The sequence below is a fragment of the Homo sapiens genome, chromosome 15 (assembly GCF_000001405.40).
Source record: "Homo sapiens chromosome 15, GRCh38.p14 Primary Assembly".
NCBI classification, from domain to species: Eukaryota; Metazoa; Chordata; class Mammalia; order Primates; family Hominidae; genus Homo; species Homo sapiens.
In genome coordinates this window covers 34,474,991-34,746,630 of record NC_000015.10, presented here as the reverse complement: position 1 = coordinate 34,746,630, position 271,640 = coordinate 34,474,991, and the positions used below count along the sequence as shown (strand labels likewise).

At 41.4% G+C, this 271,640-nt stretch overlaps 1 protein-coding gene, 3 long non-coding RNA genes, 1 other non-coding gene and 4 pseudogenes across 7 annotated transcripts, besides 16 other annotated features; 4 read left to right on the top strand and 5 right to left on the bottom strand.

Annotated features, from left to right (window-relative positions):
- Nucleotides 1-21,767: 21,767 nt before the first annotated feature.
- Nucleotides 21,768-24,568, bottom strand: LOC124903463 (uncharacterized). The gene is made up of 2 exons (XR_007064579.1): nucleotides 24,394-24,568; nucleotides 21,768-23,097 (listed from the first exon to the last, which is right to left on the bottom strand). It is a non-coding gene; the product is annotated as an uncharacterized LOC124903463 (long non-coding RNA).
- Nucleotides 24,462-24,963: an enhancer, noted in NCBI's record as "H3K4me1 hESC enhancer chr15:35013869-35014370 (GRCh37/hg19 assembly coordinates)". NCBI's record gives its function as "activates a minimal SCP1, AML or CMV promoter by ChIP-STARR-seq in naive H9 embryonic stem cells {active_cell/tissue: H9 hESC(naive)}" and the evidence as "EXISTENCE:reporter gene assay evidence [ECO:0000049][PMID:30033119]".
- Nucleotides 63,421-64,620: an enhancer, noted in NCBI's record as "MED14-independent group 3 enhancer chr15:34974212-34975411 (GRCh37/hg19 assembly coordinates)". NCBI's record gives its function as "activates an origin of replication core promoter dependent on BRD2, BRD4, P300/CBP and CDK7 cofactors, and independent of MED14, by STARR-seq in HCT116 cells {active_cell/tissue: HCT116}" and the evidence as "EXISTENCE:reporter gene assay evidence [ECO:0000049][PMID:35650434]".
- LINC02252 (long intergenic non-protein coding RNA 2252) lies at nucleotides 90,867-95,496 on the top strand. Its single transcript, NR_146869.1, has 4 exons — nucleotides 90,867-91,012; nucleotides 92,214-92,333; nucleotides 94,855-94,947; nucleotides 95,369-95,496. It is a non-coding gene; the product is annotated as a long intergenic non-protein coding RNA 2252 (long non-coding RNA).
- Nucleotides 98,009-98,303: a silencer, noted in NCBI's record as "tiled region #12620; HepG2 Repressive non-DNase unmatched - State 24:Quies". NCBI's record gives its function as "represses a minimal TATA promoter and a strong SV40 promoter by Sharpr-MPRA in HepG2 cells {active_cell/tissue: HepG2}" and the evidence as "EXISTENCE:reporter gene assay evidence [ECO:0000049][PMID:27701403]".
- LOC124903462 (uncharacterized) lies at nucleotides 101,296-120,406 on the bottom strand. 2 transcript variants are annotated; one of them, XR_007064577.1, is made up of 2 exons: nucleotides 120,265-120,406; nucleotides 101,296-101,468 (listed from the first exon to the last, which is right to left on the bottom strand). It is a non-coding gene; the product is annotated as an uncharacterized LOC124903462 (long non-coding RNA). The 2 variants fall into 2 exon arrangements; XR_007064578.1 differs by lacking the exon at nucleotides 120,265-120,406 and adding an exon at nucleotides 105,673-105,793.
- Nucleotides 158,009-158,303: an enhancer, noted in NCBI's record as "tiled region #9988; HepG2 Activating DNase matched - State 4:PromP, and K562 Activating DNase unmatched - State 1:Tss". NCBI's record gives its function as "activates a minimal TATA promoter and a strong SV40 promoter by Sharpr-MPRA in HepG2 and K562 cells {active_cell/tissue: HepG2 | K562}" and the evidence as "EXISTENCE:reporter gene assay evidence [ECO:0000049][PMID:27701403]".
- Nucleotides 159,477-159,677: a silencer, noted in NCBI's record as "peak2294 fragment used in MPRA reporter construct". NCBI's record gives its function as "represses an SCP1 promoter by STARR-seq MPRAs in K562 erythroleukemia cells {active_cell/tissue: K562}" and the evidence as "EXISTENCE:reporter gene assay evidence [ECO:0000049][PMID:32103011]".
- Nucleotides 161,705-162,205: an enhancer, noted in NCBI's record as "H3K4me1 hESC enhancer chr15:34876627-34877127 (GRCh37/hg19 assembly coordinates)". NCBI's record gives its function as "activates a minimal SCP1, AML or CMV promoter by ChIP-STARR-seq in naive and primed H9 embryonic stem cells {active_cell/tissue: H9 hESC(naive and primed)}" and the evidence as "EXISTENCE:reporter gene assay evidence [ECO:0000049][PMID:30033119]".
- Nucleotides 162,190-162,259: an enhancer, noted in NCBI's record as "active region_9182". NCBI's record gives its function as "activates an Ori minimal core promoter by ATAC-STARR-seq in GM12878 lymphoblastoid cells {active_cell/tissue: GM12878}" and the evidence as "EXISTENCE:reporter gene assay evidence [ECO:0000049][PMID:35858748]".
- Nucleotides 162,190-162,707: a biological region, named in NCBI's record as "H3K4me1 hESC enhancer GRCh37_chr15:34876125-34876626".
- Nucleotides 162,206-162,707: an enhancer, noted in NCBI's record as "H3K4me1 hESC enhancer chr15:34876125-34876626 (GRCh37/hg19 assembly coordinates)". NCBI's record gives its function as "activates a minimal SCP1, AML or CMV promoter by ChIP-STARR-seq in naive and primed H9 embryonic stem cells {active_cell/tissue: H9 hESC(naive and primed)}" and the evidence as "EXISTENCE:reporter gene assay evidence [ECO:0000049][PMID:30033119]".
- Nucleotides 162,830-163,159: a silencer, noted in NCBI's record as "silent region_6291". NCBI's record gives its function as "represses an Ori minimal core promoter by ATAC-STARR-seq in GM12878 lymphoblastoid cells {active_cell/tissue: GM12878}" and the evidence as "EXISTENCE:reporter gene assay evidence [ECO:0000049][PMID:35858748]".
- Nucleotides 162,980-221,536, top strand: GOLGA8B (golgin A8 family member B). Of its 2 annotated transcripts, none has more exons than NR_027410.2 (24): nucleotides 162,980-163,115; nucleotides 165,077-165,165; nucleotides 192,675-192,886; nucleotides 193,540-193,736; nucleotides 195,355-195,493; nucleotides 199,649-199,696; nucleotides 201,205-201,253; nucleotides 201,678-201,773; nucleotides 208,984-209,287; nucleotides 210,642-210,766; nucleotides 212,458-213,785; nucleotides 214,632-214,670; nucleotides 214,936-214,983; nucleotides 215,072-215,156; nucleotides 215,253-215,362; nucleotides 216,363-216,449; nucleotides 216,557-216,664; nucleotides 216,882-216,969; nucleotides 217,357-217,613; nucleotides 217,881-218,024; nucleotides 218,159-218,259; nucleotides 218,342-218,442; nucleotides 218,554-218,709; nucleotides 218,797-221,536. NR_027410.2 is itself a non-coding variant. In NM_001023567.5 (24 exons), the coding sequence occupies exons 9-24, from the start codon at nucleotides 210,719-210,721 to the stop codon at nucleotides 218,997-218,999; spliced, it is 1,812 nt and encodes a 603-aa protein (NP_001018861.3). In that variant the 5' UTR covers nucleotides 162,980-163,115; nucleotides 192,675-192,886; nucleotides 193,540-193,736; nucleotides 195,355-195,493; nucleotides 199,649-199,696; nucleotides 201,205-201,253; nucleotides 201,678-201,773; nucleotides 208,984-209,287; nucleotides 210,642-210,718; the 3' UTR covers nucleotides 219,000-221,536. The 2 variants fall into 2 exon arrangements, 1 of the variants encoding a protein (NP_001018861.3); NM_001023567.5 differs by lacking the exon at nucleotides 165,077-165,165 and having other exon boundaries at nucleotides 212,458-212,577; nucleotides 213,669-213,785.
- Nucleotides 163,240-163,469: a silencer, noted in NCBI's record as "silent region_6290". NCBI's record gives its function as "represses an Ori minimal core promoter by ATAC-STARR-seq in GM12878 lymphoblastoid cells {active_cell/tissue: GM12878}" and the evidence as "EXISTENCE:reporter gene assay evidence [ECO:0000049][PMID:35858748]".
- Nucleotides 163,500-163,679: a silencer, noted in NCBI's record as "silent region_6289". NCBI's record gives its function as "represses an Ori minimal core promoter by ATAC-STARR-seq in GM12878 lymphoblastoid cells {active_cell/tissue: GM12878}" and the evidence as "EXISTENCE:reporter gene assay evidence [ECO:0000049][PMID:35858748]".
- Nucleotides 175,974-176,923: an enhancer, noted in NCBI's record as "H3K4me1 hESC enhancer chr15:34861909-34862858 (GRCh37/hg19 assembly coordinates)". NCBI's record gives its function as "activates a minimal SCP1, AML or CMV promoter by ChIP-STARR-seq in naive H9 embryonic stem cells {active_cell/tissue: H9 hESC(naive)}" and the evidence as "EXISTENCE:reporter gene assay evidence [ECO:0000049][PMID:30033119]".
- On the bottom strand, nucleotides 189,759-190,855 carry LOC100422492 (amyloid beta precursor protein binding family A member 2 pseudogene; annotated as a pseudogene).
- Nucleotides 218,260-218,341, top strand: MIR1233-2 (microRNA 1233-2). Its single transcript, NR_036261.1, has one exon. It is a non-coding gene; the product is annotated as a microRNA 1233-2 (primary transcript).
- A 1,472-nt stretch (nucleotides 221,537-223,008) lies between the features above and the next one.
- Nucleotides 223,009-226,024, bottom strand: DNM1P5 (dynamin 1 pseudogene 5; annotated as a pseudogene).
- Nucleotides 231,380-231,609: a silencer, noted in NCBI's record as "silent region_6288". NCBI's record gives its function as "represses an Ori minimal core promoter by ATAC-STARR-seq in GM12878 lymphoblastoid cells {active_cell/tissue: GM12878}" and the evidence as "EXISTENCE:reporter gene assay evidence [ECO:0000049][PMID:35858748]".
- Nucleotides 232,040-232,279: a silencer, noted in NCBI's record as "silent region_6287". NCBI's record gives its function as "represses an Ori minimal core promoter by ATAC-STARR-seq in GM12878 lymphoblastoid cells {active_cell/tissue: GM12878}" and the evidence as "EXISTENCE:reporter gene assay evidence [ECO:0000049][PMID:35858748]".
- On the bottom strand, nucleotides 249,553-252,332 carry FSCN1P1 (fascin actin-bundling protein 1 pseudogene 1; annotated as a pseudogene).
- Nucleotides 255,644-256,145: an enhancer, noted in NCBI's record as "OCT4-NANOG hESC enhancer chr15:34782687-34783188 (GRCh37/hg19 assembly coordinates)". NCBI's record gives its function as "activates a minimal SCP1, AML or CMV promoter by ChIP-STARR-seq in naive H9 embryonic stem cells {active_cell/tissue: H9 hESC(naive)}" and the evidence as "EXISTENCE:reporter gene assay evidence [ECO:0000049][PMID:30033119]".
- Nucleotides 256,130-257,972, top strand: HNRNPLP2 (heterogeneous nuclear ribonucleoprotein L pseudogene 2; annotated as a pseudogene).

Here is a 271,640-nt window from a genome sequence, read left to right as displayed (position 1 = left end):
AGGAATAGAAAGTTCTTCAATCCAGTGGTTTCCTGAACACCGATGGTGTGCAAGGCTGTGTATGAGGTATTACAGGAAATATACAGACAGGTATGATGCCCTCCCTACTCTCACCAGGCCTGCAGCCAACCTGAGAAAAATAAGACAACCCTAGAAGGCAGAATGGGATCTATGCCTTAGTCAGTGCTCAAAGTATTCTGAGCTCCAAGGAAGGAAACAACACATCTGCTGTGTGTACATGTGAGTTGGGGAGGTGGAAGGATAGAAAAGCTTTTTATCAATAAAGCATGGAAAGACTTTACCACCAACAAAGTTTTCCTTTACTCTCTCTCTCTCTCTCTCTCTCTCTCTCTATATATATATATATATATATATATATATATATATATATTTTTTTTTTTTTTTTTTTTTTTTTTTTTTTTGCCAAGGGGGTGAAATAATTCTGAGACTCATCACTCAGCCCAGGCGCCTCTCCATGGATGGCCAGTGCTATCTATCTGCCATTTGTGTGGCCAGTACCTGTGTCATCCCATCACATTGTGGTGGACAGCGGCTGGGTATCCTGGACCTTGCCTTGTGGACACCCTGGTCTGACCTGGGAGCAGATGTTGTGGGCCAGTCAGTCCTCTGAGCAGATCAGCAGAAGCTGGATAGACTCCTGGAAGCTGTGACCTGGTTTTGATTTTCTGAATATGAAAAGTCTGGGTGTTGATCAGGGTCTGCAGCAGGAGCCACTTCATCTTGAACCTGACTGAGACATGGAGTCCTAGGTTAGATTCAGAGCAGATAGATGTGGGTGGAGTAGGTTGGAGAAGCTGTCCAAAAAATGTGAGCTGTTCTAGAAGGAGCCGAGCCAATACTCCTGGGCCCATGAGGGAGGCTGGAGAGATGTGAGCTTATCTCATGGAGCTCAGAATCTGCAGTGTTTGGAAACAATGATGATCCCAGGTTGGTATCAAAAAACTTCACCAACAAGGTAGTATTGAGGTGGGTTCCCCCAAAGAAGAGAGAAGTGGGTAGGAAAAAACATAAACATTCGCCTCTGGCTGAGAACTGGGGAATCTTGTTTTGTCTGGAGCTCACAGGGAGAAGTCATGGGAGGTGAGTTTGGGGAATGGACTGTGTTGCACATCAGGCAAAGGAAGCTGAGCTGAATTGGGTAGACAATGTGAAGACATGTCTTTCAACAAAGACTTTTTTTTTTTTCGACAGTATCTTGCTGTGTTGTCCAGGCTGGAGTGCAGTAGCATGACTGTGGCTCACTGCAACCTCAAAACCTCAAGATCGCTCAAGCGATCTCCCACTTCAGCTTCTAAGGTAGCTGGGACTACCGGCATGCACCACCATGCCTGGCTCCAACAAACCCTCTTAATACCATTTCTTTGAGCACTGCCATGTCCCCAGGCTTCAGCCACACTGTCCCTGTCTAACCATACAGAGGCTCATTGGGCCTGTTTCAGGATCAGCTTTGATTTGGAAAAGACATTTCAATCTCAAAAGTTAGGGATTGGAGCAAATATGCAGGGTGATGGTTGGGGATTTGGCAGCATGGCCCCATGAACATTAGTGGGAGTTAGTCTGCTAAATCCCAGACACTGAACAGAATCCTCATGTTTATTCACAGTGACCTTTCTGCTGTAAATTGATACAATATTTGAGAATCACTTAGAACCGATTAAGCTTTGTAGCGTCTCCCTCTCCTAAAAGGGAAATCTTTCTGAAAACTGCTGCTGTGTGCCCTGAAATGTTTGTATCTATGGGCAACTCTGGCAGCAGGAACATAAGGATGCCTAAATATAGAATTGGTGAGTTTTGATACCTCTGAGACAGTTGATCTGGGGAGCTTTATCTGTTGTACCTGTCTCCAGGTGGGGGCCAAGCTTTTTGCAAATGATTGTTTTCTTCAATGAACTCCTTCCTTTTTGTACAATTTTATGTTATCTTTCCTCCATATGTTTATTTTCTGAAACATAATTTTAAAAAGAAATATCTGAAGTCTTTTTATATGAAATCTAGTCTAAAGATTCTATTCATAATCTCAAAAACGCCGAGTATGTGCTAAATATTTACCATGTTCCAGATCTCATGCTTTACATGAATTACCTCACTCAACCCCCACACATAGCCCTGGAAAGAGAGTGCTAATTGCTATTATATGAATTTTTTTTTCAGAAGAGGAGAACAAAATATCTAGATGTGATATCAACTTGACAGGTATGTGCTGTGAACTGGTCCATTTCTCACAACCTCATTGGCCACAGCCACCAGACACTTGACAGATTCCAGCCCATGCAGTGTGATGTTGAAGCCAAGTTTAACACTTCATGATATTGCCTTCAGGAAGCTGCTAGATGAGGTCTCAGAAGACCTGGAATACTGATCTTCTACCTCTCTCTCAGGACAGCCTTCATAGGAGGTTTCCCCCACCCCCTTTGCCCCGCCAAAGGTTCTCTTCTTGTGTGTCTTTGCAGGGCATGAGACAGTGAGGTTTTCTGTGGCAGTGCCACATAATTGTCATCTTTGTACCTAGAGTTGCTGGCATATAGCACAGCTTCACACAAGTTTATTGACTGAATAAGTAACTAAAAATATACACTCATGGAATCTTGACGTGGATAGGAAAGGTCATCCCATTTACACCTTCAATTTGTAGCTAGAACTTAGATCTGGAAAGTAAGCTGGAATAAGGAATTCCAGGTTAGATGGAAGTTGAGGTAGGGTAGGATTAAGATAAAGAGCTTCTCAAATTGTCAGGAAGGTTGACCTGGGGTGGAGAGAGGTTATTAGCAGTGGCTGGCAGAATCAGAGGCCCCCTGGCTCCTAGTCCGGATCTCTCCAACCAGGGGTCATGAGAATCATGAGTTACACATTGCGAGAGAAGGAGCTTTCACCTTGGGTAGGTATGTGGCTCATTAGCTCTGAGGTCTTATGTTCCTGGGCTTAGTCTAGGTCAGAGGATTACCTCTGGGTGTGTGTTTATCTCTAGAAGCACCTTGGGTGGCTCTCCCTTTGTCACCACCCCGAGAAACCAAATTCTTTGCTGCTTCTTCCAGAACCCTGGCCAGCATGGTGGTCCTAGATAGAGCTCAAGATCCCCAAGACCTTGAAGAGGACCCGCGAATCCCACCCATCCTGACTGCAGCTTCTCTGTGGGGTCTTCTCTCTCTTCCAGGAGCCTGCGGGTGTCTTGTGCTGCATGCTCATTGGTCAATGTTTCCCAGTGCTGTTTAGAAATTTCTCTCTTCCCCTGCTTTTTTTCCATCACTATGCTTTGCCTAAAAGGTGTTCAGCGAATGTATTTATTCTTTTAGCACATATCTACTGAATATAGTACTTTTACATGTTTAGCTCTGAGCTAGCACTAACGACACAGACGATATGTAAGAGAAAACCAAAGGAAATAGCTTGAGCATGGCCCTTCTTTACAAGGAAAAGAGGCAGAGGTGAGGGGCAGCTAAGAGTAGATGAAAAAGAGCATGAGCAATAGAGTTCAAGGGTCTTCTTCCTAAGAAGCAAGCAGACTATATGCATCTGACATCATAAAGGCAAGTCTTGTCTTTTATAACAATGTATAAAAATATGATCTCAGGCCAGGTGTGGTGGCTCACGCCTGTAATCCCAGCACTTTGTGGGGCTGAGGTGGGCGGATCACGAGGTCAGGAGATCGAGACCATCCTGCCTAAGATGGTGAAACCCCGTCTCTACTACAAATACAAAAAATTAGCGGGCGTGGTGGTGGGCGCCTGTAGTCCCAGCTACTCGGGAGGCTGAGGCAGGAGAATGGCATGAACCCAGGAGGTGGAGCTTGCAGTGAGCCAAGATCACGCCACTGCACTCTCCAGCCTGGGCATCAGAGCGATACTCCATCTCAAAAAAAAAAAAAAAAAGGATCTCGATTGATGCCATAGGCCAAGGATAACTTGGTGGCCAGGACTTCCAGAATATTCTTTCTCCTTTTCCAGAAAGTAAAGTCAAATTGCAATATCATCTGTTTGTTTCTTTAGTTGAGAGAGCAGTAATAGTAACAAGAATGACAATAATAGCAATCATGATAGTGATAGCAGATATTTGAATAGATCTAGTACCTCCTCCTCATGTATCAGCTTATTTGGTTTTTGCAACCTCTGTCTATAGAGTAGGCAGAGTAGACAGAATGAGTGGTACTCATTTTTCTTTAGAGGGGCAAAAACTCTGGGTCTCAGTTTGGGCAACATGTCCAAAACCACAATTAGTTTTAACACAGATAAGACAGAGTTATAGTATGGTATACTTTGACTCTGACTTATGGTATTTATTCTCTGACTTATAGTATGGTATACTTTCCATTCTACATGGTTTCTTGACTCATCAAATGCTAAACTTTAGATTGTCAAGAGAGAAATCTAGAAATGTTAGGAAGGAAATGCATATATTCTCAAATAGTGGTTTTCTATACTTCTAAAGAGATTGCAAGGAGACAAAATTCTAAAAAGAGACTGCAGGCCAATCTTTAGAGAAGGGGTTTGGTCTTAGTCTCCTGAGAACTGTGATTTGCTCAGTGCAGTTAGAACAGAGTGAAAACCATGTGGAAGCTGAAGTGAATATCTTGGAGCAGCAGCCGGGTCTGACCTGTGATCCTCTTCTTAGCTAATTTCCAGGATTTCAGAGACAAGAGAGGAAATAAAAAGCAGCACTTTTTCTTTTAAAAAGATCATTTGTTTCCCACTAATTAAAAAATAATGAATATTCAGAGCAGAGAAAAATTACAATGAACAAAATTCTATCACCCAAAGAGAACTATTGTTAATTTGTGTCTGTCCTTTGGTGTATACTCATGTAAGAATTTCTACTAGATAGATAGATACACTTACGACCATAGAGGTTGCTTTTCCAGAGGTTGCCTCTCTGTACATACTGTTTTGTACCTTTTTTCCGCTTAGTAATAGATGGTTAAGGCTGGGTGTGGTGGCTCACGCCTGTAATCCAAGCACTTTGGGAGGCCGAAGTGGGCAGATCACTTGAGGCCAGGAGCCCAAGACCAGTCGGGCTAACATGGTGAAACCCTGTCTCTACTAAAAATATAAAAATTAGTGGAGTGTGATGGCACACATCTGTAATCCCAGTCTCTTGGGAGGCTGAGGCACTAGAATCACTTGAGCGTGGGAGGTGGAGGTTGCAGTGAGCCGAGATCGCGCCAGTCCCCCCATCCTGGGCGAGTGAAACCCTGTCTCAAAAAAAAAAAAAAAGAGAGATGGTTAATATTTTCTACACCAACAAATACCTTAACAACATGGTTTTAACTAGTAGACAAAAGTCCTATGATATGGTGGTACCACAACTTACTAGAGCAGATCCCTAATTTTGGATACTTTGGTTGTTATCAATTGTTGCTATGATACCAATAGAGGAGTGAAAATCTTTGCGGACTTACCAGATTGTGTCTTTAGAATAGCTGGATTACAGAGTAGGCATGTCTTAAAATTTGTTGATATATTTTGCCAAATCTTCAAAAAGTCAATATGAGAATGTTAGTAATTAATGAGAATATTCAAGAAGCAACTAATTTTGGAGATTCTGGAAAAAACTAGCTTATGAGACAGAAAGTCACAGAACATCTCCTGAAATTTGCTTTTGGGAGGAAGAGTGGAGGGAAAAGTATTTTTAGGTTTTGTTTTGTTTTGTTTTACAAATAGAGGCAGAGTCTCCCTGTGCTGCCCAGGGAGAACATAGAACTCCTGGGCTCAAGTGATCCTCTCACCTCTGCTTTGCACATTGCTGGGATTATAGGCATGAGCCATCATGTCTGGCCTAGGCTCATTTTTGTCTTTTATTGAAAACAATCAGTAAGTATCACACACACATGCGTGTGTGTGTGTGTGTGTTTAAGTAATGGGAGCTAATTCTGCAAGTGTAAGCTGTCAGCACAGAGGTTCCAGGTGGCTATGACTCCTGAGCTTAAGACAAATATTTTGGCCCAAGGGTTGAGGATAGGCATGGTGCACAACCAGGCTAGGAAATAATCCTGGAGCATCCCTAAAACGCTGGCAAAGTTGTGCATGAGAAAGCAAGTGGGTATAATTAAATTCTCATCTAAAAAAATTGAATTCAGCTCATGCGTTGGGTCATGAACTAGTCTTGGCTAAAGGAATCATATCATTGGAACTACACTGAGTGATCAAAACTCTGCTGGTGAATCACAGGAAAGAGGCAAAGCCCTAATTCCCGGTCATAGAGGTGGCACTCCACCTGAGCTACAAAGCTTTTATATGTTTCCCGTCAGGTTTGTGCCTGGGCTAGAACCGAAAAGCAAGCGGCTGAGATAGAGATTTCATGAGGGAGCAAATGTAAAAATGTACACAGGTGGCTTTCCAACCCCACATGTTACAGGTCTGAGGATAGCTACCAGGCTAGAAAGGGCATACAAGATAGTCTGTCTTTATTAGAAGGAACAAAAATTTCCAAAGGAACCCTTTTTCTGTCAAGTTTCTCTGCAATTTATTTAAGCGAAGGTACATTTGATAAAAATAGCAGGCTCCTTCTCTGTGCCTGGGTGCTAATGAGCTCGGCAGGCATTTATTCCTCACTCTGATATATTTGCTCTCCTTACCACACCTCTCTCTGGCGGTCCTGGGGTCCCAGGGTGTTGAAATGAGGGTGGCTGCTACTTACGGAGACTTTCCTAGGTGAGAAAATACAATGATGTAACAATTTCTTTTTAAGGAATGAGGAAAAGGGAGGTCAATAGTGGGTAGAAAAAGTAATGTCTTAAGAAAAGTGGAAGGGAAACTCTAATTTCATTTGTTCGCATACTTTTTTCAGGGTAGATTTCACAGGTAGCATGTGTTTGTGTTTGGGGGATCTCTAAGGTTGAAGTCATTAAATGAGAAAAATAGGAGGATGACAGGCAGCTGGAGAGTGGTCATAAGCCCAGGTTTTAGAGTCAAACTGCCCTATAAAAATGGTAGTGATTTATGATACAGGAGTGTCCCATGATCATCTCTCTCTGATTAAAATTTGATGTATTCATTCTGTAAGTATTTACTGAATCCCAACTGTGGATCAGACACTGAATTAGCTTCTTGACTCTTCCATTTTCTAGCTATGTGATCTAGGTAGGTACCTAACCTTGCTAAACCTTAGTTTACAGATCTGTAAAATGGGAATAATAAAACCTCATTGGGTTCTTGGAAGTTTTGTTCGATTCTGTTTGTTAAGAGCTCTTCGCAGTGCCTGATACCTACTAAATGCTCAAACCATTATTTATTTTAATAATGATTATCAGTACCAATAATAACCTAGGTGATCAGATGTGGTCATTGGCACACTGAGTTTATCAAAGTTCTTTCTGCAAGAGGATACTCGCTCCCTCCCTCCCTTCCTTTTCCTTTTCCTTTTCCTCTTTCTTCTTTTGCTTCCCACTCAGTGATTTTTATGGGTTTCCATCTTTTTTTCTCTCAGAAGAGGGGGAAAAAGATCTTTGTAAGTTCTTTTCTTCCAAGGATGAAGTTGTAAAATTGTTACACCTTCCCAAAGAAAGGAAAAGACCTCAGGAAAAGAGAAATGCTTGACTCAAAGGAAGAAATTACTGATGACAGAATTTCAGGTGTCAATGAAGAAGATATTTTTAAGCAGGATCTTTCCATTTCATTCAAACAATATCACAGAGGAGACCTCCTGTGTTTTGTTATGAAACTGTTCAGCTCTCTTGTAGACCCATAGGCTCCTAGGGTTGGCAGGGCCATTTTGTGCAACTAGTCCAGCATCTTGTACTTTGAAACTCCCTGTACAGAATCAATTCCAAGTGGCTGCCCACACTTGCTGGTGAGGAGCTGATTCTCTTTGAGAGAGTCCACTCTATCTTCTGGCCACCCTGATTGCTTGAAAGTTCTTCCTTATGTAGAGCTGGAATCTGCCTCCTCAGAGCAGAGGCACCTTTCAGACAACAGCCCAACAGAAAAGATGTTTTTTGTTCTGGCTTCTTTCTATTCGCACCCTCCCACAGGGTTCACTGCCTGAAGTGGAGTTAAGGGCCATATGCTTTCCTCTGGAGAAAATTGTGACTGCTGTGATGCCTGATACAATGGCTTAGTAGGGAGGAAAGAATCTTGAAGTTCAAATGTTTTGACTTGGAAAAAGCAGGGAATAGGGAAGTGCTCTGGAGTGTCCAAAGACACATGTATTAGATCCAGTGGTTCTTTCTCTTTCCCAAGAATAAATATTGCATTTTGAAAGAATAGAAATAGCTAATAAAATACAAGTAGCAAGAGCGTATTTATCTCCACTCACAGGCAATACTAGTGGTACCAGGTTCATATTTGGAAAAATGGGCTAATTTGTTTGTTCATTCAGATCAAATTGGTATCAAACAACCACAGATTCCATATGTTCCTTTTTCTGTTTTGGTTGCTAGGCACAAGAAATTCATGGGGCGCTTGCTAAATATGTATGACACATTTTTGCATGTGAATGATAAATATTGGTAGATTCTTTGCAGGAGTGGCTGTCATTCAGAAATAGATCCTGAATGAAGCTTTCCTCTTCAGTAAAAAGACTTGAACTTCAGGCTGAAAGGAGGTACAACTTGGTATGGGAGGCAGGTGTCCAGGTATAAGGAGAAGAGTAGTGGAAATGACAGTCCTTTAAAATTGCATGGCGTTTTGCAGTTAACAAAATGCCTCCTCATTCACAATCTCATTTGATACTCACAACTCCCCTGTGAGCTAGGTATTAGGGCTGGCAGCTGCCTCCATCCCAGGAATAAAGTTGTGGGCACTGAAGAGCATGACAGGAGAAGAAACCCCCAGGACGGGAATCTCCTGAGAGTGACTCAAGCTCATCTTGGCAGTTCTGGGCTGTGCTTCCTCAGTACGGGAGAATGCACGCCACCATCCTGCTGAGTCTAGCCTTGTCATTTCTTAACTTGTTCTACTCAGTCCTGAGCCAGTGGTGCTTACATAAATGTCCTTCTGGCATGAGGGAGAGAGAGAAAGGAAACAGCAGCTGTCAGCAGAGTGTCAGGCTGGGGACCTGCCATCTCATTGAACAAAGCTCTGGTCAGCTCCAACAGTGTCCTGGGTGCAGCTCTAATAAGGGGTGATGGGATAGTCCCCAGGCACAGGATTACTTCCTGCCCTTAAAAAGGACAGGGAGAGAGGACCCCTTAGCTGTTTCCAAGGTGTCACTTGTAAATCATTAACTAGGAGCAGAGAGGACCAGAGCGAGGTCAAAACAAATGAATCCTGATTCAAGACTGTTTCTCAGATGGTGACATCTGAGCATTAATCTTACTTGGCTATCACAAACATGCAATTTGTTTTGGTGGGAGAAGTGGGCTGTGCTAATTTGCATTTCTTTTAACTCTAAAGAGTCTTCCAACATTTTGTACTTTCCACTGGGGTTGGAAACCCGCTTCCCCCTTCCACCAGCATCCAATCCACCTTCCTGCCTTTGATAGAACTGTAGACAGCACAGCTCTCCATGGCTGGGCCTGTTGAACACAGTGCTTCTTTTTTTTTCCCCTCATTCTCCATGGACTGAACAAGAGAACCCTTGCACAACCATACTATAGACCCCACTCCAATGCCTGAAATCCTACAAAGTTCATTTTTTATTTCTGAGGGTCCACTTAAAAGGCCTTCAAGAACAAGACTGCTGAATGTGGATAATGATTGAAGCTGATTGATAAGCACATGGGGAATTATTGTACAATTCTATTTTGTATGTGTAAAAACTCCATAATAAATCTTTTTTTTTTTTTTGAGACGGAGTCTCACTCTGTCACCCAGGCTGGAGTGCAGTGGTGTGATCTCAGCTCACTGCAACCTCCGCCTCCCAGGTTCACGCCATTCTCCTGCCTCAGCCTCTCCAAGTAGCTGGGACTACAGGCGCCCACCACCACACTCTGCTAATTTTTTTGTATTTTTAGTAGAGACGGGGTTTCACTGTGGTCTTGATCTCCTGACCTCGTGATCCGCCCACCTCAGCCTCCCAAAGTGCTGGGATTACAAGCGTGAGCCACCGCACCCGGCCAATAAATCATTTTTAACAGACAAACCATCAGGATGGTTGGACTTGACTGAATGACAGGATGGAAGTCTTAATACATGCTCTGGAATCAGGCTGGCCTGAGATCAAATCCCAGCTCTGCCACTTTCCTCCAGCAACTGGAGGAAAACATAACCTTCCCAAGTCTTCCTCATTTCTGAAGTCAGAGAGAGATGAGCTGCCTCATCAGGCTTCTGTCAGCATTAAATGAATTAGTAAAGTTTTCTTAACAAGTGATAGAAAATTAGCTTTAATTTGTTTAAGAAAAAAGGGAGAATGCAGTATAAGGATTGCACAGGTATTTAATAATTCAAGGAGAGAAGTACAGCTGACTCTCCCAAGGACTGAAATCAGGGACTCCCAGGGCCTCAGGACTACACTTGGTATCACATCTCTGTGCCTCTCTGCAGGCTTGTTCCTCTCTCTGCCACAGACCAGCTTTCCTTGTTTGCCAGTCTCCATGAAGGAAAACGTGGCTTGCCAACAGCAGCTCCCAGACTTATATTTTCTCAAATCAGTAGAACAACCAGGCTGAGTTTGGATCTCCTGGTAGGGATTCCAAGTTTTCTGAGCCAGGTCTTTGGTTTCGCTTGAGTGAGAGGTCTATTCCTGTACCCAACAATGCGGCCCAAGAGCTGGAGCCACTCTGTGTTAACACAGAGCTCTTATGGTGGCTGTGTGGATGGAGTTGGCAAGGAGAAGTTCTCAGAAGAAGGGATGGAAGTCTCCAAGAAATGGTTGGGATGGAATGGTGATGGTACTGGATAGACAAAATGATAAGAGTCAAAATACAAAATGCTTAGAACAGACTAGCAGTTGATAGATAAGTATTGGCTCCTGACCCATCTGCATGTCTTAATGCCATGAAGTATTGGTGCTGACCCATCTTTGGGTCTTGAGGGCATTGTATCAGGTTAGCCCATTCATCAAAAAGGGGAGGAGAACTGGAATTACAACAATTAAGTTGTTCCTTCCTTCCAGTGTACCTACTGTGTGCCAGGCAAACGGGATATAGCAGTGAACAAAGGAGACAAAAATCCCTGCCCTCTTGGAACTTGGAGTGACACAATAACAAAAATTAAAACATACAAAGTGAGGGACCTTGGAGGAAAAAAAAAAGCATTACATGGGATAGGAAGTGCAGGGGGTCATATTAAACAGGGCGACCAATAGGAAAGTGATTTGAACAACAGCCTGAAGAAAGTGAAGGAGTGAGTCACGTGGCTCTTTTGGGGAGGAGCATTCCAGGCAGAGGGAATAGTTGGTGCCAAGGCCCTGAGTTAGAAGGAGAGCCAGAAACCTAGTGCAGCTGGAATAGGCTGAGAAAAAGAATTCATAATAACAGACGTGTAAAACCAGTGACATTCACCCTAGTCTCCAAAAGCTTTCTGAGGAAGAAGAGAGGTGTGGTAAAATACTAATGCTGGTGGTCAGAGCATCAGTCTCATCTATTTTTTAATGATCTCTAAATAAGCCATCCCTAATGGAGACAGCTGTAGTAAGTCAGCTTCTCACACTGCGAATAATCAGAAACTATAGATTGGATTGAGAATCAAAGATGCAGCTGCATGGATATGCCGATACAATCCTCACCTCCAAGTTGCTATTCTTCATCAAGCAACTGAGAGGGTCGTGCAGTGCTAGTGGAAGAGCCACGAATGGGATTCATGAAGAGTGGGTGTCCTTTTGCATACAGACAGGCCATGGCAAGAAACAAAGGAAAGGCCAGAATTTCTTGTAAGAAAGAAATCTAATAACTATTTTTTAAAATGCCAATCTAACAATTTTTCAGTGCCTTTAATTCTGCATATTAATCAAGAGATGGTTGATGTAGTACCAAAGGAGAAAGCCCTTGTTCCCTGATTATGTGCCAAACCCCTTTTTGTAATGACCACTGCCAAATATATTGAACATGGATATTAGCTAATAAAGGGCCAGAAGGAAATAGAAAGGGAGAGACAGAGCCTATGTAAGAGAGAAGCTCTTCTCAGTTCCCAGGAAATCAGTACTAACCTAAAGCCCATACTGACCCGCTCCTCTCTTAAAGCTCTGATTTATATCGCACAAGAGTAGGATCTCGTGCAAAATACAGTTGGCTTCTAACCTTGGACAGCTACATTCAAGGAAGAACGTGTGGCTATTGGACAAGGGAGTTCCGAAGTTGATCACCTGTAATACATCTGGGTGGAATGAAACAGGGAAATGTAATTTAGACAGAGGAAATGAATTACAAAGGAGAAACAGCAAATCCAATCCTCCTGTAGCAGGTGGTCCAGGAAAAGTAGAGGGGGCAGAATAAGCCTCTTAACGGACCTAGATTAGTACAATATTCTCCCCCCATAATAACTGGTTCTGGTGATGAGAGCAAGGAAGTTTTTTCCGTAGTTCAGAATAGGTGGTGTCTCAAAGAAGAATCACTTATAACAGGTAATTTGCATCATCTCTAAATTCATGTGACAAAATGTACAAACATATACAAAAATATTGGTTATATTGAGGAATGAAATGAAGCAGAACAGAGGAAGTAATACATTTTTTCCATGTCTTTCTATATGTGCACTTTGGTACATTGACCCAATATGTAAATTTGGTTTTCTAATTATGATACAGATTATGATAACATTTTTTTTTCTCCTGGGCATTCTTGATGCCGAAAGCAGAGGATTTAAAGGTAAAATAAGCCAGGTCATACTATATCAGAGAGTAGACCATTGTTAATATGTGGGTCTATCTATCTATCTATCTATCATCTATCTATCTATCTATCTATCTATCTATCTATCTATCTATCCAACTATCAATTATCTATCGTCTATCTATCATCTATCTATCTATCTATCATCTATCTATCTATCTATCCACCCACTTATCTAGTAAGCAACACAAACATATGGCACAAAATTCAAAGATTATACATTCTTTCTCCCCCTCCATTCCCACTCACTTTCCCTGGAGGGAATACACACAATATGTGCATATATGCATCTATGTATTTTACGCGCCCCTTTGTTTAATGGTACCACATACACTGTTTTCACATTGCCTTTTTCGCTTAACAAAAAACACTGTGAAGTTTCCGTAATCAGGGTTGTGCCTTATTTTTTCCCAAAGGCTGTATAGTACTCCACTGCATGTTTGTTCCATAATTTATTTAACCACTCTCCTAATGATGGATATTTTGGTTGTTTCCAAGCTTTTATCACTGCAAACAATACTTCTGGATGTTAGGCATTATGTAAAGACAGCCAATTTAGAAACTGCTCAATTTGTTGATAGATAATGCTTTACAATTGAACTGAAAATGTGGAATGACAGTCTTGTAACTCAGCCTGATGTGATGGGGAGTAACAAAGTGCTATCTTTTTCTACCATCAATTGCCATGAAGTAAATGAACAGTGTCAGCAGGGAAAAAGTGAAATACCCATGATTTTTAAGAGTCAGTTTTCAATATTTTATTCACCCAAATAGGGTAAGAATAGGATGAATAAGAACTATTTTCATTTAGATTTAAGGAACATTTTCAATGCCTTTAAGCTTAAATCTAGACATTAATTGAAAGACATAGAAAGGTGATACACTGTGCTATGTTATGCCATTTCAACTTGGTTACGCTGGTACCAACATGGTTCAGAGTTAGATTCGGTCAAAGGAGAAATTGGTGTGAGATTTGGAAGACAGAAGGAAAGCAGCAGCTCTTACTCATAGAAGGCTGTGCGGTCATTATGGTAATGGGTAGAATCAGAGATGTCTGGCAGGTTCCAGCTGGTCTTTGCATTCTTCTGCTCTGCTTCTGGGTCATTTTCTCTGCCTGTGGCCTTGCTGACCAACAATGGCGCCAGGCCCTCCACAGCTTTTGGCCGTGGCCCACATAGTGGCAGGGAGGCAGCACGGCCTCCCTTAGACCTCTCCATCAGCTCCTCCTTTATGGCCTTACTCTGCCAGCTAGACGTGCCTGGCTTCTCAGATTTCCCTACAAGTCCTGACATGTCCATCCATGCACGGTTGGTGACACTTGCTCTGCTCCTCTGACTCTTGCTTCCAGACTTTACTCAGGTCCTCCCAAATTTGTGTATCATCTCATTCCTATATTCAATTCGTTACTCCTGTAATAATCATTTTGGCTCTGCTTTCCTGCCTGAACCCTGGTTGCTACTTACAGGAAATGCAATGCACTATGGGTTACCCTCGTCCTGAAGCACCTTAGCCATTTCCAGGATCTGGGTTGTGAAAGACAGATGGGAAACTTAAGAGGTTAGCAACAAATTGATTGTGGCTTCCTGTCTACTTCTAATTAGTCAGAACAAAAGGAGGAGAGTAAATTCCCATCTAGGAGATGTGGATTAGACATCCATGGGGCCGGGAGCAGTGCTCACGCCTGGATTCCCAGGACTTTGGGAGGTCGAGGTGGGCAGATTGCTTGAACCCAGGAGTTCAAGACCAGCCTGGGCAACATGGTGAAACCCCATCTCTACAAAAAATACAAAAATTAGCTAAGGGTGGTGACGCATGCTGGTAATTCTAGCTTCTCAGGAGGCTGAGGTGGGAGGATCAATTGAACCCAAGAGGCTGAGGCTGCAGTGAGCCATGATCACACCACAGCACTCGAGCCCGGACAACATAGCAAGAACCCTGTCTCAAAATAAAAAATAGATACCCCCGGGATCACTTTGGAAGTCTTCGGAAAAAGTGTAAGTTCTCAGCTTGAGATGGCTTGATTGTGGTCCTGCTTCAAGTTAAAGAGATGAAAAAATGGCGCTGAGAGTCCTTTCTAGTACTAATATCATAGTACAGCCACACACCACTCAAGAAATGCCACATTAAGTCAGTTCACTGACTCCAGCCCATCATTCTTTTTCTGCCGGTGGCCCCATGAGATGTTCGTGGGAGGATATAGTTGTACTCCAGTGTATCACCCAAAGGTGAAGTGTGCCCTCCAGTAGCCTTCCTCAAACCCTATTACCATCCCTTCCTCTGCCTCCAGTTTATGCCGTTGGTTATTATTTCATTGCAGTTGTTTGGAGGACAGACTTATTTCCTTACAGGACATTAGTTGTCAAAATCAAAGTCCTGATGTTAGAGGTTTTTATCATTACTTTGCTGGGCTAAATACTTGGGGTTAAACTTGGCTGTTGGCCTCTCCAAGTGTTATTTTTCTTTCATGTGAGATCTACTGAACTACCAATTCTGTGTTTGAAAATTACCATAAATATATATAACACAAAATTTGCCATCTAAGCCATTTTTAAGTGTACAATTCAGTGGCATTAACTACATTCACAATACTGTGCAGCCATCACCATTATCTATTTGCAAAACTTTGTAATCACTCTAAACAGAAACTCTACTCATGGAGTAGTAACTCCTCATTTGCCATTTACTCTAGGTCCCTGGTAACCTCCAATCTGCTTTCTGCCTATGAATTTGCCCATTCTAGATATTTCATTTAAGTGAAATCACATAATATGTGTCCATTTCACTTAGTAAAATGTTGTGGGGTTACACTGTGTTTAAGATCCCAAACTCCTCTATTCAGGTTGAAGATCACGTTCCTCCTCTCTCCCTGTCCTTCATCATCTCTTTATGACTTCCTCTATCTTGTTTTTTTAACTGTCACTCTAGGAAGAAGACATGGATCTAAAACAATAAGGCCTTGTTCAAATGTGACGTTTTAAAAACACTAAATGATGAAGAAGCAAATTCAACAATACAAAGATTTTTTTTAAAGGGTCAGCATTCTTAAAAACAACTACCAGTCAGTTGTGGCAGCTCACACTTGCAATCCCAGCACTTTAGGAAGCTGAGGGGAGAGGATCGCTTGAGCCCAGGAGTTCAAGACCAGCCTGGGCAACAGAGTGAGACCACATCTCTATAAAAAAAAACACACACACAAAAACCCCACAAAAATTAGCCAGGCATGGTAATGTGCACCTGTAGTCCCAGCAACTCTAGAGACTGACGTGGGAGGATCTCTTGAGCCCCAGTAGGTTGAGAGGTTGAGGCTGCAGTGAGCCATGATTGTGTCACTGCACTCCAGCCTGTGTGACAGAGTGAGACCCTGTGTCAAAAACAAGATGAAAACAAAACAAAAACACACAAAATAAAAAACTCCCAAAGAACCAAACTACCATTCAGATGAATTATCAATGAAATATTTCCGTCTTTGTTTTAAGATGGGTGAGATCATAGAGCTACTACTATAAACGTTATTTAGAGGCTGCCAAGCTCTTATTATCTAATAATGGTCTACAAATGTTTAAATATGTCACAGTCCTTCAATATATGAGAGATATAACATGTCCATGCGTCTTTAATGCATGATTAATCTTTTTTGACATTTCTCTTCAGTGTTGAGGAAGATGGCTGAATTTGCTTGTGGCTGCATTGACAATAACTGATCTCTTCCTCTTTCATTCCTGAAGGGAAATGTCATAACGAGAACTCACCATTAAACACAACATGTACATTACATTTTTTTTTATTTTTGAAAAACAAAAGGGGCTGACCTCAGAGTCAGAATGAATTTATACTGAGCAAAGAAAAAATGAGACCTAAAAATAGAATGTTGCTTATGTGTTTCAGCATTTGCTAGTCTTTCCTGTGGCAAGAAAACTACTCCAGAGTGTATAGCAACAGAGAAGTAGCTTGCAAAATTATCTACTTGTAAAAATATCAGCACTGTATTATTTATAATTTGGTTCATTTAATCACTAATTCATCCATCCAGTCAATAAATGTTACTGAGCATCTACTTTGTGCAAGGTACCTTTGTCTGCTGTGTCCAATATGGTAGTCACTGGCCACATGGAACTTGTCATGTAAATTAAATACATTATATAAAATAGAAAAATCAGTTTCTGACTTGCACTAGCTATGTTTCAACTACTCAATAGTCACATGTAGCTGGTGGCTACCATATTGGACAGCAAAGATGGTAGACCATTTCCATCATTGCAGTAAGTTATATTGGGCAGCACTGGTAGAGAGTTGTATAAAAGTATAAGAAAAAGTTCTAAAGTTCTTTCCTTAAAAAAGCTTGCAGTGAGAGCAAAACTGCATTTTATCTGCGATTCACATGGTCCTATTTCAGAGTTGTATGATGAACAATCGGCACAGTCCAGTAAGTCTGTGAGCAGACTACATATTTGTAAAGAAAAGAAATGTAATTCTGATTTCATTCTGTAATACGATATAGTAATAAAATAGTAGTAGCTGCCCTTTGAGGGGCTTGTACTATGTGCCAGGTGCCTCTAAATTCTTTACACATATGGCAGAACAAAAATAACACATGTGTGGTCTTTTTCCTCTGTTTGTTGGTCTTTCCCTCTTTCTCAACCTCTGAGTGTGTGTGGGAGAGTATTAGCCTTTGCCAGATCTGACTGTATTGTTCTGCAAATTTGCAGGAATGGCCAGACATAGAGACCTTGAGAGGGGAAAAGAAAGGGGTAGGGATAAGAACGCAAGATTCTTGCCTTCTGGGGCTGGGAGAGAAGTTACTTGGAAGGCAAGAAAAGAAAGTTCTGAGCAGTTGTGGGGCATAAGGGAAGTGTATGGAAAAAGAAAGAGGATTATAAAAGGTTTGTTGTGAACTATATATTCCTTCCAGGTATAAAGAAAGGTAAGTTAAAAACTTGAGTTATTTTGAAGTTAATATTTTCTTACTGGACTGTGTTCATTGTTCATCACACAACTCTGAAATAGGACCATGTGAGTCACAGATGAAATACAGTTATTCTCTCATTATTCTCATTCATTTAACCTTTACTATTTCTCTGCAAGCCAGGCATTCTTTCTTTTTCTTTTTTTTTTTTTGAGACAGTGTCTCTCTCTGTTCCCCAGGCTGGAGTGCAGTGGCACGATCTTGGCTCACTGCAACCTGCGCCTCCTAGGTTCAAGTGATTCTCCTGCCTCAGCCTCCTGTGTAGCTGGGACTAGAGGTGTGCACCACCATACCCGGCTAATTTTTGTATTTTTAGTAGAGAGGGTTTCACTATGTTGGCCAGGCTGGTCTCCAACTCCTGACCTCATGATCTGCCTACCTTGGCCTCCCAAAGTGCTGGGATTACAGGTGTGAGCCACCACACCCAGACGCATTCTTTTTTTTTTTTTAACCCTTGGGCCAACATCTCCCCATTTTCCCCACTCATTGGCCCTTGGCAACCACCATTCTACGCTCTGCTTCTATGAGTTTGACTTGTGCATTGTCATTCTTATTCTACTAATGCACTTGAAAGTCAGAGAAGGTAAATACCCTCCCAGGGCTATATAACTAATAAATAGCAAAGTCAGATTTGAACCTAGGTATATATGACACCAATGTTCCAGTTTTTAATTGTTCTGACTTCCAGCCTCAATACAAGAAATATCAGATAGTATGTAATAAAGTGGCAAGAAAGCCTTATAACAGTAGTAAGAGCCATGAAGCCCAAAGAAACAGAGATTATCATGAGCTGGAGTGACTAGTAGCACATGTGTTACGAAGAAGGTGAAATATAAGCTGGCCTTAGAGGACTGGTAGGATTTAGATGGAGAATGGGGAGGGGAATATGAAAGAATAAACAGGGCAGGAACAACATCCAGGGATTCTCACTACAGCAGAGGGCTCATGGTTTTATAATGATATTCTAGAAGCTGGACCAAATTAAGGGGCTGGTGGAATATATACATACACACGTTATTTGATAACATTGCTGTTGGAAGATATTTAAAGATAGTGTTTAAGGTAATAATAATAATTATTATTATGTTGAGATGGAGTCTCGCTCTGTCCTCAGGCTGGAGTGCAATGGCTTGATCTCGGCTCACTGCACTCTCCACCTCCCAGGTTCCAGTGATTCTTCTGCCTCAGCCTCCCAAGTAGCTGGGATTACAGGCGTCTGCCACCACACCTGGCTAATTTTTGTATTTTTAGTAGAGACAGGGTTTCACCATGTTAGCCAGGCTGGTCTTGAACTCCTGACCTCAGATGATCTACCTGCCTCACCCTCCCAAAGTGCTAGGATTACAGGCGTGAGCCACCATGCCCAGCCCGAGATAATGCTTAAATTTCAGTCTAGTTGCAAATTGCTCTGTCTTCCCTGACAGCCTCTCTTAATGAATAGTAAGTAGTAGAGCTGGCTCTAAATCATCTTTCCATGAGATCCTATGATGTGATAGTTAATTTGATGTGTCATCTTCACTGGGTCACAAGGTGTCCAGGTATTTGGTCAAACGTTATTCTGGGTGTGTCTGCGAGGGTGTTTTTGGATGAGATTAACATTTGAATCAGTGGATTGAGTAAAGCAGATTGCCCTCCCCAATATGAGCGGACCTTATCCAATCCATTGGAGGCCTGAATGGAACAAAAAGATGAGAAAGGGAGATTCAAGCTCTCTCTGCCTTTCTTTGCACTGAGACATTGGTTTTCTCCTGCCTTTAGACTCAGATTCGGACTGGAACTTACACCATTGGCTCTCCTGGTTCTCAGGCCTTCAGGCTGGGACTGGAAAAACCAATATTTGTCCTGGGTCACCAGCTTGCCCTCTGCAGATCTTGGGACTTCTCAGCCTCTGTAATGGGATAAGCCAATTCCTTATAATAAATCATGTAACATCTATATCTGGTTTGTGACCAGACTTGGGCTGAGAATGTTCTATTCATGAGTCCACCTGGTATCACTCTGAAAACCATCTGCAAGTAGAATACAGCAATCCCCAAATTGAAAAATATCCAAGCTTCAGTTTTTCACCTAAGTAGGGCAATTTGTTCCACTGAATCAAACTTCTGGATTAGCCCTGTCCCAGCCAGAGAATGATTCAGCTATGAACTTCTTTAATTCAGGCTTTTAAAATGCAGAATACCCTTTGCCACATGGAACAGTTAGACGAGGGGTTCTCCACCTGGAGAGATCCAAACAAACAAACAAACTTGAAGCCAGGACTCCACTTCCAGATATTTTCTTTTGATAGAAACATAGCATGAATATGGTTTTAACACTCTAGTGATTCTAAAACACAGCCAGGATTGAGAAACATTCCTCTGGCCATTCCATGACAATGACCCACATAGGATCAAGACATTCCTGAATTAGCCTACAAATTCTGAGGCTTAGATTCCTGCAATTCTCTTAGACATAGTTTTGTCAAAATAAGGCAGAGCCCCCATTCTCCCATCTCTTAATCTCTCTTTTTTTGTAGCGAGTCAGGAGTGTTTTTTAAGGAACTTTCTTTCCTCCTTTTCGTCCATGTTCCTCTGGTCACTGTCATCTTCTTTTTCTTATGTTCGTCCTTTTCTATTCAAAGTATGATCCTCAGACAACCCCAGTGGCATTACCTGGATGCCTGATTGAAATGCAGAATCCCAGGCCCCACCAAATAAGACTCTGCATTGCAATAAAATCCCAAGGGGACTTTTTTTGTACTTTAAAATTTGTGATTCACTGATCTATACCACATCTAAATGGACCCCACTAGGATAATGCCCTGACCCCGGGACAGTTAGTGTGCAGAGGGGTAGGTGTATCTGTTCCTTCTTTCATCTCCTAAGAAATGAGGTCATTAGTTACCTACCATAAAGGCTACTCTTCCATGTTAGTTAAGTAAAAATTACATATAGTGTGTATTCAGAGTCAAATATATACATATATAAAAATGGGGAGAGAGCGAGAGAGAAGGAGAGACCAGCCAGTTGTCTCTGCAGTTGGTCAGACAACTGGTTGATGGGGACAGATGGGTGTGGGGAGGGGAAGGAGGTGCATCAGAATGCCAAAGCTCAGCACTAAATTATGTACTCAATGCACAACAGCTGAATATATGAGCTATTCACATGCCATCCACATTTCTTGAGTCTCTTGTTTCTGCTTGATTTGGCTTGGGTGTCTCCTAGCACGTGTTGGTTGGGATCTTTTTCTTTTATGGCTTAGTGGCTCAAAGGCAGGTTACTGGCAGCTGGGTCTGAGCAATGCCTTAGATATTTGACTGTTTCAGTAGGACATGTCAGGGGACTCATTGATCCAAAATAAATCTCTTGAGCTCATGCTGCACTTCATCGCATCATTATTAGTTGAGAAAGGAATCTCTTGGCATTGAGAGTAGAAGCCTAGGGAAGCTTAACTCAAGATAAGGTTATTGTCTGTCCTCTCATATTCTCTCACCTTGGTCACCACCATTTAGTGAGGTCTGTGTCCCATGTTCCAATAGGAGCAGCATAACAGTACTTAGCATTGCAATTGAGAATATTCATTTTGGAGTCAGATGAATTTTGCTTGACTCCTACTCCTGCCACATTGAAGCTTTAACTTTAGATATGCTTATTCTTGAATATTAGCATCAGTGTTCTTTTCTGCAGAATAAGAACAGAGAACCTGTCCCATGTAAATATTGTGAAGATTACATATACAGTACATAGCATTGCATCTGGTACATAGAAGTGCTCCATAAATAGTATTAATATGATCATTGTTATTCTCGTAGTCTGCATTAAACACATTAGCAACTACTGTTGATCCAGAGTGAGTCTGGGATTCCCTTAGGGATTGCAATTTAATCTCATGCATAGTGTTCTCTGTAAGTTTCTTGGGGGTATTATAAGCATGAAGAACATAGGCACCCTCCTCTTAAAAATAGTAATTATGTTCACTTATATACAGACATCTAGACATCTGAGGAAACACTCTTTCTGAAAAAAAAAGTTACAAGCTAGAGCAGTATTGGGAGATTCTTAGGTATCCAAGAATGTACAATCAAATTCAAGTCCTAATGCAAAAGGATTTAGCATTGTGTGTATATTTATTTACAGAAAGCTGATAGCAAAGTTTATTCATTGTGATCATTTTTGAGCCATGCTCTAGTTCCAAACAAGTGCTAGACTGCATTTACTGTCCCCCAGTTTCTCTGTGACAGTTCCAAGTCAGCCCTTACTGGAATGCCAGAGCTTGAAGGCAAAGAGTTTGAATCCCCTGATGCCAGGTTATTCTTGGCAATAACCCACTTTGGCCCAGATAGACTCATGAGGCTCTGTCCTCTTTATTTGGGACTGGAACCAGGAGAGAGTTATTCTGTGTAGAGTAATGTAGGCATGGAGATCTCACCTGGGGACACTCAGGGGCGCCCCTGCAGATAATGAAGGGGCAGGATGGGATCACTGTGATATTTAAACTATTTTCTTTAAATAACAGAATCTTTTTTTAAAAAAAATCAAGCAATGAATTACCCCCAATATATAAAACAAATACCAGTCCTTTGTTCTGATTGATAAGTATGCATGTGTGCATAAGGGACTTTTGGAGGCTCTGCTTTCCAAATATTCACTGCTATGAGTACTCATCACACATACATACACATATTCGGTGGCCTCTGTTGCTTGCCACCAAGGAATCTCAAGGCTCCTTTAAACATTGTTTAAAAATCACTGCAATAAATGATTTTTAAGGCATAGTCAGCTCCTGTTTTCCATGATACCAATGACCAACTATAGCTTCAGGTAGATAAGAAGGGGTTCTGTGTCTTGGAATGAGAATGGGATAGAGTCTATAAGAGAAGCCGAGGCTCAGAGAGAGAGAGAGAGAGAAAGCCTGTGGTTGAAGCAGAGAAAAAGCCAAGGGCCAAGGGAAGGGCTGAGTGTTAGTGGAGGTGGAGGCCAATCGCTAGGAGCAGACAAGGCGGCGGGGGACTGTTAATGAGTTCTCAGTCCTGAAACACAAGCCATTAGCCCACCCAAGGCAGTGTTTGACTGTCATCCATTTGTGGTCTGGATTGATCATTAACCTTCAAAGGACCAAATATACTTCCACATCCAGCTTGGCAAGACATTCATCTTGTATGGTTGGTATCCAGCATAGGCCCAGTCAGGAGTCCTGGGAGGTTAGCAGAGGGCAGAGGCCAGCAGGATGAGCCCAAGTCTCCTTTCAAAAGAAGTCCAAGTAGAATCCAAAAGCTCTTGGTCTTTCGAACTGTCATTTGCATTGATGAAGCATGTGAGTGAGAGCATTTTAGAAGCTGTAGTACTTACTCCCTACTCTGGGATCTGTAAGATATAAGTCTGACATTTGGCCAAAGATCTTCTAGGACATATCATTGAGTCTTAGAGAAATGGATGGTCTACATAGAAGCAGAGAAAAACAATAAGTAGAAATTGGGGCTGGGTACGGTGGCTCACGTCTGTAATCCCAGCACTTTGGGAGACTGAGGTGGGAGATCACCTGAGGTCAGGTGTTCGAGACCAGCCTGGGCAACTTGGCAAAACACTGTCTCTACTAAAAATACAAAAATTAGCCGGGCATGGTGGCAGGTGACTGTAATCCCAGCTTCTCGGGTAGCTGAGGCTGGAGAATTGCTTGAACCCAGGAGGTGGAGGTTGCAGTGAGCCGAGATTGCACCACTGCACCCCAGCCTGGGAGACAAGAGAAAAACTCTGTCTCAAAAAAAAAAGAAAAGAAAAGAAAAAAAAAGAAATTGGGTTAGGCAGACATGTTAGAAGGATTACAAAATTAAAAAATTTGGGGGAAATAATCCCAACCACTTTTAAAACGAAGCCAAGAATACCCACAAAAATAGAGACAATCGTTTACCCTTCTAAATGTCATCCTAACATCCCTCTCAGATATTTAAAGCTTTGGTATAAACATATCAAAACACTGTATACTGCAAATAGATACAATTTGTATTTGTTAATTGTACCCTAATAAAGCTAGGGGGAAAACATACCCTAAAAATTAATCAAGCAAGCAGACTTTAGATTTGTTAAATTTTCTGGCAGAATCTCTAATATAACCTGCAAAATGCTCTTCTCCGTGACCCAAAATATGCTTCTGTCCCTGGAAGGGACTGATACCTCCAAAGGAGTGTTGTAATGTCACTGAGTCTGATTTTTAAAGAGCAATTGCAAAATTGGGCTTTCTAACCCACAGTATCTAACTACTGTTTTTCCTTCTTTTTCCTCTCCTCCCTGGCACAGCTAGAGGGTGCAATCTGGGAATGAATCACTGGGCTGCTCTGTCCCAGTCCAGTGTAAGCAGGAGATCAAACGGTCAAAAGATTATGGGAGTGGGGCTGGCCGGCCAGGCCATAATCTCCATAAGGTCACAGAAGTGCTGCTTTCACATCAAAAAATTAGACTTCCGGCCCCTAAAATTCCCTGAGACTGAGTGGATTTCCTTTTCCTAATTGAGAGGCCGGGGTGGTAATTTATTCCAGCCCCCAGTTCCACCGTGGAGTGGACTGGGGAGTGGATTTAGCAGAAAGATTCTGGGGCAAGTGGAGTGGCGGGGAGGCTGGAGGGTGGAGTGAGAGGTAAGAAGCGGATTGGATTTGTAAGGAAAGTGGGGTAATTGAAGTGACTTTCTGGATTCTAAACATAGCCTAAGCAAGAAAATTGGGTTTCTCAGAATGGCCCACCCAAGACATTCCATCGGCTCCGGCCAGTCTAGTTTTGAAACGCCTAAGGCGTCAACAGGGAGCGGCTGTCTGGGTTCAGCTCCTCTCTTCTCATTAGGGAGCAGGGTGGGGTGGAGCGCAGGGTGCTGGCGGCCTGCGTGAGCGCCAGCCCTGCACGCTGCCTCCGCCGGCGCCCAGCATCTGCTCGCGCCGCCTGCCCAGAATAGAACGTCTCATTGTGATGGATTAATCCTTTGGCTCCGGTCCTGCCCGGGTCACCAGCTCAGCCTGCGCCCGCCGAGTGCTGGGGCGGGGGGGGGGGGTGGACAAAGGGCACTTTAACTCATTCAGCACATTCCCTCTTCTCTCCTGCAGAAGGGCCCTCTCCAGTTGCGCGGCCCTTGTATAGAAGCAGAGATGGTCTTGCAAGGTGGCGGCGCCTCCAACAAGGGGACTGTTTGCTTCCTTTTAATTGGTTCATGGACTCCTGGGGGCGGAGAACCAAATTAAGGGAGATCTTTTCCTTTTTCTGATCCCTCTGAATATTTAATTTCTACTTCTTGTTTAACCTCTCTGTATTTATTTTAATTTCCTCATCTGTAAAAGGGGGGTAATGATTTTACTTACCTCATAGGACCATTACTATGATTAAATGAGTTAATACATACAAAGTGCTTTCGACTTCACAAAAGGACAAATATTGTACCAGTCCACTTATATAAGTTTCTGGTGTCGTCAAATTCATAGAGAAATAGAAAGGTGTTTGCAAGGGACCCGGGGGAAGAAGGAAATAGGGATTACTGTTAAATGGGCGCAGTTTCAGTTTGGGAAGATAAAAAGTTGTGGAAATGGATAATGGTGATGGTTGCACCACAAGGTGAATGTACTTAATGTCACTGAACTGCACACTTAAAAATGGTTAAGGTGCTAAAAGGTTATGTGTATTTTTTCACAATAAAACAAATACACACACATACACACACAATGTGCCAGGTATATAATAGGCGCTATATAAAGGTTGGCTATTGTTTATTATTATTATTCACTTTAGATACTTATTATTTCCCACTTCATTTGATAAGTTTTTACGTCTATATCTTTTCTCCCAAAAAAGCCTCTTGTTCATGCATTAGAGTTTCTGTACCTCACTTAACATAGCAATCTTGATCTTGGGCAGCTCCAATCCATCCACAAGAAATGAATAAATGAATGAATGAATGAGTGAGTGAATGTGTTGGACCAGGAAATAGAATATCCCAAAGTAACTTATGTAGCCCTTAACCTTCTGACTGATCGAGGAGACAGTGCCCTCCATCAGTGGATAGTCCTGAAAATAGCCCAGACAAGACACTTGGAAAAGCTCCCACAGAGTGATGCTGATTGCTGGCTCTATGATTTTCTTCTTGGTGGGTTGGCTCTGAAGCTTAGGAACGATCAAGGTCAACCTAGGAGAGCTGCTCAGGGACCCACCTTTGGGTCATTTTGTGTTTGGAGGACTGTTTGGAGACTGAGTCCAAACAGCAGGTACCCCCAAGAGTTTGAGCTCACCTCAGAGTAGCCTTGAGGTTCCATTCAATATTCACTGATACGAGGCTCCTAAGGCTGGCCCTTAAGTGACAGAGCTTTGGAGGAAGAAGCAGGGAGTTGTGCATCCTACCACTCATGACAACATACATCCTTTCAGCAGGGAGCCCTTTCTCCTTTCCTCACTCTCCTGTCTCACCCCATCTGGTGTGAGCAAGCAGGAGAGAGCCAGTCTGTAGCCTTCAGTAAATGTTACAAACCTAACTGTGCTAAGTTAAGAGACATTATCAAAATGACCCAGGAATCACCTGAAAGGACTGGACAGCTCTGGAAATGAGTGAATGCATCTTGTAAGCAAGGAGAAAACTAGAGGGATCCGTCTGGGACTGAGTGCACCAAAACTCTTGTGTCTCTCACGGTAAGCATTGGGCTATTTTTGTGTGGAATATTTTCACAGGCTCATTGGTGCTGTGAGGCTTCACCAGAAAGCAACAGTTCACCTTGTAGGAGACTGAAGTTAATTTTCGGGGACCTTAAACAACCTTTGGCCCTGGCTCAGGAGGCTGGGGAAAGAGAAGGAATTGAGTGTCACTGGGCAGCAGGAATGAAAAGCCACAAGGCAGATGATTAAAATGGTGGCTGAAAAGGGCAATGAGAAAAGATGAGCCAAAGGCTTGAAGATTATGAGAGAGCACCTAGTGCTGCTGGAGAAGGGCAGGGGGACAGAATGTGTGTTTAGGCTCCGGTCCCAGTGCCGCCATTGACCTGAATAGTCTGTGCCCCAGACTGACCTCCCACTATACACACTTTGGTCTTATAAAGTGGGTTTGGTTTAAATGCCCAGCCAGCTAGAGATTACAGATGAGTCACTGTGTCCAAAGGGTTATACCTTCTGTGCCACCTTGGGAAGGCACTTTCTGCTGAGTAGGCCCAAATGCAGCAGGTGACAAGTCACCTTGTCAGCCAAAGGCTCCCCTTTGAAGACACCCCATGGGGCCTCTGCAGGGACAAGGGCAGAGCAGTATGTAAGAGCTTGGAACGTGACCCTTATCTGAGCTGCTGTGACTTTAGCTCCTGTGGATAGGATTAGATGCAAAGATGCTGCCCTCACAGGGGTCCTGAAGCCATTTGGGCTCTGAAGATTATCTTTATATGCACAAATAACACACACACACACACACACACTCACATATCCCCCAAACAGCACCTGGGACCAGCTGACAAAGCCAGGTCTGGGATCTGATGGGGCTTTGTTCCAGAGGAGGATGGAATTGCCTGCCAGAAATAGCAAGCTGCTGCTTTCAGCAATGGGGCTGAGGTACAAAATCCATGTGCACTTTGTGTGCAGACAGAAACCTGAAAGAAAAACTAATTCAAATAAAGGTATTTGACAATTAAGCTAAAGCAAGGAGAGGCAGACAGGCTCAGTGCCCAGATAATCAAGAAGCAGTCATTTCTAAATCCAGCTCTGCTGTTGGTGACCTTGAACAAATCATCTCACCTCTCTGTTTCTCCATTTCTCTAAGGTTAAATCAAGAACTATAATTCTGACCAGCTAACCAGCCACACAGAGTTTAATTGGGGGAAAAGAGAGAGAGAGAGAGAAAGAGAAAGTTAATAAAACTGTTTGCCTATATACAAAGTACAAAATGTTAAGTAAGGAATGCAATAAAGCCTCCTCAGTGACATTTGGATATGTACATTGTAACTTCCTGTCTCCAACCCATACCTTCAGGCTAAGAGCTCTCACTAATTCAAGCTGAGATACACCCACCCTCAACACTGAACACCCCACAATGCTGCTTGTCACAGTGAAAATGGTGTAATGAAATAGAGCACACAACCTCACATACCCCAGCTCCAGCTAATCAGGCAAGCCTTTAGGATGGACACCCTGTGGGGTAAGAGTCCAGGATTATCATTCATAAACATCTGTGATTCAGGCTTCTTATTTTGCTCAGATTTCTTAGAGATTTTTCTCTCCTCATAGTCCCGCAACTACAGTATCTGCATAAAAATAAAAATTTCACCATTTTATTAATTGACACTTAATTTACCTAAGGACTAACCATTTTGGAATTTGGATCTGAAAATATTCAATTATTCTGCGCTTGACAGAGGCAGAAATAATGGTTTCTCCTGAGCCCCATATTCTACTCAAGGGGATTGTACATTACAAACCAGCTTTAATTCATTCCAAAACATATCTATGAATATCTTCCTAATGGCTTACGTATTTGGATCTTTGTGGGGATGGGGTGTGAGAGAGAGGATGAAAGATTTGCATAAGATCTATAAATTCTATCAAGGAGTTGGGTCAGGGTTGTCACTTATATAAAATTTTCATCTATGTCTGCTAGCCAATTTGTTTATAGAATGAAACCTAGCCTTTTTGTTCAGTGCTCTACAGAGAGATTAATCTAGTATGTTTTTGGTTTACTTTGGGTCCATGCTCTAAAACATCACAGCCAGATGCTTTGTAAAGAAATGGGTTGATTTCTCTGTAGCCATTGTAGTTATTCCCATTGTTGTAAATATTCTGCACGTATGTGTTTTTTCTTCAGGATTTTAATATAAATGTCTAACAAGGTGGCCACCAGAAATAATAAGCTCTTGACATTTAGCTCCCCGTCTTGATTCCCTGACACCAACTTTCCTTGTCAGGAGAGCCCACAGAGCCTAAAAGCAAGGACATTTGAGCCTTTACAGATTAGCAGAGCTGAGGGATTTGTATGTGTATCTTTAAAATAGCTGAGGTGTCAAACAGGGCTCAATTTTCATGCAGGACATTTATGGTGAAGAGTCTGGTAAGTTACTCACATTGCTTAGAGTATTTATTTATAGTAAATTAACTATTGCAAAACTTGGACTCAATTTATTTCAGAGGCTATAGGGAAGTCAACCTCACCTCAGAGGGAGCAGTTGCACAAGCATGCAAGTGTTTATGCATGTGTGTGCACACACGGGACATAGACATCATCCAAACACCTTCTTCAAGTTTATGCTGCCTTATAATAATAACTTAGAGAAATTCAGAAGGGTTGTCAGAATCAAACATCCAAAGACTTCATGTAGAAATAAGGCTGTGTGCCTTATTCTAAAAAAAGGGATTTTTTTAAGCCACTTTTGCCCATTCGTGCCTAGCTTAGGATGGGGCTTCCCTAGATGGAGCCAGGAAGGGTGTTTCAGCCTTCCTCATCTCCTTTCTGGGCCTCCTTGTCTCTCATTACTCACTTTTCCTCCCAGGTCATGCTATCCACGGCCCCATTTCAAATACCCAGAGCTCTCTTATGGAACTGGGGCTGAAAGCAAGCTGGAGAAGTCATGACCAGTAAGATCTTAGGGGTCAGTTGTAGAGGGGAGGTGCCCTTTGAAAGGTTATATATGTTAAAAGAGAAGCCTAAAAAGGTGGAACTTAGAGGAACTATATTTTTAAGGCTGGAATTGCAGGTGTCTTGGCAGGATGGGGATGGAGGAAGAGGGATATGATTGTTTTGGAAGGAGAGGTATCTTCTTTCCAGCGCCCTCAAAAACACACTCTGTGTGTCATCTTCTATTCTTCTCCTTAGAAAGCCACTGCTTGGGCCGGGCGCGGTGGCTCACGCCTGTAATCCCAGCACTTTGGGAGGCCGAGGCGGGCGGATCACGAGGTCAGGAGATCGAGACCATCCCGGCTAAAACGGTGAAACCCCGCCTCTACTAAAAATACAAAAAATTAGCCGGGCGTAGTGGCGGGCGCCTGTAGTCCCAGCTACTCGGGAGGCTGAGGCAGGAGAATGGCGTGAACCCGGGAGGCGGAGCTTGCAGTGAGCCGAGATCCCGCCACTGCACTCCAGCCTGGGCGACAGAGCGAGACTCCGTCTCAAAAAAAAAAAAAAAAAAAAAAAAAAAAAAAAAAAAAAAGAAAGCCACTGCTTGGTCATTCAAATGAAAGGCACTTTGAGTGTTTTAAAAAACTAGGTTTCATTTTATATTGCTTGATTCTTTCTCAGAACTTGTGCCTAGGCTTGAAAACATGTTTATCGGTAAACATTAGACATACTTTTAGCAACAAGCAGTCTGGTAAACCTTTCCAGGGTTTCTGGCAGATCTGCTCAGGGCAGCCCATTTCTGCTCTTTTTTTTTTTTTTTTCTTTTTTTAACTCTTTCTTAAAACAATTGTCCTCCAGGAAACCTACCTGGTCCTGCCAATCACATTACTGCATCTCCTGGGCAATCTGGATCAAATAGTTAAACACTCCACGTTAAAGGGAAAATGCACGCAAGTACACTCAGCACAATGACCTGCACATGAGAACTTCTAACATGCTGGGGACCGTGAGGTTTCTGCCTGAGGAACAGCACGGTCCTGTTTTGAAAGATGAGGGACAGCATGGTCATCAGGGAGGGCTGAAGGGCAGAAAACACCATGTACTTTCCACTGTCTGTCCAAGCAGTCCTGGCAGCTGGACAGGGCAGAGATGGCTGGAGGCAGTGAGGGCACGTCCGTGCACCAGCTCTGAACCTCTTGAGCCATAGAAACAGTTCAGTTGCGAGGAAACGTGTCAGTTTGTACACACGTGACTTCCATCACCCATTTACAAAAAGCAGTTCTCAGAAATGATTATTATGCACATTTAACTTTTCAAGCTAGAGCTGGTTTTCATACTCAGTCAATCCAGGGAGAGAGTAGCAAGGTGCTGAACAACAGGTTTTAAGGTATAAATTAATTCATGTTGCTGATCATGTTTTGATCTGGAAAACATTGACCAGCACTATTGGTCTGAAAAAATGATGAACAGGTCTCAGGCTCTCACTGGAGGTATTTCATTGGATGCAGGCTTTGCCACCTTCCCTGTAGTTTAACTCAAACTCTTTTTACCCCTGGGTTCTTTGAATGAACTCAAGCCATTTCTATGAAGTATTCTGTATGGATTAATCTATCAAGTTAACTCTGTCTGGTTAACCTGTTTGTCCTTCACTTTCCTTCCCACGTAATTGTTATTTATCTAACATCACTTAGATGGCAGAACTTGGAGAGCATTGTTTGCTATTACTGTGTTTTGGTTGAAAACCATTTTTCAAGAGGTCCCATATAATGCAGCTCATGGAACCTAAATTCTGGTTTGGCCTCTGTCCTTCTGTGTGATTTGAGCAAATCTCTTTCACATTTTTCTGTCCCAGTTCCTCTGTGTCTGAGATGAGAGTGTAATTTATCTTCCTCTCTCAGGGATGCTATAAGGTAAGGAGAGAAGGAAGAGAAGTGCTGAGGCTATGACAATAAGGTCCTCCAAGAAGGTGACATTGGTTGCCAGAGAAAGTCACTTTGATTAGGAGACATGGGTCCTGGATTTAATTCCATCTATATAGACTTTCCTAAAGCTAGAGGGATCAAGCAGCCTGGACATGGATGTGACATATAAGTATTCTTGTATTGCACAAGCTATACTGCCAGTAGATTCCTGATTTTTTTTTTTTCATCACAAGATCCCTAATGCCTGGCAGAGAGGAGGTGTTCAATAAACACTTGTGGAATAATTGGCCAACTGACAGATTGACAATACCCTTTTCTGGACTTCAAATGCAGCACCCTATATGCAGTAGACACTTAATAAATGTTTGCTTGATGATGTGCTATTGTATTTAACCATCATTGCACAGTATTTGGAGCCTGCTGTCAACTGATTTAGCATTGCACTGTCCTTAAGATAAATAAGAGATGGTGCTCAAGGCTACCCACAACAGCACCTTATTAGCAAAGAGGGTGTAGATATCTACAAAGTGCAGTGATAGGGAGTGGCATTCTGTGGCTTTACTTGGGGAGCCCAAGAGATTCCGGAAGTTGCTAGACAGTCCTTGTTGACTCTAAAGAATGGATGGATCTATTCTTTCAGTGCATCACTGGGCAAATAAGCCTAACACAGCCATATCTAGTTATACCAAGTCAAGACTCTCACTGAGGTCCTAATCGTCAGTGTTTATTCAGGAAACTCAGAACCATGTTTACACTTGCTTCTAAGTTTTTCTCCAGGTTGCACAGTGAGGGAGCATACCGTATTTACTGTATAGCTCCAGGATTCCACAGCAACTGCAGGGGGCAGAGGCTGCAGGTCCACATACTACGCATGTGCTTTATCTGAGATGTCCCGTGCCTTTGGTCATCTCTCATCTGCAAGTTTTTATGTATATTTGACCAACACTTATCAAGAAAGTCCTTATACATAAACTGCCTTATGTCTGCATCTGGTTGCAAGTATGGCCATGCTGTCTCCTCTTTTCATTTGACAAAAATGCATTGTATGGAAATTCGTATTAAAGGAGTAATTATTCTGGTTGCTACCAAATTCACCAGCCTCTTGAAGGTAAATGATAACTGATCATAGAAGTAGAGATTGGGGTAAACAGAAAAGACTCCAAGTTTAAGGACATTATCAGAAAATGAAAGGGGGAAAGTAACATGAAAATCGTGACAAAAGGCAAGGAGAAATTCAGACTAGATTCACCTAAAGTGATGTGCATCTGAATGTGATGATTTCTGAAAAGCTTAAGAATTTTAGTTTTAACCACCAGCTTATTGGAATAAATATTTTATAAGCCTCTTAAGGAGGCTGCAGAAAGTCTGTGCCTCTTTCCAGCAAGGTGAGCACTGGTTGCCTGCATCTGTGTTGGGATGGGTGAAAAGTCTAGCTTGTAAATGCTTCAAAGGAACAATTATTATCAAGCTACTGAAATAAAAGTGGATTTTCCAAAAGCCCCTCTTGCCCCCTCTGCTCCATCTGCTACATGTGCTCAGGGCATTGCATGGTTCAGCATTTAGAACACTTCAATCATTTGAGGGGAAAGTGACCTTCCCCCAGCTTGGAAAACCTTGTGCTGTGACCTAATGAGGACATTCCATTGAGACCTGAGAGTTAGGAACACTTTCTCCTCTGGGCTCTGATGTGCTCATGACATTTGTGAACCAGTTTGGCTCTTCCACTCCTGTGCGTGCCTTCACAGATAATGGCCCATCAACAATGGAATTATAGCCTTTTTTTATATGTGCCTGTATAATGAAGAGGGTAATTCTAAAAACTACATCTGAAAATTAGTCTCATGACTGTTATGAAACATTGTATATTGAAATTACATTTGTCTTTTCTCTCCTTTGGGCTCATAAGTAAGTGCCTTGGATTGAAGCCCTTTTCCTGGTGTATAATAGCCTCCCTTCCTTTTTCCATTCCTTCAAGCATCACTGAGCTCTAGCTTCTGTCAACTTAGTCCTAGATGTTAAGAGGAGCTTCCACATCTGCCTCCCTGCCTCTAGTCTCTGTCTTCTCAAAAGGCAGCCTGGCCACCTCCTGTGTTAACCTCCCCAGTGCACTGTTTTGATCACATTCTCCCCTATTAGAGAACCTTCAGTGATCCCATTGACTACTAACTCACATCCAGTTTCCAGAGCCTGGCACTTAAGAGTCTTTCCAATAAATTTCCAACTTCCTTTTCTAGGCTTATGTCAGCTTACACCCATTTTACTCCACACTGTCATCAGAGGTATTCACAATTTTCAAATAAAAAGTATACTGTCCCTGCCACACACCTAATTCCCCATCTCCTTTTCCACCTTCTAACGTCCTCTGAAGTCACAGTTGAGTTCATGTGCCCCTTCTCCACAAAACCTTCCTGGTTGTCCCAGCAATAAGAAAGTGCTCCATCAACCAAAATCTTTATCTTTTATTTGAGATTTGTTTGTTTGTTTGTTTGTTTGTTTCACTCTGTCACCCAGCCTGGAGTACAGTGCTGTGCTCACGGCTCACTGCAGCCTCAATCTCTTGGGCTCAAGCAATTCTCCTGCCTCAGCATCCCATGTAGCTAGGACTCCAGGCGCTCACCACCATGACCAGCTAATTTTTGTATTTTTGTAGAGATGGGGTTTTGCCATGTTGCCCAGGCTGGTCTCAGACTCCTGGGCTCAAGTGATCCCACCCACTTTGGCTTCTCAAAGTGTTGGAATTACAGTTGTGAGTTGCTATGCCTAGCTAATATTTGAGCTTTAAAACATAACTTTCAAAATATTATATATTTATTCTGAAAAATAAAAATTATTCATACTCCCATTTCCGAAAGATAACCTCATCTCAGTAGAACATCTTGTTATGCCTACTTCCAGACTTTTTTTACGTACATCTACAGAAACATTTCACACATTCCATGTCACCTAATTGTCCGTGGTTGGTATCATTTTGAATAGCGGATATTATATAAGTGAATGCAGCCTGTACTGGACTGTAGTCTCCCCACGGGCCACAATTCTTTTTATCTCCCATAGCACTGAGTACAGAGTGATACTGAGTATAGTTTGTTGCAAAACAGAATGAGTGAATACACTTCTCTGAACACCAGGGAACAAACTCTCAATAAACTAATCCAATGACAATTAAGTGTCTGTCACAAAAAAAGAAATTGTATTTGGTGAACTACTTTTATTAGTTAATTGTGATGAGCTGTTGAGGTTTTGGCCCTATAAGGTCAGGAGGAGCCAATAAGCTAAGCCAAACAATAATCTGAGTCTATTTCTACGTACTTATTAGATACACAGATTTCCACTTAGTTTCCTAACAGAAGTGGGGATGGTGTAGGTGATGTAGAGTCCTGGGTAGGAGTATATTTTAGAAACCCCTATTGCTAGTTTAGCTTAGTGTCCCAAATAAGAATGCAAGCTCCCATCTCCAAACCCTCCACAGCTCCCAGGGCAAAATATGGTTTTAGTTGAGAAATTAAGAGTTTGGATATCTCAATGCCCACATGTTTAAACTATCTGCCTGGCTGCAGGTGCTCTCTTCTTGTACCCTCAGAAGCTGGTCTCTACCTCCAAATATAATGCAAATATCTTGTTTTTAAACTGAAGCTAATGTGATTTCTGGGTAGTTATTCAGAAAACATCTTCACAGGAGTGGAATGGCTACTCAAGAGCTGAGCTGCCCAGTTCAGTTTTTCAGGTGACTCAGGTGATGAGAGCTGGACTGACCGGAGGGAGCCAGCAGCCTGGGTGCAAGGCTGTTAGGTGAGGTGCTGCCCTGGCATTGGGTTGGATAAGTGAGTTATTGCTGTCATTTCCCGTGTTAGGAGTCACACAAAAAGAAAAATAATGTGGCTCCCAGAGCCACTCTAAGCATTTCTTAGGAAGAGGAAGAAGACTCTAGAGTGGAGCTGGGTGAAGTCTGGCAGTGCACATTGAAAAGGAAGGCCTGAGACTCATGAACTAGAAAGATGCTGATAGTTGGTGTTTTTGTTCTTGTTGTTGTTATTATGCTCGCTTGTTTGTTTTGGAAATAGAACTTTTTTCGCTAACTGCTTCAAAGTAAAGTGTAGAAAAAAGAGCAATTCTGATTTATAGTGTGTGCTTACAGAGAGGAAAAGGGAGAATGCATTTATCACAAATGAAAGGTTATTGTTGCCTGTTGGCCTGAGATGTCTTATGTTTCTTTTAATAAATTTTTACTTTACTGCCTTTTTTGTTTCAGTGCCAAGGTCTCTTGTGTTGCACAGGCTGGAGTGCAGTGGCTATGTCCAGCTGCTATCATCACACACTACACTACCACCTGAACTTACTCAGAAGTGAACTTACGACAAAAATCAGAAAAAGAGACTGCTTATGTTTGATAAGCATATCAGACATAGTGGAGAAATTATGCAGAGGTCTAGACATGTAGCAAGAAATGCTTAAAGTTTAAGGTCTAGTTCGTTGTAGCTCTTCTTTATTGTAGATCACAGCTTCATATCATTATTGTAGGTGTCACTGGTTCTCATAGTTACCATGGAATAGCTCTTCATTTAGGTAAATTTGTAACATCTAAAGCTACTGAGAAGATTAATTGAATAGGGAATTAGGATATTTTCTTTCTCTTCTTGGCTTAATCTTTCTCCTTCTCCATTGGATTCCCAAAGGCAGAGATGCCAAAATAACCCAGATTATCATTATCTGGGTTATTTGGGTATTATCCAGGTACAAGAGGCTCCTTCAAGATGCTATATAAGCTGATGTCAAGGTGGACGCACTCCATGTCAAGTCGTGAGCATCCTCCTTCTTTTGAGGAAGGACTGAAGAGACAAATATTTTGTGACTATGTGAATAAATAAAGAAATCCAATTCTGATTCTACTGAATTCATTTACAATTTGGACTACCTCTATGTACAGATAGGACCTTTGTTACTATCTAGTGGGGACCATATTGTGTTATACATCTTCATCTGTAAAATGGGAATATAAAGATTGATTTATCTAAGATAAATGAATTTTTTGTGGGTCTTGGGAAATTTGTCTCATTGTTTTAGCCATGTCTTGTAGAGACATTATTATTTAACAACAACAAAAAATCCCTGGAAGTGTTAAGAAAATTTCCAAATAACCAAATAGAAAAACATCTTTTTTTTCTTTAGGGAGACACACTCTGGTAATGGTGATTTTTTGGACAAATTAAAGTAGATCTAAATGAATTTCAGGTACAGGGACTAGGCTGTTGTTCTGGTTGAAGCGATTCTACAAGGGCTTGACATATGCTGTGGGAAATCACAACTGATGCATTTGCCCCGGTGAGTCAGTGCCTGTCAAGAAATGTTATGTCTTTCTTTAGGAAAGGAAGGTGAGAAGATGTCTCCAGGATGAGAGATTTTCTTCTCAGAGCCATTATAGGCAGGATACTATGTTTCACGGAAACTAGTTCACAAAATGAAGCATTCCATTCTCATTCATCAGTCTCCTAATATTTGCTAAGTGGCTGTTTTTGGTAAGAAACTCTGTTTAGGGCCAGGCACAGTGGCTTCTGCTTGTAATCCTAACAGTTCGAGAGGCCGAGGCAGGAAGATTGTTTTAGCTCAGGAGCGACACAGTGAGATCTCGTCTCTACTAAAAGCAAAAAACTAAACATTTAAAAATTAAAAAAAAATTAACTGGGCGTGGTGGCACATGCCTGTAGTCCCAGCTATTTGGGAGGCTGAGGTGGGACAATCGCTTGAGCCCAGGAGATCATGGCTGCAATGAATCATGATCCTGCTACTGCAGCCTGGGTAACAGGGCGAGACCCTGTCAAAAAAAAAAAAAAGGAAGAGAGAGAGAGAAAGGAAGGAAGGAAGGGAGGGAGGGAGGAACGAAGGAAGGGAGGGAGGAAGGGAGGGAGGGAAAAGAAACTCTACCTGGTGTTATTATCTGTGTATCTGTGTCTTGGTTGAAAACCATGTCCATGGGTTCCAAATAAAGTAGCTCATGGAGTCCGGAATTCTAGTTTGGCCTCTGTTCTTCTATGTGACTTGAAAAAAACCTCTTCTACTTTCTCTGTCTCTCAGTTCTCCCCTATCTGAGATGAGTTGCTGTTTGTCTCATTCTCTCAAGGATGTTGTCAGGTAGGGAGAGAAGGAAGTGGGGAAATGATGAGTCTATAACATTCAGTTCCTCCAAGAAGATGACATAGCTTGCAGGCAAAAAGTCAGTTTGAGTCGGAGACATGGGCCATGGCTTTAATCCCATCTATACAGCCTCTTCTAAGGCAGGAGGGGCCAAGCAGCCTGGACTTGGATGTGGTGTGAAAGTGGTCTTGCATTACTCAAGCTGTGCTGCTGGTGTATTTGCCACATGTCATTTTCTTCATCACAGGATCCCTAGCGCCTGGCAGATGTTTAAAAAATACTTTTTGAATAGTTGACTGACCAAATGAATGAAAATATCCCTTTTTGGATTTCAGGTGTAGTGCCCTGTATGTGACAGACACTGAATACATGGTCGATGACATGCTGTTCTATTTCAACCTACCTGACATACAGAATTCAGAGCCTGTTGTTAACTGCATTGGCATTGCATTATCCTTAAGATGAATGAGGGAGAGTGCTCAGAGCTGCGCACGCCAGCACCCCATTAGCAATGGGGGTACTTATATCTGTGCAGTGCAGTGACAGGAAGTAGCATTCTGTGGCTTCGCTTGGGAATGGTGAAAGGCATTGGTTATTGGTCGTTCTTCTACTTTCCCCTTGGTTTAAGGCTCGGTATTTGCAATGAAGAGCCCTGTTGAAAAGCCGTAACTAGGAGACAGGCAAACTTAATCAGTCCTGTTGAAATCTGCTAGGATTCTGCATCATAATGACCATGTTCACATGATGACAAAGAAGTCCCCTTAGATAAGAGCTAATGACTCCAAGCAAATGAGTTAATTACTGAGTAAGCAGCACAGTTGGAGGAGAGATGGGAAAGTCTGACGCCTAGTGGTCATTAGGAAGGGCCAGCTACTAAGCACATAGGATTCTAAGGAAACTACCTAAAGAGCATTCCTGAATCTTACATCTAGAAGGGGCTTGAAGAGAAACATTTCCAGGTTTAAAAAAAATTGTTTTAAGGCACCGGATCTGAGATTCTGTCTACACCCTGTCTGTGGTCTACAGGGTGGGGTTGGTTGAATTTGTGGTGCCAGAAAAATATAAACCCATTGAAGAAAAATCTAGAGCTTATAGCATTATATTGGTAGGATGACCTCATTTCAAGTTGCAGACACCATCCTCCAACTCAAAGGATGACTGGAGAGAGATAGCCCTGGGTTCAAGAATTACACACCTTCCTTCCATGGCCGGGTGCAGCGGCTCATGCCTGTAATCCCAGCACTTTGGGAGGCCGAGGTGGGAGGATCACCTGAGGTCAGGAGTTATAGACCAGCCTGGCTAACATGGTGAAACCGCATGTCTACTAAAAATACAAAAATTAGCAAGGCCTGGTGGCACACGCCTATAATCCCAGCTATTGAGGAGGCTGAGGCAGGAGAATCGCTTGAACCCACAGGGCGGAGGTTGCAGTGAGCCGAGATCATGCCACTGCACCCCAGCCTGGGTGACAGAGTGAGACTCCATCTAAAAAAAATTTAAAAAAAGAATTATACACCTTCCTTCCTCAATTGTCTACACAAATGGTAGGTTTGGATTAAGTGATTTCAGTGGGTCTCTCTAGTTCCAAAATATTAAGATTTTTAACAGATGGATCTGTAAGCACCTTGGTGAGTAACTGAACTACCTTCAGCAAGATATTGAATCTCTCCATGCCTTGGTCCATGCAAAAGTGAAAACTAATTTGATTCTCTTAAAACCTTTCTGAGGCTGGGTGCGGTGCCTCACATCTGTAATCCCAACACTTTGGGAGGCTGAGGCAGGGGGATTGCCTGAAGCCCAGAGTTCAAGACCAGCCTGTACAACCTGTCTCTACAAAAAATTCGCTGAGCATTGTGGGGCACACCTGTAGTCCTAGCTACTCAGGAGGCTGAGGCAGGAGGATTGCTTGAACCCAGGAGGTTGAGGCCGCAGTGAGCCATGACTGCACCACTGCACTCCAGCCTGGGTGACAGAGTGAGATTCTAACTCAAAAAGAAAAAAAAGTTTCTGGAAGTTAATTTAGTTATAGTTAACAAAGCAGTTTGCAAGTGGAAAAACTCTTTGATCCAGAGTCTAGGAATACCTCCTAAGACAGTAATTAAACATCAGGTCCAAGATTTATAGATAAATTGTTCATTTTAAAAACATTTGAAGACAATCTAAATGTCCATCAATAGGGAATTGGTTAAATAAAGTACCTCTATACAATGGAATACTATGGAAGACAGTTTTTTAAAAATGTTAAAGTATGCCTATATGTTCTAACATATTTTAACATGTTGAGAATATTTTGAATAAAAAGTAGGATAAAGATAAAATTTTGGGGGCAATATGCATTTATATGTATATTGATATGTTTGAAAATCTCAACACTGAATGGTGGGATTGTTTGTGTGATCTCTTACTCTTTATGCCTTTATATATTGTCTGACTTATTTTTGACAATAAGCACATATAACTTTACAATAAAAAGGATCACCAGTAAAGCTTCTTAAAATTTTCATTCCTATTCTTATATCACTAAGAAGATGAAAAGACAACAGATGAAAACTGTTAAGTTTTATTCTAAGGCACATGACCCCCAGTAAGGGACTTTTATTTATGTTGTTTATTCTTACTAATAAAGTACTTGTAAGTTTTGAAAGTATGTCACCAAGGCAAGCAGGACAGACCACAAGATTTGTCTTCCTGTGATAGACGAACAAGAGAAGCAGGCACAACACCAATTTCAAGACTGTCCACCCCCTGTTCTTGGTGTTATCTTCAAGGGGAGTTATAAACCTGTCCCAGGTGGAGCAGATGACCAGAAATAAACTGTGAATCTCTGGAGAAAGAAAGAAGGAATAGAAAAAAGTCATCTGAAAACAACTAGAATCAATTCCCCCTTTTCTCTCAATCTCCCAGTTAGATGCTGCACACTACACGTAAAGGGGTTCCTATAGTCCTCCTTTCTGCTCCACCCAACAAGACCAAGGGTGCTCATCTTCACACTTTTCCTGGCAGGCAGAGCTTTGGTCCCTGAGTAGCACTCACCAGGAGATGTTCACCTATCACAAGCAGGGTGCCAAGGTACTGTCCCTTACTGTTCTGCTGTTGAGTGGAGGTGGTAAGGAAAAGAGGGGAAAAGGACAGCAATTCCTCTGGGAGGAGGAGTCTGTTTGTGAACATGCCACCTGGAAGAGGACGGATGAGCAAAATGGGGAGATGGAGCTGTATTTGGCCCCCAGTATAGACCATTTCACTGAAATATAAGCAAGAGCCTAAAAATGACCATTTAGGCACATTTGGGGAGGGTCAAGGCCCAGTGAGCTCTTTGTCTAGAAAGAACTGTATGAGGGACACAGTTGGTCTTTAGTTACTGAGCAGCTTTCTTGTGCTGACATTTTGCTCTCTTCCCCATGTGATTTCTCAGGGCTCTATGTGATGTGTCCACCGCAGAGATGTAGAGCAGTGCATAGGGAAAGACACTTAGGCAGAACCCGCCTCGGTCTTTTTTTTTTCAGAAGCTCTTCCTGGGCTATTTTGCTTGCTGTTAGGAGGCAGCTAATAAACAGAATCTCTTAGGTTGCAGGTTTTTCATTTCTGTTTTTGTTTTTGTTTTGCTTTGCTTTTCATTTAAACTGTGAAGACAAGATCTGTTCACCAAGAAAGATCACTAAGGAAAACCAAATTCAGTGAGTATATGTAAACTTCAGACCAAGATCTGCCCGTTTGTATAGGCATTGTTGGTGATGATGATGATGATGATGGTAATGATGATCCCCAGGCAACCTGCTAAGTGCTTTTCATAATGATCTCTTTTAACCCTTACAAAAACCTGGGGCATAGGTAAAGCCATTTTATAGATGAGGAGGCCAAGACTCAGAGAGGTTACCATAACTTTCCCAAAATAACTCTTGTTTCTTCTCACTCAACTCCACTCCCGACTTTCTGAACTCCTCTAAAGAAGACCCTATGGCCACACTATTCATCCTTGAGCCTTTCAGCTTAATTGCTTCAAAATCATTACTTCACCAAGCTACTCATGAGGCCAAGGCAGGAGGATCACTTGAGCCCAGGATTTTAAGGCTGTGGTGCGCTATGATTGGACCTGTGAATAACCACTGCACTCCAGACTGGGCAACATAGCAAGACTCTGTCTCTTAAAAAAATCACTACTTCAGAATCAAAGTCAGCTTTTGAACTTTTGTCAGGAGTCAGTCATCAGTAGCAACAACCTAAACATCTAATTGTTATTGGATAAGATGAGATGCAATTTCACAATGTAGTCATGAGCTTGGCTTCTGAAATAAGAGTTGTGGCACCATCACTCACTAGCTGTCTAGATTTGTGCAAAATGCTTAACCTCTCTGTCTCTCAGTTTTCTCAACGGCAAAATGAGGAATGGCACTCTTACCACACAAGGTCATTATGAGTAGTAAATGAGGTACTCATTTAAAGTGCTCAGCAGAGTCTAGCACTCAGTTAACATCAATAAATGTTAGTCATTTTAGCATTATCATTACTGTCTTCTTAATGTTAGTATTTTGCATACATTATCTTATTGAGCCCTTGCAATAAGTCTATTCAGACAACGTAACTAAGGCTTACAGAGATTACAGCCAAGGAGAAGGGAGCTGACTAGGAGAAGGTCTGGGATTCCAGCTCAGATCTGAGTCCAGGCCCACCCTATACTTCTTCCCAATATTGCTCACCTAACCAAGACAATATCAAAATATCATGAAGTAAGGAGGACTGCCAAAATTACTCTCATGTTGTAACAGGAAGATTTGGGTTTCAGAGTATTTTCATACAAGGAAATACTCAAGCTGGTTCCTGAAGTGAGAACTATGTGGCATATTTTTTAAACGCCTGTGTAAGTCAGTATTTTTCAATGTAAGTGACAGCAGCCACTTTATTGGCTGAACTAACTGACAAGTCCAAAGATAGATCTCCCCTTCCTGCAGGTATGGCTCAATCCAAGCACACCAGAGATGCCATCAGGAATATTTCTCTCTCCAATTATGAGCTATCTTTCCCTCTCTGTTGGCTTCTTTTTTACCTAGGCTTTCCCTTCTTAGCAGCAAGATGGCTAGCAGAGTCTCTGAACTTACATCTTAATAGTCACATGCCCAAAGGAAAAAGGTTATCTTTCCCCAATTGTTCCAGGAGACAGTCTGGATGGCATCTCACTGATCTGAAGTTATATTCCCCTCCTGAACCAAACTTTATGGCCAGGGTGATGGAATCCTCTGACTGGCCAGGCTTGGGTTGAGTGACACCCTTGCACTCCTCCCACATTAAGTTGATGTACATACACTAAAAATTGGGGTCAGGTGGCTCTCCCAAGTAAGTGCTAGGTTGCTATTACCAGAAGAAGGAGGAATGGATGCTGTTTAGGCAGAAAGGATCTATGTCCACTCCCATACTGTTCACTTGTAGAATATGGAGTCTCGGATGGGAATAAGAAGACTTGGACTCCACTGCTGACTAGCTGAGGAACCTACACAAATTCCTTAACTGCTCACAACCTCAGCTCTCCCATCTGTAATAACACATCTAATACTTATGTACAGCCTTGTTTATTTATCATAATAACTCAATTCTGTAAATACTTTCAAGAGCACGTAACATGGATTTTACAGCTCAAATAAATAAAGTACAGACAAGTAAATCACCTGTCCAAAGGTTGCACAGGTGGAAAGCAGTTGAGCCAGGATTTGAACTCAGGCAGACTAAGACTGACCCCTGAGCCTTCACTCATAACCAATAGGCTTTACTACCATCTATCTGTAAAATTATGACTGGACAAGATGATTGCTAACATACATTGTAAATTTTTTGGTCTTAGTGTTCAGTACAAAAAAGAAAGAGAAGAAGAAGAAGAGAAGGAGGAGGGGAAGGAGGAGGAAGAAGAATAATTAATAACAGAGTGGAAATCCTTGAAACCCATTTTATAAGTGCTAATTTGGAGGGATAACACAGATCTGGTCTCTTGGTTTTATGCATTCGTACCTTGAGTGGATGTTCTCTGAGTTTGTAACAGGAAAACTGTTGCTATGTGATTTCTAAACAAATTTTGGATCTGCCTTCTGTAATAGCCAGCACACCAAAGTCTTCATCATTGTCAGCTAAGTTGCAGAAATTATACTTCTTAATGAAAGCTTAATCATTGAATAGAACTGTAAAGAAGATATTTTTCTACATAACAGTAACTTCCTTTTTGTTGTTTCCTTTTACTGAATTATTGAGTAAACATTAAAGCTGACAAATATTCTCCTGCTGTAAGCTGCTTATTTTCAAAATCTACTTCTGGAACTGTGCTTTGTCATCAGTTGACTTAAGCTAAAGGCAGTCTATAAATTAATAACCTACATCAAAGTGAGAAGTGGCTACTTAATGTTGAATAATGAATAAGGCAAAGCCTTTTGAGGTTGCTAATTCATGGTTAGAGAAATAAAAATAGTCATGCCATGTGAAAAGTTAACGTATTTTAGGTGGTTCAATAATATAAAAGGTTAAGCTATAGCCTTTGGTATAAAAATGTCAACATTACATATATATTATATTCAGTTTTTAAAAACTTTTCCATCAGAAGAATACTTAACTTAAACTTCTTGGTGTCTTGAGGAAATGTTTGAGTCTATAGGTTTCTGTGGTGGAGGGCTGTGTGTTCTGAATTGTCCTCTTCTTGCTTGGGATTTCTTGTTCAATCTTCTCACCAACATGACATAGTAAGATTTTTGAAGAGGTTACAACTGCTCTCATAATTCTAGTTATCTGTATGATAATCATGAGATTGGTCAGTCCTAAAAAGAATTTAGCAAGCATGTGTAAAAATTTTTTTATAGAGTTCCCTTCCTAAAAACACGAGTGGTATATACAACAATAACTATAAATATAACAATGACAACAACTTCTGCTGGTTTTTGTGTCATTTACCTTGGGACAGACTTTGTGCTAAGTATTTTACTTATGGTTGTTTAGTTATGTAATTCTAGCAAGTCTTGAAGTGAGTATGGTACTTTTTTTTTTTAATACCAAGGGTCAGAGAAGTTCATTGAAATTCCCAAAGTCACACAGCTACTAAGTGGTAAACTTAGGATTTGAACTTCCTTAAAGTTCTGTTCTGAGGATAACACTTTCCTCTCAAGTTCAGATAAATTTAAATTCTGGACTCTGACACAGGCAGAGTCTTATAAAGCATCCCTCTGTTAAGAAGAGTTCCTGAACAGAGAGGAATGTTCTCTATTTATGGCTTCCCGAGGACTGGGTCAATGGTCTATTTTGTAGGAATAATCTTGAGGGTGAAGAGAAATGACCATAAGTCGCGGCCCACACAGATACTATGTCATGTTGAAGCTGTGCTCACATCTCTGGAGAGATTTGCTCTTTCAGCCACTGGTATTGACTTTTTTAGCACAAAACACCACATGTATTATGCTGTCGTCAGAGCCATCCTTGGTGATAATTGCAATATGCCAGCCACGAAACACCCAGCCCTGGCTCCCATGGCCTACTTCTGAAAGGAACTGCATGGCTTTACAATTATCACTCAGACTGGCAGGGAGAAGGGAGGGTGGGAGCAGCAGGGGAAGAGATCATTTCAATCTGGATGAACAGATCAGCTGCCTTGGACACCATGCTGTGCTGGCCAAGCCAGGTTCCTGTGACATCATGCCCCATTCTCATACTGTCAGCAAAATTCCCTGAAGACAACAGCTGGCACTTCTGCTCACTCCACGTGGGAATGTATGCCAGCTCCTCCTTTCTGTGAGGCTGCTCATCTTCTCTCTGCTCCTGGAGTCCCTCCCTCACCCAAGGGGCAGGGTTCTGTGAGTGCAAGGACACCAGAAGAACTAATTTTCATGATAGTTAAAGGACCACGAATGAGGTGGTCCCAAACTGACATTTCCAGACATTTTTTACCAAGGTACTCCGATGGGTTCTAGGTGAGCTGAGATATAGACAGGTCTCTTTCACCTCTGAGACAGCAAGAAGGGGAACTGGGAGGCCAGAGCCCTAGCGACCTCCTCTATTTTTCTAGGGTGCTATTTACATGTTACCGCTTTCCATGTGTGCTGGGATGTGAAAGAATTTGGGAAGTACTGATAAAGTAGTTTGGAAAGACTCAAATATTATTACCATTATCATTACATAACAACATATCATTACACAATATACATAACAACATGCATAGCAACACATCATTACAAAACAACAACGTAAATACATAAAGACCCTCAAGGAAGCTAAATCCTTGTTTCCTGGAAAATAGGAAAAGCATATCAGATATCTAAATTCTACTTCTTTTAATCATCCATTTTGTGATCTATGATAAGACTGTAATTATGTCCAAATAACCAGAAAGTTCAAATGTCCAGGTTTTATCACTAGTCATCAGAGAAATGCAACTCAAAACCACAATGAGAGATCATCTTGCCCCCAGCTAAAATGGCTTGTATCAAAAAGACAGGCAATAACAGATACCGGTGAGGATGTGGAGAAAGGGGAACCCTCATTCAATGTTATTGGAAATGTAAATTAATATAGCCACTATGGAGAGCAGTATGGAAGTTCCTCAGAAAACTAAAAACAGAAATTTATGTGATCCAGCAATTTCACTGTGTATATATCCAAAATAAAGGAAATAGATATATCAAAGAGATACCTGCACTCTCATAATTATTGCAGCACTATTCACTGTTCACTATTCACTATTCACAATAGCTAAAATAAAATCAACCTAAGTGCTCATCAATGGATGAATGGATAAAGAAAACAGGGTATATATATACAATGGAGTACCATGCAACCATCAAAAAAGAACGAGATTCTATCATTTACAGCAGCATAGATGGAACTGGAAGCCATTATGTTAAGTGAAATAAGCCAAGCACAGAATGACAAATATTGCATTGTTCTCACTCAAATGCGGGAACTAAAAACGTGGATCTCAAGAAGACAGAGAGTACACTGGTGGTTACCAGAGGCCAGGAAGGGGAGAAGGGAGAGGAGGAGGGAGGAATGGATGAAGAGGGGAGATAAAAGAATGTAAATGTGTTTATTACCACTGAAATGTACAGTTAAAATGGTAAAGATGGTAAATTATATATGTATATTTTACCTCAATGAAAAAAAATGTTTTAAATGTCCAGGTTTTCAAGATTCAAACAGAAGTAGCGTAACTCTAGAGTACTGTGAAATTCTTAAAGGCCTCTGAATCATTGATGATGAAAGTGTTTCCTGTCATTGTTGGATATTTGTAGTTTAATTCATCATGTAATTGTAATCCATTTATAATGTGACACTAGAATATTCTACAGTTTTTTCACAGTAAGCTTAGCCCTTCTGAGGCAATTTGACTGCAATTAAGGTAAGCTACAAAATCCTTACTAATAAAACAATGATTATGCCTTGGTTATGAAGTCTTAACCTTATCATCCCAGTCTCCTCCTAACTTTGCTTCTTCATAACACGGTTAATGGAGAGACTGCCATGCTCTTCTCAATAGTCATTATTTTTTTTCTTTAAATAAGCATGGCAAATTTTATGGCATATTTCCAAAGAATGACACCTAAGGATACAGATTTTTAAAAATCAAGACCACAATCAAATGTTTTTATTCTTCGTTCTAAAAACAAGACAGCTTCTGAGAATTTACTTGTAGGTTCCTAGTTCTGCATAACAATTTGGCACCAAAAGTCTTAGACAACAAGGCAAACTATCACTGTATCCTTTTTTTATTTTGAGATAGGGTCTTACTCTGTCACACAGGCTGGAGGGCAGTGGTGTGACCACAGCTCACTGCAGCCTTGACTTTCTGGGTTCAAGTGATTCTCACACCTGAGCCTCCCAAGTAGCTGAGACTACAGGTGTGCGCCACCATGCCTGGCTAATTTTTTAAAATTTTTTGTAGAGACAGGGTCTCTGTATGTTGCCCAGGCTGGTCTTGAACTCCTGGGCTCAAGCGATCCTTCTGCTTTGGCCTCCCAAAGTGCTGGGATTACAGGAATGAGACACTGCTCCCAGCCTCTGTGCTCATTTGACTGTTGATCCTAAACCAACAACACTGTCATTCTCTTGGGTTCACCAGTTTTTCTTTATTTACATAATGCAAGTGTCAGGACAGATATGTCATTTATGCACTGCATCCACAATACTCTTTGGTGTTATCTTTTAAAATCAAGGTTTCTTCTGCTCAATTTTCAAATAAAATTTCTCCTACAACTCAGTCTTTCAATATTCAGGAGTCTATTTTCTTTTCTTTTCTTTTCTTTTTTTTTGAGATGGAGTCTCGCTCTGTTGCCCAGGCTGGAGTGCAGTGGCACTATCTCGGCTCACTGCAAGCTCCGCCACCCGGGTTCACACCATTCTCCTGCCTCAGCCTCCCGAGTAGCTGGGATGACAGGCGCCCGCCACCACGCCCAGCTAATTTTTTGTATTTTTAGTAGAGACGGGGTATCACTGTGTTAGCCAGGAGGGTCTCGATCTCCTGACCTCATGATCCACCCACCTCGGCCTCCCAAAGTGCTAGAGCCACCACGCCTGGAGTTCAGGCGTGAGCCACCGCGCCTGGCCCGAGTCTATTTTCTAAATTGTGTTTACCAGTTACTTGTATGTGATCATGCTCCAAAAATCAACTTGCCTGTGACAAAACACTTGGTTGACAAAATCCTGATTTACACTATAAACTGTTTTCTAAAAGTGCTAGTGTTCAAGAGCATTGCTAAACGAAGACTTTAAAGTACTTCACACATGGTAGATGCTCAATACATATTAAATTACATATATACAATGTATTTGATATTTCTTTTGCTGTCAACCAGTAAAAATTTACTAGAATGCAGCAGCATCATGCATAGAACCCTAGGGGAAAATGACAAAGTAGAAAATATTGCCTCTGTTTTACTGAATTGGCCACAAATTGGGATTAAAAACCCATACTTGGCCAACAATTAAAAAAAAAACAGTTTCTATTTAATTGCATGAATGTATAGCAAAGACTGTGTGCAGAATACGAAAGAAAGGCAGATTTCTTGAGACCTGGAGTGGTCAAATGTGGGTTGGAGGCAGACATGTGGGCAACTGGGGAAATCTCAAGCATAAGGAGTAAGAAAGTGGAGGTACAAGGACAAGAGCTCACACAAAAACCATCCCACACCTTAACCATTCTCAATAAATTTAGGCTAAATGAATTCAATTCAAATAAGAAAAAGACATAATTACTTGTGTTAAATTAAGTTTAGCCTAAAGCTGCCTCCTTACATATTTTAGGTTTGGCTTAAAGGTTTCTCTGTATATTGTGAACTATAAGAAGTGAAGGTGTAAACAGACTGTAGCCTACACTTATGTCAGTTACCAAGTTTTGGCCAATCAAATGTAGCCAACTGTTTGAACCATGTTCAGACAAGGCAAACGTCAACCTGTAACCAATCCAGCTGTTTCTGTACCTCACTTCTGTTTCTGTACGTCACTTTCCTTTTTCTGTCCATAAATCTTTTCCACCATGTGGCTGCGCTGGAATCTCTCAGCTTACTCTGGCTCAGGAGCCTGCCCAGTTCACGAATTGTTCATTGCTCAATTAAACTCCTTTACATTTAATTCAGCTGAAGGTTGTTTGTTTGTTTGTTTTTTTAACACTTTATTAGGAAAGACCTGGAAAGGCTGACTAGTGTACCCTGTTGCCTTCCAATAAGTCATTTCTTAGTCCACTTCTAGGCAAATATAAATTGGAGCTACTGTTAATGACCTGAAGAGGTTGATTTCACACTCACAGCCTCTTTAGATCACCTACCTGTTAACAGGCCTTGCTAATAGAAGAGAGGAAGTATAATATTCTCTCTACTTTTCACAGTTCTTCATGGACTCACAGTAACAAAACAGATGATCAGAAGTTCAATGACATGTATACCTCCTGAATCATAGGAGATAGGGAAATCTCCAAGAATAAATCTCAAAGAAGCGGCTTTGACTTCAGACTATTTAATAAAGAAGTACTATCCTTTGCTGAAATAAAGAAAGAAGGATGTGAGGCAAGGCAGGTTATAGGGAGAAGGCCAGGAAAAGGACAGTAAATGGGTAGGGTTTGTCATGCAGATGTAAGTGGTACCTTCTCCACTGATAAGAGTCTAGTGATTTAGTTGTCCCTGTCTTCCTGGTGAGAGAAGACATTCTGAGAAGTGGAGATTTCCTTTATAGATGTAAATTTATCATACAAAAGGGTAACTTCTACTCTGTTTTCAGAGCTTCCCCTGTGTCTGCAGTTTCTCAGAATAATCCTTAGGCCAAAGAGGAATGTTTTGGGGTGGCATATTCTTGTCTGCTACAGTTATATTTTGGGCTGACAGATCCTAAACTCCATCACTAAGAAGCAAGCTCACCTGTGAAGATAATAGTCTGGTCCTGCTCTCCTCTAAGTCTGCTTAGTTCTTGTTATGTCCTTTGTTGATGTTGAACAGAAATGCTTGGTTATGCTTTTGGTCAGGTGCTCTTTATGTAATTAAATCTCTCCTTGGTTTTCTCTTCTTTGTTTTCAAACCAGTTCTGTCTTCAGGCATTCTTGTCTCCTTTTCTGCTTGGCTTTTTCTTGCTTATTCTGACTATGTGTCAGTGAGAGGCCTAGGTCCTCTCCATTCCCTGAAGGCCTAATGGGGAGTGATGACTTGACTGGGTGGGGACTGCCCTGTCCCTGTGGCACTCTCAGACCACACTGCACAACCCCCGTGGTCACCCAGGAAATGCAGGGGTTTAGGAGAGAAGTCTGGTTTCCAGTGAAGGCTGTCAAGTGAATAGATTATAGCCACATCTTATTAGCAGCTCTGGGAACATCTAGCAAACCACATCATCACAGATCTGAGACAGGAGGGTAACACAGAAAATAAGAACTGTGAAAGGGGAGAAAAATGCCTTCTGTTTCTGTTTCTGTGCCGTGCATCTAGGCCACCGGGAGGTTACTTTTCTTCTCTAATTGGGAATGTTCATTTTCATTCAATTGGCTGTGTAAGGAGAAGAAAGATTCGCTTTCACCACAAGTGGCCACTGATTTCTCACCCTAAGAACTATGTTCTTCACAGCATTCCCCAGCTCAGGATTATGACAATGACTTTCTCTTGTCTCTAGCACCAAGGTGTGGTTCCTGCCTGATTTTCAAGGGCATCCAATAACCCGGCCCAGACTACCCATCCAACCACATTTCCCCAGAATTTTCTGGAGAGTTTCTTTTGTTGTACTAGAGAGATATACTCACCCCCACCAGGATAGGCCAGTGCTGTCCTACTGTTATCCTTCACTAACATGATATAGAAAGGTATCCCTTCTTGTCTCCACTCTACAAAATCCAGTGAATTCTTCTAGGCTCACTTCACCTTTCTCCTGGAATTATAGATTCTCAAGATCAGAAGGGATTGTTAAGGTTATTCAATCCAGCACCTAGCTTATAGCAGGCACTTTATAAATATTTGTGAATGAATTAATGAACCACACTTCTCTGAGAAACTCAAGCTGGTATTCTCTTTTTGATCATATCTACTGAAAATATATCCATGTGTCAAAAGTAGAGGCTACATAGACTCTCCTGAACTACTCACTGTGGAAAAACTTCCGTTCCACTTTTCAAAGAAATAAGATAAGCAATTTGAAGGGTGGTGTTGATTATTATAATTCACCAAGTATGAACACATATAACAATTGTTTCAAATGGTTAGGATTGGCAATGGAGGGGGGCATGGTAGCTCACGCCTGTAATCCCAGCACTTTGGGAGGCCGAGGCCGGTGGATCACGAAGTCAGGAGATCAAGACCATCCTGGCTAACACGGTGAAACCCCATCTCTACTAAAAATACAAAAAATTAGCCGGGTGTGGTGGCGGGTGCCTGTAGTCCCAGCTACTCTACTCGGGAGGCTGAGGCAGGAGAATGGCATGAACCCAGGAGGCAGAGCTTGCAGTGAGCAGAGATCGCACAACTGCACTCCAGCCTCGGCGACACAGCAAGACTCCGTCTCAAAAAAAAAGAAAAAAAAAAAAAAAGAATTGGCAATGGAAAGTACCCTGGCTCAGTGAGGCCCACAGCAATTAATTAAGAATTTTAGACCAGGGAGCTCTCAGTTAAGAGCATTCACTCCTGCTAATTCTTTTTTTTTTTTCTTGTGCTTTTTTTTCTATTTTAACTTTGATTTTAGGTTTAGGGGTACATGTGAAGATTTGTTACATAGGTTAACGTGTTATAGGGGTTTGTTGTACCTATTATTTCACCACCCAGTATTAAGTCCAGTACCCAATAGTTTTTTCTGCTCCTCTCCCTCCTCCTATGGGTAGATAACTACTGGGCCTGATACCTTGGTGATGTTGTTTCCTTCTTCGTATCCATAAGTTATCATTTAGCTCCCACTTATAAGTGAGAACATGTGGTATTTGGTTTCCTCTTCTTGCATTAGTTTGCTAAGCATAACAGCCTCCAGCTCCATCTATGTTCCCACAAAAGACATGCTCTTGTTCTTTTTTTACAGCTGCAAAGTATTCCATGGTGTATATGTACCACATTTTCTTTATCCAATCCGTCATTGATGGGCGTTTAGGTTGATTCCACAACTTTATTATTGTGAATAGTGCTGCAATGAACATTCGCGTGCATGAGTATTTATGGTAGAATGATTTACATTCGTCTGGGTATATACCCAGTAATGCGGTTGCTGGGTCTAATGGTATTTCTGTTTTTAGCTCTTTGAGGAATCGCCACACTGCTTTCCACAATGGTTGAACTAATTACACTCCCACCAACAGTGTGTAAGTGCTCCCTTTTCTCCACAACCTTGCCAGCATCTGCTATTTTTTGACTTTTTATGTAATAGCCATTCTGACTGGTGTGAGATGGTATCTCATTGTGGTTTTGATTTGCATTTCTCTAACGATCAATGATATTTGGCTTTTTTATATGCTTATTGGCCACAGGTATGTCTTCTTTTGAAAAGTGTCTTTTTGTGTCCTTTGCCCACATCTTAATGGGGTTGTTTGTTTTTCTCTTGTAAATTTGTTTAAGTTCCTTACAGATGCTGGATATTAGACCTTTGTCAAATGCATAGTTTGCAAATCTTTTCTCCCATTTTGTAGGTTGTCTGTTTACTCTGTTGATAGTTTCTTTTGCTGTGCAGAAGCTCTTTAGTTTAATTAGATCCCACATATCAATTTTTGCTTTTGTTGCAATTGCTTTTGGTGTCTTTGTCATGAAATCTTTGCCCGTTTCTATGTCCATGATGGTATTGCCTAAACTGGCAGAAAGAGAGCACAGATAGGAAGTAAGGAATGCCCACCAAAGATGTGACTAAATGGAAGTCATTGTGTCTTCTCAAAGGAAAAAGTGGGAACTTACTTACAGAGTTCTTTGTGGACTAAAGGCAACAAGAGGGTACGGTCTTATGTCCTGTAGAGCTTAGTGATCAGTAGTTTCTGGAAAAAGACTTCCTAGGTTCAAATCCTGCCTCTGCCCCTGTGAACAAGCTGCTGTGCCCCAGTTTTCTCCAGTATAGAATGAGGGAAATAACATCACCTTAGAGGATTTTTAGAGAAAAATAAGTGAGATGCTTCAATAAAGCATTAAGCACTGTACTTGCCTCATGGTAACTTTTCAGGAAATGTGAGACAAAAAATTATTTATTTTATAAAGGAAAACAATAGGCTGTAAAAGAAGCAGTTTCTCATTTTCTGAAATACATATATCTTCCTTTTGGCAGGGGCAGGGAGTAAGGTTTAGGAAGAGTATTTTTCCAGAGGGAGATAGTGAGAATGAATTAATGATTTTGTGACTCATGGGGCATGAGGTCATATGACACGGTTTCATGTAGCTTCCCACTGACATAGTTCAGGGCTGCACAAACAGCGTGGAAGGCTTTGGGCATGGGGCCAATGAAAAGTGAGAATGGATCCCTTGGAGGCTGAGGCTAGAGATGCCGGCAGAACACTTGGGCTGGGAATCCTATGGATAGTTGAGAAAAGCGGAACTAGGACAGCCCCTAGGTATGGAAATATGGAGGGAAGAAAGTCAAACTTATTTTTGTTGACTAGTGGCCCAAATACCTGAGGTGGAGTGTTTCTCAGTGACCACAGGATTGGCTCAGAGTAAATAGTTGATGGGGCAAGGGAATGTAAGTTGAAGAGAGGTGTTGTTGGAATGCAGGAGCAATCACATGGGCTTAAGGGCCTGAGCAGCTTTCATATTGCTCTTCTATTGAGGTTCAAAGATGGAGGGCTGGAGAGGAGGGCCAGTATAGGCAGAAATTGCCTCCCCCATTTTATAGAATGTGTTCCTCTTGGAGTATGCTCTGGGCAGTTCCAGGAGTTCTGAGCAAGGCATACATGGCTAAGTTCATGTTTAGTTACTCACATTCTGAAGTCACTGACACCTATCAGACCATCTTGTCCTTGAGGAAAGACTACTTTGCAAGCTCTGCCTGTGCCTTTCTGTGGGAAGCCAGAAGAGCAACGGGTGTCATTGTTGGCTCCATGAGAGAGGTCATTTTGCTTGGTGAGAGATTATAGGCAAAAATAGAAGCCCCAATGTAGTCTCCTGGGCAAATGACTTATTCATGGGTTCTAAATTATTGAGGTCATTGAAGAGAGTGCTATTTTTAACCTTTGAGAAAGGAAAGAACGGGGTGAACTGGGCTTTAGGGAGGACTGTGTCTTCATAGGGCAAAAGGCAATGGTGTAAACAGGCGCTGAAAAGAAAGGTAGGGGTCGGTGCATGCACCCTGAGAGGGGCATGTGCTCAGTGCATGACCCTCAGAAGTCTTCTGTGTATAGATGGGTATGCCTCATTTGCAACCAGCCAGCCACAAGGAAGGAGACTTAGAGAGCTGAATTGGCAATATAGGCAGATGTCTTAGCTAGAGCCATTTTTCAGAGAGCCAGGGAGAACTCTGTGCCACAAAATGCTATTCCTACATTTTGTATTCCTTCAGAGCTTAAAGGCTTTGTTTTTCTCCTGAAATGTAAATGTTCCCTAGGAGATTCCACACATTGATGGTTTATCAGTGGCCACCTCAATTATTGGTGAACACCTTTGCAGGAAAATGAATCAATAGTTGATTGAGAGCAAAAATGGGGTGTAGAATAATGCTTAGGGTGGGAGTAATGGAGGAGAGTTCCAGTGGATGAAGCGCCTGGGCTGTAAGAATGTAGGAATGAAGACCCTGAGAAAGTAGAGAAAAATTAACAATGGAAAACTTATGTTTGTGTTGGGCTCAGAATATGATACTCCAAAGCATGGCGCTTTGGTGTGCTGAGTACTTTGAACTGAAGAAAATTGGAAAGGCCTCAGAACCAAGGTCTTTCCCATCTTCTCCCATCCTCCTGTCTCCTGCTTCTCTTTCTTCCCCAAAGTGAGTCATAGAAGCCACACTTCCCCTTCCCCAAGGTGGGTCATAGAAACTAGAACTCCTCTTTCTCAAAGCCACCCGTAAAACCTAGAAAGGTCATTCTCTCCCTTCTCCCTTGAAGACCCTCATTCCAGAGGGACCCCTTCCTAGGAGGAAGAAACGCTACACAGAGAGGTCAAGAAGAAGCTGAACAGACAGGTCTTGCTTGCTTTCCCCCTCAGTCTGTTGCTCTCGGATTATACCCTTTCTGTCCAATCACATTTTTATACAGCTGTCCATTCTTCATCAAACCCAAGCATAAAAAAGAAAGTTCTTCCTGGCTTTTGGGTCTTCATTTCTCAAGGCTCCTATGTCGTGTAAAACTTTGGTTAAATAAATGTATTATGATTTTCTCTAGTTAACCTGTATTTTTTTATAAGAATATTGGCCATGACCCTTATGATGGGTTAGGAATAGTATCATAATTTCCTGTTCCTACATTTGAAAACACAATATTTCTACTGCACTATTTCTGACCTCCTTAAAGGAATTCTAGATTATTTCCTTTTCAATCCATTTTGTAATCCCTTATAACAACTTCTCACCCAGATCTGATCCATAAGTATTTATAAATAGCCTATACTTTGTATATGGGTTTGCTGGTTCTTTCATTTAATATTCTTTAATTCTTCTTCCTTGGTGGCTTCTGCCCATTTAGCATTCTTTTAAACTTCCCAGTGTTTAAGTCTCATTGCTCAAAGTGGGAAATCCCTAAACTTGTGAGGCGGAGCTTACTTCCCACTATAGAAGCTCCCTTGTAGCTATGAGTAAGCCCTAACCTACTCCACCCCAGACATAAGCCTCCACCTCAGATGAGTCTCCACCCAACCCAGCCACGAAATTAGAGGCTGGTGACCCAAGAAAGCAGGGAGGCTGCTGGATCCTTGCTGGGGAGAATGGAGGCAGCTACCTCCAGTTTCTATTGGCAACATTCTGAGTCCCACATCATGGCATCAGCAAAATGCAGCATCTATGGTATCTGTGCCATTTGTGCCTGTGGTGTCTTCATGGCACCAGCTCTGTGGTCTGCCCATCTCTTCCTCCTAGACATTTTATGAGCTAGCCAATATCCTCTTAACAAAATCCAATTCTGCTTAAATTGAAAAGGGTTTGTATCTATTATGAGTCACTTAGTGTTCTAATGGTTTACTTAATTTTACACATACCTTTTTCTATGTCACAGCACTTTACAAATATTAATCATTTCATTCAGCTCAGATGCCAAGTCTCTGGAGTAGAAAATATTATCCCCATTTTATACAAACGGAAACCAAGGTCCAGAGAGGATACTTAGTTTGCCTTAGATAACTCAGTTGGTAAGTGCAGAACTGGTATTCAAATCCAGGCTGTCCATGCTCTTAACCATTCTTTTCCCCTGATCCCCAGAGAGATCTTTCCCCATTATCTTCTCTTGCAAATCCCCTCTCCCCACCACTTCTCTCTGCCTTCATGCTTGGGCATTCCCTATCCTGTAATGAAAGAAAGAAAGAGAGACAGAGAGAGAAAGAAAAGAAAGAAAGAGAAAGAAAGAAAGAAAGAAAGAAAGAAAGAAAGAAAGAAAGAAAGGCAAATTTCATGCAGAGTAACAAAGGTAGGAATGACAATTGATTTCTTTTCAATAACAACACAAGTGAGAAAACAGTGGAGCAACATCATTTAAGAAATGAAAGTAGAAAGCTCTCAACCTAGACTTCTACACCCAGTGAAAATATTCTTTGAAAATGAAAGTAAAATAAAGGTCTTTTAAGACACATAAAAGCTGAAGATAATTATTACCAGCAGACCTGTCTATAAGAAATGTAATGAAAGTCCACTGTATTAGTCTGTTCTCACGCTGCTAATAAAGACATACCCGAGACTGGGTAATTCATAAAGGAAAGAAGTTTAATAGACTCACAGTTCCACATGGCTGGGGAGGCCTCACAATCATGGCAGAAGGCAAGGGAGGGGCAGAGGCGTGTCTTACATGGCAGCAGGCAAGAGAGCCTGTGCAGGGGAACTGACCTTTATAAAACCATCAGACCTTGTGAGACTTATTCACTATCATGAGACCAACACAGGTAAAACCCATTCCCATGATTCAATTACCTCCTACCAGGTCCCTCCCATGACATGTGGGGTTTATGGGAGCTACAATCCAAGATGAGATTTGGGTGGAGACACAGCCAAACCATATCATCCATCGAGTAGAAGAAAAATGCTACCTAATGGAAATATGAAAATACACAAAGAAATGAATAGCACTGGAAAAGATAACTAACTACATATGTAAATACGTAAGATTTGTTTCTTATCATTTAAATCTTTAAAAAGATAATCATACTGGTTTGCTAGGGCTGCCAACAAAATACCACAGTCTGGGTGGCTTAAACAACAGCAATTTATTTTCTCACAATTCTAGAGGATAGAAGTCCAAGATGAAGGTGTCAGCAGGTTTAGTTTCTTTGGAGGCCTCTCTGCTTACAGACAGCCACCTTCTTGCTGTTTCCTGTGTATGTACGCATCCCTAGTGTCTCTGTATCCAAATTTTTTCTTCATATAAGGACATCAGTCCAACTGGATTAGGACCCACTTTAATGGTCTTGTTTTATTTTAATCACTTCTTTAAAGACTCTTTCTCTAGATACATTCTGAGGTACTCGGGATTAGGGCTTCAGCAAATACATTTTTTATGGGGAAGGAGGTACACAATTCAGTTTATAACAATAATTAAATGTTTAAACACAATAATAACTATGTAGTATGGAGTTTAAAAAATATAAAGAAGAAAAATCTATGATAAAATTGCACCAGGGCCTGGAAGAAAAAAAGTATATACTTGAAAGGGTCTTATACTTCATATAATACCACATGAAGGTAGGCTATGATAAGATGCATACTATAAAATCTAAAGCAACCTCTAAAACAAACAAAACATTGTAGCTATTAAGTCAACCAAAGATATAAATGGTGCCATAAAACTACTCAACTACTCCAAACTAAAGCAAATAAAAAGGAAAACAGGAAATAAATTACAGACAGGACAAATAAAAAATAGCAAGGTAGGAGATTTAAATCTAATCATATGAATAATCACATTAAATATAAATGATCTAAGCACCCGAATTAAGAGGCAGAGACTGTCAAATTGAATAAAAGAAGCAAGATCTAACTTGCTCCCTATAAGAAACTTAGATTAAATAAAAACACACAAATAAGCTAAAAGTAAAAGACGGGAAAAATATACTATGCTTCTCTCTATTAAAAAAAATCTGGAAGGGTCATATTAATATCAAACAGAGTAGATTTCAGATTCAGATTTCAGAGACAAGATTATTTTATAATTTTAAAAGAATCACTTAATCAAGAGGACATCACAGTCCTAAATGTTTATGTACGTTAATAATAATGCTTCAAAAGACAGGAAACAAAAAATTTGATAAAATTTCAAGGAGGAATAGATAAATTCACAATTATGTTTGTGGATGCTAAAGAAACTCCGTCTTGAAGAGTAAACCACTATGTTGGGTTCTGATTAACCCGTTCCAGGAAGGGCTCTAAGACTTCCGGTTAATCTATTGTTCCTGTGTAACAGCAGGTACTTACCATAAATCCTGCCTTTATGTCAAGTAACCTTGATGCTATCATACTTCAATTGTCCTACACATCCCTTCTGAACCACTCCTGGTATATAAGTCCTGGGTCTGGGAGGTCTTGGTTCAGGGATCCACCATCTTGTTTTGTTGCCACCCTAGACACAGACATGGCTTCTGTTCTTAATTCCTTATTAAATATGACTTTCTTTTCTTTTTTTCTTTTCTTTTTTTTTTCTCAGACAGAGTCTCACTCTGTCTCCCAGGCTGGAGTGCAATGGCGCGATCTCGGCTCACTACAAGCTCTGCCTTCTGGGTTCACGCCATTCTCCTGCCTCAGCCTCCCAAGTAGCTGGGACTACAGGCACTCACCACCACGCCCGGCTAATTTTTTTTGTATTTTTTTTTTTTTAGTAGAGACGGGGTTTCACCGTGTTAGCCAGGATGGTCTCTATCTCCTGACCTCGTGATCCGCCTGCCTCGGCCTCCCAAAGTGCTGGGATTAAAGGCGCGAGCCACCGCGCCCGGCCTTAAATATGTGTTTCTAAGAAACTGCGTTCCTTAGCCTCTTTCTTCAGCCTTTTTGCTTCCTAGATCTGTGCAAACCTGCCTTCTGTGAAAGTATAGCCCTCTCTCAATTACTGATAGAATAAGTAGACAGAAAATCAGTAAAGATATAGAAATTTTAAACAACACTATTAACATCTTTACCTAATTGATATTAATAGAATATGCCAACCACCTAATAATAGTGCATATTCTGAGATATAAAGCAAGTCTTAATAAATTTAAAATGGCTCAAACCATACGAAGTATGTTGTGAACACAAAGAAATTAGTATCAGAAAGATCTCTGGAAAATCCCCAAATATTCGAGAAATAAATATGTAGTTCTGAGTAACTCACAGGTTAAAGAAGACATCAAAAGGGAAATTCAAAAGTATTTTTAATTGGGTGAAAATGAAAACACAGCATATAAAAATTTGTAGGATGTCCCTAAAAATAAAACTCAGGGGAAAACACAACTCTGAAAAGAAGAAATGTGTTAAATCAATGCCCCCAGTTTCCACCTTAAGAAAATAGAAAATAGAGGGCAAATTACACCCGAAGTAGATTGAAGTACAGATATAATAAAAAATTAAAGTAGAAATTAATGGAATATAAAATAACCAAAAAATTAATAGCAAAATTTAATAAAACCAAAAGTGATTCTTTGAGATATCAGAATAGATAAACCTCTACTCAGACTTATTAGGGAAATAAAGGAGACAGGAAGGAAGAAAGAGGGTGGTGGCAGGGAGGGAGAATTGTGTGTGTGTGTGTGTGTGTGTGTGTGTGTACGAGTGTGTGTATGTATGTGTGTGAGAATCCTTGGAAGACAAGTTGTATCTACCTGGACTGAACCATTTATCCATCCACTCGTTCATCCAATTGATCAACAATTTTATTCTAAGAATATATCATGTACCAATCTCTGTTCCAGATGCAGAGACAGTCACGGAACAAGATATATGAGATCATTTCTCTCACAGAGCTTATGTTTTAATAGAGGGTAGGGATAGTGGTTGGAAAAATTAGAGAAAAATATAATCAAATAAAACAGACAACATTTAAGTGGGGACTTGAACAACAAAGAGTCAATCATGTAAAGATTTGGGGAAAAGCATGTCAGGCAAGGGAATAATCAGTACAAAGGCCCTAAGGTGAAAATAAGCTTGACAAGAAAAATGGCCAGCATCACTGAAGTATAGTAAATAAAGTGACTGGAAGTATGACTGCAACTATGTTGTAATCATTCCCAAAATTGGATGGAAAGAAAGGCAAGGGCAAGAGCAGGAAGGGTTTTATAAGCCAGGGTAAGAAGTTTGAGTTTCATTTCAAGCATGATAAGAAGTCATTAGAAAGTTTTAGATGAGGGGAAAAGCGTGACCTTGTTAAAATTCTGAAAATACACTGGAAAATGGAAAATGAGTTTTAGTGGGGGAAGAATAGAAGCTGGAAAACCAGTCCAGGTGAGAGATGATGTGGCTTGGAGTAAGGTGGTAGCACCAGATGGAGAGGAGAGAAGTAGACATATTCACGATGTGTACTGGAAGTACTTACATATCTCTATGATGTATTCTTGTTAATCAGAAACATTTCATTGCTCTGCTCTATATGTCTTATATTCATCTGACCACAGAGGCTGGGACACAGACTTAGAATAACATATGTGAAATCTCAGCTCTCAATGTCAAGGTTCTACCTATAGAATTGATCTGTATATACAAAAAGAAAATTTCAATAAGTTTCCTTGGCAGCATTCTTTTAAAAATCCATTATACAACCTCCAAAAGGGCATCTGCAGGCAGTTCCATATGGACAGTCATGGCAGTGCAATAGAATCCTTTTAGCACTGCTGTTGGGCAGGGTGATCGTGTCATATTTCACTTTCACTAACTGGCTTTTCACTTAGGGACCCAAATCTTGGAAAACAACAACAACAACAACAACAACAACAACAACAACAACAACAACAACACTAGAGATGCTAAAGCTAGCTATAATCTGGCCCCATCCTACTTCTCCATATTATTTCCTACTATTCCACAGCATACTTCTCCCCATCTAATTCAGTTGTCCTCTTTACTGTCCCATCAATACATTGAACTCCTAGTAATAGCTTATGAGGAGTAAAACTTATAATAACATGAGTTTCAAAACAAATGATAAAGATTATCACTTAATGAATATTTATTGTATGCCAGCCACTGTTCTTAGCACTTTACCTGCATTACCTTGTTCATTCTTTAAAACGATGCTATGGTGTAAGTACTAATATTATTTCTCATTTCCAGGTGAGGAAACTGAGCTTTGCTAAGTTGAATAAACTGCTCTGGGTAACAAAATTGGTGGTAGTCCAGGAATTCTAACTCAGATCTGTCTCCAAAGACCAAGCTTTTCACCATATTGTAGTGATTCTTACCACGCCTTTCCCCATTTTTTTTTTTTTTTTTTTTTTTTTGAGACAGAGTCTCTGTTGCCCAGGCTGGAGTGCAGTGGCACGATCTTGGCTCACTGCAATCTCGACCTCCAGGGTTCAAGTGATTCTCCTGCCTCAGCCTCCTGAGTAGCTGGGATTACAGGTGCACACCACCACATCCAGCCAATTTTTGTACTTTTAGTACAGACTGGGTTTCGCCATGATGGCCAGGCTGGTCTCGAACTCCTGACCTCAGGTGATCCACCCACCTTGGCCTCCCAAAGTGCTGGGATTATAAATGTTAGCCACTTGGACTGGCCCCCATATTTTTTCTGCATATGAATTGTTATTCCCTTTTTTCTCAAACCTCACTCATTCTTTATGACCTGAACCAAATCACACTCCTTCCATGAGCCTTCTCTGGTGACTCTGGCCTTGCTGATCAAACTTTCATCTGAAATCCTGTTAAATTCAGAGACTACGTTACTACTCAGTAGAAAAACAGACATGTATAACCTATATTGTATTTGTCTTCGTTTCCTGTGAGTTAGCCTCATCTCCCAAACAGGACTTGAGCTACCCGCAAACTGGTAGGCTATAGCCATTCCTTGATCCCACCAAGTCATGACAATATCTGGAGAAAGGAAAGGGGCCACCTCTTTCTGTGCCTCTTTTCTAGAAATGAGGAAACTTCTTTTGTAACTCCTCCAATGGACTTTACCTCACACCTTATTAGCCAGAATTGAGTTAAATGGCCTTTCTCAAATCATACAAGGGAACTGGAATTACCATGGTGGGCTGCAGAACTGGGGGTTAGGTCATCTTCCAAGTCATCAATGGTGATGATGAAGCAGGTGAGATCTTCAAGCATTAAAAAAAAAAAAAAGGAAGAAGGGGGAACAAAGGTTGTGTAAACAGCCAGTGTTCTGGAAGTTCTTGTGCAGGCTTGTAAGTGCCTGTTGTTAAATTCAGAAATTTTTAATGCTGGTAGATAAACATAGTCATCATCAAAACTTAAATTAGGCTAGGCGCAGTGGCCCACACCTGTAATCCCAGCACTTTGGAAGGCCGAGGTGGACAGATTGCTTGAGCCTAAGGAGTTTGAAACCAGCCTGGGCAATATAGTGAGACTTCATCTCCATGAAAATTTGCAAATTGGCCAAGTATGCGCCACTGCACTCCAGCCAGGGTGACAGAGCTGAGACCCTGTCTCAAAAATACAAAAAAAAAAGAAAATTTAAATTGTATTAAATACTTACAATAAAGTATGCTAAAGATAACACTCAAAAGTCATCACTTTCTAATGATTTTTACACATACTATTATCTATGCTCTTGATGCTATTTATGGTTGTGTATATGTGTTGGAAAATACTATAGAATAGTCAGCTATTGCACATCTCTTCCAACTCTGTGTTCAGTGACATCACATTGGCCTTTTTTTTTTTTTTTTTTTTTTTTGAGATGGAGTCTCGCTCTATTGGAAGGCTGAAGTGCAGTGGTGCGATCTCAGCTCACCGCAACCTTCGCCTCCCAGATTCAAGCAATTCTCCTGTCTACATTGGCCTTTTGAAAAAGTTATAGTGCAAATATTTACACCATGGAAATGGTCAGATAATACAAATCATGGCCTGCTTTATTGTTTTGCTGATTGTCTAGATTTAAGGTATTGATAGAGAAAATGTTACTAATGCAGATTAAAATATGTAAGTATATTGTGCCTGTAGCCATTAAATTGTGAATGGCACAAAAATTATTCTTCCAGTTTTCAAAAGTCATTATCTGAACCAGCAATGGCTCACATTATTGACAAATGAGTGAAGGTTTGACATAAGTCTTCCTTATTTAACTTTCATAGTATTTAATAACATAAATAAAAATATTGACCAACATTCAGATCAGAACCACACTCATTTGTTTACTGCCACAGAATGGTTATGGATACAAGCGTTCAGAAAAAAATCAACAAAAGCATTCTGTAGAGTCAATTGGCTTTATGGAATTTATAATAAAAAGTATTGTACACTTTATTATTCATAAATTATATGTTGCATGTCCTTTGTATCAGTTAAATTCATATCTTATATATAAATGCTAATATATATTAGTATATATACCATATATGGCATATAAAATTATATATACATATATATGTATATATGTGTAATATATACTTTTTTCCCCAGTGAGCCAGGTATTAAACATTTACCAGCACCACACTGAGACTACCAATATATTTACTACATCTTTGTAGTAATTTAAGTTAATTTTGTTTGGATGTCCTTTAGAAAATATAGTGATCTGATTTTAGATTTCCTTAATAAGTTAAAAGGTAGATTCAAAATGGTGTACCAAGTTTATTTATGTGGGGGCAGGGATCTGAATGGACAACTTTGCTTTGGTTTAATTCACTGGAGACTTCGGAAAATCAGTGAGGTTTATTTTACTAAATCATGAGGTTTATTCAAGTCTGTAGCTTGAATCAATTCAAGTTCTTGGTAGTAATAATAAGCTACACTGATAAAGGGATTTACCACAATCACATTGTTTTCTTTGATCACGATGAATCATCCTGGGTATGGCACATCTGAACATGTTGATCCCCGATGAGAGGTGAGTGTTCAATGAGGAATGTGCCCAGTTCTGAGCTCACCCTAAGGGAAATGAGAAATTTCATTCGTAGACTGTTTCTGCTTCCTTTTTGACTCGCTTTCCCCTGGAGAACAAATACACATTCACCTGCTGTTCCATACCTTTATCATCTTACCCAGTGGTAGGAGGAGAGATCAGCTTTTGGCCCCTGGGAATGCATGTTAAAATTTTATTCTCTTCCCCGGCCAGACATGATTTGGGCATGAGCTCTCCTTGGGTAATTGGCCCTCTGGGCTTTATTTTTGAATGATGGTTTCTTTTCTCAGTAAATGTGATACGTGTTGAAATGGGGAATAAAAAGAATAAAATGGGGAATGAAAATCAGTCAGTATGACTTTCTCCATAATCTTATTTCTCTTTATTGCTTATCACAATAATGCTTCTCTTCTAGTTCTCAACATGGTTAAACAAATCTTGACATTTCATCTATGGTTATTTTTATGATAGTTATTGTTATATTGATGATAATTATTAATACAAGGGTAGTAACAGTTATTTATTGATCCTCTGCTATGCATCAAGCACTAGACCAAATACTTATAACTTCTCTAACCCCCAGAACAACTATGCTGATAATCATTTTCTCTTTAAAAAGAAGAAAATTAAAATCCAAAGATATTTAATAACCAAGGTTTTAACCAAAGCCTGTCTGACTCCAAAACTCCCATTTTTTCCACTGTAGTAGGATTTTTCTCTTCCATCAATAACTCATTAGGACTGAATCCTGTTGGAGGAACATGTTGAATGATGAGAAATTGCAAAAGTTGCGTTTGAGTCATATTAGCCAAGAATCCATATTGGGACCTTCTTACTTTAAGCTTGACCCTTTGCTAATGAATTCCTTAATGGCATTGATAATCAATGTGCTTTTGGTGTCCTCACCAAGATCAGGCAGAGCCAGGGCAATAAGTGTTCAGAGAAACTTCATGAAAACCCAGTGACTATCTGAGCACACAAGGACACAGAACCTTCTGTTTCATTGACTGCTGGTATTTGAGGTTCAGAAAGTATGCTGGCTTCAAACTTATAAAATATCCCATAGGTTTTCGTGTGTAGGTGGCATCCTGTAGATATCCAGCAGTACTAGAAATGAAATGTGCCCTATGTGATGTGGATATATGTTGTTTTCCTGGTGGAATCCCAGCCTTAGGGCCAGAAAAGGGGTGCATTCGGTGTAAGACCAACCAGGTAAGGAGCAAGTAGCCCTTCAACAAAACAATCCTTTACTGTTACATAACATCTTTGTTCTAAATCTCTTCATCATGCAGTCAGAAGAAATGAAAAGGACTAACACCTGGGCACAGGACTACTGCAACTCCTGACATACACAACTAAGTGGCATTACCCCTAGAGAGAGGGAAGCTATTGCTGGCATCCTTTTACTTCCATAACTTGCTTCTAAATATCAAAATCAAACACTTATGAAGAAATGCTTTTTGTCACAATTGAGATGCTCCTCAGAGATGTCTCATCCAAGAGGCATCTCTCCAGTCCCTTTATCAGGCTATTGAAATGATCAATAAGGGTAGCCTTAAAATAACAGAAATATCCTAACAGGCAACAAAGCCTAAGGCAGGGTGTCAAGATGTTTTCCTCATGTACCTACCAAAAGAATGATGAAAAACTGTATGCCCCTGATCCCTGTAACTTATTTTTCTTTTCTTTTCTTTTTTTTTCAGCAGTCCTCCTACCTCAGCCTCCTGAGCAGCTAGGTCTACAGGCATGCACCACCATGCCTGGCTAATTTTTTTTTTTTTTTTTTTTTGAGATTGAGGATCTTCCTATGCTGCCCAGGCTAGTGTCAACTCCTGGGCTCAAGCGATCCGCCTGCCTGGCCTCCCAAAATGCTGGGATTACAGTCCTGAGCCACCAAGCCTGGCCTCCTATAACTTTTAAATTTACAAGTTTGAACGCACCTTTCCAGTTGCAAAGCATGTGGTTTCCGTCATACCGCATATGGTGCATGTGCTTTCAAGATCTTTTCATCAAAACCTAGAAGCTAAAGATTAAGTACATTCAATGTACTGAAAATATCCACCATATAATCTAATTGACAAACCAAATCTTCACTGTCAAACTAATATGGAAATCAGGACTATTTTATGTCAGAGTAAAAGTAGTTTAAAAAATTCAAATAAATTATTGAATATACATTTCTTCTTGACAATCTTCTCCGTCTGTTTCCCAATTGTGAGAAAGAGAAAGAATTCGAGAGAAAACGGTGTGCCACCAGGATGGCGTGAAGCTGCCACCTTCTTCAATATTCCTCAGCCAGCCTTTCTTGGCTTTCTTTCAGGCTCTATCTCAGGAATGATGTGTTTCTTGTTTGAATCTGTTTTTGCTCCCTAGAGCAATGGGCCTTGCTAGGGTTGACAATGGTTAGCTGTGTGCCTTTCTTTTTACAGTGGGAGAAGGTCTGTGGTGGAAGTGGAGATGCAAAAGGAGATCCTGCAACAGCAGAGGGGTTCTTGGGCAGAGCACTTTTCCTCAGTTCTTCTTCCCTTCTTTCCTTTTTCCTTCTTCCCTTCCTCAGCTGATAGGAGAAAGAGGATTACCTCTTCCTCTCCTTCACTACTTGATGCTCCTACAGGCATTAAAAACCCTCCCCCAACAAAAAGGGAAGAAGTCGTTCCCTATCTGCCATACTTAGGCTGACATACAGATTTCCTCCTTGCATTGAGGCATGATGCAGGTGAATTTACCGTCAAGCTCATGAAGCAGAAGTGTCAGAGCCCCTCACTTTCATAGCCTCTTCCAAGGTCTAAACACTTCTTCCAGAAGATGTGTTTACAATGCTATATATTTTTGAAAATTTTTCAATGAAAGGTATTTTGGTATTCTCTTACTTAAAGAGGACTCCTCTCCCAAATTGTGTAAGCTTCCCATCCCTTTAGGGTTTCCAGATTTAGCAAATAAATATTCAAGATGCCTTGTTAAATTTAAATTTCAGATAAATAATAATTTTTTATTATTCCAAATATTACTTGGGACATACTTTACTTTTAAAAAATATTAATTAGACAACAAAGAATTCTTCATTACTGCAAATATTGCATGGGACATACTTACACACAAAAATTTATTTGCTGTTAATCTGAAATTTAAATGTAACTGAGAATCCTGGAGTTTGTCTATCAGCAGCCCTCTACCCATCCAAACCAGGATTCTCCCTGTTTAGACACTGAATAGCAAGGTAAGCCTTGCTGATCCTGAGCCAGATAAAGATGTCTTTGAATTTCATATTACAAACTCTTCTAAGACTGTAATTTGAGACTTGGAAACATCCCTGCTGACTGATCTTATGCAACCTTATTTTTGGCATATTTTTGCTGCAGAAACACAGATCAAAATAATTTCCCAGCTTTGTAGGAAAATGAGAAACTCTGCTTGTTCTCTAGTGAGAGATAAGTGAACTGTGAAATGTCACTGTTGTGCTTCGTGTTGGGGTCTGGCATGGGACATGTGTTTTTGGAAAGGAGGCACAGTAAATGGCTTCAGACAAGTAACATCTAGTGAGGAAGGAGAGCATGGTGGCCCAAGGGGATATTGGTTGAGATAGGAGATACTACATACTTAGTGTTTCTCAAATGTTTTGGGCCCCAACCTACAGCAAGAAATAATTTTCCACAGTGACCCAATACACACATCTGTATACATGTGATTGAAAGAAAAGTTTCATTAAACGTTTACCATTACTTCACATACAATTACTATATGTAATGCCCACTGCTTTTTCTATTCTCTTTCATTAAAAACAAAAGAATTGATTGCACTCAATTGATTTCACATCCAAGTAGCACATGATTATTGGTTTAAAAAACACTGCACTAGAGGAGCACTACTTGAAGTAACTTGTCAGGGAACTGGCTAAGGTGGTCTCCAATAGAAAAGGAGCTTGCATCATGATGAAAATTCATGAGCTGCTTCCTTCATCGAGGAAAATCTTGCTCTGAAAACAATCTCAGCTAAACAGCATGCTTAGTGACATAGCTGATTTATGTTCTGGTGTCAGTTCTTTATCCTGTCAGGATGGGTAACAAACAGTTTGCAGGTGGGCACCAGTCCTCAGATGACCCTTTGAGAAGCAGTGTGCACTGCAGCACGTCACAGAAGAGATGAGACAAACCCGTAGAGTGAGGGTCCGAGCAGTACAAAAGAGCAAATGATGAGTGACGCTTGTAATGCCCAAGAAGACTCATTGCTGAGACCCAGGGGCCTGCTTTGGAGAAGCTATAGACACATTTCCAGGGGTCCTACATTACTTGAGAAGGAAGTTCCTCTCAGACAACCTGCACAACAACAGAAATTTAATTCCTGCACACAGAGGAAAGGATCAGTGAAAATATGAAGATTTGATGGCGAAGAATTAAATTGATTACTCTTACCCCGAAAAAAGTAAACTCTGTCTCTCACTCTCTGTAATGTCTATGTCAAACCCTCTCCTTTCTCCTCAAATCGTCAGTTCCTTCATCTGGTCTTCTCACTCCAACTTAATGACCTCGACTTGCACTTCACAGAGAGAACAGAAGCCATCAGAAGGGAGTTCCTTCATCTTTTCTTTACCAAACCTACCAGTCTATCAGCGCTACTCTCAACCTCCCTTCCCAACGTATATACTGTGTGTTGACAAGGGGAATGATGAAAACCTCCATTACCCCAACAATGGGGGCATACACTCCCTTATATTTTGTATGCAAACTCTGGATTATATTGCTATGTTCAATGGCAAGGGAAAAGACAAGCAAGCAACACTTAAAAAATAGGTCCATTTTGGCTGCTAAACAGCCTTATTCTGATTGCACTCTAAATCTCTGCATGTGAGAAGAAATTCAGAACACGAAATCGCAAGGCCCTATCTCTCTTTAAGTACATAAATATTTTAGCCACTCCTCAAAAGTTGTCTCTATATCATATTGGTTGGTAGAAAACTATCAAATGCTAATCCTCTCATTTGTGATCAGATCCTATTCCGCCTGATGTTTCAGGCACTTAACCCTTCAGGTCTTTCTCTCCCACATCATCAATCATTCCCTCTCTACCAGAGCCTTTCCCAAGCATTCTAATATGCTGAGGTATGTCCATCTTTTTAAAAAATGCCTTTGTTTATTCCACATCCCCTCCTGTTACTGCACCCTCTATTCTTCACAGATTAGTTTCTCTAAAGAGTTGCCATCTTCATTGTATTAGCCTGCCTTCAGCACCCACCACTGTGCCCAAAACACACTTGTTACAAAAGTCACCAATGACTTCCACACTGCCAGCTCCAATGGAGGTTTTTTTCGATTCTCATGTTCCTCAATTTTTAGCTGCTTTAGACACAGTTGCTCACCCCCTTATCCTTGAGACACTCTTTGATCTTGGCTTCCCTGGATAATACACCTACACTTTGACTGTTCCTCCAATCTTTCCACCATTGCTCCTTTAGCTTCTTGACTGGCTTACCATCCTCTAACTGATCTTTACCTGTTTGGAGATCATCTCCCTCCCATCAAGAAAAAGATACCCCCTTAGTATTCCCCACCCAAGTAAATGGCAACTCTATCCACATGGTAGCTCCCTAAGCAAGTTCACTTTACTCTGTCTGCATTGCTATCACTTAAGGCCAAGCCACTATCATCGTTCTCCTCTACTCTGAAAGTTTTCTTGTAGCTCTCCCTGTTTCCACTTTTGCCGCCTACTTCCACCCCACCCATTAATTCATATAGCAACCATAGTCATATTTCTAAAACATTATTCACATTTTATCACTTCCTTCTTCAAAAATAACAAATCATTTCCCATAGAACTTATAACAGAATGCAAGCTCATGAACATGGTCTCCTAGGCCCTGTGTGATCAGCCCCTGCCCACCTCTCCAGCCTTCTCTCCTTCCATTCTGTCTTTCACCCACTGCTCTCCCACCACACTGCCCTGCTTTTAATTTGTTTTAGGTTAAGATCCTTCCTGCCTCAGATTCTTTGTACACCCTGTCCACACTTCTGGGATTGCCTCCCTTCCACTTCACCTGCATAACTCCTGCTCATCTGTCCTTCCAGTGGCAGTTGAAATGTTAATTCTTTAGGGAAGGCTACACCAAATATTCCACTCCCACTTCATCAATCTAACTCAATCACCTTTGATGGATGGAGAAGAACTCTGTTAGCATGCTGAAATTTCTTCATAATGAATACTACAATTTATAATTACATAATTTCCTCTGTGGTTTTTGTTTGTTTGCTTGCTTGCTTAATATCTGTTTTTCCCATTTAACTTCAAATCCCATAAGGCTAGTGCCTGGACCAGAATTGGCAGCATTAGTAAATGCTCCGCAACTTTTAAATGAGTGAATGAGAAATATGTTCACTAATTGTTTAAATTATATGCTAAATATTGAAAAACGGTCTCTTTTTCAACATGAAGCTTGCTGACAAATACACTTCACACAATTATGTGTGCACAATGGGCTAAACACCTGTTTATTAATGTCTACCAGTTGTGTGCCAGAGTGGGCTTGTATAAGCTTGATAGAGTCAATTCTGGGCATCTCTTACAATTTAATGTTCAAAGATATCATGTTGGTAGCAAATATTACAAATCAGGGCTTTTCTTTTCCTTTGGAGAGTTTGTTTACCGGCACACTATTTGTGTCTACTATATACCAATGCCATGTTAAGTATAATGGAGCCACTGTAAAAAATAAGTCATATTCCCCGTCCAGGGGAAGTTTCCAGTCTAGTTTAGGAAACATGATATACATCAGGAATCAGGGAGCATTAGGGTATAGCTGTGCAGTGTGAATACATCCATGATCAGAAAAGGACAAGATCGTTATAGGCTGGATTAGGTACCAGTGGACATTCAGAGAGTGAAACCAACTCTGAGACTGGTGTATGGAGAAGATCTATTCTGCAGCTAGAAAGGACCACAGAGGGCAATCTTGATGGAGGAGCAGCAAGGACCTGGGGCCACTCATGAGTTAGAGTAACTGTAGTTACAATGGAAGTGGGAAGAAGGAGGGGAAAGTGTCTTAGTTGTAAAGAGTTGCTCTTGACTTGCTCTTCTTCAATGTAATTTTGGTAAATTGAATCATATTTTTTAAATGAAGAAACTGGAAATCAGAATTCTTAAGGTGAATCCTATTTGAAAAAGATGGTGTTTAAAGGGTAATCTTCCTCTGTTTTTCAGATTTAAGTTTTCTTGAATAACTTCATGGAAGCCATGTACATCTCTACTACATCCTCTCAGGCACATCGCTACCTGTTGGATGCCCTGGCAAGTTAAAGACTTCCCTTATCTCTGACCCTCTGTCTCTATATTTGTGAAATAAAGTGGTCCAACTTGATCATCTCTAAGGTGCTTTAGAGCTCAGAAAAATCGCATGGTTCTTAATGGTTAGACATGTGAACAATATTTCTAAGTGTGTCTAAGAAGAAGGCCAGGACACATCATTCTGAAATGTCTCTTCCTTTGATCAAAAGACTCTCAGGGACTCTCTGTGGGGATAAAAGAAAGAAGTAAAATGATCCTCTTGCTACAGAGTCAAGTAAGTTTTCTTTTAGCTGAAGAAGACATTCAGCATCTGAGGATGGCAGATACAAGGGGTTTTCCTCATGAACACCACTAGGTAAATTCTGTGACCACTTGACAGGGAAATAATGTCACCATTTTAAAATCAACAGAAAAAGAGCAGAGCAGAAAGTTGGAAAGATGATATATCCTGTGGCCAGACTGCATAAAATTGACTGGAGAAACTAATCAAATCAGACTTGATAAAGCTGATGCTGCCGTATATCCCCCGTGCCTAGAAGCCTTGTCAGAGCTGGTCTACCATCCATCCTGACTTAGGATACAGGCTGACTCCTTTGCCTAATCTGAATAGCAGTCCAGCTGCATGCACTTCAATTACCTTGATTTTTTTCACATTACAGTTAAATAGAACACAATGCTTCTGATGATGCTGTTTGGCAAAACGCCGATGTCTGCTGAAGGGACCTGCTCCAAGTTGCCTATAGAATCCCTCAGTAGGGCTGGTTCTGGGCTCTCAAGGCCACCTCTTCCCTCTCCCTCCATGCTTCCCCCACATCCCTCAAGGCAGAAAGAGCTGATGCTAGGTTGGCTCCTTAAGTCCACTCATCCCAAGCCAGCCTGAAGCTGCAGTGTAGCAGGGAGTTAGCCTGACATCTTTTCTCCAGTCAGCACAGCCCAGCTGTCGCTCTGCACTGCTGCAGGAAGCCATGTTGACATGTGGTTCAGACAGAGGCAAGGCTCAAGTCTTTGAGTCTGTAGTTCCCCAGCCCAGTTGACTGCAGCCATGGCAGAAAATGGGGGTCAGGGCTACCCCAGAGGACAACTAGACATTTGTTTCGGCCTGAATCTTTTAATTTTTTTTGGTTGAAGGATGAAGACAGTAAAAATCTGGTGCTCAGGATGGCTCAGTTCACTGTATATTTAATGAGTTTCTGCACTAAGGGTGTAAAGGCAGGTGAGGTGGGCTAAGGGGAATAAAGACACAGTTTCTGCATTTGAAGAGTTCACAGTCAAATGTGTGAGATTTTACCTGCAAAATACTTTCAGTGAAACAGGACAAGTAACAATATAAAAATATGCACAGGTGGCTGTGGGAGTCTAGAGGTGTGATCTTATACCACAAGGAGCTGTTACTCGAGCTGTTGTGAAGGATAAGGAAGAGCCAGATGAAGCAAGTTAGAAAGAGAGTTCTGTGACAAAAGAACTTCACAAACCATAAACAGCAGGGCATAATGGGATTGGTGTAGAAAGAGTATAAAGCAGAAGACAGGGCTTGGGAGATACAGAGCTGGAGAGGGAGGCAGCAGTCAGGTCAGAAAAGGACCCCAGTGCCTTGGGACAAAACTGGGCTTTACTCTGTAGGGATTTGGGAGCTGTTGAAGGATTTTGAGTAAGGAAGTGAATGACCTATTTGCACAGATAGATCCCTCTGGTGCAGGAAGCGGTGGGGTTTAAGGAGAGCAAGACTAAAGGCAGGCAGATCCATTAGGTTTGTGCAAAGATACGGGAGTTCCAGAGCAGTGATAGTAGGGGTAGAAAGGAGTGGGTGAATCTTAGAGGTATTTAAGAAGTAAGATCAGAAGAACTAGAAGAACTTGATTATGGACTGGATATGGCAGGTGAGATGGTGAAGCAGAGGTATTTGTATAAAAAGACTGCCAGGCTTATTGCCTGGGTGATGTGGACAAGGCTACATTTCTCAAATTATGTATCTTATAAAATGCTCCTGCTGAATGTGAGGAGGTATTGTGTGAAAAGTGGCTGTATCCTCAGATAATTTTGAGAAGTTCCAGCTTAAACAGAACTAAAGTAGTAATAGGTCTCTCTTCCGCAGGACTTCTCAGAGCCTTTAATATGCAAATAGTAGTATCAAAATCATAATAACTGATATTATTAAGCACTTATATGAGCCTCACTTACTATGCATTCAGAGCTCTTAGCAAATTGGAAGGAAGCAAAGTCCTTGAGAAAACTTCTGGAACTGAAAGTGATATGTGAGCAAGTATATAGACACAAATTAATAATGTAGTAATATGGGTTAATGAAGCAAGAAGCTTCAAGTACACATGGTTCAAGCCAAAGGCATTCTGGGAAATGGCCAAGTAGAGGGCTAAATATTTTATATTCATTATTTCAGGTTCCCATAGCAATGCTGTGTGGTACATATTTTGTACCTGTTTTACAAGTAGGGAAACTGGGTCTCATAAGCTAACTCACTAAACAACTAACCAAAGCTCACCCCACATCTAACGAGGGGTAGAATATCATCCTTAACAATTTCCATGTGCCAAGATATATTGTGAATCTGCTCGGGAAGGATACAGCACTCAGTGTCTCCCAAACTTAAGTGACCACAGCACCTTGTGTTTATGGAGTATCTCATGGGATAAGTGGTACTTGGAGCACATTTTATAGAGACTAGTACTATTCACTAAGATCTGAAGTACAAATTTATAAAGGGAAAATTGTATTTATGCAAATCATGGTAGCATAAGGTTAAAACTTTCCATAATAGAAATATAGCTAACATGTTACAGAAATTCAAAGTAGGCAGAGATTATTTCCAGTATTGATGTTCATTCAGGGAAGATGATCAGTTAAGAAGTTGTCAGCTGCAAGTAACAGAAGACCCAACTAAAAGTAGCAAAACAAAGAAGTGTATTAAAACACATAACAAAAGTCCAGAGGTAGAACAATTCCATTGTTGGTTAATTCAGTGACTCAACACCATTAAGGATGCAAGGTTTTTTTCCTGCTTTGCCATCCTCAATGTGCTAAATTACCCTCCTGTACCCCAAGATGGCCAGCACAGTTCCAGGATGGAGACTGCAGCACAGGAGGTGAGGTCTGATATGAGAGTGCTGAGACTGAACACTGGGTTCTCATCAGGGCTCTCAGCAATGAGTGGTTGAAGAAGCCAATCATGTTACTAGGAAGACATCTCCTTAGACTCCAAGAAGAAACTGAAGCTCCCTGCTAGAAAACATTTGAAACATTTCTTGAGTCCACCGCCATCTAAGGAGTGAACTAGGCAAAGCCAACACAGACACAAGGCACTTAGGTTGAGGAAGACAAAGCTGCCATGAGCAAGTACACAGCTGGTGTTAAACTGAGGATGCCGGAGGGAAGCCACACCTCTGGGAGGACTGCTCTTCAAGCTAATCCCATTGCAAGAAGTGTCCTGATACACATGGCTGGGGCCGAGAGCACTGTGGACCCAGAGAAGACACAGAGATGGTAAAAGTTTATCATCAGTTCCCTAGTGGATTATGTGATTGACTGTCACATGGGGCCTTAGAAAAGAGGTATGTTGAGTGTATGGTCAACCAATTCTCAAAAATCCTATTGTTATCCTCATATCTGAGTAATAAAAACACTTCAGGGTTTTGTATTTAGAAGTATCTAGACTAGGTGAGACCTGTTTCTAGCTCAGATTGATTCTAAGAATCAAAGTGAGCAGAATTTAAGAACTCTGTCTTATAGAGGTTCATTTCTGAATTGCAAAAGCATTTGGTAAATGGTAAGCCCCCATGCCAATAGTGTTCCCGAGTATCAGGAAATATATTTCATGAGTTCTTGGCATGCATTTTGGAGGAAAATAAATCTAAAAGAATAGGCTGGGCGCAATGGCTGACGCCTGTAATCCCAGCACTTTGGGAAGCCGAGGCTGGCAGATCACCTGAGCTCAGGAGTTCAAGAGCAGCCTGGGCAACATGGCAAAACCCTGTCTCTATAAAAAATACAAGAATTAGTCGGGCATGGTGGTGTGCGCATGCAGTCCCAGCTACTCAGGAGGCTGAGGTGGGAGGATTGCTTGAGCCCCGGAGGCAGAGGTTGCAGTGAGCCAACATCATGCCACTGCACTCCAGCCCTGGTGACAGAGTGAGACCCCCATCTCAAAACATATATATACACATACATATATATATGTATGTATGTGTATGTATACACACACATACACACACACACACACACACACACACACACACATATATATATAAAGTTAGGGATTGAAAATAAGGGAAAGGTAAAATAAAGTAAATGTGAGATAATTTATACAATAGAAAACAAGGAAATCTGACCAAGAGAACACCTCCAATGTCAACTTTCTCATAGATAATTTCTGTTTTTCAAAAGCATAAGAGGTGTGGCAAAGCCGATAGATCCTCCTCTTATGATGCGATGATGACAATGTAATGGAGTAACAGGGTAAAAACAGTCAGAAGGCATCTCACCAGCAGCCTCTGGAAGAGCTCTATAGTCAAATAGTTTGGAGTTTCAACTTTTAAGGCAGAAGATGACAGTGAAGTGTACTCAGTTCAGATTTCATCTGCCAATGTTGAAAGGTTGATGAGAAAGGACTGCTATGCTGAAGAGCAAGGTTTCCAAAAACAGAATAGCTCAACCTACAAAATGATGTTGGAAAGAAGTTGCAGAGGAGCAGGCGAAGGCCAAGGACCTAAAAAGGAAAAGCAGGCATGGGGAAATGGGGCTGGAGAGCTCACAAATATTTATGGGGCATGCAGCTCCTCTGCTAAGTGCTTTCACAGCTCAAATCATTTAATTGGGAAGGTATAATCCCAAAGCTATATCAAATAGCATTTAGAGTTACAAAACAGAATTTATATTTCAGGCTAAAAGCAATATCAGGGTTAGAAGGAAGCGACACTGCCTGAGAAATAGATGTGGGAAGAAGGGCCATAGCAACAATGTGTCTTGGAATGGGCCATAAGAACCAATTATTGGCCGAGGTTATCGGGAAAATACTAGGGCATATGTTGTGATCATAAGCAAAGAGTTTATTGCATCTTATTTAAAAGCATGTGTGGCATCAGGGGGATTTCTTTTCTCTACTTTGATGTTACAAGTGGAAGGGTCTACAGCTTCCGGCTCCACCAGGAAACTCTCCTCTTCCAGGAAAGAGGAGTAGCTTATAGGATGGTAAGCTTGGAAGAAGCTGAAGGTGCTTGTCCCAGTCCTTTCTTCCTTCCTCTTTGGGGATTTGCCACCTACAAAAAGCACATCTCACTCTGCTCTTCCGCAGCACCCAGAGGAGACACCTGCATACCTGATGCTGCCCTGACTGATTGGGGAGCTAAGTCTCTTGCAGCGGGCATATTTGGGAATCCATTGTTGCTGCACATGTAAATCATGGCCTTCAAATCCAGCTGACCCTGTAGCAGAAACACAGGTAATATTTTTATGTCCATCTATCTGACTCCCACATCTACATTTCAATTGTTTCTAAACTTAAAAAGGGTGTGATGGATACTATTCCTGACTCACTGAAATATTTTAACTGGGGAGTGAGGAAGAACAAACAGAATCAAAACTTTTAAAAACATAATCACGTGTAGTTAGTCCACATTTACTTAACCAAATTAAGTTAGATTCTATTTTCTGGCATTCAACCCCATTTATGATCTGAAACCAATATATCCTTGCATGTCATCCAACTCCACCTCCCTGGGTACTCGATACCCTCCAGTAGCATCAAACAGAAATGCGCTCAGCACTTCTTTCCTGTCCCTGTGCCTTTACTCAGGGTATTCCCTCCCAATGGAAAGCGCCTTTTCACATTTTTTCATGTCTGTATCTAACTTAAGGACTAGCTCATATTTCACCAAATCCATAGCTGCTTTTGTGGCAGATTCTATTGGTTCTCTATCCAACAATCACCTAACTTTCTTCTTTTTTTCCATAGAACCCCACTACTACTTCCTCTTCCTCTCCTTCTCCTTCTTCAGACAGGGCCCCGCTTTGTCACCCAGGCTGGAGTGCAGTGGTGTAAACACTGCTCACTGCAGCCTCGCTCTCCTGGGTTCAAATGATCCTCCAGCCTCAGCCCTCACTCTCCCCCACCACCTCTCATAGCTGGGACTGCAGGCAAGACCCACCACGTCCAGCTAATTTTTTTTTTGGTAGAGATGGGGTTTCACCATGTTGCCCAGGCTGGTCTCCAATCCTGGGCTCAAGTGATTCTCCTGCTTCGGCTTCCCAAAGTGCCAGGATTACAGGTTTGAGCCACTGCACATGGCTCCTTCTATTTTTTAGCTCTTAAATGGCCATATTCTTTGGATGAGGCAGCCCTTATAAACCCTGATCATCTTAGACGAACATGGTAGTGCCATTCCCTTTGCTGATGATTGCTTTAAGAGTGAACATGTGACTCACTTTTGGCCATAAAGACATCTAGAAAGAAATTCAAGGCTGGGGAAAGATTTTATCCTGATGCCTGATACGCCAAAAACACTACAAAAACCCCTTCAACACCAGAAGTTTATCTTTTAGCAGCATTTGGCCTTCCTCCTTTTTCTCTCTGTAAGCCTGCTACCTTTCTTCTGTCCATCTCTTATATTTTTACAGACGTTTCATTTCATTCTTTCTTGCCTTTCTCATAATCTTGACTCATAACTTTGCTCCTGTTTTCTTTTTGTTTTGCTTTTTTTTTTCCCCCATTAGTATACTCCAGTAAATTCTCTCACAGCCAGGAATGTCTATTTTGGTTTGTAAATCCTTCGGCCCTACCTAATTTCTTGAGAGATTTCTGTATATCATTGCATGTTCATGTGTCTCACCTGTTAGATACCTTCGGTTTTTCTTCCTGTCCTAGAAGAAATGTGCTTATCCTCTGCTGCCTTCTGACAGGATTAACTTCAGCAATTCTTGGGCTATATCTTTTACTTTACATTTGACCATCTGTAATTTTTCTTGCATACAAATCAGATCTTGCACATCAATTCCCCTAGCTCACTCCCTTTTTAAAGTACAAATGACCAAGGTACAATAAGTAAGCAACGTTTTATTCTGTTATGTTGCATTCTGATTCTATATGTTTGGTTTCATGGATCACTTTATTACTTCAAGCCCATTCTTTCACTTTTCTCCAAGGTTGTGATTAAAATTCTGTTCTAAAGTCAACTTCTTAATCTAAGTAGAAACGGCTTGCAAACCTTAAGTACTTGAAATCCCTTTCTCTTTCTTTGTTGGTTGTTGGTTGTTTGTAGAGATGTTTCTTGATAATTTACACTGCAATCCAGTATTCATAGATATAGGGAAATGGATAGATTTATGAATAGATATATGCTCCCAATTTTCCCCTTTTCCTCTCCCTCTCCTATTAGGACTAGGTAAATAAGAATGCACAAGCTTTCTCTTTCTAAAATGGAGAATATTTAGAGATGGGAGCCTCTGATAAAGGCTGGTGAAAAAGAGCTGGACTTAGCAGAGAGGTTAAGGTGATCGACAGAGTAAAGAGCTGGGTGAAGAGGAGAAAACACCTAAAGAAAAAGCCAAAAGAGAGAGAAAAAAATAGGTTGATGTGCAAGAGGCTCCAGAACATCCTTCTGCATGTGAGAAATACAGAGGGAAAGAATGACTTTTGAGAAGTTCCTGTGAAGAAATTGCCAGTAGTGGAAGCACAAATGAACAATGAGAAATCAATAGGTCTACTCCTAGTAGAATATTTTCATTGGCATCACTTAAAAGTAAAATACAATGGAGACCTACTCAGAGAAGAAAGCAGTTAGCCCCAAAATCCTAAATTTTTATGAATTTGTGATACTTACATTCATTATTTTTAACAATGAACCTCATCTTAAGTTCATAATGTGCCTTTAATTATATGCTAGTGATAATATGAAGTCATCATGCTAACTAGGTATAAAATATATTTCTTTCACCCTTAAATCATCCTGTTTTGTGTTTGATTAAAACTGAGTGGAATATAGTAATACAGGAAAATATGTATATGATTTATGAAGAAAACATAAGAATACTCTGAGAGCAGGCACTCACAATTTTTATTGACAGGGTTCATGATCAAAATTGTTTAAAGAGTACTCATTTGTGTCATACTACTTTTTATAGCTCCAGTCTCAAACATGTGTCCAGGACTTCCTAGGTCCTTTGCACTCTGAAAAAGAAATGGAATGAGGAGATAAGACAATTAAGAGGCAAACAAACCCTAAGCAAAGCTTCCCTGATTCTCCTGTTTAAAATAGTAGCCCTTTGGTGGCTCATGCCCATAATCCCAGCACTTTGGGACGCCGAGGTGGGTGGATCGCTCGAGCCCAGGAGTTAGAGAGCAGCCTGGGCAACATAGCGAAACCTCATCTCACAAAAAATACAAAAATTTAGCCAGGTGTGGTGGCATGCTCCTGCAGTCTCAGCTGAGATGGAGGATTGCTTGAGCCCAGGAGGTTGAGGCTGCAGTGAGCCATGATCACACCACTGCAATCTAGCCTGGGCATGGGACTGAGACCCTGTCTCAAAAAAAAAAGTAGCCCATGACTTTCTCTATGCCGGTCCTAACTTAATTTATCTCCCCAGCACTTATTACGTTTTCATATCCTGTTACATTTCTTTATTCATTCCGCTTATTATCTGTCTCTCTCCCACTAGTCTGTATGCTCCACAAAGATGAATAAATCTTGGTTAAATGAATGAATAAAATATCCATTCCTCTCTGAGAAGCAATTCCAAGAACACCTATGCTTGTAGATTTGGTAGCAATTCTAAGTCCCTGAGTCTTCAGCAAGGTTGGCCTTAGGTAAAGTGGTGAAGGTGGGAATTCTTCAGCATCTTTCCAGCTCTGTTGCTCATGTTCTCATACTGCTTTGTGGCTGCTCAGAGGAGATATAACTCTTCCCTCCCCTGTCAGTTGAGTGCTCAGTATACTATACTTCTCCTTCTCTTTGTCCCCTGATTCATGCTCTAGGGTTTTGTTTTGGATATCGTTTCCCAATGCATTGATGTGCTGCACTGGGCCATAGACTGCTGTGACCAGGTACACACTTGCTTTATAACTGATGGAGCAACTCCTCAGCAGGAGAGTTGCCAGTCTTGTGCAGGAACATATCCAGCTCCATGGCAGGTGGGTATGGAATCCAGAGCAGAGAGATCTTTGGGTGGGAGAGTTTGGGGCATCCTCAAACCACCCTATTGCAGGGCAGCTGCCTTGGCACCAGCCTTGATCATCAGATCTATGAAAACCACACCCTTCTGACTGCTCCTGAGTTTCTAGAAATTGCTAAGTTGAGAAATGGGCTGATGTTAATAATCAATAGGCATTGGATGGGCGTTGCTTCCCGTCCGTAAGTCTTTGGATAAAGGGCCTGAATCTGAGATGCAGACTTTTCAGGCTCTGGGTAGTTGTCAACAGAGGCAAAGGAAGCTCTTCTGTGTTTCTTTCTGCTCTAGTTGGTACTGAGTGTTGCAGCCACTAACCAGGACTGAACATGGTATTCCCTAACTCGAATCTTACAGGAAAAGGCGTTTGAAATCTCTGTGTGCCTGAAAACCGGTGACTTGTTTTTCTGTCATGAGCTTGGTTTCTAAATAAAGCAACAGATGTTTTGCTTTTGCCTCTTTCCTTTCTGTCCATGGCTCCTAACGTGGGTGATATTAACCAAGTGTGACAGGTTTCAGGTTTTTATTTATAGCAGTGGAGAACTGTTTTCATCTATCTGCAGAGTTCTGGGCTTCTGAAGCTGAGTCTTTCTTCAGCTTCAACTTAAAATCCTGAAGGGTAGAAGTTAAGAAGCTTGAAGGTTCTGAAGATAGGAGCCGTGTTCAGAGGGGAAAAGAGAACATGAGGAATCTGATGAAACTTCCTCATCTCTTTCACTGAGGCAAGATATCTAATGGCTTAGCTGGAAATGTGAGGCTTGTATCTATAAAAATCTTTACACCCTTATAGTAGAAGGCCTCCTATTTGAAACCATCAAAATTCCTAATAAGATTGAAAAACTTTATTAAATTGAGGAATCAAAACAATGCCTACCTTAAGCATTTATTTTAGCATATATATATGTATATATATATATTCATTTGCCAATCATTTGATAGAGAGCCACAGCCTTTTACTTTGAGATGAGTCTTCCGCTTATAGTTCTATATTACCTTTTTAAAATAAACTACATCCATAATGCATTTTCTTTAATTTGTAGTCATCATTTCTCAAGTGGAAAAATAACACTTGCAAGCCAGGTGCGGTGGCTCATGCCTGTAATTCCAGCACTTTGGAAGGCTGAGGATCGCTTGAGCTGAGGAGTTCAAGACCAGCCTGGGCAATATAGGGAGACCCCATCTCTACAAAAACTAAAAAAAATTAGGCAGGTGGCATACATCTGTGTTCCCAGCTACGCAGGAGGCTGAGGTGGGAGGATCACTTGAGCCCAGGAGGTCGAGGCTGCAGTGATCCATAGTCATGCCACTGCACTCCAGCCTGAGTGACAGAGTGAGACTCTTGTCTCAAAAATTCCAAACCAAACCAAACAAAAAACACTTGCAAAGCACTTTAAGTACATCTTCCTTCTGGATTTTTGCAAATTCCACCCACCTCCCACCATTACCACATACATACTGCCCAGTCTTTGATGTTGGTTTCTCCTACATCTAAATTGATAACAATTTTAAAAATTCAGATATATTTTTGTTGGGTTATTCCAAAGCATTTCAACTATATTTTTATAGAACAATCCCCTTTCTGTTAAAATTCCTTTTTAAAACATTGAAACATAACTTAAACTGCATGTATTTAACTTGTACAATTTATTAATTTTGATATATGTATATATCTGTGAAACCATCACCATAATCAGGATAATGAACCTATGCATCATCCTAGAAGTTTCCTCGTGTCTCTTTGTAATTTGTCTGTCCTGTTTCTCCCAGACCATGACTCCCTTCCCTTCCCAGGAAACCACTAATATGTTTTCTGTCACTATAGATTAGTTTGCATTTCCTAGAGTTTTATATAAATCAAATCATACAGTATGTACTTTTTTTGGACTGGCTTCTTCTACTTGGCATAATTATTTTGAGATTTACAATATGTCAATATTCCTTCTCTTTTTATTACTAAGTAGCCTCCCATTGTGTTTGTATAGAGCAAGTTGTTTATTTATTCTGATGAACATTTGAGCTGTTTCTCCTTTTTTGGCTATCACAAATAAAGCTGCCATGAACATTCATGTTCAAGTATTTGTAAAAGGTCTGCTTTCATTTCTCTTGGGTGTAAATACCTAGAATGAAATGGCTGGATCCTATGGTAAAAGTATACTTAACTTTCAAAAAATTTGCCAAACTATTTTCCAAAGCGCATTACCATTTTGTACTTCCAACAACAGTGAATGAGAGTTCTAGTTCATCCACTTCCTTGTTAACCACTGGTACAGTTAGTCTTTTTTAATTTGGGTCATTCTAATATGTGTGTAGTATCTCACTGGGTTTTAATTTGCATTTCCCTAATGACTAACGACATTGAGCTGGTATTTCATGCTGGTATTTGCCATCTGTATATGTTTTTGGAAAAGTGTCTGTTAAAAATCTTTTGCCCGTTTTGGTCGGGTTGTTTATATTCTTAATATTGAGGGTTTTCTTGGGTTTGTTTTTGGTTTGGTTTTGTTTTAGAGATGGAGGTCTTGCTATGTTGCCCAGACTGGAGTGCAGTGGCTATTCACAGGCACCATTATAGCTCACTGTGATCTTAACTCCTGGCCTCAAGCCATTCTCCCACCTCAGCCTCCTGAATAGCTGGGACTACAGGTGTGTGCCCCTGCACCAGCAGTATTGAGCTTTGAGAGCTCTTGGTATATTTTGGATACAAGTCCTTCTTCAGATATATGATTTGCAGATATTTTCTCTCAGTCTATAGCTTGTTCTTTTTATTGTAGTTGAAATTTTTGTGAGGATAACTGTAGACGCTCATGCAGTTGTAAGAAATAATGCAGAAATATCCCTTGTGTACCTTACCCACTTATCCCAATGATAACATTTTACAAAACTGTGATATAATATCACATTCAGGATAGAAACCTTGGTGCAATCCAGTCATTTTATTCAGATTTCCCCAGTTTTACTTGTCCTCATTGGCATGTGTATATGTGTATTAAATTCTACTCAATTTTATCATCTGTGTAGATTCATGCATCCACCACCAGTCAAGACACTGAGCAGTTTAAATCCAGCTGTGATTCTTCTGTTGCTTTTTATAACCCCACCCACTTCCCTCTTAAAGCCATACCCCATCCCTAATCCCTGGCAATCATTAATCTGTTCATTTCTCAAATTATTTTATTTCAAAAATGTTCTGCAAATGGAATCATACAGTATTTAACCTTTTAGGATTTGATTTTTTTTTCTACTCAGTATAATTCCCTGGAGATTCATCCAGTTGCTGTGTGTATCAATAGTTTGCTCCTTTTTATTGTTTTGTAATATTCCATGGTATGTGCGTATCACAATTTGCTTAAGCATTCACTGGTTGAAAGACTTCAGGGCTGATTCTACTTTTTAGCTATTACAAATCAAACTGCTTGGGGGGAGGGGGGAGGGAAAGCATTAGGAGATATACCCAATGTAAATGATGAGTTGATGGGTGCAGCACACCAACATGGCACATGTATCCTACGTAACAAACCTGCATGTTGTGCATATATACCCTAGAACTTAAAGTATAATAAAAAAATGAAATAAAATAAAACTGCTGTGAACATTATGTACGGGTTTTGGTGCAGACATAAATTTGTATTTCTTTGCACTAAATGCTCAAGAGTGTAACTGTTAGGTCATATGGCAATCATATGTTCAGTCTTTTTGAGAAAATTTCAAATTGCTTTTCAGAATGGTTGTACAATTTTACATTCTCACCAGCAATGTATGAGTAATGCAGTTATTCTGCATCCTCGCCAGTATTTGGAGTTATCGCTTTTTAAAAAAAATTTTAGCCATTCTAATAGACATGTAGTTATATATTATTGTGGTTTAATTTGCATTTCCATAGTAGCTAATAATGTTGAACATTTTTTCATGTGTTTATTTTCCATCTGTATATCAATTTTAATGCATTGATATCTATTCATTAGATTTATGTCTTTTGCCCATTTTGTAATATGATTATTTGTATTTCCCCCCTTGAGTTTTAAGAGTTCTCAGTATATTTCAGATACTAGCCCTTTGTTGGACATATTGGCTACAAACATTTTCTCCTAATCTGTAGCTTGTCATTTCATCCTCTTCATATGAGCTTTTGGAGAGCAAACGTTTTTAAATGTGATGAGGTTCAATTTTTCAATTTTTCCCTTTACAGATTGTGCTTTTGGTGCCTAGCCCTAGACGCTGAAGATTTTCTCCTGTTTTATTCTAAAAATTTATATTTTTACATGTTACATTTAATTCTGTGATTCATTTGGAGTTAATTTTCTGTGTAAGTGTGAGATTTAGGTAGAGGTTTTTTTTTTACATATAGATATTCAATTACTTCAGCACTATTTATTGAAAAGGCCACCCTTTCTCCATTGGATTACTTTAGCACCTTTGTCAAAAATCAATTGAGCATATTTGTGTGGGCCTATGTAAGGGTTTTCTATTCCTTACCATTGACCTAGATGTCTATCCCATCACCAGTACCACACTTTCTTGATTACTACAGCTGTAAGTAAGTCCTAATATTGTTAAAATGACTCCTCCCAAGTGATTCTTTTTATCAAGACTGTTTTAACTGTTCTTAGGCCTGTGCCTTTCCATATAAATTTTAAAATAAGCTTGTCTATATCTATGTAAAATCTTGCTGAGATTTAGACAGGAACTGCATTACACTTATAGATCAATTTGGGGAGAATTGACATCTTTGCTATACTGAGTCTTCCAAACCATGAACATGGTATGTATTTCTACTTATTTTAGTCTTCTCTGATTTCTTTGATCAGCATTTTGTAATTTCCAAATCCTGCATTTGTTTTAAGTATATATCTAAATATTTAATTTTGTTTACAGAGACTGGAATTGGTATTGTGTTTTAAATTTTGGTTCCATTATGTCCATTGTTAAAATATAAAAATGCAATTGATTTTTTATCCTGACCCTGAGAACTTGATGAGCTCACTTATTATAGTTTTCTTATAGATTCTTTGTGATTTTGTATTTAGACAATTAAATCATCTTTTTTATATTGTAATAAAATATGCACAAAATAAAATTTATCATTTTAGTCATTTTTAAGTGTACAATTCACATTGATTTTGGATATTGAACCAGCCTTGCACACCTAAAATAAATCCCGCTTAGTCATAGTGTATAATTCTTTTTATACACTGCTTGATTTGGTTTACAATTATTTTGTTGAAGATTTTGTGTCTAAGTTTATGAAAGACATTGGTCTGTAATTTTTTTTTACTGTCTTTTTCTGGTTTTGATATAAGGGTAATGCTGGCCTTATTATAAATGAATTGGGAATTTTCCCTCTTATTCTATTTCCTGGGAGAAATTGTGTAAAATTGATGTTAGTTAGTGGAGTCTCATGTTGAGCAGAAATGACTAGGTCCTAATAACCCCCTCTGTGCTCAGTCTTTGATCAGGGGCTGCTCAGGAAAAGTAAGACTTCAGCTTAAAAGCTAATGTAGATTCTAGGGACACAATTAGGAGGCTGTCACCTAAGTGAACTTGATGCAGTTCCATAGTAAGTACTTTCTTGAGAAAAGATCAGAATGGCAACTCTTCCTTTGTTGCCACATCAACATCCACTGTTCCTAGATTCTCTGCAGGTTTTTTCTTTGTCTGTTTACTCTTCCTATCCTCTCTGTTTTGTCTGTATTCCTTGAAAACAGCCTAATGGCTATCTCCTTCACATGTGGAGAACTAACTAAATGTTTCTGAGTTATTCTTTGATGCGACTATCTAGTGTTAGGCAGACAATTCTAATCCAAAAAAGCGATTTACCTAACCCATAGTTACTGATTTTTGCCTCTTGAGTTGGAAGACAACTACACTGCCATGCTTTTGTTAGCAGGTACTATAGATTGAATGTTTGCTACTATATAGGCACTGTACTACAAACTTAACATGCTTTATCTCATATAATCCTCACAATGAAGGGCGTATCATTATTCCTGTTTTATAGCTAAAAATGCTGAGACTGGCAAAGCTGGAATCTGAACCCGGATCTCTCTGGCTGCAAAACCTGACACTTAATCAGTCGTGATACAGGAGAGGTGAAGTTGGTTTTGCTACTGTGCTCAGCCTGCCAGCTTTCCTAAAGCCAACCTGCAGGTGCTGCATCTTAGGAGTGAGCAAGAATTCATTCAGTCCCATTTCAATGACCTCTTATCTCCTTGCTGCCAGTCCATGGCCCTCTTCAGGGGATTCCTGGGTCCCAGGCTCATGTCTACCAGGTCTATATTTCACTGGAAATGCTCACATTACCAACCCTCTCCAGAGTCACCAAAGTGGAGGAGGCCCACTGGAGGGAGGCTCCCAATGCCTCTTCAGTCCTTCATGTTTGTGCCTCACCTTCTCTATGTTCCATGCTCTTTATTTATACATCTCAAGTTTTCTGCTCTATTACTTTCTCTCTCTCTCTCTCTCTCTCTCTCTCTCTCTCTGAGTCATTTAGCTTCTGAATGTCTTTGTTCTCCATCACCATTGGTTCTCCAGTGGCCTCTCTGCTCAGCTGTTTCTCCAACCCACTCATATTAATGTCTCTCAAAAACATCACTCCAAATCTTTTTTTTTTAATTCTTCATCTTAGCCATCATACTTTTGTGCATTTTTGGAGGTGATATTTCTCAAATGGATTATTGTAACAATATCTTAAATGATTCTGTTGTTTGCATGATCATACTTCTTTCCCTAGTGCATCCTCCGTTCTTTGAATAAAATGCACATCTCAGAATGAAATGCAAATCTGATCCTAAAGTCCATGTGATAACTCTTCAACCGCTCCCCAGTACCTTTGGGGAAAAAGCCTAGCTCCTGGTATGGCTCACGGGGCCTTCTATGATTTGGCCTCTGTCTTCTCCACTTTCTTCTCACTCCAGTCCTCCAAATGGTTTCTATGCTTTTACCATGCAGAACACTTGCAGTTCACTGGCAGGCAATTTCTCCTATACCTCTTCCTTTGGACCTGTGCACAATGCTTCCTCCTCCTTCCTTCCCAGCAAGCTGGTTCCTTGTCTGTTGGGACTCTACCTGTACTCAGGATCCTGCTCTTCTTGCCCCCTCAAGAACTTTCTTTTTTAGTGTTCCCATCTCTCTCACATTGTTAACCTCTCTTTATCTTCCCTCCACCACTCCCACTACTGTACAAATATACTTTTCAAATAGCAACAACAACAACAGTAATAATCCTTCCTTGACTTAATACTTCCCTCAAGCTACTCCTCTATTTCACTATGCCTTTCATTCAAATTTACTGAAAAGAGTCATCTGTATCCTCACTACTCAAAGTGCAGCCTATGGATCAGCAGCACTGGCATTAGTGGGAGCTCTAGTTAGAAATGCAGGATCTCAGGCCCCACTTCAGACCTACTAGAAAATGTATATGCGCTTTAAAGTTTGAGAAGCCCTGATTTATATTAGTGCTTCTCAGGTTTGGCACACTGATGCCTGAGACCCATCTATGGAGATTCCTATGTAATTGATATGGGGTGATGCCTGGTTATTGAGATTCTTACAGACTTCCCAGGTATTCTTAAATTCAGCCAAGTTTGAGAATGATGAGTCCACAATACTTCCTTACTTCCCCTTAGCACTTCAATCCATTACAATCTGGTTCTTGCCTCCACCATCAACAGAAAGGCCTCTTGATGAGTTTACCAACTGTGATGGTTAATTTTATGTGTCAATTTGGCAAGGCCATAGTACCCTGATTTTGGTCAAATGTCATTTTAAATGCTTCTGTGAAGGTATTTATTTATTTATTTTTGTTGTTTTACCTTTTTTTTTTTTAAGTCCCAGCTCTTGCAGAATGTGAAGGTATTTTTTAGATAAAATTAACATTTGAATCAGTAAGTAAACTTCGAGTTAAGCAGACTGCTCTCTATAGTGTGGGTGGCCTCATCCAGTCAGTTGAAGGCCTTAATAGAAAGAGACTCACCTCCCTGTAAGAAGAAGAAATTCTGCCAGCAGACTGCCTTTAGACTCAAACTGCAACTCTTCCCTGGGTCTCCAGCCTGCTGGCCTGCCCTGCAGATTTTGAGCTTGCCAGCCTCCACAATTGCATGAGTCAACTTCTTAAAATTAATCTCTCTATGGAGATTCTTATGTATATTTATTTTATTTAGGCAATTTCTCCTACACCTTTGGATTCTCTGTATATATTTATACATACTGTTGGTTCCATTTTCCTGGAGACCCCTGGTTAATATACCAGTAAACTTAATGTTGCCAAAGCCAATGATTAATTCTCTACCTCCCATCTTACCTAAACTCTTAGCATCTTCCTTCTTGAAAATGTCTTTGTCTTAGGTTTCATGACAGTATACTTTCCCGGATTTCCACTTACCTCACTGGCCACTCCTTCTTGGCTTACACTGTAGACTCAACATATCATCCCAAAGTTCCTTATGATATGATCAGTCCTAGGTGCTTTGCTCTTCTCTCCGTTTAATCTTTCCCTAGGTGATTTCATCCAATCACTCTGAGGCTGATGACACCCAATTCTTCATTGCAACCTAAGCCCTCTACTTTAAATTAATATGTGCATATTCAAACAGGCTACTCACCTCCTCCACCTGTCTGTCTCATTAGCACCTCAGACTCAGCACATTCGAACTAAACTGATTTCCACCCTGCACCCTGTACAAACTCATCCTCCCTCGGCTTTCTTTATCTTGGTAACTGACAATCTGGATATGCAGCTGCACCAGGCAGATTTCCAACAGTCATCCTGGACACCATCCTCTTCCTCAACCACACATCCAGTGTGAGGATGCTTCTGATCCAGTCTACCTCTGTAGTATATCTTAAATCTGTCCACTTTTTAATAAAATCTCCACAAGTCTCTTAGTTTAAGCCCCCCATTTGGGTATCCAGCACCACCCAGTGTTTTTCAGTGTGTGGACATCATACATCACCTGCTCTGGGAAGCATTCCCTGACTTCTTTGTCTTTGTTCTGCATACTTTCATAGCACTTTGTTTTTGAAGTAGCATAGCACATATTTTACCATATTATAATTTGTGTTTACTAGTTTGTCCATCCTGATAGACCGTGTTCCTTGAGAGCAGAAAAAGTGATTTTTATATCTTTATTCCTAGTGTCAAGCATAGTAGCTGGTACAGAATAGGCATTTTGTAAAGGTTTGTTAAAAGTTGAGTAAACAAGTGAATGACAATGTAAAGACAGCAGAAGTGGAAAAACCATATTTGAAACCAGTTGCTAGTTTATGATAGTAGTAAAAAAACAGCATCTGCTCTAAAGACTTCTATTTCTGTATCTTAGGGAAGATTGACAAAAAGGAAATTCTTTTAAAACTCTTTACCCAAGGCATAGTAACAAAAACTATGATCAAGTCCATGCGCAAAACACTTTATTTTTCGAGACTTAACTTTTGCATTTTACTCTTATTTAAAGTTCAACCGTGGGGATGTCCTGTCTGCTGTTTCTATGCAGTCACTTCTGGATCCCTTCTCTCTTCACAAAACAGGCACAATACTATTTTTACCAGAAAGGGATCCCAATCCAGATCCCGAGAGAGGGTTCTTGGACCTCGCGCATTAAAGAATTCGGGGCAAGTTCACAGAGTAAAGTGAAAGCAAGTAAGGAAGAAAGTAAAGTGAAAGCGAGAAAGTAAAGGAATAAAAGAATGGCTACTCCTTAGGCAGGGCACTGGTATGCTCAACTGAGCTACTCAACTGAGTATACTTACAGTTATTTCTTGATTATATGCTAAACAAGGGGTGGATTATTCATGAATTTTCAGGGAAAGGGCAGGGGATTTCCCAGACCTGAGGGTTCCTTCCCTTTTTAGACTATATGGAGTAACTTTTGGACATTGCCATGGCATTTGTAAACTGCCATGGAGCTGGTAGGAGTGTATTTTAACACGCTAATGTATTATAATTAGTGTATAATGAACAGTGAGGATGACCAGAGGTCTCTTTCATTGCCATCTTGGTTTTGGTGGGTTTTGGCCAGCTTCTTTACCACATCCAGTTTTATCAGCAAGGTCTTTGTGACCTGTACCTGTGCCGACCTCCTATCTCATCCTCTGACTAAGAATATCTAACCTCCTGGGAATGCAGCTCAGTACGTCTCAGCCTTATTTTACCCGGCCCCTGTTCAAGATGGAGTTGCTCTGGTTCAAATGCCTCTGACACTGACACTATGACTTAGAACACAAGGAGAAAAAAAGTTTGAATACATTTTTTTTTTCTGTTTCACAGACTATCCATACCCATGAGATTTTCTGGCTTAGAATCATTCCATTGGTCTATTAAATCTGTTTTCTTGCTTGAGGCAGTATCTTTGAGAAGGGAGAAAGGAGTCTAAAATCTACTTAGGCAGCTATACTGTAGAACGCGGAGTAGTGAGTACCTCTTTCTGCCAGGCCCTCAGAATCTGTATGCATACTCCCTGTAGGTACAGGTCTTCACATATTCCGTTTCAAGTGTCAAGGCAAGTGTCTGACACAAGCGCTAAGACTTACTTCCTCAAGCATCAGAACAATTAAGCTCTTCAAATATTCAAACAAGTCCATTTGATTTTCAAATTTTAGTCCCCATTCTGTTTCAGAACTTGGTTACCAGTGATTTTTATCTGCATTGGATCTACTTTAATAAACCCCACAGCCTGAATAGCAGCTACTAGGGTAGTGCCAGTGGATGTATATGGAGACTGGGCTGGAATGGCTGAGTGTGTGGGTGCGCAGCTGGGAGCAGCCATGGCAGTAAGGTAAGCAGAAGATAGGCACTGGGAACTGAGGTAAGTAGAAGATAAGCACTGTACAAAGTAAGTAAAGGAAGTAGGGTAAGTAGAAGATAGGCACTGGGAAGCATTAAAGGATAATTTTTAAAAGAGGATGTAACCATGACTCACACAGTTACAGAATGAACATGTGTCAAAGATTTTATTTAACTCGCTAGTTAATGAGGTAACTAGTAAGATGTTACAACTTGCTCAAATGAAGATAGAGATTTATATTTTCTACCAGACAAAATCCATTTGCATTGCCATATACAGGAATCATATAGACGAGAAACATTTACATTACCACTGGTTTTCTACAACTTAACTTCTATCTCTATAGAGTGGAAAATAAGCTTTGACAAAGACAACCAAAAGCTAGCGTAATCCAGATAGTTGAGCTAGACAGGACACCCACTAATCTCTGTTGTTGCCCAATTCAAAGTCTCCTAAGTTTTCTTAGTACAAGAATGTAAGCTTGTGGAAAGATGTGCTCCAAAAGAAAGACTAGAGACTGCTGGAATAATATTAATCCTAATGAGCACTTACTGAGCATTTAGTATATGCCAGAAAATATACTAGGCCCTTTACATACACTATTTCATTTTCCTTAGCTAGTAAGGAAGGTATTACAGACACAACAATGGAGGCTCATTGATACTAAGTACCATGAACAAGGGCACAGTGCTGAGTTAGGACTGAAAATCAAATTATCTCACCGGACTGTAGTAACGCAGCATCCCTACCTCCAACTGTAGTTTTTATATTTGGAACAACAGTAAAGTTGTGGTTTTCAAGGTCACAAATCTCCAACCCCAGAACTCTTCGCACTTGCCACTTTGCCTTATAGATACGGTGGTAAAAAGAACTGAATCAGCCAACAGGAGAGATAGTTCTACTCTGTCATTATCTAGCTATGTGAACTTGGGCAAGTCAGTTAACTACTGAGATGTTACTTCGCTTTCGAAATAGAGAGAACATATCCGATCTACCTAAGTCAAAAATTCTTTGAAAATCAATAGGTAAAATAGATGTGAAACACTTTGAAAATATAAAGTCCAGCGTGGCTGTTAGTGTTCTCTGTTGTTGGGTTTTGAAAGTGAAAAGTGAAGGCAAGCACTGGAAGTGGGATATCTAATTGCCATAGAAAGCACTAAAAAAAGTTTATTTATTTATTTATTTATCACAGTAGACAGCCAGTAACTTCTGATAAAAGGGAGTATCTGAAAACTGAAAGGCCCCATAGGAATGCCAACAACATTTCAGAAGTTTTCAACCCAAATTAAAGACGAAAAAAGTGAAGTAGATGGTAAGTGGAAGTAGCTTCTGTGTTTAGGGTCTCTAGTGTTTAATTCATGGTGCTCTCTGGGGCAGCTTATGATTCTTATCTAATTGCCTCTCCATGGATCTTACTGGCTCAGCAACAAGCTGAGCCAGCACCTGTAGTGTAGCACTCGGCCCTCAGATCACATGGTGGGGATGTACCTGTGGTTCACAAAAGTATTCTACAAGGTGTCTCTCCTGCTAAAGTAGAGAGAACTTTAGTAAGCATCTTATCAAACTAAGCATGGAAGGGACTGGCTTAACCCTCCCTAAACGTTCAGTACTTTCATTCCCTCTAAGTGGGAAAATGCCAATAGTTTGCAGTTCTTGGTCTTGTGGGATTACCGATTCTATTTTAGTCCTCATACATTATACATGATAAGTATAAAAGGAATTCATTTTTTTCTGATAGAAAAGAGACTTTTACCTTTAGAAACGAGAATCATAACTTAAGTTGTGGTAAAAAACAAAAACTCAACTTGTCTTATTTAAATGCTTTTGGGTTTAATTGTGGAAGACAGTGTGGCGATTCCCCAAGGATCTAGAACTAGAAATACCATTTGACCCAGTCATCCCATTACTGGGTATATACCCAAAGGAATATAAATCATGCTGCTATAAAGACACATGCACACGTATGTTTATTGCGGCACTATTCACAATAGCAAAGACTTGGAACCAACCCAAATGTCCAACAATGATAGACTGGATTAAGAAAATGTGGCACATATACACCATGGAATACTATGCAGCCATAAAAATGATGAGTTCATGTCCTTTGTAGGGACATGAATGAAGCTGGAAACCATCATTCTCAGCAAACTATTGCAAGGACAGAAAACGAAACACTGCATGTTCTCACTCATAGGTGGGAATTGAACAATGAGAACACTTGGACACAGGAAGGGGAACATCACACACCAGGGCCTGTTGTGGGGTGGGGGGAGGGGGGAGGGATAGCATTAGGAGATAGACCTAATATAAATGACAAGTTAAGGGGTGCAGCACACCAACATGACACATGTATACATATGTAACAAACCTGTACGTTGTGCACATGTACCCTAGAACTTAAAGTATAAATAATAAAAATAAAATAAAATAAATGCTTTTGGGTTTAAGTGAATGAAGTCATGAAGAAAGTGAGTAAAAATCTACTGCTAGCACCTAGCAGTAATTCAACTTTGTGAATTTAAGAAAAGCACCCTCTTCGGGCAAATTGACAAAAGGTGACCCTACTGGACATGACAATGGACATAGGCAACTCTCAGATGAATTAGAAAAGAGTGCCCCTTCCTATGAGCTGCCAGAGCTAGAGACCTGGCCCCAGGAGTGGAGGCAGAATTCAGCCCCACCCCTTCCTTCCTCCTCAAACTCATTATCTCATGGCAGGGGCCCAAATAACACATTTTATCCCCCTGTGCAAAACAAAGTCTATTTCTTAGAATTCAGCCTTCTTAGAAGGTCAATAATGGGAAATGCAGGGCTGTGTAAATAATTACATCTTCTTCCTACCATAACATCATAACTAGCACAATTATAAAAGACAGATAGGAAAATAATAATAGTCATGAAAATGATAATAATGTACTTTGAAGAGGAGGAACAGGTAAGGAATGGCATCAAAGGCTGGAGGCTGAGTAAACTTCATAAGGAAAAGTTCTTGGCTGATGGCCACCCAGCTTCAATATTCTGCCAGGGTGCCACTTGCATAATTTAAGAGAACTGATCCTTTTCCCTCACCTCTATTGCCACTTGTCCACACATTTATAATAATAGATTACACCTGGGCAGAGCTTGTATTGTACAGTGCCAAGTACTGTATATATATACTCACATCAACTGTGAAGCTGCTCTCTCCACTTTACAGACAAGGAAAGTGAGACAGAGAGAGGTTAAATAAACAGCCCAAGATTGTAGCTGATGTATTAATCCACAGCTAAATGGGTCTCCTTAAAGATCTGGAAAGCTGCTGACAAGAAGCACCGTCAAAGATGAGGTCAAAAAGGAAACTCCTTTTCAGTGATCCAGTACAGGACATTCTTTTTAGGCATGGAACCCTGGGATCTGTCATAAGTTATGAAACTTTGAACAAACCATTCCACTTCCACTTCCTCATCTTTGAAAGGAAGGCATTGGATGGCATGTTCACTTCCAGCTCTAAAATGCTGTTCCTCTAATTTACATGCAAAATAGCATGTAGACAGCCTTTAGGGCCATCTGAATGTAAATACCACATCTACCTTTTTGAAGCCATGGGGCCTAGCTAAAACTCAATTTACTCATCTATAAAATGAGAATAATAATAATATCTACCCCTTAGGGTTATTGAGAATATTAAATAAGAGAATAAATGTTAAAGCCTTTAGCATATCATTTAGCTTTGGCTATGTGACTAGTACATAGTAAGTGTTCAAGAAATTTTCCTTTATCACTATCATCATCATCATCATCACCCTGTGTGTAGGTGCTACTTGCGAAGGTGCTCCAATTTTAATTCCCTGCAGATGCAATAAAGAGTTGGCAAATTCCCAGCTGGGCGCGGTGGCTCACGCCTGTAATCCCAGCACTTTGGAAGGCCAAGGCGGGCGGATCACGAGGTCAGGAGATCGAGACCATCCAGGCTAACACGGTGAAACCCTGTCTCTACTAAAAATACAAAAAAAAAAAAATTAGCCAGGCCTGTTGGCGGGGGCCTGTAGTCCCAGCTACTCGGGAGGTTGAGGCAGAAGAATGGCGTGAACCCGGGAGGCGGAGCTTGCAGTGAGCGGAGATTGCGCCACTGCACTCCAGCCTGGGTGACAGAGCAAGACTCTGTCTCAAAAAAAAAAAAAAAAAAAAAAAAAGAGTCGGCAAATTCTCAGAGTTGGCCAATTTGGAACCAAGTATACTATGACTACCTTCTTTTAATGTTAAAAAATGTTATTTAGCTTGCTCTTGTAAAACTGACATTTCAGAGACTTTGGGTAAAGTGATCATTCAAAATCAATTCCCTTGAATTACCCCTACATGTTTCTGCAGCATGGTCTATAGAAGAAGAAAGAATTCATCATCATTTCTAGGAATATCCCCAATCATAATCCTAAGACTCCAGCTCAAAACAATAACTGGCAACTCTTCAATAATTAATTAAAGGAAGGCACACCCTCTTTTCAGCTTTTTGGGAAATTATACTATGCTATCCCACTATCCAATTTCATGTTATCTATCATTTAGAGGTAGCACAGTATTGTAAAAAAAAGGCATTGAACTGGAAATTGAGTATGGAAACTCAGATTCTAATTCCAGATTTGCTACTAAGTAGCTCTATGACTTTGGGCAACTCATTTGCCCTTTCTGTGTCCATTTTCCACCAGCAAAATGTGGGGCCTGTACTAGACAGGATTTATGGGCCCTTCTAAATCCAAGCTTTTGTGGTTGACTCCTAATAAATTATTTCATTGTTCTTATGACAGAGTGTAATCTCTTTACCTCTTTCCTCCCGCTCAGGGTGTACCCAAATGCCTGAATTCATACCCAGAATTAAGGGCTTCAGTTCAGCTCCCAGAACCTTGCTTATATAGAAACTATAGGTCATTAACAAAAGAGGTCTCCTGCTACTGTTGGGAGGACAATGTCAGGGCCATTGGAGATTGAAACCTCCATCCTGAAGAGTCTGTAAGGATGGATAGAATTTCAACACCTAATGTCTCCAGACATAAAACTGCTGAAGACATAAAAAAATTATTTAAACAAAAGAATGTGGCTCTAATATGTTGAAATTGCCATGGCAACTCACACCAGGGTCATAATATCAGTGGAAAGCAAACATCTGAGAATTGCATTATTATGTCTTCTGGTTCTCCAGCAGCTGACTAGCTGACTGCTTCAGAAGAATGAGGAGGCAGAAGTCAATACAGTCATAGCAAATGTCTCCTTCTTGTCACTGTCCACCCACACCACCTCCCCATGTGTTGAAAATACCTTGTGGCTGAGCCATCTGACTGGACATAACCCTTCTTTGAGGGAGGAGGGAGGGTTTTTCTATTCTTGCCCTGACTCATCTAGTGGGTAGGTGTCCAGAAAGCTGGTAGCCCCTGGGTTTGCAGACACATCACTTGTGGTTCTAGGGACCACTTGACCTTATAGAAGAGGGAGGCTGGGAAATGTCTTTATGTGAACCCGGGAAGAGGCAGCGTGGGTGAACATACAGCAGTGACTGTCCTTTAATTTAGGCAAAGATTCAACATGTAAAGAGCACCTACCATGGGCCAAGTATTTTGATGTATGGCTTCCTTTTGTCCTTGAAGTTTGTTTTAATTTGATTCTGCTTATACAAAAGTAACTGAGTTTCCTTGGGTGGGTGTAAAGGAAGGGTTCCCTCCTACCAATACTACTATAAATTAACTTTTATTGTATAGTTTTTATGACATAAATATATAAAGAGGTCTACTTTGTGCAAAACACTGGCAGGAAGAAGGAAAGACTGTGGGTATAAAGACAGTCCTTCAAAACAGTTTGCAGTTCTCATGGGGAATCAAAATGTGCGTCAATAATAAGGAGAAATCAGACAGAGGAGTGCTGGATATACAAATGGTCAGCCTCGATATTACAAAATAGGATTCTGATGATGCAAACCCACTCTTTTAAAGTTTGCTTTTTAAAAAATAAGTATTGCATCCACATGATACAAATTCCAGTAGGAACAAAATGCTATTCAATGAAAAGCCTCTCTATCTCCCTTTTCCCTTGGCCTTCCACTTCACATCTCCAGATGTAACCACATTGATAGTTTCTTGTGTAGTCTTACAATGTTTTCTATACATCTACATACATGCTTGTATTTTCTTCCTCCTTGGTTTGCTTAACTTAAAAATATATCTTCGAAATATTTCCATAGCTGTATATATAGACTTGCCTTATTCTTTTAAATCAGGTAGGTAAACTATAGCCCACAGGTCAAATTCAGTCTCTACCTGTTTTAGTAAATAAAAGTCTTATTATAACACAGCCACATCTGTTCTTTTATGCATTGTCTGTGGCTGTTTTGTGCTACAAGGGCAGAGTTGAGTAACCGTGGCAAAGATTGCAGGGTCTGCAATGACTAAAATATTTATTATCTTGCCCTTTACAGAAAAATTCTGCTGACCCTTCCTTTAAATGACTGCCTAGCTGGGCATGGTGGTGCACAAGTATAGTCCCAGCTATTAAGGAGTCTGAGGTGGTAGGATCTCCTGAGGCCAGGAGTTCAAGGCCAGCCTGTACAACATAGAGAGACTATCTCTCTCCAAAAAACAAAAAAGACTGCCTAAATTCTACATATGAATATGTCATAGTTTATTTTAATAGTTCCTTAATAAAGGATATGTAGGTTATTTCTAATCTTATGTTATTACAAATACTGCTGTAATTGATGTAATAATATATGTGTCATTCTCAAACATGTGCTTATATCTGTATAAGTCCCTGGGAATGGAATTGCTGAGCAAAAATATCATGGGTTTTTTTTCATGGATATATTTGTTAATTTGGTCTTCCTGATATCAGTGATGTTAAGGAAGCCAGAAGACAAACCAGCTGTAAGAAGCAATGAAGGGCTGTGCTGTTAGGAGAGGAAATGAAGAACACTATTTTAAACACGAATGAATGGTAGTTCCTTTCAGCCATGCCCCCAGAATTGGAAGCAGATAGATGGAAAATGCATAGGGTAACTCCGTTCAAATGAATCTACGGATGTATCAGGGTTGGGAAACCAATGCAAGAGCATTCACTCCTGTTAAGGTCATTCTTTGTCCTAATTGCAAACTCCTCCTCACCTCCCTCTCTGTTTGCATTTCCTAAAAAGAGCTGTGTCAGAGCCTTGGAAGTAAACATGTGTTGCTATTGGAGCTGCTGCTTTGAGAGGCAACTGTGTAGTAGACCACCGAGGGCACGGAGTTTGACTTTGTGTGGACAGGTTTGCTCAACTCTGACATTAGCCTGAACAGGTCCTAGTGATGGGGCTTTTGGTTCTCTAGCTATTGCAAGCCAGTTTGAGCTCATCCTTAGGAGGGGGAAATTCTGGAATGAACAAACATCAGTGATGCTACAGACAGTCACCTGTAGGAGACTCAGAAGAGTTCACATCTTCCTGGAGCTGGAATCAGGAACAATTCAGACCTCTACTTTCACCTATTGACTCCCTGCGATGTGCCAGGCACTGTGTTAGGGTGAGTACATATGGATGAATGAGAGAACTTGGCTGCCTGCCAGAGGAACTGCAGGTCTATCTGTTTCCCTTTGCAAGACTGCCTGCCTCACAGCCTTGTAAAGGGAAACAGACCTGCAGTTCCCAAACTGTATCTTTTAATTTTTGGAGAAAAACACAGGAATACTTGACATCTGTCAGACAAAGTGTGAACAACTAACTCAAAGCAGTTCACAGCTTCAACATTAGATCACACTACATCCCTTTTGATAATGCCATATGTTTGCAAAGCTAAGTTTTCAGCAGTTGCTTTGCTAAAAAGCAGGTACTGTGCAAAACTTAACATGGAACAGGAAATGAAGGTGGTGCTGTCCAATTTCATTCCAAGTTCAAGAAGCCCTTGCATGCCCAATGGGTGCACCCATCCCATTAGTCGGTAATTGTGGTTATTTAAGAATGAAATAAAACATATTATTTTTCCTTTAATGTGTGCATATTATTCTTTTCAAACAACTACTAACTTATTAGGACAGAGATAGTTATGAAATTGTTTGGACCTAAGTAACTAAGAAATGGAAGTGGTAAGTATTTCTTTTTGCCTGTGTGTACTGTGAAAAAATGACTAAAACACGAAGGACACTGTGAACTGAAAACGCTTGGGCACTTCTGCGATGAACACTTAACACTACTTACCAACTTTGTGACCTTGGAAAAGTTAACTCTTCAAGCTCAACCTCTGGTTCCACAACTGTTAAACAGGGACAGCAAGACTTAGGAATTATTGTGAAGGTTAAATGAGATAGTGCAAGTGAAGAATTAGCACAGAGCTTGGCACATGGTAAGAAATCATTAAACACTGGCTAGTACAAATCCACAGAACCCTGGCTATCATAAGAGAATTAGTATTTAACCCTAATTACCCTAACAATCTCAGCTTCACATTCATTTTTAAGCCTACAGCTTGTCATATCAAATGCTGTTGCCATGGTGCCTGCTGTAATATTTGGGACCAACCAAATTATTCTGAAATCAGGAAATTAACAATCCCCCTGAAGCTTGTCGAGGTACTATTTGAATGACTTCACTGTCAGTCTTTTGTTAGGGTTTTCCACCTTATATTAGTTCAGAGATTGCTTATTCTGTTTGGTTAAAAAAAAGTCAGGGGGAAGGCGGTGGTAAATTTAGTGACACTTTAGGAGGAAGTAAATTTAGGACAAATTGCATCAAAATTATTTTCTGGAGTCTGAGAATATTTCTATGTTTAATATTTATAGAAACATATTTCTATGTTTCCAAAAGCTCTCGTGACTTGACTATAGTATGATTTTATTGTGACTTGAGTTTTTTTAAAGCTAATTTTGGATCGAAGATCATCTTCCCTCTGAAAGATCAGTTTATAGTAGGATTCATGACTCCTCACTTAAAAAACAAAAAACTTTTATTTTGGCTACTACTCTAATTCCAAACCATTCATGAAGATGGTTGTTTTTGTTTTCGTCATGAGACAGAGCCTTCCTGGCCTTTCAGCAAAGCTGGTAACTCTTCTGCCATTTCCAGATGAGTACTAAGAAGTTACTAGGCTTGTTAATTTTAGGAAAGACAGAACAGAGTTAAATAAAGGAGGAGAGAAAGCCAACACTCCCTTTGTCTAGATTAGTTGCTCTCACATGGGAAGGGAAAAGGATTCTGCACAGCAGGGGACATTTGGTAATCCTGAGAGATATTTTTGGTCTTTGCAACATGGGGACACAACATAAGGGTGGGGAGCTGCTACTGGCATCTGGGGAGTAGAAGCCATGGTAAGCCATCTTACCATGCACAGGGAACTCCTTACCCTCCTTACCCTCCTTACCCTCATGCACAACAAAGAATTATCTGGCCCAAAATGTCAAGGATAATGAGGTTGAGAAAACCAGACTAGTCTAGATGTTATTTCTTTTCTTCATTAAGTCACACTTAAAAAAATTCTTTCTTGTATCTCCTCTTCTTACCTAAGGGGTTCTTTTGAATGTTAGCTTCTGAGATTAGAAGTAATCAGTAGCTGCAGAAAAATATCAGGTTTTCTCCAAATCAGTGGTTCTCAACATTTCCGCACATTAGAATCATATGGGAGAACATTCAAACTATGTCCATGTCCAGACTGTACCCTGAGACCAATTAAATTCAAATCTCAAGGACTGAGACTTGATGACAGTATGTTTCAAAGTTTCCCAAATGGTTCTACTGTGCAGCCAGGGTTGAGGACCATGAATCCAAATACTAGAAAGGTTATTTTCTATACCTTCCATGCACCCACAAAGAGAGAAGTCAGTGGAGGGGACTATAGCAATGTCTCTCTCAATGTAGAAATGCTTTTTTTTTTCCTCCAGGAGTTATGTTGACTATTTGAATCAAGAGTTATTTGAGAGTTTTCTTTCTTTTTTTTTTTTTTTTTTTTTTTGAGATGGAGTCTCGCTCTGTTGCCCAGGCTAGAGTGCAGTGGTGCGATCTCGGCTCACTGCAAGCTTCGCCTCCCGGGTTCACGCCATTCTTCTGCCTCAGTCTTCCCAGTAGCTGGGACTACAGGTGCCCACCACCATGCCCAGCTAATTTTTTGTATTTTTAGTAGAGACGGGGTTTCACCCTGTTAGCCAGGATGGTGTCGATCTCCTGACCTTATGATCGGCCCGCCTCGGCCTCCCAAAGTGTATTTGAGATTTTTCACACATGTGGCTTGATCACTTGTGATCTTTCACTTTTTGTGGATGATCAATGCACGGCCAAAATTTTAGGTATCTACAACTTTTCAAGGGTTTCCTTAATCTTTTTTAATGAAATTACAAGGGAAAGAGAATTATATAGCCCTGCTCCAGTATCCCAGAGCTTGACTTTCACCCGTACTTGAATCTGAAGAGGACAGCAATGTTTCTGCTATGGATCTCACGCATCTGTTGAACCTGGAAGCTCCTGAGCATCCTGAAAGGCAAAGGAAGGTTTTTCAATTTACTCTCTCTTTGTCCCTTCCACCCCCACTCCCTGTGCCCGTAGCAAATACTAGTCAAGCAGATGGTTTTGGTGTGATGCCCTGGAGGTTAACAGATGTGAATTCTAATGGCATAAGAGGACAAACATTTTCCATTGCTGCATTCAAACCAAGCACATGGTCTGTCCCCCACAAAAACAAATGGTGCTTTAATACGGGTGACTTTTAAAAACTCCACACCAGGGTTAAAAGACTTCTCAGAGTAAGGGGAGAAAAAGTTAATAAGAAATACCTGGACATCACAGGAAATGAACTATTTTTAGTAAACCATCTACTTCTTATATCCAAAGAGTTGGGTATTAACATGATAAAACTGGGGATCCAAGAAAATGAAAAGCTCAGCACTCAACCCCAAAGAGTAGGAATAATTTATTGTCACTTGATGTCCAATGCCCTTCTTGAAGTCAAAGTGTCCCTATAAACCTCATAAAATTAATCAGAAAAAAGTAAGGAAGAGAAACAAAAATAAGCCAAACTTGCAGCACATTCAGCATTCATCACTAGGTCAGCTTGCTCTCTGACTGCTTCCTCATAGTTGTTTGGTGCCTACTGTTCTAGAGTCAGGTAGACCCTTGATTATAATTCCCCTTAACTGCTCTATAAATAACTAAAACATTATAAAATGTTGTTTCCTACTTAAAATATTCTTTTAGGTCCTGCATACCAGTGAAACTACTAACATCAGCTGGTCTAAAGAACCCCACTGATGTCAGCTGATCTGGAGGACCTCACAAGGAGCTGACTCACCCAACAATGAGGTTTCCACATCCTGATGTTTTCATCCTTCTGACCCTGACCAATCAACAACCTCAATTTTCCAGTCCCTTGCCTTCGATGATCCCTTTAAAAACTCTAGCCCAGAACTCCTCAGGGAAATAGATTTGAGGTCTCCTCCCATCTCCTCATTCAACTGCCCTGCAATCATTAAACTCTTTCTCTGCTACAAACCCTGCTGTCTCAGTATATTAGTCTGTTATTGCACAGCAGGCTAATATAAATAGGAACCTCTTGGTCCTGTAACAGAGCCATAAATGTTTAGGAAAATAGGTCTCAAGAATCCAGGAATTTTATTTTAATAAATGTCTTCAATAATATGCAATCTTTTCATTCTAAGCAGTAGATCTAACACTATTCTGATCATCTGAGTAACTACCTTATAATTAAGTTGCCACTTATTATCAGTACATGAGGTTGTCTGTGTGTCTATATGCAAAACCTGCAAAAGACAAGTGATGTTGCAGACTGTTGCCCTAAGGCTTTGGAAAAAGATGGGAGAATGGAGTCATCACATGGCACAAAGCACAGCAATCCTACAACATTCACTTTATAAATGGGTACACCGCACAGATACCAGTTGTGTACACTCCACCTTGAGACAACAGGTTATTAACAGTGACCTGAGCCACAAATAGACAGTAAAGCATTCTTTTATTCCAAATTTAATTAAAATATTTCATTATTAGGTTATTATCATTTGGTAATTTCTACTTATGAAAACATACATTCTCTGCTTTAGCATTTTTATTTTAAAATATAAAAATAAACTAAATTTAGTATTATACCAGAGGCTGGCCAGGCGTGATGGCTCACGCCTGTAATCCCAACATTTTGGGAGGCTGAGGCAGGCAGATCACTTGAGGTCAGGAGTTCAAGACCAGCCTGGCCAACATGGTGAAACTCCGTCTCTACTAAAAATACAAAAATTAGCCGGCCATGGTGGTGGGTGTCTGTAATCCTAGCTATTTGGGAGGCTGAGGCAGGAGAATCACTTCAACTCAGGAGGTAGAGGTTGCAGTGAGCCGAGATTGTGCCACTGTGCTCCAGCATGGACAACAGAGTGAGACTCTGTCTCCAAAAAAGAAAAGAATTATACCAGAGCCTACATCTTTCTAGCATTAAACCCCAAATCAGCTGTTTTGCCGAGGCAAATAATAATTTATCATATTTAATAGGTATTTATAAATTTAATTTTAATTAGTTTTATGTTTTGCTTGTACTTATTGTTCAAATTTCTTTTGGTTTTACATAAGAGCCATAAGCGTATTCATTTTCATACTTAGATACTATTACAAAATGTTAGTAATTGCTGCAATTCTGTGAGCATTCTTATTTCCTTTATAAAAGATTTACACATTGGTTGATTTTGAGAAACACAGGACTAGAAGATTTTCTTTGAAACCAAGCAGGTTGAATTCACATATTTAGACTCCATCTGTGCTGGGAGTCTGGGTAAGTCAACTTAGACTTACAATTTCCACTCTGCTGAGAGAATCCGAAGACAAATTTTACCCAACTTTCCCTGCCTTGACCAGAAAGCTGTATTTCCTTCCCATTAAGCCCTAAATGGGCCTGCTGAATACTTGCTCAGGAATAAAGAGAAGAAAGAAAGTAGTTAAATATTTAAAATCTGAAAATAACATTGCAAACAGAAAGAATATAGATTTTAATCTTTATTTTAAACTAATGCCCATAATTATTTTATCTAAAATCTCCTGTAACCTGTTTCAGAAGATTTTCAAATCTAATTTCAAAACTAATGCCCATAATTCTTTTATCTAAAAATCTCCTGTAACCTGTTTGACTTCATGATCTCAGCTCCCTGCAAAGTCCTCCTAACCAAATACTGTGGGGCATTCTCAGTCTCACAGATGCTCGCAAAGATGCCTGCTCTGGTATCACATGTTGTTCGTGCCCCCACTCCCCTCCCTGCAGTAGCTCTGTAGTAACCAGTCCTCCTGTCATGGCTGCCACCGTGCAAGACACTGCTCCCAGCGCTCTGGGCTGTTGAGTTCAGAGCAGTGAAGTAGAAGAGAATGCCCTCCCCCTGTTTTTATGTAACATTCTGTTAGCAGGATACCAAAATACAGTGGCCTTGTGCTTTAGTGTCTTACAGAATTTATTTATAAAGGAAAAGAAAAAATAAACTTAGTTTTTAACCTATAATTCTCTATCCCTAGGATTAAGAAGTAAAATTACTAGGTCAAAGGTAGAAAAATCTCTATAGTTTCAAGGCTATATGAGAATTTCACTTCCAAAAGATGGAAACAACTTATATCTTTTAACACTGTATGAAAACTTGAGTGAAGCAGTTTCTTATAGACTTGCTGATACTTAACTTTTAAAAAATGATTTTACTGGCTGGGCACGGTGACTCATGCCTGTAATCCCAGAACTTTGGGAGGCTGATTTAGGAGGACTGCTTGAGACCAAGAGTTCAAGACCAGCCTGAGCAACAATAGCGAGACATTGTCTCTACAAAAAATAAAAAAATTAGCCAGGTGTGGTAGTGTGTGTGTGTGTGTGTGTGTGTGTGTAGTCCCAGCTGCTCAGGAGGCTGAAGCAGGAGGAATGCTTGAGCCCAGGAATTCCAGGTTGCAGTGAGCTGTGATCACACCATTGCACTCCAGCCTGGGCGACAGAGAAAAACTCTGTCTCAAAAAAAAAAAAAAAAAAAAAAAAAGAATCAAAGAATCATTACCACTTTATTCTATTTTCATTACCATAATGTATATTTTTATCTATTCACATTTACTAGAAAGTTACTAGTAAGGTCAAAGTCATAGAAAACTAATAGTAATGTAAATGATTCCTGTCATGAAAAGGTAATTTGGGCTAGGCATGGTGGCTCAGGCCTATAATGCCAGCACTTCAGGAAGTCAAGGTGGGTGAATCTCTTGAACCCAGGAGTTCAAGACCAGCCCGGGAAACATGGTGAAATCCCATGTCTACAAAAAAATGCAAAAATTAGCCGGGTGTGGTGGTGTGTGCCTGTAGTTCCAGCTACTTGGGAGGCTGAGGAAGGAGAATCGCTTGAGCCCAGAAGGTTAAGGCCACAATGAGCTGTGATCATGCCACTGCACTCCAGCCTGAGCGACTGGAGTAAGACCCTGCCTCAAAAAAACAAAAGCAAACCACAAAGGTAGTTTGCATCTGGCAAAATGCAAGGGACTATTGCCTTGTAGATAATAACCTGTTTTGTACCTGCTAAGCAAATTCACTTCAGCATTTCTGATGGACTTACATATTTGACTGCTCTTTGGATTCTCCTTTGAGCCAGCTGTAAAATCTTCATTTCCTCATGAATTAATAAGTAAAATCTTTGACATGTGATCTTTTTATAGGACAACCATGATTTACCTTTTAAGAAAGATCCTTTGACCAATGTATGTAATCTCAGCACTTTGGGAGGCCAAGGCAGGAGGACTGCTTGAGGCCAGGAGTTCAAGACCAGACTGGGCAATGTAGTAAGACCCCATCTCTACAAAAAAATAAAAAATTAGTAGGGCATGTTTGCACATGCTTGTAGTCCTAGTTACTCAGGAGGCTGAGGTAGGAGGATCACTTGAGTCCAGCAGGTTGAGGCTACAGTGAGCTATGTGCTACAATAAGGCCATGTCTATGCAGACATGGTGAAAAGGTAGAAATGAAATTCAAAGTTACTTCAAAATAGTTTATCTTCCCTGGCACAAACTGAAACTTTTATGATGCTGTGGAGAGTATGAATTACTACTAAGTCCAGTTGACTAAAATATCTCGAAAACACAGTACATCTTGACACATTAAATAGAACCTCAAACTGCCTGTATGTTCCAAGACTCACTGAAAGTTTGTCAGTTGTTCTCGTGTTTGTTCTACTTGAGGCAGCCCACTCGCTTTCTTTCCTTTCTTCCTCCCATCCTTTCTTCTGTTCTTATTTCCTTCATTTTTCCTCCCTTCCTTTTTTTCAGTTGGCTTTCTAAGCTACTCTAAATTACCAATATAAATCCAGTGCCTTCTTATTTATTTGCAAAGAGCAAATACCATTCGTGTTATTCAGTGGCCACCTTGTGAAAGCTGACTACTTCTACAATGATTGAATTTCTATCTATAATCATTAAGTGGGGCAACAGAAGTAAAAAGACATAAACGGCATTTAGCATAGTATATTACTTTGAAAAACAGATGAATTTTTTATGTAAAATGCTACTGAAGCACTCACTTAAACACAACCATTCAATTTCCTACCTCGAGCCCAGAAGCTCTCTTTGCTGGCCTAAGATATTTTTCTTTATCTAGCATGCCTGATGTTGCAGGTCTCTTTCTCACTCTTTATTCTGCAAGACATGCTCAGATTCTCTTTCCATTCAATTTATGACATAATTCATTGAATGCTACAGCCTACTTGAGGATTTTTAAAAAATATTTTCTAGCCCTGCAATAGAAATTCATTTTTCCAATAAGAAATGTGGTGATGACCCTGTCAGCTAAGTCTCCTAATTCATCTGTCTGTGTGAAAAAGCTCTTCCCTCCAGGCCCCTTCAGAATTCATATATAAATTGCTCTCTATGTATTAGCATCTGCAGTGAAACTAGCTTTCACACTTTTTAAAAAATAAAAAATATGTATATTTTACAATTCCAGAAGTAGAAGATAATAATCAATTCAAAGTATTATTATCCAATTTTTTTCTGGTTCTCAGGGATCTATCCACAGTTATGAGAGGAAAGAATTTCTAAATGACAGTGTACTAACAAAGCATTAAAAATGAGACACATTATTCTAGACTCGCATTGTACTGTTACCAGTAGCATTTTTCTAATCAATATAATAGTTAATCTTAATTCAGGAATATGTCCCAAGTGTTTAAAATGGAAACTTGAATGTTAGTAAATATTTAAAGGATCTAAACATGTTTTTTTTAAAAAACACAAAAATAGGAACTTATAAGTCATTGTGTGCTAGCATTAGAAATTTTAAAAATTAAGTAAAGTGCCTCCAGTAGCATCTCTGGTGTGGCATAAATAGAAAATGCATTGTAAATATGAAATTATGTGGTCAAATGTGATTAACTTGCAGGGGAGAGGAACAAACAGGGCCAGTTTCCCTTGTAGTCTCATACTTTGTTTGTGTAATCAATTGGCCTGTTTTATCCTGGGAAGGTTTTAAGAAAGGATGTTCTGACTGACTACAAGCTTCATTATATCCTCAAACCCTTAATACAGTTTTCCCAGGATTTATAACCAGAGATGGACATTGACAGCTGCACCTCCCCTAACCTGATTTAGCTAGCCTACTCCATCATCTACATATACTTTCATTAATTCAACTGTTATTGAGTATCTCCTATGTACCAGGCATTGAGCTAGGTGTCAGGTAATACAGATGGTTGCTAAAGGGAAAGATGAATAAATCAAAGTCCCGCATCTCAAAACTTCTAAAATCTAGTAGGAGAGACAAAAATGGGCCGGGCGCGGTGGCTCACGCCTGTAATCCCAGCACTTTGGGAGGCCGAGGCGGGCGGATCACGAGGTCAGGAGATCGAGACCATCCCGGCTAAAACGGTGAAACCCCGTCTCTACTAAAAATACAAAAAAAAAAAAAAAATTAGCCGGGCGTAGTGGCGGGCGCCTGTAGTCCCAGCTACTTGGGAGGCTGAGGCAGGAGAATGGCGTGAACCCGGGAGGCGGAGCATGCAGTGAGCCGAGATTGCGCCACTGCACTCCAGCCTGGGCGACAGAGCGAGACTCCGTCTCAAAAAAAAAAAAAAAAAAAAAAAAAAAAAAAAAAAAATGTGTAAGTATGGTAATAATAAAAAATATAATATCTCATTGAAACAAGTAGAATTTTTTTTTTTAATGTTGAAGCACTTCAGTAAAGAGTAGCCATTAAGCTGGACCCTGTCAGTTAAATACAACTTTCACAGGCAGGGATGGGGGAAAGGAAATCTAATTCAATCAAATAGTTTGAATTATTACAAAAAGGAATGTACATGTAAATCTTAGGAATCGTGACTAATTCATCATTGCTAGTGCATAAGGAAAAAAGAATCTAGAAGAGTAATTATAAAAAGCAAGTTCCAGACCATGATAGAGGCGTTCATTGCCATGATGTCTTAACAGCATTGTCATGGAATTGTGTATGAGCTTTGTATTAGTAAATTCTGAGACTTTCCTGATGATACTGAATGATACAATTTGGAAAAAAAAATTATTATCACCCTTCTTCTGATGACTTATAATTCATATTAATTGAAATAATTATGTCTTCACACATTTCTGAAACTCTTATTTCAGCCCCAGGCCAACACAGTAGGATAATGGGTATGCAAGGGTTAAAAAACAGAAAAACTGGGTTGTCCTCCCAAAGCATTGCAGGATGAAGGATTATTTGAACCGGCTTATTTTCTCTATAGTCAGGAAACTCTAAACAATTTGCTTGATAATACATTTTTTAATATTACATGTAAAATATTACATTTTAAAAAAATACAACATTAATCATCTGTTAATTACATGTGATTTTCGATGTTATGTACATAAAAAGAAAGTACTAGCCCTATGCTTCTACCCCCTACTCCAAAGCAGCTGGAAAGTAATATTGTTCAGTGCTGATATGGATGCAGAGAAATGGGTTTTCGTGGATTGCCAGTGAGGGTGTAAATTACTAGAGCCCTTTGGAAAAATGTCTATTATCATATTGAAATGCCAAGAAATATGAATATAAACTTAAAAATTTGAGCAATCCTTATATGAAATCCCAATATGTTTACAAAGGTAGATGCTGCTAGTTATTACTCATTGTAATGTGGGACTAAATAAATAAATGTTCCTTAAGATGGAAAGGACAATCAATTTGGCAAAAGCATATTATTGAATATTATGAAATTCCCAAAAAATATGAGTTAGATATTTACACACTAGCTCACTGGAATGACTACTACATGTTGATGAGGAAGAAAATAGAGTTTAATGTGTGTAGTATACAGATTAATCATATTTTTATAAATACTATCTTTAACTAAATCTTTACTATGAGTATATATGTATATGGGAGCATGGGAAACATGGTTCAGGGCTCTATTTCACGATGTTATTATGAGTGCCCTTGAGATACATTTTTAAAAACCAGGAAAATGAAACATACACTAGTATTTTATTCCTAGCTTAAACTCTCCTCTGTAATAGAAATAGAAAGAACAATTGTCTCACATTCCTTACGGAAGATGTTTACCATTCTCCCTGAGCTTCTGATCCACTCCTGTCTCTTGCATAGCAATGATAGTGCCTCCTAATTCAGAGAAAATATAAAAGCCCCAGCTTAGGGAATTCATCACCTTTCTACCCACCAATGTACAAAGTTGTCCATATTCATTTCCAATCTTTTCATCTATTCCAGGCTGTCTTCTCCCCACTCAAAGCTATTGTCTACTTCTGCGCACCCTGGGTTCTTCTCCCATCCCCTTTCTCCTTGATTTTAACATTTACATCTCTACCCAACTCTTCCCTTCACACTGTAAACATGCATAATCCTTCTCCTCTTAAAAACAAGACCAAGAAACAAAACAAAACAAAACAAAACACATTACTTCCTTTAATCTTGTGTTCCCCTGTTGGGGTGTTATGAAAATTATTGAATAATCAGTATGGCACCATGTGTACAAGAGCCTGAGTAAGGGCCTGAAGCACCTATAGAGCTATGAGTGTCCTTTTAGTTACTGGATCCTGGGGATGTCACTGAGTTCTGTGGAGCATCCAGGGCAGCTGGGATGGCAGGGGGCATTGGGAAAACTTGGGACAGTGGCTGTCTACCATGTTTTCTATTGTCATTAATATCCAAACTTTCAGTTTCATCCACAGTTTATCACTGAAATGTTTTTCCTTTGAAGTATCAACTGATCCTCTAATTGCAGAAATGACAGTCAACTCTTAAATATGCCTGATGATTGGGCTCTCTGCTCCATTTGTCACTTTACCGTCGAATGCATTCTATCCCTTTGGAACGTTGTTCTCTCCATTTTCATCTACGACATCTGCTGCTCTGCTTCAGTGATTCGAAGGTCTCATCTTCAGTTTTCTGGACTTCTGATTCTGAAAACACCCCCTGGATGACCCCCACCCAGGTCATTTTTTACCAATCACCATGACATCCAAATTCATGGCTTTCTCTCTCATTTCTCTCTTGAGATTCAGACTTTCAATCCTGGCATTCCTCCTCAGCCATATTAGAGCCAGCTTCCACTTTGCAGTGAAGGCAACTGGAGCTCAGAATATGAGTATGACATAATAATTTTCTAACTTCAAAAAAGTTATTACCATGAAATACTATGTAACAGAGTTAGACATGTTGAAAGTTAAATGACAGCAGAAGTTACACAAAATTTACCAAAACACAACTCCGTGTGGTATTTCATAGCTAAGGTACTAGAAATGCAACAGACTAGGGCCTCTTTGTGGTTATTGACATGATATTTTTGTTTTTTCCTTCCTTTTTTGTTAATTTAATGTTTCCCCTGTGGCCTAAAAGACTAATGAAGCTTCTTAAGTTCCTGCAGCAGTCCCAGACTGTAACTTAGGCACAAGAAGCTGGGTCATTAAGCTAAAGGTCTCTGGATGAGCATCATCTCTAACAAGCATAAAGGTGATTTTGACCCATATTGTCATTCAGGGAGTAACTTTCCTCATTCCCAATAATAAAACCATAATTGAGTTTCACAGATGAAAGGCAATCAGATCAAAAAGTTTTTGGTTAATTTTGATTTCCTGTACAATGAGATCTTGACAAGGTCCTTTGAAAACAGAGATCTCTAAAATTTTTTAATAAAAGAAAATTAAAAATAGGTGTTTCTAATAGTAATTTAGATATTCATTTGATTTATCAGAAAGTTACTGGTGAACACAATTTAGAAAATTTTAATTTGTCTTGGGAGTAAAAGATATATGTATATTTCTCTTATATATTTAAATATAAATTTGACTCAATATATAAATATAAATATATATATTGAAATGTTAAATTATCATATATCTTACTTTTAATTTCTGATATAAGTACTTTCAAAAACCCCTGATTATTCAAAACCTCCAAATTATTCAATTTGGCAAAAACAATTTAGCAAATAATTTGGCCAAATTATTATAAGAAACCAAAAATTTAACTGCTATATAGAATGGGAACAGATTTCTTATTTGAGCATAATAATGCTTTTAAAGTTTTAAAAAATATATTTTAAAAAACATTTAAATATATTTAAAGTAGTAAATAAAATATTTTGAGTCTGAATAATTTGTCCCAGTCAGGGACTGGGATTAATTAAAACTAAGAATTCTGAAGGAAGTGAGTGTAAATATGATGGTAAATGTGAACAGAAAAGGTATTTTCTTAAACATAAAGTGAACTTCAAAATATATGTCATATGATATTTAAAAGTGCATTAAAATTTGCCTAAAGATTGAATTCACATTTATATTATGAAATAAATTTATGATTAATGAGCACCCATGATTTTATGAATATACTTATATCAAAAAGAGCTAATCTATAGATCACTCAGTATATATTCATAATTGAAATATTAATAGTAATATGAAGTGCTATATTTTAAGCAGAACAGATATTTTTTACATATATGGCCAGAGGTAAACCAACATTGCCACCAAATCTAAATGTATGCTCCTGTCTCTGAAATACAGCAAGAAAATTTGCTGTACTGCAGATGAAGAAAGGGTTCATAAATTTAATATAAAACATCAGCAAATGAAAACTGAAAAGTTTAAATGAAAAGGAATGGAGGTCAAAACTATTAAAAAGTAATGACTTTCTGAAAAATAATTATTTTAATGTCGATATTTATGATATCAACCTCCTATATAATATCACTATTCAATAGTTTCTAATTACAACATTTAGAGTATTTATTGTCAAAATTTTTCTGAGTACATAGTGACATACAATATTTAAATTTATTCTTAGTGCTCAGTGTTTTCTTCTGTGATCATTCCCCCACACTATCACTTTAAATGCATTTATTTTTATCTTTAAATAAACTACAAAGCAGAGTAACCATGGCAGGTCAAGACATTAGTAAATGGTGTGGTTAAAGAACTGTAAAGTTCTAGTTCTAAAAGATTTATAATGACTCAGTTTTCCTCCTCCTAATGGATTTAGCTAATTTTCTTTTTTTTTATTATTATACTTTAACTTCTAGGGTACACGTGCAGAATGTGCAGTTTTGTTACATAGGTATACACGTACCATGGTGGTTCGCTGTACCCATCAACCTGTCATCTACATTAGGTATTTCTCCTAATGCTGTCCCTCCCCCACCCCCATCCCCCACCCACCAACAGGCCCCGGTGTGTGATGTTCCCCTCCCTGTGTCCATGTGTTCTCATTGTTCAACTCCCACTTATGTGTGAGAACATGTGGTGTTTGGTTTTCTGTTCTTGTGTTAGTTTGCTGAGAATGATGGTTTCCCACTTCATCCATGTCCCTGCAAAGGACATGAACTCATCCTCTTTATGGCTGCATAGTATTCCATGGCATATATGTGCCACATTGTCTTTATCCAGTCTATCATTGAAGGGCATTTGGATTGGTTCCAGTTTTTGCTATTGTGAATAGTGCTGCAATAAACATACGTATGCATGTATCTTTAGAGTAGCATGATTTATAACCCTTTAGGTGTATACCCAGTAATGAGATCGCTGGGTCAAATGGTATTTCCGGTACTAGATCCTTGAGGAATTGCCACACTGTCTTCCACAATGGTTGAACTAATTAACACTCCCACCAACAGTGTAAAAGCATTCCTATTTCTCCACATCCTCTCCAGCATCTGTTGTTTCCTGACTTTTTAATGATTGCCATTCTAACTGGCATAAGATGGTATCTCATTGTGGTTTTGGTTTGCATTTCTCTAATGACCAGTGATGATGAGCTTTTTTTCATATGTTCATTGGCCGCATAAAGGTCTTCTTTTGAGAAATGCCTGTTCATATCCTTCGCCCACTTTTTGGTGGGGTTGTTTTCTTGTAAATTTGTTTAAGTTCTTTGTAGGTTCTGGATATCAGCCGTTTGTCAGATGAGTAGATTGCAAAAATTTTCTCCCATTCTGTAGGTTGCCTGTTCACTCTGATGATAGTTTCCTTTGCTGTGCAGAAGCTCTTTAGTTTAGTTAGATCCCATTTGTCAATTTTGGCTTTTGTTGCCATTACTTTTGGTGGTTTAGTCATGAAGTCTTTGCCCATGCCTATGTCCTCAATGGTATTGCCTAGGTTTTCTTCTAAGATTTTTATGGTTTTAGGTCTTAGGTTTAAGTCTTTAATTCATCTTGAGTTTATTTTTGTATAAGGTGTAAGGAAGGGGTCCAGTTTCAGTTTTTTGCATATGGCTAGCCAGTTTTCCTAACACCATTTATTAAATAGAGAATCCTTTCCCCATTTCTTGTTTTTGTCAGTTTTGTCAAAGATCAGATGGTTGTAGATGTGTGGTGTTATGTCTGAGGCCTCTGTTCTGTTCCGTTGGTCTATATGTCTGTTTTGGTACCAGCACCATGCTGTTTTGGTTACTGTAGCCTTGTAGTATAGTTTGAAGTCAGGTAGTGTGATGCCTCCAGCTTTGTTCTTTTTGATTAGGATTGTCTTGGCTATGCAGGCTTTTTTGGTTCCATAATAAATTTAAAGTAGTTTTTTCCAATTCTGCGAAGAAAGTCAATGGTAGCTCGATGGGGATAGCATTGAATCTATAAATTACTTTGGGCAATATGGCCATTTTCACAATATTGATTCTTCCTATCCATGAGCATGGAATGTATTTCCTTATGTATGTCTTCTCTTATTTCCTTGAGCAGTGGTTTGTAGTTCTCCTTGAAGAGGCCCTTCACATCCCTTATAAGTTGTGTTCCTAGGTATTTTATTCTCTTTTTAGCAATTGTGAATGGGAGTTCACTCATGATTTGGCTCTCTGTTTGTTTGTTATTGGTGTATAGGAATGCTTGTGAATTTTGCACATTGATTTTGAATCCTGAGACTTTGCTGAAGTTGCTTATCAGCTTAAGGAGATTTTGGGCTGAGATGATGGGATTTTCTAAATATATACTCATGTCATCTGCAAACAGGGACAATTTGACTTCCTCTTTTCCTAATTGAGTACCCTTTATTTCTTTCTCTTGCCTGATTGGCCTGGCCAGAACTTCCAACACTATGTTGAATAGGAGTGGTGAGAAGGGCTTGTGCCAGTTTTCAAAGGGAATGCTTCCAGTTTTTGCCCATTCAGTGTGATATTGGCTGTGGGTTTGTCATAAATAGCTCTTATTTTGAGATACATTCCATCGATACCTAGTTTATTAAGAGTTTTTAGCATCAAGGGGTGTTGAATTTTGTTGAAGGCCTTTTCTGCATCTATTGAGATAATCATGTGGTTTTTGTCATTGGTTCTGTTTATGTGATGGATTCCATATATTGATTTGCGTGTGTTGAACCAGCCTTGCATCCCAGGGATGAAGCCGACTTGATCGTGGTAGATAAGCTTTTTGATATGCTGCTGGATTCGGTTTGCCAGTATTTTATTGAAGATTTTTGCACTGATGTTCATCAGGGATATTGGACCAAGCAGACCTAATAGACATCTACAGAACTCTCCACTCCAAATCAACAGAATATACATTCTTCTCAGCACCTCATCATACTTATTATAAAATTGGCCACATCATTGGAAGTAAAACACTCCTCAGCAAATGCAAAAGAACAGAAATCATAACAACAGTCTCTCAGACCACAGTGCAATCAAATTAGAATTCAGGATTAAGAAACTCACTCAAAACTGCACAACTACATGGAAGCTGAACAACCTGCTAATTTTCTTTACTTAATATATTTTTAGTTTTCTAAGAAGGCAAGCTGGATTTTTTTTCAAACTTTTAGGATTAGTAATATATTAGTCATCATTCTCCAGAACCAACACTATATAATTAGCAATGGAAAAAGTTAGGTGTGCATTTTTACCTATGTATTTCAATATAATTTCAAATTTATAGAAAATTTTCAAAAATTGTACAGACTCTAGACACAAATATAACTTTTGCCAAGTGTGATGGTTAATACTGAGTGTCAACTTGATTGGATTGAGGGATACAAAATATTAATTCTGGGTGTGTCTGTGTGGGTGTTGCCAAAAGAGATTAACATTTGAGTCAGTGGGCTGGGGAAGGCAGATCCACCCTTAATCTAGTGGGCACAATCTAATCAGCTTCCAGGGAATATAAAGCAGACAGAAAAACGTGAAAATGAGAGATGGTCCTAGCCTCCCAGCCTGCATCTTTCTCCCATTCTGGATGCTTCCTGCCCTGGAACAGCAGACTCCAAGTTTTGGGATTCACTCAGACTGGCTCTCCTTGCTCCTCAGCTTGCAGACAGCCTATTATGGGGCCTTGTGATTGTGTAAATTATATATATATATATATATATGGGAGTTTATTTTTTATATATATATTTATATCTCCTGTTACTTATGCCCCTCTAAGAGAACCCTAATACACCAAGATAAACTAATTATTTACATTTTGCTCTATTTACTTTGCTCTATTTACTCATTCTTTCTCACTCTCCCACGTACACTCCAGTGTATATATTGTTTCCTAAGAACAAGGAAATTTTCATATTCAATCACACAATAATTATCAAAATCAATAAATTTAATATTAACATAAATCATTCTCATTATGTCCTCAATAGTTTTTCCCAGTATAGGATCCAATCTTGGATCCGGTCCATGATCCTGCATTTTGTTGCCTTACTATCATATTGCTTTAGTCTCTAATATGAAGTAAGTCTTTTTTCTGCTCTTATTTGTCATTCTTCCCCTTAAAATTTTCAAAGAGAAAAGCCTACTTCTTTTTGGAATCTCCTTCATATTTAGTTTCCCATTGGAAACGATGATGATAATGATGCCTGCCCCTTATCAAAATATTACCCATTAGTGGTAGCACATATTGATCATTCTTGGCTGAGGCAATTATTATTATTATACCTACAATTTAGTGACTTTCTAACCTCTTCTTTTTTTCTACATATTTTGTTGATATTCTATTGCAAGAAGAACTTCCTTTCTCTCTCATTTATTCATTTCCTTATATCAGTTTGGGTTCATAGATTCCTACTTTATTAAACACATTATGATCTTTTACTGTAGTTACTCATTTCTGATACTCAAATTGTGCCGGGTGTGTACATTTGGAGCCTCTTCAGTTTGGCCCTTAGGTGCTTTCCACCTGTATCTGACATTCTTTGAGAAACCATTTACTTTCTGGAAAAAAATATTCTAGGTAGATGTTGTAGTTTACCTACCTAGGCCCTGGAACCATCCATTTATCCAAGGAGTCCTCATTATTTTTATTGGAGAATGATATTTGAAAACCAGGATCTGTGAGATAGTTATGATCATTGCAATCAATATGACATTGCTGCTAGGTACTGTTAAAAAGTAGAACACGGAAGTATTTGTGTGTGTGTATCTGTGTGTCTCTATCTATCTTCCCACCTACCTACCTACCTATCTATATTGGAAGAACATTAATATTATAGTTCCAATTCCAGTCCAATAAAACAAAGTTAAAATTTGTCTTTCCCTTTTCCATATTAGTACACATTCTCTAACAGTTAGGAATAGCTCCTCCTATCATCCTCAATATATTCATTCATTTGATTGCAACTAAAGTGCCAGAAAATAGTTTCAGGATTGCTATCCCACACCACTACAAAATAAAAAAAATCTATTAACTGTTCATTACTTGTTAATATGTCATTATTTGTATATTATATGTCACTAACAGTCACCCCTCATACACAGTTATTGTGTATGTATGAGGGGTGAGTGTGAGTAGTGATATACAGTGAAATGCACAAACCTTAAATGCACCATTCAATGAGTTTTTGAAAATGCACACTCCAATAATCTATAAAGATAAGAAACATTAAGGTAATCTGAGAAAGTTATCTTTCCACTCTACACAAAGCACCAATGTTCTGATTTGTGCACCACTAGATTTCAATATTAAGTACTTCATGTAAATGGAATCGTATGTTGGCTTATTTCACTCAGCATAATGCTTTTGCTATTCAGCCATGTTGTTGCATGTATCACTAGTTTGTTTCTTTCTATTATATTCAGAACTCATTGTGTAAATACACCAGTTAGGTTACCTTTTCTGCTGTTGATGGATATTTCCATTTTACCATGTTGGGCTATTTTGAATAATGATGCTGTGAGTACGTATAAACAAGTCTTTATATGGATATATTTTAATTTATCTCGGGTAAATATCTAGTGATATATTGCCAAGTTAATGAGTAAGGGTTGTGTATAACTATAATAAAGTGTCAAAAACACATTCCAAAGTGATTATATCATTCTAAACTTCAATCAATATAGGAGTTATTCTATATGCTCAGTAAGAATCAGTTTAAGTCTTTAATTTCAGCTGATTTAATTTATGTGGCATGATATCTCATTGCAGTCTTGATTTACATTTCCATGATAACTAATAACTGAGCTATGGTCTTGATTTACATTTCCATGATGACTAACAACTGAGCAATCTGTATATGCTAACTGCCATTTCATATTTCATATATCTTCCTTTATGATCTAAGTGTCTATTCATGTCCTTTGTTCTTCTATTTGTTTGTCTTTTAATAATTAAACTGTAGGAGTTCTTTATATATTCTAGACCAGCCTTTGCCCAATATAGATTTTATGCATATTTGTTCTAATTTGTGCCTGTGTGCATATTATAAGTGTCTTTTCATGAGAATACTTTTCATTTGGATGCAGTTTACATAGCATTTTTAATGTTTTGGTTATTCTTTACTGTGCTGTAAGTCGAGAAGATATATTTTTGTATTCTTTTAAAAGCTTTACAGGTTTTATACTTTTTAAAATAATTTCTATCAATACATAATAGTTGTATATATTTATGGGATACACCTGATATGTTGATATAAACACACAATGTGTAATGATCACATCAGGGTAATTGGGATATCTACCACCACAAGCATTTATCATTTATTTGGTTAGAAACATTCCAATTCCACTATTTTAGTTATTTTGAAATATAGATTTATTGTTACTTATAGTCACCCTATTATGCCACCAAACACTAGATCTTACTTTGTCTATCTAACTACATGTTTCTACCCATTCAACAACTGCTCTTTATTTCCCCCTCCCCACTCCCCTTTCTTGCCTCTGGTAACCATCTTTCCACTCTTAGATTTTGTATTTATGTTTAAGTCTATGATTCATCATGAATTGATTTGTATGTATGGTGTGACATGCACACACATACACACACAAAGACACATTCAATTGAACAGTGTTTTTAAATCATTTATTAACAGTGCTTTCCTTTACCAACTGAATTGCTTTGGCAACTTTGCTAAAAGTTCATTGAACTTACTTTTTTGCTTTAGTGATCTATCTGTCTATTCTCGTGTCAGTTCCATACACTACTGAATACTCTGGCTTTAATTTAAACTTTGATGTCAAATAGTGTAAATGCTCCAATTATAGGCATCATTTTCAAGATTGTTTTGCTTATTCTGTCTTCTATATGTCCATATAGATTTTTAAATACTTTGTCATTTAATATAAAACAGCCTCTTGAGATTTTGGTATTTCACTGAAAACATACATTAATTTAGGGGAGAATTCACCTCTTAACAATACATAATGTTCCCCAACTTATGATATCTCAACTTATGATTTTATGATGGTATAAAAGCAATATGCATTCAATAGAAACTGTATTTCAAATTTCCACTTTGCACTCTTGATAGATGATAGATAGATATTTAGAGAGATAGAGACAGATACTGATATTCCACCTCTGTTCTTCCAATGTAAACATATTTACGTTTAAGTGCTTGAACATATTTAATATGACTGCTTGAAAGTCTTTATCTGCTAAATGCAACATGTAGACATCTCAAGTTTATGATTTATTTAATATTAACTGCCTTTTAATTTTACTTTTGGTCCTGTTTCTCATATTTCCTTGCATGTATATTTTTTATTATTTTCAACTGAAGTTTGTGGACATGTATTAAACTCTGGATTCTGTTATCTTCCTCTGAAGAATGTTATTTTTAGTTAACTCATCTGGACTAACTTCACAATCTGTCTCACTTGTGGTAGCCAGCATCTAGACTTACTACTTGGTTCTTTTAGCCTGCCAGTTATGTTGCTTCGGAATGTTTGGAGCCTCCCTCATGTAAGTACTGTTGAGGAGTGAACCAAAGATTTGAGAACAGTTTATACATGCAGAGTTTTAGGGGGACACAAACATTCACAGCATCACTGCTACAAAGTGTATTCCTCCCTTGAAGATCCAACACAATTACAATGATAAGAAAAAAGGGAATATTGTTTATACTATATCCCCCATCTTTACTCTCCTCCTGTATGTATCTTTTCATGAAGATCCAATAAGCCCTAGTTCAAGTTCTATCAATTAAAACAAATATTTCACTTTTCTAAACTTTTAACATATTTGTTTGCCATGTTATCCATTTTGGAAGAAGATTGCATACTATTTTTTACTTTGTTAAAAATGTTTTATATAGGTATCATTTATTTATCCAGTATATTTTTCATATCCTTAAAGGAAAGCCTTTATCTTATACTGCTTTTGTGCTTTTGGATTATTTGAAAAAAATTAATTCATTGTCAGAGCTATGACTACATTGTAAAGTCCAAGTGTAACTGAATTGGGAGAACACAGAGTGGGATTTCCCGCATGTCCTTCTCAAACTACAAGTGAAGAGCAAGCATAAAATATATAGACACCTATAAATTAGAAGTTATTCATGTTACAGTCAACTATAAGCCATCAATCATCAACTTGAGCTGCTTTAGAGCACTTGAGTCCCTGATTCATTTGTCAAAAAAAGACAGACAGACAGACAATGAAACCTGGATGTTGATGAATTTCCATGGACTTTCTTTGCTCTTTGGAAGGATGGCGGGATGGACTTTAATTTGCTTCACTTTTGTCTGAAGCTATACATATAGAAAAGAGACAAAATCAGGATGAGATAAGAAATAAAGCATAAATTTCACACCTGAACATACTTTGTGAATATCCTCAGTAAGCAAGTTAAATCAACATTTAGAATTCCAAGATAATATTAACATTCTTTGTGAAAGCTTTTTATTTTACTAGGAAAAATAGACAATTTTACAATTAAAAATATGTTCTATTTTGCATGTGTATGACACATTATACCTTGATTCTTACTTTAGTTCAAATTTTTTGCACATTTAAAAACCTCAAGCCAGATTCTACTCATAGTTACAGATACAGAAATCCTATAAAAAAACAATAAATTGATTCTATCAATATATAAAAAGGATCATATGTAATGTCTAAGTTGGATTTGGAGTTTTGATGATTAGTTAGCATCATCAGTTTAATAATCATATGAATAGATTAGAAGAAATCACATTATGTCTTCTAATAGTTTGAGAAAATCCATATGATAAAATTCAATATCCATTCATTAAAAAATTCTTAGCAAACTAAAAATAGAGGGAAACTCCCTTTATCTGACATAATATATACCAAACCTACAGAAAACCTCACACTTATTGATGAATAACTAAACTATCACTTTAATTTAGAATCATCATCAGAAGAAATATCTCCACTTTTATTCAACATTGTAGAAGTTTTAATCAAAGCAACAGAACAAGAAAATAAATCAATGTATAAGGATTGAAAAAAATGGGGAAAAGTCTTTTTCCCAGACAATAGAATAATATACAAAGGAATGTAAAATAAACATCTAGGACTAATTAAGTTATTTAACAAGGTTGCTGGATATAAATTTGACATACGTTATTAAATTGCTTTCCTATTTATAAACAACATTATGAAAACAAAGTTTCAATAAATTGCGATAGCATCAGTGAATATCAATTTAGATATTCTGGGAATAACTAAATAGATGTGTGAGATATCGCCAAGAAAATTACAAAATATTACTGAGAAGCGTTAAAGGCAGTTAACTAACAAGGCTACATACTATGTTCATTGTTTAAAAGTTGAAACATTACAAAAATATGAATGGAATGTTATCCCACCCAAAACCATAACAAATTTCATATAATTTGACAACATAATTTAAAAATTTATCTGAAAGTACATTCTTGAAGAATAAAGCTCAGCTAGACTTGCAGACTTATAATAAACCTCTAGTAATAACAAACTATGGTAGTAGCACAATGACGACGACAGGCCCATACACAAAAGGAAAAGAATAATATGCTCAAAGATAGACCAATTTATTTATGGACATTTGACAAATGAGATATTAGCACTGCAGAGTAGTGGGGGGAGAAAAGCTTTGCAGAAAATGATGTGGGGCCAAGTGGAAATCAATTTAAATAGAAAATAAACTAAATGGGACTTGCATGGCCCTGTGTTTAAAATTCAATTCTAGGTCTCTTTGTGAAAAGCATGCCCATAAGGCTATGCGAAAATAATTAACAGCATATTTTTATTTCCTGGGGCAAAGACTAAATTTTAAAGCCCCCCCAAAGCACAAATAATAAAGTAAATGATTGATAAATTCCACTATATAAATACTGACAACATTAGTGCATCACAGACACCATGAAAATGGTGCAAATGCAAACCATAATGTAAGAGAATATATTTTTAAAAAATATAACTAAATAGGGACTCTAAAAACAAAAATACCACCACCACCACCAACAACGACAATGACAAACTCTTACCAATAATAAGATAAAGACAGGACTACCTAAATGAAAAATGGGCAAAATATTCAAGCAAATGCTTTATAAAGAGGGAAGGCAAATATCAATAAATTTTAGTAATAAGGGAAATATAAATTAAAATAAGTAAAATATAACGACAAACTCACTGCAAGGTTAAAAAATTTACAGTCTGACAATACTATGTGTTGCTGAGGATGTGGAGATGTCATCTCATATCATGAGCATATAAATTGATACAACCATATCAAATGGCAGTGTGACATTATCTAGTAAATCTGAGAGTATGCAAAACTTATAATCCAGCAGTTTCTCTCCTCAGTGTGCACTGTAGGAAAACATAAGCACGTGCAACAATTATATACAGGCAGCTCTCCATAATATTATTCTGAATAGCCCCAATGTGAAAACACTCAAATATCCATCAGCAATAGAATAGCTCAATAAATTGTTATATTCATAAAATATTCAGCAATTAAAATGAATAAATCACAGCTGTATACAATAATATAGATGGATTTTACAAACAAAATAGATGCCAGACACAAAATAATCCATATAGTATGGTAGCTGTTCAAAACTAGGCAAAACTCTGCTATTTAAGAAAGCATACGGCCGGGCATGGTGGCTCACACCTGTAATCCCAGCACTTTGGGAGGCTGAGGCAGGCGAGTCACAAGGTCAGGAGTTCAAGACCAGCCTGGCCAACATGGTGAAACCTCGTCTCTACTAAAAATACAAAAAATTAGCTGGGTGTGGTGGTGGGTGCCTGTAATCCCAGCTACTCGGAAGGCTGAGGCAGGAGAATCACTTGAACCTGGGAGGCGGAGGTTGCAGTGAGCCAAGATTGTTCCACTGCACTCCAGCCCAGCCTAGCCTACAGTGCGAGACCCCGTCAAAAAAAAAAAAAAGCATATTACTTTTTTTTAATGAAAAGAAATGATTCTCAGTTAAGTCAGGATATTGGTTACATCTGGGAGGAAACAAGAGTTTGCAATCTGGTAATACGCCCATGTTTCTAGATGGCGATGTTTCATTGCACTGTCTTCTAACTTGATGATGTTTACATAATGTTCACTTTATATGCATCCATTAAATGGCGCATATATATTTTACACTATGTGTCATATTTAACCATTGGAAAAAAATGTAAATTGAAAAAATCTTCCGATGACTATCTTCAAGACTTAGTTCCAACACATGAAGATTGACTCAACTCATTCAAGTAAAATTAGTTGTGTCCTCTTTGACTCTAAAACATCCTGTATTTATATATCTTATAATGCTGGCTTTGTCTTATTACGGTTTTACATGTTACTGCCCCCTGCACTGAGTTATTGACCCTCAAGGGCTGGGACTACATCTTTCCCAGTTTTGTTTCTGCAGGGCCTAACACAGAACTTAGTACTTGGTGGTGCTAAAATATCTTTTAATCAATGCTCGATCTCACCATGGCTATCTCCACCAGTCCAATGAGACCCAGCGTTTCATTTTTTGTATATATCATATTTTTCTCCGTTGAACACCAAAAGAAAACTATGCAGCATGGCTTCTCTACACAAAGCTAAATTTAAATAATCTTAGAACTAGAACATTTACATAATTGTAGCTATGATCACGTTTATGTAATATTGGGTCTTTTTAATAATGTCAGCTATGTATAACAATTATTATCATTGTTCATAATAAATAGAGATAAAAACTTGGGTGTTATTTGCTAACAGTGAAGGCTGATGAAATATTTGTCCCAGTCTGATTTGGTGGAAGTGGATATAGCCCAGCAGTTGTGATATACAGGCCCCTGGACATTCTGGTAAACAAAAATAAACAAAGGAATTACAGTTCTTAGGAGGAAAAAATATGGTGCTTGTTTTCAAATCTCTTTGTACCAACGGCAACTTAGAATAAACAACATATACATGTCTTAGATCATATGTGGTAGGTAATGCTGTTCCCCAGATGCCAGTTTCCAGGACAAGAGTGCACTTTTATCCCAATAATTTATTCCAATAATCAGACTATTAAAACACCCTTTTAGGTGAAATTTTTCTTAATGTTTCATAAACTACAAAAATATATACGACAACAAAATATTAGTACCCTGGCCAGGATTAGAAACACAAAAATCCAATTACAGTTGTTGTTTTTTTTTTCAAGAAAAAAAAGGAAAGAAAAAATATGTGAACAGTTTACATAAACCAGGAAAAAGCTAATCATAAAGAAATAAAAAAAATGTATAAAAAGTTCTTTATCACACAAGGTATGTTAAAGGAATGGGGGATATTGCAGAATTTTATTTTGGGGTGGCTTAGGGCTGACATTGACCAGTCCACAGTCCTATTAGTTGTGGTCCTCTATGGTTTAATTAAACGCTTCCAGAAAATAAAAGTGAAGCCTTTCATCTTGACCCTTTTTCAACTTTTCTCCTCTAAGACACTTTAAAAAAAAAAAACCACAATTATTATAGAACCCATCAGTTTGTATTTGATCTCTATTTTTTTCCCAAAAATACATCTCGACTTCCCACGCATTATTTCCTAATTCCAAAAATGGGTATCATGGATTGTTAAGCATGCACTTAACACTAAACAGGTTGACTGTTCTGGGAAAGATCTCGCATACTTAATTACCATTTTATTTCATCCGGTACAAGAATGCCATCTACAGACATGACTGCGCATTTCCATGAGCTTCTCTGAAAGAACTGAAAATAAATGCTATAAGGAAGGATTCCAAAAAATGTAGCTATTATCCTGATTCTTTTGTAACATTTGTTCTTTTTTGGACTAAAATAAGTTTGAAGAACAATTCATTCCCATTATGTACCATGAAAATGTTCTGTGCAATCCATGCATTTATAATCCAAGAGAGTTCTAATCCCTGTCGAAAGACAGAACAATATGTTGAGAGCTGGCATTGCATTTTGGTGTTTTGGAGAAATCACAAAATAAAATGGACTAGGTATATGATATGGGCATTCCTACAAAGTGTTTAAAATGAAGCTAAAATTCAGAATTAACACCGATGAAATAATTTAAATTACTTCCTAAGTTGCAATAATAGACTTCCAGAACAAAAATTGTTTATACTGGAGAGATGGAAAAAGAAAAATACATGTTCTTAGTACAGACACTTGACATCTTTTTTCCTTTAACTCTCACGCCTTCTCACTTGTGAGGCAAGTTTTAACTGAGCCATACGCAGGTTAATTAATTTACCAAGTCCACACTGCTAAGAAGTGATAGGGTGAAGATTCAGACATGTGATCACTAACCTCAAGTCTAATCCACTTTCCATTGTACTAAAGCCATAAATCTCAAGGGAAATCCTTCACAGCTTTAAAAATGGGGAAGGGGATTTGATACTCTCACTGTTCTAGGGAAACTTGCAAAAAGTGTCTTCTATGTAGCTTTAAAATACACATTATTACACACCAACTGCTAAGCCCTGCTGCACCGGATGTTTTTCTTGCAAAGACATACTATAAATAAAAACTGTAATAAAATATGATCCAGGAAACAGCTGGATGCTGGGATAAAAACACATAAATGACTAAGTAGTAAATTACCTTTCACTTGATTTCAATGCTGGGTGAATTCATCCTTTCTTAAACTAGACAAAATAGGAAACAGCAATGAGTGACCCCAACTGAGTGCATCCTTTCCCTCCCTGAAAGCAAATCCATCACATTCTTCCTGTGATGCTTCCCTACGGAAGTACCATCTCCTTGAAAGAAAGAAGCAAAACCTAGAATTCTCCAATTGCCATTCTTTTATGCATTCACTCAACAATACTTTCCAGTGCCCACCTTGAGTATCACAGGTAGACAGTATACAATTTTGGAAAAAACAAACACAATACTTGCACATGAAGAGCTTACAGTAGCAGAACGGTGAGGGGTTGGGAGGCAGGGCAGTCAACATGCAAATAAATTACACACAGTAAATCATCATTAAATATTTATTAAATGAAGCCTGTCCTTGCTAACCTAGGCCTTACTGATCTCTCCCTCTCATCTTTCTGAGGATCAGAACACTTAAAATTTTGTAATATTATCTAGCTAGGTAAGCTTCCCAGGGAATGGAACAATATGTTATACTCCTTTGCTCTCCTAACATAACCAAATACAATATATCAGCAAGCACAGTGTTTCATGATGTTCCAGGGGAAGTAGAGGAAGTGGGAGGGAGGAGTGGCATGAGGGAAGGAAGAAGAAGTAGACAAACAAAGAAGGAAGTGGAGAAAGAGGTGGTTTCATTTGAATTACTTGCTTTTAGGAAAAATAAAATATGTCTAACTCATGAAAAAATGAATTTTATGTACGTGGAAACTAAACTGAAATGGTAGAAAAACACAGATCTAGACAGAAGCACTGTTTTAGTCTTAAGTGAGAAACTGAGTCTCATTTATGGTGTGGAGGCACCGGAGGAGCCGGAGCTGAGCCTGGTGGTGTCATTGACAGCAGCTGGAGGGAGGATACATCACATCATGCTCACTAAGGAATCATAATGTCCAGATTTTCATTTCTTTGAGTCAGATGATTTATGTGCCTGTGGAGCAGCACACTACCACACCATCGATATCATTATTTTGTGGATACAATGCTATAAAAATACAAATGTTAGAAGAATTCAAGGAAAGAGAGGAAAATAGAGGAGTAAACAGTATAAATTGCTTTGCCTCACTTATCCACCAAGAGCAATGCGTGCTCTGGTTGGCTGTGGTCTCTGACTTTACTTTGTCTTCCAGGCTGGAGTGCAGTGGTGCAATCATGGCTCACTACAGTCTCGACCTCCTGGGTTCAGGACTCCTGAGTAGCTGGGACTACAGGTGTGCACCACCAGGACTGGCTAATTTTTCATATTTTTGTTGTAGAGATGGAGTTTCACTGCATTGCCCAGGCTAGTTTCAAATTCCTGGCTTCAAGTGATCCTCCCGCTTTGGCCTCCCAAAATGCTGGGATTAGAGGTGTGAGCCACCACATTCAGCTTCTTTCTTTAATGAAGGTAGTAGCCTTCCTAGTCATTCTATTGCAGGCTTATTGGTCTTGTAAAATTAGCATTGAAAACAATGGTTAATTTCCACATTCAGACTCATACAGTTCTTTAAACAATTGGAATGCAAGTTATGTCTATAATGTTCTTGAAATATTCCAAATGGCCCAGAGAAACTTGACCGCAGGTGTTTGCTACCCTCATATATAACAGCATTCAGTTAAAAAATTAAGTTGTGGCTGGGTGCGGTGGCTCATGCTGGTAATCCCAGCACTTCGGGAGGCTGAGGTGGGCGGATCACCTGAGGTCAGGAGTTCAAGACCAGCCTGGCTAACATGGTGAAACCCCATCTCTATAAAAAATATGAAAATTAGCCGGGCGTGGTGGCGGGTGCCTGTAATCCCAGCTACTCAGGAGGCTGAAACAGGAGAATCACTTGAACCCGGGAGGCGGAGGTATCAGTGAGCTGAGATTGCGCCATTGCACTCCAGCCTGGGTGACAAGAGTGAAACTCCATTTCAAAAAAAAAAAAAAAAGTTGCAGTAGAATACATATAATCAAAAGCTACTGAATTCCACTAAGAACTTGCAAATGAATTTTAATATCCTGCTTGTAAAACTACTGAATATTATGGTCTTAGGTTCCTTTTCCCCTTCTATGCTGTTGGAACTAAATATACAAAACCTGCAAATGGGAGCTAGCTAGCTAGATATGGATATGTATCTACGTATACAGAGAGAAACATCAACAGACATACATATAAATACAAATATATGTGATATAGTTTCAAGAGTACATGAAGTATCCCTGAAAGCTATATTAAAACTTTCAGTTAAGATAATCCAACATCAGTCTAAATATTATCTTATCAAAACCAGTGTACACATGAACAGGGTTTAACTTTTGTGAGAGAAAGTATTTTAAATGCTTAAATAGCTAAGCCTTTAAAAATGCTATGCTTATTTTCTTATTTATTTGGTTTTCTAAACTAATTAGGTTATTTCCAATGCAAAATTTCTTGCTTTTACAAAAACAGTAGATACTGGGAGAAATTTGAATCAGTTCAATGCCTGGCACCTTTTCTAAATATCCCCCATTATATCCAATACTTGGCAAAATTCATCCCTAACCCCAGCTTCTGACCTGAAAACCATGTGTGAGGATGCTTCTGATATTGATCATCCTGGCTTCTGCTCTGTCAAAGACCAACCCGGCCTTGGCACCAACCACCTTGTGAAAGAATACAGTTCTGTTCTGCAGATCCTCTTTAGTGAGGTCTGGAGGTTCTCAAACAAGAGTTTGAGACTTGGCAGCCCAATACATGGCTGCCTCTGTACTGCACCACAGCAGCCGAAATCTTAGCAGCTAGTCAAAAGCTAGTGAAAATGTCAAAGTTACAAAGCTCCTCTCAGGGCTCCAAAGAAGCAAGAGAGCTTTCAGCAGGATCATAACAGGTGCATCAAAGTAATGCCAAGGGGAGAAAAAGACTTCTTGGACCTAGCAACAAATAAAAATTATAAAAGTAAACATGCACACATAAACCCTGTTTTATATTTGTCAAAAAGGCCCCTTTCAATATTCAGCAAGTAACTGCAAGAGGATCAAAAGAGACCTGTATAAACTACAAGAGGTGACAAGTATAAGAATTGTTTCCAGCTTAAAGAAGATTGAAATGTCTCACTTTGGAATTTCAAGTCACAGAAATGTAGTACTTCTGTGACACTTTGGGTTTAAACTGCACAAAATGTATTTTTAACAGGCAAAATGTATGTGAGAGACAATGAATATAGACTTCATTTGGGCTCTGTGTTTCTTGACAGCATTCCAAAGATGTCAAGATATTTTTACCAATATACTCTTGCAAACTGGGTCAGAAGGTAGAAAAAGCGAGAGCTTTCTGAGTTTTCAAATGTTGTCTTCATTTCTGCTATTGAGGTTTATGTTACTACTACAGTCAAGTGATTGGTGATAAAGATTAACAGAAATCGAGAAAGCTACCCTCTTTCTCTGCTGGTGAATAGGATGAAAATGCTGAGAGAGGGAAGTAACTACAGAATAAAAACTCAATGCAGGAAACTGTGGAATACTGAAGAATATACCAAACAAAAATGAATATGTACTAGAAAAATGCTGGACTGGAATTAGAAGAGGACAAATTGGACATTATTGTAGATTCCACTACAAGATTTACATTTGGGAAGTTATTTAAGCTTTCTGAGTCCTTGTTTCCCCATTTGGAAACCATGAGCAATCATCTATCTTCTAACCACTTTACTAAAGCAGTTAGTATGCTAAACTGCTTCATAAATATTTTTCTAAAAAACCATATTTTAAGTTTTCCTGCTTTTTCATTTTCCTAGCAGTGTTCCTTTATTCCACACTTTCAAAGCAAAAAAAAAAAAAAAAGTATGTGTTTTAAAAAACAGGCAGGTAAATATAGAGAGGCACAACTTAATAGTTCTAAGGAATAGAACAAGAAGATTTAATCAACTTAAAAACAGAGACATTTTTATATTTACAATCTGGGCTTCTGCAAGTGTTAGTCTGAATCTGTGCTAGTTAATTTCATCTTAGGTAACGCATTCATAAATATTTTCTTCAATGAAAGTTTAGATCTTTCCAATTCAGCCTAAGGCAAAGCTTTCAGGTACTACCCACCACTTTATTCACAGTCCGTCTGGTATATTTTGTTTCACTAGACTCAGCAACTTGTTTCAGCGCATGGGTCTGACTCATTTACACTGCAGCTCCACGTTGTGGGCATGCTGAGAAAATGTTCTGAGTGTTGAAGTGTCGCTATGTGTATTTAGACCTTTGCTGTGATGTAGTAACATAATTCAGGAAAGAAGATGTTACCAATGTGTGACTGCTTTTAAGTTACAGATTCATACCAGAGACCAACATTTTGGAGCTTCTTCTTTGGATTATGATTATTTAACACAGTCCACAGTGTAGTGGATAGTTATAATGACTTTGTTTTGCCCATGGCAGCATTTTGTTCAAGGTCATTTGTACCAGAGAAATCAATGACCTATTGATGTAATTTCCACAAGAAGTGATCTCTCAAAAATACTCTAAAGTTGCTTTATGTTCATGCTATTAGGATAGTAGTGGTTATAAAATTAAATAAAGTGGATAGCAACTGAATGTTGTAATAACACACTTTACACCTGTTAAAAAACTACACCACCAATAGAGCTTCTAGCTTCTTCCATTGTCTCTAAAGAATTATTTCTGTTAAGGTGCTGTTAATAGATTGTTTATCATTACATAACATAATTGAGAAAAAATTCAAATGAATACAAACCTAAAACATCCGTTTAAGAATATATGATATGAAATTATCAAAATTAGAGAAACACCTCACAGATAAGCAACACTTAATCTGTCTTCTCTGTTAGAAAACTAGAATTAGTGTGCTTACTATTACTTTCATGGAAATTATAAAAATTAAAAAGCCTTCATATATCAGATGTCTTTAGGTCAAATTCTAATTGGTATTCAGAAACAAAATTATTTTAAGGGCCAAGACACTCAAAGATTCAAGTTTTAATTCTAGATTCAATTAGTACCCAGACTATTTTTTAATTGTAAAATAGGTCATTTTACCTTTAAGGAAGTTGTGATAGTTTTAAAGATTTTGAAATTTAATAAGGCAGACACAAGTTAGTGTTATGTCAATGTTTTCCATTCATTTTCTAAATAATGTTGAGAATGTGAGAACTTTTAGAACATGTAAAATATTTACTGGGTTCATTTTTTTTTCAGTTATACAAAATCTCTGGGATTCTAAATTAAAAGGAACAAAGAAATAAGAAAGGTGTTCCTCAAAACCCTATTAAGTGATAAAGTATTAGATATTAGGTTAAGATTTCCCTTCATTGGTATTATTTTCCCTTAATGTTTTACTGTAACATCTGGTGACATATGGAAAAGTTTATGTTGTACAACTAAAGTAATGATTTAAAATATGTATAACCTGTTATATGGACATAGCATAATTTGTTTAATCATCCAACTACTATTGGACCTTGAAGTCATCCTCCTTTTTTTATTATCCTGAGAGACACATCATAGTTATTTCAAGAGATTTTTACTCTATTTTAATTTATTATGTTCCTGTATTAAGCCAAGGTCTTTGAGAAATTAAATTATACCAGCTTTACTCTAGTAACTAAATTGATTAATTCAGCAAAAAGAGTTCTCTTATACAGACTATATAATTGAAGAGTTTGTAGAAAGAACACTGTCTTTGCATTCAGATTGGACTTTAAGTTTAACCATTCCCTGACACTATAACATTAGGTATCATGACTTAATATTCAAATATTGTGCCCTAATCTGCAAAATAAGAGATATAATAATATATCTTTGACTTGTAAGAAGCATTAAATAATATAACTTACATAATTATCTAATAAGAATTCTAGAACGTAATAAACAAGCCATCATAGTCATTTTCTATCCTACCAAAGGTAAGAAAAATGACATCGTAAGGCCTGGTCATCATATACAACACACTTGAAACTCCAGGTTTAGTGTTCTGGTATTACAGCAATTAATTCTCTGAAACCAAATTGTTTTCCTGTTTTCTGAATTCTCTCCAAATTTCTCTTAGTTTCAATGTTAGAAAAATATGATTTCCTCCCCTTGGAATAGAATCACTTAAGACAATTTTATACCACACCTATTAAATCTTGTTTTTTAATTGCACATAATTCCCTGAGAAAAATCTGAATCCCTGAATCTTAGATTTCACACCATAACCTTCCCTAAAGGCTCATTACCATATGTATCAAAAAAAGAATGAACTATTTCCTAATGTCCACTTCTTAACAGTATATTACAAAACGTCAATTTTCATTTTACCTTTTATGTCACATATTCATGAGAATTTTTCACATGTATATTTAAAATTTTGTAGAGTATATTCAGTATATGTTTCAACATGTCTTTGGGCCATATGCATTCTGTGCTAAAGTTTCTCTTTATAAAAAAAAAAACAAAGCAGGATGTGGGAGTTTTATGGGTTGGAAATGAAAATTCAATTAGTATATTCTACGAGAGATTAGAGAGGAAAATAAATTTTCCAGTTAATTCTGTAACACACAAAAGTAAGCCATATAGCTGAGAAATTCATCTGAGCTGACAGTTGATTATATATATAATTTTTCTCTAACAGAGCCACAACTAACGAGACAATTATAGTTTCACCAAGTCAAATGTCAGCCAGAGGACTTACAGTTTTGACACTTGGCAAGGCAAAGCAAAGAAAATGTGAAGGATCCTCACTTACTTGTTAGCCAAACTTAGTGTCAGAAAAAAACTATTCATCATTGGTTGTCAGTCACAGAGTAGTTCTCTGTCACTGGAAACTTCCGCAGACAGGATAATTACTATGATTAAATGGCAGTGAATTTAAAATATTTCAGTAGTGGTTAAAATAACTGTTGAATACTGATGGTATAATATCAAATCAAAGGTGCAAAACTGTCCACTAATTATCCGGAGTATAAAATATCTGATGCTGTGTAAGTATAATGCCAAAGCACATTCACAGGTGCAGAAATTGATGAGGGCTTAATCATGCTCTTTGGAAATATAGTAAAGAAGACAATCCTTTTTCTACCTTAAAAAAATAGATTTTAGACCATGTCCTTCAAGGTATACAGTTTGTATTGTTGACAATTAGCTCTAGCCGTCGCTTTCAATTTATTTATCTATATTTTCTGATTATTCCTCTAACACAAAGATACTGAGGGCTTTCTCTGTGTTAGGCAAGAGCTGCAAAGCTAAGTCCTGAAATACAGAGATGTGAAACAATGCTAGCACTGGCTCAGAAACAGTTTATTGCTTCATGAAATTTTTAGCTTAGCCCTATTCCCATAAACGTTTCTATGTGAGTGGTAGGGATTGGGGAGTACCTCACTCTCCTCCAGGGACAGACCATGTTCTAAGCAGTAGTTTGAAGATATCACTTTGGAGAATTTAGGTCTGGAGACTGTAGAAATCAGCAAGGTTTCAAAGAATCATTATTACATTGCAAATTCTCACGGGCAGGAGTAGATAAGAAGTAATATGTTGTATTTCCTCTTTTGTAGTATGAGTTAGTTGATCTAAATGTTCACTGTGTTTTCTGTATCTTTGAATTATGTGTAACAACCTAGATAGTAAAGAGCCATCAAGAGGCCATGAGATTTCAAATAAACAAGTAAGAACATACTCCAGGAAATTGTAAAAGAACTAATTAGAGTCCACGTGTTCAGTGTCAGTTTAAAGATGCAGAGAAATAGGTGCTCAGCAGATGGAATATGTTAGAACCCATAAAAATGACCAAGATGGGATGGTACAAAATCAGCAGAGCTATAATCAATAACCAATGAATTAGTACTCTCTTCTGTCTTTCCCATTGTATTTGGGTCTTTGTAGGTTATTCAATCATGTTTGAAGTGAGGAAAAACCATTATTCATTCTCAAGGCAAAAGAGTTACATATGCTTTTGGGAAGAAGGGGGATAAGGGAAGGTTTTTAAACTTTTACGATGGGCCATACTGCCTGTAGTATACAAATCATCTAAAATTCATTTTTTTTCCTAGAAAGACAGATCTTAAACAGGCTAGAAGTAATAGATAATGTGGTTCATCAGCGCTGTATACTCTTAAATTCAGATTTTCTGAATCCATCCGACATTAACCTAGTCCCACAAGATAACTGCAAAAATGTCTTGTTGCCAAATACATTCAACAGTGAACTATACAGTTGCCTCCAAGAAATTCACTGCACATTGGTCTGTTCATTGCTTTAAGAAATCTTGCAGTTAAAAACAAACAAAAAAATGTTCTTAGTATGTTTTAAAATATAGCATCTCCAAGATTATTTAAAACTTATTTTCCTTGTTGTTTCTCCGAATAGCTCTCAAAAGAACTGTTGGAAAATATTGCTTAACATGATTGATCTTCCATTTGACTGACCTGCATTTACACCCATGCCTATTTTGTGTAGGTGATCAATTCATTTGTCAAGAGTGCTTTTATAATTATGCATGAAAATGCACAACAGATTGTCATTCCTCAAAAATGCTACTATTATCACCTGTAATTAAGTCTACCAAATTTACACTAGAAAAAAAAAACACAGAGAGAACAATGGGTAGTTGTTAGATCATTTAGCAACCAGAGGTAAAAATTAGTAGCAGAAACAAAATTGTTGTTATTTCTCAAATTATTTTTCAAAGGACGTTGTTGCCTTATTAACTAATATTTGATTGGGGTCATTTACAACCATTAATCTAGAAAAGAAATTCTTTTACTGCAATGTGCCTCCTCTATGTACGTGTGTGAATGAGTGTCTGTCCATTTTCTTTATTTAAAGTTCCAAGTTACTTATTCATTCATTAGGTAATCTTTTCACATGGAACAAAATTTTTGTGGTAATTTATGATAATTGAAAAAAAAAGATTTGGCGTGATTATAAACCTATTTAGATATTTCTGCCTGCATCTATATCATATCAAAAAAAGTAAAATCTGTTGATTCTCACAACTTACTAGCCAAGTCTTAGATGCTGGTTGAAAATGAAGATACCTGGGTTAGTTCCCAAAAACTGTGATTAATTTGGTTGGGAGTAGGAGCTAGAAGTCTATTCTTAAGAAACTGTAGTGAATCTGATATTAGTTGGTGTGGGAAACAGGCTTAGAGAAATATCGATCTATTGCAAAAGGCGCACTTCTCTTTGGACACCTGAAAAAAACAGCATGCATTAAATGCATTAAAACTCTATTAAGGATACTTCCATAAAATGGTTCCAAAAATATATTGATATAGCATATAAGATTTTGATAATTTTCAGGGTAATGCTGATAATGTTTTTAAATAAATCAGTTCATTTGTTTTGGCTTTTCCTTCTCCCTGTTTCTTGCTAAATATTGTAGATCTGCCACCTTTTAAAAAATAGATGACACTTCCACTTCCCACTCCCACTAATATACTTACAGCTCGTCTTCAGTGAAAATTCTATTGAATGTTCTTGTGCTCCAACAGAAAGGAAAAACACAGTAGCACTTTATTACTTAATGTTGGAGAAGTTACTCACCTTGTCTGAAATTTATTTCCTGTCCTGTAAAATTGTGCTAATACAGTACAGTGTTATTTTAAGGATCAAATTTAAAAATGCATGTGAAAGGTCTTTCGAAAATAAAGAGGTGTTGTAAGAATGTGAGGCATCACCCCCCCGCCATGCATTCATTTGAATCATGCCATTTAAGAATTTTTTTATTGTGTTAAAGTAAAAAAGCTTTTAAAAATGAATTAAACCAAAGTAAAGTTGAATTAAATTAAAAATTAACACTATCAAAACCCTATTCTGCTATTCTATGAAAAAATAAATTCACTAAACAAAAAATATACTGCATTTGGCCAGGTGTGGTGGCTCATGACTGTAATCCTACCACTTTGGGAGGCCGAAGCGGGTGGATTGTCTGAGCTCAGGAGTTCGAGACCAGCCTGGGCAACATGGTGAAACCCAGTCTCTACTAAAACACAAAAAATTAGCCGGGCGTGGTGGCGGGCGCCTGTAGTCCCAGCCACTCGGGAAGCTGAGGCACAAGAATTGCTTGAATCCAGGAGGTGGAGGTTGCAGTGAGCTGAGATCACACCACTGCACTCCAGTCTGGGTGACAGAGACAAGACTTGGTCTCCAAAAAATTTAAAAAAAAAAAGTATTGCATTGTTGAAGGTTCACACAGAACAAAACATGCTGTTTAAATTTTTCCACTTATTTGTAAAAAGGAGAATCTTAGTCCACTGCTGAAGAAGAACATTTTCATGAATGTTTTGCTTGAGCTTGCAAAGCTAAACAAACCTCTGGTACTTTATATAAGAGAGATATTCTTAGAAGCCTCTGCCACCTAGTGTACAAAGGCCATCCTAGAAATCTGAATGACTTGGTTTAATTGCCTTATCTGCTACATCTTGTCTTCAGAGAATTATCTTTAAGTATATCTAGGTCAGATTTGAAGTTATAATTTGAGGTGGGAATAACACACACTGCATTTTCTAAAGAGCATCTGGCATGAGAATCAATACATTTCATTTTCATTTTAGCAGCACTTTAAAGTCCCATTTATAAATGTTTTAATAAGGCAGTAAGAGACTCCTGGGTGTGTTTTAGTCTTTCATTAATATATACCTCTTGTGTGTTGCAAGATACATGCTTACTGAATAAGCCTTTGACCATTCAAAGTCAAATTAATGATCCAATAAAGCAAAGCCCATGGTATCTTAATGGCAGCAAAATACACTCTTTAATTTAGAAGATAAAATATTATATTATATTTTCCTCTCCAACAACTCGTAAGTATATGCATAAAAGAAGTATCAAGGGATTCAAAGAAATAGCGAAGCTTCTTTAGCCATATTTTTACACACAACATGTCTCCCCACCTCTCATTTTTAGCTTTAGATTTAATTATTTCCAGCTCAGTTTTACAGAGGAGTGGAAGGTGGAACTTGAGGGTTGGCAGTGGAGGGGTTTGTAAAGCTATACTCTTTAAAAATGTGTTTAAAAGTAAAACGTCAACCACACCGCTTCCTCTTTCCGTCCTGTCATTGTTTTCAAGGCACCCACTCCCCTGCCCAGTTTGCTAAAGGCAGAGGGAGATGTGTGAAGGTTATGTTCTGCCGTGTGGTTCAGAGAAGCAAAATTTTCCCGCAGCTCTAAATCAGTTCACAATGAACTAGATCTCAGCAATGAGCTTTCGCTGTCTGCTCATTCTGCTACCTGACATTCGTGAGAGGAACCAGATGGCCCTCATGTCAATCTGGCCTGCCAGGTTTGGTACTGAGATTTCATCTCCTTCCCTTCAGCTGCCTGAGCCTGAGTGAAGTTCACATGCACACATCTCCAGTAAAATCTCACTGTAATGTGCAGGTCTTTCTTGCACTTTTGCCCTGCCAAACCTGCCTCTCTTAGGGACTCAAGACGGCATAATGCCTTGTTATTTTAATGTGCTCTGCAATGATTGAACTGTTCTCAGGAGATCATTTTTGCACATCAAAACCCATTAAAATTAGCAAGAATTGTCGGGAAATGAGCAAATAAAAAAGAATAATTCATCTCTCTCTCTCTCTGTTTTAAATTCGCCAAGCCTCCTTTTGATGGCTAAAAGCAACTGGTAGCAGAAAGCATGCATCAGTTTAAAAAAAAATTAGCTTTAAGCAAAAGATGTCAAGAAATTCTTCCAAATTATGTGTTATGATAGCAAGCTGGTGAGCACTGGGATAAAAACCCATGTCATAATTGTAGAGGATGTGCTAAGACGTCGGGGGAGCAAAATCCATGAGTGAGTACAGATGATACCTATAGCAGTACTACTGCATCTTTCTGGGGAAAACATGCAGCAAACATCCTGATCAGAGACTAACAGGCCCTCACAAGAGTGACCTTTTTTTAAAATTGAGAATAATTTTTATTGTTAAGAAAGCATAACCAGCAATAAAAGTACTATTTTTGGTTCTAAATGATAGAAAACCAAATATATTTTGTTCATGGTACAAGGAAGCCTAAGGTCAAGTTGATTACAGAAGCAACTAGTTCCAGATATTCAATAAGATCTTCATCTCTCTTCTGTTTCTGTTGTATTTCTATCTGGGCATCTGTCTCCTTTTCTCCGTGTATCTTTGCCCCTGTATAGTTCTTTCTGCATATCTCTCTGCATTTTCTGTCTCTGTCCCCCTGTTGTGTCTCTTTCACTGCAGTGCCTTTCTATTTTTCTAATTTATTGTCACTATTTATCTGCATTTTTCTATCTCTGTGTTTCTTTATGCATATCTCTATTTTTCTGCATTTCTCTTCCTTATCACCTCATATCTTTTCTCATCTCTCTCCCTCTGTGTGTGTGTGTGTATGTGTTTGTGTGTGTGTGTCTGTCTCTGTTACATATGTTTCTAGAATGTCTACCAGAGACAATTTAACAATTTTAGGAAATTTAATTTAACAATTAATTTAAAACTTAATTTAACAATCTAACAATTATTAAACTTAATTTAACAATCTTAGGAAAGATTCTGATTGGCCAAGCCTGGGTAACATGCACACCTTTTAAACACACCATCCTGTGTATGGAACACTGACAGCCAGCATTGTGGAGAGTAACTTTTTCTAAATAGTGAAATTTATGGTAAGAAATAACATTTATATCACAAACCAATACATACACACATACATACATATGACCAGGTACAGACATGTGTATGTCTGTATGTGTATAAAATCAAATGGAAAATTTCACAAAAATAATACTTAACTATGAGTGATATATTCCTCTTTTTGTATTAAAATATAAACATTCTCTCTAAAATGAGATGTAAATTGATTTCATCACCCTCTAATGGGCTACAACTTCACAGTCTGAAAATCACTTTTTAAACTATCTTCATTTTAGAAATTTTATGAACAGTGTGAATCATTTAATTAACATCTCAATGCTTATAGTACTAAAATGATTTCTCACCAATAATATAAAATGATGTAATCATTTAGTTAATGACAAGTTTTGGTTTCCATCATAATTACTAAAAGTTAAGCAACCCATCATCAAATAGTTTGAGTTCTGGGTACTTGCAAGATATTATTTTGACTATTTTTAAAACATCTGCTTGGTAAGAAGGAAGCAAAAGCACCATCATCTATTGCTTTTCTACTATATTCTTTACTCTTACTTTTGTGTTAATTAGTCCCTTTAATCTTTGTAAAAATCCAGTCAGAGAAAAGTATTAGTATAAATATTATTATCTTCTTTTTATGAATGAGGATTCTGAGAACCAATGACGCTCAGGTAACTTATTTAAAACATTCATTTCTCAAGTAGAAGAGACAGAATGAGTCCATGCCTTTTGATTGCAACTCCAAGGTTCTTTCTTTAATATTATGCTAATACTCAGTACTACATGCTATGTCTTTTGATAACTTAAATATTGCTCTATAAGATCTGACATGTAAATACACGAATAAATATTTCCATGATTGAATGCTTACATGTTTAGTACATAGGGACATCTGCTTTAACCATGCCTATGTAAAATGCAACAAAGAAGATAATCTTGTTTAGAAATGTGGTATGATGAGGGGCCCAGCCACAGAGAGCTGTCACCTCCCTGTGGCACTGTGGTATGCTGGGACTTGGAATGTGGACATTGGGGTGAAACTACTTGAATTCAAATCCTGGTGCAACTAACTATTTGGTATGTGACTTTGCCCACATCCACTTAGCGATAGCGAACAGTGATAACAATAATAGTCCCTGCCACAAAATGTTACCACAATGCCGACTATATAGGAAGCATTCAATAAATGTTGGTTACTAGAAATATTTCCACCATCAAGATGTAGCTATGTAGCTTTTAAAAATTGTGACATGAAGATATATAGCAATTAACCACTTATGTTTCTATTGTTGGTGAACCATCAATTTGATTTTGTCATCAGCTACATGGTCTAATCCATAATTTCAAAGATATATTTCTTTGACACAGCCAGAAAATTTTTTCAGAAGGGAACAACATGTATAAGAAACACAAGGAAGAATTGTGCCAAGAAAAATTATGAATGCTGTAGAAAATTTGATCTTATTCAGGCCAAAAAACAATTGTAAATTCTGAAATATGTTCACCACATCAGATGGCTGAGGTTTCAAAAAACAAAATTAAACAGACCAAACATTCTAATTTCTGAAGGAAATAGACACACACACACAAAGTATGGATGTCACAGGGAGCTACTCCTGCTCAACATCTGGTTTGGATTTAGATAAAACAAACCATAAAGACAGTGGTGATGAGATTAAACAAATGCTTTCTTACTGTTAATGGCCTTGATATTTGATATGTGATGACTAGACTATGAAAATCTTCCCACATTATCTCTATTTAAGAGAATTTCAAAGCTAATAGAAAAGGGCAGAAAAATTGACATCTAGACTGAAACTTAACAAGTATGTAGATTGTCTAAGCCTTGAAAAATAAATATATAAAAATATAAAAAGTTAATGTGATTTTAAAATATTAAAAGAAACAAAATTTAGCATTATAGTTAGGAGCTCAAGACACACCAGCCATTTATCTTATAAAGACACTGGAGACAGATGAGAGAACAACTTTGAAATGTGTAAAGTATATTTACTACATATAAAGTTGAAAAAGTTGGCTCTAGACTTACATGTCTAAATATTTGCCAACTGTATCCAAACCTTTAGAAATAAACATTATTAAAACCTTTTTAAATACATGAAGGAGAAAAATTGCACAATCTGCTTTTAAAATGAATCCCACATCTAAAAGTTCTTTTAAAAAATCTCTATTAACAAAAGAGATTAAGCATATTATGTACTCTGCACAAAAATAGCCACTCTAATGATTAAAGGATCGAAAACATAAACAGTGAAGATATTATAAGAGGAAATTGGATTGCTGTGTGTTAATAAAGAAGGGTAATAGGAGATGATTTATAGGATTCCTACAGATTCCTTTCTCTGGGTCTTAGTAGAGTGTATCATGAATTTGAGTGGCATGTGTTTACTATTTTAGACTTCTGACCTTTCAGAAGTTGTCAACCTTTATGGTAGCAATAGTGGTGCATGTTTCTTTATGTGGAAATACACAATAGGAAAACTAGATGAGAGAGACATTTAAACAGCTATTTAAATGAACTAATCTCATATCTCATTAATCCAAAGCAAATATGTTTCACTTTCTGGTACATAAATTTACAAATATTGTATCTTTATTTTTCTACATATAATGTCAAGGTACAAGTGTCTGAGTAAATTTCTCATTGAACTATTTTTCATCAGTGTAAAAATAATCAGATTACTAATGCTGTCTGCAAGAAAATCATAAATCAGAGCTTAAAATGTCAATTTCCTTGAATTTCAAAGCTATGACTTTGTTATTTAATAAATTATGTTTAGAAAATTGTGAAAGGTTCTTAATTATTTAGATGTAAAAGAAATAAAAAACTAGGGTTGATGCTTTCATTTTAATACTAATGAAAAACATGAGTGAGGAAGTTGTGTTTTCAATATTAACATTCCCATCGTTCCTTGAACCATTAAAAACAAATTATTAAATATTAATAAAAGTTGTCAACCTTTATGGTAGCAATAGTGTTCATTTTTGTGTTTGGTATTCAGTAGAACACTGTCTGAAATAGAAAAGAATTGAGTTTGTTCTCAAACTGCAATCATGTTATCTAGAACCTACTGCAAACAACCTATTATCTTTAATAAATGTATTCAACAAATACTGTTGGAGGAGCTATAATGTTCAAAACACTTAACTACATCTTATGCTGTACATAGGTTGAATATAGAAGGTATCACAATTAGTATAGATTCTATGAAATGTCCAGGTCTTAATTATTACAGATCCTGCTATAAAACATTTTATAGTCTAGGGGTAAAGAGACATGAACAAAAAAATCACATGCATTGAGAGGTAAATAAATTTTGAAATTTTCTATTTAAAAAAGAACTCAAATTGTATTTTAGAATCAGGGAATACGTGTACAAGTTTGTTACATGGGTATATTGTGTAATGCTGAGGTTTGAGGTATGATTGGATCCCATTGCCCAAGTAGTGAGCATAGTACCCAACAGTTAGTTTTCAACCCTTGCCCCCCTTCCTCCCTTCTCCTTCTAGTAATCCCTAGTATCTATTGTTTCCATCTTTACGTCCATGTGTATCCAATGTTTAGCTCCCACTTATAAGTGAGAATATGCAATATTTGGTTTTCTGTTCTTGCCTTAATTTGTTTAGGATAATGTCTTCCAGCTGCAACCATGTTGCTGCAAAGGACATGATGTCATTCTTCCTTATGGCTGTATAGTATTCCATGGTGCATATATGCCATATTTTCTTTATCCAGTCCACTGTTGATGAACACCCAGGTTGTTTCCATGTCTTTGCTATTGTGAATAGTATGGTGATGAACATATGAGTGTATGTGACACTGCTTAGAAGACATTCGTTTGGCCAATAAACATATGAAAAAAAGTTCATCACTGATAGTTAGAGAAATGCAAAACAAAACCACAATGAGATACCATCTAATGCCAGTCAGAATGGCGATTACTAAAAAATCCAGAAACAACAGATGCTGGAGAGGTTGCAGAGAAAAAGGAACATTTTCACACTGTTGGTGGGAGTGTAAATTAGTTCAACCATTATGGAAGACAGTGTGGCAATTTCTAAAAGATCTAGAGGCAGAAATACCATTTGACCCAGCAATTTGGGTCAAATGGTACCTCTTTGGGTATATAATCATTGCTGGGTATATACCTAAAGGAATATAAATCATTCTATTATAAAAATACATGCACATGTATGTTCACTGTAGCACTATTCATAATTGCAAAGACATGGAATCAACATAAATGGCCATCAATGATAGACTAGATAAAGACAATGTGGTACATATACACCATGGAATACTATGCAGCCATAAAAAGAAACTAGATCATGTCCTTTGCAGGGACATGGATGGAGCCAGAAGCTGTTATCCTCAGCAAACTAAATGGGGAACACAAAACCAAGCACCAAATGTTCTCACTTACAAGAAGGAGCTGAATGATGAGAACACATAGACACATGGTGGGGAACAACATACATTGGGGCCTGTTGGAGAGAGGCAGCGGAAGGGAGAGCATCAAGAAGAAGAGCTAATGGATGTTGGGCTTAATACCTAGATGATGGGTTGGTCTGTGCTGCAAACCACCACGGCACACCTATGTAACAAACCTGCACTTCCTGCACGTGTACCCCAGAACTTAAATTAAAAGTTGAAGAAAAATAATGTGGAAATTTTTAAATGAAATGCATGTGTAAAGTAAAATGTTAAGATGCTAAAACAACATCTTCTTTCCTGTCCTGAGCAAATTTGTTCATCATACTCTTCAGATTATCCTACACTTTTGGAACCACTCCTTCCACACAAATCCTACATCGGTTACTTAGAAAAGCAAGATAATCTCCCTAAACTGCACCTTCCTATTTACTCGGCACCCAACAATGTGCACTTATTTATCCTTTTCCTTGAGCCCTAATATAAATATTTATAAAAGCTGTAGCTGTGTGTCAACCACGCTGTCAATCTGATGAATCTCACGGGTGCTCTTTTGATGTCAACATAACCAAATAACAAGACCACAGGGCCAGCGAACGTATCACAAGCATCTCAGCTGTCAGCATGACGCCTGCTCTGCCTCACCATCACAGTTTTCCTTGTGTTTCGGGATGCTCACCTAGCAGAAAAAGCACTCCGTCTACGTCAACTGTGGCTGAAACTCATTCAAACTGCTGACTCTGATCATAGAGGCAGATGTAGAGCTCTTAATTTCATCTTTCAAGAATCTGCTTGCTAATATCTAAATTAGATGTTAAATATGTTAAGTATCTTTTTACTAAATATCCTGGCCAAATCAATGTTATCTGCCTTAGTTAAGAAATTCCTAAAGATCAGGAATTTGTCAAAATAACCTTAGATGATTCATTTGGAAAATAAAAATTTAGAATTTTAATTTCATTTGTTTATTAATATAGACTATGAGGGAGGGAGGTATGTTCTCTATATTAATTTTTTTATTTTTTTCTTTGAACTGCTAAAAATAAGTTTTTCAACATCAACAAAAATGCCAATACTTTTTGTAACAACAATGTCTGTAAACTTTAACACAGCATTTGCCACAACACTATAATTAAACTAGTACTCTCTAAATGATATAATATTAAAATGGAAGTACACAGGAAGGGGAGGTAATCTAAAAATGAGGATTCTGGAGGTCAGTAATATTTCTATACCTAAGCTGACTTTGGGGAGGGAAAGATTAGTATGAAGTTTTTCTTTAGGCAAATATCAAAATGACTTTTTTAAAAGTGAGATAATTTATGTGACTCTGTGGCATAAAATATTTTATAAAGGTAAGAAATTATGGTTATTGTTAAATAGTACAGCTCAACATATTAGATAAAGTTGAGTAATACTATAATATATGAGATGAAATTGAAACTTTCCAAGCGCAGGTAACAAATACAAAGGAAAAATACTAATTTTAAAACTAGATACACCCTTGCCAAAGAAATTAAGCCTTCTTATCCTTGGAAGAAGACAAAATATCAAGTCAAACTCTACCATTCAAATAAAGCAGAAAAAAGGATAAAACTTAAAGCAAACCAATAAATATTGAATAAAAGCCAAAAGAAACAAAAGAAGCTCTGGTTTAATTTAGTCAAAGGAAGACATTTACTTCCTCTTCCTCTCATACTTTATTATTATGGAAGTAAAGAAATAATTATGTTTTAAACTCACAAACACAGAAATAAGGAATGCACTAACAGCAAAGAGAAAATTGTAACAGGTTTCATAAAGACAGCATGCGGAACAGTGGTGCCCAGTCAAGCAGGTAGAGAAAGCCCAGAATGCTCATGGAATGGGTTGCAGCCAAGGAGGGGTGAGTGTTCAACACGCAGGATGCAGGGGCAGGGGAGGGAAGGGCAGGGTTAGCACCTCATTCACCAAGTATACTTGCAAGCTATGACCCATAGTAGGCAAGCCAGAAAATAAAGGTGTAAGTAAGCATTTTATTGAAAGCAACTGAAACAAATCAGATACCCTAGAAGAAGTCAACATATTATAATCAAACATGCAAAGGTAAGAAGGGGATCTAAGAAGGCAAGTGTTTTTCTTTGCATCCATCCAAAAGCAATCAACAAATCATGGCTAAAATAGATATACCAAGAAATAGCAATAAAAACATCTATTTAATAATATGAAGATTTAACAAAATGATCCCGAAACAGAAAGCTACAGTTTGTTGCCTATTGGGTTAGGATAAGGTAAGTCAAGGGAATTGTTGCTTTCCATGACAAGCCCTTTCATGCTATTTCATTTTTTGAAGTGCATGGCTTATATGAAATTAATAAAAATACAAAATAAAAATTATGGACCCATATACACTTTTTTAAAGAAATAAAATTTGTTCCCTAAATTTCAAGATGTATCAACAGTTAATGCCTGAGCCAAACTTCCATTCAATAAGTATTCATTGTTTTGTGATAATAAAAACACTATATATAGAATAAGCATCCATACAGTGGCAGAACTATTATAAATTTATTCTTATTTTAATTTAATCTTAGCAGACATCTGTGGTTCATCCATAAAGACAGTGACTTTTGATCTTGTCAAGTTTCTTCAGTAAATAAAATTAACTCTCCTTCTTTCCTTCCCTGCTAGGCTGAGATGTGATCATAGAGAAGAGAAATATACTTTGAATAAGCCATCAATAAATGATACTATTTCACTCATAGCCAAAATACATGGGTCTAGGAATAAAAGGGTGAGAGTCAGAGTGGTCACTCTATTATAATTAATGCCCCATCAGCAGAATTGTGCATTGTAATCCCATAATCAGGGGCTCTGCTGGTTTAGTTGTTAATCCCTATGGGAGAAATGCTACCACCAGAAGACACAGAGCTTTTAATTAATTGCAAGTTGAGACTATCATTTTGCTATTTTGTCTTCCTCCTATGTTACTAAACCAATAGTCATAGTTAACATGTGTTACTATACTAGATGGGTTGGTTGATCCTGTTTATCAAGAAATAACTGAGTTGCTGCTACACAGTGAAGTCAGGAAAGACTATTTCTGTAACCAGGAGTTTCACAGGAATACCTCTGATTACATCCATGTTCAAAAGTAAAAGGTAACGAAAGACTAAAACAATTCAATAAAGCCAGGAACCCTGAAAAATCTTCAAGAATAAAAGTTGAGTTATCCAACCAAGCAAAAATTCTTACTCTCTGAGACACTGAAAGCGTGAAATTGGTTATGAAAGAAGAAAGTGATAGTTATCAACATGACCTTTAACCAATTATAAAAACCAAGGCACTATTAAAAACAAGCCTCGTATTAGAGTTATGAATATACATACATATTTTAACCAATTATTTGTTTTTCCCTTTGACATTCTTCTATTTTATATCACTCTATTTTAAGATTTAGTTTATAAGTCACTAGTCCTGAGTAACCACATTCAGATCTGCTAAACCATCTAGAGAGAGAGACGCTGAACTTTGAGATGCATGTGGTGACTGATAGGGTGCTGGACCTCTCCTGTTTTGTAGTGGAAGAAAGAGAGTATTTTCAATTGTACAATTGACAGTTGCCTCATACAATTGTTGATGTAATCAAACATCAACATGCAATTGTTGATGTAATCAAACATCAACATGCAATTGTTGATGTAATCAAACATCAACATGCAATTGTTGATGTAATCAAACATCAACATGCAATTGTTGATGTAATCAAACATCAACATGCAATTGTTGATGTAATCAAACATCAACATGCAATTATTGATGTAAAGCAATTAAATATGAACAGAAATATGAGAATGGAAGCTTAGTTACAATATGGTTGGGTCACACTAGTCCTTTACTGCCCTGATCTCAGATCTAATACTTGCATTTCCACTCTGCAAGTAACATTTCCTAGGCTTCCTTACAAGCTGGCTTCTAGGTAGGTGTAGCCAGTGAGAGACTCTGAGAGGATTTTGGAGTGCTACAGCATGTGAGAAGCTATCATGTATATAAAGGTATATAGTTCTATTTTTCTCATTTTCTAGGGGGCATCTAGGTAGTGGCTGCTTTCTCCATGGTTCCAGTTCCTATAGCATTGGCTCTATCTTGGCATTCCTTCCTGATTTCCACCTGGCAGCACACAATATGAGCCCAGGTTCCTCAGAAGGGCCCTTGGCTCTGCTATTGCTATCTCTTCTCTTTGTTCTGCCAGTTCTAGTGTTAGAGAGAAATGAAAGTATTAGGAATATAGAGATCCTCGTCTCTGCGAACCACTTTTGTTCTGGGTCTCACGGCTTTTAATTTTAAAATCAGCCAACAAGTGAGTACCTTGTGTTTGACACTGTGAGGATAGAAAACAATAATCCAGTCTCTGTAAAGTCTGGCTAAAAGAATGTCACTTCTTTCTAAAATTTATCAAAGACACTTTCATTTACATAAAGTTTTCTGAGGTCATGTAAGCACCAAAAAATGAGGAGAAACACGGGTATGGAGGATATCAGCATTTCAGACAAAGTTAGCTCAGATTATGTTGTTAGCACAGCCATTCATCACAGGAAATGTGTAAAAAAGAAATGAATAGCTACTTAGAATACATTAACATATATTTGTATTTCAAGAATCCAAAAACTAGCTTGCTACCACAAAGAGGCTATTCTACTACATTTACAATATACATTAAATATTTAGGTTGAGGAGAAGTAATTACAAGTTCTCAGTTTATCAGACTGTATTAGATGCTTTTCATTTGATTATGAAAGAAATAATAAATGTTCTGAACATATCTTAGAAAATTTAAAGTCCTGATTTACACCATAGAAATCATTACTAACATTATACCACTAACATAAGCTAGAATATAGCTCATGAGGGTAGGAGCATTGTTTGTTTTGTTCAAAGCCGTATCTTCAGCAACTAGAAGAAGGTGTAGCATGTAGTAGAAACATAAACATGCCTGCATGAATAAATGTCTGAATGCAAGAGCTAATGATAAGTAAATGAATGAAAAATGTGAATATGCAAGAAAAGCATCACTAACTTATATCTAAAACACTATTCTGAGACAAAGTTTTAAGAGTTTATGCTTTGGGCAAATGACCTGAATAGCCATTTCTCAAGAGAAGACATTCAAATAGCCAACAGGCATATAAAGAAATCTTCAACATAACTAATAATCTGAGAAATCAAAGTTAAACCACAATGAAATATCACCCCACACCTGTTAAAATGGCTGCTATAAAAAAATATAAAAGATGAATGTTGGCTGTCATAAAGGATGTGGAGAAAGGAAAGCATTGTGGATTGCTAGTGGGAATGTAAATTAGTATGGTCATTATGTAAAACTGTATGGAAGTTCCTCAAAAAATCAAATATAGAACTACCATATGACCCAGCAATCTCACTCCCGGTATATATCCCAAAAATATGAAATTGGTATGTCAAGGAGATATCTACACTCTTATGTTCTTTGCAGCACTGTTTATAATAGCCAAGATATGGAATCAACACAAATATCCAGTAATGGATACATGAATAAAGGCAAATGTTATATATATACACAATGGAATACTACTTAGCCTTTAAAAAGAAGGAAATCCTGTCATTTGCAACAACATGAATGAACCCAGAGGACATTATGTTAAGTGAAATAAGCCAGGCACAATAACACAAACACTGCATAATCCATGTGGAGTGTGAAAAAGACAGCCTCATAGAAACAAGGAGTAAATTGGTAGTTACCAGAAGCTAGAGGTTGAGGATTGAAGAAATATTTGGTCAGAGGACACAAAATTTCAGTTAGATAAGAAGAATAAGTTCAAGATATCTATTGTAATCATGATGACTATAGTTAATAACAATATCTGGCCAGGCGCAGAGGTGGCTCATGGCTGTAATCCCAGCACTTTGGGAGGCCAAGACGGATGGATTACTTGATGTCAGGAGTTCAAGACCAGCCTGGCCAACATGGTGAAACCCCGTCTCTACTAAAAATACAAAAATTAGCCAGGTGTGGTGGCATGCACCTGTAGTACCAGCTACTCGGGAAGCTGAGGCAGGAGAATCGCTTAACCTGGAAAGTGGAGGTTGCAATGAGCCCAGATCGCACCACCACACTCCATCATTGGGGACTGAGTGAAACTCCGTCATAAAAAATAAAATAAAATAAAATCACAATATCTTGTATGCTTGACAATTGCTAACAGAGTAAACTTTAAGTGTTCTTACTATGAAAAAAATAAGTATTTTAGGTAATGTATATTTTAAATATCTTTAAATATCAAAACATCATGATGTGCATCATAAATTTATACAATATTTACTTCTCAGTTAAAAAAGATGAGTAAATAAATCATTTTAAATGTCCATCACAGGAAACACCTTTAGAGTAACTCTGTGGTTTTGCTTTATTCACAGAGCTTTTTGTTAGAACTGTGGAAAGGAATTACAACATAGAGTGCTAGAAGCACAAGTGGCCTAATAATAATTTTTATTTTTACTGTAAGTACTGGCATATCTGACACATCTGTCCTATTGTTGAGTATGACACCTTAGGAATAAATGTGACTGGAAGTCATTCATTTTGAGGTGACTCTTAAGAGTCTTAGGGTCCTGAAATCAAGAACCAGGCAGATCTATCTACTCTGACACTAAAAAACAGATCCTAAAATAAATTTCAAGAAAAAAAATTAGATACCAAAGATTTCTAGTTGGGGAACTTTTGAGGTTGTCATCAATATGTCCATATTCAAATGGAGATCAATGAAGACCAAATAAAAGAATTGTGGGCTACCTTGAAGATAAATCATGACTCAAGCTTTTGAGGAACTAAGGTGACCTTCACAGTCAGTGGAAAGAATCACAATATGTAAAGTTCTTTCGATAAAAGTATACTGACTTTGGGCTGGGCACAGTGGCTGACGCCTGTAATCCCAACACTTTGGGAGGCTGAGGTGGGCGGATCACCTGAGTTCGAGACCAGCCTGGCCAACATGGCGAAACCCCATCTCTGCTAAAAAAAATAAAAATAAAAATTAGCCGGGCGTGGTGGTGCCTGGCTGAGGCACGAGAATCGCTTGAACCTGGGAGGTGGGGATTGCAGTGACCCGAGATTGCGCCACTGTATTCCAGCCTGGGCAACAAGGTAAGACTCTGTCTCAAAACAAACAAACAAACAAACAACAACAACAACAATATATACATATATATGTGTATACATATACGTATATATATGTGTGTATATATATACGTATATATGTGTGTATATATATACGTATATATGTGTGTATATATGTGTATATGTGTATATGTGTATATATATGTGTTTGTGTATACACACATGTATACACATATACACATATATACATATACATATATGTATATGTGTGTGTGTGTATGTATGTGTGTGTGTATATATATATATATATATATATGCTGATTGAATAACCTTGTCTAATATTACTGCTATGGTTTGAATATGGTTTGTCCTCACCACAACTCACATTGAGGCTTGGCCCCCAATGTGGCAAATGTTGGGAGGTGGTGCCTTTAAGAAGTGATTAAGTCTTTAAGAGGAATTAATACCTTTTTCTGGAGACTGGTTTAATTTAGCAGGAATAGATTAGTTCCCCAAAAATAGGTTGTTATAAAGTGAGTTTGCGTCTTGTGTGTTTTGCCCTTTTGTGAAAGCGCCTAGCTCCCCTTCTATTACTCCGCTGTGTTTCCTTTGACTCAGCATGAGGCCCTTACTAGAAGCTACCAGATGCAGCTGCCCAAGCTTAAACTTCCCAGCCTATGGTAGGAACTCACTATCCTATCTCACTATAGGATAGTGAGCCAAATACACCTCTTTTGTTTATAAATTACCCAGTCTCAAGTATTCTGTTATAGCAACACAAATGAACTAAAACAGGTACACATAATTTTTATTAAAAATTGAAAGCCCTTTACATTGTTTGTATAGTGGAAAGTCAGCATGTATTTTTACCTCAATGTTTTGCTAGTGTTTTCTGTATTTCTTAGGGAATAAAGCTAAGTTTAGCAGGGGGGAAAAAAAGATTTTATTCCTTTCCAAAATTCTCACAATAGAAAAAATTAATGCTAAATAACTGTGTGTTTTTAGTTCCAATTATCTGGAAAAATTGTTTTCATTTTCTGCCTCACCTTGATACATTATAAATACTATTTAAGATCAGACCTATTGAGCAGCCAGACCAATATTATTTTTTATGATGTTATCAAAGGGCTTTTTGAGTAAATGTACAGTTCTAATTTGATAAATTGGAAAGCATTAAATTGCTCTTAAACATATTAACTTTTCTTATTAACCTTTATAAATTAATTATCCATAAATTTCCTTAAAAGTAAGATTTCTCTTTTTTTTTAATTTCTTTTTTCTTTTTGAGACAGACTCTAGCTCTGTCACCCAGGTTGGAGTGCAGTGGCGCGATCTCGGCTCACTGCAACCTCCACCTCCCAGGTTTAAGCAATTCTCCTGCCTCAGCCTCTGGAGTAGCTGGGACTACAGGCCCTACCACCATGCCCGGCTAATTTTTGTACTTTTAGTAGATACAGGGTTTTGCCATGTTGGCCGGGCTGGTCACCAACTCCTGACCTCAGGTGAGCCAGCTGCCTCGGCCTCCCAAAGTGCTGGAATTACAGACCTGAGCCACCATGCCTGGCCTAAAAGTAAGATTTCAATATGTGCTGTATCATAGAATAAAAGCTATTAATATTTAAAAGTTAACAACACACTGTGTAACACAAAGTTTCCTTTTATTGCCCCCAAATGCATTGTTTTGAATATTTAAGTGTTACCACTGGTGCAATATTCTGAAACCTAATAAACAAGGCCCAGCCACTTCTACCTACACACTTCACAATTTCTTGATCTTCAATAACATTTTCTCAGAAATTTTCCTCTCTTAGTTATGACAAATTTTAAAAATCCAGAAAGACCTCAAAAATGATATCTTTTGAATAATAGTGTATGTATATCACTGTTTTTAGCAAGTAGCAAAATAATGTAAAGTAAAGTTATAGGATAATTCTGGATTCCCCATCAAGGATTATGCAGCAAAACAGTTACCAAAATGGGAGATGAATTGATCCAAATTAGCTACATTGAAAAACTATTTTTTTCTGTTTATTTTTTTCCCAATGCAAAAAAAAATGCATTGCTACAGTTTGAATGTTTATGTCTCCCCAATATTCATTTGTTGAAGCCCTAATCCCCAAACTGATGGACTTAAAGGAGGACTTAGGGAAGTAATTAGGGTTAGATTAGGTCATGAGAGTGTGTCCCTCGTGATGGGATTAATGTCCTTATAAAAAGAGGAAGAAATTAGACATCAATCTGTCGTGCCCATGTTAGGATACGGCAAGAAGGCAGCCTTCTGCAAACCAGGAAGAAGGCCCTCACTACAGACTAAACATGTCAGCACCCTGTTCTTGGACTGCCCTGCTTCCAAAACTGTGAGAAATAAACATTTGTTGTTTTAAGTCACCCAGTCAATGATACTTTGTTATAGCAGGCCAAGTAGTCTAAGGCATGCATTTTTATTGGAAAGAATTGAAACGTACAAATACAGATTAGAAATTATAGCTTTAAAAAAAAGCTCTCACCCTCAGGAGATAAAAATGGTTAAAATTAGCTGGTAAATTCTTCAGTGTTCCTTTTATGCATAAATATATGCATGCTTATTATATAAAGAGGATCATATTATACATGTGATTTTAAATGTAAGTACTGTCATTTAATTTACATTTAATTTATCATTACAAAATGATAGAATGTTAATAACATTTCTCTGTCACTTATTTAAGCCCTCTTCTGTTATTGAAAAATTACATCTCTGTTTTCCAAAATTCTACATAAATATACATGTTTATAAATATTTATTCACAGTTGATTTTTCCCCTTACAATTTCTTGAAACAGAATTGCTGGATGAGATGATGCCAATATGTGTAAGCCATTTGATACATAGGCAAAACTGTCTTACAAAAATGTCTTGCCTCTTTACATCCCAATCAGCAGTGTTGGAGAACTTATTTCTCCCCCTACTTTCTTTAGCGCTGAGTATATTATTTAAATGTTGACATCAAAATCAAGTGGCATTTATCCTAGGAATGCAAAGTTGGTTCATTCATAAACCAATCAATGTAATTCATCATATTAACAAATTTTAAAAACATATGATCACCTCAGATACAGAGAAAGCATTTGAAAAAATCCCAAATCTATTCATAATAAAAACTCTAAGCAGACTAAGAATCTCATAAAAGGCTCATATGAGACCACATATATGACATTGCAGCTAGAGATTAAAAACTAAATGATTTCCCCTTAAAATCAAAAGTCAGACAAAAATGTCAACTCTAAACACTTCTATTCAACATTTAGTTGATGTTCTAAATAGTTCAAAATAACAAGAAAAATTAATAAATGCTATTCAGAGTAGACAGCAAATGCAAAACTGTATTTACAGACAATATGATTGTCTACATAGAAAATCCTATAGAATCTAAAAAGGAGACATTAAAACTAATTAGAAACTTTAGCAATTTTGTAGGATCAACATAAACACATTAGTCATATTTCTATACACTACTAATGAACATTGGAAATTGAAATAAAAGTAATTGTACCATTTGCAATAGCCTCAAAAAAAAAAAAAGAGAAACACTTATGGATAAATGTAACAAAAGATGTGCCAGACCTGAGGACTGAAAACTTCAAAACATTGCTAAGAAAGAATGATGAAAACCCTAGTAAATGGAGAAGCATTTATAGATTGAAAGACCCAATATTGGCCGGGCACGGTGGCTCACGCCTGTAATCCCAGCACTTTGGGAGGCCGAGGTGGGCAGATCGCGAGGTCAGGAGATCGAGACCATCCTGCCTAACACGGCAAAACCCTGTCTCTACTAAAAATACGAAAAATTAGCCGGGCGTGGCGGCGGGTGCCTGTAGTCCCAGCTACTCGGGAGGCTGAGGCAGGAGAATGGCGCGAACCCGGGAGGCAGAGTTTGCAGTGAGCCGAGATCGCGCCACTGCACTCCAGCCTGGGTGACAGAGCGAGACTCCGTCTCAAAAAAAAGAAAAAATAAAACAAAAGACCCAACATTATTAAGAGATCAATTCTCCCCCAAGCAATGAAATAATCAAATGTAAAAGCAAATGAACTTCAATCCTTAATTCGCATTGTATATAACACATAATTTGAAAGGGATTTTTGACATAAATATTATAGTTTAAAGAAGAAAAATTTCCAGAATAAGATATAGGAGAAATAACCAACATGGAGAAACTCTGTCTCTACTAAAAATATAAAATTAGCTGGGCGTGGTGGCACATGCCTGTAATCCCAGCTACTCAGGAAGGCTGAGGCAGAAGAATCGCTTGAACCCGGGAGGCAGAGATTGCGGTGAGCCGAGATCGCGCCACTGCACTTCAGCCTGGGCAACAAGAGCGAAACTCGGTCTCAAAAAAAAGATTTAAAAAAAAAAAGGTATAGGAGAAATATTTATGATCATTGGTATGGTAAAAATTCTTAATCACGATATGAAAAACACAACACATACACAAAGTGAAAAGACAAGCCACAAACCTAGAGAAATGGTTTTTTAAACACATATTTAATGTATATAAAAACCTTTCAATAATCAATAAAAACCTCATTAAAAAATCAAATAGGCACTCTCAAAAAGATGTACAGGTAGCAAAAAAGCAAAGCGAGTAAGGAAGGGAGAGCAGGAGGGAAGCTCAGAGAGGTCACTGGGAACTAAGTACTGCAGGACTTATTAGGCCATCCTAAGGCTTTCAAGTTCATTCTGAGAAATACAAAAACTTTGGGGCCAGGATTGGGGTGGTTCATGCCTGTAATCCCAGCACTCTGGGAGGCCAAGGCAGGTGCATCACAAGGTCAGGAGTTCGAGACCAGCCTGACCAACATGGTGAAACCCTGTCTCTACTAAAAATACAAAAACTAGCCAGGCATGGTGGCGGGCGCCTGTAATCCCAGCTACTCAGGAGGCTGAGGCAGAAGAATCGCTTGAACCCAGGAGGCAGAGGTTGTGGTGGGCCGAGATCATACCACTGCACTCCAGCCTGGATGACAAAGCGAGACTCTGTCAAGAAAAAAGAAAGAAAAGAAAGAAAAGAAGGAAGGAAGGAAGGAACTGACTTTGAATTATTGTAGTAGAGGGTGATGGACCTGACACAGATTTCCGGTCAGGAAAGGAAGAAAGGAAGGCAGGCAGGCAGGCAGGCAGGCAGGCAGGAAGAAAATGACTTTGAATCATTGTAGCAGAGGGTGATGGACCTGAAACAGATTTCCGCTTTGTTAGGAACAGATTATGCAGGGCAGGGGGAGGAGCAGAGAAGCAAGGGTGGAAGTAGGGAGAGCGGTTGGAATTAACGATGGAATCTCAGCAAAAGATTCAGAAATCCCAGAGGGAGATGATAGTGTACCACACCCGGGTGAAAGATGGCTGCATTTTGAATGTATTTAGAAGATCTGTGCAGATGGGCTGAATGCAGATTAATGTGGAATGTGGATAAGGTGAAAAGTCAAGATTGAAGACAAGATTTTGAGTCTGGGGAACAGAAAGCTGGAATTAGCATAAAAATGTGTTAATGACTGAGATCAAGGGTTTAGGAGAGAAGATCAGTTTTGTTTTGAACATCTGAAGTTTCAGATATTTATAGACATTGAGCTGAATATGCCAAGTAAGCAGTTGGATATACAAGCCTGAAATTTGTGAAAGACTGGGTTCATAAAATAAATATGTTAATCAATATCATATTGATGTATTTAAAGGCATAAGTCTGAATGATATCCTCAAGATTGCAAAGAGTACGTCAGTGGTTTTCAGCTGAAGGCAATTATTTCTCCCCAGGGTACAGCTGGCAATGTCTGAAGACATTTTTGGTTGTCACAGTTGGGGAATGAATTACTAGTGGCATCTAATAGGTAGAGGCTATTAGAGACCAGGGATGCTGCTGAACATCCTACAATGCACAGGATAGCCCCACATATAAAGAATTGTCTGACCCAAAATGTCAGCAGAGCCATGGTTTAGAAAGCCTGCTTCAAAGGGTTTCTAAGAGAAGAGAACGGAACCAGAGCCTGGGCTCTCAGGTGTACCAATATTAAAGATGGCGGAGAGAAGGGGAGAAATTAACAATGGAGGTTAGGAAAGATGACCAGTGAGAAAGAATCACAACCAAGAGAATGTGGAATCCGTGCAGCCACGAGAAGAAATGTACCAAACAACAGGGAGAAATAAAAAGTGTCAAATGCTGCTGCTAGGCCAAATAAAAAGATACTCAAGTAACCACCACTGGGCTTAGCAATGCAGAGGTCACTGGTGACATTAAACAAAGAAGTTTCGGTAGAGCAGTGTGAGGTGAAAGCAACTTCCGAATGTTCGGCAACATACGATACATTTTCTGATCTGGTTATTGCCAACCTTTGAATTCAAAAATTAAACTAAAAATCATATATGGCTATAACCATAGCATAGTGAATCAGCTACTCTCTGACATCCTAATCAAATAGGTAATTTTAAGTGGGATGACTTTTTCCTGCTTTATTCCTCCCACTCCCCAGTTTACAACTTGTTAAATCGACTGGAATAAAATTAATATCTACCCAGAGACACAGGACTTTTTACTCAGATGAAGAATATTTTTCAAATAATTCTTTTGATACCAATTTTTTTAATCTTCAAACTTAAAAAAGACAATCTCAAATAAAATTATACTATATTTTGAATAGATGAACACTAAACTATTTTTTATATATACTTTAAGTTCTAGGGTACATGTGCACAACGTGCAGATTTGTTACATATGTATACATGTGCCATGTTGGTTAGCTGCACCTATTAACTCGTCATTTACATTAGGTATTTCTCCTAATGCTATCCCTCCCCCATCCCCTCACCCCACGACAGGCCCCGGTGGATGAACACTAAACTTTTTAACTATCAGGATTGTCCATTTTATATCCTTACTTTTAGTGGCTTAAATAAACCTCATTTTCTTTTATGGCAGTACATGTTTCTCACCTCTGTTCACAGAGTTTCTAATCTGTCTCTGATTTAATATGTCTCATAGTTTCTAATATGCCTCTGCTTTAAAGTACTTCCTAAAAATTTTATCCACACTACAGACTACAACTTGTCCATCTGGGAAGACATTATCTAAATACATTTATGATTGTAAATTCTCTTTTAGGACCTTTATATTAACCCCACACCCCGCCATTGGTAAGAAATCATATTTGAGAAAAATGTGGGAAAGCTAGCATTTGATTTGATGGCATTAATCACTGATATACAGATGTGCTAATTATTGACTTCAGCAGAACTTTTAACACAACTACTTTAATGAGTTTTTGAAGGGGAAAATGTTGGTTATATACTTTCTGACAAAAAATAGTCAAGCACGGTAGCTCACACCTATAATCCCAGCACTTTGTGAGGCCGTGGCAGGTGGATCACTTGAGGTCAGGAGTTCGAGACCAATCTCACCAATATGGTGAAACCCCATCTCTACTAAAGGAAAAAAAATACAAAAATTAGCCGGGTGTGGTGGCATGTGCCTATGACTCAGGAGGCTGAGGCATGAGAATCACTTGAACCCAGGAGAAGGAAGGTGCAGTGAGCCAAGATCGCACCACTGCACTTCGGCCTGAGCCACAGAGTGAGACTCCATCTCAAAATGAATAAATAAAGAAATAAAATAAAAATAAAAACTGTTTTTTTAAATGTAGGCAGAACTGTCTTTTGTCAGTATATAGATACGTGTGTATCTTCATTGGACTCAGTGGGGACAAAAGTTTTACTTCAAGTGCATATAATTTCATATTATCTTTAAATTTTGTCTTCAAATTGTATTATGTTTATAATTCAAGTTTTTTTTTCAAAATCAATGTCACAAACAATAAATGTTAGAAAAAAACTTTCATTTTTCTTGAAAGAAACATAAGACATATTACCTTTTATTTATTTTATCTGTGTGATGCTTTCCTTAAGAAAGGCATCTGTTTTGGAAATAAACAGAATTAATTTTAACCCATAACCCTGAAACTTAATAATTATAGAAACTAGAGTAGATTCTTTTACTTATCTGTGCTGCAGTTTTCTCACATAAAATGAGGAAAACACACTTACTTCATAGGGTTGGCAAAAGGGAAAATACTGAACTAATTTTGGGCTAAAAGTTTCATAAATTAGGTACACAAAATTAATACCTACTGATTTGGTTTGGCTCTGTGTCCCTGTCCAAATCTCATCTCCAATTGTAATCCCCACGTGTCAGAGGAGGGACCTGATGGGAGGTGATTGGATCATGGGGGTTCTCCTGATAGTGTTCCCTCAGGCTGTTCTCGCGATAGTGGGTGAGTTCTCATGGGATCTGATGGTTTTATAAGTAGCGGTCTCCCCCGCTCTTCCCTCTCATTCCTGACGCCATGCGAAGAAGGTCCTTGCTTCCCTTTTGCCTTCTGCCATGATTGTAAGTTTCTTAAAGCCTCCCCAGACATGCAGAACTGTGAGTCAATTAAACCTCTTTCCTTTATAAATGGCCCAGTCTCGGGTATTTCTTTATAGCAGTGTGAAAATGGACTAATACACGTATTGTTCACTTTTGAATGAAAAAACACAGTCATCTTGGAAAGTAGAGGGTTTCTCTTTTCTGTTACTCAACTGCAGTATATGGCTGCTGCCACTGGATGGCAACCAAAGACACAGAAAGACCAGGAATGCCTGAGCAACAGCCTACAGAGCTTCAGCATTTCAAAAGAAATTCTAACACATCAGACGAAAAACAAAATGCATTCAGTAGGTAAAAAAAATATGTAGTCTGTGAATTAAGTGGCAATTGTTTAACTAAAATATATTATCCTTCAACAAGTCATATTTTAATATGTTTTGAGAAAAAATATCTAAAGTAGTGATGGTCTCGTTCTTTTTCATCAGGACTAGCTCAGAGTATAATAAAGTTTTAAATGTTCAGCTTCCAAGGTATTTCTTTGATGGAACCTTCACTTAAAGAAGAGGTGAAGAACAGTGGAAGCTTATTCTTTATAGTAGATTATTGAGGTGAGGTTGCCGAGATTAAAAGTCACAAGTTTTGGAAATAGGTAGAATTAATTTTAACCTACAGATTTTAAACTTAAGAATGCACTCACGCCGGATGCGGTGGCTCATGCCTGTAATCCCAGCACTTTGGGAGGCCGAGGCAGGTGGATCACGCGGTCAGGAGATGGAGACCATCCTGGCTAACACAGTGAAACCCTGTCTCTATTAAAAATACAAAAAATTAGCCAGGCGTGGTGGCGGACGCCTGTAGTCCCAGCTACTCAAGAGGCAGGAGAATGGCGTGAACCCAGGAGGCGGAGCTTGCAGTGAGCCGAGATCACACCACTGCACTCCAGCCTGGGTGACAGAGCGAGACTCCATCTCAAAAAAAAAAATTAAAATTAAAAAAAAAAAGAATGCACTCAGGTAGATTCTTCTACTTGTCAGTGCTGCAGTTTTCTCATACGTAAAATGATGAAGATATGTCTATTTCACGCGGTTGGTAAAAGGGAGAAAATAAACTAATTTAGGCAAAGGTGCCCATTGTTAGGCTTGGCATATAGAAGACACAAAGCAAATGGTAGCTATTACTGATTCTGTGATAAAAATGGTTAAGTTTTGTTTATATTTGACTGGATCAAAAGTGAAATGATCCATATATGATCTTTTACTTATTACATGTGTTGATGCTGTCCTGAAGAATATCTTATAAATAAAAGGTTAGATTTGTTAGTCAGTATTGAACTAAATCAGTACATCTTTTCTGTAAAATGCGACAGCACCTAACCATTCTCAGTACAGCATAGGCACTGTCATAAGTATAGCATTTGTTTTGTTAACTTTTTAGGTACACTTCTTTTAAACTGAAAGCCAGTGTTGGACAAGCAAATGCAGCTTCAAAATGGCAACAGGATAAGGATACATTTTTTTTTTTATGCTTTAAGTTCTAGGGTACATGTGCACAACATGCAGGTTTGTTACATATGTACACATGTGCCATGTTGGTATGCTGTACCCATTACCTTGCAGGGTTGTTACATATGTATACATGTGCCACGTTGGTGTGCTGCACCTATTAACTCGTCATTTACATTAGGTATATCTCCTAATGTTATCCCTCCCCCTCCCCCCACCCCATGACAGGCCCCGGTGTGTGATGTTCCCCACCCTGTGTCCAAGTGTTCTCATTGTTCAATTCCCATCTATGAGTGAGAACATGTGGTGTTTGGTTTTCTGTCCTTGAGATAGTTTGCTCAGAATGATGGTTTCCAGCTTCATCCATGTCCCTACAAAGGACATGAACTTATCCTTTTTTATTGCTGCCTTTTTTATAGTATTCCATGGTATATATGTGCCACATTTTCTTAATCCAGTCTATCATTGTTGGACATTTGGGTTGGTTCCAAGTCTTTGCTATTGTGAATAGTGTCGCAATAAACATATGTGTGCATGTGTCTTTATAGCAGCATGATTTATAATGCTTTGGGTATATACTCAGTAATGAGATCGCTGGGTCAAATGGTATTTCTAGTTCTAGATCCTTGAGGAATCACCACACTGTCTTCCACAATGGTTGAACTAGTTTACAGTCCCACCAACAGTGTACAAGCGTTCCTATTTCTCCACATCCTCTCCAGCACCTGTTGTTTCCTGACTTTTTAATGATGGCCATTCTAACTGGTGTGAGATGGTGTGTCATTGTGGTTTTGATTTGCATTTCTCTGATGGCCAGTGATGATGAGCATTTTTTCATGTGTCTGTTGGCTGCATAAATGTCTTCTTTTGAGAAGTGTCTGTTCATATCCTTCGCCCGCTTTTTGATGGGGTTGTTTGATTTTTTTTCTTGTAAATTTATTTATTTGTAGATTCTGGAATATTAGCCCTTTGTCAGATGGGTAGATTGCAAAAATTTTCTCCCATTCTGTAGGTTACCTGTTCACTCTGACGGTAGTTTCTTTTGCTGTGCAGAAGCTCTTTAGTTTAATTAGATCCCATTTGCCTATTTTGGCTTTTGTTGCCATTGCTTTTGGTGTTTTAGTCATGAAGTCCTTGCCCATGCCTATGTCCTGAATGGTATTGCCTAGGTTTTCTTCTAGGCTTTTTATGGTTTTAGGTCTAACATTTAAGTCTTTAATCCATCTTGAATTAATTTTTGTACAAGGTATAAGGAAGGGATCCAGTTTCAGCTTTGTACATATGGCTAGCCAGTTTTCCCAGAACCGTTTATTAAATAGGCGTTCTCTCCTTTCGTATCTAAAGGAGTTTTATGGACAGGCTGATGGTGGTTATGTGCATGTGGGGAGAGCTTAGAGTGGGAGCTAGTCATTACACTGGTGGACCTTTAAATGCCACGGTAGGGAGGCTTCCTCCAGAGGACCGACAACTACACTAGCAGCACCCACTCTCACCAGGCAGTGTACACAACTCTCTTTGGAGAGAATCTCTGATTTTTTTCTTTGGGGTAAGTGACTGGCTGCATCCATGATTTGGGGGGAGGGGCATTAATTGTCCATGCTGGATCTTCATTTATTCTACCTGTTCCAGTCCCATTTCCACTCTGCCCTCTGTGATACCTGCACTGCACTGGAGCCTGGAGGCTCCCTGAGGTTCTCACAGACGGACGGGTCAGCCACCCCCGCCCCCGGGCTCCAGACCCTCTTCGTATGTTCTGGCCTTGTGCCCTCGAATCTATCCCATAGATCTCTAAATCCTCTTCATCTTCCAGATGAAATCATTCATCTGCTAACGACTTCCTTCTGCCCTCTTTGTTATGTGGCTTAGACTTTTAAAAACACTGATCCATTAGTTGAATGGAAGAAGAGGATATAAATGTGATTTATCAGACCCCATCTTGAATCCCATTCATTTCACAGCTGCTGTCCTAACTCAGGCTCAGGGTGTGCAGAGGCCAAGTCCACACTGTATCTAACCCTAGTGCAGCTCAGGATTTGGTTTTCCCCAGCCCGTTCTCCTCAGGGTCTCAGGTCAGGCCCTCAGGGCAGCAGGAAGATGGGCTCTCCTCAACCCCCAGGCCCCCTGTCCTTCTGTGCTCCCCCTCCCCCCCGCCCCCCCCCCCGTCTTCAGAACTTCCCATGCCACAGCTTCGCCTAGTCCAGCCACAAGGAGAAAAGAAAACGAGGGCAAATCACCAGGATTTGGGGGAGCGAGGCAGCTGAGGTCCCACTCTGCACAGACTAGGCACCTTGTGCCTCTCCCACGGCTTACCACATCTGCCTGGGACTCAATGAAAGGGCCAGAGGGCCGAAGGTGACACCGGAGTCTCCAGCACGACCTTCGCCCAGGGCCTCCAGGGGATTTCGATTTCTCGCGCTGTGGGGGCGGAAGACCGGCTCTCCTGGGGATGTGTGTGAGTGTCTGGGAGTGTGTGCTCCCCAGGGCCCCGCGGAGGTCAGGGTCCTCTCCATTCAGGACAGCAAGGAGAGAAAGGCCTGGAGTGAGGCCCTGGGGCTGGGGGCTAAAGCAGCAGAGTATCAGAAATGGGGTGCTAGGGTGGTTACTGGGGACCAGCAGGGAAGACTTGGAGTCCAGCATGCGCCTAGGGGTGCTGCGGTGGGGAGGCAGCAGGGGGCCTCCCCTGCCCGATGGGGCTTTCGGAGGCCGCGATCCCCGAGGGTTCCTAGCTCTAAGGTCCCCGCTTACAGCTGCACCGGGCAGAGCGAGCAGGGCGCAGCGCCGCGGCCGGGGCAGGATGCGGAGCCTCGCGTTCACCGGCTTTACCCGCGAGACCAGACCCCTGCAACTCCCCAGCCAGCAAGGCCGGGACGTGCTTCGGGCATCTGTGTGCTCCCCAGGGCCCGGGACGTTCGGGGCGCTGAGCCGTCCAACGTCTGGGTTCCAGCCCCGGTCCCGTAGATCCTCCCGGCTGGACCCGGGTCCTGGGTGCACCCGCCCGCCCTGCCGATGTCCCAGTGCCGGGGCCAGGGGCCGCAGGGCCTCGTGAACGCCCGGCACGGACGCATCTTTTTCTTCCCTCTCTTCCCCGCGCGCGGTGTCGCCGGGAAGCGTTTCCCGGCCCCAGTGATCCAAGAGCGGGTGAGGTAAAGCGGCAGGGACCGGGGCGCGGGCTCGGCAGCCGCAGCTCAGTGCGCGTGCGCCAGGTAGCGGCAGCCCTGCGTGCTTTCCGTACTCCGCTTGCGGTATGTACCCGCCGCTATTCAGCTTCCGGGCTAATTAGCAGTCGCGGTGTGCCGCTACGTGCGGGCTCTCAAGGAGCTCAGCCTCCCGGACGGAGCCGGCGGCTGCGGGGCGAGGACGGCGGCGGACCGGGGCAGCCCCGCGCCCTGGCCAGGTAAGCTGGGGAACCTTGGCTGCCTGACTCCCTGGCGGCGGCAACCTGGGGCCGCCCGCGGCGCCGCGGGGACCCCGACGCGTGGGGGGCGGCGCGGAAGCTGCAGGCCAAGAGCTCCCGAGCGCTGCCCCCCGGACTCGGCGGGGCTGCGGGGAGGCCGCCGCTGGGATCTAGGGGTGCAGCCCGGCTGGCCTACGCCTCTCGGACCGGCCCATCCTCCTCCCACGACAGGCGGGCGGGTGCGGCGGGGACCAGGCAATACTCTCGCATCCCGGGAGGGGCTCACCGCGGTGAGGGGCCACTCTCGGCGCGGGCAAGTGGCGCTGTCTGGCGGGGCCGCCCGCTCGGATCTCGCTGGGCTGGCCGGGCCGCTGGTGCGTTCCGCTGCCCCGCTTGACGCCGGCATCAAGTCCCCGAGCTGGGCGGCAACTACTGAGTTTGGGGTCGCCTCTGGGTTCGCTTCCCCGGGAGAACCCGAGCCCGGATCTTCGCCCCTTCCCTTTTCCTGTATAATAAGGCCCAGAGAGAAAAACTTCTCAATTAAAAACCCCACACCTTGTTGCCCCGGGGCTGCAGGCGCCGGGTTGGAGGCACGCCGCGGACCTGCCCCTCCCGGAGACCTGCCCCGGAAGGGGCAGGGCCCCTTCTCCAGGCCAGGCACTGCCTGGCAAGGCTGCTGGAGGGAGATCTGGCCGCAGATGGTGAAGGAGAACATCGAGGCCCCCAGTCCCCAAGCAGGGCTCCATGGGTCGGGCGGCGGGCATTGGTAAGCCCAGGCGAGGGGTGAACTTCCTTTCCCCGGGGCCGACGCGGAGGGAGGGTGCGGGGAACGCCCGCCGAGGGGCCTGTCCTGCGGTACCCCAGTGGAGAGCAGAGCCTTAGAGGGGCCTGCTAGTCTTAGTATTTATTGGCAGAAGAAAGGCTTATTTTTTCAGATCTCTTGAGATACGACCTGGCAGGCACCAGACGTAAATCTGTGGTTGAGTGCAGTCAGCTCTTAAACGGGCATGCGGTGGATGAAGCGCCCCAAACTTCGCATCTTGCGTCTGGCACTTTGTTTTTGGGCTAAACTGCCTCTGGCCTCTTCAACCTCCTGTGCCTCTTTCTGCTTTTGTTTGTTTGTTTCTATTTTCTTCCTCGTTGAGAAAGGACAGTGGTTTTAGAAATAATGATCTGAGAGCTTTGCAGGTTGAAGTGGGACAAGTTTTCCTAAGGTTCAGGTTGGCAGTTGCCAGGAGCCTGCAGGTGGCTTTTTCTCAGGCCTCTGGGTCAGGGTCCCTCCAGTGAGGTGAGGCAGGGGTTTCTCCCCTCCCAGAGGTGTGGCCACTACGCAGGGGGACAGGAACTGGGTTTCCCAGTCCGGGGAGTCCAGGATGCCCTGCACTCTGCGCTGATTCCTGGGTGACCGTGGGGGCTGCCTCCCCCTTCAGCCTGGGCTGGAGAGGGTCTCCTGAGCTTAGGAACTGCGGGGCAGGAGGGCTGGGGTGTTAAGGACACGTGGAACTTGCTGGGGCTCCGGGCAGTGTCCAGGGCGTGAGCAGATAAAGCTGGACCTTGCAGCTGTGTGCCGGCAGCCCTCGGTGGGCTCTAGCAGTACTGTTGGGGGGCCCTTGGAGTGGGCTCCCTGGCTGGGCTGGGACTGGGTGATGGCAGTAGCAATGGGGCACCAAGTCTTCCCTCTCATTTGTTAGGAAGTGCGGTCTGTGCCCGTCCCCACTGTCTGGCTCTTGGGCTGGGAGAAGCTGCAGGCTGAGTCCCACGGAGTGTGAGTGTGTGTGAGCAGGAGTGGGTGCTGGAAGGAGGTAAAGCTGGTGACCGTCAGCTCCTCATTCTCTTCCACCTTGCATGTTTTCTCTGACACCCCAGACCCAAGTTGTGGCCTGCTGGTTAACTTGTTTACATAACCTTCTTAAGTAGCTCTAACCTTTAAAAAAAAAAAAATCAAAATGTTAGTTTCACAGGAATAATTGGTGGGGATGGATTGTGAAATGGAGCTGCATAAATATCCAGTTTGCCAACTGAGCTAAGAAATGCTGGATAAAAGTAAAAGGTAATTGTAAAAGACACTGATCACACCCCTGGAAGCTTAGAGATGGGATAAGACACCTTGATTTTTCCCAGACAAAACTGAGGAAGTCAGAGGAAAAACAGTTGATAGTGAGGTTGGCATAAGGCTGGGCTTTGTTTGGATTGGGCCGCGGTGGCTGCAGTGAGGGCTGTTGGAGTGGGGAGAGTGGGGGTTGAACCTGGCTGAAGAGGCCCCCTCCAGGCCTCAGCTCCTCTCCGGCACTCCTCGCTGTCCTCTGCCACGCATACCTGCCCCAGTGACTTAACAGGTGTGGGCCTCAGGTGACACCATGGTCTGAAGTCTTGGAGAAACCTTTACTGTCCAGGGGAGGACAGGACTGGCGGTCGGTGGGGATCGAGGCCCTGCACACATCACTGGGTGGCTTCAATGTCTTCGGCAGAGATCACATGCCCTGCGTTTCAGCCTGGTCCTTAGAGAAACGGAGAGAGCTCTGGGCCTGGGTGGCGGCCCTGGCTGTACCACTCACAGGCTGTGTGTCCTCAACCCAGTCTCAGTTCCTCACCCTTGCCAGGTGGCCGTGAGGACTAGGAACATGGAGACACAGGTAGGGTGTAAGGTAGCCACTGATGACCAGGCAGGCCTCTGCAGTGTAGGTCAAGTTTGAGATGGTTGCTCACCAGGAGGCAGCCTGTGTGCCTGGCAGGGGCTGGGGGTGCTCAATGTTCCCTTGGATGGTGGTTGGCCTGAGCGCCCACAGAGAGGCTTCTCCGGCTCTTTCCTTTCCCAGAGTTCCTCCCCACCCCTCTGCTGCCCACCGCCTGGGTTGGGTCCAGCTCATGTCTCAGAGCAGCCTGCTGGCACAGGCTGAGTCAGCTGTCATGGGCACTGTCGCTTCTCGCCTCTCCTGAAGCCAATCCTCCCCTCTCTCCCTGTCCAGACACACAAGGGAGGCCCGGGAGTTAGGTGACCTCAAGGTCGTGCAGCCAGGCTCTCTCTGGAACCCTGCGTACTGGTGGGGTGCCATTGCTGTGTGCTTTATGATTTCTGTGCCGGCTGTGAGGTTTCCCAGGTTGGGCTGTGCAAGTTGGCCCAGGCCCAATGGTGACACACCATTGCCCAGGCCTTCAGTGGCTTTCCAGTGCTCCCTCCACATCCATGTGTCTCGGCCTGATTTTTCTCAAATTCTCCCACTCGCTCCCAAGAATGGTCCCTCCAGGCTCTCCTGGCTCCAGGCAGACAGGCTCATTGCCCAGATCTGCCCTGGGTTGTCCCCACCCCATCCCCACCTGTCATCTTGGCCCATGTCCATCCCGGAGATCCTAACTGAATGTAGGCTCTTTCGTCTTATCCCTTGGTCCTCGGATTTGCCAGGCCACTCTTGCCTCCAGGCCTTTGCACCTGCTGTTCCCACCCCCTTGGCATCAGCCACCCCCAGATGCCCACCTGGCCAGCCCCTCACCTATTGCCGGCTCCCTGATGGCCCTGCATAAATTAGCGTTACTTCCCCTTCTCTTGTTAACCTTGCTTTGTGTTTCTCCTTAGTACTCAACATTCAGTGTGTTATTTATGTACTTGTTTGTTTATTGTCAGTCTCTTATCACTCAAATGTAAAAGACTTTGTTCACCTCTGGATCCCCAGTAGCTAGAAAAGTGCCTGGCACACAGCAGAGCCTTAGTGCTGTTGTTGGATGAGTGAGTGAATGAAACACGGGAGCAGTAGTCTCCTTGCAGCACATGTCCTGCTCCCTGTGCCTCCTTTTCCCGAGTCCCAGAGCTGGAACCCAGCTGTGTTCACCTTTGGATCCTCCTAGAATGTAGCACAGACCCTTACTCAGTGGGCAGTCAGGAAAGAGCTGCAGAGTTGTACTGTGCAACGTCAGTTTCACATAGGCCAGAGGAGAACGTGTTTGGGAAGGTAACCAGCCCAAAGAATGAGCTTTCTTATTGTGCACTGAGATTCCTTTTTGGATTTTCAGTTGTTTGGGTTCTCTGCACCCAGGTGGTCCCTGCTGCCAAAGTCAGCGCTGCGTCTCCCTGCAGTCACCTCGGATGTGGATGCACTTTGGAAGGAGGCACCCCCACGCCCAGATTCCCTTCCCACTCCATCTGGATCTTTCCAAACTTGTCTTGTACCTAATGTCAGACTCTGTTCCAGGGCTCTCAGCCACTCTGCTTTCCCTTCCAGAAGCCTCCTCCTGCTTGACTCTCTCCTGCGTGTGTCCTGGCCTGGTTGGAGAAGATGCTTTGGTTTTATGAGAAAGGGACTGGGAGGTCAGAAAAGAGGATGGGATTTGGAGTAACAGGAGCTCAGTTCCAGCCTGGCCCTGCCACTAAACCCTGGGGTCCAGGGCCAGTCTTCTGGCTTGAGAGTCTTTCTCAGCATCTGCAATGTGCGCATGAGGCCTCTTGCCTGTGGTTGTTTTGAGGCACAGACGAGATGCGATATTGAACTGATGCGAGATATTTTATGATAGCAAGGACTCCATGGTGTGGCTTCTCTTATTGTCCTGGGAGTTTTAAGGGTCAGGTTTGTGAGTTACAGCTACGGCCTAGTGAGAGAATGCAGAGGAGGCCTGTCATAAACTCTAAAGGGCTGTTTTAATGTAAGGTGGTGCATCTGTTGTTTTGTGTTTCAAGGATCAAAATTAAGAGAAAAAAATATGTGGTTGAGATACCTGCGTTGAGTGACTGTGGAAATATTTTCATCTCTAGTTGTCTGGAAACGGAAACACTCCAACATTTAAAGATGGTTTTCATGGCGAAACCACTGGAATGAAACACGCATCATCGGGCAATTCTGTGTGTTGAGTTCCATCCCTCTTTGTTTGTCATTTTAAATAATTTCCCTACAAATCCAGAAGGCAGGTCTTGTCTTAACTTCGCGACGAGGAGGCTGGGGACAGGTAGCTGAGCTATGGGTTGCCTAAGAGCACTCTGCTGTGACGGGGCAGTGCTGGCCTTTGAGCCTGAGCTGGAGAGAGTGTGAGGCCCATGTTTTCTCTCTGTCTCCTGCTGGGGCCCATTTTGTATCAGATTTGTTTTTAACGGGGTGGGCATGACTAGGACTTATGACCATTGGTGGGCAAGTACAGGGGCTAATTTTCAACACGTGCTGAGAGACTGATGGCTGGCATCGGAGAGTTATGGAAATGCCACAGATGACGTGAGCTCTTCACAGCGATGGGGAAAGGGCGTGGGAGCTTGCCCTCCAGGAAGGTGGCTAACATGGTTGGTGGGACACTAAGGTGTTTTCCATTTTGCACTTGAAGCCAACATGGATTCTTAGCACTTCTTGTCCCTAGAATCAACTGTGCAGAGAGACGCTTGGTTGTGAAACTCTCAGGCAAAGACAGTTCTGAGGAAACTTACTAGTAAATAGTGAGTCAGAGAACACTACTGACATTTAGGATTTTCAGTTGAGATACATATGTACTGTCATGCATCACATGACATTGTTTTTGTGAGTGATAGCGTATATGACAGAGGTCCCATAAGAATATCATGGGGCTCAAAAATTCCTATTGCCTAGTGACATTGTCGTAAAGTTGTAGTGCAGTTACTTTATTTTTTAAAAAAATGTAGCCTAACTGTACAATGTTTATAAAGTCTGCACTAGTGTACAGACTGACTCACCGGAGCAACTTCCATTCATGGAAGGTCCATTCATAGAAAGTGCCCTAGACAGGGGCACCATGTTTTATCTTTTATAGCATATTTTAACTTTGTGCCTTTTCTATGTTTAGATACACACCTTCAGCACAGTAACATGCTGCCTAGGTTTGCAGCCTAGGAGCAGTAGGCTGTACCCTATAACCTAGTGTGTTGTAGTAGGTTTGTATAATGTATGCTCTATGATGTTCTCATAATGATGAAATTGCCTAATGATAAATTTCTCAGAATACATCCCTGTCATTAAGTGACGCATCTGTGTGTGTGTGTGTGTGTGTGTGTGTGTGTGTGTGTGTGTGTGTGTGTGTGTATGATATATAATTTTTTTCATTTGGTTGGTTTGGCATTCCTGGAATTGATTCTCCAGCAAGGCAGCTCTAAATATGGATTCCTCTGAACTGTTGTATGTGTTCTTAATTTAATAAACAAGTATCGTTTATGGTTTCCCGCAGTTGGTTTGATTATCAGCTGTCTTGGAAAAATCTATTGTTTCAAAAATAGTAAAGCCACTAGTTGAGTAACCGCATGCATTTAGGGATGATGGATTTCTCAGGTCTCTCTGGAAGCAAGTGTGTGCATTGTGCAATTAAAACACAGTTTCTGTTTCTCAGTCTTTTGGTGTAATAAGTGAGCCATGTGCTCTAGCATCTGTCTGAATTATCCGGAGCTGGTGGCAGCTGTCACGGGTGTGGTGCAGTGGGGCCAGGCATGTGTTAGGAACTGGAAGCTCTGGGAAGCCAGGCTCTGCCTGCACGTGTGAGCCAGCTGTAGAGCGTCACTGCTCAGAGTTTGTCTTGACTCATCCCAAGAAGGGCACGTGGAGGTCTGTGTCCCATTCCTCACCAGCCACTGAGTTATTATGGATGGAGGAGATGAGATGTGTGCAACTGTTCTGCTACAGGAAAGCAGTCAGTCAGTGCAGTCACCAGGGTTAGGATGTGTGAGTGTTTTACCAACCTGCCTGCTGGGTTTCAGACACTTGGCACTACCTCCAGCCTCTAACTGATTCTGGCTGGTACGCGTGAAAGCTGTCAGCTGAGTGATGAATGGACCGATTTTGGCCACAGGTCCCTGCACTTCCCACCTGGCCTGACTGCTAGATTCTGAGCCCCTGAGGCAGGACTGAATGGGTCACATTGATGGTTGATTCTCTCGGGAATGGCATTGGGTGAAATCGAGGTTTTCCTGACCCACAGCTCCTACTAGAAGTGCCTTTCTTTTGTGCATGTATTGTGAAGATTCTGCCTGTGAACTTTCTCTACCCTTTGAGTCCTAAGGTTCAGGTACCTGGAGAGGAGCATGTCATCGTTTTGCAGGTGGGATGTGTGGTTGTTGGGGAAGACGTCTTTGTGCTGTGTTGGGTTGGAAGCTTTGAGAGCAGAAGCCCCTCCAGACCAAGAACTCCTGATTGTGTCTTTCCCTTGGGCTTTCGCAGTTTTCAGCTTCTAAATTAATTGCATTTTATTAAGTAATGGTTTTCTTCTTGATCACAGGCGTGCCTGTGCTTAATCAGCACTGAGGACTGGTGCTACTTCAGTTGATTTGATACACCTAGAGGCAGCCTCATCTCCAACTTGTCTTGACTTCATTTGGGGAGCTGCCGTGGGGGACCCCTGGACTGGCAGCATTCCCACCCCTCACTTTGGCAACCCTGGCCTAACTCCTTGTATGTGTTGCTCCTTTTATCCATCACATAGGGTGGCTTAATCTAATAGTGGAAACAAAGGGGTGCGGGACGCTAACCTGGTAGGTCTCACCTTGCCCGTCCCGTCATTCACCTCTCAGTCCTTTGACACTCAGGGACTCTGCAGTGGTACAACCGGGAGCAGGTACCCTTCACTTTTCTTACCCCCGAGTCCCTTTGCCTGGAGCACTGTCCATCTATCCACCCATGCACTCAGTAGGTATTTTCCAAGCAGCTACTATATTCCAGCTTTCTTGTTCCCAGTTTAGAGCTGGGTGGGATCAGGAGGGAGGGCATGGAAGGGGTTGCTGGAGAATGTGCAATGGCATCAGAGCCCCATTCTGGCTCTGGGTCCAAGGCCCTCCTAGAGAGGCACAATCTGGAAGATGTGAGAGCCCCACGGTAGGTTGGGGTGGATCATGGACCCCATCCTAGAAGAGTGGGTGGGTTTGCCCCTTCAGAGCCCAGGCCAGAAGAGCCCTCTCGGCAGAAGGGCCAGCCTGGAGTGTGGCACCCTGGGCATAGGGAGGGCCAAGTTTTTGGCAGCAGGATTATGTAGTTTGTGTAGGTCAGAGCTGGAGATGGGGGTTGGGGGGCAGTTCCTGACCATTAGGGGCTTGGTAGCCCTGGAGAGCCCTTGCTGTGGGTTGGGAGCAAAGTAGGTGGGCCAATAACAACACATATTTTACCAAGTGAATTCTAGGAGAGTGATTTCTGCAGCTGGCTTCCCTAGTGGACAGTTCAGAGCATGGGAGGAAGACGCGGTCAGGGGTGTGTTGAGGGGTGCATCCAGAGGCGAGAGGAGGGTGTGGGGAGGTATGAGCAGAAGATGTGACATGGGGTGGGGAGGGGTGCAGTGAGGACGCAGGAGGGTGGCGGGGGCAGGTGTCTGGCCGAGGCACCGCCAGCGTCATGTGGAGGCTCTGGAGCCCACTCCCCACTGGGTTCTATAGGAGGTGGCAGCTGATGCCAAGTCCCAGCCTTGCTAGTGCGGACGTTTTATTTTACCCTTCTTTTTTTTTTTTTTACAAGGATTTATAGGATTTCTAGATTAAATTGCCCCTGTTCTCCAAGAAGGAGCGGGAACAGCAGCGCTGCAGGGTGATGGGCTGCAGATGCCTCTGCAGCAGGGTGGGGTCTGGGGAGACATTCAGGTGCCTCCTGTCCACGGCCTCGATAGGCCAGGGCGCCTGCAGCTTGGGCCCTCTTCCCCTTTCAGGTGGAGGGAGCTGTTCATCCTCTGGGGGCTGCTGGGCAAGAAACATTTCTTACCTGATAATGTGAAGCGTCAGAGGTCCCTGTTTTATGGGTAAGTTGCTGTATGTTTTGGAGCTGCAGGCAGTCTGTTTTTCTCACTAGCATGGTGTGGAGGTGGGGGACAGTATTCCCTCCCGTGAGGCCCATGCCCGCTTCATTATCCCTGTCTGCTGGGGCTGCGCTGGTTGCTGGCTGAGGCTACCTTTGTTACTTCCATGTGCTGTAGCTGGAAAGGCCTGCTACTTGTTAGGCTCCTTAGAAATCTGATTTGAAGGCTGGGCACGGTGGTTCATGCTGTAATCCCAGCACTTTGTGAGGCTGAGGAGGGAGGATCGCTTAAGCCCAGGAGTTTGAGATCAGCCTGGGCAACACAGGGAGACCTCACCTCTACAAAAAAATAGAAAAATTAGCCAGATGTGGTGGCTCATGGGTGTGGTCCTAGCTACTTGGGAGGCTGAGGTGGGAGGATCGCTTAAGCCCAGGAGGTTGAGGCTGCAGTGAGTTGTGAGGGTGCCACTGCCCTCCCCTGGGTGACAGAGCGAGAACTTCTCTCTCTCAAAAAAAAAAAAAAAAGTCTGATTTGAAGGAGAGAAAGCTCTACTTGATGTGGGGGTTGGGAGTGGAGAGCACCTCTGCGATTAGACCTTTGTATCATCTTGATGATTTTAATCAGACATCTAATATTATGTTGTGGTTCATGTCAACTGATTTCCCAAACCTGAATTTCAGAGACTTCCCATGACACACCGGGCAGTGGGAGTGGGGATGGTGAGAGACTGTTAGTTATTCCAGGAAGAGAGGCCTTTTCTGATTGTCCTGCTCACCAGCACACTGAGGGGCTGGGCCGGTGACCTGATGGGCTGGGGAGTAGAGCCCTGGCTTATTTATGTGCACTTGTTTCTTTTGAACATGTCTTGTTTTGCTGGTGATTTGGCAAATAGGTTGAAACCAAGCCCTCCCCCAGTTCCTCAACCACCTAGGACTCCACAGGTACCTGGGAGTCCGATGGCTGGCAGGCTGCCTTTTGAAGCTTGGCCTAGTGTCCCACAGCTGTTGGTTGTCCTAGGAATCCAAGGAAAAGCTGCTGAATTCTGTGGCCCCAGGAGGATCTTTGTCCTCCTTTTGCAGAGCAGTAGGTGGATTTGCTCTGTTGAGCTGGAAGGAAGAATTTTTAGATTTCCTCTGGCTGAAGAAGTTAAAATGGAACCATCTACATCAATTCCCCACAATTGGACTTTAAAGCATGTTTTCAGAAAAACGGACTCGATTATTTTCTATGTGTGGAAGCAAATTCCTTGGGAACTTCTGGTGAATTTTTTTTTTTTTTTTTTTTTTTTTTTGAGACGGAGTCTCACTCTATCACCCAGGCTGGAGTGCAGTGGCACAATCTCGGCTTACTGTAAGCTCCACCTCCTGGGTTCACGCCATTCTCCTTCCTCAGCCTCCCGAGTAGCTGGGACTACAGGCGCCCGCCACCCCTCCCGGCTAACTTTTGTATTTTTAGTACAGACGAGATTTCACCGTGTTAGCCAGGATGGTCTTGATCTCCTGATCTCATGATCTGCCTGCTTCAGCCTCCCAAAGTGCTGCGATTACAGGCGTGAGCCACCATGCCCGGCCTAACTTCTGGTGAATTTTAAAGTGCTTGTCTATTTTGTTTTATTCTCCAATACTGAGAAGTCTTTAACAACTAGAGGCTGCTTGGGTAGGTCAAGGTCTGAGGGGCAGCGCTCCCCACCAGAGCTAATCATTAAATAGATCTGCCATCTGTAGTTTTTGTTTTGCATTTTGAGATGGAGGTGTTGCTATGTTGTCTCTAGGCTGGACTTGAACTCCTGGGCTCAGGCAATCCTCCTGCCTCGGTCTCCTGAGTAGCTGGGACTACAGGTACATGCCACTGTACCTGGCTTGATGTCTCTGTTTTAAAAAATTTTGCCTTCTCGCAATTATCTTGTATCTCTGGAGAAGAAAGCTGCCATTTTTCTGGCAGTGGAATTTGGAGTTGAGAAGGACCCTGGCTCCATCAACGGGGGTGGCGCCTAACATATGATAGATCTATATAACACAGATCTTGAGATCCTTTAAATATCTGTTTCTGATTATGAAATTCAGATGTACTAATTATAAAGATTAGAACTTTACAGAAATGCATCATGTAGAATAGAAAATGAAAGCTTCCCCCTAACTTCACCACTGCCCCATTCAGTGCCCACAAAGATAATCATTGTTCACAGTTTGGTGGCGATTCCTCCCATTTTCTTTTCTGTCTGTGAACATATTTTACTTGTCTTTTAAATACATACATATTTTAAAAGTATTTTTCAACAAAGTGGGATCCTACTGTAAATAAGATTTGCACTTCGATCCGCTCACCAGCTGTGTGTCTTAGAGATGCTCCCTTGTCCTTTGCGCAAGCAGCATTATTCTGACGCTTGCATAATATGTGACTGTTTACTTATTGAACTTTTGGGTTCCGTTTTTCACACTCACGGAGAATGCTGACAGGTGGAGTCTCGTACATTAAACCCTTGCATCTGCGTGGGGTTGTTTTCGTAGCATAGATTCCTAGAAGTGGACTTGCGGGGCTGAATGGTTTGGGCATTCAGAGTGTCAACAGATATTGCCAAATTGCTCTCTTGACAGGTGGTGACCATTCTAAATGATGCTAGTGTGTGGGGCAGCGGTGTCCCCACTGACACTCTCTGGACATCGACACTCTCTGGACATGATCAGTCTTTGTGTTTCATTCAGTCATGTGGGTGTGAAGTGATAGCTTATTTCATTTTGTGTTTGTAAAAATTGTGAATGATAACAAGCTGTTTCTTCTGTGCTTAATACTAATTTGAATTTCTCTTTCTAATTCTCTTTTTCATCCTTGCCTGTTTTTCTCTTGATTTGTGTAGCTTTTCCTTGTTGATTTCTAGGTGTTCTTGGTACACAGGGTTATTCCTCATTTTCTATATATATTGCGGATATTTTCTCTCAGATGCCACTTGTCCTTTGAATTTGTTTAAAGACATCTCTGGCAATGTAAAAATTTGGAAATTTTACATTGTTAAAACTATCAAGCTTGCTTTAATTACTCCTGAATTTTGTATCTTACTTAGAGAATGGGTTTCTGTACCCTAATGTGTATAACCACCCTCCTGCATATTCTGCTAATACTTGATAGTCTCGATTTTTTTACATTTACATCTCTTCTTTGATCTAAAATGTATTTTAGATACGGTGTGATTTGTGGATGTAGTTTTTTTTTTTTTTATACGATTCCAACCTAATTTCCTAGTCAGCCACTTTGACCTCTCTGTTTTGGCAGGTTTGTCATGGGTTAAGTAGCTGCTGTGTTCTGAGTGTTTCTTCTGTGTTTCTGGGTTCTCCATTCTAATTTACTGCTTTATTGTTGTGCCACTATCTACCGTGTAAGTTACGGTGGCTTTTGGTAAGACTTAGTTATCTTAAAGGGCCATTACCTCTTCATTCCTCTTCTTTTTTCATTTTCCGCCAACCTTTCTCCTATATTCCTTTGAATAGATAAGCTTTATTTTTTTTTAATTAATTTATTTTTTGAGACTGTCTTACTTTGTCACCCAGGCTGGATTGCAGCGGTGCAAACACGGCTCATTGCAGCCTTGACTTCCTGGTCTCAAGTGATCCTCCCACCTCAGCCTCCCAAGTAGTAGGGTCCACCACGCCTGGCTAATTTTTGTGTTTTTTGTAGAGGTGGGGTTTTTCCAAGTTTCCCAGGCTGGTCTTGAACTGCTGAGCTTAAGTGATCCTCTTGCCTTGGCCTCCCAAAGTTCTGGGATTACAGGCATGAGCCACCCTACCCGGCCGCTAGATAAACTTTAGAATAAACTAAATTCATCCCATATTCTGATTGGGATTTTGATTAAGGTTGCTCTGTGGGTTTTATGGTGGGGGTTGGGGGTGGGGAGAGGAGAGAGCTTTTGTATTTTCTTCTCATCCAGATTTTGATTTATGTAAAAAGTCCTTTGCCTCCATCACTGGAGCTTCATTGCTTTATTCATGCATGTTTGTGCGTCTCTCACTTCTGCTGCTGTTGTCACTGGGATCATCCCCTCCTCTTGCCTTGTTTTCTAGCTGATCATGGCTGGTCTGTAGAAAAGTTGTTGCCTTTTAAATTTGTGGGCTGCCTGCCCACCTTGCTTCAGTCTCTCTGTTGATGTAAATGGTTTGTCATTCTTCCTCTCGTATTTTTTTATTGGAGAATCATTTGCCATCGTCGACCTTTCTTTTTTGTTATTTATGCCTTTTGTTATGGGGTCCATCGTGGAGGGGTGTTTGATACTAGTCCACTCTGCGATCCCTGGGGCCCTCCTCAGGAGGGCCTTTCTGCTTCATGGTCAGTGGGTTGGCTCTTTGACTGGGGGTCCCTGTAGCTCAGCAGTCCCCAGGGCAGCCGCTGTGTCACAGAGTGGAAGCAGGCCGGTGGACAGTTTAAGTGAGTTTTTTTCCCTGTGTGGCTGGGCAAGCTGGAGGAGAGGGGTCTTAGGGAGTGGTTTCTCCAGGCAAGGGCAGTGGTCTGGCAGGGGCTGTCACATGGGTGCTCACCCATGGGGGCCTTAGAGGATGTGGCTTTCTCTGCTGCTTGGCCTCAGGCAGGGGGCTCAGAGGGTCTCCTCAGGTGCTGTCAGTGGCTGTGGTGGTGGCAATGTCTGGGACCCATGCCAGCAAGCTGGCAGCCACTGGTAGCCTCAGCTGCTTCCTCCAAACGTGAGGACCCCCAGGCAGTGGTGGTGGCCCCCTGGTTGCACAGGCAGATGAGGGGTAGGGAGAAGAGGGTAGGGTACAGCTCTGGTTCTCAAAGCAGGTGGTGGGGCCAGCATGTGTGACTCAGTGGCCAAAGGGTCCATGGAGGTGGACCAAACTGGTTGAGGGGAGCCCCCACCCTGACTGTACCAGGAGATGCTGCCCGTGCCACCAAATTTCCACTGGGACCCATGGCCCCAGGGGAGGCCCTGGAATCTGTGAAGCTCAGGGTCATCCTCAGTTGTTCCCTGTCATTTATGTTCTAGCCTTGACCTTGGAGTGTCCGCCCTGCAGGAGCTGCCAGTTGCTGTGAGTTCCTCGTGCTTCCTTGTGACAAGTGGTAGGGAGTGGCTACTGCTAGGTTAGATTTTGTTATTTTGCACATCATAGACTTTTTACACTAGTTTCCATCATTTTCATTTAGTCTTTGTTCAGGGTGTTAACAGCTATCAATACCAGCTAACAATGTGTTTATGGTGATGGGCATCATTTTCTCATCTTATGAGATAAAGCAGCCAACCTAGTGCCTTTTGCATGAAGGTACTGATGCTCGGGGACTTGGGACTGATGGGTGGGTGTTGCCAGGATTTCAGCCTCTTCCAACAGGAGCTGCAGGGTGGCGTGATGTGGCCCCATGTTGCCCTGTGGTGGTAGGGCAGGGGAGTGGCGCCCAGAGGCATGGGGGTGGTCAGCTTTCCAGGAAGGTGATCCAGGCCCAGGAAGGTCCGAAGTGTGATGGAGGGGAGAGGGAGAGGAGAGGGAGCCTACCGGGAGGCGTGGGTCCAAGGCCTGGGTGTTTGTTAGTTTGTCGTCTTCCCATCTGCTAGGCATCCATTCTCTGTTGCGGTCCCCAAATGCCCCATTTCTGGCTTCATTCAGACGCAGTTCCTCTGCTCAGTGGAAGTGGAAGAGGTGGAACAGTTGTCTGTGCTGTCTTCAGAGCCGGTGGAGGCGGAGCTCGGCCAGCGTGTCACAGCCTAGTGGAAGAGCAACTAGCAAGAGAACCCGCTCTTCCCTGTGGCTCCTAGACACCTTGGTTGGAGGGTTGGCCAGGAGCAGGAGCAGGAAGAGCACTGTGGACAGAGCTGGCTCCTGGGACATGGGAGGCCTGTAGAATGCCTGCAGAATCAGCATGAGAGAGAGAGCGAGAGCGAGAGAGAGCGCACAAGCGCACGAGCGCGAGCGTACACAAGGCCAAGTAGCAGGCATGGCAGAGGGGAGATTCCAACCCCCTTCTGACTCTGGGGCCTATGAACTTAACCATCCAGTGGCAGGGCCTCTCAGCTGGAAATCAGTCACATGCTTCCCAGAAGGTATTTTTATGAGTCAATATACTTGACTTTGGGAATTGGCTATAAAGAGAAAATTTACTACGGGATTAAAGAAGTGTGTACTGGATTAATCTGGCAACCTCTTTTCTTTTTGAGACGGGATCTCACTATGTTGCTCAGACTGGAGTGCAGTGGTGTGATCTTGGCTCACTGCAGCCTTGACCACTTGAGCTCAAGTGATCCTCTCACCTCAGCCTCCAGAGTAGCTGGGATCACAGGCACGTGCCTCCATATCCAGCTGACTTATAAATGTTTCCTAGAGATGGGGTTTCACCATGTTGCCCAGGCTGATCTCGAACTCCTCTGCCTCCCAAAGTTGGCAACTTCTGAATGTGCTGCTCAGAGCTGCCTGTTTGCCAATGAACCAGGAATATGTTTTATACGTGAGGTTAATTTCATGTAGATAGAACACTGCTACAGGAGGCGGGGTGGGGTGATGTCAGAGAGCACTGGACAGATAATGAAGACGTCCCCTCGTCGCAGTCAAGCTGACCTCTTTTGGGGCTGTCGCCAGCTCAGTGGTGTCCACCTGCTGTCTGCAGTCTGAGAATCGGGGTGTCCTAAGCTCTCTCCAGCTCTGAAATCTTTAACTGTCTACTGGGTGTATTTGTCTGGAACCTTGCCTCCTGTCCCTGTGGTTCTGCATGTTGCCGGGTGTTTCTCAGGGACACCTGACTTTCCTGAGGGTCCCCAGCCCTGGTGGGAGAAGAGGTTGTGTGACGTCTGACACCCGGGAATTGGTGGGTCTCCATTATCTGAGGAGGGTGTACTTCCCAGGTTAGCTGGGCATGAGTTGAGTTTCAGTCGTATCCTTCCTTCCAGTTTGGGATGGGTTCTGAAATTTGTATTGCAAGTGATGAAAAAGGGGTAAGTGGCTTTTCATCTCAGTGGGGTTAGCTTTGTCATGGACCCCTGAGCTGAGAGATGGCATGATGAGAAGTCCAGTGCCTCAACCCATGCAGCCTTCTTGAGGACTTACTTGTATCATTGTGTGTTGCTTGAAAACCAGTAATCTGTATGGTAACTTTTAGGATTCTTGGTGTGGGTGGGTTTAATATCTGCCCGTGTGCGTCATTTCCTGGGTATCACTGAGGAATGGCTCTTTGATTTTCAATTTTAAACCCTTATCTTGCCACAGTCAGTCTTTTATACAGAGCAGAGTGCTGGAGATGGGCTGCAATGACAGTGTTCCTAATGGGATGGGTTTTATTTCGAGTGAGTGGACTGTGACAACTTTTAGGTACCTTCATGTGACTCTTCTCACAATAGCCGATTTTCTTCTCGTTTAATGGAAAATTAGTAGCTGCAGCCTGCTTCACGTCTCTGCCCCCGTGGTGGCCTGGGCAGACCCTGGCTCATCTCCCAGGGCAAATGTCAGACAGGCCAGCCACAGCCCAAGGAAGTGGGGGCAAAGGGGGCGCCCCAGTGTGATCTCGAGGGCCCATGTGGTTTTGTATGGAGGGCAGAGTTGTTGTGCTGTTGGCTTTTCAGCAGGAGCCAGGCAGAGCAGCTGTCCGTGGGCTGCCCTGTTGGCCAGGGATGTTGACCAGGATGTGGAAGGAATCAGGCGGTTGCCCCCGGCGGGATGGTCATTGCGGTGTCTCTGCACCTAAGTGATTTGTTTTCACAGACATCAATGCTCAGTATTGATCAACCTCAGGATCATCAATGCTTGGAAAGGGTAGAGCTTGTGTCCCATCAGAGATGTGACTCCGAATCTGTGGGTACTCTCCCCAGGCTGACTCATAAAATGAATGGGCACCTGAGCCACTCCATGTGATGCTGAAAACCGGGAGCACTTGGGTGACGCTTTCAGCCATGAAGTCTGCCTTTCCTCAGGGGAGTGGCCGCCGATGGTGTGTTTTCTATTTGAAGCAACTCTAAAGGGTCCCACCCAAGTTTCAGAAAGAAACTCAGGTTCTTGACATATGCAGGGGGAACCCTTTCATTTCTAAAATCTGTTAAAAATTTTACTATTGCTGAAAATATCCTCTTACGCATTTGCAGTGACACCTCCATCCTCACTGCAGTGACCCGTGAGTGCAGGCCTGTGCCCGTGACCTGGCTGGACCCTGGGGTTTTCCTGCGCCGCTGGCCCTGAGCTGCTTGTGCTGTCAACAGGGCAGCCCCCGTCTGGATAAGAGGTTCTGCGTGCTCCTTACAGTTCAAAGCAGGCTTGGGCCATCTTCCCTGCCTGCTGCCTTGTCCTCCAGTAGTAAATCACGCCCCTGTCACTCCCTGATGAAGCCACTCCACTGAGATTGTTGATTTTACACTGAGGCTTCTCTTTGTGATACCCCAGGCTCGTGGTTACCCGATGGAGGAAAACTTCTGGGAGAATCGGCTGGTGAGATGCCTGACACCGCTCTCCTGGCGTCTGACATCAAGGATATCTTAATTTTCTTAGTTTTTAAAAATTATGGTAAATACACAAAAGATGAAATTTACCATCTGAAATACTTCTACGTGTATGATTCTGTGGCATTAAATACACTCAGAGTGTTGTGCAACCATCACCACCATCCATCTCCAGAACTTTCTTCATCTTGCAATCTGAAACTCTGTGTCCACTAACTCCCCTTTCCGCCTCCCCCAGCCCCTGGCAGCCACCATTCTACTTTCTGTCTCTGAATTTGACGACTCCAGGTGCCACATGTGAGTGAAATCATACAATCATTTGTCTTTTTCCAACTGGCTTCTTTGACTTAGCGTGACGTTCTCAAGGCCCACCTGTGTTGTAGCGTGCGTCAGAACTTCCTTCCTTCTTAGGGCTAACTACTGTCCCCATTGTATGGGTAGGCCACACTTTGTTTGCCGTTCATCCCTCAGACATCAAGAATATCTCACATAGTAGAAAGAGTCAAAGAATCCAATGAGGGCTTCATCTTGGCCACTCATGCTCTCTGTAGCTCCACCCTCTGCAAGGGCTGGGTGGACAGCCCGAAGCTACCTGCTTATCCTGCATTGAGCAGACGGGCCTGGTGCCGGGCGCAGAGGATGCAAACTGGAGCAGGAGCCAGTTCCTGCCCTCAAAGTGCACAGCAACATGCACTCCAGCCTGGGCAACAAGAGAGAAACTCCGTCTCAGAAAAAAAAGAAAGAAAGAAAGAAAGAAAGAAACGGGAGCTGGGGAGAGGGGGCCTGGAGACGGGAGTCCCACATGGCCCTGCCCTCCGTACCTGGCTGAGCAACGCTTTCCAGTTCTTTTCCAGGGTTGTGGATGAGGCCCCACTGCCTGCGAAGAGAGGCCCTGATAAACCATCTGTTGCTTTGTTAAAGAGGGGACACCTTATCAATGATTCACGTTTCCTTCATTTTAAGCATGAAGAAATTAATCCAAGGGCCGGGCGCGGTGGCTCAAGCCTGTATTCCCAGCACTTTGGGAGGCCGAGGCGGGTGGATCACCTGAGGTCAGGAGTTCGAGACCAGCCTGGCCAACATGGGGAAACCCTGTCTCTACAAAAATACAAAAATTAGCCAGGCGTGGTGGCGGACGCCTGTAATCCCAGCTACTAGGGAGGCTGAGGCCACAGAATTGCTTGAACCTGGGAGGCGGAGGTTGCAGTGAGCCAAGATCACACCATTGCACTCCAGCCTGGGCGACAAGAGTGAGACTCCGTCTCAAAAAAAAAAAAAAAAAGAGAACTGGATCTAAGAGGCTGACCTGGCAGCTGGAAATTCTTCCTCCCCACAGCACCTTTTGGGGACTGGAGCTAAACTCAACCACCTTCTCCGTAGCCCCTGCCACCCACCCGGCTCTCAGCTGAAACATGGGCACAGGCCGTCCTGCTGCCAGTTTTCCAGCCCCTTAATTCATCCCTCAAGGCCACAAGGAAGCAAGGAAGACGTTTCTTAACCACAAATGTGCCATGTGTTTGTGCCAAGCCCTGTCTTGGCTCCTGTCACCTACAGGGTGGAGTCCAGACTCCATGGCATGACACAGGAAGTCCTCCCACATCTGGTCTCTGCCCACCTCTCTGCCTTCTTCCTATAATTTAGCCTTGCCAGCTCAAAGCTGGCCCCAAAGACCTCACACCCTTTTCGTTGGAACTTCTCATCTCTCCCTACACGCTTGCAAAAGTACCTGCAGAAAAAATCTTGTAAAACAATCAAGACCATAACATTCACATACCTTCTATTTGGTCAGTGCAGAGACACAGATCTTTGTTCCGAAATTTGCATTTAAATGCAAAGCTTCAGAGCCTGAAAACATCTAAAATTATACCCAGGACTGACAACTGGCCTAGACTCAATGTCTTTGGAATTTGCTCTACTAAATTTGCTACCGTTTGAATGTGTTCCCTCCAAAACTCAGCTGTTTCTAATGTGAATATGATGCAAAAAGTGAAAACCTTATACATCTTTACAGCAGCCTAGAAGTAAAGATGAAGCAATCCTTTTTTTTTTTTTTTTTTTTTTTAAGAATCTACAGTTACTACAACTAACTGAAAAAGTGGGAAATCTGGAGACCAACACATAGAAGAAGAAAAATGGCAGTCAAAGACTCACTCTCCAAATTGGACATTTATTTAAACCAGGGTTTCTCAGCCTCAGCGATGTGTATATACTGGGCCAGACAATTTGTGGAGGGTTCTCCTGTGTGTTGTAGGACGTTTAGTAACACCCCCTCTACCCAAGAGATGCCAATAGCACCTCCCATCATGACCAGTTGTGACAACCGAAAATGTCTCCAGATTATTTCCAGACATCCCATGGGGGGCAAAAATCTCCTTCAGTTGAAAATTACTGTGTTAACTAGAGCTACATCCTAGATCTTAGAAAAACATGTAAGCTTCCCAAGTCAGCCCTGCATACCATTGGTACGGAAATGAAATAAGAGCCTAGAAGGAAGGAAACAAAACTATAATCTTATTTAATATAAAAGTAAAAATGCAAAAATAAAACACTACCATATGCATTCTAACAGTGTTTATTATAGGAATACAAGGATGATTCAAAATTAGGAAAATTTCATCAGGTAATTCACAGATTATATTTCTACATAGAATTGAAGGCACAATCATGAAAAACAAAGTAGCTCTTTATGCTTTAAGTCCATGGTCTATTCTGTGAAAAACACAGGTTGCAGGTGTCTTACAGAAGGAAAACTGAACACTGAACACATATTTCTCCCATCTGCTCTTTTTCCTGAGGCTCCATGGGAATTACAGTGAAGAATAAAGATTGTATAAACACACACAATTACCAAAAAAAAGGGATGGGGTTACCAAGAGAAGAGAATTCACCTCCAATAGACAATGACAGTAAATGGGAAATGGTTAATTAATGAAGCAAAGCAAACAAAGGTGGAGGTTAGGGGGATACCGATAACAAGGAGGCTAATTTGTCCCACAGTACCCTGCAGAGGCACTAGACTCCGACACCAGGTACCCCGGAGAGTGGGACTGATAGGCAAGACTGAAAACAGATTAACCAAAAGCCTACATACAGAACACATTTTCCAGGCCCTGAAACACATGGTTCTCCCACATTTCCTTAAGCAGAACCCCAGCAAACATGTATCTACCTCAGGCAAGAGAACGTAGATTTCACCTCCAGAGGAATGGAGTAGTTCCTGCCATCATTTATGATTGCGCAAAGAGATAAGATAGAGGGGTGGGGATAACAATTGGGAATCAGCATAAATTCCCCCTAAAAACCCTTTCCCCTAAAAGCTATCAGTTGACAAGTCTTGGCCAGAAAGAACTCCCAAACTTCTTTTTTATTTATTTATTTATTTATTTATTTTTTGAGACAATGTCTCACTCTTTCGCCCAGGCTGGAATGCAGTGGCATGATCATAGCTCACTGCAGCCTCAATCTCCTGGGCTTAAGCAGTCCTCCCACCTCAGCCTCCTGAGTAGCTGGGACTACAGGCGGGCACCACCACATCCGGCTAATTTTTATTTTTTCTAGAGATGGGGGTCTCACTGTGTTGCCCAGGCTAGTCTTGAGCTCCTGGGCTCAAGTGATCCTCCCACCTCAGCCTCCCAAAGCACTGAGATTATAGATGTGAGCTACCACACCCAGCCTCCCAGTCAGTCTTTTAGTCCTTCTCTCAAATATGAATGAACAAAAGGGGGCATTTTAAAAAAGATGACAAATGATGAGCAACATAGAATAGATATTTTGGGAAAGGCTTTTGAAAGAAAAATAAGACCAAAATAAACTAAGAAAAAAATTATTAAAGAAAAAAGACATGCTAGGGAGAGGACAAAAGAGTATCAAAATAGCTCCTTAAAGACACTTGTGAATATATTACATCTATAAAACAAAACATAAAATATGAATAAGGAGTAATCAGAGAAGAAAAAGTTCTCAGAACTCAGGCTTCATCTTTGGAGTTGGTCCCCAATGAGCCACAACTCCTGTCATTCAGATCCTCGGAAGGGCCCATTCCACAGTGAATCAAGGTTGGCTCCGAGACTTCCTTTAACCTATAGAATGTGGTAGAAATGAAACTGGACCTGTTCTAGGTCTAAGCCTTAAGAACATCTGACAGCTTGCACTTTTGTGCTTCTGGAAGCCAAAAAGAAGAACTGACTATCCTCTTGGAGAAAGAGAAGCTACATGAAGAGGGCCAAGAGTATGAGATGCTATGTAGAAAGGCCACATGAAGAAACACCAAGGCAGCAGACCTGTGGGTGAAGAAGCCGTCTCAGACGTTCCACTGCAGCTGAGCATCCAGACGACCAGTCCCTGACACTGTCTAACTGCACAGTGAGAGCTGCCAAATGAGACCAGCAGAAAAACTGTCCAGCTAGCCCATTAACCCATACAATAGTGAGAGAGAGACAAATTTGCCGTTTTATGCCATTAAGTTTTGGGATAATTGGTTAAGCAACAATAAATAGCCAAAACAAAACTTAAAGTTACGACTAGCCAAATAAAATTTCCCAAAAGCTTGTATACACATGGTCACAGCAGCAGAATTCACATTAATCAAAAGGTAGAAACAACTCAAATGTCCCTCAGTGGATGAATGGATAAATGAAACTTAATATAGCCCTTCAGCTGCAGTGAGCCGAGATCACACCACTGCACTCCAGCCTGGGCGACGAGTGAAACTCCATCTCAAAAAGTAAAAATGAAAATAAAAACATAGCCATTCAGTGGAATATCATTCAGCCACAGAAATGAACGAAGTACTGACACGTGCTACAACAGGGATGAACCCTGAAAACATTATGTTGGTGAAATAAGCCAGACACTAAAGGGCACATATTGTCTGATCCCGTCTTTATGGAATATCCGGAATAGGCAAATCCAAAGTGAGAAAACAGATTTTTCATTGTGGGGGCTGCGGGGAGAGGGAAGAATGAGGAGTGACTGCTTAATAAGTACAGGGTCTCCTCTGGGGGCAGTGAAAATGTTCTGGAACTAAATATCAGAGGTGGTTGCACAACATTGTACTAAATGCCACTGAATTGTACACTTTAAAATGGTAAACTTTATGTTACAAGTGTATTACTACAATTTAAAAATAATGGGAGAAGCAAGAGTAAGGAGAGCCCTCTAAGGGTCTCAAACATACTGCCCTGTGAGAGCCCCTTCACCTAAGCTCTACGGAGGTCACCCGCCAGCTTGTACTGCGCTAACCCTCCAGTGACTGACACCCAGGCAAAGTGGGAGATGACCCAGGAAGGGGCTGGGTCAACCAGGCAGCAGAGGCAGCTGCCCATCAACCACTGACACCCCCTTCTCCTGGTCACCTGCCTCACATACCAGGTGCCACTCTGGGTCCGTTTGTGGGGAAGGTGGAAGCTCCGCCGCTTACAGCCCCCAGAGCTGCAGAACTAGGGAGAATTCCATTTGGTTTTGTTCAGTTCTCAAATGAGAAAATCTTCACCAACCCTTTCTAATACCATTGCTTAGGGGCCAGCATGGCTGGTTCTTCATGTTTGCTGCAAACACCTGCAATTTTTCCATCCTGCTAACTTAAAAGCAAGAAGCCCTGTGTGCATAGTTTAATGACAGCAACCTAGTGGGGCTAAAAATCATTCACGTGGCTCTATCGAAGGCTCAAGCCTGCAGTTCTCGCAGGAGGCTTGACCTGTGACCTCTCCTGTATTCACCCAGTGGCCTCCACACTCGGCCTCGAGCCCTGCACACATTCTGAGAAAACTAGCTTGACATCTGAAAAATGAATGTAACGATGGTGCCCAAGCCAGAAGGAAATTAAATGACCAATAGTAAGTCAGCATTAGATTTCAGTTTCCAGAGGGCATTTTCTACAGTATTTAACTTCCACTCATTTACACAGGCCAGATCTCTGTTCTCCTAATACGGGGAGTCCACAGTTCCGGTCAATAAGATTAGTCCTAATAAGAAAAAAACTGAGTTAGTCTCAATGGAACTGCCTAAGGCTACAGACATTAAAACAAAGGCCTACAACTCATAATTTGCAAAACAAGTTTCACCAGATGATCTATAAAGAAGATACCAATGATCCAGTTAACTTCACTAAATCTACCTGTCTACTTTTAGGAATATACACAGTAGAATATCTGGGATATTTAAACTTGTGGAAAAGGTGAAAGGATAGCAGAAATCGCTGTTATTTGATAGTGGATTTAACGATATCTGTTTATTTTAATGACACTCACAAGGCATGACCACAGTCACTTTACTATAAGCCACAGCCTGTAGGATCTGTGTTCCTTCCACTCCTGCCAAGGTGGGATCATGACCCATACAAGACCTAGGAGAGAAGGGGAGGCTCCCCCACTCCCACTCAGGATGTGGTTGTATTATTTACTCATGGCTCATTTTGGTCTTGAATGTCCTCCTGAAACCTCCCAGGGATGTGCCCACGCACCGCCCCACGACCACACACGCCAGGTCCGCAGGTCCACAGGCCTGAATGGGTGTAATCACAGCTCATCCCTACTGTGGCTACATCAAAATAGTTTTGATTTGGCCCAAAATGTTTTTGCTTCTTTGTGGGTGATACAGTTTGGATATTTGTCCCCACCTCAATCTCATATTGAAATGCAATCCCCAATGCTGGTGGTGGGGCCTGGTGGGAGGTAAGTGTCTGGATCATGGGGCAAATCTCTCATGAATGACTTGGGCCATCCTCTTGGTGATAGGTGAACTCTTGCTCTGAGTTCACAAGAGATCTGGCTGTTTACAAGTGTGTAGCACGCCCCCTGCACAGCCCCCTGATCAATCAATCTCTCTCTCTCTCCCCCATTCTCACCACGTGAAGTGCTAGAACAGCCTAATCCAGTATGATTCTGGCTACATGGGTTCAGCCTGGCTCAACTTAGCTTTAGAGGGTCCAAATTGGCTCGAGCCCGTTCATCATCCAAAAACCTTTTATTTCTTATTTCTTTTATTGTGGTAAATATACATAATGTAAAATTTATCATCTTAACCATTTTTAGGTGTAGAGTTCAGTGGCATTAAGTACATTCACACTGTTGTGCCGTCTTCACCACCATGCATCTCCAGAACTTTTCCATCTTCACAACAGAACCTCTGCACCCATTAAACACCAGCTCCCCACTCCCTGCTCTCTCCAGCCCCTGGCCACCCGCATTCTACTTCCTGTCTCTGTGACTCTACTGTGGGTGCCTCAGAGAAGTGGAATGACACAGTACTTGTCCTTTTGTGACTGGCTCTAGCAGGATGTCCTCAAGGTTTATCCATATTGTAGCCTGTGTCAGAATTTCCTTCCCTTTTCAGGGTGAATGAAATTCTATTGCATGTGAAATCCTTTTATTTTGTACCGTGTTCGCTATGCCAGCGGCTCAGAAGAGCAAGAGGAGCCCTGACCCGCCACTGCTTTGTCTGTGGAGTGGGTTTTGAGGGCTGGGGAATGGCTGGATGACCCCCCTCTCTTGAAGATGAACACAAATATTTCTAAAAGTGGCTAGCATGCTATTGTTCACATATTTGGGACCCAATGAATGAATCAAGAGGGGGCAGACAGGCTCCAGAGGCAGAATCAGAGGCCACCTGCAAGCAGATGAGCCGAAGGACAGAGGCTGATGAGACGAGGGTAAATGAGTGATGCCGCCACACACAGCAACAGCCTCCACCCTGATGTCGCACCCGAGCAGCTCTTGGGGAGTGATGTCTCCCCACCTTAAGTCCAGCTCAGGCTCCCTGACGTGCACAGCCTGGCTGCACCCAGAGCAGACCCGGTGGGCCACCCATGGGGCAGACCCAGAAGTGAGTCAGCACCCAGTGTCTCTTAAAAGGCCCAGTGTCTCTTCAAGGCTGAGTGCGGTGGCTAACACCTGTAACCCCAGCATTTTGGGAGGCTGAGGTGGGTGGATCACCTGAGGTCAGGAGTTCTAGACCAGCCTGGCCAACATGGTGAGACCCTGTCTCTACAAAAATATGAAAATTAGCCGAGCATGATTGCGGGTGCCTGTAATCCCAGCTACTCGGGAGGTTGAGACAGAAGAACTGCTTGAGCCCGGGAGGCAGAGATTGCAGTGAGCTGAGATCACGCCATTGCACTCCAGCCTGGGCAACACAGCAAGACTCCATCTCAAAAAAAAAAAAAAAAAAACCCAGGACCAGACAGAAGCCTGGACCACAGGCAGCTGTTGACACTGCAGGAGTGGAACAGCTTCTATGAGCCTAGCCCAAACATCCTTCAGCTACAACAGTTTGGGCCTTGGCTTGGTCTCAGCTGGAGAGAGATCACCTTCTCTTCTCTGAAGGTTGACTGGGGAGTTGGGGGCAGACGTGGGTGTGGCAGGTCTTGGAGGCCTCTATCAGGCCAGGGGGCTCCATTTCATTCCACATCTCCTTTCTGCACATGTCTGAGTTGTGCGTAGTTTTCCTGAGCTGCTCATGGTATTATGTGACATAGGATTAGGAGTTATTCTTGGTCAGCCCCCTATTACCATAGTCCCTTGGGGTAAAATTCCCATGCCTGCCATCACCATAGGACTTCCTATGCATCCCACAGCCCCCTGTAAACACAGAATTGCTGTGAATGACAGGAACAGCCCCAAAGTGAAGTCAACTGACACAATGTGTTCTAGAGAGAAGACAAGACATTAAGATACAAGTGCTGAAAATCCAGGAGTCAATATGATTTCCATTCCAAACCCAAGCTCTCAGTACACAGACACACACACACACACACACACACACACACACACACACATTCATGAATTCTTCTCAGAAAAAAATAGTAGTTAAAGCTTTAAAAAATATGAAAGCAGTCCACATAATTGGCCAAATAGAAGTTCCTTCACCCGAGTCCAATAATCACATCTTCTATAATATATACTCACAGTGAGGCTTTTTTTTGGAAGGCGGCTTTTCAAATGTGTTTATTAGAATGCACGCTGACTTTGCTATAATTAAAATACAGTTATGCTGACATCCACTGCCCTCATTAGCATGCGTTTCTTCCCCGAGGTTTTGTCACACCGTCAAAAAATCCTTTTCCAAATAGGTATTCACAGCTGATTGCCCGTCAGGCCAAGGCCCCCCAGCTTTCAGACACCCGTCCATTGTGAAATGCACTCTGGCCCCGACCCCAGCCACCAGGCCACCCAACACTGGCCGCAGCAGTGGGTGAGCACCAGCACCCCCACGTCTTTGCCACTGCCCTGCTGGTCTGAGTACACCCCTGAGGATTGAGGGGCTCTCCCACACATACTGCCCCACCATGAGCAGACCCAGGGCAGTGGGCAAGAAATTGAACCTGTCTTCTAGGGTGGGAGGAGGGGTGTCTTCTGCGACACACGAGTTGCCCCTCAGCCCTCAACCGGCTTTAGTCCTGAGTCTGAGCGGTGAGCTTAAGAGTGGCCGGAGCATCCACGCAACATGTCTCCCAACTGGACCAATGAAGAGCTCAGCCACCATTAGAACTGTAAGGCACCCAGTACTGCCCACCTCCTCGCTTCAGCATCTGCGAGGCCTGTACCCTGAGGTCCCTTGCTCTAGGGCCCCTCTGCTCCCTTCCCCGGGACAGCTAGAGTCCTACCTGCTCGTGAGGCCACTTCAGCCTCTCTTCTGGGGTCTGGTCTTGGACTTGAAGCCTCTCTGGGGGTCTCCGGGGTGCTTGGCCTCGGGAAGGAGGTTCAGCGACTTGGGCCTCGCCTCTTGCCTGCTGGGGCTGCAGCTGGCCTTGATGGGTGGGCAGCCCTCTGCAGAGTCCGCAGGCCCTGGCTCAGGTCCATGCTCGGGGATGGCCTCACTGGTGCTGGTGATGCTGGTCATACTCAGGCTTATCTTGATCTCTGCCACGATCTGGTCGATGTCCTCCTCCTGGTCCTCCAGGTCCCCGTCCCCGCACCTCAGGGGGTAGGCAGAAGCGCTGGTGTTCCCGTTAGCCTCCACAGGGTAGTAGTCCTGGTAGCCCTCTTTGCTGGGACAGTAGTGACCGTCTTCTTCCTGGTCGTGGGCCTCCAGGACGGAGGACACATCCTCCGTGATGGGCAGTTGGCCATCAGGGTAGTCCTGGCTACCTTTAGCCCCGTGACCATGGGGGTGCAGGCCCGCCCAGGCCGTCCAGTCCACTGCATCCTGGCACCCGTCAGTGTCCATAGGATGCGCGCCGTGGGCCAGGTACACCTGCCCATTGCAGTCCATGCCCTCCAGGTAGCTTTGGTCCTCAGGGCAGTAGCGGATGTAGTAGGGGATGCCCTCCTCCTCCTCAGGGAGGCCCTCATCATAGTCGTCCTCCTCAGAGGTGTCGTTCACGTAGTCGGAACTGGAGTCCCCATCGGGGCTGTGGTTGTGGCACTCCTGCTTCTTGGGCGTGGGGCTCTCTGGCCGCAGGGTGACCAGCTCCAGGCCCTCGGGCACATAGTCCTCCAAGGGCAGCTCCACGTCCTCGCTCTCGGGCTCCTGGTGGTGGGGGACAGGACCCGGCCTTGCCCCGTGGTCCAACATGCTGCTCCCCGCGCTCTGACGCTTCTGGTGGGCCATGGTAGACGCTTCCGGTGGGCCATGGTAGACTCTTCTGGTGGGGCATGGCGGGCGCTCACACAGCCATCATTCCCCAGAGGCAGCCACTGTGTGGAGGAACATTGGCAAGGACAGAGTCAGAACCCCACAAAGCCTGGCCACGTGTGGGGCCACTCCACCGCCACAGCACCTCCAACCACGTTCTCCCACAGCACTGTGAAAAATGATAGCTGAAGATTTTCATTGCCGCAATCTCTTAAAAAACTGGAAACAACCTAAGTACCCATAAATAAGAGAATGTTTAAAAAAATGACGGCAGAGTTCACGTGCTGGAAGAGTTGGTGGCATTTTTAAAGAGGCAGGGCAACACGTACTACAGTGAGGGATTTTACAGGCCTATTTTTGAGGGAAAATGGCAAGTGAGCTACAGCAAGCGCACGTGTGTAGATCCCAGTTACAGGTCCGTCAAGATGTCTAGAGAATACACACACCGCCCAGCCCATACATACACGCAAAGGCACACAGAAAGGGGAAACCCCTCAAAGGCTTGTCAGCCACATCCTCTGGGGAGGGGAGGGGGGAGAGAGGTGGGAGGGGGGAGAGAGGTGGGAGGGGAGAGAGAGGTGGGAGCAGAGGGGGCCTGGACATTTTACTTTATTAAAGATGTATGTAGTGGTTGAGTGTTTCACCAAAACGCATTTAATATTCACCTGCATTATAATCAAATCCACCTGTGCACCTTTGAGGGTCTCCTCTTCTAGCTGGGGAGATATCAGCACTGAGACAAAACAACCTGTGGGGAAGGGCAGACAGCGAAGGGAGGAAGCAGGACTTCCCCCGTGGGCTGCTGCTCTGGGCATCAGGAGAGGTGACAAACAAGCTGGTCTCCTCTAGGAAGGCAGCCACTGGAGCAGAGGAGCCAGCCTCCCACAAGATCAGGACATGAGCACGCCACAGGGCACAGCCAGAGACACCTGAGACACAGGAGGCGGTGCTGACCCAAGGGAGGGCAGGACCGGGGGATGTGCCGGCCAGGACAGCCAGGGGTGCGCAGGCAGGCAGTATTAATTTGGGGAAAACTAAATCATTCGGTTTCATTCAATGAGTAGTTTGCATGCAAATGTGTGTGGCGGGGGTGTGTGGTGTGTTCATGAGATACAGTGTGTGTGGTGTGTATGTGGTAAATGTGTAGTATGGTGTGGGTGTGTGGTGTTTGTGTGTGTATGGTGGTGGGACGTCCTGGAGGGTGTGGTGTGTGGAGTGTACTGTGTATGGTGTGTGGTATGTGGTGTGGTGTGATGTGAATGTGATATGTGCGTGTGGTGTGTGTGGAGTGTGATGTGTGGTGTGTGTGGAGTGTAATGTAGTGTGGAAGGCTTGAGCGTGTATGTATGTTTTGTGTGCGTGGTGTAGTGTTTGTGGTGTGTGATATGTATGCAGTGTGTGTAATGTGTGTGGTTGGTGTGTGGTGTGTATGGGGTATGTGTGTGGTGTGTATGAGGTGGGCATGGTATGTGTGTGGTGCATGTACGTATGCACACACATGCACACATGTGCACTGCAGGTGACAGGCAGACCGGCAGCCTGGGACATGCAGCGGTGATCAGCTCAGCCAGGGCAGGGCTCAGGGTGAGAGTGGCCAGGCCCCTGGCAGCTCAGGACCCTGGATGAGAGTCCAGGAGGAAAGAACAAGCTGTGTCCCCATCTCCACCCAAGTTCATCACTAACATGAACCTATAGTCTGCACTGAAACTGTTCCACTTCTGATTAGAATCAGAAACACTTCCAGACAGGCTCAGCACAGCCAAGTGGGGACTGTCCTACAACGACACGGTGTAGCGGTGGGCAAAGGAATCATGGCAGCAGCTACCTTTTGTTTTTTAAAATGTGAAACCTTTCTGAATGGCTTAAGCAACATCTATTTAATTTAACAGCTCTACTGAGATGAAGAAAGAAAAAGAATACCTGCTCAGCTCCAGAGACACGTAAAGGGACAGAGATTGGGGGACAGAAGGAAGTGCATTAATTCCTTCCACGACCCCTGAAGAGCAGCGGTGGGTCTGAGCATCCTATCTCCAGGAAGCAGGCCAGCAGGCAAGCCAGCTGCCACCTCGTCCTGTGCAAAGCACAGGCACCGTCCCCAAAAGTAGGCAAATGACTATCTTATTTGTTCAGGGGAAGCAAAATGGTCCAGGGTTGGTAGCCGCGTTTTTTTCCCAACAAGACCTAACTGCTGTCATCTTTCTCTGGGACCCAGACTCCGTGAATAGAGGGAAAGGCGGCCAGCAGAACCCAAACTGTTCTGCCACAGGCTCCTCCCCACAGAGCACAGCTCAGTGCAACAGAGTCCCCAAATCCAAGATGCAGAATCCACAAAGAGAAAACCTTCTGCTCCAGAAGGTACTTACAGGAAGTCAAAATTAAAAACACATCTTCTTATGGTTCTTTTTTTCTAACATAATCCATTATTTCTTACTGCAAAACCTAGATGTTTACCATTTGTAACCAGAAATAGTTTCTCATAAAACAATCATAAAATGTAAGTTATTCAGTGACCCATCTCTCTGGAAAAGAATAACACAGTATGAAATTGAGGTATTGCCCCAAAAATCAAGACGATGGGCCCTGAAACTCTAAATACTTGAATTTTTAAGTAACTTCATATCAAGCCCATTTAATAGAAACTATGTCAAGCAGACACACTATTAGAACTGATACGAAAGTAAAATTTCAAACTGACACAGCTGTATCAAAAAAATATATAAATGAAAAGAGAAAAATTGCTTCATTGCCTTTTAGGATTTCCAAAGATGATGTTAAACCCAGCCACGGTTCTGATCTCCAGGAAAGCAATTGCTGTGGTACAAAAGGACAAGGGTTAAAAGAGAACAGTGGGAGCTCTCTTTCCCAACTAACTCACGCAGTGTGACGCAGAGGCTTTCAGCACAGCCCAGGGTGCCCGGGACTGAAAACTCCTTCACCAGCCCCCTCCACAGGTGGGAAATACTCGGATCTTCATTCTTGTGACACAAGACCTTGAAAGTTGCTGAAAAATGCTAGTCCCGTCTGACTGGGGCAGCATTTTCATTTATTGCACACCATTGGGTTTTTTTGTTTGTTTGTTTTTGTGGCTTTATTTGTTTATTTTTTTTGAGATGGAGTTTTACTCTGTTGGCCAGCCTGGAGTGCAGTGGCACAATCTTTGCTCACTGCAACCTCTGCCTCCCAGGTTCAAGCAATTCTCCTGCCTCAGCCTCCCGAGTAGCTGGGATTACAGGTGCGTGCCACCACGCCCGGCTAATTTTTGTATTTTTTTAGTAGAGACAGAGTGTCACCATGTTGGCCAGGCTAGTCTTGAACTCCTGACCTCAAGTGACCCACCCACCTCGGCCTCCCAAAGTGCTGGGATTACAAGCTTGAGCCACTATGCCCAACCACCATTAAGATTTTGGCAGGAATCATTGTGCTAGACACCACTATCCCACCAATCACTGAGCACTTTTCATTTCCTGCCGCTGGTGCTGTTGGATACCTTACGGCAAGCTGCCGTCCCTGCCCACCCACCTGAGGACAGGAACCTCCAACTCTGCCTTGCCAGAACTGACCAGTGTGTCTGACAGATGGTGAGTCCTTTGCTGTACATGGCCCTCAAAAAAATGAGACAATTCTTTCACTCAGACCAAAGTAAGCAAATGCTGAAAGACCTTATAATGAAACATCACATTCCCCAATCTGGACTTCCCCACTCCGCTGGCCAACTTTGTCGTTTCTGATTTTAATTCTACTGGTGATTATTTTCCACCTCTCTAAATAATTTTTGAACTCTCTTTCTGGGTATATCAACTTCGGATACTATTGATTGGCGTCCCATTATGAGAGGTGAGCTTTGCAGACCACAACCTCCCAGGCTCTGATGCAAGTGAACAGAGGATGGCACCAGCTGCTGCAGTTATGCAGAGGGGCTTTCCATTCTTAGCAAGAGCACTGGGATAAAAGAGATCCTTCCAAGAGCTCCCACCTAACTGTGGGAACACAGAAGCATCCTTTAAAAGCCCTGTGGTCACACAGCCTTCAGCATGCATACAGGCTCTTTTCTTAACTTTATAAAGCCCCAGATAGGCTGGTACTAACATGGTGCAACCCTGTCTCTACTAAAAATATACACAAATTAGCTGGGCGTGGTGATGGGTGTCTGAAATCCCAGCTACTCAGGAGACTGAGGCATGAGAATCACTTGAACCTGGGAGGCAGAGTTTGTAGTGAGCAGAGATCACCCCTGTATACGCCCACCTGGGTGACAGAGTGAGACTCTGTTTTAAAAAAGGAAATAAAAATTAAAGAAGTAAATAAATAAATGATGGCTTATTTCTTAATAGTTATGACTTTGTAAAGCTTTGAAATCTGCTTTACCCAGAGTGTAGCTTTTAAATAAAATGTAGGATATAGAAGGTGGGAGCCTCTTGAATGGAATGTGGGGGCTTTTCCTCTCTCCCCGTAGGATAGATATATTCTGTTTCTTGTCCCCCATTGAGTCAAGAATAATTTAACTTTTGGCATAAGAAACTGCTGAAGAAAAATAGGTTGAATAAGCTAACATTTTTCTTCTTTTTGCAGGATATAGAAGACTTAGATCACTACGAGATGAAAGCAGAGCCCATTAGTGGGAAAAAGTTGGAGGATGAAGGAATTGAAAAAGAAAATTTGGCAATATTAGAGAAATTAGGAAGACTGAAAGACAAGAGCATTTAACTGCGTAAGTGTGTATAAATAGCTAGAGCCTGGATTTTTGTTTAAGTAATTATAGTTAATCCCAGGCAATTCATGAACATGCCAATCTCAGCTGCTCTCCTCCATTCCTGCCTTAGTGGTAGATTCAGTCACATGTTTATTGGTTTTGAGACAGGGTCTTGCTCTGTCGCCTGGGCTAGAGTGCGGTGGCACAATCATAGTTCACTGAAGCCTTGATCTCCTGGGCTCCAGTGATCCTCCTGCCTCACCCTCCCAAGTGTCTTGGACTATGGGCATGAGCCACCACACCAGGCTAATTTTTTAGATTTTTAGTAGAGATGGGGTCTCACTATGTTGATCATGCTGGTCTTGAACACCTGAGTTCACGCGATCCTCCTACCTCAGCCTGCCAAAGTGCTGGGATTACAGGCATGAGCCACTGTCCCTAGCCACGGTCATATGTTCTCTTGCCCAAGGTTATCTTTCTCATCTATGAACAGCCACTTTTTACCCTGTTCATCTGCTGTTCACATCCTGGAACCACCTGCTGATCCCTGTATATGCCCCTTTCCAGCCTGTTTATGCTGTTTTCTCTGCTTACTTTCCTTCTGTGGCATCTGTATATTCACATTCATTCTCTCCTACAAAACACAACTCAAATTATTTCTCCTTCGTGAAGGTGACTTTGGTCCATCCTGCTCTGACCAAATCAAAACTAATTCTTCTCTTTTGACTTAACATCTCTTTTATGTGAAGTGGCAGGATGTGAAAGGAACACTGAGTGTGGTGACAAACACACCTTTTTTGGTTTCACTTTGCTCAACTCTAAAGTATGGATAGATAGTACATACCTTTTGGATGACTGCTGTGAAAAATCAATGAGAATGATGTGTGTGTATACATGAAATGCTCAGACAGAGTAGGGAAACGTCAGATGATTGTCTGAACACTTACTACTTCCTGCCTTGTATTAGAGCTATTTACCAACTCCATGAAAGCCGAGGACCAGTTACTTTGTCTTGGGCACAGGTTCTCCAAAACAGGGAATGAATTGTTAGGCAAGTAGATGCCAAGTGTTGAAACCAGATAGATTACTCTCCCTCCTTCAGTCTTAGTTATATATTAATTTAATTAGTAATTTTTCCCAGAGGAAAGAAATTTAGTCCATTTCTCATATCTTATTTAAAAAACTGAGTTTGTAGCATTTGAAATAATGTTACTGTACTTTCCGTGTCTTGTGATCGATTCCAGTTTGAGTTATCTTCAAAACAAGTATAAATTATTGAACACTTTTGCATGACCGATACTATGTTAAGTACTTTATACTTTATAGATGCGCTCATTTAGTCTTCATAGCCGCTGTGTGAAATAGGTGCTCTTCATAGTTTAGAGATAGGAGAAACTTCTCATATTTTATAGATAGGAAATGAGGTCATGGTTACATATCTAGGAAGTGAGATCTTCGTAAACTTGATTTTTTTTCTTTTTCAAAGTATAGTGCAGTCTTTAAAACCTTTAGTTTCACATGACTAAAAAGTAGTTCCATTTCTACTTAGTCTTAGGATAAGATATCGATGTGTTTTCATCTTTAGAGAAGTCCCCACACTGAAAAACTGAAACCAGTTGCATGTAGGTACACGTGTTTCTCAGTGTGTCAATGTGTGAACTAGACCATCTGTGTAATATTCTTGCTTGTAGTCTTATGAATGGAAGTCTCTCTTAGTCAGTAATGTGTCACCTTGAGTGTCTTCTAGCATTTTCAAAAATTGCTGGGGTTTGGAATAGACTCATACTAAATTCTGTGCTATCATGGAGTCCATGGTGGTCTGAACATGTTGGCTAGAGTTTTTCAGATGATAAGAAATAGGAAACGAACCAGACTTGTGTCTAGTTTTATATTCTCTTGAAACTTCATAATGCTTCATTTAATTGGACTTTTTTTTTTTTTTTTTACTTCTTGAAATGTTGAGTGTTGGAAATGTTTTTATAGGTCCATCGAAATTTTTTTGTCATTTTCTTGATAGAGTGAACTCTTGCTTGATTTTTATCTTCTAGGAAAAAGCTCAAGCTTGAATAATATTGGTTGGAAAGTAAACAAGAGTAATATATTTCATTATACAGAGAATGATTGCCAAGTTGATTTTTATGACTTTTCCCCCAGTTTTGAAAGCAATATAATTAACTCTTATTGTAGATGTAGTTATGTTATTACTTTTAAAATACGTCGGTGTAGTACACCTGTAGTACAAGCTACTATGGATGGTGGGAGGCTGAGGCAGGAAGATCTTTTGAGCTTGGAGACGTTAAGGCTGCACATGAGCTGTGATTGCACCATTATATTCCACCCTGGGTGAGAGAGCGAGACACCTTGTCTCTTAAAACAAACAAACAAACAAACAAACGAAAAGGGAGTGGGGGATGGGAGTCATATTAGAAATCTATATATAGGACAGTTGTGGAAAAATACCGATTTTTTAGTGATTTAACTTTTCATAGTTCCGTCCATGGCAAATTGTTCTCCTTGAACTGCTTGACTAATAATACAAGTTTAGGAAAGCATATTAAACTTCTTTTGAATTCTTGAGAAAATTATATACATGTGACTGTTTTCCTTTAGAATGACTGCAAACTCTGAACCCCCTTATTAGATTAGATTTAGGCTATTATGATCTCTTTTGGACATTCATTCTAAAGGAGCTGGAAGCTATAGTGACCTCTGTTTTTCCTGAGGATATAGAGCAGCTTAAGATCTTCTCTTTCTTGAACTTAGCCTAGGTGCTCTATTTTAGCTTTCAGATTGGTTCATTTTTGAGTTAGTTGAAAAAAAAATATCTTTTTGTTTGAACTGTTTTTTGTTTTGTGATTCTTCGGGTTGACCCTGCTAGTCCTTTGCACAGTGATCTTCAGATCTTAAAAGAAAAAGAAGGCATAGGAGATACTTTGCTTAACTTATCTTTTAAGGTAATAAAATTGTTACGGGACTCTGTTTTTCTAATGGGAGTGTATATTTGTACAAGTGTTTTGGAAAACAATTTGGTAAAGTGGAAGATACTCATACACTATGGTTCAGGAATCTTGTGGATATATACTCCACAAGAAATGAGTACATAGGCACCAGGAGACACCGGAATGTTCAGAGTAGCATCATTTATCATAACCCCAAACAGAAAGTAACCCAGGTGTTCATTCCAAGAAAATGAAGAATTGTGGTATTCATAAAATGGCTTACAGCTATGTGGGAAAGATGGACGAACCTTGAACACTATGTTAAGCGAAAGAGACCAGAGCCCCAAAACCTATTTTGTACAATTTCCTCTATATAGAGTTCAACAATAGGGAAAACTAATGTTGGTTAGGGCATACATTCTTAGTGGAGGCAATATCGCCTGCAGTGGAGTGAAAATTGGTCCTTAGAGTGAAAGAAAATCTTACCTATTATAATGGTCTGCTGCCCTCCAAAGGGCCGTATAACATAAACCGACATACAGTATATCTGTGGTGTTAAAATTCCATGGGGAGTGGGGATAGAATTAGGAAGAAAACTTCTAAAAAGGCTTCTTAGGGGGACAAAAGTGAAAAGAAAACAGAGAAACACTTATTTCTGGATTCATACTTGGGCAGTAAAACTATTAAGAACAAAGAGGTGATCACATAGAGGTTAGGGGAAGGAGTCCATCCAGGTGGGAGGTAGGGATGTGTGACCTGAAAGGGACATCTGTGGGCTTCTTGGATACTGGCTGGAATATATTTCAGGACCAGGTTGGTGGTTACATGGGCAAATAATTTACAATAACTTGTTAAGGTATACCTTCAGGTATATTTTATGTAACTTTCTGAATGTATGTGTTATATTTAATAAAGTATTTTTAAGATACTGAAAATAAAGGTTACAAAGGAATAACGATGGAATCTAGAAGAAATGTTAGTGATCTAGAAGAAATGTTAATGGAATCTAGATAAGATGTAATGGTTTAAAATCTATGGCTATATGCGGTATTTTGATGAAAAAAACAGACATAAAAGAATACTTTCTTGTACTTACTCTAAGGATGGTAGTAGTTTTCTAAAAGCTTCGTACTTAGCTTTTTGTGTGTATATTTTTGCTTGTGGATATATCTTATGATTGAACTTTCTTGATATGACCCTAATGTCAGTATTTTCTCTCACTTTTGTTATATAGAAACTGTTGTCGTTGTCAACTGGGTTGTCTTCCTGAAGTATGAATCCGGTATGTATTGCCTGAATTTGCTAATGGCTACTTCTTTATGGATTCATACGGGGTAACGAATAAAGCACGCAGGCCTAAAACAAAAAAAACAAAACACAAAAAAACTAGGAAGGTATCTTCCTTTTTTAAAACATTAAATCATACATCCATATGCCCAACACCAAACTTAAGAAATAGAACCTTTGGCTGGGCGTGGTGGCTCATGCCTATAATCCTAGCACTTTGGGAGGCCAAGGCAGGCAGATCACCTGAGGTCAGGAGTTGAAGAGCAGGCTGGCCAACATGGTGAAACCCCTTCTCTACTAAAAATACAAAAATATTAGCCAGGCATGGTGGCGGGCGCCTGTAATGTAACCCCCGCTTCGTGGGAGGCTGAGCTGGGAGAATCACTTGAACCCAGGAGGCAGGGGTTGCAGTGGGCCGAGATTGTGCCATTGCACTCCAGCCTTGGTGACGAGAGAAACTCCGTCTCAAAAAATACATATATATAAAAGAAATAAAACCTTATCAGTACCTGTAGCACCCTGTGTGCCCCTCCCTCGTCATGTCCTCTTTGGGAGGTATCTTGAAGGAAATACGAAATCTTGGCCAGGAAACTGGAGGATTCGTGACTGCAGGTGGTGTTTTCATTATTTTTTCCTGCTTTAGCTAGAACTTCAGGGAAGGGACGATGTGGGAGGTAAATGGCTGAAACTCTATTGGATTTGTGTTTGTGGCCAATGGCTCCTGATACCAGAAAGAAGGGCCTTTTTCTGTGGTTGGAGTATTTCTTAAGAGTCCTGAGAAAAATGTGATGCCTTGAGCTAACTGACCTTCTGAAGAGGACCTTAAACTGAATTTCCAAGTTATTAGTGTCGGGATTCACAGACTTTGGAGAATAGCAGGTATGACTTGGAAAGATGTACAGGAAGGAGCCAGAACAATATATATTTATAGGCTCTGATGTCCACAGTGACAACTTGAGCACCATGAATACTAAGCAAAATGGTACTGGAGATAAAGTATAACACAAAGATGGGATTGAGGGCAGGAGGGAATGCGACCTGGTCAGCAACTTGGTAAATCCAACTTGCTATGTTTTTAAGGAAGTTGTTTTCTGATGTTACAGGCAGCATCGGAATTACTAAATTGAATTCTGAGGTAGTGCTTTAAAGAAATGCGTTCTTCTGCCCCTATTCTTTGGAATACTTACTAAGTATGCTTACTATTCCTATTCTTGGGAATACTTGGCTAAGTTCTTAGTTTTTGATATCATAAAAATTCAAAGTATTCTGTTCTAAGAGCCATTGCAAATAGTTGACTAGAATTTCAGAGCAATTACATGAGAGTAATACCAACAGAGTTTTTAAGTTACCCATAGTCCTGTATCCCTAACAAGTATGTTCATGCTTGCATGTTCTCTTCTCATGTTTACTGTGTGCATACTTTCTTAGTAATGGCATGTAGAAATTGTTTAAGCAGGAATAATTCTCGAGATAGTTTTGTATGTTTCCTTTTTTCTTTCTAAGGTATGTATTGTGTGGAGGAGCATTACGTACTGAACTTCTCACAAAACAGGTGATTATTTTCTTATAATACTCAATTTTCACCCTCAATAGAGTGTTTCGATTACGTAAGTTAGGTTGTAAGTAGAAGGTTCTCTTCAAGAAATTTTAGTGTTTTTTTTTCATAGCTCCTACTTTCAAGAATGAAAAAGGTAAACCAGTAAAATGACACTGTACTTGGTGCTGCATCTATGCTGGGATAGGCATTAAGAGTGACCTTTATTTAAGGTTCTAATTTGCTCATGTAGGCCACTTGCAACATCCGTTTGTTGTTTTTGGTGAGATTCTGGAAATGGTCCAATTTTACTTTTTCCCCTTGACTCCAGACTTTTTAACACTGATGTGCTGCTGTTGAGGCATATGCCGTTTTGTTAGGCCTCCTCAAGTGGGAATCAGGAATGCTGCTGTTTTCTAGAGATGTTTTTTCCTTCCTGTAGGGCTGAAGCAGTGCCTACTCGACAGAACCGGTCATCGTACAAAGAAATGCCACGTGACTCAAAGGCAAAGCCAGAGTGCAGCTTGGAGCAAAGAAGGTATTTTATTAAGAATTTTCCATAAACCATAAGATATATTTTATATTACTTTGTGAGCCTTCTGCCTGTCTTGACTTAATTCTTTTTGAGAGAATTTGTTTCATTTTCATTTGGTTTGTTTTCTTCTTGTTACAAAGATGATCTATAGAAAATATAGAAGTATCATTTCTTTATTATTGCTTTTTTCCCGCCTCTGTGCCTATGCTTACCAAGTCTTTTTTTTACTTTTTATTAACTCTTTCAATCCTCTTAATAACTTAAAAAGAGGGTATTACTAATATCTGCATCTTGTGGATGAGGTAACTGAAGGTAGGTAACTTGTCCAAGGTCACAGGTGGCAGAGCAAGGATTAAAACCAGACCGTCTGGCTGCCCAAGGCCCAAGCAAGAGGAGCTGAGAGCAAGCCATTGGGGAGAAGGATGTTGGTCAGGCTGGTTTCCTGTTCAGTTACCATGAAACGCAGGCTTAACCTTAATTCTAGGACATTACCAAGAAAGCCTTGCAAAGCCATAGGTTTTTTACCATGACCATGACTTTCAGCAAGAATTTGTGGTTTAAAGGCAGCGTGGTGCTCTAAGAAGCTTCCGTTCACTCTTACAGAGGGACTGCTGGTTGAGCTAAATAGTGAAATCCTGGTGGAGCACACAGCCTTTAGGGCAGCTTGTGACCTATTTCTATGGTCAGGAAAGACACCTGTCTTTCCCTGCTGCCTACAGCCTCCAGTTATTCACCTTCAGAATTTCCTAGTCTGTGATCACATTCAGATGAGAGATCTGTTTTGTTTTTTCCAGGGTAGGAGGAAGTGAGTCATCACCTATACTAAGCAGTCTAGTCTTCTGTATATAAATGAGCAAGGTTGGGGAGCCAAATTTGAGAACCTTGTGTAATCCTGACATTCTCCAGGAGAATCCAAGAGAATATCAGGATTACGGACGGTGGTAAAGGGGTCTCTTGTTAGTTGTCCCCACAGCTCTCATCAGAAGCACGCACAGATACTTTTTCTAGGAAACCATCTCTAACTTAAGCCTGTAGGATTCCCAAAGATTAAAAGCAGGCAACTATGAATTCAGTGAAATCATAGCATTCAAGTAGTGAACCCAATATATTTGAGAATTATCAGAAACAATGAATGTTTTCCAAAGACTGTAGGTTTTGGAATTATCAGATACAGAATACAGACTTCAAATATTAGAATTGTGAGAAAATAGTTACATGTGAAATAAATGTATTATATAAGAAAAAGATGGACTCATAAAATTGAGCGAGCAGGAGCAGTAAGACCACCAGGAATGATGAGGAAGACGTGAAAGGAAAATGGATGAAATAGAACTTACAGAAATAAAATATATAGCTGGGTATGGTGTCTCACACCTGTAATCTCAGCACTTTTTGAGAGGCTGAGGCGGGAGGATGGCATAAGCCCAGGAGTTGGAGACAAGCCTGGGCAGCATGGTGAGAACTCGTTTCTCCAAAAAATACCCCACCACCACCAAAAAAAAAAGAAGAAGAAGAAAAAAGCTGTGTATGGGGCACCTACCTGCCTATACTCCCAGCTAATCAGGAGGCTGAGGTGGGAGGATCACTTGAGCCCAGGAGGCCAGGGCTGCAGGTTCGTGCCACTACAGTCCAGCCTGGGTGACAGAGTGAGACTCTGTCTCAGAATAAAATGAAATAAGGAAATATAAAATGGAATTGTTGAAATAAGAAACCGAGTGGATGGATTAGACACCAGAAGAAAGGATTAATTGGTTAGACCATTATCTCCAAAAAGTAAGTCCATATGTTACACAGAGAGATATGAGGATAAATGACAGGGCAGAAGTTGGTGGGGTTGGCGGGGAGAGGGAGATCAGAATGAGGTCTAAAATACGTCTTAGTGGAATCCCAGGAGGAGATATTAAAATTATATTGGAAAGTGAGAGAAATGGAAGTTCTAAAGGTGACAGAAGGAAGTCCACATAAATGAGTCACAACAACTGTAAATGGACTAAAGTTACCAGTTAGACAGATGGAACTAATAAAACGATATCCAGCTGTTCTAATCCATCTTATTGAAACTATGAGGATGTGAAAAGATTGAAAGTTTTTATAAAGGAGAGAGAGAGAGAAAGATATGCCGGTATACATTAACCAAAACAACTGATGGAGCTTCAGTTTCAAACAAGATAGGATGTTGGAACACAAAGCATTAGTAACAGCTTGATGCCAACTGACTGTTAATTAGGAGGATGTAGCAATTTTCATATTTTATGTACCTATCAAAATAGACTCAAAATACAGAGGAAAAACTGATAAAACCACAGGGAGAAATTGACGAGTCTGCCATTGTATTTGGAGATTTCAACATACCCTGCTTACCATAAGTAAGTTACACAGAATGCCCATATATAGATTTGAATAACCCGTGAATGGACGTGATGTAATGGACAAATATAGACCTCTGTACCCAATAATCAGATATTCTGTATTCTTCTCAAGCATATGTGGACTGTGGGAGAAACATTAATTATGTATTAATCCATTAAGCACGTCAGAAGATTGAAAAACAATTGGTACAATCCACACCATAAAATTGATAATTTAAATATGAAGCAGTTAAGGTTAGAAGTTAATAATGAAGAGATTAACCAAAGGCTTCATGAACTTGGAAATTAAACACCCTTGTAATTCATAGTTAAAAGAATCCAATGAAATTTTAGAATGCTTAGAATTGAACCATAGTTAAAATAGGAAACTTCTATCTACCCCTCTCTCTCGCCCTCTCCCTCCCTCCAAGGCCCAATTCTTATATTTCTGCTTGTTAATTTGCTATAGTTAATTCGGATATATACAAAGACTAAGAACAATTCCTTGAATACAGTGACAACCTGTACCTGGAATAGTCCAAAGCCTAATTACCCTGACTCCTCCACCAACAGTTCCCAAACTGGTGTACTAGAAAGTCTTCCGAATGCTCTTTGCAAAAAAAACAAAAACAAAAAAACAAACAAACCAGAAAACAACATCGTGGCCATATAAATTCATTGTTCTGAGAGGTCCCGTTGAATTTACCAAGCATTTCCCAAATTGATTTATTCATCAATAATCCCGAGGTGCTGGGATTACAGGCGTGAGCCACCATGCCCGGCCTTCCATAAGGCATGTAAAGGCACTTCCAAAGGTAGAATCAACAGACTTTCCAAAAGTCAGTGGCAAGGTCTCCAGACTCAGACCCGCCTTCAAGTTCCAACCCCCAGCAACCCAAAGGCAATGAATTGTCCTCCCAGAATAGCATCAGATAGCGATTAGAACGTGGTCCTCAAATTCTCCAGATCAACTCCAAAAACATATATACTATTAACAGGGGAAATATTGTGAACTGAAGTCTTTAACAGATAACATTAATCAAAAACATTTCTATGGGTAAACGATTATATATAAAATAGGTTTCTCACCAACAAAAGCCCCTATAATTTCAGGCTGATGACAATTTAACTTATGTTTTAAATGCATAATTATGTCAAATAAATGCATCTACAAAGGCCTGAATACAATCTCTGAGTCAAAGGTCGCCCCATCTTCTCAATGTCACATTTGATTATACGTGTATTTGAGAGAACATCACTCATTATTTGTTTTGGGAGTATAATGGAATATTATCTAATATTTTGGATATTATGGAAACTAGTTGATTGGAAGTCAATGGCACTGTTTCTGTTAAAAGAGTAGGATCCTCCTCAGTAGACAGAGACGTGTAAGAATAGTCATTGTACATCGACAGAGCGTCAGTATCAGGCAGTGGCTTCAAAGCCAAAGTGGTGGTTGGATGTAAAGTGGAATTTTAATTGGCAAAGGAGGCGGATAGTGAGCAATGTTGATTCAATAATAACGTAAAGTCCAGGAAAGCCTGTGGCTGTAAAGAATGTTGAGCCATAGAGCCCATGGGAAATAGGAAAGGGGGCCTCGAAATATTCAGAGACTCGTAGAAGGGTAGCGTAAATACCTAAGGTAATTGTGATGGCTAGTGCTTGAAGTATTTGCTTTCGACTACCTTCTATCAGGCTGTCTAGAAACTTGGAAGTTTCTTGAGGGCAAGAATGAAGTCTTTTACAGCTTGTGGTGTGCCTCTGTGTACCCAACAGGTCCTCAATAAATAATGTGTTACCCTACTTTGTCATACAATATAGGACATACTTAGCTGTACAGCACGATGTGATTTGATCACACCTAACCTATGAGTGGACAATCACAGCGTTCTATCTGTTTAAAAACAACACTCCCTATTCCCTTTCACCTTCGTAATATATGCGTTTGGTTTCTAGGAATGTTGGTTCTACCCATATGTTTTTAGGCAATAGCACAATCTGTGATGTGCCTAAGTAAAATTATACCAAGCATTCTATGGCGGCAAAGCTAATGCACTGCTCTTTGTTTCGATTAAGATTTTAGACGTTTGAAAATATAAATTGAGATATTGGACAGTGAGGGTTTTATTTTGGAGGTTGGAGGAGATTGAAATGTTGGGGTAAAACTGCTAGGCTCCTTTGGGACTTGTCTGTCAGGGTGGGGAGAATATACAAGTTAACCAAATCTTGTAAATTCTCACAGTGCTTAGTTTTGTGACTGTACAAAAACTGGCATTGTTTTTCCTGGGTCTCAGTGGAGAAACGTGAGCTGTGAGATTAACATCCTCTTTACTGTGTTTTGGCCAGGATTTTGCAAGCTTTTGTGGAGAAAATTATATTGCTTTTTTTTATCCTGTTGTAACATATATGTATATCAGTATGCTTCCTTGTGTTTTACTGTGGTAAAATTGTATCTTGCATATAGAGAAATAAGTCTATTAGAGTGAACTTTAAAAAATCTTTACTCTGAGGTGCCAGCCTTGTGTAATGAACCATATGTTTAAGCCTCGTAAATACATCACACTAGAGCCCAGCATGGTGGCGTGCGCCTGTAATCTCAGCCACTAGAGAGGCTGAGGCAGGAGTATCGCTTGAACCTAGGGGTTTCAGACCAGCCTGGGCTACATAATGAGATCCCATCTCAGTCAGTCAACCAGTCAATCAGTTACACAAAAAAGATCAAGGTCTTTCTTGCCCTTTTAGAATGTCTTTCCCAAACATTCTAACAAATGTCTCGGTGTCTCAAATAATGAAAAGGGTTTATGACAGAGTTACGGCAGTCATCAGAGAAAAATCCTGGACAGATTGCAAATGTATACCAGTTGTGAATTTCTATGACTGCAATTGAAATCCAACATTATTTTTGTACGGTCTTCTTGGGTGTATCTGTGTTTAATAACTTGTTTTCAAATTTAGAGGACTGTAGCTATGGTTTCTTCTTAGAGACCTTGACCTTGAGGGGCTCACAGTTTAATGGAAGAGAGAATTAGAAACCAAGAACTAAATGCAGAGAGTGAGGTTCTGCAGTACAGGGTGTATAGAGGGTGCAGAGCAGCACTGTGGCGCCGTGTTCTGGCCTCATCTTCTACTGCTCTAGACTTCCTGAAATGCCATTTCCTGACCCCACCTGGACCTCTCTCTGTAGATGCTGTTCTATCTCCTTGCAAGCCTTTTCTACAGCTTAAGTGCCTGCTGAAGTTCTGTTTCTTCAGAAGCTTCTTGAAGACTGCCTGTAGCTCACCCAAATAATTGTTTTGTCTACATCTCTGTTATTTCTTTAATTACAGCCAATTCTTACTATTTGCAGGAGTAATATTCTACAAAGTTGCCTGGAACACTGAATTAATCAAATAGCAAACCCTTGTTTCCAGGGTAAATATGTACATAAATACATATGTCATATAGGTTATCATCTTAATTCCTAAAAACAACTCATCCTGGTAGATTGAATTTTCTTTCTTTCCAAAAGAATAACGGAAGTACAGAATTGTAAGTGATTTGTCTGAGGCCACTCCACTAACAGGTGCCAGTGTTATGATTCAGACCCCGCCCAACTGGCCCCAGAGCCACAGCTTCTTGCGCTACCCTGCAGTGTCCTCTACTGTCTCTGTCCTCAGGTCATCTTTGTATGAGAGTTGAAACAAGCAGACCAAGGTCACTGTTTGACCTTAGCTTGGGACGTGTGCAAAGAGTGACAGAGTTTTCACTACTGCATGTCTATCCAGGAGCCACCTTGAAAGTGCCACAAGTATTAATTTGGGACTTAGAAAGACATTTTAGCAAGTAAGCTAATTTGAAAATATGGGATACTCCAATGATGAGGGTCAACTGTATTTGTAAGTGACTGCTAGGGTCTGTTTCATGGTAATCCCTTCCCGCAAGAATGTGGAATGTTTCTTTAGCTTCTTTGATAGTTTATTTATTCATTCATGTATTTATTAAGTCCTTATTATAAGCCAGACTCTGCTTTAATCTGTGTGAACAAGCTAGAGATTAAGGTCCTGCCCTGTGGATTTTATATTAGAGTAAGAAAGACAGATAGCTAAGTCTGGAGCTCGGGGGGGTGGGGGGCGGCGAGGCCCCGGTTGGAATTATAGATTCACTTGACCAAGGTGAAACCTGGTGTGCCCCCTCCTGCTTCACATCCACAGATATACTTCCAGAACATTTCTGTTCTATTCTTGTGTATAAAATCCTCCTTTTGAGCCTCTCTCCATTGATGCATGTCAACCTCTACCTGTCTTTTGTTGATTTTGAGGCCACTTGCCCATGTGGCTGGCAGGATATTGAAGAAGAATCATACTGACCTGGCTCTGCTACCTACCAGCTGAGTTACTTTGGTCAAGCTCTTGGACTTCTGAGCCTGTTTCCTGATTTCAAAAGTGGTGATATGATGTGTTAGGCACTGGTGGGTTGCAAGGAAGATGCACGCATGTATTCCCTTTGTGATGAGGGCCGAATGTTAACTTGGATGGAAAGTCATCCAAGCAGCCATATTGTCTCTGGCCCTAGTACTTTCAAAACCTCACAGAACATTAATTTCACAGTATTTAGGATAGGACTTGAGCTCTGAAGACCTATAGTGTGGTTATTTGTTCATATGGCTGTTTTCCATACTAGACCATGAGCTCCGTAAGGGCAGGATCTACAGTTTCATCTTTCTATCCTGGGCACTCAGTTCACTGCCTGATACACAGTAATAGAGGCACAAATGTTTCAAAAGTTGAGGAATTTTCAACACTTCCTGAAAGAATAGGAAGATATAAAGGCTTCTCAGAGAAGGTATTATTTAAGCTTTTCTTTTTCTTTTTCTTTTTCTTTTTCAGATGATGTCTCACTCTGTCACCCAAGATGGAGTGCAATGGCACGATCTCAGCTCACTGCAACCTCTGCCTCCCAGGTTCAAGCAATTATCCTGCCTCAGCCACCCGAGTAGCTGAGATTACAGGCCTCTGCCACCATGCTCAGCTATTTTTTGTATTTTTAGTAGAGACGGGGTTTCACCATGTTGGGCAGGCTAGTCTTGGAACTACTGACCTCAGGTGATCCGCCCACTTTGGCCTCCCGAAAGTGCTGGGATTACAGTCATGAGCCACCATGCCCAGCCTATTTATTTCTGATTCTTTAAGGGTGAGTAGAAATTTTTTCCAGGTGACTAAAACCTTGAGACATTATTCCAAGCAGAGACCAGCGGGGCAGAGACACGGGGATATAGAGATGTTGAAGTTTACCAAACACTGCTAGATTTAAAAAACAGAAAAGAAACAATCAAAATCAAAAATTAAAATTAAAAATCACCTAAAAAAAAAGAAACTGTTAATGGGCTTGTCCAAAGGTGACGTCACAATTGAGTTAACTATGACCATAGACACACAATAATGGATGGAAGTTTTGGGGAAAAAACATAACATTCTCAGGTTGTTGGCAGAGTATCTAGAACAATTTAGAAATACAGATATTGAATTCTGGGAATAATTACACTGTAGTGAAATCATTTCCTTCTCTGCGTATGAAGCATGTATGTGTGGCACACTGTTCAAGGTGCTGAAAATCAGACTCTTCTCAAGGAGCTCATGAGCAATCAAGGGAGATGGATGGGTGAGCCACTGATTATCATGTGACAAGTGGGGTAATAGAGATATGACTAAAATGCTATCCAAAGAAGAAGAAAGGAATTATTCATAGTATATGGAGTGCTGGGGAAAGAGTTCTGAAATGAAGCCGGCCGGGTGTGATGGCTCACACTTCCACTACCTGACCTCAGGTGATCCACCAGACTCGGGCTCCCCAAAGTGCTGGGATTACAGGTGTGAGCCACCGCACCCAGCCCAAAAGCTTTGTGTTTTTACGGATATTAACCATGTTTCCTGTTTAAAAAGAAAAAACAGCAACAATGTAGGAGAATAAGAGAAACATTTTTCCAAAAAAGAAATCATTTTGATTATTTTATCTCATTGGAATGTTGGATAATATAGTCTGCTTCATTAATCATCAAGCATGCTGTGGATTTCCCACTTTTATAGGATCTGTATCTCAGTTCAGGTAATACTGGTAATTTTTATACAGTATTTGAAGATGAAAAATATAGGCCAAAATGACAGACCTTGCATAGAAGCTGGTTAATGAAGACAGCTCTGGAGGAACACATGGATACACACAGAGAGACACACACATATATATAAAGTATACACACATATGATTTTTAAAGTTTTAAGGGTTTTAAAGCAAAAGCCAGCCCCTCCACTCTCCCAGAGCGGGCGGCCCCTCCCCTCTCTCAGAGTGGGTGGGGACAGCGGTTGCATGGGCAGCTTTCCTGATGAGCCACAGGTCCCTCTGGACACACTGCCGCCTGGCCACGCCCCCTTTCCCTGTCATCTTTCTCGTTGGCCAATGGGCTTGAAGCATTAAGGCCACGCCCCTATTCTGCATTCTACTGTGGCCCTGGTTACGCTGCCTCTGGGTCAGTTACGCAGCTGTCTTCCAGGTGACTGGATGTGTTGATCAGCGCTCGCTGGGATTTGGCTGACGTGGCCCCAGCCCCGCCTCCCTCCCCACCCCACAATGGCAGAAGAAACTGGACAGAGTAAATTAGCTGCAGCCAAGAAAAAGGTAAAGACGTACCGGGTCATGGCCCGCTAACCCAGCCACAGATCCCCTCCGACGACAAGACCGCTGCCACAGTCCATACTACTCCTGACGCACACCGGACTTTGCCCCCCAACCCCGGCGCTTCTGGGCTCCCCCTACAAAAGTCTTGTCAGTCAGCCCTGCCCCTTCAGCAAACAGCTCAGTCCCTGCCCTCGCCGATCACCCCGGGGTGACGTTGGGCGGGTGACTCCTGGGGCGCCCCACTCCATTACTGGGCCCTCACCTCTTGCCGCCCCAAGTTGGACCTCCCTGGGCTCTTTGGGCTCGCATATCCAAGGACCTGGGCCCCCCAGCCCCAGGCCCCGCCCTCGCCAGTTGTCCCTGGGTGACTTTGGGCTGGTGACTCCTGGGGCTCCCTGCTGCAGACTCTGCCCTCCCCTCCTGCTGCCTCAAGGTCGACCTCCCTGAGCTCTTTGTGCTGGCGTCTCCAAGGACCTGGGTCACAACCCTGTGTTTCCCTCCCGCGTTGTGGAGTGGAGACTCGGACATCGCGCTGATGTGGTCCCTCCCCCGCACTAGGAGGAGTGGAATGTAGTGATGTCACAGTCTGCCTACTAACTGTCATTACTGGAAGACTGGCCCTGGTCTTATGACCCAGTCCCCTAAACGTTGTCACCCCGTTTCTGGTTCTTCTGGTCACAGCAGAAATTTCCAGCTGGAAGGGAAATGGAGACTATGGGACCTGGGAGCAAGAGGTTTCAGGCTGCCTTACTCCCTTACCATAGACATTGACAGTGGGAAAAGCCTACACTTCCCCCGTGAGCTCAAAACGTTGACAGTGTCTCTGGGTGGCGATGGGAGAATGGGTTTGGTTTGGTTTTTCTCCCAAGCTTCTACTTTCCAAAGAGATTTTAACATTTTTTTCCGAGTTCTCCACCTCATATTCTAATTCTCCATGGTTCTGGGACCAGACTTCAGTCTGGGACCTTCAGTCAGTGGTCTCTGAAGTGAGATTTCCTCATCTTCTGTGGAATAGATCTTGGGAGACTGAACTTGACAGTTTGAATCTTCCTCATATTATCTCAAGCTGGGGTGCTTTGAGTACCACAGGATAAATGTGGGACATCTTTCTGAAGCATCAGTTTCCTTTGATTCTCTTGAGATATCTTGAGATAAGAGAAAAAACATGAATGTACTTAGGGATGGCAGTCCCATAGGTTTCTAAGAGTATACCAGACTTCTCTCTGAAATGAGGCTTGGGTTGTCCTCTTTCTGATAAATTCCCAGATTTCACAGAAAGGCTGCCTTCTGCCATGAGGACACATTGATATAAAAGTTTGAGAGGTACTGGTGCACTTCTTCCCAATAACAGACGTGTGAAGATGTACGACTCTAAACCACATGACATACAGCTCCTGCCTACTTAATGTTTACTTTTCTACCTCTGCCTCTGGGTTTGGTGCCTGGCAAAACCCCAGAGCTTAGAGTGGGAAGACTGAGTTTCCAAGTTCCAGTATCGCTTTTTTCTTTTTTCTTTTTTTCTAGCCATGATGTCGATCCCTCTCAGTCCCTAAATGATTGTGACACCTTATAGAGTTGTTGGTGTCATTAAATCAGATGGTATATAAGAGTATTTTATAAAAACTATAAAGGAGGATGTGGCTGTAGGGGCTGATAGTTCTCATGAGTATTACTGCTCTTCTTTCCCACAGTTCAAAGAATATTGGCAGAGAAACCGCCCTGGTGTTCCAGCAGCAGCGAAGAGGAACACGAAAGCAAATGGCAGTAGCCCTGAGACGGCCGCTTCTGGTGGTTGCCACTCATCTGAGGCTGTGAGTCTTGCCTGGACAGGCTTTTGGGGACAGGGGGCCCAAGGAGCAGTAGAGGGCAATCGTTAAGATTGTGGATGGACTGTTGGGTACTGGTGAAGGATTCTGGATTTGGCCGGGCACAGTGGCTCACGCCTGTAATCCCCACACTTCGGGAGACCGAGGCAGGTGGATCACAAGGTCAGGAGATCGAGACCATCCAGGCAAACACGGTGAAATACTAAAAAATACAAAAAAAAAAGCCGGGCGTGGTGGCGGGCGCCTGCAGTCCCAGCTGCTCCGGAGTCTGAGGGAGGAGAATGGCGTGAACCTAGGAGGCGGAGCTTGCAGTGAGCCAAGATCACGCCACTGCACTCCAGCCTGGAAGGCAGAGAGAGACTCCGTTTCAAAAAAGAAAAGAATTCTGGGTTTGAATCCTGCCTCTCCGTCTGCTAGGGATATGATTTAGGGCAAGTTGCTTGAGCTCTTTGGGCCTCTGTTTTCACGTCTGTATGATAGAGGTGGTATTGTTTGACTTGTATTTGTGAAGTTTCAATGAGATTGATAATTGTCGATTTTATGTTAATCCCTAGTACATGGCCTGCTGTCAACACCCAGGACACCCAGGATATGGTCTTTGCTGTTTGATTTTCCTCATCCCCAGTCTCAAGGGGAAGCCAGGACAATGAGAACAGCCACTTCCCATCAGGAGTCACTGCAAGGCCCCCAGGGTGGGATGGTGGGGAGATAAGAACCGTGAGAGAAGTTGGCACAAAGGAGTTATGGGACAAAGGGTCCAAGATAGGCAGAAAAGAAAATGTTGCCAGTTGATGGGGAAGAAAGGAAGTCGGAGGGCTCAGACACTGAGGGGGACAGAACATCTCCATGTGCAGTCTCATCTCTTATAGTCAGCAACAGGTATCCACGGGGAGGGCCCTACATCATCTGCTACCCTGAAGGATCTGGAGGTAGGAGGCTCTGGGTGGAGGTGCAGTGACCCCGCAGGCCAGCCCTCCAACCTCCTCCCGCAGCGGGGACTGGGTGCCCCTCTGCCAGCTGAGACAGCCCACACACAACCCAGCCCTAATGATCGTTCTCTCTACCTCTCCCCCAAGTCCTCCTCCGCCTCCTCCTCTCTGCATGCGCGTCAGAGCCCGTGCCAAGAACAAGCAGCAGTCCTGAACTCGAGGTCCATAAAAATCAGTCGACTGAATGACACCATCAAATCTTTGGTAAGAGTCCAGTGGGGTCCCCTGATTCCACGCTGCCAATCCTGGGCTCCGGTTTCCCCTTGGGGCCCTGAAGAAGGGGGCTGGGGGCCCCTGGTGCCAAGGGCAGATAGGGAGCTGGGGCGCCCAGGCCTCACCTGGCGGGACCCCAGAGCATGCAGCATGGCTCTTCTTTTGCTGCCCTCTTTGCCGACTCTCTCCTCTCCAGGCACCCCTACTCGAGTCCTTGCTACACACGCCCTGGGGTTGTTGCCTCTTGGGGAAGTGCTGGCCTGACTGGTTGTCAGGGGCCCCGTATTTCTGCCATGACTCAGTCCCTAATTTGCTCTTTGATTCTGGACAAGCCACCTCTCCTTTTTGGGCTCGTGTTTCCAGAGGAGGTAGTGAGTATCAAAGGTCTCTGTTAGCTCTGAGAGTCTGAGATTTAAAGGCCCCCTAGAATGGAAAGCTCAGGGCCAAGGGCTCTTGTCTGTTCTTTTCCATCCTATATCGGCTGTGAAGAACCGTCCCTGGCCCGTACGTGCTCAGTAAATGTCTATTGAATGAACACACTTTTCTAAATCACAAGCTGGCAGAAGGGGGAGCCTTTCTCAAACTCCATCTCTAGAGGTTTATGTTACTGTCCTCTCAAGAGATTCCTGATTCAGACTTTGAGTTGTGAGGCTGTGGCTGAAAACCAACAAAGACCCAAATCCTCTGTCCTTGGGAGCTTGGGAACAGTTCCTGTTCCCATTGGGTCTGAGAACTTTGCCTTTAAAATCCATTCCTGGCCCCTGCCTGCCGCTTCCTGTCTGGGGAATAGAGTTGAGGGGGCCACCCTCCATCACTTTAATTTGACTCTCCCCACAGAAACAACAGAAGAAACAAGTGGAACATCAGCTGGAAGAAGTAACGTGATTTCTTTGTTTGCTGGCGACATGACTGCTGGGTTTGGGGGACACTCAGATGTAGAGGCCCCAGTCTCGTCTCACCCACTCCCAGCCTGGGGAAGGAGGCTCACCCCTCAGATTCCACCCCATCCCCACAGGGTCCCTGATAACCGGGTCCCATGGGTGGGCCTGTCCTGGGGCATTGGTGGCATTCTGGGGGCATATCTCTTGCTGTGCCTTCTCTGCCTCCCCCTGGTAAGAGCTCTGTCTTCCTCTTCCTATAGGAAAAGAAAGCAAACAATGAGAAACAGAAAGCTGAAAGGGAGCTAGAGGTGAGTGGAGGGTGTGAAGTTTCCTCCTGTCCTCCGGAGAATGTTTCTTTCCTTCTATTTCAGCACTTGCTTGGCTTTTCTCCCAAAGGGTCAAATCCAGAGATTGAACACAGAGAAAAAGAAACTAAATACGGACCTGTATCACATGAAACATTCTCTCAGATACTTTGAAGGTGGGAATCTGGGCACCCTGTCATCCTTCAACCTGGCACTTTGACAGGTCTGTAAGGCGGAGTCCTTTGAGCCCCATGTCAACTCTGTCATTACAGAAGAGTCCAAGGATCTGGCCGGCCGCCTGCAACGTTCATCGCAGCGTATAGGAGAGTTAGAGTGGTCTCTCTGTGCTGTCGCCGCCACACAGAAGAAGAAGCCGGATGGGGTGAGTCCAGTCACCTGCCCTGTCCCCTGGGAGCCCGGCTTCACAGATGGAGGAGTGAGCCTAAAGGTCCCTTCTGCAGGATGGAGTGTCCTGCCCAGAAGGCAGCATGGCCATTTCTCACTGCTTTTGTGTATGGTTGTTAGAGGCAGCCTGAGGCTGAGTCAGCTGCTGTGGGTGAGTCGGGGGGCGCGGTGGGGAGCGAGCACTGGATGCAGAGCTTGGAGGCCAAGTGCCTGCCCTGCCCTTACCTGGCTGTGGTCTTGGCCAAGTCCTAGGTGGGGTGTGGGGTATTGGGTACTTGTACTGTGAAGGTACAGAAGGGTACCTTTAGTATGTTCCCATTTCTGTAGAGAGAGGAAACGTGTGTGTGTGTGTGTGTGTGTGTACATAGTATGATAATATACATAAAACATGTCTGCAAGTGTTCGTAAACAACTCAGGAGAGAGCAGCAGGGTGGCTGGGAGATACTTCCCTTTGATACCTTCCGAGTTTTGGACTATGTGAATGTATCATCTTTTCAAAAAGTGAACAAAAGATTAATTTTCCCCTTCCTAACCGTGCCCCCACCCCCAGCAGAAAAATGGGCTTAGAGAATCTGATAGACCTGGGTGTTCAAATCCTAGCTCTGCCTAAGTGATCTTAGGCAAGCACTTAACCTCAAACACTCCATGTTTTTTCATCTACCCAAGAGAGGGCATCATAGTAACTGTCTCCTCTGGTGGTTGCGAGGATTAAATGGGATTGCTAGCAAGGTACCTGCTGAAGCACTCCATAAAGGTTCAAACAGTGGGAGTAATAACAATAGCAATATTATCTGATCTCTCTCCTTGTCCCTTCCAACTTCACTGAGTTTTTTTCAAAACCAGACCACGGGCTTGGAAATGCCTTGATCTTTACTGACCGAGTTGTATATTGAGCCTAGCCCTAGCCCTTTTAAGGGGCACTGTGTGGAATGGCCCAGGCTCCCCAGATCGAAACTTCTCACTCTTCACCATCCAGTTCTCGAGCCGCAGTAAAGCACTTCTCAAGCGGCAGTTAGAGCAGTCCATACGGGAGCAGATACTGCTGAAAGGACACGTGACACAGGTGAGGTTTTGCAGAGGGAGGGATGTGGAAGGAAGATGACCCCAGGTGGCCAGGAGCAGGTGAGGACCAGTGACGGCCCTTCCTAACTTGTGTGGCCATTCTTGCAGTTGAAGGAGTCGCTTAAAGAAGTCCAGCTGGAGAGAGATCAATATGCTGAACAAATAAAAGGAGAGAGGGCCCAGTGGCAGCAGAGGATGAGGAAAATGTCGCAGGAGGTGAGATCTGACCCTTCAGCCTCCCGCCCCACCCCCCCCCCACCAACAACTTAAGATAGGTCACTGGATCTTTCTGGGCCTCTTTAAAATGGGAATAGTGCAGCCAGAGGTGGTCCTGGGTCTGGGCTTTGTGGAGGTGGGGGCAGAGAGGGAGATGGGAGCCTGTCCAGCCACCAGCCCCTCTCTCCAGGGCCCTTTCCCCCTGTGCTTTGGGCAGGTTTGCACATTGAAGGAGGAGAAGAAGCATGATACGCATCGGGTAGAGGAGCTGGAGAGGAGCTTGTCCAGACTCAAAAACCAGATGGGTAAGATGGGGCTGGCATGACCTGGGAGCAGGACTGGCATCAGAGGGCTGTGGGGGTGGCTTAGAGTGCCCCAGGGAGGTGGGTGGATGGCAGGGCTTTGAGGCAGAGGGAAAGAGGTCTGTGCCAGGAGACAAGTCTTGTCATCTCCCTGAGCCTCAGTGTCCCCATGAGCAAAGAGGGCCCGTTGTCAGCCACCCGCAGTGCTCTCTATCTGAAAGTGGTTTGGAAGACTGGCTACCATCCGGGTGCGAGGGATCGTTAGCAGTGAAGCCAAGTTTGGGAGCCTGAGAGGAGCTGTGCGCCAACAGGAGGGTGTTTTGTTGTTTTTTCTGTTTTGATTTTTGTTTTGAGAATCCAGAGGCCCTTATGATCTGCTTCCTTTCTCAGCTGAGCCACTGCCCCCGGATGCCCCAGCAGTGTCCTCTGAGGTGGAGCTGCAAGACCTGAGGAAGGAGCTGGAGAGAGTGGCAGGAGAGCTCCAGGCTCAGGTGGAAAACAATCAGTGCATCAGTCTCCTGAACCGTGGGCAAAAGGAGAGGCTTCGCGAGCAGGAGGAGAGGCTTCAGGAGCAGCAGGAGAGGCTTCGGGAACGGGAGAAGAGGCTTCAGCAGCTGGCCGAGCCACAGAGCGACTTGGAGGAGCTGGTGGGTTGCCCCACCTGGGGAGCCTGCCCTCCTCCCTAGCCCTCCAGGCCTTTGTTTCCCCACCTGTAAAATGGGGCAGTGTAGCCCTCACATGAAATATTACTTCCAAAGGCACCTGTGAGCCAGAGCTTTGCTCTGGTGGCTGTGGGAGAGAGGAGAGTATTTTTCTAACTTGGCTCCACCCTTCCCGGTGCCATGGGAGGCAGACACCAAGTTCTGGGGTCTCCAGCTGCAGTGGGTGGCTGCTGATTGCTTCTCTCTGTCCAGAAGCACGAGAACAAGAGCGCACTGCAGTTGGAGCAGCAAGTAAAGGAGCTGCAGGAGAAGCTGGGCCAGGTGATGGAGACGCTCACCTCGGCCGAGAAGGAGCCAGAGGCAGCAGTCCCAGCCTCAGGGACTGGGGGCGAGTCTGTGAGTGGGGAGACCCTCCGGGCCCTGCAGGAAGTCATGGAGAAGCTGGAGGGGAGTGAGTCCTAGCATGGGCCAAGAAGGGCAGGGCTGGGGCAGGTCGCTGCTGAGATGTGACCCCATTATTTTGGCTCCAGAGCGGCCTTATGGACCTCCTGGAGGAGAAGGCGGACCTGAGGGAGCATGTGGAGAAACTGGAACTTGGATTCATCCAGTACCGGAGAGAGAGATGCCATCAGTGAGTGGGAGGCCAGGGCACGGCAGGGGGAGCTGCAGGGCTATGGGAGGGGCCCCAGCGTCTGAGCCCTGTCCTCCCGCAGGAAAGTACATCGCCTTCTAACAGAGCCAGGGGACAGTGCCAAAGATGCGTCACCGGGAGGAGGCCATCATCAGGCTGGCCCAGGACAAGGAGGAGAGGAAGGTAGGGTGTGCAACATCCCTGTGGGGGTGGGGGTGGGGTGGGGGTGTGGGTGGGGTGGGCATGAGGGTGGGCGCCAGCAGCGGCCTGACAGCTGAGCACCCGTCCCTTCAGGTGAAGCTGCTGGAGCTGCAGGAGATGGTGTTGCGGCTTGTGGCAGCTACAGCGAGGGGCACGGCAAATTCCTGGCCGCTGCCCGGAACCCTGCTGCTGAACCCAGTCCAGGAGCCCCAGCCCCCCAGGAGCTCGGGGCTGCCGACAAGCATGGTGGTGAGTAGAGCCCCCAGGCGGGGTGAGCAGGCAGGAGCGGGGGGCGGCTAGCACTCCACTCAGATCCCCGCCTCTCTCTCTCCAAAGATCTTTGTGAGGCGAGCCTCACCAACAGCGTGGAGCCTGCACAAGGAGAAGCCAGGGAGGGTTCTTCCCAGGACAACCCTACTGCACAGCCAGTCCTGCAGCTCCTTGGTGAGATGCAGGACCACCAGGAGCACCCAGGCTTGGGCAGCAACTGCTGTGTGCCATGCTTTTGCTGGGCTTGGCTGCCGAGAAGAAGGAGATAAACACCACCATCATCAAAGAGCTGCTCAAGAAATTTTTAAAAACGAAACAAAGTTATGGGGTTAATCTCCTACACAATTCATTTACTTCATTTGAATGTTAGAGCTACTCATGATTATTTGTGTTTCTAATTTATAGTTTAAGTTTATTTGTAAAAAGTTAAAAGAGAGTGGGTCTCTGTGCCTCTCACTGATGTTCACTCTGGCATCCTTTAGCATTTTTCTTTTTTCATTTCATAATTGTAGGTCATTAGCATGCATATCGAGTTTGCCCTTACGTGGTGGGAGTTCAAACACACAAAGACCCACTCTTTGCACAAAACTGTTCTCGCTGGTTTGGAATAGGCTCCCGTGCTTTTTTAATGTTATTGCAGCATGGATGTTCATTACAGAATTCAGATAAAATTTGCTAATGTTCTGCTATGATGTTTGATCTCATCTTAATCACAGTGAGCTCTTCCATAGCTCAATATGCGGTTTGCCCTCAAGTGTGCACTGTTTATTACTTTGTAATATGCCACTATGAGTACTGACACTTAGAGCTGTTTAAAGGCCGAGAACTGGAAACAGCCTTTCCTCCATTTTCTGTGTATTGGTGATGGGAGTGATAACCTTTTGGGGGAGCTTTCTAAATCTCGCAGAAGAGGAAAGTGGCCTGCTCTGGCAGGTATGTGCAGGATACAGTGTGTTTCATCTGTTCCGGTGCCAAGAATGAGCACTGTACTGTGGCAGTTCCCTTTGGATTTGTATGTGCTCTGGGCTCATGAAGATATTGCATCGTGAGCTGCAGCAGTTGCACTCTTTTTCAGTGACCTAAAAATGGCTTATTTCCGAGGAATGAAAGGCTGCCATCGTTGGCTGTGGATGTGGAAAACCTTTCCTAGCTTAGAGCATTTGTATCTACAATACATTTTAAAGTCAGAGTTCGTGTTCCCTGTTTTAATCACATGACTACCTGTCCCAGTACACGAAAGGGCGCTGGTTGGCATTCTTCTTAATGTATTTAGTAAAGATCATAAGACATCCTTTAAGAGTTTAAATGTCTCTGAAACAGGCATACAGGCTCTAGTCAAGAATGAATTAGAGTGAAGGAAAGCTGTGTGACACCTGGCATTCCTCTCTGTTCATGGAGCTTCTTTGAGGCTTGAAGTTTGATTTTACTATCTAGACCTCTCTGGCTAATACCTATTCTTCAACCACCTCGGTTACTCTGACATAGGAATTTACTTCTTTTCCTTGAGTGGAAAACACTTTAGAAAATAATAACAAACATTATTATAAACTAATATATGTGAGAGTACTTAGTTGAAACAAAAAGGAATTTTAGTAGACAGTATTATATTATCTTTGAAAATCAAGGAGAAGTTTATGCAACTGAAAATGTTTACACACTGTGCTGCAATCTACTGTTTGTGAATGTCAATGTATTATCAGGAAACATGTCTATACGATCGCAGAGTTGTATTTCCTCACAAACTTCTTTACGAAGAGTGAAATATGTTTTTGTACCTCTCAGTTTCAGTCAGGGACATATTTTGTGCAATATTTCTGTGATTGTGCCTATGCGTGATGAGTGAATGCATTTCAATCATACATTGCCTAAATCATAACTTGATGATGCTTGGGAAAGAATCAACAGTTAAAACTTCATGAAGTTCTAATGTCTGTGTTCCAAAACACATCACATTATTAGGTTGTAGGGAGATATGTATGTGTGCTCCCTGGGGTGGGGAGTTTTCTAGTTACTAGACCATCTCCATTTTTAGCACTTGGCAGCCTCATGATCCTTTTATAAATAGGAGATTAACAGGAGAGCAGCAATACGATTTTGCCAATGGAATAACAGATTTGCCGGCATTCACTGAAAGAGGGCAGATATTGGGTCCTTGTGACTTCAACTGACTCTTCCGAATTGTATGAATTTATCAATGTATTAGATAAACCCAGTTTCAGAATAATAAAGAAAAAATATTAGACCAAATAATGTGGCTAATAGTGGTATGATTTCTAGCCCGTGGGTTTAAAACTGTATCCTAAAGAGTCATTTTAAAATAATATAAATATTTAAAAGTGTAACTGCTATCTTTATGTTCTGAAATAAGTTAAAACATTTTAAAATATGAATACTGTAGTTTAAAAGAAAGAAATGGTGGGAAGGAAAAGTAGAGAAAGAAATGCCAATTCCAGTCCAAAGCTTTGTTTGCCAAGTTTTCTTAGAATGAATTTTACCAATGTATGGGTTCTTGTTAACAGAATGTGTAACAGAAATACTGAAAGACTTTTGCCTAAAGTGGCATTATTGACTGCTGGTGTGATGCTACTGTAATGTGATAAATTATTAAATTGTTGCAAAGTGCTGTTTTTGCCTTAAAATTTTATTTTGCGCATCTTGAAAATTATAGTATTAAAGGTATTGATACTGTGCAAATACTGGGCATGCTTGGCATGAGATAATCTGTTTCATTTTCACAAAATTGTAGTATAACTATGCAAGTGTTTATTAAAAGAACACAAAATAAAAAAGGTATGGGATTAAAAAAGTTATGGGGTGAAAAAGTTATTGGATAAAAAATGTAAAACTGTTGTGGCAAAAAAGTAGAAAAACGTTTTCTGAAAAGTTACCAAAACAAAGTTATGAAAAAGAAGTTATGGGATTTAAAAAAGTCATGGAATAAAAATAAAAATTAAAAGCAGGCCCCTGTCAGCAAAGCCTGGAGAAGTGGGGCCGGAGTCTCCACCGCCACCATGTCCCTACCACCCCTTCCCAGGCACCCCTTTACAATTAGGGTAGCAGGACAAGACCTCTGTCTAATGGGGAAAGACAAACAGACCCTTTGCCCCCTCGATCAGGGCTGAGTCCCTAAATTTCTGGATGATGATGATTGTTATTTAAGAGCCAGAGGCTGGTGGAGTTGGTTTGTTTGGAGGAGGCCTGATGCCCCCCTTACTCTCACCATAGCAACTTTTCCCTCAGGGGGGCTCCCACCTTCTTATTCAGAGAGGCAGGACAGTGGGGCTAACTGTGGACCAGGCGAGGGCACGGGCTGCTGGGGTGGCCCCCGTTCCCCGGTGTACATATTGTGTCTGTGTAAGGTTTTGTATATTCCAGAGGGTAGGGCCGCCCCTGTATCATACCTAGCTGAGGTTGGAGCCGGCACATGGGGAGGAGGTTGTAATAATTATTTGTGGCTGCGAAACTTATTTATTGCTAGCATAAGACAGAGGAAGGAGGCGGGGATGGGGTTGTGGCTCCCTGGTGATGCGACTCCTGTTTATTTTGCTTTTTATTTTGGAATATATGGATTTAGCCATACTGCCCGACCTGGTGTGTTCCCATTTCACTCACTGGGTCCTGGAGTTTGTGCCACCAAATGAGGAGCCCCAGAGTGTCTTGAGTGTGTCCAGCTAGGCTGTTAGGGACCTTCCAGGCGTGTTACCTGTATGCTGCCTAGTGGCGCCTGGGGGATTCCACGGGGACTGCCATGGTGCCTATGGGGCGCAGTCCAGCCCTGACAGCCAACAGGCTCGGAAGCCTGTTGTAGCGGTGGCCGGGAAGACAGGTACCAGCACCTAAGGGCACTGACTTCCACCCACCCCAGGCGTCTTCCCTTCTGTCCCCTTCCTCCCTCCCCTGTCTGCACCTGGTGGCCTGTTCTCTCTGTCCCTCCAGAGTGCCGGCTGCCCGGCAGGCTCCCTTCAGGCTGAGTTCGTGGCCCTGCCCCCTGGTGGCCAGAGCCGGCTTCACAGGACAAGAGCCAGCTAAGTTCCAGGGGCTTTCCAGGAAAAGTGTCCCTTGGAAAGGGTATGGCCTTTTCACCCCTCCAAACAGCACCCTAGAAATGGCTTGGCCTTTCCCCTCCCCTGAGCTCCACAGAGAACACAGCCAGCAGAGGACACACTTCCCCGTCATCCAGAAATGGGTTTGATTCTCAGCCAAGGGACAGCAGGACTGGTAGAGAGTGTCAGGCCACACAGCTGCCTGCACAGCACTCCCATGCTTGGTGGGGGGCGGGAGGGATGGCGGGGGCTGACTCTCCATAGGCCAGGCGTGACAGGGAGACTCACCGGAGGTCTTGCACTTTGGAGGGGCAATGTCGGGACAGCTTTCTCTTGTTGGGCCACAAGACTCCAAGAGGACAGCACGGTGACTGATTCCCAGCACTAGAGGCGAGGCCGTTGGCCACATGTAGGTGTAGGGGTGTGTGTGTGTGTGTGTGTGTGTGTGTGTGTATGGGTATTTATAGATATTTATAGAACAATGCGAGGGCATACCACAGAGGGGGGCACAAGTTTCACAACAGTCACACCTGGACGTGTCAGCTCACCACTACAACAGACTAAGTCACAGATGAAGGGGGCTGGCTTTGGGGCTGGGGGAGCCACTGCCAAGTCACAGAACAGCCGCCCAGGCAGGCTTGGAAAGGGAGGCCTCCGAGAAGAGGAGGGATCTGTTTAGAGGTCGAAGGGGGGCGTGGGGCTCTCAGGATGGGATGGACTTGCGTGACCCGATCGGCTGGCAGTTGGAGAGAAAGCAGAGAGAAAAGAGGAGAGACAAAAGGGAGCAGAGAGCTGGTGAGGCCAGTGCGGAGCACAGGTGTGCCACAGCAGCTGTGGGAGGGCCAGGGAGGGGAGGGCGCAGGTGCGGCTGTGGCAAGGTTCCTGGAAAAGAGGGGCTGGAAGGGAAAGGGGAGGAAGATGGAGGGAGGAGCCGGAGCTTCACAGGTAGTGCCTGGGGACTGTGGCGGCCCTCCCCACCCCACACATGCTGGCCTCTTCCATTGCACCCAGGCAGTGTACCCACAGGTCAGACCAACGCTCGGCCCCTTTGGGCTTCCCTCTTCTCTGGTCACCAACCAACTTGTCTTCCAAGTCGTCTTCCAACCTGTCTTCCAACCAACTGGTCCAGGGCCACCTCTCACCTTGGGGAGCCCAACGTAACAGCCACCAGGCCTGACAGAAGGAACATCGCTCGAACAAGGATGATGAAGCTAAATGGGATGGATGGTTGGAGTGATCGCCGGAGCCCCCTCTGGGTGGTCAGGAAGCTCAGGACCCTCTGAAGGGACCCTGGGGGAGGCAGGGTGGGCAGGCAGCCGGATGCCACTGGCTATAAACTTATAAGTCTAAGAGGGGAGCCTCAGCTTGTTGGAGATTGCAGGTCCCATAGGTGAGGCTGGGTCCTTCCTCCCAGGGAAAGAAGAGGGAGACCATGGCAAGGGAGGTGGGTGGGCTTGCTGGGCAGAGCTCAGCTGGGCCAGCAGGCACTGTGCTCCCCTCGGCTGAATAGCAGGGCCAACCTCTAGGAGCAACAAGCCAAGGTGCGTGAGCCTGCTGGCTGGTGGTAGTGCTTCAGCGGAGCCCAGGGACCCTGCCTTCAGTCACATGCTAGCAGCTATGATGGTACCTGGGAGGGAGGGAAGGGGGCTGTGTGCCCCTACCTGACCTGTGAGGTGTGTTTTGGGTTGACCGTGTGTATGGGACTCTCGAGGTTTTATCCTAGATCACCACTGTTTTGCCGACAGATAGAGGAGGTGGGACCCTATCACCCCTGCTCTGCAGTGGATTTGGCTGTCAGCACTCCAAGGCATCCAGGCTGGGAGCTGGATGCCCCACCCTGGCAGCATGGCTCAGACAGCACAAAAGGCATGGCGTGCCCAGGATGACATTCCTGGGCCTCTGGCCACCTCAGAGTACAGCCCCACACACAACCCCCTCCAAGCTCTCAGCCCTTACACCATAAACCACGAGCTCCCTGACGGCTCCAGAGACCACCCACATCTGCCAGCTTGGGCACGGAGCCTGTTCCAAGAGCCCCCAGGCTCAGCCATGGGGGCTGGGGAGCCTTGGGGCCATGGGGGCCAGCCCTGGTACCTGCGTCTGGCAAGGACGCTCTGCACCTGCAGCCAGGAGTTGTCCATGGGCCCCCATGTGCGTGCTGATGGTGGTTGTGTTGATGTCACCGATGATGCTGAGCACCTCCTTCAGCACGTGGTACATGCGCAGCATCTCATCTCGCCACTGTGCCTGCTCTGCCAACTCCTCCATCAGCGTGTTCTGGTTCCCATGCAAGTACAGGTTGGACAGCAACTCTGATAATATGAACTCCTTGGTCTGAGAGGGGGCAAAGAGGGAAGGAGGTTGGGACCTGATGCATGTGCTGGCCTGATGCCTGTGCTGGGACAGTGTGCTGGACTTGGAGCCCTGAGTATGGCTTTGCACACGCGGCTTCTACACCGCTTAGACTCAAAGATCTGCCGCCCCACCGCCCTTTTCTCACTCAGATAGGGACACTGAGGTCCAGAGGAAAAGTCACCTGTCCAAGGTCACAGATCTGGGAGGGGACACAGGACCTATCATGCCACCAGGACACCTGTCTACTCAGTTTTTTTAAATAAAATTTTTGGAGAGAGGATCTCACTGTGTTGCTAGGCTGGAGTACAGTGGGTGAGATCACCGCTCACTGCAGCCTCAACCTCTTGGGCTCAAAGTGACCCTCAAATGTCAGCCTGTCGAGTAGTTAGGACTATAGGCACGTGCCATCACCAAGCCCAGCTATTTTTAAAATATTTGTGTAGAGACCAGGTCTCACTATGTTGCCAAGGCTGGTCTCGAACTCCTGGGCTCAAGCTATCCTCCTGCCTTGGCCACCCAAAGTGCTGGGATTACAGGCATGGGCCACTGTCCTCAGTACCATGTTATATTTCTATGAGACAGATCTGGTCTGGACCGTGCCTCCCTCCCTGGACCTGGTCCCATAGGGCTGGCCAGCATCTCCCCCTGGCCAACATGGCCACCTGCATCCCCAATGCCACAGGAGCCCCCTGCTCCCATGAGGCGGTGCATGCCTGTTGTTGATCATGACGTGCATGATGGTCTTGGGCGTGACACCAACCATGAGGTCCCACACGGTCTTGTTGACAATGGCCGCGTAGGAGTCCACCAGGTTCTGCGTGGTTTCCATTTGCCGCTCCAGCTGTGGGTCCATGGAGTGCATGAAGCTGTCGGAGCCATTCTCCTCGGCCTTGCTGTCCTGTCATGGAGAACACAAGGGCATCAGGGTGGCCAGGCCATGCAGCCAGGCTCCAGGAATCCCTAGGATCTCAGCCCCTCCAAGGTGTACCTGGAACATTGAGGCACAGAGAAAAGCAACTGGCCTGAATACACACCCAGCTCCCCACATGGCTCTAGACGGTTTCAGGCCTCTGCCTCTCAGGACCCCAGACTCCCCTGATTCAGTCTCGTCTAAGTTCTGACTCTAGTGCCCAGAATTTGCCTCAAGTTACCAATCCAGAAATTGGAAAAGAACATCTCCAGCTCCCTTGCTTGGAGACCTGGCCAGAGCTTGTGCCAGGCTGCAGACGCCTGGCAGGAGGCAAGAAAAGGGCATACTCACTTTCCCCTTGCCCTGGGAGGCCCATGCACCAACACTGCCACCGCCGCTGCCACCATGGAACACGGCAAAGGAGACACACACAGAGAGGAAAACGGGAAGGGTTGAGTGAACCTGCAACACTGCACCCCAACTTTAATGCGTTGTGGAATTCAGTTAGCTCATATTTTGTTGAGGATTTTTGCATCAATATTCATCAGTGATATTGGCCTGTAGTTTTCTTTTTTGGATATATCTTTGGTTTTGGTATCAGGGTGACACTAGCCTTGTAGAAAGAGTTTGGAAGTATTCCCTTCTTCTCTGTTTTTGGAATCGTTTGGGTAAGGTGGGTATTAGTTCTTCTTTAAATGTTTGCTAGAATTCAGCAGTGAATCATCAGGTCCCAGGCTTTTCTTTGCTGGGAGATTTTTACTACCACTTTCATCCCATTATTTGTTATTGGTCTGTTCAGGTTTTGGCTTTCGTCATGGTTCAATCTGGGTAGTCTGGTTGTGTCTGGAAATTTATCCATTTTTAATAGGTTTTCCTATTTCTTTGCCTATAGTTGCTGATAATAGCCACTAGTGATCCTTTGAGGTTTTGTTTGTTTGTTTGTGTGTTTTTTGAGGTGGAGTCTCGCTCTGTCTCCCAGGCTGGAGTGCAGTGGCGTGATCTTGGCTCACTGCAAGCTCTGCCTCCGGGGTTCACGGCATTCTCCTGCCTCAGCCTCCTGAGTAGCTGGGACTATAAGCATCTGCCACCACGCCCGGTTAATTTTTGTTATTTTTAGTAGAGACGGGATTTCACTGTGTTAGCCAGGATGGTCTCGATCTCCTGACCTCATGATCCACCTGTCTCAGCCTCCCAAAGTGCTGCGATTACAGGCGTGAGCCACCGCGCCTGGCCTGAGTTTCTGTAGTATCAGTTGTCATGTTTCCTTTTGTTTGTCAAGGTTGTGTGTCTTTTCAAAAACCCAACTTTTAAAAAAATTATTTTATATTACTTTATTTTATTTTATTTTATTTGCAGACAGAGTCTTGCTCTGTCACCCAGGCTGGAGTGCAGTCGTGCAATCTCAGCTCACTGCAACCTCTGCCTCCCAGGTTCAAACGATTCTCCTACCTCAGCCTCCTGAGTAGCTGGAATTACAGGCATGCTCCACCACGCCTGGCTAAGTTTTGTATTTTTAGTAGAGACGTCATTTCACCATGTTAATCAGGCTGGTCTTCAACTCCTGACGTCCTGAACTGCCCATCTCGGCCCCGCAAAGTGCTGGGATTATGGGTGCGAGACATCGCACCCGGCCCACAGTTTGTTGTTAAATTTTACTTATTTCCTTTTTTTTTTTCTTTAGAGACAGGGTCTCATTCTGTTGCCCAGGCTGGAGTGCAGTGGTGCAACCATGGCTCACTGTTACCTTGAACACCTAAACTCAAGACATCCTCCCACCTCAGCCTTATGAGTAGCTGGGACTAGGAGCCTGCACAACCACACCCAGCTAATTTTTCTAGTTTCTGTAGAGACAGGGTTTTGCTGTGTTGTCCAGGCTGGTCTTGAATTCCTGGCCTCAAGCAATCCTCCTGCCTCAGCCTCCCAAAGTGCTGAGATTACAGGCATGAGCCACCATGCCCGGCCTATATATACATTTCCTTTTCCAAGTTATATAAAGTATGCTGTATGCATCCTTCTGGAATTTGTTTTTTTCCCCTTAATAGTATATTGTTCAGATTCTTATTGTTGCTTATAGCTGGCTTTTATTCTTTTGACTGCTTGTGACATCACCAGAAGATAGAGATCCTGGAGATCTCTTAAGAACTGCTGTTGGGCCGGGCGCAGTGACTCACACCTGTAATCCCAGCACTTTGGGAGGCCGAGGCAGGTGGATCACAAGGTCAGGAGGTCGAGACCATCCTGGCTAACACAGTGAAACCCCGTCTCTACTAAAAAAATAAGAAAAAATTAGCCACGCATGGCGGCGGGCACCTGTAGTCCCAGCTACTCAGGAGGTTGAGGCAAGAGAATGGGGTGAACCCAGGTGGCAGAGCTTGCAATGAGCCAAGATCGTGCCACGGCACTCTAGCCTGGGCGGACCCTGTCTCAAAAAAAAAAAAAAAAGAACTGCTGCCTGCTGCTGGGAGCATACACTGGTATGACCACCTTGGAAAACAGTTTGGCTCCATCTCATAAGGTTGAATATTCACACTCCTCCCCGCCCAGCAACTCTACTCTACATCCAAGACAAATTCTTGACTATATAAAACAGGGGATGTGGACAAGGCATGCAGCTCTGTTCAAAATAGCAAAAACTTATTGCCCATCAACTGGAGAGTAGCTGACTAAATTGTGCTTTTTCTTCCCTTTGATTTTCTGTAGTCTTACGATGCAAGTGGCTTTCCCATGGCTAGCTTGGGGAGGGGGATACTGTTGGCAATCGAGTCTGGGGTGGCAGTCCTGCTTAGCCCTAGGGCAATCGGTGCTGCCCAAAACAAGAGTAAACAGAACAAGTTACCCAGTCGAGCCAATGCCTTGGGTCCCTGGAGGTACAGACTTGTACCTGTAGGAAATAGCCATCATACACATCAGTCTTTTCAAATGCTTTTGTCACCGGGCTGAGTCCAAAGGACATCCTCTCCCAAAACATTACAAAGTTTACTGGGGCTACCATTTATCGAGCATTTATCATGTGCCTGAGCATGTACTAGTGTACCGATTGCATGCATTATTTTATTTGTTTGTTTATTTATTTATTTACTTATTCATTTCTTTGAGATAGGGTCTCTTTCTGTTGCCTGGGCTGGAGTGCAGTGGTGCGATCACGGCTCACTGCATCCTCAAACTCCTGGGCTCAATTGGTCTCACCTCAGCCTCCCGAGTAGCTGGGACTACAGGCATAAGCCACCAAGTCCAGCTAATTTTTAAATAAACATCTTTAAATAAACATTTTAAATAAATGAGGTTTGGCTTTGTTGCCCAGGCTAGTCTTGAACTCCCGGCTTCAAGCCAGCCTCCTCCTTCCGCCTTATTGTTGCATTGAATCTTCACCATCACCCTATAAGAGTGCCTGGGGGTAGGTGCTCCACACAGTAACAACGTAGCAACCTCCACTCATAGGTGACAACGAGATTCAGTTTAGTCAAACAGCTTCTCAAAGGTCACACAGTTGGAGGGTGGCTGGGCCAAGATGAAGACCTAGGACTCTAAAGCTGGTGCGCCAGTAAATGAGAAAAATCTCTGGGGGTTCAGGATCGCTTCCTCCCAAGAAATCTTTCTCCAAAGGTTCTAAAAACAATGACAGATCCATCTTTCATAAAGCAAACAAAACTAGCAGCCCCTTCATTTTGGGGGTGGGGAGTGGGGGGAGGATAAAGGTTAGCTAAGCTCCAGGGCATCCCATTTTAATCCTACATATTTATAAGGCAACTGCCAGCACAGCACCCCAAACCTAAAGAACCCTGCACAGCTGTCTCTGTGGGGCATGGCGTGTCTATGGGTGTAAAGATTTTCCAATGTGTGCTTACAGGCCAGTGGCATCATCCTCAGTCACAGGTTAAAGGGCAGCTAGGGCTGGCCTGCTGGGCACCACCGTGAGAATCTGCGGAGCTTTCCAACTAGTTTACCTGTAGTTTGCAGCGACAGACGCCCTGAAAAGAAGGGGTGTGGGTGGGAAGAGTTGTGATTTGAGGTCCCCTGATCCGGGCACGATCTCTTTTCCCAGTCTCAGGAATCAGGGGACTCCATCTGTAAACACAGGCTCAAGCTATGTCCCCCAGCACCCTCTTTCAACCAGGCGCTACCCTCTGCTTCTCTTCCATAGACAGCCCAGAGCTGCCAGCATTCCCTTAGGATCTGTGCCCTCAGGCCTGGCTTAATTTTTTCCTCTCCAAAGAGCCATCTGTAGGGCCAGAGCCCGGCAAAGCCTAACTCATTACTGGATGTCAGTTCCTTTGCCTGACTTTCAGTGATTCCTACCTTAACCTGGGGTTTTATGTTTCTCGTCTCAACGCTAACATTTCTCATTCCTCCACGAGTTGAATTGCTCACTCCAGCCAACTGACGCATGCTTTTCTTGACAGTTAGCTTGAGGCACACGGTTGGTGCTTTAAAAAAAAAAGCATTATGTCAATTTCATTGATCAACAAAAGTGATGGCTCCACTGCAAAGCTGATAGTGCCTGGACCTCTGAGTTCAAGAGCCTTCTAGACAAAGGGCTCTGAGCTGAAACGTGAGCATGCACACATATGCCTCCCTCTCGGTCTGATGAGATAATTTGCATACTTGGTTGTTATCCTTGAGCATTTTCCTGCCTCATTAGTGCACGTGTAGCCAACACAATAATAATCATAGCTAATAACGGCTAAGGCTGAGGACTTTCCTTAGCCAGGTAGTCGCTTTAAAAACTTTAAAGTTTTCACTAGACTCTCATTGAATCATTTCTCTTTTTCAGATCAAGAAACTGAGACTTACTATCACATTCGGGATGAAGTTAAAACAAAAAAAGAAACTGGGGCTTAAAGCTGTCAAGTATTTCACAGCCAGCAAGTGGCTACGTTGGAACTTGAACCCAGGCAGTCTAGCCCTGGGATCCAGTGTTGACTACGCAAAACTAAAGTGTACATGTTTTCAACTACAGTTTAAGTGGGTGACATATTTTTCACTATATTTTATGTAGGTGACTTTCAGTTTGGGGGTATTCTACTTACACAATCTATTGAGCTGGATATTAACTGAGAACAAAAAGAAACTAATGAACTCCGAAAAACATAAAACATGAGCAACATGATGTCACCGCAAAAGACAAATCAGCACAGAGCCTTCTTGGGACTGTATTTTGCTGACCGTCCAGGAACGAGTTATCATCTGCCTGAACTCAGCAGTGCTCTGTTCCCTTGGGACACACACACACACACACACACACACACACACACACACACACAGAGAGAGAGAGAGAGAGAGAGAGAGAGAGAGAGAGAGAGAGAGAGAGAGAGTTAGTGGCTGTGCCGCCCTGAGCTTCCAGTCGGCGAGTGTGAGGAAGGAACCAGATGGGTCGGGCAGAAAGGTGCTGGGTCAAGGGAGGAGGGGGCAGCCGGGAGCGCGCGCACGCTCTGGACTCGTGCACCCGCCGAAACTGGTGCGCGCAGGGCCCGCCTGGTTGAGGGGTGAGGGGTGAGGGTGACGGGGGCAGGGTAGGGGCAGCCCTTTCCCAGGCGGTAGTGGGGGCAGTGGTTATGTTGCCCTTTGAAGCTGCGGCTTGACAGGAGCCGCGCCTCCTGTGGGTGGAGTCGGTTACAAAGGGAGCAGCCCCCCAGGCCGCCACACAGCTCCCGCCAAGGCCTCCGTGCCCTTGCCATTTTCCAGCCGCGCTCCCACAAGGGTCCAGGCGGCAGGCAGAGGCAGAGTCGCGAAAGCTCGGCTGGGCGGCCCCGCTGGGTAGTCGCGGCCGTGACAGCGGCTCCGGACAGGCTCCCCTTCCGCGCCCCTCCCGCCGTAGATGAGTGGAAGATGTCCGTGTCAGGGTTCAAGGCCAAAGGGAAGTTTCTGGGACTATCTTCCACAAGAACCAGGAGCCGCAGCCCCCGCTCACGCTCCACTGCAACATGACTGTGAGGCGCCCGGCGGCGGCCTCGCGGGGCAGGGCGAGGGCAGAGAGGGGGCGCCCGGAGTCCCAGGACAAAGGGGAGCCTTCCCCAGAGAGGCCCCAGTTCCCCGCCCCTTTCTCCCGCAACTGGCCCAGCCCCGGCCCGGGACTGCCGGAGGCTTGGGTGGGAGGAGAGGGGAGGGCGCGTCTCTCCGACTCCTCGCGTGGCGTAAGCTTGGGGGCTGTTGGCCCCTCTAGGCCCCCGTCGCCGCGCCCCGAGGTGGGAGCCCGCGACTGCCGGAGCCTTCTTGGGACCCATGGTCGCCCTCAGTCGGCCAGCCTGCTCCGGAGACCGCGACAGGGCGGTGCAGGGCGGCTCCGGCGTTTTTTGAGCCCAGGCGGGGAAGGGGAAAGACCTTTAAGATTTTCGGTATTTTGGCTGGGCGCAGTGGCTCACGCCTGTAATCCCTTTGGGAGGCAGAGGCGGGCGATCACCTGAGGTCAGGAGTTAGAGACCAGCCTGGCCAACATGGTGAAACTCCGTCTCTACTAAAATATACAAAACTTATCCAGGCGTGTTGGCAGGAGATTTAATCGCGGCTACTTGGGAGGCAGAGGCAGGAGAATCGTTTGAACCCGGGAGGCGGAGGTTGCAGTGAGCTGAGATCCAGCCGTTGCACTCAAACTTGGGGGATAAGAGGGAGACTTCTCTCAAAAAAAAAAAAATTCTTTTTTCTTTTGAGGGAGTCTCACTCTGTCACCCAGGCTGGAGTGCAGTGGCGCGATCTCGGCTCATTGCAGCCTATCTCTCTTGACAGTCCACTGGTTAAAGCGATTCTGCTGCCTCAGCCTCCCGAGTAGCTGTGATTACAGGCGCCCGCCACCACGCCTGGCTAACTTGTGTTTTTAGTAGAGACGGGGTTTCACCGTGTTGGCCAGGCTGGTCTCAAACTCCTGACCTCAAATGACCCACCTCTGCCTCCCAAAGTGCTGGGATTCCAGGTGTGAGCCACCGCGCCAGGACCCAAGGCCCTTAAGTTTTAACGCCTCATTCTTCAGTCAGGTTTTCCTTGCTCCCGCGTGTTCAGCCAATTGGTTTCAAGTTTGTGTTGAAGGAGAAACTAACAATGAAAACGGAGTCGTTGATGGAAGAAAAGTTGGAATGCAGCCTCTGGTGCTGTTTGAGTGATCCCTCTCCCCAGGGGCTGGCTGCGCACTGCTGTGTTCTGGAAAGGCGCATTGTATGGTAGATGCCGCAGGTAAGAGTCCTGTACAGGTGCTCTGCCCGCTTTTCCTTTCAGGCTTCTGTATCAGCTGTTTTTCCCTTGTAGAATGTGCCCCTGACCTGTGCCCCTGACCTCCACCCTTTAACCCTACCCAACTCGTCTTTACACGTCTGACCATCAAGGCTCTTCTGGGTCATATTGAGTTCATGCTGATATTTTCCCTTCCTCCCCTCTTCAGTCCTTACTATTTTTGTTTTGGTCACGTTATGCTATATTCTGTAAGCCTTTAAGAAATTCTTTTATGGTGGCAGGGGAGAATATTTTGTAATTATGCTTTGTGCTTTTTATCTTCCACTCAATAAGTGCTTGGTAAATATTTGTTTTATTGAGTATATGACCCTATTCTAGCTATATTGTGCTTGAACAAAAATCTTAACTGCCCTGTAAGTTAACTGCTAAGAATTTGTCAAAAGTGCAGAGATGACATCCAGAACTTGTCATGGATAGTGCAAAAAGGTCTCTAAGGGCTTGATGGAGGTGTGTAAATGGACTTCATGTGAAAGAGTGTAAGAAGCGAAAATGTGAAGCATGACTGGAGAGCCGGAGAGATAAAGCAAGGGTCTCTTTCTCCAGATCCTTTGTAACAGTGTCATGTGACCTCTTCTTGAAGATCGTTCTGAAAGATAATGCCACCCTGGAACCTAGGAAATCACCCAGTGGGTTTCTGCAGGTTAGGTGCTTCAAATCCTCATCAGCACCTTTGTTTTCTCTGCCTCTGTTTGCTCACAACGATGTTCTCAGTAGCTGTAATTGCTGTCTTTGAATACTTAAGCATTTTTTTTAGATCACAGGGGTATATGTGCATTTTTATTTTACGAAGTGTTAGAATTTTTACTCCGCTTTTGTGGGCTCTGCGTTAGCTACTTGGTTGTTTAGTTGTAAAATGATTAGCAGGGAAAACTGTGTGTGTGTCTGTGTGTGTGTGTATTTTAAGGTTCTCTTGTTGTCAGAGCACTTAGAATTTTATTTTATATGGTAATTCTGTCAGTTTACTTTATTCTCCAGCCCACATTTATTGAACAGCAAAGTATGAAAGTGATGTGTCCCATAACCAGCCTTCAGAGGAATTACAACTGCTGTATGTCTGAACTTAGAATTACAACTGCTGTATGTCTGAACTTAGAATTACAACTGCTGTATGTCTGAACTTTATTTTCTTTTCCTTTTTTTTTTTTTTTTTTTTTTTTTTGAGTTGGAGTCTCACTCTGTCACCCAGGCTGGAGTGCAGTGGTGTGATCTCGTCACACTGCAACCTCCGCCACTCCGGTTCAAGTGATTCTCCTGCCTCAGCCTCCTGAGTAGCTGGGATTATAGACACCTGCCACACCACCCGGCTAATTTTTGCAGTTTTAGTAGAAACAGGTTTCACCATCTTGGCTAGGCTGATCTCGAACTCCTGACCTCGTGATCCACCTGCCTCAGCCTCCTAAAATGCTGGGATTACAGGCATGAGCCACCATGCCTGGCTGAACGTTCAAGAAGAAGTTTGTGCATCAATTTTTTAAAAATTGTGATGTCAAAAGATAGCTGTGTCCTACACTTGGAAAGATACAAAAACTGCACATTCTGGCAGGTAGTTTTGCTTGCTGGTGCTTGAGATAGAGCCATACATTGATCTCAGTGGATTTATGGAGAAAAATAGATAGAGAAAGTTATTTCTAAATAAGACCAAAAAGTCCTTTTCTTAAGCAGTGACAGGTAAAGAGGTTGTCTTGGTTAACCTTGAAATGTGTTGCCCTTGATTAAGACAGTTTTATGGTGGGGATGGTAGTGGTGATAAACTTGTTTGAAATTTGTCCACTTATAGTAACCTTTGTGGTAGCTGTCACAGACAACTTCATCCTCACAGGCCTTAAAATTACTATAAAATTAATAGAATAGAGGAGAAACAAAGGACCTGAATAATTAGATGCTTAGATAATGGTAATGTGTTTTCATAACCGGTGAAGAAGAGCAGTGTTAGAAGCCTTTAAACATTCTATGTAAGGAACACTGCCTGAATTTATATTGCAATTTTTGAGCACCATTCATTGTTTAAAAACTGGTATATTGTAGGTCATATTTTAAAGACAAATAGAAAACTTTTTTCCAGATGGATATAAAGCTTAACCTTAACAAAATTACAAAATTTAAAGCATATGATTGAAAAATATTAATGCATAGGTTTAAATATTGGTCGTCATTTTAGATGTCTTTCAAAATAGATTGTCTCTTAAACTGAACAAACTTTGAACATGTTGTAGCATTTGTGCTGAAGGTTAAGTTTCCTGAGGAGGTGGATATTTTATAATATGGATAACAAAGCCTTATTTTAAGAAATTTAGAAAATGTTTAGGCAAAACTAGAAAATGTTACCGATAATTCTCCCACTCAGAAGGTACCACTATCAGAATTTTGTATTTTTCCAGTCATCTGCTCATCTCTTTTCTCCTGTGCTTGTATGTGTTCCCTCTCCCTTGAAAAATCAGATTTTTTTGTAATCTGCTTTTTCACTCAACAATATTGTAGATCCACATCATAACTTACTCCTCTACAGTGGCTTCAGTTATTGTGTGTTTTCTGTTGGATGACTATACCATCTAGTCCATCATGTTTCCTGGTACTAAATACATAGGGGTGTGTGTGTGTGTGTATTTTTTTCTACCTTAACTAATGCTTTAGACGTCATTAGGTAGAGCTAAATCCTTGAAACCTTCCAAGTGGTGGCTTTCAGTTCTCATTGCTGAATTGGTTTCTAGAGATGGAACAAATTATATTGTATGGAACCTTTTTTTGTTTTTGAGATGAAGTCTTGCTCTTGTCACTCAGGCTGGAGTGCAATGGCATGATCTTGGCTCACTGCAACCTCTCCCTCCTGGGTTCAAGCAATTCTCCTGCCTCAGCCTCCCAAGTAGCTGGGATTACACGTGCCTGCCACCACGCCTGGCTAATTTTTGTATTTTTAGTAGAGACGGGGTTTCACCATGTTGGCCAGGCTGGTCTCAAACTCCTGACGTCAGGTGATCCACCCGCCTCGGCCTCCCAAAGTGCTGGGATTACAGGCATGAGCCACCATGCCTGGCCTTTTTTTCTTCTAGGTACCAGCTTTTATTTATCAGTTTGGTAAAAATGTTAGAAAGTGTGCAATAAAATGGGCATTCTCACAGTTGTGGCACAAAGTATAATTATCTTTGACTTTCTAGGAAGCAGTTTGGCTTTGTAGAAACTTGCCTAACCTCTCCCCTTTGAGGCAAGATGAATTCTGACTATCCCAAGGTGGCCAACCTTGTCCCTGTGATTCCAGATCTCCCAGAAAAAGAGGTCTAGTCTCAGAGAAAACCCAGATTTTCTTGGCTTAGCCCACCTTGACAGCTAAGCACTGGAAATGGGGTGGGCTGGTAGAGTCCTTTGGTCAGATTTTGTGTCAAGACAGGGAGGTGGAAAGATGGGAGGGAGGTAGCAAAACTGGCCTGAATGGAACTCTGTAAGTTAAAATGGCAAAGGGATGTTCCTTCCAAGGAAGAAATTCTAGGGAAGGCAGGAAAGTGGAGGGGAAGGCAGCAGTTCTCAAAGTTTTGGAATCAGGACTCCTTTACATTCTTAAAAATATATTGAGGGCCCAAGGAGCTTTGGTTTATGTAGGTTATATCTACTGGTATTTATCATTAGAAATTAAATCAGAAATATTTAAACTATTCTTTAAAAGCTCACCACGTATTGTTATAAATGTTTTTATGAAAAAATTTCTAAACCCAAAGTAGCACAATCTTATATTTTTTGCAAATTTCCTTGATGTCTGGTATGTCATTTTCATCTGCATTCAATTTATTGTGTGATATTTCCTTGAAGAAATGTGAACAATGTCCAATCTCATACAGATAGCCATTTTAGATCATTGTGGATATATATATATTTATATATTTATATATATATATAAATTTTGTTTTTTGAGATGGGGTCTTGCTCTGTCGCCCAGACTGGAATGCAGTGGTGTGATCACAGCTCACTGCAGCCTCAGTCTCTGGGGACTTAGGTGATCCTCCCACCTCAGCCTCCAGAGTAGTTGGGACTACAGGTGTGTATCACCACACCTGGCTAATTTTTTGTATTTTTTTTTTTCGTAGGGACAGGATTTTGCCATGTTGCCTAGGCTTCTTTTTTGATACTCCATCAAAACTTGGTTTTTCTTGAACTTTGGATCTTTTACCCTTGCATGATATTATAACATCATGCATTGGTCATTTAGAAAATAATGGTTCACCGAGATCTTCTACATGTTGATACATTTGATTATACAGTATCAAAATACATTCATCAATATCACCATCAATCTCAGCAGAATACTTTTGGAAAGCAATGGTGGATATATTTTCTAAAATTCTAATTTTTTATTCAGAAGCTTTAATTTTATTATTAGCAGTTTTATTATTGAATTTTATTATGGCCTGTCTGTTGTTTTTCTTGAAATGACAGAACCTCATTTTTTGAGAAAATGTCTCCCAAAAACCCCAGTTGAAATAACATTGTTTGTCAGTACTCCTTTCAAGTAAAAATGATACTCCATTAAAGTGGTTAATTCACTTCAAGACTTAGTCACATGAGGGTTTTTCCTCAGGCAGTCTGTAGGAATGCTCATGTGTGCTTCCAATTTCATCACTTGAAATATTAAAAAGACATATTCAAGGATTAAGATGTAGTAAAATTTTCACTGCTTCATCATAGACATTCTTTTTATTTTTGAGACAGGACCTTGTTCTGTCACCCAGGCCAGAGTGCAGTAGGATGATCACAGCTCACTGTAGCCTCAACCTTCTGGGCTCAATCCTCCTGTCTCAGCCTTCCAAGTAGCAGGGACTACAGGCATGCAACCACCATGTCCAGCTAAATTTTGTATTTTTTGTAGAGATGGGGTTTAACCATGTTGGCCAGGCTGGTCTCAAATTCCTGACCTCTGGTGATCCTCCCACCTCAGCCTCCCAAAGTGCTGGGATTACAGGCGTGAGACACTGCCCAACCTGCCCTTCTTTTTCAAACCTTTCCTGTGCATAGTGAAGAATACTATGATTACTAGTAGTTTGGTGTTACTGCCTTTATTTGTGCTAAACTGCCCGCATTTTTACCCGGTATTGTATTAGCACCCTTACACCAAATGTCGCCATGTTAGTATTCCTGTTAAAATAGTTTGGACCTGGGTGTCTGAGGGCCCCACTGTGGGAACCATTGAAATAGGTACTTAAACTTACTATATATCATATCTTTTCATCTACAAGATTTTTAAAATAATAATTTCATTTAATTTTTTCTGTAATTTTTAAAATACGGTTTTGAGGAGTTTCAGTTCAAAGCAACACATATTTTATTTTGCTTAAGCTGAAGTTTACTAGACAAATACTGACCTAATAGAATGAGGACCTAAATCTAGTTGCAGTTTCTCTAGGAAAAAAAAAACAAAAACCCAAAAGTAAAAATGTAAAAATGGTCCATATGGTGTAGTCCCAATGTATGCTGAAGAATTTGAAGAGGAAAATGCAATACTCAGTAAGTGCTGTTCTTTATGAATAGGATTAATTCTGAACAGTTTCTTTTAGCCTGTAAAGAGATTTGGGACACAGTAAGAGAGGAATGAGAATATAGTAAAATAAACCATTATTGAAGAGATATACTGTTAATGATGTCCTCTTTCAATACAACTTGTTTCTTTTCTTCTTCATCTTCTTTTTTTTTTTTTTGAGACAGAGTCTTGCTCTGTCACCAGGCTGGAGTGCAGTGGCACAATCTCAGCTCACTGCAACCTCCACCTCCCTGGTTCAAGCAATTCCCCTGCATCAGCCTCCTGAGTAGCTGAGACTACAGGCATGTGCCACCATGCCCGGCTAATTTTTTCTTATTTTAGTAGAGACAGGGTTTCACCATGTTGGCCAGGATGGTCTCAATCTCCTGACCTCATGATCCACCCACCTCGGCCTCCCAAAGTGCTGAGATTACAGGCGTGAGCCACCATTCCTGGCTAACTTGTTTTTCTTAAAAGAACCTTCAGTAAATATTTGGTTTCTGTGGCCTCAGCTATAATTCAGATTACAGTTTTCAAAGCAGTGTTTCCTAAAGTTGTTTGTGCGAAATTGTTTTCCATGACTTGAACCTAGTTGTTCTGAAGCTAATATAATAATGGCTTTTCCCCAATTCATAATAGAAAACAGTACAAAGTCACAGACTATTAGATGGGGGATGGAAGAAGGACAAGGGTTGAAAAAGTAACTATTGCATACTATGCTCACCATCTGATTAATGGATACATTTGTACTCCAAACCTGAGCATCAAGTAGTATCCCATATAACAAATCTGCATATGTACCCACTAAATCTAAAATAGATGTTGAAAAAAAAGTTTTTCCATATCAGCAATAATTGAATTGAAGGTGTAAAAGTGTAATAAAAATTGAGACACTACAAAGTATCTTGTAGTTAAGCTACAAAAAAAAATCCTAAAACCATCTATATAGAAAATTTTAGGAATTGATCTTAAAGGAAATCCAAATAAGTGGAGAATTATCATGTTAATGGATGTGATAAATTAATATTAAATTACATTATTTTTCCAGTAAATCTAATATGGTCATTGATTTTAAAATGTGCGTAGACTATTAATTTTTAATAAATAACTTGATTAATTTTTTAAAATGCGGAGGGTTGGACTTGCCTTATCAGACGTCGGAACTTATTACAAATATATGGGGAAAAATGCAGTAACTGGTGAATTTTTCATTTCCATTAAGAAATACTGGATCTGGCCTTGTGCGGTGGCTCATGCCTGTAATCCAGCACTTTGGTAGGCTGAGGAGGGCAGATCATCTGAGGTCAGGAGTTCAAGACCAGCCCTACCAACATGGTGAAACCCCCTCTCTAGTAAAAAAAAAAAAAAAAATTAGCCAGGTGTGGTGGCAGGTGCCTGTAATCCTAGCTACTCAGGAGGCTGAGGCAGGGAGAATCCCTTGAACCTGGGAGGTGGAGGTTGCAGTGAGATTGCACCACTGCCCTCCAGCATGGGCGACAGAGCAAGACTATGTCTCAAAAAAAAAAAAAAAAATGCTGGATCTCACTGGCAATGGAAAGGGAAAGGAACGTTACTGATGGCAACATATTACTAATGATAAATAAGCACATGAAAAGATACTCAATATCATATGTCATTAGAAAATTGCAAACCAAAACAATGAGATGCTACTACATAGCTCTTATAATGGCCAGAATCCAAAATAGCAACACAACTGAGTGCTGGTAAGAACAATGAGCAGAAATAACTTATTCATTGCTAGTTGGGATGCAAAATGGTACATCCACTTTGGAAGACAGCTTAGCAGTTTCTTATGACACTAAGCACACTCTTAGCCTATGATTCCATAATTGTGCTCATTGGTATTTGCCAAATGAGTTGAAAACTTATGCCCACACAAAACGTGCACACAAATGTTTATACCAGTGTTATTCATAATTACCAAAACAGAAACAACCAAAGGACCTTTCAATAGGCAAATGGACTAACACTGTACGGTGTAGCCATACAATGGAATATTAACCAGTTCTATATAAAAAAAGAGCTATCAAGCCACAAAAAGTCATGGAAGAACTTTAAATGCATATTACTGAGTGAAAGAAGCCAATATGAAAGCCTACACACTATGTGGTTGCAAGTATATGACATTTTGAAAAAGGCAAAACTGTGGAGACAGTAAAAAGATCAGTCATTTCCAGGGGTTCCTGGGGAGGAAAGAAAGGAGGAATAACTAGGTAGAGCACAGGGGATTTTTAGGGCAGTGAAACTATAATCCTGTGTAACATTGTCATGGTGGGTACATCTCTGTTAAAATCCATAAAATGGACACCACAAAGAGTGAACCCTAATATAATTATGAACTTTAGATAAAAATAATTTATCAACGTTTTCTCATCACTTGTAACAAATGTAACACACTAATGTTAAAAATACCACAAGATGTTAAAAATAGGAGAAATGGGGGTGGAGTGAGAGAGTCTACAGACAGGCACTTTAACTTTCACTAATTTTTGCCTCTAAACATAAAACAGCTCAAAAAGTAATGTCTATTAATTTATATCTATATATAAAATATATCTGTGGTTACTACAATGTCTTTTTGAAATTAATACACAGTGAGAGATTGTGTCTAAGAACTGACATGGTCTTGAATTTGAATAACAACATTGAAATACAATATTAGTGTATTTAACTATAAATTAAGAAAATAAATTTTTCATATATGAATTGTTTATAACTCTTTATTGAAATAACACCCACATCAATCCTCATCAGTTCTGAGGCCCACATAATAATTAAAGGCCTCCAGCAGGTCCAATTTCATTCATTCCTAGAACCAATGAGTTTCACTCTTGCAGGCCATGAGTAGCAGTTCTTCAATGGACAATGAGATCTAGAAGGAGAAAGATGTGTTCTATTTCTTTGTGACTAGTGTCCTAAGTCATGGAGACAGAATCATGGGCTTGGAAGTAGCATCATCTTCCAGGCTGCGGTGTAACTCGCATTCCCAAGGAACAGACTGTTGGCAAACCCTTTGGTCTCCATCCTTGGGATTTCTTCTTCTCCTCTACATTTTGTTTCTCTTTCTCTTTTTTTCTAAATCATTTTTTCTTTTTCCGACCAATGATGTTTGTCCTTTTGTCCTAGGACTGGATCTCATTTATCTTTCTGGGAATAGCGCCATCTCTAAGGACTCCAGGTTAACCCACTTCATATCTAATCATTCCAGTCTAGATACTAAATATTGCAGTGTCAGTCAACATTCCCAGGGCCAGATCTTACCTCATACCTCAGGTTCATAACTTTCTTGACTATATTGGGTTTTGTCCTACTTTCCTCATTCTTGGCCATGTGTATTTTGTCCTATCCTGGGAACAAGGAGAGGAGTGAAGAGCTTTCTCTTCCATTTCATTATTAACCCTGCTCCCACATTCTTCCCAGAAAGCCAGGAAATACAATGCCAATGTTCTGCATTGAGTTTATATTTCATGTATAATTAACTTTTGTGTTGAACATGAATAAACTGAAAATTTCTTGAAATAGAAACAATTTGATAGAATTTTGTGGGTACAGTGTATACAATCCATGTCGAATACATTACTGACATCTAAACTTGTTATAGATTTTTTGTTCCATCATGTACTAATTCAGTAATTCTATTGCAATAAAACTAACATTTGTTTGTTGGTTATAATTCATTCTTGGTAAGGCTTTTTCTGTGTTTTGCTTATGCTTCCATTATCTCCTAGATGAGCACTTTCGTGTATCTAATTTAGAAGCATTACATTAAGAACAGTAAGAGAAAATCCTTTAATCTATATTTCCGCTTAAAATAAGATTATAATAACATGTGCTCCACCAGATATAGATGTTCACAAAACATAAGCAAGTGTGAATATTTCTTATAACCACTTCTGAAGAAATAGAAGGGCTCCTATTACATGCGCTGTAGCAAATTATAAAGTCATAAACACATACTCTTCAAAGTAGCAATAGGCAAATCAGGGAGAGAGAGACAGAGAGAGAGGGAGCACAGTGTTGCTCCCAGAAGACAATGAATTTATTGCTACCACTGAAGAAATTTTTGGAAAGGCTGAAGCTTTTTGCTAACATGTACAATAACAACTGCAAAAGGAATAGGACCTGCAATCTTCAGTTGAATCAGTCTGTTTATAATCTCATTTAAGATTGGTAGAGACAAACATAGGTCATGGCTTTCTCATCACTCGTTAATTCACTCACTCATTCAAAACACAAATAGATGCACGCTATGCTAGACACTGGGGATACAAATGGTTACAACAATCCCTGAAGTTTCTCAAAGCCAGTGGGAGAAATAGGCATATAAACAACTAATATCATGCACTCTCCTATTGGACACTTGAAGACTGCCTAATGGACTGTGGGACTACAATATAAGATACTGTCAATTTGTCCTAAGAAGGTCACTCATGGGGAAGTGAAGACTGAATTCCATCGCAAAGGAATAGTCAAATTTTCCAGGCCAACAGGGAAAATGCTATTCCAGATGGCAGGAACATTGTGAACAAAGTTAAGGATCAAGGAAAAAATATAAGTATGAAGAGATGACAGTAGAGCCACATTGTTCAGTACGAAGGGTGGAGTATTTGGTGGAGAGAAATGAGAATTAGGAGGGAGAGATGGACAGGGTCAGATCAAAAAAGGTCATGGTCAACCTAAAACTAAGGAGCTTAGAATTCATCATGAGACAAGTAGGAGTCATTCAAAGATGTTATAAGGTGCAACATGATGAGATTTGCATTTCAGAAGCGCAGCGCTGATAGTGGTGCAGAGGCTGGATTACAGGTGGGAATGGAGGAGCTATGGTGGAGGCCAGGGTAGGAGAGAAAGGAGTGTGAGGAGTGGTGGGGTGAGTGGGGTGGGGATGGATTTCCTAAAAAGGTGATAGAGGAAGGGAGATTGGCTTGGGGCATTCAGAGGCAAAAACAGAAGGAAAAAAAATCTAAAAGGAAGGAGCAGTGATAGGCCTGTGTGCCAATTTGAATAATACTGCAATTGTTTATTGAGAGATCATGATGTACAAAACATGCTATTTTAATACTCACTGCAATTAATTTTGGAAATTTTTTCACATTTTATCAATTGATATCCAGAGGAGTTAAATCACTTACTGAAGGCCATGCCAATTTCAAGTTAAGGGATGAGATTAAAACTAAATGCTACTAGATACAGAGCTGGTGTCCTCTCAACTATATTCTTTGGCCCTCTTAACTGGATCAGCAACGGGGGAGAGGGCAGAGACTAGAATAGCTCCTCACAGTTCTCTGGATCTGCTTGGATGCTGACCAGTTTGGAGGAAGAAGATGAATTAAATGGAGGTAGCTGAGGGATATCCAGGTGCAAAAGATAAATAAGCAGTTGGATACATGAGTCTGAAGAAGGTTCCTGGTGACACTGGTTGGTAGATAGACTGAGAGCTGAAATTCACCTGCAGTAATTGTTACTCTGTGTCTTCCTGTTGTATTTATGGGTCAGCTCAATATATCTTTTCCTCTATCTTTTAAAGTTAGAATTTACAATACCTACCTAATAGTTACTTCCTGAAGGGTAAAAATCTTTTGTATTAGTTTTTCTTTGGTCATCTATTTATTAATGCTATCCTCAACAAATATGTATTCATTAACCATTGGGTGCATTGTGCAAATTACACCACACTATTTGATGGAAAGAACGAGGTCTCTTCTTGCTAAATAGTTCTAGTCATCTCCCTTTTATAGTTTCCTTTACTTTGTCTTAAGAGCAAATTATTTTTCTATTCATTATTCATCTTATTACATGTTCTTTTTGCTTCACTTTAATCCTTTCTTGCAGGAGAAAGATTATAAATAAAAACATCTATATATAACTATAAAGCTTACACTCTCATAGCTGGCACAGAGTTTGTGCAAAAGCAAAAAGATGAACACTTTAGCTCTTTTGTAGGTATGATTTTTGAGTTGAGATGGCAGGAAAATTAAGTGGGATTTTGATATAAGAGTAACAAAAGGAAGCCTCTAGGGAGAAAACAGATAATACATTGAGAATAAATAGAAATTATGTCTCACGCTGGCTCTGCCACAGCAATTCCTCTCCCTTCCCCATAATTAATTATTATCTGGTTTAACTGAGAAAATATGAGACAATCTCAAATTTCCTCAGAGCTAGAATACAATGTACCATTTTATTAGCCCTAGAACAACATGAACAGAAGCTTTAGTGGTAGCGTTACTGTCTATGCTGAGGTTTGTTAGCAATGCATTATTACCTAAGAGATGGCTGCTTAGTTCAGACAGTTAACTGGAGGTCACTAAAATGTTCTGCTCTTGAAAGAGAAAGAGGGGGACAAAACATTGGGGAGAGAGAGAGAGAGAGAGAGAGTGAATGTTCCTTCTTCACAGAGCAATTTGTGTAAATGCATGGTCCAATGGCCCTGATATCCATTAATTAAATTTCTAGACTTCATAGCATTCGCTGATGAATCATGATGAAAAAAGTTGGAAGGGAATAGGAAACACATACGCTGCAGCATCCGGTTTCGCCAGAGTTGGGCCCTTGAGAATTATTAAGTGATACTTTGACATAATTCAGAATTAACAAAATCTGCCTGCTCTCTAAAAGTGTGTCTTTTCATAATTTAAGTAAGTCATGCAAATTAGCTTAGATCTAAATGTGAGCTCCATTGTTGCCTGCAAGTCAGCATGACTTCATGATTGGTGATATAATAGTATCATCACCCCAGGGAAGGATATTTCTGTGAAATTAAGTGATATAGTTCTATCTGAGTAGGAATATTGTACCTGAAAAATCCTGCTAATAAATATAGGTCTTATTTTGATATTTTGGAATTTTATAGGGAATTAAATATAATAAAATCATGCATCCGACTGAGGTCAGACATCTGAGAAAAACAGGTCAGTCAAATCCTGATTCCTGTGAAATTTACCAAGGGGCTTTTAAAATGGCCAAACGTTAAAGTACCTAGCACGATGCTTGAAATATAATCTGTGGAAATACACTAAACTAAAATGACCTTGTCCAGTCTCATGGCTTCAAATACCAGCCCCATGCTAATGATCAAATTTTCTATGCATTCAAAACTCCTGAACTCAGATTTAGATATCTAACATCTCTGCTGGTTTCTTCACCTTACTGTTTCCCACAACAAACTTCTTTCTTTTCTTAATCCATTTCCCCCCACCTTTTCCATTATATTCAACCTAATTAAATAGGGATGTTTGGCTCAGGCTATGAAATTTGACTCACATTCCATGTCAAATTCATCACCAAATCCTGTCAACTCTACTTCAAAGATATTTTCAAAATACGACCACCTCTTACCAGTACCACTCTAGTTCAAATCATCCTATCTCTTTCCTAGGTGACTGCAATAACATCTCACTACCTAAATCTACCCTTTGTCCTATAGTCAATTCTTATCTCAGCAGACAGCAGACTATTAAAGCTGTGAACCATATCAGCCTCCATTTCAAGTGTCTTCAGTGGCTTCCATTTCACCTCCAGTAAAATAGAAATCTCCACAATGACATCTAAGACTCTCCATGGTTGGTCCCCTTCTTGCCTTACAACTAAAAACTCTTCTACCATTTCCACTCTATTTACTCTGCTGTAGCAGGGAGACCTATTTGCTGTCCCTTAAACAAAGCAGATGTCTTTCTCCTCTGGTCTTTGCATTTGCTGGTCCTATTACTGGGAGTGTTCTTTTTCCCATCCTCTTGATGACTTCCCTCATCTCCTTCAAGTCCTCGATGGAATGTTCTTACACAGTGAGGACTTCCCTGGCAACCATATTTAAAACAGAATCTTCAGTCCCATGTCCAGCACTCTTTATGCACCGTCCCTGTTTTATAATAGTTTGAGAAAATGAGTAAGTGTTTTGGGGACACAGCACTTACTATCATCTGACATCATGAGGCATAAAACTGTATTTCTTACTTATTTTATGTATTTGTTTGCCTTCCATCATAACTAAGCATTTAGTAGAGATTGTCTATTTTATTCACAATGGTATTCCTAATTCCTTAAAAGTGTTTGGTATAAAACAAACATACTTTGAGCATTTGTTGAATAAAGGAATTATATGTAAAATTATGGTCAGGCATTATTCGAGGGGAAAACTCTTAGTGTCTAAACAAATTTATTTGGATACCTGGTAAATTATACTATAACTAATTTGGGAAATAAATTTGTTCCTCTTATGTCAATTGAGGGAAGCTTTGGCAAGAGCATTCTGCTTCATCTCCAAGTCTTTTTCTTCAAAGCCTATTGTTATTTTTTTCAAATCTGACAACCCTATGAGACCCACCCAGCTGAAGATTAGCTGGGATGCCCAGTTCCTGTTCTCACTGTGGGGCACCAGATTTTCTGGGCAAGCAGTGTGAGTAGATAAAGCAATGAGATGGGGTGAGGTTACAGGCATCAGCCCATTCTAGGCTTTGCTCTTCAACACATACTGTCCTCCTGAGCCAGGACGCAGACCATGGCTACTTTTGCCCCTGCATGTCTGTTCTGATTTCTTTCTTCATATGGGATGTCTCACTATTCTTCTGCTTTGAATATGGAGCTTCAGTCTCTAAGCTAAAAGGCCAAGTACAGATTCACCTGCCAATGAAGCTCTTTAAATTCTCTCTTCTTTCTCAGGACTCATTGGCTGTAAGTCCATGGAGCAAAAACAGAATTTGCTACTTTTCAATGACATTGTTTTAGTTGAGTTGTGTTTAACTAACTTGTTGAATGAACGGACACTGTACATTCTCCCTGTAAAATAACAGTGTGTTTTCTATTATGCCTATGTAAGTCTGTTGCCTCAAATTGACGTTATGTTGTTAACTTATCTACCAGACAGTTTATTTAGGTTGTATTCAAGTTGGTCTTTTGTGACATAAATAAAATCAGGGATGTGATTATAATAGAGTGGTGCTATTTATGTAAAAATATCTGGGTCTTGAAAAGATTAGAAAAAGCTAAGCTGATTACTAGGAGGGCTAAGCAATGTAAATTTTTAAGAAAAAATTATAAAATTAGAATAATCAGAATAGCAAAAATTTAATAAGCTAAAAGGTTTTTGCACTTCAATTACTTTTTTTGTTCTACTTTAAACAAGTAAAAATTTAGAATTATAATTGACTTCTTATGATCCTAATTTATACAAAGAAGACAATGTATAGAAACTCCAGTTAGTAGAGTAATAATCAAAGGGTCCTGGACTTATATCAAAATATTGGCCAAATAATTTACATTTCTGGTTTTTTTTAACCCCATGATCCTCCTCCTTAACTCACTTTTTAGATTAACTATCAAAAAACTGGTCTCAATTATATTTGAATAGAAGTTTTCTACTCTATTGTTCTCTAACTTGACCGTGCTCAGTACCCTTAATTAAAATATATAATTCTTTAGTAAATAGTTTTCATAGATGTTTTCTTTCTAACTGGTTAGATGAAAGCTACCCAATAATGGTCAGGTTGAATAGTCGTGGGGTAGGCTCAGTGTTGGTCTGTGGAACGCTGCTGTAGGTCTCCACAAACCTAAGACACAGAGACGCACCCTTAGAATTATCTACTTAACAGTAGAACTGTGACTGAACCTGAGGCTTGCCTGACTCCATACTTCTTGGTGTTATTCACAGCACCACAGCCTAATTTTGCTTGTTTCTTTATTTGAAGAAATCTTGAAAAAGAATTGCATTCTTTGATTTTTCTAGTTAATTAAAAATTTCATTGGAATCAGCAATATCTTACTGTGATGGCAATTGTATCTCCTAAAAAATCACAGTGGAGATATATTTGGAATAAAAATATCCAAATATTTAAGTAGTACATTCTCAAGTATCTGAGTAGTATATTCTATAAATTTTGTCTGCAGGCTTAGAAATAACCTTAGTATAATGTTAATAAAAATCAAACTAGCTATTCAAAATATACTCGTGGCATTGGCTATTTGGGGGTAATTTTCACCAACCATCAACATCTGTATTCATATATTTATGTGATGGTATTGTTATTTCTGCAGTCTTGGTCAACAAAATTTACTCATGTTTGATATAATTTCCACATACCCATAGCATGTCTTTGGAAGTAATGCAGTGCTTGAAATTTAAGGAAAAAAATATCTGGTTAGGATTCCAAAATGTAAATCATTGAATAAAATAGTGCCATTTACTTTTAAGATGAGGATAGTGTTTTGATGGGAGGACATAGGTGATTTTGTGAACAACAAAATAATCTTGAAGCCACATACATATGGTAAATGTTTACACTTAGGACTATGTGGGAATGGCAGCAGTCATTTCTAATAAATAACGTGTGAAAATCAACAGGTCAGTTCCAAAAACACCTCCTGCTTGTTCATGGCATAAAGCCAAAGCTCCGCTATATGAATATTACATATGCTTTTGACAAAACATCTAGTCTTACACCAGACACAATATTCTAGTTTCCTGAAGAGGTAACTTTATTAAAGCATGTGCTAAGTAAACTATAAGATTCATATTAGAAACTTTAGTCCTATAGCTGTTTCTATTTATTTGGAGTTTAAAAAAATGGCATTATTGTACAGGTACCTGCTTTATAGTTAAAAAAAAAAAAAAAAGGAAGGGGGCAAAATAAATCAATCACACTCTCAAAGCATCAAGGAAATTTATAGTGGAATTATGAATCATATCATTGCGGGGTCATTTTCCTTTATATCATGATATCATATGAGACCAATGTCAAATGGAATAGGTAAAAAATGGACAAAAAGTTTTTTTGGGGGGGGGAGCTGCAGACTGAGTTATTTTATTTCACTATTTCCAGTTTGAAGCTACTATCATGGGCGTTTGGAGTTATACAAATGACACTTACAAAAAATAAAAGACCAGGACACCCAGAGTGAGATGCATGTCGGGGACGGGACGGGGGAGACTGGCAGCAGGGGGGCCCTGGCGGCTCACCCCAGGGCTCCCCGAGGGGGCGACGCCTGGCTTCATCCACCCAGGAGGCCCAGGAAGCACCAATCACAGCGGGGGCTCTGGCCCAGGCATCCGCAGCCCAGGCCCAGGGCTGGGGCTGGACCGGAAGGACGGAAAGAGGGGGCTGAGATGCACCCCCTGGGGAGGGTGCTGAGACGCCCCACCCACATCACTCACTACTACAGCCAGGCTTGCCTGGGACGCCTCCAGCAATAATATTTCATTAAAAAAAAATACCGATTTGGTCATTTTCTGCTTCCGGTCAGGCTAGGGTGAAAGGAAAGAGGAGGAAGACGGCCCCCACACCCCTACCCCCCCGCCACCACCACCCTGGCAGAACATGCAGCGGGCAGACCCTGTGGCCGTCACACCCTGCCGCTCCAGGGAAGGGAGCCAGGCTGAGCCTCTGCCACGTGGGAGAGGGGCTGTTTCCAGCCACCACCCAAAAAAACACCGAGGCTCAGTCCTCGCCCACCTGACGGCTTCCCTTCCCAAGCAGGGGTTTCGGGACAGTGCACCAGGGAGGGCCACTGACAGGCTTGGGACACGTGCCCAGCTCCTGGGGGGCTGGGAGGAGGTGGCTGGGAGGGGCAAGAGATTCCAGTTACACTACACGCCCAGGGCTCCCAGCCCCCAACCGTCCCTTAGCCGCTTCCAGAGAAATAAGGCTCAGAGCCGTCTGAGGTCAGAAGAAAGAGGTGCCAGACTCGCCCCGTGGCAGACAAGAGGGCAGGGGCATCTGAAATCCCTCCCAGGGCCAGGCCGCAGCCGCTGACCCGAGGGGAGTAGGGAACCAGGGCGGAGGGGAGACTGGGAAGTCCATAGGGGCGACAGGTGGGGGCACCGTTTTCTCTGGGGTTTCCAGTTTGAAAGGCAAGGGGGCTTGCCTCCCGCCCGGGGGAGCCCACCTGGAGGAGAAGGGGTTAGCAGGGAGGGTTGGAAGGAGCCGCCACGTGGGCAGGAACCGGGAAGGGCGGGCGGGCCCTAGTACTCCCAGAGCGAGGCGGGGTGCACGGTCTCCGCGGAGGCCCTTAGGACCCCTGCGTGGTCGCCCTTCAGGTAGCGCCCGTCCATCTTGATGGCCTCCTTGTTGTAGTCGCAGAACTCGAAGAAGAAGTCCACAGGAGTGTCGCCGCTGCTGGTGACCGCGGAGTCACTGCCCACCGTCCAGTATTTGCCTGTGGAGTCTTTGATGTTGTAGGTACCATTGTTGAACTCCAGCTGGAAGACGTCATAGCTGCAGCGGTTGGCGTCCAGGGTGCCCCGACCTTGCGGCAGCCGATAAAGCCGTGCTCCCCGCGCAACACGGTGATGGCGCGGTTGATGAACTTCATGAGGAAGAGCTCTGAGTCCCCTGCTGTCTCCACCGAGGCGGCCAGCTGCCCATTCTTCTTAGATGTCACAAACTTGCCATTGGACGCCCGCAGTGTGATGCGCCGGTCACGCCGCTCAATGTCGAAGTAGCAGCTGGCATTCTTGGTGGAGGCGGTGGACTGCACGCCCCCAGTGGCCGTCAGCGTCCAGTACTTGCCCCTGTGGGTACAGAAGGCACACTTGTTGTTGTCGCGGTCGATCTCCAGCTGGAAGGTCTCCTGGTCGGTCTCCTCGTCCGGATTGGCAGACAGGTCCATACCCTGGCGCGTGGACACATTCCTCCCGTTGGCCGCCTGCAGCACGACCTGGGCGCAGCTCTGCTCCAGGGCAAAGAGCTCGTCCTTGCCCACCTTGGTGGCCTTGCCCGCCTTGAGCGTGCCGCTGGGCCCCGACGGCGCCAGGTAACGGCCCTCGCAGTCGCGGAAGGCCACATTGCCGGAGCGGAACTGCAGCGTGTAGCCAGTGGCCGGCTCGGGGCGCGCCACCAGGCGCCTGTCATGGCGCAGGAAGCGGTGGTCCGCGGTCTGCACGCTGTAGCGCTGCTCCTGGAAGGCGAGGGTGACGAGCGAGTCGACGCCCCAGGGCACGTCGCGGTCCACTGCGATCTCGTCGGCCGGCGGCGCGCTCAGGTGCGCCTAGCGCTTAGGGGTGACGCGGTAGATGTTGACCTGAGGGTGCATGGCGATGTGCACGCTCCACTTCTCGGCGGGGGACACCGTCTGCGCGAAGCACGACAGGCGGTCCTCCGTGCCGCCGAAGGAGCGCCGGTGCGCCTCGGACTGCAGCGACCAGCGGCCGTCGTCGTGCGCCACGGTGAGGAAGCGGCAGTCGGGACCGGGCACCTCGCGCTCGCAGGTCACATTGCCGTCCTTGTCCGCCGCCAGGTAGCGGCCCAGGTGGCTGCGCAGGCACACGGCCGCGCTGCCCGCCTAGTCAGGGGGCTGCTCCAGCGTCCAGATCTGCTGCTTCTTCAGGCTGCTGGCCGACGCGTTAACCTTGAACCCGAACGCCTCCGCCCTCAGGTACTTGTTGCCGCAGTTGATGAGGCCGAACCGGATCTGCACCGCCTCGGCTGTGCCGTTGGCGGTCATGGTGGCGGTGGACGGGAGGCCGCGGCGCGGCCCCGGGAGGTGGGTGGCGGGTCCCCGCGGCGGCGCCCCTGCTCCTTTGTTCGGCGGCCGGGGCGCGCACGCACCTCCCGCAGCGCTCCACCAAAACGTTTTAAAATCATTTCAGTTAACAGATTTAAACAGAGTTTAGCTATGAAGCAATGAGTAATGGAATACAAACTAGTGAAAAAGATGAACAACTAGGGATTAAATGTTGAGGAAAATTCTTTTCTAATGAATTAATTTTGAATCGATAAGAGACAAAGAATAGGGACTTTTAAATATACAACTTTGGTGACAAAGTATTTGTCTATACAAGTTTCTTATGTCTAGTGCCTTCCTTACCTCCCCAATATTATTTTATAACTCTCTGATAATTTCTAAAAGATACATATGAGATATTCATATCTAAAAAAGTCACCAATATTTTGAACTAGTATCAAAAATAAAGAAGTATTTGACATAGGTTTATTTACTGGTTTTTACATAAATAAAATACAAATATAAATCACAACAGCAAAGATAATAATTAAAAACTGCATACTCACCTTAGGGTTTTTAAATAAGCTAATTGTTTTTCTTCTACACAAATAGCTAAAAATGTACAGTGAATACAAATGTACTTAATTTCTCCTTCTTTTTCTATATTTTGATTGGCTAGTGAACTGTCAAAAAGTGATGATGCTGAATTTTTGCTATTTTCTCTCTAAAGTGATGTTCTGAAAGAAATATATATATAATTTGCGGTTGTGAAGAAGCCCTTTTTTTAGTGCTAATTTATTTCCTTTGCGTACTTTGCAGTGGACATACATGTTAAAAATTTAACAGAAAGAAGAGGATAAAATAATCATGACATGAAGCCCTTTTAGAAATTAGCAATGTTCTCTATTAATAATGGTGTGATGATATGCCACTCCATGAGCTCTTGAACCAAGTTATTCATTATTTCTCTGCCACATGGAAGCAGGATATTTGGTCTTTGTCCTATCTCAATGCGATGCCTATGGTTTTGTTACAGAAACCTTAATTTTGCCTGCTTTTAAGTAAAGCAGTTTTTATGCAGACTTCTCAGAGGGCAGCCAGATAACTTTCAAGCACATTTGAAACACCAGAGGTGACTCTGCCAAGTGCCCCAGAGAAAAATTCAAACTATGATAAAGACACTTCTTCAACCCATCTTTCTAAAGTTGCTGACTCTACAGGTTTATTATAAGCATTAGACGAAACCAGTGAGAGGCATGTGTCAAAGCTTGAATGTGCAGCTCCAGGTTAGAATGTCAGCTTTTCCTTTGGGTTACTGAAGAAGGAGAAAAGCCATTATCCATGCATGAAACAATAAGATATATGGCCAATGAAATGGAAGGCATACATTTGGTAATCCAATCCCAATATTTGCCATTTGCTTTAGTGGGGCTAAAATAGGTCACTTAAGTGGTTTATGCTCCACCTTCTAGAAGTGAGCAGAAAAATATTTTAAATTAATGGTTATTTTACCATCAGCATTTTTTTAAAATTGAAAATGGAACACCGGTTTTATAACTAGTTTCTTCATTTTATTATTTAATGAGGTGGCTAGCCTTGATTTGAAAGGTTTTTTCTAACATGACTAGCTTTCTGACACTCTAATGCCCATTTTCTAAGACTTCTGTGCTGTAAGCTATTTTAACAAAGGGTAAGTGGTATGTCTTTAAATTCTGATTTTAGAGGAATTCCTAAGTTCTCACTACTTTCACATATTATTTTATCTACTGTGGAATGATAACTTTGTTAACATGAAGCTTTTCAAGCTGTCACTGTATTCCATCGGGTATTTCGGTTGGTTCATCAAAGTGAAATGAAATGAAAATGCAGGAAAAACAAATGAATAGAACACAATTAAGAGTAATTCATTTTGGCCAGGTCCGGTGGCTCATGCCTGTACTACCAGCAGTTTGGGAGCTCAGGAGTTAGAGACCAGCCTGGCCAACCTGGTGAAACCCCGTCTCTACTAAAAATACAAAATGTAGCCAGGCGTCATGGTGCACGCCTTCTGGTACTGGAAGGCTGAGGCAGGAGAATCACTTGAACCTGGGAGGTGGAGGTTGCAGTGAGCCGAGATCATGCCACTGCACTCCAGCCTGGGCGACAGAGCGAGATTCCCTCTCAGAAAAAAAAGACTAATTCATTGAAACACCAGTTTGTAAAGCATCAGGGATGCTTTTCTCTTGTTAACTACAACATTGTTGTTGAAAACTCTGCTAAAATTTCACATTCTTTTTTTAAAAAGGTAAATGAATTTTAATAACGTATTATGCATAAAAATTATTTAAAGTTGACATTAATATAAAACTTATTGAGCTACTTTAAAGTTTTTTTCACTTCCTTTTTAAACTTTTATTTTAGGTTCGGGGGTACAAGTGCAGGTTTGTTACATAGGTAAACTTTTGTCATGGGGGTTTGTGGTACAGATTATTTCATCATCCACGTATTGAGCCTAGCACCCATTAGTTATTTTCCCTGATGATCTCCCATCTCTCTGCCTCCTCTCTCTGAAAGTCCCCAGTGTGTGTCGTTCCCCTCTGTGTGTCCATGTGAGTTCTCATCATTTAGCTCCCACTTACAAGTGAGAACATGTGGTGTTTTTCTCTTCCTATATTAGTTTGCTAAGGATAATAGCCTCCAGCTCCATCCATGTCCCTGCAAAAGACATGGTCTCTGTTCTTTTTTATGGCTGCATAGTATTCCATGGCATATATGTACCACATTTTCTTGATCCAGTGTGTCACTGATTGCCATTTTGGTTGGTTCCATGTCTTTGCTATTGTGAATTGTGCTGCAGTGTACATATGCATGCATGTGTCTTTATAACAGAATGATTTATATTCCTTTAAGTATATACCCAGTAATGGGATTGCAGGGTCCAATGCTATTTCTGTCTTTAGGCTTTTGAGGAATTGCCACACTGTCTTCCACAATGGATGAACTAACTTACACTCCCACTAACAGTGTATAAGCATTCCTTTTTCTTCACAACTTCACCAGCATCTGTTATTTTTTGACTTTTTAGTAATAGCCATTCTGGTTGGTGTAAGATGGTATCTCATTGTAGTCTTGATTTGTATTTCTCTAATTATCATGAACAGACAGTTTTGAAATTTTTACAATCTTATGAAGACAAATGAATACAGAATTTTCTGAGCTGGGGTACAAATGGCTTTTCTGGGGCAAGATTATAGAGATTAACAAAATGAGATGGGGAGAAATTGAGCTACATTATTGTCAAATTTAGCTTGCTGGGAGTAAAAAACAAAAAACCAACAAAACTGAAGTCTTGCACTTATTAGTAACTATTTCTGGCTTCCTTCCCTCTGCTAAACATGGATTGTCAGATTTCTCTCTGTGAGTTGTCCTCATCCACTACTAGAGTCAGTCAATGGCCCTACACTGTATTCCCTGGCAATGATTTTGCAAGGAGTTTCGTTCAGGTTCTTAACACTTTAAGATAATGTCAACATTCTTCCTTAACTTCTCTCTGCTTCCAATGTCTTCCATTTCTAATCCGCCCTGCACACAGAACATTTTATTTATCCTTCTTAAATACAGAAACTACTCTCAATTGTCTACAGGATAAAGCACCAACCTTTTAAACTTTACCAAACTAACTTGGAAAAGTAATTTCCTGGGAGAAGCGGCGTCGGCGGCTGGAGCAGAGGCAGCAGCGGGAGGAGCAGCAGAGGCGGTCGGGAGCGATGAAGATGGCGGCGGGGGGCGGCAGAGGCGGCGGTGGCGGCTACTAAGGCGGCGGCAGTGAGGGCGGCGGTGCCCCTAAGCGGCTCAAGACTGGCAACGCCGGCGACCAGCACGGAGGCGGCGGCGGCGGCGGTGGCGGTGGAGGAGGCGGGGCGGCGGGGGCGGCGGCGGGGAGAACTACCATGACCTGCACAAAACCCCTGCCTCCCCAGTTGTCCACAGCAGGGGCCTGATTGACGATGTGGTGGAAGCTGACCTTGTGGAGGCCTTGCAGGAGTTTGGACCCATCAGCTATGCGGTGGTAATGCCTAAAAAGAGACAAGCACTGGTGGAGTTTGAAGATGTGTTGGGGGCTTGCAACGCCGTGAGCTACGCAGCCGACAACCAAATATACATTGCCGGTCACCCAGCTTTTGTCAACTACTCTACCAGCCAGAAGATCTCCCTCCCCGGGGACTCGGATGACTCCCGGAGCGTGAACAGTGTGCTTCTCTTTACCATCCTGAACCCCATTTATTCGATCACCACGGATGTTCTTTACACTATCTGTAATCCTTGTGGCCCTGTCCAGAGAATTATCATTTTCAGGAAGAATGGAGTTCAGGCGATGGTGGAATTTGACTCTGTTCAAAGTGCCCAGCGGGCCAAGGCCTCTCTCAATGGGGCTGGTATCTATTCTGGCTGTTGCACTCTGAAGATGGAATACGCAAAGCCTACACGCTTGAATGTGTTCAAGAATGATCAGGATACTTGGGACTACACAAACCCCAATCTCAGTGGACAAGGTGACCCTGGCAGCAACCCCAACAAACGCCAGAGGCAGCCCCCTCTCCTGGGAGATCACCCCGCAGAATATGGAGGGCCCCACGGTGGGTACCACAGCCATTACCATGATGAGGGCCACGGGCCCCCCCGACCTCACTACGAAGGGAGAAGGATGGGTCCACCAGTCGGGGGTCACTGTCGGGGCCCAAGTCGCTACGGCCCCCCAGTATGGGCACCCCCCACCCCCTCCCCCACCACCCGAGTATGGCCCTCACGCCGACAGCCCTGTGCTCGTGGTCTAAGGCTTGCATCAATCTAAGATGAACTGTGACCTAGTCTTCAATGTCTTCTGCTTGTATGGCAATGTGGAGAAGGTGAAATTCCTGAAAAGCAAGCCGGGGGCGCCATGGTGGAGATGGCTGATGGCTACGCTGTGGACCGGGTCATTACCCACCTCAACAACAACTTCATGTTTGGGCAGAAGCTGAATGTCTGTGTCTCCAAGCAGCCAGCCATCATGCCCGGTCAGTCATACGGGTTGGAAGATGGGTCTTGCAGTTACAAAGACTTCAGTGAATCCCGGAACAATCGGTTCTCCACCCCAGAGCAGGCAGCCAAGAACCGCATCCAGCACCCCAGCAACGTGCTGCACTTCTTCAACGCCCCGCTGGAGGCGACCGAGGAGAACTTCTTTGAGATCTATGATGAGCTGGGAGTGAAGCGGCCATCTTCTGTGAAAGTATTCTCAGGCGAAAGCGAGCGCAGCTCCTCTGGACTGCTGGAATGGGAATCCAAGAGCGATGCCCTGGAGACTCCGGGCTTCCTGAACCATTACCTGATGAAAAACCCAATGGTCCATACCCTTACACTCTGAAGTTGTGTTTCTCCACCGCTCAGCACGCCTTCTAATTAGGTGCCTAGGAAGAGTCCCATCTGAGCAGGAAGGTATTTCTCTTTCCTTTATGCCATTTTTTGGTTTTTGTTTTTGTTATTTGCAAAAGATCTTGTATTCCTTTTTTTTTTTTTTTTTTTTTTAATGCTAGGTTCGTAGAGGCTTAACCTTAACGGAAACGCTGGAAGTCTGCAGGGGGAGGGAGAGGGGAACTGATATCTCCCAAGATTAACCTTCACTTTAAAAAAATTATTGTACATGTGATTTTTTTTTCCTGTTCATACATTTGTGCTGCCCATCTACTCCTGGGACATTTCAATAAAATTGTTTGGAAAATAAACACAGCACTTGCTGGGAAAAAAAGAAAAGAAAAGAAAAACAATTTCCAATATTTGTTGTCTCAAAGATACTAGAATATACTGATTTATAGCTACTTATTTTTTCCAAACAAATTAGTCCACTATGAATAACCTCCACAGTCTCTTTTTGTTGTTGTTGTTATCTATCTGAATTCTGCCCATTTAAGGTAAACTGATGTCTATAATTACTCCTGCTCAAGAACTTCTAGAGCCTTCTAACATCTGGTAACCAATTCCGTCTTTAAAGTACCTACTACCATGATTTCAGTTTTCTTGACTGTATCCTAACAGAAAAAAATAGTACAAAGGGGTCACAAATGCAGAAGAAAAGCTGGAAAGATAGAATGATTAATATTCACAAATTTTAGAGTAATAGATGGATAGTTTTATTGTAATTGGAAGTGTGGAGGATTTCTGTGAATTGGTATACTTTTTTTTTATACTTTAAGTTCTAGGGTACATGTGCACAACGTGCAGGTTTGTTACATATGTATACATGTGCCATGTTGGTGTGCTGCACCCGTTAACTTGTCATTTGCATTAGGTATGTCTCCTAATGCTATCCCTCCCCCCTCCCCCGACCCCACAACAGGCCCCGGTGTGTGATGTTCCCCTTCCTGTGTCCATGTGTTCTCATTGTTCAATTCCCACCTATGAGTGAGAACATGCAGTGTTTGGTTTTTTGTCCTTGCGATAGTTTGCTGAGAATGATGGTTTCCAGCTTCATCCATGTCCCTATAAAGGACATGAACTCATCCTTTTTTATGGCTGCATAGTATTCCATGGTGTATATGTGCCACATTTTCTTCTTTTTTTTTTTTACCTAATTTCACAATTTATTATAAAACGACCATAAAAGCCTGATGGGATTTTGATTTGTATTGTGTATATATCAATTTCAGGAGAAATGATACCTTACAATCCAGCAATATGTTCTATACCTGCATTTATCTATATCTTTTTTTATATATATATATTTTTTATTATACTTTAAGTTCCAGGGTACCTGTGCACAACATGCAGGTTTGTTACATATGTATACATGTGCCATGTTGGTGTGCTGCACCCATTAACTCATCATTTACATTAGGTATATCTCCTAATGCTATCCCTCCCCCCTCCCCCCACCCCACAACAGGTGCCGGTGTGTGATGTTCCCCTTCCTGTGTCCAAGTGTTCTCATTGTTCCATTCCCACCTATGAGTGAGAACATGTGGTGTTTGGTTTTTGTCCTTGAGAAAGTTTGCGAAGAATGATGGTTTCCAGCTTCATCCATGTCCCTACAAAGGACATGAACTCATCATTTTTTATGGCTGCATAGTATTCCATGATGTATATGTGCCACATTTTCTTAATCCAGTCTATCATTGATGGATATTTGCGTGGTTTCAAGTCTTTACTATTGTGAATAGTGCCACAATAAACATATGTGTGCATGTGTCTTTATAGCAGCATGATTTATAATCCTTTGCATATATACCCAGTAATGGGATGGCTGGGTCGAATGGTATTTCTAGTTCTAGATCCTTGAGGAATAGCCACACTGTCTTCCACAATGGTTGAACTAGTTTACACTCCCACCAACAGTGTAAAAGTGTCCCTATTTCTCCACATCCTCTCCAGCGCCTGTTGTTTCCTGACTTTTTAATGATCACCATTCTAACTGGTGTGAGATGGTATCTCATTGTGGTTCTGATTTGCATTTCTCTGATGGCCAGTGATGATGAGCATTTTTTCATGTGTCTGTTGGCTGCATAAATGTTTTCTTTTGAGAAGTGTCTGTTCATATCCTCCACCCACTTTTTGATGGGGTTGTTTGTTTTTTTCTTGTAAGTTTGTTTGAGTTCTTTCTAAATTCTGGATATTAGCCCTTGTCAGATGAGTAGATTGCAAAAATTTTCTTCCATTCTGTAGGTTGCCTGTTCACTCTGTAGGTTGCCTGTTCACTCTGATGGTAGTTTCTTTTGCTGTGCAGAAGCTCTTTAGTTTAATTAGACCCCATTTGTCAATTTTGGCTTTTGTTGCCATTGCTTTTGGTGTTTTAGTCATGAAGTCCTTGCCCATGCCTATGTCCTGAATGGTATTGCCTAGGTTTTCTTCTAGGGTTTTTATGGTTTTAGGTCTAACATTTAAGTCTTTAATCGATCTTGAATTAATTTTTGTATAAGGTGTAAGGAAGGGATCCAGTTTCAGCTTTGTACATATGGCTAGCCAGTTTTCCCAGCACCATTTATTAAATAGGGAATCCTTTCTCCATTTCTTGTTTTTGTCAGGTTTGTCAAAGATCAGATGGTTGTAGATGTGTGGTATTATTTCTGAGGGCTCTGTTCTGTTCCATTGGTCTATATCTCTGTTTCGGTACCAGTAGCATGCTGTTTTGGTTACTGTAGCCTTGTAGTATAGTTTAAAGTCAGGTAGCGTGATGCCTCCAGCTTTGTTCTTTTTGCTTAGGATTGTCTTGGCAATGTGGGCTCTTTTTTGGTTCCGTATGAACTTTAAAGTAGTTTTTTCCAATTCTGTGAAGAAAGTCATTGGTAGCTTGATGGGGATGGCATTGAATCTATAAATTACCTTGGGCAATATGGCCATTTTCACAATATTGATTCTTCCTATCCATGAGCATGGAGTGCTCTTCCATTTGTTTGTGTCCTCTTTTATTTCATTGAGCAGTGGTTTGTAGTTCTCCTTGAAGAGGTCCTTCACATCCCTTGTAAGTTGGATTCCTAGGTATTTTATTCTCTTTGAAGCAATTGTGAATGGGAGTCCACTCATGATTTGGCTCTCTGTTTGTCTGTTATTGGTGGATAAGAATGCTTGTGATTTCTGCACATCGATTTTGTATCCTGAGACTTTGCTGAAGTTGCTTATCAACTTAAGGAGATTTTGGACTGAGATGATGGGGTTTTCTAGATATACAATCATGTCATCTGCAAACAGGGACAATTTGACTTCCTCTTTTCCTAGTTGAATACCCTTTATTTCCTTCTCCTGCCTGATTGCCCTGGCCAGAACTTCCAACACTATGTTGAATAGGAGTGGTGAGAGAGGGCATCCCTGTCTTGTGCCAGTTTTCAAAGGGAATGCTTCCAGTTTTTGCTCATTCAGCATAATGTTGGCTGTGGGTTTGTCATAAATAGCTCTTATTATTTTGAGATACGTCCCATCAATACCTAATTTATGGAGGGTTTTTAGCATGAAGGGCTGTTGAATTTTGTCAAAGGCCTTTTCTGCATCTATTGAGATAATCATGTGGTTTTTGTCTTTGGTTCTGTTTCTATGCTGGATTACATTTATTGATTTGCGTGTGTTGAACCAGCCTTGCATCCCAGGGATGAAGCCCACTCGATCATGGTGGATAAGCTTTTTGATGTGCTGCTGGATTTGGTTTGCCAGTATTTTATTGAGGATTTTTGCATCAATGTTCATCAAGGATATTGGTCTAAAATTCTCTTTTTTTGTTGTGTCTCTGCCAGGCTTTGGTATCAGGATGATGCTGGCCTTATAAAATGATTTCGGGAGGATTCCCTCTTTTTCTATTGATTGGAATAGTTTCAGAAGGAATAGTACCAGCTCCTCCTTGTACCTCTGGTAGAATTCGACTGTGAATCCTTCTGGTCCTGGACTTTTTTTGGTTGGTAGGCTGTTAACTATTGCCTCAATTTTAGAGCCTGTTATTGATCTGTTGAGGGATTCAACTTCTTCTTGGTTTAGTCTTGGGAGGGTGTATGTGTCCAGGAATTTATCGATTTCTTCTAGATTTTCTACTTTATTTGCGTAGAGGTGTTTATAATATTCTCTGATGGTAGTTTGTATTTCTGTGGGATTGGTGGTGATATCCCCTTTATCATTTTTTATTGTGTCTATTTGATTCTTCTCTCTTTTCTTCTCTATTAGTATACTTTTAAAGCATTATTTCAGTGAATCCATGGCTGAGCACCTACTCTAATCTAGGTGCTGCCATCAGCCATAACAAGAAGAATAAACCATGGATTACAAGGCCTCCCCCTTCAAGGTTGGTCTTGTTTATTTCTGAATGTCTTTACAGAGAACTCAGTTCTGATTTTGCAGGGTTTTATGTTACATGCTTAGGACAGAAAATAGGGACTAGGGAAGCTCTGAGATTTCTAGCATGTCTGTTGAATAAATAATACTATTTTTTCAACTTTCTTACTACTTTCATCTTAGGATCTACAGCACTCTGAAATACTAGTCAAACCTCAGAATACCCCTGTGCTATGCTTATGGGTGATCTTTTTCTGAGATTTACTAAGGGGAAAATTTGATGGATCGTAGATCGCCAGGCAAGTTCCCCGGAAGATGCAGATCAGGCCAAGGAGCAGCCTTTTTGCTGCAACAGGTAGTCACGTTACTGCTTCAGGACTGCAAGATGGAATAAATGAAAATGTGTTCATGTATGTGGCCTTAAAAATGTCACACAGAATTTGAAAAGCGAGAGCTTATCCTTAGAAAAAGGCTAAAAGCTGGTAGACACGAGATAGGACTGGACACTTGGAGAACAGGCTGATATCTTCTTAAATGCTGGGCAGACCTTAAAAAAAAATTCTATGGTCTGTTTTTGCTAACTAGACCCTAAATACTCTTCTTCGTAACATCCCCACATGGAAATAACCATCAGTCTCAGATGGAAAGAATGAGAAATCATCTAAATAGAGATGCAGAAAAGATTTAGCAGGATGAAAAGAACTGAACAGCACGGAGAGATGGGTGATATATAGTTCTGGAATTATACATTGAAAACATAAGCTGGTGAGACATTTAGAGAAAGCACTTTTGCACGCATTTGTCTTCAGCCCTCTGCCAAGGAAGTCCTCTAGCCCATGAAGAAAAGCAATGTTTCAGGACAACCACGGGTTCTTTGAATCATCTCCTGTGTTCCTGTGGGACTTCCCTACCCTTTGGATCCCTCACATTGCTCACTGCTCTGTGTCTCAAGCCTCATCTCCTTGACATCCATATGGATTAGCTTTCTGGCTCCCAATGTAGCTCCATTTCCTTGATTCTGACAACTTTACACATAGGTATGCTGCCATTTACATTCCACATGGCTCCTCACACATGTGTACAACATCCATTTAATTCATTTCGTTATAATGCTGAAATTCAGTGAGTTCCAACCATATGCTAAGGACTGTGCTAGGTGCTGGAAATTGGTAGTGAGCAACACACTGATTTTTAGAAGCGTGTATGTTGAGGAGAGGGACTAAAATATTAAAAATTATTTAAACAAAAATTATTGATATAAATGTCATGTAGAAAAACGTAGAATATGTGATGGCAAATAACAAAGCTCCTTGTCTAGGGCTTCAGGTACATTGTCCCAGAGGTGTCACCTCTAGACTAAAGCCTATGGCTATTGAATATGAGGGGACATGGGGTGGAATAGAGTGGCGAGGACTCCTGGGTACGTGCCTTGTGTGAAATTCTGAGTTAGGAAGGATCTGTTCTCTCTGAGGAATGAGGGTAGGCTAATGCCACTGGAGCAGATTAAGCATGAGGTAGGAAGGCTTCGTCTTGCTTTCCAAGAGGACAAATGCCTGGATAGCAGAAAGGAAAATGAAGGAAAGGAAATGCATTCAACTGCTGATTGGGACCTGGGGACAATTAGGTTGAGGGTGCGAGGAAAGTGAGATGGCCAGCATGGCTCCATGTTTCTAGATGAAGAAAGGCCATCTGGGCAGCATCTGCCTGATGTTGGCCAAGCCTATGATATGCAGCAAACAGGTGCCCAGTTTCATCTGTCAAGAATAATATAAATGTAGCAACACTGTTCCCCTTATCACATATTTGTGAAAGTAAGAGTGTGTGTGTGTGTGTGTGTGTGTGTAAGGTGTGGAAGTCAAGAAAAGGCTGCTATCATGCTCTCTGGGTAGTTTTTGAGAGGTGAGGAAAGACCCAGGAAATAAAATGTAAATGAGATGCATAATCATGGTGAAATTTAAAAATAGAGTAAGAAGTAACCATGAATTAGATCCTTAAGGGAGAATGTTCTGGAAGAACATGGAGAGGATAAACAGCTTAGTTGAGTTCTTGATTACATACAGAAGTGAAACCCTTGCATATATACAAAATTGTATTAATATAAGAAGTCTTTGGTATGATTAAAGTCAAGACATTAAACTTCCTGAGCATATATGGAGTCATTATTTGAAATTTTTGTACATTCAAATTATAGTTTTATTAATTTTCTGGATACAGTTTTATTGAAATGAAGACAAACTTAAAATGTGGGAATATTGCCTGGAAAGTAGAATCAAATATGCAATAAATTTCTAGAAATTAACAAATGTTTTCATTTACACTATAAGCAATTATTGATGTATAACCATGAATCTTTTCAGTTGTTTTCTGATCTTATAAACACTTCAAATAATATTTATTTTTAAACTTTTTAATTGATTCAAAATTAATCTCAATAATTATAACAATTTTTGGATAAGGTTTATGTAATCATTGCTATTATCAAAAATGTAAAAAATCCAACTCTATAAGGTTAAACCTTCACGGAAGACCACAAACTTATTCAAGCATATTTTTCCTTTGTCAAAAATATTCATCCCTTAATCTCAAACAAAAGATTATAGAGCTAAGTAGTACTTTTCTATGAAAAGAAAAATAACAATGATAACAATGAAAATAAAAATCAGGACTTAAGCTAAGAAAGAATGGAAAACCTTAAGGAATATAATAGTGACAGGCAGTTTTAGCATTAATTATGTAATCTCTTATTTAAAGTTAAACATAGCTATGAAAAAACTGAAACATTTTCTCGCTGAATGTGATATGCCAGCTGAATAGTGAGAAGGTTTGGCTTCTGAATAGCTTAAACTTAGCCTGGAAATGCAGATTGTCGGTATTTTCTCTGCCCTCCAAAATTGTGATAATGAAATCTTTCAGTCTTCCCATTTCCGTTATACATAAATATGATAAAACAAGAACATGAAAATATGTTTTCAGTGCCTTGGGATGATGCATTTGAACACAGAGTCTTCATACAATCATCATATTGTCAGAACTTCTACAATGACAGTAGTCAATACTGAGAGCAAAAGGAATCCCAAAATTCTTCCATAACGAAATGTCTTATTAGCAAAGATTTATCTAACAGTTTCAAAGTATTTTATAGTCTAAAAATCACATACATTCACACATATGTATTATTTGAATAAACGCCTAAGAAAATGAAACCAAAGTTTAAAGAAAACACATTTTTCAATTTTAAAGCAAAGATCATTTATTGCTCTAACTAAACTGTTAAATGCCTCTTAAGTGTGTCTATGATTCACAGGCAAAGCAGACATTATTCCTGACGGATTTTATTTCTTGGCAATTTTTGCTCACTTGAAATCCCTAGAAAATACACCCACCAGGTTAACAACAATTTTAGAATAACTTATGAATTGGCTTTTAGGTAAAGTTTCTGAATATTCATTGTTGAGCTACATCCTGTTCCACACATAAATTATGATATAAATTGTTCTAAATGTAATATATATTATTGTTACATGTGATCAAGTGTCACACATGTCCCCAAATACCTGCTCACCTCATCCGCATGGCTGAATGGCAGAAGTTTTAGAGCAACTACCCCAAAGCAGCAATGTCAGCCATCTTCTCCAATCTTCCCTACACTTCTCGCAGCTCTCTCATAGATGACAATATGCCCTTCGCCAAGATCCATCCTTTCTTAATTATATGGAAAACCTCAATTTCATAACCCATGAACAGAAAGGGGGAAAATCTCTCATTCTTTTACTCTCTACAGTGCCAAATATACTGTTTGATTTTTCACTTTCTGCCTCTCTGACCCTGTTTTCCTGTGTATTTTTCTTTCTCTTCTCTCTTTTTTAGTGATCGGGTAATTACCTCTGGTCCATACTGTGGCCTCTTTTCCACAGTTTTATTTTCAAAGTGCTCTCTGCATTATCAATTCCTCTCCCTCTCTAGATTACACCAATTCTGTATTTTGTAGTAGCTTCATTTTGGAAACACCAACAGTGGCATTTTTATGAACACAGTACATTTTCGTGCACACACACACACACACACACATACGTACACACCTCTGTTAAAGACCTTGAAACCCAGAAAATTCTAAAAAAGTAGATCAGAGATGTACTTTCTTTCAACAAATTCAAATTTGGCCAAAAATATCTTTTTGTGAATACTTTGTAAATGTATATCCTCATCTATTGAAAATCATGCATAATGTTTCCAATTGTGTTGAAATGCTTCAGTATAGGGTAGCATTTTTTCCCGTTTTCACTTAAGAACTGAATAGAACCCAATGCTGAGAAGGAGTAACAAATGAGATCCCTTCCAGAAGCAACTATGAGGGGAATATAAAGTCCACAATATAGCTCCTTTTTGAAATATGATTAACCATTGAATTACGCTAATCTCTTTGTAAAACCCTGCATTATGGTAGCATGTGCAGTATTGGAAATAGAGTTTTTAGTCCAAATGTCAAATGATAAATTATAAATGCTGAACACTAATGTTCTCCCTCCAAATTGCATTAAAAGTGCTCTGCAGCATAGGAAATGGAAATTTTAATTCACTAGTCTACTTATAACTTCAAGTTAATCTTCTTATAAAATTGTCTGTCTTGGATGGGGACTATCACACACCAGGGCCTGTCGTGGGGTTGGTGGGGAGGGGAGAGGGATAGCATTAGGAGATATACCTAATGTAGATGGCGAGTTAATGAGTGCAGCACACCAACATGGCACATGTATACATATGTCACAAACCTGCACGTTGTGCACATGTACCCTAGAACTTAAAGTATAATAAAAAAATTAAAAATATATTATTTACAATATCATAAAAATAAAATACCTACAAATAGAAAAAAAATTATCTGTCTTACAAAGTATATTTACACATCAGTTTACTAAACTGCAATTAGAACATTTGTAAGAATTGATATATGTATAAAAATATTGATTATGTATAATTAGCATTTTTATTATTGATAGCATTTTTTAAATTAGAAGAAAAAACAAGGTTTATTATATCATGAAAAGCCAGCAGAAACATGCAATTGCGATATTATATCCTTAAATATTCACGGATGTCTTGTTTCCATTTTATTTACCCCAGTTTCTTAACGTAGTAATCTTGAATTCAGCAAATATTTATATATGGTGGCTATGTATCATTTACAATACATAGTAAAAATCACTGATAACTTGAATGAAGTATTGCAGGAAGTATCCTAAAGAACACTAGGAAAAAAAATCTATCGTTAATATATTGAACATTACAAAAGAAAATCCATCCCTGTTATGCTAAAATAATGAAATTTGTTCTTTGTAATTTCCTAGAAGTAGATGGATAAAGTAATTTACAAGTTTTTGGGTAGTATGTTATTTAACTTATTTTTTATATTTTATTTATTCTATTTTTTTAATTTTTTTGAGATGGAGGCTCTCTCCGTTGCCAGGCTGGAGTGAAGACTATTTATGATCTTGGCTCACTGCAACCTCTGCCTCCCGGGTTCAAGCGATTCTCTTGCCTCAGCTTCCCAAGTAGCTGGGACTACAGGCGTACGTCACCACGCCCAGCTAATTTTTGTATTTTTAGTAGAGACAGGGTTTCACCATGTTAGCCAGGATAGTCTCGATCTCTTGACCTTGTGATCCGCCTGCCTCAGCCTCCCAGATTGAACTTATTTTTTCAATGTGAAGCAATCTAACATATAGAAAAGGGAAGCACATAATATTCTTTTCACTCACATTCTAGTGATGCCTTCTCATTTTCAACAGAGCAATGCTTGGAATTTTATATGATTGGGCATTTGCACTTTATAGCAACAAACTGATCAGTTGGTGGGGTGCCGAGATAATATGAGCTAATATTTCATTTATACCGTACTTAGGAGGAAAATTATTGGAGACATGTCAGCTTATCTGTGTAATACATTCAGGGTCAGAATACAAAAGTCACAAGTACACATAAGGCATTTAGCATAAGCTTCCTGACCTAGCTTTGAAGTGTTACAACATAGATTATTTGCCTCCAATTCAAAATGTCTCTTCCCTTAAGTTAGGGACATAAATGGAACCATATTTTTCAGTGCTTGAGAAAGCATCCTTTTAGAGCAATGGTACTGAATTAAGAAATTCTGGTTGAGAATACAGTGGAACTTTAGTGTCCCATGGACAACCCTTCAACATTTCTTATTTATTTATGAACTCAAAATCAGTCCCGTATATTCGGAGAAGACAGAAATAATGGCAGAGATCTTTTCCACCTCAGTTGGCTTGATTTTCTAGGCATAGATATACTATCGCTTAGGATCATAGAAAGAGCACTGGGGCAAGGGTCAGGGGAGCTGAATCCTAGTCGTTGGTTTGACACTTACAGGATGTGGGGTTAGCGTCTATGTTCCTATCTGTAAGTGCTTGTCCTTTCTTAGAGTTGTGACTCTAAGGATTTTATTTTTATTTTATTTCAACAGAATTATATAAAGTTTTAATTCCTCATCTCCTTCCACAAACATGTAAAAACTAAACACTGTCCCTCAATTATCTTGTTAATGCCCCTTTCCATTAATTTTATCGCCAAATTACTGTTGTTCTTGGGGAAAAAAATAAATGACAAGAGCAAATCTCCATCATTTTCAAGCCCCAGTGGTAAATAATGTTAGCAGTTTTGGATGGATCCTTTCAGAAATTTTCAGTGTATATATATTCTCATTAAGTGGTGATGAAATTATTCTCTACAAGCTCAATTTCTACTCTTCTTTTTGTAATGCAATATTTATTGACCACATTTATATTAACATATTCTTTATAACATCTGCATAATATTCCACGGAACGGTCATTTTATAGTATAGCTAATGAGTTTATATTAATGGACTTTTTTGCTATTATAAATAATACAGTAATAAGCATCTTCATATATATTCATCTAGATTGATTCTTAGTGTAAATTGTTAGTGGTGCCATTGCTGGATGAAAGGAAGTGAGTGTTTTACTTTGCCAGATATTTGCAATGGCTCTTCAAAAATTTGGACCTATTATAGTCTCACAGGTGGTGCATTAGCATGTTTCTTTCCTTTATCTTTGCTAAAATTGAATGTTTTACAACTAAAATTTTTGTTAATCTGATATTGTTTCAATTGACATTTTTTAAACAGTTATGATTGAGGTTGGACGTTTTTTCACATGTATTTTAATTATCAGCATGCTTTTTCTGATTAACTCAATAATTTCTAGTAAGTTGTCTATATGCTATGATTTCATTTTTACCACCTACTCCACTTTGCAAGTAAAAGAATAATATGTTGTCAATATGGATAATTTGGAAAACGTACAAAAGTTAGCAAAACAATCAAACAGGAAGCTGAAGAAGGAAGGAAAATGCTGCTATCTTGATAAAGTAAGTCAAAAAAATTCTATCAGATTTGGTGACTGGCAGGGTGATCCAAAGCCTAGAATCTTACCACAGACCCAATCAATCACCAACTACTGCCATTTCTTCTTCTAATATCTCACATTATCTCTCTTCTCAGCCCTTTGTGCTCACCATGGTATTTGATTTCTGATTATTCTTTCTCCAGACTAGCCCTACTTGCAAATTCCACATGCAGTCCTCCACAATACTGCCAGAGCAATAGCTACAACTCTATAATCAAAGGCATTGCCCTCCTGGGTTCTCCATATTGTTTGCCATCTTTGACAGATAAACTAGATGAGCTCTTTTTACAACACTCAGAGAATGTTTTGAATTCACATTTCGGCCATCTTACTCACCTGTTCGAATCAGTTCCCTCCCCCCTCTTGTATCACATATTGCCTCTGATAATAGTACGTTGAGTTATTTGTAGTTCCTGAAGAATTTCATGTTCTTATAACATTAAATTTTTCCCACACTATTTGTTATAACTAGTTTACCTATTATTTCTGCCTAAAAAAAATATCTTATCTGAATTTCAGATCAGATATTACTTTAGGGGAAGACTTTCCAGTCCGACTTCCCTTACCTGAGATAGGTATTTATTCTTTCCTCATCTCACAGGACTTTGCAAATCCCACTATTATGGTAGATAGCATATTAAAATTTAAATTGCTGGCTTGCATGTCTATTTTTCTACTCAGCGTGAGTTCATTCGCAGTAGTGATCATGTCTTTGGTTCTTAACAAAAGTGGTTTTCTTTGGATTTTCCAGAAGCAGAACCTAAGAGAAGAATTCACATAAAAATAATTTATTAAGGAAGGGCTCCAGGGTAGATAAATAAGGCAACCAGTGAAGTAGGGCAAGGAAGACAAGGAAGTCAGGCAAGAGTGTGATCGCCGTGCAAAGCCCAAGAACAGCCTTTCGCCTGATTCCATAGGGAAACTGGAGTGTAAACTAAGCTTCAGAGCTATTATAATTCAGACTATGGATGTGAGGCTTTTGTCAGTATCTTTCAGTCACTGGTTAGTGGAAATCTCAAGGGGATATAAACTCCCAGGCACTTCACACCCTTTTTAAGCAAGGGCCAGTAGTTCCAGTAGCCAGCAGTTCTCCAAAGGAAAAAAAATCATGTAGGCACTCCATAAATTTTGAATGGCTGGCTGGCAAGACAAATGGATAAATGACAAATTATGCAACTTGGGGTTGCTTACAACACAACAGGGGGACATTGAAGACTTTTGATGAAGACAGTGGTACCCTCAAAATGATAAATTGAGTAGATTAGTTTAGAAGCATTGAGTAGAATAGATTAATGGAAGGAAAGTCTAAATGCAGGAACAGTATTTAAAAGAAAATTGCCATGGTGATAAAGGCCTGTTCTAGCATGGAAGCAGCAGTATGCAAGGGAAGACATGTCTTGGATTCATATTGCGAATGAAAATTTAATCATTCTTGATGACTGTCGGCATTTGTGAGATAAAGGAAAAGCGACAAAGAGTGGGAGTTTTGTGCTCAAGTGACAATAGGATTGCTTACAGAAAAGGGAAATCTGAACACATGGGGAGTTGAGTTATTAGGATAGGCTGGGGGAAGAGATAATGTTAAAAATTGAGCTCTAGATGCGATGAGAGTCAGTAGGGACAAGCACGCATATATATATATAGCAGACATGTTGGAAAAGTGGAACTTGATCTTGGAAGACATGACAGATTGGAAATATGGATGTGAGATTTAGCATTTAAGACAGGAGAGCTGGGAGGCCGAGGTGCCGGATCACGAGGTCAGGAGATCGAGACCATCCTGGCTAACACGGTGAAACCCCGTCTCTACTGAAAAAAAAAAAAAAAAAAAAAAAAAAATTAGCCGGGCGTGGTGGCGGGCGTGTGTAGTCCCAGCTACTCGGGAGGCTGAGGCAGGAGAATGGCGTGAACCCGGGAGGCGGAGCTTGCAGTGAGCCGAGATTGCGCCACTGCACTCCAGCCTGGGTGACAGAGCGAGACTCTGTCTCAGAAAAAAAAAAAAAAGACAGGAGAGCTGAACATGGAATGGGGAGAGGGAACCTTTAAAACAGAGGTTATGGAACAAAGATATTGAAGAAGAACAGGACTATGACAAATGTCATATGGTGATACAGAAAGAGAGGAGATAGGAAAAGGTAGAGGAGAAACAGGACTTAAATTCACACTGCATTCTTATCTTACTCTAATGGCAATTCAAGCTGGTATAACTTTTCCGAAAAA

Bases quoted from the DNA above. Each gene is read 5' to 3' on its own strand.
- GOLGA8B (NM_001023567.5), top strand. From the start codon at position 210,719: ATGGCAGAAGAAACTGGACAGAGTAAATTAGCTGCAGCCAAGAAAAAG. The intron at 213,786-214,631 runs GTAAGAGTCCAG...CTCTCCCCACAG, and splicing joins ATGACACCATCAAATCTTTG to AAACAACAGAAGAAACAAGT. The intron at 216,970-217,356 runs GTAAGATGGGGC...TTCCTTTCTCAG, and splicing joins CAGACTCAAAAACCAGATGG to CTGAGCCACTGCCCCCGGAT.